Below are 255,970 nucleotides of genomic sequence, written 5' to 3'. Positions count from 1 at the left end.
TTTGTTCAAAATCACTTGTCCAAAACTGCTTCCCCACACTTGGGTGAGAGATGCAGGGGGCCCCCAGTGTCTATGCATGTGGGTGGAACAGCAGCTTGGAATAGGGACATCAAGCAAGCATCATGGCTCAGTACAGATTTGAATGTTCCATTTTGCTGTAATCCATCCACTAAGCTACATTAACTTAATTGCGTGTGTAGGTCCCCAGGCCACCCCTCAAATAACTTCACACAAAACACGTAATTTTAGTTTTGGTTTTTCGACACTATTTTGGCCACAACTTTATTAAAATACAAAATCAGTGAGTGGTTGTTTAGACATTGGTTATGACTATCTGTCCCCCCACCTGGGACAGAACTGACATCCCGAGGTCCGATCGGTAGCCAGTAGAAGAGAAAGTCAAACTGGGGGGTCATTTGAGCTAAGTGTCGGACCCACGCCGCTCACCCCAGCAGCTCCCCGAAAACTTGCCTGCCCGGTCCTATAACAAGGATTCCCATAACAGGGATTGGGCGGCCCTGGTCCCATAACAGGGATTGGACGAAATCGTGGCAAGCCCCAGGATTCCTTGAACGGAATTCCCTTCAGCGCAATAGGAGGGGCCGGCCCAGCCTGACCCCTCCACCACCAGCATATTATAACCAATGCCTAACCGCAACCTTACAAGTTGTGACGAATTGCTGAATAGTAGGCAAAACCAAATGGCACAGCCAATCACCAAATGGCAAATTCCTACTAGGCCCCTGCTCCAAAGCAGACGACCCCATGACAGGCAAAGCAAGGTCAACCGGAAAGAGGGCGGGCGGGCGGGTGATCCGATGCACTCTGCAAAGAGAAAGAGAAACCAGAGTGCACCAATATTTAAAGACTATGGTCCCACCCACCCAATTTGCAACATACAATTTGCCCCAGCAACCCGGTTACCCAATCATGATGCCAGGCAACAACTATTAACCTGCCTGGAAACAAGAGGCCTGGCCTGGTGGCCCACACCGCAACACGTGCTCTCATTTATTGGAGAACACGCATAATAATAATAATAATAATAATAATAATAATAATAATAATAGCAATTTATTATTTATACCCCGCCCATCTGACTGGGTTTCTCCAGCCACTCTGGGTGGCTTCCAACAGAATATTAAAATACAATAACCTATTAAATATTAAAAGCTTCCTTAAACAGGGCTGCCTTCAAATGTCTTCTAAAAGTCTGGAAGTTGTTTTTCTCTTTAACTTATATTTCTTCTCCTTCTCTCTGTCATTGCACCATATTTATATCTCAACTTTCTTTAAAACCCTCGACCCAAGGTGGATTACCAAATAAAGCATTTTGAACTTAGAATCATAGAATTGTAGATTTGGAAGGGACCTCCTACTCGTCTAGTCCAACCAGCTGCATTGTATGAATCTCAAATAGATCATCCATGACAGCTGGCCATCCAAACTCTGCTTAAAACTCTGCCAAACTCTCCTGGAAGGAAAGAGAGTCCAAATTCATTTCCTTTCTATCAATATGCCAGCCATCGCTCAGATATTACCAGTTGGTATCACAGAATGTAGGGACACGGGTGGCACTGTGGGTTAAACCACAGAGCCTAGGACTTGCTGATCAGAAGGTTGGCAGTTCGAATCCCTGCGATGGGGTGAGCTCCCGTTGCTTGGTCCCTGCTCCTGCCAACCTAGCTGTTCGAAAGCACGTCAAGTGCAAGTAGATAAATAGGTACCACTCCAGTGCGAAGGTAAACAGCGTTTCCGTGCGCTGCTCTGGTTCGCCAGAAGCGGCTTAGTCATGCTGGCCACATGACCCGGAAACTGTACGCCGGCTCCCTCGGCCAATAAAGTGAGATGAGCGCTGCAACCCCAGAGTCTGCCACGATGGAACCTAATGGTCAGGGGTCCCTTTGCCTTTTTATCACAGAATGAACACAATGACAAATTATGAACACTTGCTTCACATTTGAAATTCCTGTTCAAAAGCAGTGGTCTTGCATATCGTAACACAGCATGAGTGAGGTCCTTCCTGTGGAATGTTGACCTCCATAGATCTTGACTCACCAAAGCCTGTTCTGTTTGCTCTTAGTTATCTCCTGTCTCTCAGGTACTTGCTAGCTTGTTAATACTCACCAGGCATGGTAACCAAAAAGGATTTGATTCAGTGGAGACAAAACAGAAGGTAAAAAGATCAGTTAAGGCTAATTCTAAAAGGAAAGAAGCTTGGGCCTCTTGCATAATACAGTGATCATCAAATGCTATAGCTGCTAAGATGTCTTATGGTCCTTGCCTTTGCTGAGGATACCATAATGACAGTTATATGATCAGTCAACACAAGCGAACTATACTGGTATAGGACCTATGTCGTTAGATACCTCTGTATTAGTCCTTGGCTCATATTTACTGAACCAAGATGGGTTCCCTTCTCTGGAAACTGTGTCATCAGATCCTTAATTGCTTGGGAAAACAGGATGCCACAACACATTCTATTTTTTCCACCTTTTGATCCTGCAGCTATTTAGCTTCTGGAATGGATCCATAACCTTGGATTGAAAGCCAGTGATCTTGGAGTTTATACATAGTGTAAGCCACTTGAAGCAGTTTTAAGGTCAAAGCAGCTGTGACACTAAACTAAACTTGAAGTGTCATGGTTGGGTAAAGACATGTGGGCCATTGAATGGGAGCCCCTGTGCCAGAAGAGGGTGTTTTAGTGTATTTTGCTATACTGTTCGTTCCATCTTTGTATGTGTGACAAACTTTGGAGATTTGTCCTGTGTTTTGCTAGGGCTTGGATATGAAATATTTGGAGACAAAATCTGAGACCCTCATATATTGAGTTATATTCACTTTAAAGATTTAATTAATGAGCTAAAACTAAGAGGAAAATCCCTCAAGGAAGCAATACCCATAAGAGATTTTTCACTTGAAAATTGTACCCAAGTGTTGCAGTCCATCTCCCACAAGGATTCTCTGTACTCTGTTCCCCCAAATCTGTACACACACAGTCTGAGCATCCGCCTTCCTCCTCTTCAAATGAAATGAAAAGCACACTTTTAAAAATATATATATCCAGACACACAGTATTTCATTCCCACCATCAGTGCCCCCGTTGAAATGACTTCTTCTCTGAGAGTATAATAGCAATTTAAATTCTACCATCAGAGATAATCCAAATGAATTTAAACAACCCACACTCAGAAACTAGGTGATACAGGCAATAATCCCTCAGGAGGGAAGCCTGATTCCACCCCCACTCCCCGATTCTCAATTAAATTTCAAGAATGAACTTGATGTATTGCTAGGAATCGATCAAATTCGAAGTGCAAATGAGTTCCTACAGAGGCGCATAAGGAGGTTCCCCACAGGGGATTCAAATGGCCTCCCTGGAATATCAAGCCTCTGTGACAGTCAGAGAATTTCTGAAAAGACTCACTTTTTTATGATAGAGGATGCTGCTTCAACACATGACAAGAAGAAGAAGAAGCTGGTCCATATCTATGTCAGCTTGCACTGTGTATTCATTTAGCGAAGCATAACAGAAAGGCCCAAATTCCAAATCTGACTGTACAAGCACCTAGGAGTCTGTATTTTGGGGATAAACAATGAAAGAAAGAAAGTAAAAAGCTGGGATGGTTCCCAGCCATTCCTCCTGAACCTACCAACCTCTCCATTCTGTTAGAAGACAGAGTACTGCATGCCACACAACACCACCATGATCCTGAATGAGGCAACTGCCTTATGTAGCAAATTCTGGGAGGCAGCAGTGGCAGGCAGCCGTACCCACTTCTGCCTTTTCTCCTTAGCCAGCCTTGAATAGCAGAGTTATGTGGGTCATGCTCTCCACCCTGAAGTAGCCTATTGGCCTCAGGGGCATTGGAGGAAATCATCATATTGCTGGTGTCAAACAAAGAGTCAACAGTCCAATCATCTTCTACATATGGAATATGGTGGGTGTGGACGCCATCTTGCCCTTTCCATCAGGCAGCAAAATGCCTTGGGCTGGCCATCCATATGGTATGCCCTGAACCTCATAAACTAACTTGCTTTCCTTGAGTGTAGTGGGGAACTCTATCAGTGTTGAAGTAAAGTCAAAAGGACAGTACATTTAACTTCTCCACATGGATTTGGGGTTGGGCGGGGCTGGAAGGAGTATCCAAAGCTGCGTTCTGGTTCCTGTATTGTACTGCGAAGTGCAAATTAGGTAGGTTCCCATTAAAATAAGAACTGAACCAAATGTGTTCCTACCCACAAGTTCAGTCTGCTTTTGACAGCAGGTGACTGGTAAACAAGGTTTTCCTTGCTGCAATGGGATGCAAGAAGGTGACCGAATGGGAGCAAATGGCTGACAGCATGTGATACCTTGACTAAAACATCTGCACTGGCTGCCAATAGATTACTGGATCAGGTTCAAGGTTCTTCTGTTGATATACAAAGTCTTGGAACATGATACCTTAAATCCTTATATCCCAGATGGATTTCTGAACTCATCCATCTCCAAGACGGAGGCAATATATTTCCCTTGCAATTGCATATTGATGAGAGAAGTTTTAATGCTCTACAGATTGCTTCTCCTTATCAGCTTGTTATCTGAGCCCCAGACAACATTGTATGCCTTGACCGATGGAGAGTATTCAGTCCTTGTGATACGGAAATGAGATCTGATTTTCCAGGGACTAAGTAACAACTTGAATAAACATAGTCTTCCACAAGGCAGCCTTTTCTTGATATGGTTACTTATAATGCTTACAAAGGACAATGATTGTTCTTTATCACATTTTGCTCTGATAATGACTGTTGATTTATTTGGGAATCTATCAACAGTTTGGAAATGCTTGAATTTCAGTGGTGTGGTAGATAAGAGCTGCCTAGTTCATCTCTAGGAGCTGGGAAAGCTTTGAAAGTTTCCTTGCAGGACCAAACTAGACATGACATCTGTCACGAAGGTTGTCCTTGCATAGTTGACATTTCTTTAACCAGTAAAGAAAAGTGGGGGTTAGCTAACCTGCATCATGGAGGGCCAAAGTGAAACCTGAATCATAGTTCCATGATTCCAATGAAAATCGCCTCCACACTTGCTGTTTGCAATGGGAGGGTTATTTGCATATCCAAGCAAAATATGCTTCTGAGTAATTAAAACAAATTGGGTTTGATAGCCATAGCTACAACCTGCAGGAGCCAGGAAGATGTTGTCCCCTAAGAAGCAGGGATCCGGGATTCACAAGAATGGAGGAACTTGATAAGACTACAGATAAACAAGCTTCCCAACACAGGACAAAATCTACCTCATTTTTCCTGATTTGCTATGGAGGCAATTTGGAGCTGTGTCTGTTGAAGCTTTTCAAAGCTCTGTTTCTAACACACCTTTGAGATCTACTATGGCCAAGATTGTCAGGGAAGGCATTAAATGCAAAGTAATCATTAAAGCATGTTAATGCAATATTGGGATAGGAATGCACAACTTTAAGTGCCACACAGGCAAAATGTGATAAAAAAAATAAAGTTAATTACAACATTAACCTTGCTGGCTGATCTTCTCCATTTGCATCTCAGGCCTCAGTCTTTGTAAGGCAGTAGCAGGGAATCTGTTGCCCTCCAAACACTGATGGACCACAAGTCCCATCATCCTTGGTCATTGGCCATGCTGGCTGGAACTCATAGGAGGTGCAGTCCAGCAACATCAGGAGGGCCTCAGAGTCTAAAGGGGTGGAAACCATAGCTGTCAACTTTTCCCTTTTCTTGCGAGGAATCCTATTCGTAATAAATTTTAAAAATTTTAAAAAAGGGAAAGGCGGACAGCTATGGTGGAAACAAAGTTCTCCCTTCATATGTGAGAAGCATGGAGAGTGTTACTTCTGTGACATCAGATACAAAGTTTCCAGAAGCAAAAATTACTTGGTATCTGAAGACAAACTGAAAGCAAAGCAACAGTGTGTAGGGCGTGGACCAGTTAAAACACCCAGAATAATATAAATTGGGCATTTATATTTGCAACCTTTACAAGCCTTCAGAGATTGGATTACAATTCCCATCATCCTTTACCTTTGGCCAAGCTGGTTGTGGCTGATAGGAATGGGAGTTCACCAACATCTGGAGGACCATGGCAGGTTTCTCTCTGCTTATATAAATGAACCGTAGAAAAAGAGGGATTGAAACCATGGACTCAAAATTGAGGTTGCCCTCCTCAGTCAATTAACTGTCCAGGCTCTGCATGCACTGAGCACAGCAGCGCTCTGAAAAAGAGGAAAATAAATGTAAAGTGTAGGCTGAATAATTTGCAATTTATTCTGACATATTAATATCCTGAGCTTCCATGAGGAAGTCACTGCACTTGTGACATTTCACACCCACTCTCATGCTTTCAGAGTTCAAAATTTCAAAACAACACGGTGTTGTTGAGAAGGGAAGTTTAATAAATTGTATGTCTGTCAAAGGCATATAGGCTTGTTTGCTTGGAGGACCCTACAGGCATTCAGCTTAATGTGCATCAGCTGTCTCTTCCACCAAACGCATGGACAGTCGATCCAGTTGGACGGCAATACTCCAGGTATGGTCAATGGACAGTGCTCTGCACTTCTCTCTGTGAATTCATACACGCCTGAAGAGGAATTGTGGAAGGGGCTAATGCATTCTTAGAAAAATAATAATAATAATAATAATAATAATAATAATAATAATAATAGCAACAACAACAACAACAACAACAACAATAATAATATATTATTTGTACCCCACCCATCTGGCTGAGTTTCCCCAGGCACTCTGGGCGGCTTCCATAGAAACCAAAAATACACTAAAATATCACACATTAAAAACTTCCCTGAACAGGGCTGCCTTAAGATGTCTTCTGAATGTCAGGTAGTTGTTTACCGTTTTGACATCTGATGGGAGGGCGTTCCACAGGGCGGGCGCCACTACCGAGAAGGCCCTCTGCCTGGTTCCCCGCTTCTCGCAATGAGGAAACCGCCAGAAGGCCCTCGGTGCTGGACCTCAGCGTCCGGGCAGACGCTCCTTCAGGTATACTGGGCCGAGGCTGTTTAGGGCTTTAAAGGTCAATACCAGCACTTTAAATTGTGCTCAGAAATGTACTGGGAGCCAATGTAGGTCTTTCAAGACTGGTGTTATGTGGTCTCAGTGGCCGCCCCCAGTCACCAGTCTAGCTGCCGCATTCTGGATTAGTTGTAGTTTCCGAGTCACCTTCAAAGGTAGCCCCACGTGGAGCGCATTGCAGTAGTCCAAGCAGGAGATAACTAGATACAGTACAGTACAGTATATGGATACAGTACAGAAAAATGACTGGCCCAAATTATCATTTGTAAGATAAAAAGGAATCATCTCTCCTGGAGGCTTCCCAGCTGTTCCTTTTGTAACAGGATTCTTGACCTTTGGTCCCATTCATCAAATTGTCAGCTGATAGATGTAATGAAACAAACAGTTGGAGTAAAAGAGATGTTTTATTAAGGGCACTATATGTGGTGATGGTTTTTTGGGGGGCGGGGATTATTAAGTAATGAGTTCTTGAGTATATCTGATATGATAAAAGTGTGGCATAACTAGCGTCATAGAACCAACATGCTTCCCTTACCTTGATTGGGTTGCCATATTTCAAAGAGTAAAAACCAGGTCCCCCCAAAAGTTGTTGAGCTTTTTTTTAGGAAACCTTCAGATCAGTGTGTAAAGAAAGAGGTTTCACCTAGTTGTTCAAGCTCACCCACATGACTCTCACCAGCCATTATTAAGTTCCTATACCAATAATCTAGGAACTTTTGCCACTTTGGAACTAAACTAAGTTTTATTGCCTGTGCAACTTTTATGACTGATGTATGGAAAAGCACATGAATCCGACATTTGGAATGTTTGTAAGTAAACCATTTTTTAACTTACCAAACGTGTGGTCTTTTTCCTATGCTGGCAGAAGGAAACTTTGGAAAGGAAAAAAAATTGGAACACATTTGGAGGGGCACATTCTAAAGGGTTTACAACATATATTTTCACGCACTCCTATGCTGCAGGTTTGGTGATTTAAAATCTCTGTCTGAGTTCTTTCTCCAAATAGTATTAGTCCTTAATTGGATCTTTGCATCCAGGAATTCTCCTTTCTTTCACACACTCTCTATGTATATTGCACCAACAAAAATCCTGTCAGCTTGGCATATGACAGGTACACATGGCAAGCAATGCAATGCATGCAACCCTAGTGGAGTCAAATCTGGTTCCTGAAGCAATTTTATCAGGCCCTAACAAATATGCTGACCTTGCTGACAAAAATCCGTATAGTTAAAGCTATGGTTTTCCCAGTAGTGATGTATGGAAGTGAGAGCTGGACCATAAAAAAGGCTGATCACCAAAGAATTGATGCTTTTGAATTATGGTGCTGGAGGAGACTCTTGAGAGTCCCATGGACTGCAAGAAGATCAAACCTATCCATTCTTAAGGAAATCAGCCCTGAGTGCTCACTGGAAGAACAGATCCTGAAGCTGAGGTTCCAATACTTTGGCCACCTAATGAGAAGAGAAGACTCCCTGGAAAAGACCCTGATGCTGGGAAAGATTGAGGGCACAAGGAGAAGGGGACGACAGAGGATGAGATAGTTGGATAGTGTTCTTGAAGCTACCAGCATGAGTTTGACCAAGCTGTGGGAGTGGAAGACAGAATTGCCTGGCATTCCCTGGTCCATGGGGTCATGAAGAATTGGACACGACTAAACGACTAAACGACAACAACAAAACAAATATGTGTGTGTGTGTTGAAAGATCTGTCCATTCTTTCACTTGTAAGTAAAACGGAGAGAAATAGATGACAAATTTGAAAGAAGAAAAACACAACAATTGAATTGTTCCAGAATTCTTAAAGTTCAAAGATTTCAGAAACAATTTAATTGCTGTAGTTTTAACAACAACAACAACAACAACAACAACAACAACAACAATTTATTTATACCCTGCCCTTCTGGCTGGGTTTCCCCAGCCACTCTGGGTGGCTCCCAACAGAAGAAAAAGTAGAAGAAACATCAACCATTAAAAACTTCCCTAAACAGATTGAATGTTGCTTCCTTACGTATGGCAGGCAATAAGAATCTTTCAAAATTCCAAGTTTAAAGGTAAATGCTAAAAATTGGCTTCGGGGTGGTCACTGGCACAATTCTAACCCTAGATCCAATTGGATGAGCAAGTTAGGATGTGGTGGATCTGTGGTTCAGCTGGATGGTTTCTAACTCAACTGTTTGGCACTATCATAAGTCCCTAACTCCAGCTCAGCTGGAGATAACACCAATGTAGCTCCCCCCATCCTGGCTCAACTGGGGCTGAGCCAAGACTGGAGGAATTTACTCTGGCATAAGCCCAGAAAAAAAGCGTTCCAGGATAGTGGTGGGACTCAGACTAAGAAGTAGGAGCCTGTGCTAGATCCTACCTCTGTTCAGCTCAGTCACTTCATTTGGCAACCTGGAGGAATTTAGTGCAAGCAAAGGAGGGTGGTCTAACTCAAACACTGTTTTAAAGGCTTGTTTTCCCTCTGCCAGGCTTAGGCCAGCTCAGTTGGCAGGAGTCCTGCTCCTGAACAGAGTTTGGGTCTGGTGTTTTTTGCACCAGCTTAAGTTAAACCAGTGTAACTTAAGCTTCCCATATTTACAATGGCTCCCTAAGAGAGCAAAATAAAATCTTGAAAAACAGGAAGAAAATTTACTAGTCCTAAGCTGCAAACACTTCAGACTGAACATTTTAAGAGAATATTTTTGGAAAACAATAACATTTTATGGGGGTTTTTTCCCTTCAAAATTAGCACAATAAAACACTGGCTATTTTAGTTCTTGAAAAAGGATCAAGCCTGTTCACAATGTGGCATGTGCAGCCACTGCTCAAGGCATCCAATATTTATTGCCGCAATTATCAGCCAAATCATTGCTCTTTTGCTCTTCCCCCCCCCCCCCCGAAGAAAGTCTAGGCTTTTATGAGATTTAAATGACTATAGATGGCCTAAAAGGTTATGTACAACACAATGCTGGCCTTTTTTGATGGAAAAAGAGGAACTGCATTTCAGAGGCAAGATGAGTAACTGTTATTGTGCAAAGCTTTACAAACTATTACCAAACAGCCTTCAAAAGAAGAAGAAGATTGCAATAGCGCCATTCAGACTGCTACAAGTTTATCCTTCAGAAAGAATTTCCATGGCCTGGTTGGGGTCCACTTCTGGAAAGAAATGTGAGAGTTGCAGGCATTTTAAGTAAGTTCATTGATTGGTAGCCTTTGCTGAGCAGTAACTGAAAAAGAAAGGAATTTGGTAACTAAGGAGTAGCAGAAGTCCAATGTGGGTGCATCTACCATGCACCTAAGGGCCAAACAATTTGGGAAAGCTGTGGCTAAATGATCGAGCATCAGCTTGGCCTGGAGAATGTATCAGGTTCATCATCTCCAGGTAAGGGCTGGGGAACTGCTGCCAGGCAGTGTAAACAATACTGAGCTGGATGGACCAAAGATGTGACTGAGTATAAGGCAGCATCCTATGGCTACCACAAGAAATTATCAATCCATGCTCGGCTTCATGATTCCACCTCCATCTTCTCAATATAAGTCTTCTAAGCAGAAATCACACCACCCCTGATTACTGGGCTAAACAATCTCCCATAGATGTCAATTTGCAGCTGGGTAGATACAGGGGTGATGCCAGTGCTAGAGGAAGCCTCCCAGGCACCTGGGGCGGTGTGCCCAGGGGTGGGGCGAACTGCCCATAAGGGTGGACTACACCGCGCGGAGCCCATAGGGGTTGGCCCTGGCACGTGGCACCCATAGGGATGGGCAGAGGCGGAGCTAGTGGTTTTGGCAGGTATTCCGGGGAGCAGCTTCGATGAACATCCTGGGGGAGGTGGCACCCATGGCGATGTCACCTCCCCCCCCCCCTCAGGGATGGCACCCGAGGCAAATCGCACCCACCTTGCTCCGCCTCTGGGCAGTGCATCCCATTTTGCTGCTTGAGGCAGAACAGGAAGTGCTGTTTTGCTGTGCCACTTCCACCACTGCTGCCATCATCTACCTGCTCCACTGCTCCGCTGCCCCTGCACACCCTGCCCCATCTGTCACTAGCAGAGAAGCAGCATCACCATCAATAGTGTGGGATATTTACAATGCAGTCAAACCAGCAACTCCAGGTTTCCTAGATAGGCACCTGATAGGAGCTGAAGCTCACAGAGTTTTCCTGTAGGTTTGCTGGAGAGAACTATGTGAGAGACACTCCCACTGTGCCCAAACAGGGGGAGCACATATATTCTCCTACCTGCCTGGGCACATCCTCTTTCTTCTCTTCATCTCACCACCAAGCCAGAGATGTGAAGAACATCTGCTGTGTCTCAGCTCCAATGGCCAGACGCCATTTTAAACTAGTATGTCCTTGTAACTGAATTACCGCCAACCGGAATGGGTTACTTCTGGGTTTCAGTGGTTGCACATGCACAAAAGGGCTCAATCGCACTTTGCGCATGCGCAGACACACTGAATTGCAAGCTGCATGTGCACAGACACACTGCTGTGGGTTGCGGACGCTGCCGGTTTCAGACATGCATCCCACACGGATCACATTTGCAACCCGAGCGTCCACTGAATAAGATAAAAACCAAATAAAATAAAACCTACATACAGCAACAGTATTTTGTGTAGGCTCCTATGATGTACCGGTAAGTCATGGGCCCCACCTGCTAGCCTGCTCCCTAAAATATCACCGGTTTGCTCATTTCTATATATAGGGTGCCTACATTCTGCATGGACTGGTTGCATGCCATATATTTCAGTATTAATATACTTCTTCTTAATTGTATTTCAGTTCAACAATTACTTTGATAAAATACATATTTTGGCTTTAAGATATATATTAGGTCCATAAATTACCATTTAGAATATATTCAACACTAAAAATAGTGACAATTTCCTGTTGACAAAGGACAGCTGGACATATAAAAGGGCCCCATTACCTTCAGTAGCATAGGGCCTCATCAAACCTAAATCCGGCCCTGTCTCTTACTCTTCAACAAGTATTCTGAATGAGTAAATGTTAATTTTACCTTTTACTAGACTGTGTGATTATTGTTTTACTGGAGAGAAAAAGGGGAAATGACTGGAGAATCCTGTTTGCCTTAAATTGTCCTGGATTGCTTAAACTAAAAGGCTAAAACTAGTCTCAGCTTCCCTTTTAAGCTACAAAGGGATGGCACTCTGCTGAACTCTCAAACATGAGCAAGGAAAGATTAATATAATCTCTCTGAGCATCTGCTCATATCCCTACAGATTTTGGCAGATCTTGGTGTTGATTTTGGAGCGAGATGGCAGCGGCATTTCTCTGTCGCTGGCAGTGGCAGCAGGGCAGGTGGGGCACCCATGGGCATGTCTCCTGAGGGGCTTGTCCTGACTGAGGCAGAAGCAGCACCTTTCCTAATGATGGGCCGGCTCTGGGTACTTGACTTCCTTCAATAAATGGCCAGATGAGAGGAGGAGAAATGGCAGGTGCCAGGTTTGTGTAAAGCAACTGTAGACACAGTGACACCATCTCCAGATTAATTGACAGGGGCCAGGTACCTGCTGAACTTTTCTATTGTACTCAGCACTGTAGAACTCCCTTCCCTCTGCCATACGTGAACCATCATCCGTCAGTTGCTTCAGATGTCATGTAACGGCATTCTGATTTGCTCAGGCTTTTCCTAACTACTAGATTTTGGTCTTGTTGTTTTTAAATCTCTGCTTGTATGATACTGTTTATTCTTGTTGTACATCACTTAGAGATTTTAAACGGTAAGCAGTGTAGAAATGCTTTCAGACAAACAAATAACCAATCAATAAATGGCACTAATAGCCCAGAGTACTTACAATTTAACAGGCCTTTCCCCCATTCTTTTGAGGTAGGAGTAAAGTAAAGATTAAATCAGGGATGGGAACATGTGGCCCTCCCAATATTTCTGGACTCCCCTCATTCCTGACTATTGGCCATGCTGACAGGGGCTGGTGGGAGTTTGAGTCTGACAATATCTCGAGGGCCTGTGGTTTCTCCCTCCTGTTTTAAGTCCCTGTTGTTAATCATTATGTGTAAGAAATGTTAAAGTAGTGATGTGATTGTTGTTTCAGATTCATTAATGCTGAATAAAAATGGGGGAAAGTGTAGTTTTCTGTCTGTGGCCCAACCTATGATGCAGTAAATTCCTTTGAAATTCTGTTCCGATGTTCTATATCCCAAGGATGCAAATAATCAGAGGGTCTAAAAATGAAGACTTTTCTGGAGTCCCTAAGAAGCACCAAGAGCTCTAACTTCTATGATTTTGAAGCCATGCTCAATTCTGTTAGATTAGTCTCTCTCTCTCTCTCTGAAATGACCTTATAGAACTACATATAAATGCAAGGTCAGATCACCCTGAAGACCCGTTCTTTTTAGAATACATTAGCTTTAATGGAAAGACATTACAAACAAAACCTCTTAAATTTCTTTATAGAAGGTCCTAAAGCTGTTGAAACATACCATAAAAGTTACCACACAAAATACCTTAAATCTGTTTGTTGTCATTTCTCCCCCTCCTTTAACAAAAGTTAAATCTTTGAACAAACTACGAAAGGATGCCAGCCTGAAATAAATATTCAAAGAGTGCAGATTTCACTGGGTAAATATGAATATTTCAAATTGTTAAAAGTTTTCCTCTCTCAGTGGCAATTGCCATGAAATGGTAATGCGACTTTCTTTAGAGCAGTAACTCTGTTGATTTCAGAGAGTCTACCCTGAGCATAACTAATATTGATTATCACCCATATCTCCATGTGTGAGACAGAGAGGAATAACAGAAGGATCCACCAATGTTTTTCTTAAATAACTAGAGGGTCTGTTTACATTTCAGCTGTCCACGGGGATCCTCCCCTCATTTGCCTGTAATATTTGTACTAGCCTTCCCTAAACTGGTAACCTCAAGTCGTTCTGAATCATCAAGGTTGAGGGGAATTGGATTTCAAAACATTTGGTAGGCCATGTTGGAGAATGGCCATAGATCAGTGGCATAACAACTGTCATCTATGCAGATTAATCTTCAGTATTGTCAAGCTCCTAGAAAGATAGGTTGCCATATCTTGAAATCCAAAGAAGAGGATGGGGAGGGAGTCCTGGTGGGGAGGGGGGAAGTCTAATGGAGCCCCCATCCTGTCCCTGGCAAGGCTGGGGAGGTGCAGGCTCCATCACACTTATCCATTGAGGGGTACGCGGCTGCACGCCCCTCAACAGAGAATTTTAAAGGAGCCTTCACCACACCTCTGGCAGACTCCATTAGCCACCCCCAAGGCAGCAGTGACTGGGGCAGGTCAGCAAGCTTGCCTCATCCAAGACCACCCGGATATTTGCTTAGAATTGTAAGAATCCCCCCGGATGGGCATTTAGGCCTCCCCAAAAGAGGACATGTCTGGGATTCCCCGGGTGTATGGCAACCCTACTGGAAATCCACTGCTAATCAGTGTAGGCAATACTGAGTGAGATGAGCCAATGACTGCCTCCTATGAAGGGGGATGGTGTTGTTGTTTAGTCGTTTAGTCGTGTCCGACTCTTCATGACCCCCTGGACCAGAGCACGCCAGGCACTTCTGTCTTCCACTGCCTCCCACAATTTGGTCAAACTCATGCTGGTAGCTTCAAGAACACTGTCCAACCATCTCATCCTCTGTTGTCCCCTTCTCCTTGTGCCCTCCATCTTTCCCAACATCAGGGTCTTTTCCAGGGAGTCTTCTCTTCTCATGAGGTGGCCAAAGTATTGGAGCCTCAGCTTCAGGATCTGTCCTTCTAGTGAGCACTCAGGACTGATTTCCTTCAGAATGGATAGGTTTGATCTTCTTGCAGTCCATGGGACTCTCAAGAGTCTCCTCCAGCACCATAATTCAAAAGCATCAATTCTTCGGCGATCAGCCTTCTTTATGGTCCAGCTCTCACTTCCATACATCACTACTGGGGAAACCATAGCTTTTACTATACGGACCTTTGTTGGCAAGGTGATGTCTCTACTTTTTAAGGGTGAAGGGAGGTATGTAAATATAAACAAATAAGTGGGTTTCCTTAATATGTCAAGTTGCTGCTTTTAAGCGAACTTGTTGGGTGATTTTTCATATGGTGTAGTGGATAAAAGCGGTAGTCTCATAATCTGGCGAACTCTGTTCGCTTCCCCGCTCCTCCACATGCAGCTGCTGGGTGACCTTGGGCTAGTCACACTTCTCTGAAGTCTCTCAGCCTCACTTACCTCACAGAGTGTTTGTTGTGGGGGAGGAAGGGAAAGGGGGTTTTTGTTTTGTTTTGTTTTTTTGTTTCTTTTTCAATTTTTAAAATTAATTTTCCAAATTTATAAGAAACATAAAAAAACCACAAACAAACATTCCTAACTGTAAAAATTCCATTTTTGTTAACATTGATGGGTGACTTCCTCGAATCACCCTGGCTGAGTTTCCATATACATCACTGTAGCGGTTTTCCAAAACTGATTTCCCAAAAATTTACTCAGTCCATTAACATCTTTCTTTCTTTTCATTACAGCTTTTAACCTTACGATTGCATAACATCACATATTTAAATCCTAGGCCTATCTGATACTCGCAAGTAATTCTATTTAGGTTATCTTAAAATATTTGACTAAATAGTCTTTAAATTTCTTCCATTCCTCTTGGTACTCCTCCTCCTTCTGGTCGCAGACCCTTCCGGTCAGGTCGGTTAGCTCTGAAAATCCCATCATCTAAATTCCATCATCTTCATCTGCCATTCCTCCATTGTTGGTACTTCTTGTGATTTCCAGTTTCTGGCCAACAATGGGAAAAGGAGATTGTTAGCCGCTTTGAGACTCCTTAGGGTGGTGATAAAGTGGGATATCAAATCCAAACTCCTCCTCCTCTTCTTCTCCTTCTTCATCATCATCATCATACAAAAGCTCCCCAACCCATTAATAGAATGGATATCTTTCTGATTCTGTTGTGCTCAGAATAACTGGTGATATATTACTTTGCCCATCTATAACTGAAATGTATGTGTATGTCGCACAGAAGTACACTCTGACCCAGTTTGATTCTCTTATCATGCTTCAAACTTTTGTCTAATGTAAGATTCCTAACTTCAGGGTATCCTGCAGCATTAGATGGTTCCAGGTTTGCTGTTCATTTTCTGGTGTGTGTGTGTGTGTGTGTGTGTGTTTCAGCACAGAGGAGAAGGGAACTTGAGCCAGTTCAGATGCAGTAGTGAAACAATGCCTCTAAAAACCACAGGGTTTTTCCTGAGAGTTTGCCACTCTGATGCTTTTGAATTGGGTTTAAGAGCCAGCTGCACACAATGTTATTTTTGCCACAGTACCTGCAGAGCAATTTGAGACTTTCCGTTCCCATTTCCTTCACAACTGAAGGGAACGTTCTAACACAGAAGTGTCGAAATAAAATGTCATCTCACAGTTCCACTAGTATTTCTATGGCAGATTTTACTGTTGGATCAGCTGTGGGGGATCTCAGGCCTAAGGGTCAAATGCGACCCTCTAAGTCTCTCTATCTGGGACTTGGGACTCTCTCCACAGCACCCCATATCCCCTCCCCAACCACACCCCTCTCTGGCCCTGCACCCCACCTTCCTTGGGTGTCTTTGCCTGGCTGCTATTTGTCCTTGAACTCTTACAATGTCCCTTGCTTGCCTGGATGGAAGGCAGAGAGCAATGTACTGAGAAATTAGCCTACCATAAAAGGGGAACATTTACATCAGCTGCTGCACCCACTTTTGCCTCTGGTACGGTCCACAACTTGCATGCAGCCCCCAGAAGGGACTGTGGCCCTTGAGCTGAACATTGTCCCCAGCCCCTACATTGCAGGGGGTTGGACTGGATGAGCCTTAGGGTCCCTTCCAGCTCTACACTTCTATTATTAGAGCATGGGGTTTGTTAGAGCCAGTGTGGTGTAGTGGTTAAGAGCGGTAGACTCGTAATCTGGTGAACCGGGTTCTCGTCTATGCTCCTCCATGTGCAGCTGCTGAATGACCTTGGGCTAGTCACATTTCTCTGAAGTCTCTCAGCCCCACTCACCTCACAGACTGTTTGTTGTGCGGGAGGTAGGGAAGGGAGAATGTTAGCCACTTTGAGACTCCTTCAGATAGTGATAAAGTGGGATATCAAATCCAAACTCTTCTTCTTCTTCTTCTTAGAATCATAGAATCATAGAGTTGGAAAAGACCACAAGGGCCATCGAGTCCAACCCCCTGCCAAGCAGGAAACACCATCAGAGCACTCCTGACATATGGTTGTCAAGCCTCTGCTTAAAGACCTCCAAAGAAGGAGACTCCACCACACTCCTTGGCAGCAAATTCCACTGTCAAACAGCTCTTACTGTCAGGAACTTCTTCCTAATGTTTAGGTGGAATCTTCTTTCTTGTAGTTTGGATCCATTGCTCCGTGTCCGCTTCTCTGGAGCAGCAGAAAACAACCTTTCTCCCTCCTCTATGTGACATCCTTTTATATATTTGAACATGGCTATCATATCACCCCTTAACCTCCTCTTCTCCAGGCTAAACATGCCCAGCTCCCTTAGCCGTTCCTCATAAGGCATCGTTTCCAGGCCTTTGACCATTTTGGTTGCCCTCCTCTGGACACGTTCCAGTTTGTCAGTGTCCTTCTTGAACTGTGGTGCCCAGAACTGGACACAGTACTCCAGGTGAGGTCTGACCAGAGCAGAATACAGTGGCACTATTACTTCCCTTACTTCTTCTTCTTCTTGATGCAAGAGAAAGGGCCAGTCGTAGATAATTGTGGCAGAAATGGGTCTCAAAACATGGGGCTGCTGCAATCTGAGGATGGACTTTCATGCGCAAACGGGGTGGGAAATTCCTGAAGCCAGGGGTGGTTATAGGGTAGCATGACTGGTTTGGCTGCAGGGGGCGCCACCACAAAGCTGCAGAATGGAGAGCGAGAGGTGAGGGGTGCAAAGTTTTAGCATCACACAGGGCACCACTGGAATTTGAGAGCCCAAAGTCTGCCACAGCTGAAGCTCTCACACGACACCACCACCATTCCTGCACCATTCTGACTCTCCACCATACTGGCTTGTATCAAGTTGAAAGACAAGGGTCTGCTACTATAGTGCAGTTTCGCCCTGATAACCATGTCGATGGTTGTTTATCTGCTTGTTTCAACAGACTGCAGTCAGCAATAGGACTTTGCAATAAAGCTATCTGTGCTGAACTTTTGCCATACCACCAAACACACGCAAGCACAGAAAAGGAAGATAGATGGCTGGTGTTGTATTGATTGCTTTGCTGCAATGGTTGGCTTTGGAACTCAAAGGCCCCCATTAGCATTGTCCCTCCCAAGAATTTCTGAGTATTCAATAAGTGAACTGAAAAAGAACCCACCCATTAGCTTGTAACACTTAGATAAACTGAATGCTGCTATTTTCATATCAGAGTGAGGAAACATGATAAGGTATGAACAAAATGCTGCTGTTGCTCAACATGCAAAATAAACTAGGATCTACTCGTTGAAGTTAAACACTCTGCTTTCCCACAAATCTGATTGCCACAGAACCCCTTTTTCTAGCGCACAACCACCCATTTCAACATTGGCCTTTTCAACTCTGGCTCCGGCCTGGTGGAACGCTCTGCCTCATGAGACCAGGACCCTGCAGGATCTGATTTCTTTCCGCAGGGCCTGTAAGACAGAGTTGTTCCGCCTGGCCTTTGGCTTGGAGCCAATTTGATTCCCTCCCTCCCTTTCTCTCTCTCTCTCTCTCTCTCTCTCTCTCTCTCTCTCTCTTGTTTTCTTTTCCTTCTCCTCCTGTGACGAGGCTACATTTTAATATTTTAATGTTCCATTATTTTAATGTTGTATTTTATTTTTGTTTTTAAGTTGTAATCATTCTTATTGTTTTTATTATTGTTTGTAAGCTGCTCTGAGCCCGGCCTTGGCTGGGGAGGGCGGGGTATAAATAAAAAATTATTATTATTATTATTATTATTATTATTATTATTATTAAGTAATTCCCTTCATGTTAGCAGCACAACCACCAAGGGAGACAATCCTACTCAACCCTTTCAGAGATTTGCAGTAGCTTTGTTTTTAAAGAAACTTTATGGGGTTAGGATAACCTGATAGCTTAGTTGGTTAGAGCATGGTGCTGAAAATGCCAAGCTTGCAGGTTCGTTCCCCAAATGGAACAGCTGCATATTCCTTCACTGCAGGGGGTTGGGACCAGATGTTCCAGATTTCTTCCAGCTCTGCTATGATTCAATTATCATGGCTTAAGAATGGAGCATTTAGTCGTAACTGTTTCAGAGTTATTCCTGATTAATCTGGAACCAGTCCTGTTCCATACCCAGGTTATGTAAAGTTAAAGGGACCCCTCACCATTAGGTCCAGTCATGGCCAACTCTGGGGTTGCGGTGCTCATCTCACTTTATTGGCTGAGGGAGCCGGAGTACAGCTTCCGGGTCATGTGGTCAGCATGACTAAGTGGCTTCTGGTGAACCAGAGCAGCACATGGAAACGGCGTTTACCTTCCCGCCAGAGCGGTACCTATTTATCTACTTGCACTTTGACGTGCTTTCGAACTACTAGGTTGGCAGGAGCAGGGACCGAGCAATGGGAGCTCACCCCGTCGTGGGGATTCGAACTGCTGACCTTCTGATCGGCAAGTCCTAGGCTCTGTGGTTTAACCCACAGCGCCACCCGCGTCCCACCCAGGTTATGTAGGATAGTACATATCTACAGGAAAGTACCTATCAAAAGGTGAAGACAGCTATGTGACTATACTGTAATTCTGCAGAAGCAGAGAATGTGCTTTTGGGAGTTTCAGGTTTTATTTCTGAAACGGGAAAGTCCTTAGCTCTTATGGCAGATTTTGTGTGACAATGCCATGCAGTCACATGGCAGTTTGTTCCATTTCCCCAACATTTCTCTAACTGTTGATTTCTGCATTATATTTGAGCTTTCATGTGATATGAGTGCCACTTCCAGAAACCAAATGGAAGTTTAGCTCCCACTTCCCTGTTATTTAATTCCAGGGGGGGGGGGGGAATTGCCACCTTGACCCAGAAAAAACATGGGAATAAAGTGGTGAAATTTGGGGTGGTATACCAGCATATAGTTCTTTCCTGGCGTTTTCATGGGGGAACAGAAGCACCCATGCAATGAAAGAGTGGCTGAATAGCTATGTGGTCCAGTAACGTTGTGCCACACCATGCCCACTGGTATGAATGGAATTTAACACAACATGCTGGTATATTGGTCAGAAAGCCACAGTTCCTTAACATGACAGGTACTGCAGTGTGAAAGCAACATTGGAAAATGGGGCAGAAGCAACAGCATTATAATCAGAAAAACGAACGCAGTACAGTCACACCTTGGATCCTGAACGCCTTGGTACTCGGACGTTTTGGCTCCCAACACCGCAACCCCAGAAGTGAGCGTTTCAGTTTGCAAACATTCTTTGGAACCCGAACGCCCAACAGGGCTTCTGCGGCTTCCAGTTGGCTGCAGGAGTTCCCTGCAGCCAATCAGAAGCCGTGCTTTTGTTTCCAAATGTTTTGGAAGTCAAAATGACTTCTGGAATGGATTCCTTTCGACTTCCAAGGTACGACTGCATGTACCCAATGTTGGAGCAATGCTTGCTGAAATCTCAGAAGTGAACATGGTGTGAGAATAAGATTTTGCTGTGGCTGAGATAGTAATTATGCATGACTCCTTGCTAGTGGAGCCAAAGTGCCTATTCAAAACAGTAAAACTGCAGAATCAATTATGCAAAATAATAAGCAATGGGGTCATGGCCAATGGCCAAATAAAACCAAATGTGAATCCTGAAACAAGAGAGGAATTTGCTTGAATTCATATGATTTAAACCAGTTTTAGAGTTCAGCTTTTATATCAGAAGTCAAGATTCCAGGACAGAATTTGGATTGCCCTGTTGCAAAATGTCAGTTTCACCTCTCCCCTTCATTTAGTTCTCAGAGCCTTGCTGCAGTTCTCACCATATAAATAAGGTAAAGGTAAAGGTACCCCTGCCCGTACGGGCCAGTCTTGACAGACTCTGGGGTTGTGCGCCCATCTCACTTAAGAGGCCAGGGGCCAGCGCTGTCCGGAGACACTTCCGGGTCACATGGCCAGCATGACATCACTGCTCTGGCGAGCCAGAGCCGCACCCGGAAACGCCGTTTACCTTCCCGCTGGTAAGCGGTCCCTATTTATCTACTTGCACCCGGAGGTGCTTTCGAACTGCTAGGTTGGCAGGCGCTGGGACCGAGCAGCGGGAGCGCACCCCGCCACAGGGATTCGAACCGCCGACCTTTCGATCGGCAAGTCCTAGGCACTGAGGCTTTAACCCACAGCGCCACCTGCGTCCCCTCCACCATATAAATACAAATTACCAATACGAATAATTGCTTTGAACTAATGAACTGCTGGCAGCATTGTAAGACAGTATTGCTGCAAATTATTACTTAAGAAGGCATTCAAATTCCATCTTAGTTCTGCTTACAAGCAGTATCTGTTTAATGATAAAAGAAAATCAATACGATTGCTAGAATTTAATTAAAGCACTGCAACATCAGTTTGAGAAAAGGCAGCTTATGCTATGGGAAATGATGTCACATTTTGCTGTAAGAATCTGTTCACTATCAGAAGCTCTGGCACTGTGGGTTAAGTGTATTTAAGCCACAAAGACCTCATTTATGTATTTTACTTCTTAAGGGTACAATCCTCTGAATATACACCACCATTTTTTGTACAAACTTCCATTCCATGCCCCATCCCCACTTCAACCAAATTCCAGAACAACACTAAATCCCAGGTACTATGGGAATGTAAAATGGTGGCCTTCTTGTGGATTTATAGTTTTAGATTGATTGATTTAACTTTATTCATTTATAAACAGCTTGGTGTTTTAAAAATCTCAAAGTGGTGTACGATTAAAAAAATGTAGTTTAAATAAATATATGACACCAAAACAACATGATAGAAGTATAAAGGCATATAAAAACAAAACAGTATAAAAACAAATAAAACAGTGTAATAAACAAAATCTGCCCTCATTCCGTTATGGGGGACACAAGAGCCCTTATAGAGTCATTTGTAGGTTCTCCATTGGTAGGAGAAAATAACAGAGGCCAACCAGAAAATATTGAGAATCAAAGCAGCTAGTAATCCTGATCTTTATTAAACTGTTGCAACAGGGTGCTCCCCTCACACGCAGGAGGATGGAGGAGGACCCAGAACAAAGGTGTGCCTGCCCTTATGTAGACATTTTAAATTCCCTGCCCTGGAGCTCCAGACCACCCCTCCATACATCATACATACATCACAGAAGGGTGTAACCCAAGACCACCCCCCACAAACATCATACCTACATCACAGAAAAGGTGGTCTACAACAGAAATTTGAATGTTGTTGTTTTTCCTGTTTGCCAGGTTATCTGATAATGCCTTATCTGATTGCCTTTCCTGGCAGTCTGGCCATTTCTTTGAGATGGTGATTACCCAATTCCTGAAACAATGGGAAGGTTCCCTCACCCGCTCCCTCCTTGCACAGAAAACATTTGGTCAGTTCAGGAGTCAAAATGGTTTCAGGACGGTCTTCCTGTGCTGCTCCAGACATGTGGTCCATGTACGTGCTTGGTTGGTACACTTATGAACATTTATTATATATATAAGACCTTAAATTAATTATTTCAAAGTATAAAGGCATATAAAAACAAAACAGTATAAAAACAAATAAAACAGAAATTCACAAGTTTCTGTGGAAACAGGGTCCACTCCAATTTATGGGTCAGGGAAAACCAAGGCAAATAGATAAAGTTTTCACAAGATGTCTGAAGCAACTGGTGGTTACTGTTTCAGATACAGAAGAGGGAATGGTATTCCACAGTACAGGGGGATAGAAGAAAACCCCCATTTTGTGGTCTTCTGCCTATGCTGCTGATTGAACTTTCTTTATTGATGTAGACTGCTGTCTTGTAACCCAGATTTGTTGGTTGATGAGTGCTGCTCCCGCAGACATCATTTTTATTGTGCATTCATGACAACTGGTCACAGAGGCACACAAGTTGCACTTCTGCAAGTAAAAGTATTACGGAGCACATGTGTCACATAAAAGGCCTAAGAAAAACGTGTATAGGAAAGAAAAAAAGAAAGGGAAATTAAAGTTTTTGCAGTTAAAGTGCTATAGCACTGAAAGAAGTTGAGGTTCCTTTTATGTCCTTATAGAGAGAAGGGAGATCTTCTTGCAAAACAATGCAGCTGTTTATAGAACAGAAACATTCAGATAAGAAAGGAGGCCTATTCCTTTTCTTCTCCTTTGTCAGCAACATTAGCAGTAGATTATCCAAAGCTACCTAAAGGTTGCAAGCAGCTCCACGCTGTGTTTCCCTCATCAAATGCAGAAGTAACAAGATAGCAAAGTGCCAAGAGGAAAGGAAAATAATTTTCAGAAGGAGAGGCATCAGATTAAAACTTAAAATGCACTGGAAACCACCAAGGGTTCCTGTCCGTGTGCAGAAGTTTCTGTAGTTAATTAGTTTCCAAGAGCGGGTGAGTAAAACTCCACCGTGTTAGCAAGACGGGTTTGTGCTTTGGGTTTTTGTTTTAGTTTTTTTTGGTCTGGTGTCTTGGCTATAGAAAGGAAGGTAGCTTTTCCAGGATATTTTATGGTATTTTTAAATGTGTCCTTTACTTATGCTTCAGTATAGTCCTGATTTCAGGATGCATTTCAGCCTTTGGTGACCCCATTTGGAGTTCTGGGCACCGGAGTTTAAAAAGGATATTGACAAGGTGGAATGTGTGCAGAAGAGAGAGACCAAGGAGATCAAAGGTCTTGGAAACCAAGCCTTATGAGGAACGGTTGAAGGAGCTGGGTAAATTTAGCCTGGAGAAAAGAAGACTGAGAAGTGGTAGAATAGCCATCTTCACATATCTGAAGGCTTGTCACATGGAAAAATGGAGCAAGCTTGTTTTTAATTACCGGTATTTTATTGTTATTCAAATTTCCCTGGAGACTCCCCAAAGCACATTATGAAAACCTGTACTCCTGTAACATCCACCACAATTTACAACAGTACAGTGATACCTCGGGTTACAGTCACTTCAAGTTACAGACGCTTCAAGTTACAGACGCTTCAGGTTACAGACTCCGCTAACCCAGAAATAGTACCTCGGGTTAAGAACTCTGCTTCAGGATGAGAACAGAAATCATGCTCCGGCAGTGCAGGAGGCCCCATTAGCTAAAGTGGTACCTCATGTTAAGAACAGTTTCAGGTTAAGAATTAAGTTCTTAACCCGAGGTACCGCTGTATACATCTGTAAAACTAGTTTCTATTAAGTGAGCCACAAGTACAGTGGTACCTTGGGTTAAGAACTTAGTTCGTTCTGGAGGTCCGTTCTTAACCTGAAACTGTTCTTAACCTGAGGTACCACTTTAGCTAATGGGGCTTCCCACTGCCGCCGTGCCGCCACCGTGTGATTTCTGTTCTCATCCTGAAGCAAAGTTCTTAACCCGACGTACTATTTCTGGGTTAGCAGAGTCTGTAACCTGAAGCGTCTGTAACCTGAGGTACCACTGTATAAACTTTTGGAATTGGTCTTTGGTTTTTCTGGAGAATTGGTAAACAAAATAAGGCCCCTCAATTCTTTGTGCTTTGTTCCTCTTCCCAACTTGTTTTCTGCTGTTCCAAAGAGTAGGACCAAACTAATGGATTCAAATTACAGGAAAGAAGATTCCGTCTAAACACCAAGAAGAACTTTCTGATGGTAAGAGCTGTTTGACAGTGGAACGGACTCCCTCAGAAGGTAGTGGAGGTTTTTAAACAATGGTTAGATGGTCATCTGTCAATAAGCCTTTAGCTGTGATTCCTGCTTTGCAAAGGGTTGGACTACATGAGTCTTGGGCTCCCTTCAAACTCTACAATTCTATGGTTTTACGATTCTGTTTAATGTCTAGTCTCACTCCATCAGTTCCCCTTGTTTGTCCTGGTAAATGCAGAATGTTAAATGCTTCCCAGCTGTGCCGTTTCATGCATGTGGCGACTGAATAAGAAACATTTACTACACATTGTATAATTCATTTCTCTTCCATTACCATGGTAACCTGCTGTGTGGCTATATCTTATGTAATTTCCACCCTAATATATATATAAAAATAGAATAGGTTGATGAAAAGCAGACTTTTCAAGAAGCAAAAATAAAATAGAATAGAATGTCAGGCAATGGCGCACATTAATGTTACGCACAAAATTGGTTTCCCTCAAGTCCAAAACATTTAATCGTAGCGAGGAAATACCTTTTTGCTATCTGATGAAACTGCCTCTCCTTTTTAGCATGGGCAGCTGTTTCTCGCAATAACTAAGTTTTCTCAGTTGTGGAGAAATTGAGCACCTGCTCTCATTTTCAGTCTCCTGGGAAGGAGTTATTCCCACTGGGCTCCCAGTGGGGATAACTCCTTCTAAAATGACATGGTTGATTCTGAAAACTCTACATGTTTTCGGGTGGCTTTTAGTTGTCCCCATTTTCACTGGAGAAATGTTGGAGGGTATGGAGTTATCCGACCCCCGAGCCATGTGAAGGCAATCCTTTATAGGGAAGTCTTTTATGTTTATTGTTTTATTATGTTTTTATAGATGTTGGAAGGTGCCCAGAGTGGCTAGGGCAACCCAGTAAGATGTGCAGGGTATAAATAGTAAAATTATCATTAGGGAATGGTACCTCGCGTTTTTTCCATCAGAGAAAAGTTGGAGGGTATGTGCAATGTGTACAATACCAACTCAAGATTGAGGGGCCCCAGCCCTTAAAACAAATATTGAGGAGGGCAAGGTGCCTTATTGTCACGCCTGTTAGCAACGCTTCCTGAACCCTCAAAGAAAAGCTTTTCACCCAGCCAGAAGAGCAATCTGTAGAGCCTGAACTCACCCAGTGCCTGTCAGGGACTGGCAGAACACTGACAAATGTGGTCTGGGGGAAGAGGGGCTGGAGTCTGAGTCAGGAAAGGGAACTGTACCAGCCAGAAGGCAGGGGAAGCTTCAACGCTAGATGGTGGAGCATAGGATAAGTCGGAGGAAGAGGCAGGTCAGGCAAATGAAGGGCCAGGTGCTTCCCCAGTGTTATACGAATTTTAAGGTCTCAGATATAGAATAAATATTCATAAATGCACACGTATCTAAATATATGAACCATGTGTCTGTGGCTATGAAGTGCCTTTGACAATGCCCTAGTCTGCCCCCATCCTGGTAAGCAGTAATGGTACCAGTATTGGAAAGGTAGCAATGTAGCACTACTGCACCTGCCACTTGGCCTCATGAAATTAACCATATCTGGGGGGAAATAGATATTTTTCAATTCCCATGAAGGGTATATTGCAGATCATGCCACATGAGGTGTCAGGAATGAGCCAGCTCCAAGCAAAGGTTTGCAGTCAACTGCAGAAAGCTGCCAGGAACAGAGAGGCTTAGATGTTAGTCAGGCAGGGGAGAGTCGGCAGCTGCAGACTTTGGCTTGTCCTGACCTTGGTGGGCAGGCTGATAAGGCAGTAGCTGAGAGCAGGCTGGAATACAGCCAAAGCTTACCAGGAGCACAAATAGGCACAAATAGATTCAGAGATAGCTTTTCAAAATAGGAGGAGGTTGGAGCTGATCCACTATGTCCGAAGAGTCGGCAAATGGGAGGGCTGCTAGATGGGAAGCAAAACAAAAGACATAAAGGTCATAAGTTCAATATCTTCTGGAGATGCTGGAAAAAATCTTCAGAAGGGTCATCTTGAGTAATGATGCTGGAGGCTTTGCCAGAGCCGTCTGGAGTGATCTGGTTTGTGGGGTTTTTTTGCAATAAATCCTCCTTTTTAATTACCTATGCTTACTGTGTTATCAAGCTGGGAACTTGGACTCCTGACATGAGGGCAACAGGAAAGGGGGGAAAATGATCAGGTGCAAAAGTTGACATGTGGTCACTTTTCCACATCAAAAATGTTTGCAGCTTGAGCCAAAGAGACACCTGCCCCTTCCTGATCTTACAGCTTGCAATTCTTGGTTATGAAGATGTTTACATGCCTTAGTAAACTGCTTCTGCATGAACATAGAAAGACAATATGATTATCTGCATCCCCAACAGAATAGAAAGGGTCAAGCATGGAAAAAAGAAGGTCAGCAGCAACGACAAGCAGCAAATGAATGTTGTATTATTTTTAATCAGCAGCTTATGTTTGGCACACCTGAATTTACACCATCAATTCTCTATAGACTCTCATTTAACAGGTCGTTGTGATCAGAAACCTGAAAGCATAGCATAGTTTGCCTCTTCTGTGTACATTTGGAATGCAGCCAAGAAAAATTTCATTTTTTGGGGGGGGGAGAATTATTAAAAAACATTGCCTTGCAGATCAAATTTGCCAATAGCAATAAATAATGAAAAATAATATTTACAGGCAATGCAGTCTTTTTGATTTCTTCGCTTTCTAGTTTTGCCAAGAATGGAAGCTTAGGGCAAAGTCTGAGGTCTGGATTTGCCTACAGTGGATGTTTAGGGCAGAGTCTGACCTTGGTGAAATTCTGCAGTTTCATCAGTGCCTGGACTAAAAACCACCTGAGAATCCCATGGACTATGCATCAAATTCCATGATGGAAGAAAGGTGGGATTATGAAGGTTCTGAACAAATAAGCTTAAAATGGGAAGTTTGAGCCTGGCCCTGCTCCAACCTCTCAGTGTTTTTAGCCAATGAATGAAGTCATAGCAGCTACTGACAACAAGGAAAGCAGATCTAGCCAATTAGACAAATAAATGGTTAGCATGATATACCCATTGTCTAGACTCTAGATTAGAAACTTATTGGCTCTATTTTTAAGCCTTTTGGTCCTTCCTGGTGAAGAAATGATTGCTACCCTGTGGTAAACCATTCTGGTATAGATGATTTAGTGGATTTAGTAACTGAATGGGCAATAGTGCACCAACTTCAAACAAAAGGTAGTAGCAAAGACGTGAGTTCATGATCTTTTTAACTCGAAACTTTACTGCTATGCATAATAAAAATTAGAATAGCTTATGGAATGTTGACATCATGATCTCTGGTGTCAAAGGATGATGTGGTGTTTTAAGGAGCAACCCTAAAAAATGCTGTAGTGTTGCTGTATCTTTAAGGGTTTCTGAGGCCTGTGAGGGTGAGATGTGTGGCCATTTACTGTTTGTTCTTCTTAAGATGCACCCCTTGCTTTCCAAATAAAGTTAGTTGAGACTTTATGGTGGACATGCTGTGAAGCCTATGCTTAGCAAATTCCAAATGAGCTCAGCCTTGAGCTTTCAATTGGTTCCTTTCATGTTTTCAAAGGGTTTAACCTTCTCACGTGGGACTTTATAACTTTTAGTTCACATAACTGCTTTTCTACAAAAATGAAACAATTAAAACAAGGTTAACAGGGATGCCAGAATTAACGAACTTGTCTAATCGCATGCCTTTCCTCATCAGGATGCCTTTCTGAATAAATGGTATACATGCTACACGTTTAATGAATATAATTAATTGTGTTAGACTACTGTAGAGTTAAACACTATTAATTAACCAGGCCTCTGCAGCTGTAGTTAATGAATCCATGCAAATTTTCTGATTGCTGAGTGTTCTTCAGTCTCATTCATTAAAAGCATTTTTTCTATCAATTTAATCCCATTATGGTAAATTGAAGGGGAAATTGAATTGTGGGGTGTCCACCCTGACCAACACAGTTTCACTAACAGGTATTTCTATGGCGTGTCTTAATCTTCCTGTGGGGAAAAATGAGAAAGATCTGAGATTTTTGTTTCTCTTTAACTCCCCACCCCCACCTAAAAGATGCAGACACAGTGATATCAAATGTCAGTCATGCATAGAGGAGGCCAATTGAAACTAATAGACTTAAGCCCATTATTTCAATGAGTCTGCTCTGAGAATGACTAACACTAGATATCTCCTGTTCAATTCAGAGGCCTTAAAATGGTCGATATTTGCTGAATTTCATTTTTCATTTATTATAGATGTAACCCACCATAGAACTCTATGAAGAACCTCATGGTGAATGCATGCCTTAAACTTCTATGTAGTATCTGAATTCAGCTACGATATGTAGATCACAGGTGCAACTAGAGACTTGCACGAAACCAATTTCACAACCCCATCCTCGTTGCTTGCTTTATCACCTGGATTTCTGTCCTCTCTTCAGAAACCAGCACCAGGCTTTTTCGTTTCACCTCCACCACCTCCCATCATGATCCTGGGGTGCTTGATACAGTCACTGTCAGTTTGAAGTTCTTTCACTCCAAAGATTGAAACGTAGTTAGCCTTGTGTAGGGATGGATGAATTGCCAGTTTTGGTTTCTCTTAGTTCCGCATATTTCAAGTCTTCGGTTTGCCCCATTTCTACATAGGTTTGCATTTTTTTAAAAAAAAAAAGCTGGCAAAAAAAGATTTTGCACCATTTTGTGAGCACTCATTAAACTCATTTTGTATGTTATCTTGCCTAATATATACATTTCACAAGCAACTTGTCCTTTTGTGCTGTGCAGCTGTAAACAAGGAAGAGGCAGCTTTTCTATTTCATCCTTGGCTCCCTTCTCACTCTATGTTTAACCAGATATTACCTTTCCTCCTCAATTGATTCAGGACTTGCTCGAGGTGAGGTGGCATGTTCCCTAGATTAGACCAGGTTTGGGTCAATTTGGGCACCCAGATCTACTCTCTCTCAGTGTTTTCATTCAGACATTATATGTAAATCTGGGTGTGACCTTTTCTCCTGGATTCATCTCAGAGAAAAACTATGAAAGTGAAGGAAAAATATTGGCTATTTCAACATCTTTTTCATCTCATTATATATAATTTCCCAGAAGTTCTTTACTTTTTTTACATTCCCACCACATGTGATAAAATGTTCCTTCTTTTTCTTTACATTTCCAACATTTATTATTTGTCTTATTTGTTGTTGTTTAGTCGTTTAGTCGTGTCCGACTCTTCGTGACCCCATGGACCAGAGAACGCCAGGCACCTCTGTCCTCCACTGCCTCCCGCAGTTTGGTCAAACTCATGCTGGTAACCTCGAAAACACTATCCAACCATCTCGTCCTCTGCCGTCCCCTTCTCCTTGTGCCCTCCATCTTTCCCAACATCAGGGTCTTCTCCAGGGAGTCTTCTCTTCTCATGAGGTGGCCAAAGTACTGGAGCCTCAGCTTCACAATCTGTCCTTCCAGTGAGCACTCAGGGTTGATTTCCTTCAGTATGGAGAGGTTTGATCTTCTTGCAGTCCATGGGGCTCTCAAGAGTCTCCTCCAGCACCATAATTCAAAAGCATCAATTCTTCGGCGATCAGCCTTCTTTATGGTCCAGCTCTCACTTCCATACATCACTACTGGGAAAACCATAGCTTTAACTATACGAACCTTTGTTGGCAAGGTGATGTCTCTACTTCTCAAGATGCTGTCTAGGCCTGTCATTGCCCTTCTCCCAAGAAGCAGGCGTCTTTTAATTTCGTGGCTGCTGTCACCATCTGCAGTGATCATTGAGCCCAAGAAAGTAAAATCTCTCACTACCTCCATTTCTTCCCCTTCTATTTGCCAGGAGGTGATGGGACCAGTGGCCATGATCTTCGTTTTTTTGATGTTGAGCTTCAGACCATATTTTGCGCTCTCTTCTTTCACCCTCATTAAAAGGTTCTTTAATTCCTCCTCACTTTCTGCCATCAAGGTTGTGTCATCTGCATATCTGAGGTTGTTGATATTTCTTCCGGCAATCTTAATTCCGGCTAGGGATTCATCCAGCCCAGCCTTTCGCATGATGAATTCTGCATATAAGTTAAATAAGCAGGGAGACAAAATACAGCCTTGTCGTACTCCTTTCCCAATTTTGAACCAATCAGTTGTTCCATATCCAGTTCTAACTGTAGCTTCTTGTCCCACATAGAGATTTCTCAGGAGACAGATGAGGTGATCTGGCACTCCCATTTCTTTAAGAACTTGCCATAGTTTGCCGTGGTCGACACAGTCAAAGGCTTTTGCATAGTCAATGAAGCAGAAGTAGATGTCTTTCTGGAACTCTCTAGCTTTCTCCATAATCCAGCGCATGTTTGCAATTTGGTCTCTGGTTCCTCTGCCTCTTCTAAATCCAGCTTGCACTTCTGGGAGTTCTCGGTCCACATACTGCTTGAGCCTTCCTTGTAGAATTTTAAGCATAACCTTGCTAGCGTGTGAAATGAGTGCAATTGTGCGGTAGTTGGAGCATTCTTTGGCACTGCCCTTCTTTGGGATTGGGATGTAGACTGATCTTCTCCAATCTTCTGGCCACTGCTGAGTTTTCCAAACTTGCTGGCATATTGAGTGTAGCACCTTAACAGCATCATCTTTTAAAATTTTAAATAGTTCAGCTGGAATACCATCACTTCCACTGGCCTTGTTATTTGCAGTGCTTTCTAAGGCCCATTTGACTTCACTTTCCAGGATGTCTGGCTCAAGGTCAGCAACCACACTACCTGGGGTATACGAGACATCCATTTCTTATTTGTCTTATACATTTGTCTTATACATTTTAGCTAATTTCACTGGTGTAATATACCATCTATACATCATTTTCATCATATTCTCTTTCAAAGCATTACAGACTGTAAATTTTATCCTTTCATTCCACAACCTTTCCCATTCTTCGAGCTGTATATAATGTCCAAAGTCTGCATTAATTCTTAAGTAAAATTGGGTGGGTATATTCATCCCTAACTGGAAGCAAAATGATGAATCACTTGAGCGAGGTTACAATTTAAGCCAAATAATACATACTGTATTTATGTAAGTACCCCTGCTGAACTTCCAGTCATGTGATCAAGTCCTAAACCTTCTGGCAGCAACCTTCTATGTAACCTTGTGGGGTGGGATCATTTAACAAAAGCATTTATACAAATAAGCTGTGCTTGTTCAAGGATACAACTTTAGTGTTTTTGAACACAAAATGCTGCCTCATTCCTGACCTTTTGCTCTGATCACTGAGGAACAATTTTTTTTTTTCATTTTCTGTTGCATGAGATTTTTCAACTGTTCTTATATGTTCTTTCAACGCTGATTTCAAATCTGAAATCAATTTTTGTGTACATGCTATGATATAGCCATCTTTCCATTTCTGACTTTTGCCGATATGTCATATTTACACTGGGAATAAATGGACACTGACACGTTGATATACCCAAACCACATGTTAATTATTGTTTTGCAAACTGAAATTTTCTTTATTTTTAGAGTTTTGTAACCTAAATATTTGTATTTTTCAGATCAGACCATGGCTTCTTCAAGTAGACAAAAATTTGTAAACAATCTGATTTTTAGAAGACATCTGAAGGCAGCCCTGTTTAGGGAAGTTTATAATGTTTGATGTTTTATCGTGTTTTTAATATTCTGTTGGGAACCGCCCAGAGTGGCTGGGGAAACGTAGCCAGATGGGTGGGGTATAAATAAACTATTATTAGTAGTAGAATTAGTATCATTAAGATATATACAATCCAGAAAGAAAAGCTTGTATCAGTGCAAATATAAAATTAACACATCTCTAACCACCCACCCTTTTTATAGTTCTTTAAAAATATGCAGTTCTGGTCAATGGTGCTTATTTGTAAAGGGAAACCAAGAAGAATGTAGACTGAAATGTAAAGTAAGTTTGATCTCTTAGCTTGTGATCTGCAAGGAAAAAACCCACACCAACTGCTCATCTTGGCTGAAATCCCTAGGGAGACAGAATGCTTAGTGAAGTTAGGAACGATGCCTGCCTTTGACAAACAGGGAGTGTTGAAGTGTTAAGGCTCCACAGCCAACTGCTCAATCTTGTGTGAAGAACAACATGGTACCATTAATGTTTTACTGTAACTAGCAATAAAACACATTAAATCTAATCTCTACCATTCAGATCGATAAACTGGCAATGAGGATTACATTTGTCATTTGGGTAGAAGACGCTTTGCATCTGATTGTGCCGGCTGAAGTACAGCAAAATATATTTGCTTCAAATGAAAGAAGAACTATAAAAGATTATAGAATCGTTGAATCATAGAATTGTAGAATTGGAAGGAACCTCAAGGGTCATCTAGTCCAACCTCCTGCATTGCAGGAATCTCAGCTAAAGCATCCAAGACAGATGGACACCCAATCTCTGATTAAACACCTTCAAAGATGTCCGTTCCACTGTTGAACAGCTCTTACTGTCAGAAAGTTCTTCCTGATGTTGAGTCGAAATCTCCTTTTTTTATAACTTGGATCCATTGGCTTCCTCTGACTTTCTCTTAACTGGAATCCTTTGGAACAGATGAAAACAAGCTTGTTCCATCTTCCATGTTTATACATTTCTGTTGGGGAAAAATGAGTAGCAATGCAGGAATATGGAGCTGCCCCATACGGGGATCAAACCTCCAACCTTGGAGTTATCAGTGCCATGCTCTAACCAACTGAGCTGCAGTTCACCAAAGTAAAAAATAAAAAATAGCAAGTATCCTCTCTTCACACCACAAACATACCTTTACAAACTTCTACTTTACACACAGACACAATTTATTCCCCAAGCTCTGTGTTTAAGGCATGGGGGTCATGCAGCCAAAAATACTAATGAGTTGTCTTTAATCCAGATTTTAGTTTGGAAAAATCCTCTATTTTTCATTCCCCCCTACCGTCATTTCTTTCTTTTCCATATCCATATTTCTTTTAATCTGCCTCTGAGGCAGCCCCCACCCCACCCACCCAGCTTCCCTTTGAAAGCATGCACCCTGTCTTCACTTCAAATGAAAATAAATACCTTCTCCAGTCTCCACTCCAGACTCTCAGCACTCTAGTATCCCTCAGTCATTTCACCTTCTAAGACATGCTTGAGAAGAACAAAATCCAGGTGGCAGAGGTAGCTCCTGTTGCTCCTCCTCACAAGCTCTGTTTGCTTCTGCAGTCCTGAAGCTTACACCAGATGCACTCATAACCCCCTCATCCTCTTGAGCTCAGCCTGGTTCTTTTTCTTCCTCTGTGCACCATCCCACCACTGAGCCGTGGAGATGGAGGTTCATTGGAAGAGATAAGTTGGGAGGGGAGGAATGCAGACCCCTCTCCCCTAAAGAACCTAGGCAATAATTTGTTGAAGAAAGTCCTGAAGCTTACACCAGATGCACTTATAATTCTCTCATCCTCTTGAGCCAACCTAGTTCTTCTCCTTCCTCGGTGCTCCATTCCATCACTGAGCCATGGAGATGGAGGTTCATTGGGAGAAATAAGGTGGGAAGGGAGGAATACAGATCCCTCTCTGCCAGAGAACCTAGGCAATAATTTGTTGTTGAGGAAAGGTGCTATAGACCTCCTGGAAAATCAAGCCCTCCACCTGCCACCTGGAGATCTGCCGATTGTAATCAAATTAGAGGTTTTTTGGTTGTTGTTGTTTTAATCATTTTAAGTGTGAAATATCAACAGAGTGTAGCAAGTGGACAAAATTAAATAGATGTGCTGCACAACCCTACACAGTTACTCACAAGTAAGTCAGTGTGCTTACTCCCCAGTAAATGTTTTAAGGAGTGCAGCCGAAAAATGAAGTTTCAGTATACTTCCCCCTCCCCCCTCCCCAGCTGTTCTATACTGAGGTATTTTGAGGATAACCAGACAAATACAGGTCATTCTGACAAACCATTTGGATTCCAGCGATCTGAATCTCATTGGCAACATTTGGTCATTCAACGGTAGTAATAAAGGTAAAGCAATGAACTACATTAGTGTTTGAGTTAGAAAAAGATGATTTCGAAAAAGAAAGCTGCATATTGCAACAGAACCCAGGGTGATGGTGGAATGATGTTACCTGTACGTTTCAACATATATTTCCGTTGAAGAAATTTAAAATTAACAGACACAGATGCTGGTATAAAGTGCACAATATTATTCATACTTTACATCTATTAATTGTATATGTGTATCCTCTCTCACACTCCTGAGGGACTACGTTATGATGTGGAAAGGCTTGAGGTTTCATTTTTCTGAAGACCAAGCAGCTCATGATACAAGGGAGAGAGAAAATTGTGGGATGAACTTTCTATAACTAACCAGCTTCCAGACATAGCTTTCGAGGGGCTCCAACAAACTCATCAGTACTTCATATGGTCTCAATAAATATATCCTCAAAAATCTAAAATTCACAAGGAATTGATCATCCTGCTCGCTCTGTTTCTGGGCTTCTTGTGAGCGTCGGGTTGCTCAGTGTGAGAAAAGGATGATGAACCAGGTTATATTATTTGCTCCTGTTTTAATTGGTTTGGCCCCTCCTGCACTGAACAAATTTCCTTTAAATGCCCACATTTCATTGGATGTCAGGACTGGACAACCACCCTCCCATTTATTCCGAACAAAAGAGAGGTGCAAAAAAAACAAAAAACAAAGCACAGTACTAGCTGCCTTTTCATTGCTGATTCTGAGGACATATCCATTCCATTTTGTTATCCTGATTCTCTATAGTTTCTTTCAGATGTAGCAGCAATATATATATATATATATATATTCATTATATTTAATTTATATCCCATAGAGTCCTCTAAAGGAGCCTGAGGCAACCTTTTCCTATTATTCCATGTACCACAGCAGCCATTTTGTGTGATTCAGCGCCCCAGTGGCAGCCATTTTGTGACTGGGATCACCAACACTTCCTTAGAATTCAAAATGGATCACCTGGTCCCAAAAGGACCTGTGCAAACCAACACTCAACCTGTTGACATATTGCTAAAGCTCATAAGTTGCTCTGGTTGGATTGTTTATCCACGTATAATTTCATTGGTGCACTTTTAATCCTAACTATTCTTCTAACTCCCAGACCTTTATTACTTCTGTTCCTCTAGTTTTGTTTTCACTGTTTCCATCCTTGTTGAGCCTTCCTTATATGTTTCTAGGGTGTGTGTGTGTGTGTGTGTATTCCCCTGTTACTATAATTACTCTCTCTCTCTCTCTCTCTCTCTCTCTCTCTCTCTCTCTCTCACACACACACACACACACACACACACACAGAATCTCAATTGTGGGTTAAATATGGTAATCCCACCCATGGTATATTAGAGTTTAGAACAGCCCTTACTAACCTGGTGCCCTCCAAAGGTTTTGAACTACATATCCCATCAGCCTTGGAGAGCATGACCAACAATCAGGGATGATGGGAATTTTAGTCCAAAACCTCTGAAGGAACCACAGTAAAGAAGACAGGTGCGGAATAACTATTGGAATTCAAAGCCAGTTGGAGAGATGACATTTTGAATGACTGGACCTTATAGTAGTGTAGCACCAGTATACCTACAATATGCTGTTGCACATGGCATGTTAGGGGCTCTGGATATTTTGTATATCTATTGGAAAATTGGCCAAGCAGTACTTAAAAATCAATGTTCATTATAACCTGAAGGTGTTAAAAAGCTAATGCTGTCTGTGAATATTCACTTACCTATGAATTTCCAAGGTTTCTTGTCATGAAATATATTCATATAAAATTAGGGCTTCTGTTGCTTAGTACTTCATCTGTTCCTGTTGCTTAATTCTCATTTGTAATCACTTTCCTTGGCTGGAAACATCATAACCATCTCCTAGGAAGCAGCTGTGATGACAGAAACATGGAATTATGATTTCAAATAAGGACAGTCAAGATAATTCCCTAAAAATAAATGGTATTCAATATAATTCTCTCTCTCTCTCTCTCTCTCTCTCTCTCTCTCTCTCACACACACACACACACACACACACACACACACACACACACTGGATACATCTTCTCCCTCCCCCCATGGTGTTCCTGGGAAACAAAGAATCTAAGAGTCTCCATATTTTTGTGTGTGGTGTGGGAGAGGGTTCACATTATTATGGACACATATTATATTGATTCCTCAGTGACACATTGGGCAAAAAGATTTGTGCATTGCAGGGGGTTGGACTAGATGACCCTCGTGGTCCCTTCCAACTCAACAACTCTACAATTCTATAATTCTATGACTGCCATCAATGCTGAATATTCACATGGGAGGGTTGGGGTTAGAATTCTCTCACAAAGATACATGTAAAAATGGAAATTCTCAGTTAGTATCACATAGAACTACAAAGAAGCTATGAAGGTGGTGGTTCAGTATGGATGAACATGAGGTCCATTCCTTCCTTTAGCAATATTACAATATATTGATTTGGAAAGCTTCTGCCAGTCAGAAATACTGAGGTAGATGATCTGACTCGATGCAAGGCAAGCATAGGCAAACTCAGCCCTCCAGATGTTTTGAGACTACAACTCCCATCACCCCTGACCACTGGTCCTGTTAGCTAGGGATGATGGGAGTTTTAGTCCCAAAACATCTGGAGGGCTGAGTTTGTCTATGCCTGGTGTAAGGCATCTTCCAAGGTTCCCAGATCCTTTGTTGAAGCCAAAATTATACATCTTTTTGTAATGTTGGCAAATATTTCCCAGGGAACGTTACTGAAATTATCCAACAGCACAGCGGGAGCTCAAAAAGGACACGTCTCAGGCATGTTGCACTCAGGACTTGCTTTTTGGCTTCCCCCCTTGGCATCTGATATGTCCATACGAGAACAGGCTCCTAGACTAGATGAGACTTTAGCCTGATCCATCAAGGCTTTCTTTGTGTTCTTATGCTCTCTGTTTGAGTAATGGGCATCTTGGATCCAAGCCAGTGGCCTCTCTTTCTCCCTCTTTTACTTCTCACTTCTAAATATCTTCAGTGCCTACAGCCAAATGGCTTTTTGTTTCACTTACATTTCTAGTTATCCTCTTCCTGCATTTCCCTAAAGTGTATCTGTGAACTCGTTTGCAAGGCATTATAGAAGGAAAGGCATGTCGTGGCTGTCTATAATCCAGTGGGTAGTGGTTTGGGAGTAAGTCCCATGAAATCTAATCAGATTTACTTCTGAGTAAACATTAATAGAACTGAGCTCCATGACTATTTTTATACGACACAATTAAAAACCACATTTGAGCTTCAGGTTATACATATTATATCTACAAATGCTATTTCCCTCTGTTCCCTTTACAATCAGCCAACTTTCTCCCAAAGGACATGTAGAGACAACAACTTTTTTCTTTTCTTTTCTTTTCTTTTCTTTTCTTTTCTTTCCTTTCCTTTCCTTTCCTTTCCTTTCCTTTCCTTCCTTCCTTCCTTCCTTCCTTCCTTCCTTCCTTCCTTCCTTCCTTCCTTTCTTTCTTTGAATTTTCCAAACATTTGATGCTCTCTAACCCTCTGCACATTAACCCCATTGGGTCCTGGGAACGGGGTGCTGTTGAAGGTGTCACCTTCAAAACTCCAAAGTCCTTTCCATCAGCAGAGCCTCCTGTCTTCTCCCTGGACCTGTTATGGCACCTAAACCATTGGCAAATGGCAGTAGTGGCATGTGTGCCCTCCATAAACTGGTGTCACTGCTGATTTCATGGATGAGTCTGATGTGGAGCAGGACAGCAATAAGGTCAGGGTCACAGAGGTGCACTGGTGGCACCATCAGCATCAACCCAGCTCTTCCATCAATGCACCCACAGAGCCCTGGCCTTAGAGACATCCTTTCCCAGCCCCATCAAGTAAGCAGCAGGTGGAGAGGCTCTGCTGCGCCATCACTTCACTTGCATTACTATAGGTAGGTGAAGCACACTCTTTCCTAAGAGGGATGTGGCAAAATACAGTTATCAGACCCTCCAATTGACCCTATTCTCCAGGGATAGTCCCAGATTTGCAGAAGCCATCCCAGTTTCTGATTTGATCCCGGAATGTCCAGCTTTTCCTTAAGGTAAAGGGTAAAGGGACCCCTGACTATTAGGTCCAGTCGTGACCAACTCTGGGGTTGTGGTGCTCATCTCCCTTTATTGGACAAGGGAGCCGGTGTACAGCTTCCGGGTCATGTGGCCAGCATGACTAAGCTACTTCTGGAGAACCAGAGCAGTGCACGGAAATGCCGTTTACCTTCCCCCCAGAATGGTACCTATTTATCTACTTGCACTTTGATGTGCTTCCGAACTGCTAGGTTGGCATGAGCTGGGACCAAGCAATGGGAGCTCACCCCGTTGCAGGGATTCGAACCGCCGACCTTCTGATCAACAAGTCCTAGGCTCTGTGGTTTAACCCACAGCGCCACCTGCGTCCCATCTTTTCCTAAGGATATCCCTATTTTCATTGGATAAATGTTGGAGGATGTGCCTGCCCTCAGTAAGGAGTCATCAATCTCCCAGTAATGGCAGCACAGAAATGGATTTACTTGCTATTAGTGGGTCAGGGTGCATTTTGATAATAATTATAAATGATAACAAGAGCTATTTGTGTACAAGTGAACCTTTTCTTTTTGTATCCAGTAATAAAACAATTCCGGACATGATACAGCATCCTTATCAGTACACAGGTGATCACAGAGTGCTCATTCAGTGATCAAAGCATGATCAAAAGCAATGTTCATGCTGGTGGGCATCGTGAAGTATTTTTGATGGTGTGTTCCAAGTCCAAAATATTTCTGTTGTCCGGACATCAGAGCAGTGACGGGTACATTTAGAGCACTTTGATATCAGCAAATGAGTACGTACTGCTCTACTAGAAGTTACAGAGAGTGAACTGGGCATGTTCCTTCTAGAAATCATGCATTTAGCATAAAGTTCGATTGATGCTACCCCTTCCTCATCAATGTGTGACTCTTGATGGCTTGAAGAACATTGATCTCTAGGCACTCGAAATATTTGGAGGTGTGGTATGAAAAAGGTACAGGTTTCAGGAGTTTGGGAGAAGTAAAATTCTTAAGGTGCAACAATTTAGGGGACAGGTGAGAAAAGCACCTCTGGTACAGACCAATTTAATTTGTCAGATTAAGGATCATACTTAGGTGATAACTGGACACAGAGAGGAGATACTCAGGCTGGATCCTAAACCCATTTAGTTTAGTCTTGCGACCTCAACAAGGTTTGTTTCCCCTCTGCCAGACTTAGGCAGAGAAACAGCAGCCTCACTGCTAGTATAACACCAGCTTACATTAGCTAAAATTAAACTGGCATGCTTTATGTTTTTTTTTAAAAAAATATTTTTGTTATTGCTCAATTTCCACATAACAAAATCACCAACATAATTACCCCCTTATTTCCTCCCCCCTCTCTCTCGCCCCCACACCCAAGACTTCCCTCAGCCCCTCTTCCTGATTTTGCTGCACATATTTTCTCTCCATATTATAAAATTGTATATATCCTTACATATCTGTCCATCATGTTATCAACAATAAATTTGTGTATGTTTATTCAAAACCTGCCAAGGAGTCCAGTTCATTTTGTTGTATTTTTAAATAATTTGTGAAAAGTTCCCATTCCTCCTTGAAGTCACAGTTGTCCTTGTCTCGCAATTTGTATGTCAATTTAGCCAGTTCTGCATAGTTCATCAATTTCTCTTGCCACTGTTCTTTTGTCGGGGTTTCCTCATTCTTCCATCCTTGTGCTATCAAGACTCTTGCTGCTGTTGTAGCATACATAAATAGGTTCCTTATTTTCCTTGGCAGGTCTTGTCCTACAATCCCTAGCAAAAATGCTTCTGGTAAACTGGCATGCTTTATGACAGTGTCCTCTGCATAAGATTCTTTCCTAAGTTAGGACTAGTGCAGTGTGAAAGCACTGTTCTTAGAAACCTGGATGCTGCATATGTTCTCCCCTGCCACACACACAGCAACCCTTTATACAAGGGCACTATTTCCCATGCAGAATGTTAGTTTCCACTTATACGTTGCCATCTTCAGGTGATGGCAAATCAGCTATTGGTTAACAAAGGGTGTTGCTAAGACATTGTATTCTCATCACATAATTCTTGACCTTTATTTATTATGTACCTGTGGGGTTTATTTGGGGGGGGGGAGGTTTGCAAATCACACAGTCAGACATGGTCTTTAATAAATAGCAATGAAGCACAGATGCTAACCAGATCTCCTAACAACTCCAGTCAGCCAGAATAATCACTGCTGTCCCAAGCCTTGATAGTGCCTGGTGGCAACTAATTCCTGCCGAACAGCAAGCCAATATTCAAGGAGAAGAGTGACCTTGTTATTTAGTTCTTTGCTAAATACCAGAGCATCCAGAACACCACCACTGGCTATTTCTGAGAGGGAGGGAAAGGTGGATTTAGGAAGTGATCGATGCTTCACAGGAGTGAATGAAGAAGTCCTCATTGGACCCAGAAGCACTAAACTACCACCTAGTGACTAATATTCCCTTTTCCCAGCAAGCAGCTTGAAAGGGTGGTGGCAGTCCAGCTTCAGCCATGCTTACAGGTGTCTGAATACGTTGATCATTTCAGTTTGGCTTTAGGCCTGGTCATGGCATTGAAACTGCCTTGGTCACCCTGGTTGGTGACATCTGGTAGGAGAAAGAAGGTGGGGATTTTTTAACAGACATTCGATGACCATTCTTTTCCTGAATGGCAAGGGTGGGACAAGAAGATCCTTGGATTTCCTTCCAACGTTACAGTTCTTTGATTTTATCAGTGTTATCCTGCTAGTTCTTCTTGACCTTTCAGCAGCTTTCAATACCATTGACCATGGTCAATGGACTGGCTCAATGGAATTGGGGGTTAATGGCACTGCTCCTACTTCCAGGGCTGTTTCCAGAAAGTAGTTATGGGAGGCCACTGTTTGACACCATGGGATTTTTCCTGTGGTGTCCTGGAGAATTTTATCTTTCCCCCCTGTGTTATTTAACATCTATATAAAGCCACTAGGAGTTGTCATTAGGAGTAGAACATTATCAATATGTGAATGGCTCTTCCTCTCCTTTCCAGCTGAATCAAAGCATAGCTGTCAACCTTTCCCCCTTTTTAAGGGAAATTCCCTTATTCCAAATAGGATTCCTCGCAAGAAAAGGGAAAAGTTGACAGCTATGAATCAGAGAGGTGACTGAGGTGCTAGAAAGGTGTTCAGAGGACCTGGTAGGCTGGATGCAGGCCAACAAACTGAAGCGGAATCATGAAAAGACAGAGATGTTATGTGATCCAAGTCCCTGAATCCAGGTGGTGGGAAGACAGCCTGTTCTGGTGTACCTTGGGTATGAACCCAACGCATGCATTCACCAAAGATCCACATGTCAGGCCTAAATGTCACACCCATTTCATTTCCCACAAGGTATAATGTACTGGTAGATCCCTAGAGGGTGCCCTTAGTCCAATAATGCCTTGTGTGCCTGATGTTTCTCTCTCCAACTTCCTCACTTACCTGGACTCAATGCTAAAGAGCTACCAAACCAAACCCTTCCCAATGCCAATCTAATTCTTCCCACTAGTATGAAGTGGGTGAAAAAGGAGGGAGCTTAAGGTCAATCAAGAGATCACCCTTGTAACACGCAGCTAATCAGAGTCCCCACAGCATATAGGGAAGTAGGGTGCCAACTGGCTGTTGGGCCCTCACATGGTCCTCCCTTTCACTTGCCCTTTGGGAGTCAATCTGCTGAGTCCTCCTTAAGGAATGGGGGGGGGCATACATGACCGTGCTGTAAGCAGAGATGATATTATGAATATTAAGGGATCTAAAAGAGAGAGACCAAACTTCATCTCAAGCAACTCCCAGTTCAAGTACAGAAGTATCTAACTCCCATAGGATGAGCTGGTGGATAATCTGCCTCCACCATCCTCATTAACTCCAACAGCACTTTTGCCATCCACCAACTTCTACTGGTGAAGCAGAGATTATCACTGTGGTTTCACCACATCTGGCATAACTCCACCCATGTGACTGTATCCATAAGACCATTCAGCTCAGAGGACTTTAGAGTTCTGAGCTGGTACCCTGCATGGGGCCTTGCTGACAACACACAGTGATGAAGGAGCTAGGACAAAATTATGCTCAAAAGCTGAACATCCACAACCCATGCATAGTACTTAGATGCTGAGAGACATCTGTGTCTGTGTTAAAGGAGATAACACATTAACCTCCTGCATTCAGATGTGGATCAGCAACACAAGAGGACAGGCTCAGTATCGACACTGCGTTGCCAGGGATGCAAGAGGCAGCAGCAATACAGGGATGTACATTATTAGTGTTGAAATTTAATTAGAGACAGGTAATAAGCATAATCATGCACCTGGAGTTCTAGTGATTAAGACAATGATATTGCTGCGGATCATGGAGATGCTCATTAAGATGAAATTGATGAAAGCATATTTGTAGGTACAGATTCTGTGTGTACACTGGGGGCAAGGGCCAGGCACAAGCATTTTGGGGAATCGTGCTATCCCTTCATGTTCATCCCCCTCCCCTTGAATGAAAGTTACCTGCATGGGAATCTGAGCTAATTCAAATCATCTTATTTCTAAAAGCAAATTCATCTTAAACTGCAGGTGCTTGGAGTGTTTGAAGTTCCATGGTTAAAAGAGATGCATTGAAAGAACATTTGAGGAGCTGAGTCTTGAGATCATGCTGCATCACCAATATGCATGCCAGCCAACCCCACCAGCTGCATGTTTTGGGGTCATGCGAAGGGGCCTTATACACATTAGCAAAAGGTAGAGGCTATGCAGCACAACCCCATGGCCTTCTCACTTGTTTATTAAACCTACAAGGGGTTTCAAGATAACCCACCAGCCATAATTTCAAAATCCAAATGCCAGGAACCATAGGCACCAACTCTCCATGGGGCCATGGGTGCTTGGGCACCCACAAAGTCAATGAGAAAAGCTGGCAGGCGGCAGTGTTGCTGCTTGAGAGAGACAAGCAGATCAGTTCTGCCCTCTGCAGCCAGCCAGGAAGGCACCCTTTCCAGTGGGTGGGAGGCTCAGAGAAGAGGAGGAAAAGGAGCCGCCGCCACAACACAGATTAGCAACGTCACACACACATGCCTGCATGTCCACATTATGGCGGTGGGCACCCACAATCCTGAGGGTGAGGTGGCACCCCTGCCAGGAACATCAAAAGAGAGAGAAAAGGTGAGGAGGGAGGAGAGCAGTTGTGCTGGCCTGCTTAACTTCCCCAAGGCTAGCCCAACTGCGCAAGCAATCTAAGTGTATTATGTTTATGGGTGCATCATGAAACAGGGTGCCACCTGGTTATACAAAGGATCCTGCCATACACCACTCAGATGGCCCAAGAATGCATTGCACCCCCTTGAGGAAGCGAAATATCTTGTGTCAGCCCTGCAATAACTTCTTTTGCCAGCTTAAGCCCTGTTCAGGCATTCAGATGGCGGATTCAAGTATCACAGGTAAGGGGAGGGCAATGAACAGCCTATATTCAGCCAGTTTGACACATGGAGAGTTCTGTAAATAGGATCAGGAGCCCATTCTGTGACTGGGATCCCCATAACATGCACAACTGTACAAAACATGGGTCAGCTCAGATGTTCAAGGAACCGATGTCACGGAAGAACCTGCTTCTTTCCCAGTATGTGTGTGCACAGAATGTGTGAGCTCAATGCCTGAAGGGGGTTTAGTTTAATGAACATCCGTCTGATTTTGTTTTTACCTATGCCTGTAAATTGGCTTCCCTTTACTACTTCCTGCAAGATATATAAATCCGATCTTTAAACATCGTGTTCACTCAGTGTCTCCAGTTTAGTCAATAAATACCAAATACCCCCTGACACTAATCTCCTGGAACATCTTTTGTGGCTGCCTCTTTCTTGTTTTCTGAGGTCTCGAATTCACTACCGTTCTCTGTGATCCTCATGGTTTGAAATTTCCCTCTCAGGGCAAAGACAGAGTATCTGTCTGAACTCACTGGCTGAAAGCATTTTCCTTTCTCGTCTCCCTTCCCATTTTCACTTGCCATGGACTGTGTGCCAATCCGCCAATTGTCCTGTGGCCATCAGGCGCCAAAGTGGTTATGAGAAGAGCAAGCAAAAGCATTCGACGCACAATAAAAGGGATTCTCTGCATTATTTATTTCTGTGCTCCAGGCCAAACATTTAATGTTTCTGCCTGCTCAGGGTAGCCATCAACTGTTGAACTGTGCATATGGGCCCATCTACCTTAAAAGGTTGGCTGTTAAAACAGACAGCTTAAATGGATCTGGCAGGAGAGGGAAAGGAACAGTATGAAAAGGTATGGGAAATCCAACCTACTCCATATGCTTGTTTGGGTTTTTTCCCCTCTCCTTAAAAAGGCATTGATGTATTTTAAACCAAGAACAGATATCTGATTTAAACCAAGTCAGACCATTAGTATATCTAGCTCAGTTTTGTCTACAGCAAGCAGGGAAGCAGGTGGCCCTCCAGATGCTGTTAAACTACAGCTCCCATAATCCCTGGCTATGCTGGCTAGAACTGATGGGAGTTGGAGTTTGAAAACATCTGGACGGCCACACGTACCCCATCTATGGTCTATCCCAGGCTTCCTCAACCTCAGCCCTCCAAATGTTTTTGGCCTACAATTCCCATGATCCCTAGCTAGCAGACCAGTGGTCAGGGATGGTGGGAATTGTAGTCTCAAAACATCTGGAGGGTCGAGGTTGAGGACGCCTGGTCTATCGTGACTGACAGTTGTGTCAGAAAGGAGTTTTTCTCTCTCTCAGCCTGACTTGGAGATGTCAGGGAACAAACCTTGGTCCTGTACCCAACCACCTAGCTACAGCCTTTCCTCTCACATGTGGAATAGAATTGTAGAGTTGGAAGTAATCCCAAGTCAACAAGTCCAATTCCCTACAATGCAGGAATCTCAAGTTAAGCATCCATGAAAGGTGGCCAAACAACCTCTGTTTAAAAACCTCCAAGGAAGGAGAGTCCACAACCTCTCCATTTTAATGTCAAACAGTTCTTACTGTTAGTAAGTTCCTCCTGATGTTTAGTTGGAATCTTCTTTCTTGTAACTTGGAGCCATTGGCTCAGATCCTACCCTTCAAAGCAGGAGAAAACAAGCCTTGAGAATGATTAGTTTCTCTGTGGAAGTACACATACAGTGGTACCCTGCAAGACGAACGCCTCGGAAGACGAAAAACTCGCTAGACGAAGGAGTTTTTCGTTTTCTTAGCCGCTTCGCAAGATGCATTTCCCTATGGACCTCTTTTGAAGCAAGGGGCAGCAGGGAGAAGATCGCTTCTCCCCCTTGCCAGCCCCGCAATCTCCGGGGACAGAGGGGAAGGCGCACGTGCCTTTCCCTCTGTCCCCGGACCCCTTTTGAACCAAGGGGCGGCAATGGGGAGAAGTGATCTTCTCCCCTCCGCCCCTTGCTTCAAAAGAGGGGACAGAGGGGAAGGCGCGCGCGGACCCCTTTTGAACCAAGGGGCGGCAACGGGGAGAAGCGATTCTCCCCGCTGCCCCTTCCCTTGCTTTAAAACAGGTCCGGGGACAGAGGGGAAGGCGCGCACGCCTTCCCCTCTGTCCCTGGAGATTGCGGGGCAGGCAACGGGGAGAAGCAATCTTCTCCCTGCCGCCCCTTGCTTTAAACAGGTCCGGGGACAGAGGGGAAGGCGTGCGGCGCTTCCCCTCTGTCCCCAGACGGTCTCCATAGGAACGCTTTGATTGATTTTCAATGCATTCCTATGGGAAACCGTGCTTCGCAAGACGAAAAACTTTGTCTTGTGAGGCAGCACTGTAAATGCATGTGCACATCTACCTTTTCCTACTCTTCCTCCTTCCTACGGAGCAGTTGATAAAGGCACAATCACTGCTGGGTTTGAGGTTGCAGCATATCCACACTTGAAGCATGTGCGTAGGCAAGATCCGCCTGCCTGAACCTGAAAGCCGATTCCCAGAAGCAAACTATGACTCATATGAAGCCCAGCCTGGATGTCAATCATATTATATCTACTAGACGTGGTATTGTATAATCACGTGGCTAAGCACTCTGTGGCTATGTGATCCTGTTATCTAGCGATTATTTTATGAATGCAAAGACAATTCAGAAATGATTGTACCAAGCAAAATATAACCGCTAGTAACTTTAGAAGCTTGTTATCAAAATGAGTCAGCAGCATTGATACTCATGCTTTTCTGTTGTAGAATGTTTGTTGGCGCAGCAAGGATATCCTCCACCCCGTCTACATTGCACTATTGAGGCAATGCCACAAAATAAATAAATATCACAACTGAGTAAATTGTTTAGATTTTTCTGGTACTACGATGCACTCTACTGGAGAAGAGAAACTGCCCAATTAACTGAACTTTTTAAACAAACAAACAGCTGTAACGTCTTTTCGAAATATTTTTTCATGTTTTGAAAAAAGATTAGAATGCTTCAGCTAAGGATAAACCTGAAATTCGCTTTGAATGTTTCTTTAGGCATAACATGCAATGGCCACTCTAGGACCTAGAATCATATAATTTCAGAGTCCATTTAATCCATTTAGAGATGGGGGAGGAATTTGGGTTTCTTAGGTTTTTGAAGCAATTTGGAAAGTGCCCAAATTGCACTTTCCAAGCAGTACGTGAACTGAAATGTAGCAATCCTTTGAAATCTGCATTGTACTGAATTTCGCAATGCAGTTATCCAGTCAAGTAATAGGTACAAATAAGCAAATGTGCATAAAGGTGTATATGTTAGTAGAAACAACATGCACAAGTGCATTACATTGGGGGAAAGTGCTTTTCAAAAATGTGTGCATTAAAGAAAAGTGCATAGGAAAATGTATTGTTGCATGCCACCCCAAACTTCGAGCAGTGCGTAATTCCAGGCACTTACCCAGGGCTCGTCTTGCCTTTGGAATGAGGTACAGCAGAGGCTGTGGTATCTTTATGATATATGATTTTTTTACATGTATATACAACTTGAGCATAAAGGGCGCATGTGGCACTGTGGTCTAAACCTCATTGGAAGGTCAATGGTTCGAATCCCCGTGACAGGGTGAGCTCCCGTTGCTCGGTCCCTGCTCCTGCCAACCTAGCAGTTTGAAAGCATGTCAAAGTGCAAGTAGATAAATAGGTACCGCTCCAGCGGGAAGGTAAACGGTGTTTCCGTGCGCTGCTCTGGTTCACCAGAAGTGGCTTAGTCATGCTGGCCACATGACCCGGAAGCTGTACGCTGGCTCCCCCGGCTAATAAAGCAAGATGAACACTTGCTGGATCCAGGGGTTAGAAGGATCTTGGCATACAGTCCAAAGTGATTTTTCAACTTTGCCAGTCCCTGCCCATTCCCCATGGTTACTCTTCTAGAATCAAAGCAACCATTGTGGGGAGACACTTTACCCAAGCAATTCACCCACAGCAAGTCATTTAGTTCATTGCTAAGTTCTACCAACACAAGTGTGGTAAATGGGTTGATTGTGATGAAGTCTGTGGTGCATAATCATCTCCAGTAGTATTGCTAATCCCCAAGTTAGTGTTTACAATGAATGAACTTGTCAGATATAGGCTGACAAATACATGTGCATTGACACATGAGCAGATCTTGTAGCAGCTCAGATGTGCTCAATGCTGTTGGGAACTCTGAAATCTGTAGGATGCTTCTTTCTTTCTTTCTTTCTTTCTTTCTTTCTTTCTTTCTTTCTTTCTTTCTTTCTTGTTTCATTATTTCTGGCTAGGTCCATACATCCAGGAGGTATTAAGAATTGCAGTTCCTGGAGTTCCTAAGCATTAGTAGAGTGTGTTTAGAGCCATCTACTGCTGCAGACAAGCACATAACTTTCCCCCATTGCAATGCCAGTTGTTGGAAATCACATCTGGGAAAAGGTTGCTGTGCACAGGTTCAGCTGGCAGGTTTCCCATGGGCATCTGGTTGGTCAATGTGACAACCAGGATAGCGGACTACATGGGCCACTGGCTTGATCCAGCAGGGCTCTTCTTATTGCAAGGGTATGTAAAACTTTAGGAAAGATTAGGGAAGTTTGATTGTGGTGCTGAACCTTGTCAACCAAGCCCAATATGGAAGAAATTTGAATTCTTAGAGGAGTTTAGGGTATCCAAGGTAGATTCCTTTTTCAATCAAAACACACCCACTTCCTAAATCTGCTATTATCATTAATTGCCACCCTTTTCTTTTAATGTCTTCCAAATCTTGCATCTCCACATCCCTTTCCCAGCACAGACACCATCCGCCATGCAAGAGCTCTCAGCTCTTTAACTGTCAGCTGAGTCTCAGGTGGCTCCAGATAGCTCAGGTGTGTACCAAATATGTGGTCACAGAACAAGCTGGCGATGACAGCTGTAAAAGCTATCAATGGAGGTCATGCAAAGATGTGGTCAGAAATGAAACCGGGTTTGGAAGCAAGATACGAAACCAGAGCCAAATCAGCCATCGCAGATCAGACAATCTGACTGAGTGACTTCCAGAGGAATGGAGCCAATTTGAGAACAAAGATTTTGTGCTTAGCTAGCCAAGATGGGGCCAAGGTACAGCTGGAACAAGGTGGGGCTGGGATGAAACAAGCTGACGGCAAGCAGGACTGGAAGAAAACCAACGCTGAAGCAAACACAAGGGGAAGCCAGAAAAACTATGATCCTTGGAGCTGCTGACTGCCTAAATAGGTGCCGCTTTCCACAGAATGACATCTGTTCATTTCAGTGCTATGTATAATATACCTTGGTCAGTGGGAATACATGCTTGAAAGTTTTCAGGCTTCCCATGAACAGCACAAGTCTGCATGCCTGCCCCAAGGTTGGTTCAAGGTGCTGCACCAGAAAGGGAAATTGACAATCTCTTCATGTGTGAGAAATTGGCAAAGCCAGGCTGTGAAATATCATCAATAGGTATGGGGATGTGCATGGATTTTATCAGTGCAGTAAAATTGTGCATGTGTTTAATTGCCATTTGGGGTTATTCCCCCCCCCCTCAATTAGAATTTGTTTCTTTATTTATAGACATTTATAGCCTGCCCTTGACCCAGAGTGGTCTGAAAGTAAACTGGTGCATGCCCACCCACAACTCCATTATAATGAATGGATGAACGAATAAACCTACTGGAAGGCACTCTTTCTGTGTCTGTCATCTCACATCAGCTTTGAACCTAAGAGTATATCTCGATGAAATTTGCCCATTCCTTACACATGAAGAGGTTGTCAATTTCCTCATGGAGGAAGCCTGGCTGATTTCAGCTGGTAGGGAATGCCACAGAACCAGGCACCCAATGCTGAATGCCTCACTCCTCATGGATACTTGATGTGTCTCTTGTGTCAGGTCTAGTTTGGCCCTTAGGCTTCAGGTTTATTTAGGCAAACTGAATTCTTTGTGGATTGCAGTGGACAAACACAAAGCTGATATCAAACTGCAAAGGGAGAGGATGGCTGAATGAGCAGAAAAGGGCTGTAGGCTTCCGAAGACTCTTCCGTGGTCTTTTCCATGAACAGCTGATTTCTTTGCTTGCCTATCTCCACTTCCCATCAGACATAAATGTGATATTTAGCAGACGTGCTCAAGAAAATATAGGTCATTTTTCTACAAATGTCAGACTTCTACTCAAAGAATGTGCTGAAAGTAAATACCATATGCCATACCAAGGAAAAACTATTGCAGTGGTTTTAAAAATAATAATAATAAAGAGAGCTACTAGGAAAATGTTACATTATCTCAAATATATGATATTTAGGATTATATATGTATACACGTGCATTCAGAACAGGTAGGTATAGCAGACTGAAGATGTATGAAAAAGAAAAAAGAAAAATTTAATATGTGTGGGGTTTGTTTGTTTTTAAATCAAGTATATTAACTTAACACAAATGTTAAAGCAGAGCCAACACTTAACATAAGCTCTTCACAACCCAAGAGCACGAAGGCAACAACAGAACAGGGATGGAAGAGAAGTGGGATTTTGTTCCCATTGCAGTGAGAAACCACCTAATTCATATTTCTCAAACCAATACATGACCTGAAGCACAATTGTCCTTTGAAATCTTCACTTCTCAAAATGGCATAGAAAAAAAGTGTTTATAAAGGGAAATTTGCACTAAAAAGGTGACAAACTACTACAGAAATGTGGAGAACTGAATTTAAGATTGGGAAAAAAGAGAAACAGAAAAATTAACATTGAAACATTTGTCCATCCCAACTTCTGTAGCCATTAATGCTACATCACATCTCGTAGCCTTTCATAGTCCATTCTTCCAATGTACAGAAATCCTATGGGGTGGGGGTGGAGAGTCTGTGGGAGAAGAATCACAACTGTCTAAGCCCTGCAAGGCTTGCACTGGCCAGGACAGATAGTATTTGTGTGTGAGGGACAGAGTCCATCCACCCTCTTCTATCTTGCTTTCTGGAAATGTTCCTTCTGTATGTCTCAATGAAAGGGGGAACAACTAAGCTAGATCCACAGCTGGGGCAATTTTCCTTCCTTCTTAGGTATTTGTCAGCAAAACATGACAACTTTCTACTCTGCAGATCCAAGGTCTCCCACAGTCTGTCCCTCTCTCACACAAAACACACATCTTTTCATCTCCCATCACTTTCTCTGCTCACAGACTTCTCTCTGTGTAGGTGGAGAGGAAGGTTGATCACATCCAATGGTCCTTCAATCCTCCTCCCCGATTGCTCCCTTATTTGTCTATTTTGCTTAGCTTGTCTGTTTCATGTCTAATAGTGTGTGTGAGAGAGTGATGGTGTGTGATAGATAGATGATAGATGATAGGTAGATGATAGATAGATAGATAGATAGATAGATAGATAGATAGATAGATGATAGATAGATAGATAGATGATAGATAGATAGATAGATGATAGATAGATAGATATAGATAGATAGATAGATAGATAGATAGATAGATAGATGATAGATAGATGATAGATAGATAGATAGATAGATAGATAGATAGATAGATAGATGATAGATAGATGATAGATAGATAGATAGATGGGTAGATAGATAGATAGATGATAGATGATAGATAGATAGATGATAGATAGATAGATAATAGAGATAGATGATAGATAGATAGATGATAGAGATAGATGATAGATGATAGATAGATAGATAGATGATAGATAGATGATAGATAGATAGATGATATAGATAGATAGATGATAGATAGATAGATAGATAGATAGATAGATGATAGATAGATGATAGATAGATAGATAGATAGATAGATAGATAGATAGATAGATAGATGATAGATAGATAGATATAGATGATAGATAGATAGATGATAGATAAATGATAGATGATAGATAGATAGATGATGATAGATAGATAGATAGATAGATGATAGATAGATAGATAGATAGATAGATAGATAGATAGATAGATAGATGATAGATAGATAGATAGATAGATGTTAGATATAGATAGATAGATAGATAGATAGATAGATAGATGATAGATAGATAGATAGATAGATAGATAGATGATAGATAGATAGATAGATAGATAGATAGATAGATATAGATAGAGCTATAGATAGATAGATGATAGATAGATAGACAGATGATAGAGTTCAGTATAATCCCCTCCTTTATATCAGGGTGGGCAGATAAATTAGGCCAAAATGTCACCCCACCCAGCTTTCCTGGCTCAGACAGCCACCCACTCCACTCTTCTGGCATCAAACTCCTACTTACGCTCAATAAGTGCCTAGCCAGGGGACATGCTATCAGGTTTCACAGTCATCAAGCAACTGTGTCAGGCTCATTCTCAATCCACTTCTCCTAACCTCACACCTTCTACTGTGGCTGCCAATATCTGGAGGGCTACAGGTGTCATGGTAACACCACCAGTCCACAAAGCCCCACTGGTGGGTTGTGCCTTTATTTATGCTTTCTGAAACAATACACACAATTTGCACTCCTCCAAATTTCGCAATGCAGTTTTCCAGCAACAGCAAAATGAATGTTAAAAAAGTCCAGGTTAGAGGAAGGTGTACCTTAAAATGCATGCATGAGGGAAAATAAAACACAAACCTGCATTATATCAGGGGGGATTGTTGGCAAATAATGTGTCCATTAGGCAAAACTGCTTATAATAATGTGTGTGTTGGAAGAAATGCACACTGGAATGCTGACGAGTTTCCATGAATATTTTAAAATGATGATGATGATCCAGAAAATTGGAAACTGAATTTGAGATGGGGGGGAGGGTGAGAAAATGAGATGGACCAAAATGGACAGATTCATCCAACCTTAGACCATCCAAACCACAACCAACAAAATGAGCAGTTAATCCAAATAGTCTAATACTTTTCACCATGTAGGCATTCTGTTTAACACACTTCCTGAAGTGCGTGCCAAAGGCTTTGAAGGAAGACTTCAATGAAAGAGGCTCTCTGTGCAGCTTTAAAAGTTGCTGGGCTTAGCTCTCACATGACTCATGCATCTGCAAGGTGAGTCCAAAGCAAACCTTGGAAAAAAAATATTAATTGTATAGCTCCAAAGAGCGTGACAAGGAGACAACATCAAAATATTTTGGCATTGTTACCCAAACCAGCAACAGCAATGGCACAAATGGGTTGGATTAAGACTCTGTTTCAGTGGGTTTTCAAGTATGTTCAGGAGCAGAACTTTTAAGACTGAAGCATTAGATCTTAAATGCATTCTGTGAAAGGAGATTGTGTTCTCTGAAGAACAGAAGGAGCAGCAATTAACACAACCTAGAAAACTGAAGGGTGAATGAGTGCTATTCCAGGTATGAAACTTTATTATTATTATTATTATTATTATTATTATTATTATTAGGCTTTGTCAGGCTTTTGTTGTGTTCTTAAAAGGCATCAAACTTAGGAGAGATTTTAGTGGAATATAACCACATGCTGCCTCTCAAAGTGTTCTCTAAGTTTCAAATGTCACATTTTGGGTTTATACAGTGGTACCTCGGGTTACAGACGCTTCAGGTTACAGATGCTTCAGGTTACAGACTTCGCTAACCCAGAAATAGTACCTCAGGTTAAGAACTTTGCTTCAGGATGAGAGGCCCCATTAGCTAAAGTGGTACCTCAGGTTAAGAACAGTTTCAGGTTAAGAACAGACCTCTGGAACGAATTAAGTTCTTAACCAGAGGTACCACTGTATACCAATTCTACCCCACTCCAGGTCAGATATTATTATAGGACATGAATGGGAGACTTATTCCAGCGGCAGAGCCACATTCCCTCATAGACTGCAGGTAAAAATTGGTTGGAGCAATAGATATGATTCTTACTTTTGCTGGATACATTTCAGCAGAGCAAAATCAGAGGTTTCGGCGCATCACATCACACCACTCTTTTCTCCGTCCTTGCAAACAAGAGGCTTTATCAAGCTTCAAGGGCACATTCCAGATAACCAAAAGCGATCCAGTACGAAGCTGGGCAAATGAGGAGTGTGGCCCAGGGAGAGTTTCAAGGACCAGGAAGAGAGTGGGGCATACTCATCATCCAAATCTGAGATTACTTACCCAGATATTGGATCTACTTTAGTAGAAGTGCTGTTCACTCATTACTGTGTTTCTGTTTTCCAAATGTACGTCAGCTCTGAGTTATTGCTGTGAACTCTGTAAATAGCAACTTGAGAATGAACATGCAATTACGGCATTCTAGTCTCACAAAGTGACATGATCTGTGTCAATTTGTATTGTTCCTGGCTGTGTCACAGCACCCTAAATCTGCCTCTTTCTCCCTTGCATTGTTGCCAGTGTGCAAGCAGAACAAAATCAAGAGAAGTGAGGTGGGGGTGGGTATGATTTGCACTCTTGTTGCCAACAGGTTTGATGATAATCAACAGATGGTTTCTGAATGAACAACCCAACTGGAATAATGTCAACAGCACCTCAATTGACTTTGCCCTTCACTGTATCGGATTATTCTCAAGATAAACTACAAGCTAAGCCTATTATCTACACAGGCCTATTCCAAGTCAAATAATGCATGGTGGGGGGAGAGAATGAAGGATAGTGGCTGACAATGGAGCTTTGTGGAAATGGCTTATGACAGGGATGGGGAATGTTTGATCCTCCAGGCGTCATTGGACTTCAACTCTCATTGGTGCCAGGCAGGATGGTTAATTATCAAGGGTAGTGAGTTATGGCCCAAACACATCTGCAGAGCACCAGGTCCCTCATGTCTGGCTTATAAGATCAGCAAACTGACTTATAAGAGCAGCAAACCTCTGGGCACTAGAAGTATTTACAAAAGAACTTAAGAACTGAAGGTGAAAGAGGAAGCGGATGCAGTAACAGTTTCACATCACAGTCCTTTTTCTTTCAACCTATGCATGAGTCAGATTTGACGCCGTGCATGCATCTATTCTTTTTAATTAATGCTCCATTATTGTGTAGCCACGCAGTTCTGGGCTTTGCAAGAATGTCACAAGACTCATTCATAGGTTGCAATGAACAGGTACACACACGTGTTTGTGTGAAAGAAAGCACACTTGTTGATTTATGCTTATTTATTTGAAAACATAGATGTGCAGTGTGACCTCTACTTAGTTAGCAGCGCTACTGTTTTCTTGGTTCTCTCTGCTATTTGCTTTAGAATTGATCTTCCAGTCTGGCTTGCCATCAACTTGCTTTGTCTGAAATTGTCTCAGCCTCACCTTGTTCTAGCAATGCCTTTCTCCTGTTTGGACCTGTTGAGTATAACTTCCTTGTACCTAAACTGGCTTTCTTCTCTTGAACTGGCTAGTGATCCTTGTCTGATACTTAATTGCTGATTTGGCTCTGGTTTCATTTGCTGCTTCCAATCTTTTTTGCTGAAGCTCTATCAAATGACACTTTGGTCACCATCACTGCCAGTCTGTCTCTGACCAAATCTTTGACCCCTGCTGTAAGTGAGTCTCAATGGACATATTCACCATGAGATTAGACTTACACATGAATGACATTTTGCAATGGAAAGGCAGACTCTAGAATAAATTTCAAAAGAAAGGATGAATAGTTTGAAAATTATCAAGAAAAAATACCATAACATGATAAGCATTCAAGCACATGCAACCCACCCCCCTCCAGATGGTATCACTGTAAGGATATAGACACATAGATTCTGGGCTTTATGGGGACAGGAGCAAGCTGAGATTAATGTTGTCTGGATATTCACAATACAGTGGTACCATGGTTCTCAAACGCCTTCGTTCCCAAAAGCCGAAAACCCGGAAGCAAGTGTTCCAGTTTTCGAACATTTTTTGGAAGCCAAAGATCCAATGTGGTTGGCTATTGTTTCAGGGGCACCTGCACCAATCAGAAGTTGCGCCTTGGTTTTCAAACATTTCAGAAGGCAAACAGACTTCTGGAACGGATTAAGTTTGGCATTTTTGTTTTGCTATTTATTTTACGTTTTTGTTTTTGAGGCTTTTTCGGTTAATATGTTTTTGTGACTGTGTGGAATCCATTTCAGCTACTGATTGATTGATTGCATGACTGCGGAAATGGATAAAAGCCTCCCATCCAAACAATGACTATCATCAGTACAGGAAAGAAAAAAAATTATTTTTTTTATCATCTGCAATACTGTCTTATTTATTTTATAGTACAGTACATTGATTACTGCTTTCATTTTATGGATCAATGGTCTCGTTAGATAGTATAATTCATATTGAATTGCTGTTTGGGGGGTTTGTTTTTAAAAGCCTAGAATGAATTAATCCTTTTTGCATTGCTTTCTATGGGAAAGCGTGCCTTGGTTTTGGAACACTTTGGTTTTGGAATGGACTTCTGGAACAGATTTAAGGTTTGAGAACCAAAGTACCACTGTACCGAAATTCTCTCTCCCTCTCTCTCTTACACACACATGCACACACACACACACACACACAGAGAGAGAGAGAGAGAGAGACATACACACCAAAGCCTTCAATGGACGAGTTACACAATTTTTTCCAATTTCACTCAAGCCATGAGGACTAACTATTTGCTGAAATGAAAGCAGAAGCTCTGTAGATATTGCAGCAATTTCTACATATTGTTTGAGAGGCTATGGAATCGTGATGGTGTAAGATTCAGGACCATCTGCACATAAACCATCGAACAGCTGTTTCTTACAACCTAAAAACAAAACAACAAACAAACCTGGTGCGTAAAACAGAACCTGCTGCAGAAGTCAACAAAATATTTGTCCTTCTGGGCCCAGTGTCAGGATTTATTGTATGTGATTTGGAAAGAGAGGCAATCGGTCAGTCTCACACTAGCTGTATCCAGAAATGATTGGTTTGAGTTTGGAGGAGATACAGAGGGTGGGGAAAACCCTGGCAAAACACAGCATCACTGCGGATCAAGACTGGAGATCTTCCAGAGATTTTTCCCCCCATTAAAAAAACTCATCTGATTCTAACAAGGTCATTTAAACTGGCTTAGAAAATATTTAGCTACTGTGATATTGATGTAAAAGGGCTTAGTGGGATATAATGAGAAATTTGCACTTCTTAAACAACAGCTGAAACAGCTGTAGATTAAGAAAAAAAGGTTGTGGGTTACTCTAACACCCCATCTGCACTTTCCATTTAAAGCAGTACCATACCACTTTAAACACTAATGACTCCCCCCCCCAAAACCCTGGGAACTGTAGCTGGTTTAGGGTGCTGAGAATTGTTAAGAGACCTCTACCCACAGAGAGGTACAATTCCCAGAATTCCCTGGGAAGTGGGAGTCATTATTAAAGCACTCTGGGAATTGTACTCCTCTGTGAGGGGGGTAATAAGGTAAAGGTAAAGGGACCCCTGACCATTAGGTCCAATCGTGGCCGACTCTGGGGTTGCGGCGCTCATCTCGCTCTATAGGCTGAGGGAGCTGGCGTACAGCTTCCAGGTCATGTGGCCAGCATGACTAAGCCACTTCTGGCAAACCAGAGCAGCACACAGAAACGCCGTTTACCTTCCCGCCGGAGCGGTACCTATTTATCTACTTGCACTTTGATGTCCTTTCGAACTGCTAGGTTGGCAGTTCTAATCTGATCCTAAAAACTCTCAGGATCCAAACCATTTTCAACCTTCTTCTGCACTCCCTGGTGAGTACAGAAACAAAAATGAATTGAAGTTGTGCTGATGAGAACATCGGGGGGGGGGGGAGAGAGCTTGAAACATATGAGTTGGGGACAACTTCAGTACACTTTAAGGTAGTTTTACTACGATCATTGAGGAAGGACATTGGCACATGATCCATGTTCTCCAGCATTTCATGGATGAAAGCAGACACACATGCATGAGAATTTGTGTTGACCCAAAGTCACTTGAGCTACACAGTGCTGGGTCAGGTGTGGGGGCCAGTGAGTCAGAGGACCACAATAACCACTTTTGATAGATATTTTGTAAACCAATTGGATATTTTTTGACATTCAAGCGTTGTATAAATTTCATGGAAAATAAATAAATAAATTTGACACGGTGAATGAAGTATGTCATGGAGTAACTACCATATTTTTCCATGTATAAGACTAGGTTTTCCCCTTTAAAAATAATGTCAGAAATTAGGGGGCGCCTTATACATGGATAGTGCTGAGGGTGGACTGGCAATTGGTTGTTGCCATGAGCAAGATTTTGTCATTGGCGATAGGGCTGTTGATTGGTGCATGTGACAAGGGCTGCTGTTGATAGGCCAGTGCTGCAGTGAGCGGGCAGTCAAATGTGCTTGCTGATGGCGAGTTGGTAACCGAATGGCGGTTCATGAAATTTTCGACAACCCCCCCATAAAAATCTCAACAAGTCTGGGCAACCCTCCCTAAAAAAGCTCAATAACCTTGGGCCATCTCCCCCCATCATATAGACGGAAAAATACGTTATTTCATATTACACTTTCTTCTCTAGGCAGTCCTCTGAATCATTCCAATGTACTCCTGATTGTTGGTAATGGGGAGAAAAGCAGTGTAAAGATTTCAAAATACCTTGTAGATCAATGGGTTGTGGGTTTCCTTTGAAGGAGCAGAATAATGAATATTTTTGAGATAGAAAACATTTTTCATGGTATGGCACAAACGTTGATGAGCAGTTCTGTACAACTGAACATTACACACTTCTGCCGTTAGACAAATTCAAGGAGCATAAGGCTATTAATGTCTAGTAACCATGATGGCTATGCTTATGGGTTTCCCATAGTCAACTTGCAGGCCAATGTGAGAACAGGATGTTTGGATAAATGGGCCATTGGTGTGATCTGGCAAGCTCTTTTTATGTTCTTACACAAGTTGATGAAATGAAACATGCCACTAGTGCTATTTGTATATAAACTATGGGGCAAAGCTTTCTAATTGATTCACAAATAACCATCACCCCTGGTACCATGACTGATAAGGCCCACTCTCCAGCTGCTACAAGCCAGAGAGAGATCTCTGAGACGGGAATGTTTTTTTCAGAATAGGATGCATGCTTAGAGGACCCTTAGAAAGGAGCATAGCAATGCGGCCATACCCTTTGAGTCAGCTTTACCATTTATCAAATACTGATGTAGATCTCACTTACCTTTGAAAATGCCTGAAATTTAGACTGGGGAATTATCTAACAAGGGACGCAATGGGGTTTGAGATGTATCACCTTTCTTTTTGATAATGGGGTTTGGTGCAACACAATCTTCCTGATACTCATTTACTAACTTCAAACTCTATTCCAAGCATAGATAACGATAGAAAATTGCTTTGCTTCTGTGTTTAAATGGAAACTAAGAGAAAATACTCTGCTTAAGATAAAAGAATGGGGGAAATAACTGAACTATTAAAAATATGGGTTCCATTCTGGTTTAGACTTATTAGTATTTTTAAAGTCTCTAAGGCAATCATTGTTTCAGCAACTCCAAATTGTTTTATGGAGTAGCTCAGATACATCTTATATAGAAGGATTAGCTTTCAGAACACTGTCCAACCATCTTGTCCTCCATCATCCCCTTCTCCTTGTGCCCTCCATCTTTCCCAACATCAGGGTCTTTTCCAGGGAGTCTTCTCTTCTCATGAGTCTTCTCTTCCTCTTCTTCGGCGATCAGCCTTCTTTGTGGTCCAGTTCTCACTTCCATACATGTATCAACATGGAGAGATACAATTTTTGTCCCCCCCACACTTGGTGGGTGGCCAGCCAAGCCAGCCCTTAGGTACAGTACACCCCTGACTTGGAGCCAAACAACAAGGGCTCTCTATCATTGGTTTTTTCTCTTTCCTCACTCATTTGTTAACTTTGTTGGGTAACTGGGTATCACGCATTCCCTCTCAATCTATTTTACCACAAAGGGGTGTCAGGTTTAACACTGGGTAGTTGACAGAGACCATATATGCCTCATGAATTCAACAAATGCATTATTTTTACCTTGCCTTTAGAATACCCTTCCAAAGAAAGCCTGGAAATGACACTGTACTCTTACAAATATGAAAGTTAAGGCATTTTAATTTTCCCATGATTCTTAAATCTTCTGCATCATTTCATTTCTAACAAAAATTATGTTTGTTTCAATATTCTACCGATATTGGAATATGTTATATGTGCAGCAATGTGGAATCTGTGTTTGGATGAGGATGCAGTTCAGAAAATGTAAAAATAAATAAATGCATATATTGTCAAAATAATCCAGATACGGACCGGTACATTTTTGAAGCTTCATTTGACCAGGTGTCTTTTGCACTCTGGAATCTGAAAAAGTCTGTGGAATAGTTCAAGGTCATAATCTAAACAAGTCAGGCATTTCTGACGGAGGGTGGAGAGGAATATCAGACATACTCCATTCATCATTTGACATATAAGTGTCAAGGAATTTCAAATTAGCCTACAGTTCGGTTAGATTAGCTTCTGACTTTGTGTTTATCTGAAAGAAGCAGCTTGCACATGCAGAAAATGGAGAAATATCAGTCCCAGAAGCCTTTCACCTGCTCCTGCCTGTGCCTCCTTCTTCAATATCTACATGATACATTTTTTCAGCCACCTTCAGATTCATGCTTATTGACCCACATTTATTTTATTAAGATGTAGATTACATCCAATGAAATTGTGGTCCAAAGTTCACGTGATCTGCACCACCTGGGCCAGGAAGCAGATTAGATCTGGTGTCCAGTTTGGAATCTGCATGATGAGATAGTCTGAAGACTGCCTTTGAATGATGCCTTCCCAGGGATCTTAGGAAATATAAACTGCATACAGTGGTACCTTGGGTTACATACGCTTCAGGTTACATACGCTTCAGGTTACAGACTCCGCTAACCCAGAAATTGTGCTTCAGGTTAAGAACTTTGCTTCAGCATGAGAACAGTTTCAGGTTAAGTACAGATCTCCAGAACGAATTAAGTACTTAACCCGAGGTACCACTGTATATATTATGTAAATTAATATGCTATTGGATTTATTTGTGTGCTTGTTTATTACATTTAAATCTTGCCTTTTGTCCAAGGTACTCAAGGCAGCACACAGTTATCTCCAGGACCTTTTATTTATTTGTTTTAAATATTCTATGTCACTTGCCATTTGAACATCTTAAAGCAGTTCATGATATTAAAACTTGGGCTATGTACCATCTTCTGACAAGGCTGAAGCCATACTGGGGAGATTTAAGCAGTTCTGGACTTCAACTGAGTTCTCCAGACAGCCTGAGATCAGCTAACCCAGGTTGGGTTAGGACCCCTGGAGCAACCTGGGGCTATCAGGAGGTAGACCTTGAGCAAGAAGGGTGACACTTTGTTATGGTCTCCTTCTGCACAGGTTCTCCTTACCAATCTGGGTCACATGTTTAACCAGAGCTTTAAACCCTGTTTAAACAGGCAATTGCAAGCAGTGTGCATAGGGGAGAGGAGAGGAATGGAAGCTTCTCCTTCTCTCTCCTCCATCGTGACTGATCAAGAACAAAAGAAGAACCCACTTCTTCATGCAGGTTCAGTCTGGGTTTCGAACCCTCATTAAGCAAGGTGGTCACAAGATGAGTCGAATAAATACTCCACACAATCATGATTTATTACTTTTTTTTAGTACCCTTTGGAATGTTATCATAATACGGTAGCCTGAAAGGAAATCTCTGCTATTTTGGCTTAAAAAAACACACCATACACACAAGGAGAAAGCATGAACTGTTAACCATTAATGCCATTGAATCAATTTCCTTTTTGATAACAAGTTATAAAGCTATATGTGGTTATATTCTGCTTTACATTAGTCCTTCTCGATTGGTTTCACATCCATAAAATAATCAGTAGATAACGGAATTGCACAGCCACAGAGCGGACTGTCCATGTGAAACACATTGTAGTGTGCATGTGATCAACATACCACGTTGGAGGTCTTTAAGCAGAGGTTGGATGGCCGCCTATCAGGGATGCTTTAGTAGAGATTCCTCCATTGCAGGGGGTTGGACCAGATGGCCCTCAGGGTCCCTTCCAACTCTATGATATACAGGCATGTGGCATACTGCTCAGGGGTCGGAGGACTCTATTCCTTGCAATATTTCTCTGATGAAATAGGGATGTCCCAAAGAAAAGCAGGACATTCTGGGATCACATCAGAAACCAGGACGGCTTCTGTGAATCCGGGTCTGCCCCTGGAAAATAGGGGCACTTGGAAGATCTGTAATACTGTACTTGATCCATACTTGTGAGAAATCGACCCATTGGTGTGGCAGCACCTACATTTTGAAACTCCCTGCCTAGGGACACCAGGCAAGCATCTTCACTGTACAGTGGTACCTCGGGTTAAGAACTTAATTCATTCCAGAGGTCCGTTCTTAACCTGAAAGTGTTCTTAACCTGAGGTACCACTTTAGCTAATGGGGTCTCCCACTGCCGCCACGCCACCGCCATGCGATTTCTGTTCTCATCCTGAAGCAAAGTTCTTAACCCGAGGCACTATTTCTGGGTTAGTGGAGTCTGTAACCTGAAGCGTTGTAACCCGAGATATCACTGTACTCTTTCTTGGCACCTGCTTAAAACCTTTTTATTCAGGCAACCCTACATGGAAATGTAAAAATTCTCTGTGTGTGTTTTTCTCTCTTTTTTTTAGCCAGTGGCTTTTGGAATGTTTTGCACTGCTCCTCGGCGAAAATTTTTAATGTTTTGCCTTAAATTTGTGTAAACCGCTTGGAGGTTTTCTTACCATCAAATGGTATATACATTTGTTAAATAAATCAATTTAGATAAAAAACCAAAGAAACCAAAGCCATTGACTTTTAGATGATGGATAAGAAGTGCCCTTTCTGTGACCTTGCATTTCAAGCATCTTCTGTGGAGTTCGTTATCTGAACTGTCTGCTGCCATCCGACCACCCGAGTTTAGGAATGTGCTGGAAGTGTAAGGGGTGGGGGGAGGCAAAGGTCTGACTTTTAAACACTGACTTGACAGAAATAAACCCTGATTAAAAAACAAGGTGAAAAGGGCTGAGGCCAAAAGAATAAATAAAAATCATGGGACTGAATCTTTCTATCTATTTAATATTTTCATACTTAATATATTCTACTACTGAAGGCCAATGTTGAATATTGAGGGGGGGGGGAGGTAAGCTCTGCATTGCATGATCACTCACAAGACACGGCACACACACACACACACACACACACACACACACACACACCATTTGATTGGCAATGCCCATCAACTTTGGGGGGCTCCCGGTCCCCTCAAATATTTTATTGGAGAGGGGCGAAGAGACCTCGGCACCTAGGACTGTAGCTTGTTCTAACTAATTTTAATACTGTATTTTTGAATTGCTGCAACCCACACTCGGACCTCCTGGTGAAAGGCAAGTAAGAAATCTGTTACTAATTACTACTACTACAACAAAAAAAAAAGGTAACGATTAATTTACAAATGAGAATAGCTCACCAAGAAGGCTGTTTGCCAAGCAATAGACTTACAAGCTTCGGGAAAGCAGAAAAGGAAGCAACAAAAAATGGTTGAGCAAAGGCCTTTCAGCACTTACCATTTATGGTGGTAGAGTGGCTGTTTGATCTGCCATTTTTAGAAGTGAATTTGTACCTTTGGTCCATGTTAATTTATTAGAGTGTGAGTGAGTGCAGGGTTTTCCTTTCTACACTAATGCCAAGCTGTGCCCGTCTTGAGAAGCTGAAAAGTCTTGAGAAGTTTTGTGGCTTTAGTTGTGCTGCTTATTTACCCTCCTGCTCCCGCAGCCAGCAAATGGTGTTATGGGCATGCACATAGAGATAACCCTTTCACCACTTCTTAATCTTTATTAGCTTATTTAATGCTTAGTATTCCAGAGTACTATTCTTGTCGGTGCATAAGAGATTAGAAGAGCAGCTACGTGTCTGTATGAGCTTTGGAGAACCTGGTTATTATCACGACACATCGTCTAGAGCATGGGTAGGCAAACTAAGGCCCGGGGGCCGGATGCGGCCCAATCGCCTTCTCAATCCGGCCCATGGATGGTCCAGGAATCAATGTGTTTTTACATTAGTAGAATATTTCCTTTTATTTAAAATGTGTCTCTGGGTTATTTGTGGGGCCTGCCTGGTGTTTTTACATGAGTAGAATGTGCTTTTATTTAAAATACATCTCTGGGTTATTTGTGGGGCATAGAAATTCGTTGATTTCCCCCAAAATCACACTGAGCCAGTGTGGTGTAGTGGTTAAGAGCAGTAGACTCGTAATCTGGTGAACCGGGTTCGCGCCTCCGCTTCTCCACATGCAGCTGCTGGGTGACCTTGGGCCAGTCATACTTCTCTGAAGTCTCTCAGCCCCACTCACCTCACAGAGTGTTTGTTGTGGGGGAGGAAGGGAAAGGAGAATGTTAGCCGCTTTGAAACTCCTTTGGGTAGTGATAAAGCGGGATATCAAATCCAAACTCTTCTTCTTCCAAAAAAACATAGTCTGGCCCCCCACAAGGTTGTGGCTGCAGCAGCAACAGAGGGACCCCAGCACTGTCCTTACAGTGCTAGAGTGGCGCCGGTGGCAAACTGCTATACAGCGCATGTGTGGTGGCCCTACGTACAGCGCATGCACCACACATGCACCCTATGTTGTGAGGCCCTCCCCGGGTGTCACAACGCCTTCCTTCGCCTGGGGCTGCCCTATAGCTGCCTCACAAAGACCAGCTTAATCAAGGCTATTATGCTGTATGCACAATTGTGCCCCTCCATCTGAAGTGTGGAGGGAGAAAAAAGGAGGAGGATCAATGAGGGCCCACAGAGATGATCAAGGAACTTGAAGCCACAATGCCCACCGAAGCAGGCAGTGAACTGCATACTACAGGGAACATAGGAGATGACGCTATAAATGCTGCTCCAGATTAGTGTTCAGAGAATATTTGGCATTTACTGACTGAATTGCAGGCACTGAATGAACAAGGCATTACAGATTGGATCTAAGTAAAAGTAAGCCAATAATCAGGGATATATATATATATACACACACACACACACACACACACACACACATATATTTTAAAAATCACAAAATGAAGCTGGTGAAAGAGCATTTATCCAGGGGACATTTTGCTGCCTCGACTAGGTGCAATACATAATCTGAGACCCACTGCATGATGCTTGTCAGTGCCATGGAGAATGCTGGAGCACCCCTTGCAAACAATAAAGTATTTTGTGGTGCACTTAGAAACATTATTCCCTGTCCAAATTGCTTAGTTAAAACTGCTTGTACACATATCTAACTCTGTGTAATTTCCATTTTTCCACACCTTTGTTTTGCAGCCATTGTACACAAATCTCTAAAGACACGCACACACATAACCAGCACGCACAATGCTTTGTGCATTCATTTGCCCTGGTGGAAATAAAATAAAATTGGTTGGCTTCTTGGGTTTCTCAGCTTAGACAAATAAGCATAGTTCTGAGCCAGGATCTAACCTCACTGTTTTTCCTCAGCAACATGTGTGAGCCACTAAGCCCAGTGAAGACTACAAGCCACATACCACCAAGTGTTTGAGAACTGAAATTGCTAACCCTTGATATTTTATTATTATTCCTGCTAACTAAGCAGGGACTAGCAGTGAATCCTGTTGGCAGGAGTGCCAACTCTATGGGGATGAGGTCTCTACAGCACCCCCATGTCCACTGGGATGGGGCTCAGCCCCCGCCCCATCTTGAGGGGGCAGAGGAGGCCTGGCATGATGTCGCCCCGGGTCACACACTTGGGAGACATCACATGGACCAGTATGGCCTGGCGTGTGATTGTCACATTGGGAGGAGGCCTGGTCAGCCTCTCCAGATGCAATAGTCCTCACACATTCGACGCACAATACATGTGACATCACACACACAAGTGTGATGTCATCCCCCAATGTTGGGCGCAACCCGGCGCCTGTGCCTGTTGGTATGGAGGTCATAAAAAGAGACTAAGGAATCTTTGTGAAATCTAAGTCTTTGGAGCAAACACTCTTAGAAATGTCTGACAGAAAGTAGATTACAGAAGCATGCCTAACCTTTCAAGCAAGAAGGTGAGCAGCGTCTGACAGGTGTCATATCATGTGAAAATAAACAAGAGTCGTGCTGCTGTTTTGCAAAGCAACCGGACTCCACAATTAGAGGCAAGCACTTTCAGAGTGAAATTGTGAATTATATATGGGCAGATGCAAAATAATGAGAAACATGAATCCCAAGGCTTTCTTACTATATTCACAGAAGCTATGATAATGCAGGATTTATTTATAACCCTGTTTTCCTGTGCAAATATGAGAGAAAAGAAAAGACGGGTGAAACTAGAACGATAAACCAGAAAGAGACGGAGTTGGGAACCTCCAGCCCGGAAACTGAATACAGCTCTCTAAACTTCTCAGGACCTCTCCCTATGCCACAACCTTCCCAAGCCACATACCTGAGTGTTTGGCTGGAATGTATCCTTAATTTTATGTTTCATCCATAGATCTCAGGGTGGTTCACAGCATAAAAATGCATGATAAAAACCTAAATTACATAATAAGAACAAGAACAAAACAAACCCATAATCCCCTCCCCCAAACCTCCCACAAAAGCATTTATTATTATTATTATTATTATTATTGTTGTTGTTGTTGTTGTTGTTGTTGTTGTTATTATTACACCCCACTCATTTGACTGTGCTGCCTGAGCCACTCTAAGCAGCTTTCAACATAAATAAAAACGTAATAAAAAAATTAAACATTAAAAAAACTTCCCTATGCAGGAATGTCTTCTAAAGGTTGTATAGTTATTTATTTCCTGGGCTCAAGGGTCACATAACTCCATACCCTCCAACATTTCTCTGATAAAAATAGGGGTGTCCTAAGGAAAAGCAGGACATCCCCCTATCAATGCAAGCTCTTGAATCAAGACTCTTGATGAGGAAGAGGCTTGACTTCAGCAAGGTGCAATTTGCTTCTGTGATGATGGAAAGTGTAGAAGCAAGCAATTTTACTGATAATGGGTCAAGGTACGTCTTGATAAAACTTATTATTCGTGGTTGATTCAAGTCATTAAAAATCAAGGTGCGTTCTATTGACAGAGCCCTCCTCTTTAACCTTCATCTTAGGCTCTGTGTTGTTGTTTTAATCTCTCTAGAGTGTGACAGAATATTGGCGCAAAATTTTACCTATTAGCTGAAGGGTGGAAAATGTACTTTCACATATGTGTATTGTCATGTGTGTTGTCATTGATGCTTTTGAATTATGGTGCTGGAGGAGACTCTTGAGAGTCCCATGGACTGCAAAAAGATCAAACGCATCCATTCTTAAGGAAATCAGCCCTGAGTGCTCACTGGAAGGACAGATCCTGAAGCTGAGGCTTCAATACTTTGGCCACCTCATGAGAAGAGAAGACTCCCTGGAAAAGACCCTGATGTTGGGAAAGATGGAGGGCACAAGGAGAAGGGGACGACAGGAGCGAGATGGTTGGACCGTGTTCTTGAAGCTACCAGCATGAGTTTGACCAAACTGCGGGAGGCAGTGGAAGACAGGAGTGCCTGGTGTGCTCTGGTCCATGGGGGTCGCGAAGAATCGGACACGACTAAATGACTAAACAACAACAAGGAATGGACTTTATATTTGGAACTGGGGTGTGTGGGGTAGCAACAACTCACTTCTCATCAAGAAAAAGGAGCAAGATGGGAATCGGTGGAAAAAACCCCTGTGTGGATTACCTGTTTGGCATTTTCAGAAAATCCTATCCTTTGGTTTAACAGTCACTGACAATCCCCAAAGTATGAGTGTGTGTGGAGGAAGGAGTTGTTATGGAAAGAGAAAAGTGAAGTGAAAGAAATTGTAACAGTGTTTCTTGACATTGTTAAAGTGCTTGGGTAAAAAAGAGTAAACGGGTTGTCTGCATTGAGTGATGTGTTTAAGACCACAAAAGCACTTAGAGAAAAATCAGATGAATTGCTGCAGCAGAAATTTCATTCAATGGGTGGGAAAAGGTGAATTTCTTTTTCTTCAGGTAAGAGTATGCTTTAAAGCACAGGGGTTTTTTTTTCCTATTTTTGATGTTGCATTTTTTTTAAAAAAAAGATTTTACAGAGTCATTTTGATCAACAATGTGGATTACCATTAAACTTATGGTTAGTCTGGGCAAAGTTTCAAAATGTTTGTTTTAAGGGGAAAAGAAAGAAAGAAAGAAAGAAAGAAAGAAAGAAAGAAAGAAAGAAAGAAAGAAAGAAAGAACGTAAGTTACCAGCCATGCATTTCTTTGCCCCATGTACTTGAACTTGGTTGGAAGTTTTTGAAGTCCCCAGTAAGCTCTTAAATTTATTGGGATAGAGAAACCATCACTGTTCTCCACAAAAACCAGCTGTCAAGTTGATGCATACCAAAATATATTTGAGCTGTTTGTTTTCCATATCCAAAGGTCCCAGTGTTGTCTTCTGCCGGTGACTGATTATATAACAGAGACTATAGGGAGACTCTTTGGCATAGATCATGTTTTCAATGAGCTGGACTTTGCAGATGATATGGCTGAAATGACTGAACTCTCAATAGGTTACAGCCACATTTAAACAAACAAATGAAAACTCCTTGGAACTACCACTAAATGTTCTGCAATATTTCTTGGTTCAACTCCAACATATCATCCCTAAACCATCTTCTTATTTTCTTGTTGTCTATCTCAAGTGACATTGGTCTACCTGCATCTAAAATGCTTCTACCATGCCAGCTGTTTTTTGTTTGTTTCCCCTGTAGAATATGTGCGTCAAGTAAGGGATTTAGAGGGGAGCACCTTAGCTTGGACCTGGGGCAGGCAACACCCCTTGCCACTACATTTTCTGAGAGTAGGGTTATTAAATACTGTGTTCCTCCACCAGCAGGTAGGGTGGACCTTGACATCTCTTACTCATGGTTGTATTCAATCAAGTTCTACCTATTATAAACCCTTTGGATAAAATTCAACATAGAATTGTTCCATTGATGGAACACTCTCCCCTCTGCTTCCCACTGTATGCTGTTTTGGGGTCCTTCTGACACTTCCCTCACCAGATTTGGGAAAGGCACAGTGGCAGGGGCTCTCTTGCGCTAGCAGGGGTTCTCCTGGCTTCTGCTAGTGGAATGGGTTTGTGAATCTGTCCCACAGAAATTAATGAACCTAAGTTAGTCATGTCCATTAGTTTCAATGTGTGAGTCTACAGTCCTATGATTCTATGAATACCAACCATTGTTGACATGTTCAAGCTACCACATTTGCTTCTTGTAGCTTTGTCTACAGCAGGTAAGGGTGATCCAGTTGATCGGTTTGATCCATGAATAGTTCAACCAGTAATGTTGTTTTTCTATGTGACATGGGTAGCTGGAAAGAGAGAAACCAAAATATCCAAGTGATGGACTAGAAGATAAATTGTATAAACTTCTGCCTCTTGCATTTTATTGCATTTCAGAAAACATTCAGCCTGACCCTTCCTTCCTTCCTTCCTTCCTTCCTTCCTTCCTTCCTTCCTTCCTTCCTCCCTTCCTTCCTTCCTTCCTTCTTCCTTTCCTGCCTGCCGGCTTTCCCTCTGCTTTCTCTCTCAGCCCCATGATTACCATACCTGACATTTAATCAGCCACAAAACCAGAAAAGCACCACTGACAGGCAAAAAAAATAAAGTTGCTTCCAAGTGCTTGAAACCAGATTTATTTCAGGGCCTACAGATTTTGGAATTCTCACCAACCACATGGGACACATGAATCATTACAATGTAGGGATGAGGAAGAAATTCTGCTTCCCATTTTAATGTGAACCTACTTATTCCTAAACTTCTGCAAACAAAATAAGAACTGGTCCACAACTATTTTTTAAAACTCACACATCTTTGAATTTGTTTGCTGCAGTTCTCCAGCCCCCAAACTATGTGTGCAAAATATTAGGGGAAAGACTGTGTAAAATGCATAGGTCTGCATAGCACCTAGTTAGGGAAAACTAATTAGGGGAAATTGTTGCATTTTAGGATTGGATGCAAAATATATATTCAGAAAGGTGCACTAAAACACTGGCAAATTTTCATTCAAGTAATTTCCCAAAGGTCTTTCCAAACGTCTTATTGGCAAGGGAATTCAGCAAAAGGATACAGCACCTAAAAGGGCTATAATTCTTTTAGATACTTCCCTAGTTTTACTGGCTCAATGTTTCCAAAAGCAATGTTGCAGCTGAAGACCAACCTATACCAGGAGATTTAATGGGGAAAACATGTTTATTAAATCCATGGAGCCAGATCTTGCAGAGAGCTGTAAAGGTTTAAACCAAAGCTACTGCAGATTTGTGGCTTGTACAGTAGTACCTCGGGTTAAGTATACTTAATTCGTTCTGGAGATCCGTTCTTAACCTGAAACTGTTCTTAACCTGAAGCACCATTTTAGCTAATGGGGCCTCCTACTGCCACCGCGCTGCCGGAGCACGATTTCTGTTCTCATCCTGAAGCAAAGTTCTTAACCTGAAGCACTATTTCTGGGTTAGCGGAGTCTGTAACCTGAAGTGTATGTAACCCGAGGTACCACTGTACTGGGTAACAACTGGTACAGTTCTCCCTAGGTGTAAGATATCCAGTAAGAATAGCCCAAATAAAGGATACTCCAGCTACTGTTAAGCCACTTTATTCAACTTAGGCAGTTTATGAATCATAGGCCTCCCCCTGTGCATGATGAAACTGTTTTGGTATCTTTCAATCTTTTATGCTATTATTCCTTACTTCCTCCTTGGAGACTCATTATTCTTCTCACCTTCAAACACAAAGGAGCAATAATTGATTGTATTTCTTTCAGGTTTCTGAACTAGCATGTGAGGTAAACAAAAAACAAAAACCCCAGCTTATATTATTTGATTTTTGTGCTTTGTTTTAACAAAGGCACACCAAACCACAAACCAATATTTTCAGTAGAAGGGGATTTGCAGGGCAGAGGGTTGAAAGCAGAGGAGCAGAGCTTTCGTTGGCCTCATCTTTTCCAGGAAGTGGAGCTCCAGACATGGCCTAAAGCTCTCGCGAATTGAACACAGGAATATCCTGGTTGGTCTTTTGAAAGATTCTCCTTTGACAGAAACAACTCTTTTACATCAATGAAGAAGGACAGGAAAGGATAGGAAAGCAAAAGGCGAAGACAATGACACAACACGGCAATCCGGACCATGGCTTAGACCATGAAGATATGCATACTCTCAACAGAAATGGACGGGACAGGCTGGGGGCAAGGCTTATCTGACTTCCCAATCTGACTTTACAACTACTAACCTGGAGGAAACGGGTATGGGTGGAGAGGCGGGCACACTGGAAATTCACTGACAGTATGTCCATCTGGAAATGATGCCCTATGAGGAACGGCTAAGGGAGCTGGGCATGTTTAGCCTGGAGAAGAGGAGGTTAAGGGGTGATATGATAGCCATGTTCAAATATATAAAAGGATGTCACATAGAGGAGGGAGAAAGGTTGTTTTCTGCTGCTCCAGAGAAGTGGACACAGAGCAATGGATCCAAACTACAAGAAAGAAGATTCCACCTAAACATTAGGAAGAACTTCCTGACAGTAAGAGCTGTTTGACAGTGGAATTTGCTGCCAAGGAGTGTGGTGGAGTCTCCTTCTTTGGAGGTCTTTAAGCAGAGGCTTGACAACCATATGTCAGGAGTGCTCTGATGGTGTTTCCTGCTTGGCAGGGGGTTGGACTCGATGGCCCTTGTGGTCTCTTCCAACTCTATGATTCTATTCTATGCAACAATTCATTTGCACCACACTGCATTCCCACTGTTGAGAATTCAGTTGTTGAGAAGTCGGGTGAACATTGCTGTCTCACCCTGACATTGCTGTACTCCTGACTAGCAAGCCCAGTTGTGAGATGACTGACAGAAGAAGCCTCGGTCTCAGCCATGGCTGCTCCAGTCACATGAGCTCATGCTTGCTCAATGCGCAACTATACTTACATGGGCTTCACAAGAATATTTGAAATGCTAACTTTTAGTGCAGACACTTTCTTGCAGTTGAGAGTTCACATTTTCATATTTCAAGTTTTCATATCGAGAGGTCGTAGAGAGAGATGCATTTTTATGCCCAGGCACAATACCAAAATGTTCGGAATATGGTATACACTACCAAGGTTGTATAATTTGTCTCCCTGAAATGCCTGACATCATTATGCACTCAGGAAAAAAAGAAAAATTGGAAGCAAACTTCAGTGTTTAGTACTCATTTTTGTGAAAATGTACATTTCACGTGGTATTTTTATCCTTCTTTCCCAGCATGATAGCTTCTGTATTAGCACTAAATGAACTCTTAATAATATCACATTTTCTTCGTAGTGATCTCCATAATGCTGGTTTCCACAACCATTAGCTAGGGCTTTGCGGAAATCTGTTCTAGTAGGTGCTTAATTAAAGATGTTTGCTGCCATAAAGGCAAGAGTCTTTTCTCTCCCATTAGTAAGGGATTGATTTGCTTTCCGCCCCATCTGTATCCTCATCTTACTGCGAGCTTAGACTGTTTAGGGCTTTCAAGATCTAAACCTGTACTTTCCTTTGCACTTAGAAACAAATGCAAAGCACAAATGCAAACACAAATGCAATCCATTCTTGTTATCTAGATTAGCCAATGAAAAACTTCAGAATGTTTTTCAAAAGCTGTGCCCCGGCCCATATAATACCACAGGGCTATGCTTATGTTCACCTTTAGGCAGTGCTTTTTTCTGGGAGGAGGGGCACACAGGGGGATGCATAACCCTAAACTTATATCTGTACAGATATCTGTACATGTATGCCCCCGTGAGTTCCTTTGACGAAAGGCAGGATATAAATGTGATAAACCAACAAGCAAACAAGTCAGTATTTAATATGGTTTAAACAAATTTCAGTTGCAGAGATGGGGTGGGTTCAGAAAACACACATCTTACAATTCAAAGGTCAGCATAAAGAGGTTTTTTGTCAGTTTGATTCAACAGTAGGGGACTTGGTTGCCCACAGAGAACCCCACTGTATCTGCAGTGAAGGAAATGTGGCAGCTCATATAGGACCCCCAAATGGGGCATTATGGGGGCACAGCAGGGCCAATCATGGATCTCCTGGGCCCTAGGCTGTTCCCTTTTCCAGAGTAGGAGCCATTCCTGAATCAGGCCCAGTCTTCTTACACCTGTTGCCCTCCTGCTTCCCCCTGGTTGGCAGAAGCTGGCAGTGCTACAGAAATGACAGAGGAGCCCTGCTCTCCTAACCTTTCTTGGAATTGCTCTGTTCATCTATATGTGGAGGCAAGCATGTGGAATGGCTTGATTCTCTCTTCTTTGGGGAAGAGAAGAGGTTTGCTTCTTGGTACTGGTCTCAAATCTTCTTTTTCCATTGCTGTTTATGAAAAACACCCCACTCTTGACTTTATACCTCTTAAATTTTGTTTTATAATTGCTAGATGCACTATTTGCCTGTTCAGACCCAGAACCAACCCCCCCCCCCAAAAAAAAAATTCACACATGACTCAAATTTTGGTTTGGTTTTTGGTAGAATTTAGGCCACAACTTTATTAATTACAGAAAGTGATTGGTTGCATAGGCTCTGGTTCGATTAGCTCACTGCCATGCAGGTAGCGCTGACCCAGGGTTCCAGCAGAGGTCAGCCAAGGGTGAACACCGGGATAAGCAGAAAGCCAGGAACGGGCTAACTCTGCCACCCAAATGTCCCCCTGGACTCAGGCACGGGCACAACCCCTTCTCAGGGGTTGACCAAACCATCGAGTCCCTGGATTCCTTTAACGGAATACCCTTCACATAGGGATGGCAAGAGCGTTCTCCCATCCCTTTCACCTGAACCGGAGCCTATCCGCAACCTTACAAGTTGTGACGATTTGCTATGCGGCAGGCGAAACCCAAATGGCAACAGCCAATCAGCCAAGTGGGGAAATTCCTGCCGTGCCTCTGTCCCAATGACAGACAACACACGACGGCATAGCAAGGTCAAGCACAAGCCCTAAAAGTAGGGAGAGGTGGGCAGGTGTTCCAAATGCACGCACCAAAAGAGGAAGCTCTGGGTCACGTGCATGGGCATAAATAGGTCCCTCAAACCGTTTGGACTGTGTCTCATTGGACAGATTGCACCCATCTTCAAGGGACCTACCAATCAGGTGTTGTTGCTGTCCAAACGTACCCACCCACAACACAGGGTGTCAGTTGTCCAGGTCTCACTGCAATAGGTACCCTCTTTAAGGGAGGACCTGATTTAAAACAAGAAAAGCCTCAGAAAGAAAGAGCAATACATAGACAAGAATTCATTAATAAGGAGCTTTGGCTTGACTTTGTTTTCTTGCTGAGACTCAGCAGGAAGTTCTGGAGCCGGCGTGGGAGCTGTCTTCAGCAAAGATGAAGAAAGCCAGTGAAAGGAAAGAAAGCAGACAAACTTAGTGGAAAACGAAAGAGCAAGAAATTCCTTAGAAAGCTTCTCTGCCTGAATGTGTGGAAAGTCCATAGATCACGTGGCAGAGCACGTGTCTTGCATATAGTAGCAGGTCCTAGGTTCAGTCCGGGACATGTCCAGACAGAAGGTCTCTGATCTGAAAGCCAGAAAGCTGCCGCAAGGGCCAATGATCTGACGCTGTGTGAGACAGCTTCCTTTGTTCCGTCTTCAAGGGTGGAATCTAATGTTGCAGAAGCACCAGGATTTCATTTTCCTCTTTGTCTTATGCAAACCTCCCAAATCTTCTTTGGATGATCCTCCAGTCATTTGGAAGCAGGTTTTGAGGGTGTGTGGGAGGTTGAAGCAAAAATGTTCCCTTTTAACCAGGCCTTTGGATGATTGAAAACCGATGCCCTTTTAAAATGTGTTGGGGGTGGGAAGATTATTGGCTTTGGCTTTGTTAAGTATTTTGTGATTTTATATTGTGATTTTATGTTGTGAACCATCCTGAGCTGCAAGGGTGGCATATAAATAATAATAATAATAATAATAATAATAATAATAATAATAATAAATATAGTGCTTTTTTCTTTAAAAATGTTTAGCCGTACTCTCATTTTGACACAAGCAAATCACCATTTTATAGTTCAAATCAGAGAAAATAAACACAGTAAATGGACAAAAGTACAAAGATTCACAAAATGTTTAGGGGTATGTGTACCATGTGTTGCCCCAGAAAAAAGCACGGATAATAATAATAATAATAATAATAATAATAATAATAATAATAATAAATGCTTAGAGTTCCATTGCACCAGCAGAAGCCTGTTCTGCTCATGCAAAGGACAGTGTTGGGTATAACCAAGGTCTGTTGCCCAGAAGCATTTTAACTAATAATACTTTAGAGTCACAGAATCCTAGAATTGTAGAATTGGAAAGGGGTCCTTAGGGTCATCTAGTCCAACCGCTTGCAATGCAGGAATCTCAGCTAAAGAATACATGACAGATGACCACCCAGCCTCTGCTTAAAAACTGCAAAGGAAGGAGAGTCCACCACCTCCCAAGGGAAATAAATGATTTTATTTCTTTAACAAATCAGAATAGACAATATTTATTTATTTATAAAATATGCATGGGGAGGATTCCCCCAGATAGCTGTTTCGGTGGAAGTCCTGCACAAGGGCCTCCATCTGCACAGTGGGGCATGCCCCATCTCCTACCCCCATGCACCCCAAGCACCCTGCAACTGGCTCAGGGATGGGGACAGTGGGTCAGGAGAAACCACCAGAACAGCACGCAGAAGGAGAGGAGAAGGGAGGGGATTGTTCCATCTGGCAAGCTGAAATGATTGTGCAGACAGAATGCTCATCACAGCAGGGGGTTGAATTCCACCCACTGCTCATAAACCCAAGTGAGAATAAATAAACTTAACATTTTTAGTACTGTACTGCCGTATTACTAAACTACTTAATTAGTAGTGTTAATGCATCTGAATGAAAGCATACTGTTTATGACTGATCATCAATCTATTGGTCTTCAGCACATTTAAGAGTGCTTTGCAGCCTTTTCTGCGAGGAAATGTCTCACTTGTATCATCAAAGTTTAGTTTTGATTCAACGGCCAAAGTTTCCAAATCTGTGAGGTGCTCTTGGTACATGTGTGATGTGGATGGCGCTGTGGTCTAAACCACTGAGACTTTTGGGCTTGCCAATCAGAAGGTCAGAGGTTCAAATCTGCCTGATGGGGTGAGCTCCCATGGCTCTGTCCCAGCTTCTGCCAACCTAGCAGATTGGAAGCACACCAGTGCAAGTAGACAAATAGGTACTGCTGCAGCAGAAGGATAAATCGTGTTTCTGTGCGCTTTGGTCTCCGTCACGGTGTCCCGTTGCATCAGAAGCAGTTTAGTCATGCTGGCCAAATTACCTGCAAAGCTGTCTGTGGACAAACACCGGCTCCCTCGGCCTGAAAGCAAGATGAGTGTCACATCCCATAGTTGCTTTTGACTGGACTTAACTGTCCAGGGGTCCTTTACTCTTTTTTTTTTACCTAAAGCAGTTTTTGACACAAGCCAGAGGAGTGCTGATGGCCTCTCAGCTTCAGCAACGGTCGCCACAAGAGTGCAAAAGATACACAGCACTACACAAACATTTGAAAATAAGTGAAATTGTAGGTTCATGGCTCTTTAAGAAGTTCAGTGTTTCCAAAGTAATGTCTCCACAGTGAGCCACATGAATTGCTTTCAAATATTGTGCTTCTTCACTCAAGTCCGTAGCAGCATCAGAATGGAACTCTTCAATTAATGTTTGTTCAGTCTGGATTTCAGTAATCTTTGTGTATTTTCCACACAAACCCAGGTCTCTCATCTAAAAACTTCAGAGCTTCAAAAGGATTTTTAGGGCTGGAAATCAGTTTTTGAAACATATCCCAGGCTGAATAAACTGGCCAGGTCCCCAGTAGCCTGGGTCATCCAGATGTTCAGGGCTGGGGCTTTTGTCCCTTTGCATCCCCTTCTTCTCAGGCCTGAAGACAACAAGTCAAATAGTGGTCAGTACGTGAAGAGACTCATTAAGGCCATTTTAGTACCCTTCTTCTTCTTCTTCTTCTTCTTCTTCTTCTTCTTCTTCTTCTTCTTCTTCTTCTTCTAATGGATGTTGTGGCTTCTTTAAAATCCCCAGAACTGCATGCAATGCCATGTACAAGGCTGCTAGTATACAGGGCATCGTGCCAAGATCTAATTGATAAAATAACAGTAAAATGATAAGCTAAACGGAAGCAGCAACTAACTTTAAAAATGCTGCGTTGTTCACCAAAGGCAGGGACAACTCCACAGCAAAAGCCCAAAAGCCTAGTCACCATCCACCTGATTAGACAGGACATGTGCCTCAGACAGTAGATTATAGAGTGGCTATTTAACACATCACCAATACAGTGGTACCTCAGGTTAAGAACTTGATTCGTTCTGGAGGTCCTTGATTCGTTCTGGAGACCTTCCCCTGCCCCACAAGCCTTGCCTCTCCACACTCCAAGGCAAAGACAGCCTCCGCTGCACATTACCAAATGTAGCAATCCACTGATAAATGTATCTATGTACAGTGGTACCTCAGGTTAAATACTTAATTCGTTCTTGAGGTCCGTTCTTAATCTGAAACTGTTCTTAACCTGAAGCACCACTTTAGCTAATGGGGCCTCCCGCTGCCTCTGCACCGCCGGAGCACAATTTCTGTTCTCATCCTGAAGCAAAGTTCTTAACCCGAGGTAATATTTCTGGGTTAGCGGAGTCTGTAACCTGAAGCGTATGTAACCCGAGGTACCACTGTACAGAGGAAGTGTATCACCAAAGAAACCCAAACAAACAAAGCAACAGACAAGAAAGGATACAGATTTACATAATTGTTTTGCATGTGTTAATTTATATCTATGCATGTGAAGTTAAAAATGATTACAATATAAACAGATATATAACATAACTCACTGTAGTGGAGAATATTGTGACGGGGACCTCCATGCTGGCTTACTCTGGTCATTCAGTACTAACTGTTGTTGGCTCTTTCAAGGTCCCAGCTCTCTCTCCTTACTACTCCTTACCTTTAGGTCAGATTTTGACAGGCTTACCCTTTAAATGGGGACACAGGTGGTGCTGTGGTCTAAACCACTGAGCCTCTTGGGCTTGCTGATCAGAAGGTCAGCGGTTTGAATCCCTGGAATGGGGTGAGCTCCCATTGCTCTGTCCCAACTCCTGCCAACCTAGCAGTTCAAACGCATGCCAGTGCAAGTAGATAAATACCAGCGGGAAGGTAAATGGCATTTCCGTGTGCTGCTCTGGTTTCGCCAGAAGCGGCTTAGTCATGCTGGCCACATGACCCGGAAAAAACTGTCTGCGGACAAGCACCGGCTCCCTTGGCCAGTAAAGCGAGATGAGTGCCGCAACCCCAGAGTCGTTTGCGACTGGACTTAACTGTCAGGGGTCCTTTACCTTTTTACACTTTAAATGGAAAACTCTTTTATATAAAGAATTGACTGCAAAGTAGGTCACATGGCCCCCTACAGTGTGCCAGTTCATGTGAGAGCAAAGGAACCTGTTCAGTTAGTATCTGTAACTGTGCGTTTAGCAGTGGCTTGATGTGCATGTTTTAGCCGTGATAATGCTTATCTGCAGGTCATGCAGTTCCACAAGCTGATTTCTGCATATTAAGCTGCTGTAAAAGACAGGATCAGCCCAGTGGGTTTTCTTCTTCTTTGAAAACTTTTAATGTGCGCCAATACAGATGAAGCTACACACATAGTTTAGCACTTACTAGATGGGAGAGGTAAAACAACATGCACATAATGTAAAATTTAAAACATGTCGGGCAGGGGAAGAGTGAAGGCATTGAAATCTTAGTGGGATATTTTTATTTATTTATTTATTTCAGGCCCCTTAGCTGCTTGCTAAGCCTGTGTACAAATCTGCCTCTGTGTGTGCATTCTAATGTGGAGAAACAACCCTTCAAATGAAAGGAATTCCAAAAAGTTGTTTAGGAGCAACATTTGAATTCTTCTCCCTTCTTTCTGATGATCATATTCTGGTTTTCTCGCCACTTTTCTTTAAAAAAGCATGAATTAGCAGAAAGACAAACAGAGCACAGGTGTTGATGGTAGAGCATCTGCTTTGCATGCAGAAGTTTCCAGGCTCAATACCTGCCATCTGCAGGTAAAGGTAAAGGGACCCCAGTTGTGACCGACTCTGGGGTTGCAGCGCTCATCTCGCTTTATTGGCCGAAGGAGCCGGCGTACAGCTGGTCATGTGGCCAGCATGACTAAGCTGCTTCTGGCAAACCAGAATAGCGCATGGAAACACCGTTTACCTTCCCTATTTATCTACTTGCACTTTGACGTGCTTTCGAACTGCTAGGTTGGCAGGAGCTGGGACTGAGCAATGGGAGCTCACCCCGTCGCGGGGATTCGAACTGCCAACCTTCTGATCAGCAAGTCATTTTCCCAGTCCTACCATCTGCAGGTAGGACTGGGAAAATGACCCTGTCCCAAACCATGGAGACCTGTTGGCACTCACAGACCCTCAAGTGTCCCTATTTTGCGGGGACAGTCACAGATTGACAGAAGCCATCCTGGTTTTTTATTTGATCCCAAGTTGTCCTGCTTTTCCTTAGGATGTCCCTAAGAAATGTTGGAGGGTGTGGAGTTATGCAACCTCCGAGCCAAAAAGATAAGTAACTATACAAACCTTAGAAGGCATCTGAAGGCAGCCTGGTATAGGGAAGTTTTTATGTTTCATTTTTTATTATGTTTTTATATGTGTTGGAAGCTGCCCAGTCAAATGGGCACGGTAGAATAATGATAATAATAATATATAATAGGACATTCCTATTTTCATCGTAGAAATGTTGTAGAGTATGCAGTGTAGAGAATGCTGAACTAGATGGGCCAGCGGTCTGACTTGGTTACAGGCAACTTCCTATGTCCCGAGTGTATCAATATTCCCTGAAAGGAATCAGTCTTTCACATCACAGCAAGGTGGGCAAACTGCAGCCCTCCAGGACTCTAACACCCTTCAGCCCCAACTAGTACTGCTAACAACTAAGGATGATGGCAGCTGTGGTCCACCAACATCTGGAGGGCTAGTCAGTATACCTGAAGGAGCGTCTCCACCCACAGCCCAGACACTGAGGTCCAGCGCCGAGGGCCTCCTGGCGGTTCTCTCACTGTGAGAAGTGAGCTTATAGGGAACCAGGCAGAGGGCCTTCTCTGCAGTGGCACCCGCCCTGTGGAACACCCTCCCACCAAAGAAATAAGCAACTATCTAACTTTTAGAAGACATCTGAAGGCAGCCCTGTTTAGGGAAGTTTTAATGTTTGGTTCTATTTTTAATATGTTGCTGGAAGCCACCCAGAGTGGCTGGGGAAACCCAGCCAGATGGGTGGGGTATAAATAAATTATTATTATTATTATTATTATTATTGTTGTTGTTGTTGTTGTTGTTGTTGTTGTTGTTGTTGTTGTTATTATTACCCACCCTTGCTGTAGAGATCTTTGTTTTTCTCCCTGCACCTCGAACCACAGTAGAAGATTATTTGTTCCCCTGAAACGGCTTTCATCGTTCACAGTATTCCTCTGCCTGGTTCAGCGTAGAAGTCTTTGCCTTTTAAACTTTCCACTTTTTTCTGTAGTTAGCAGGTTTTTAACCAGGTGTCAGGAGAAATTTGGAGTTGGTTACTGTTCTCAGCACCGTGCCTTTTGCTTTCCTTCCCCAGCAGCCTCTCTCTGTGAGTGGCTTCCTGTTTGTCTTAAGAGTTCACCTGCCTTTTCTCCTCTCAGTTCTCTGCTTCCCAGCAGTGGCTCTTTTATCTTCCTCCTTCACCCACACATACTTCTATTTTGGGTTTGGTTTTTTTAAAGGGGAAAAAAGGGGGGGGGGGCTTCCCAGCCTAGAGAAGAATCGAAATGATAAGGAACAGTCAGAGAGGGTGTTTCTGATCTCATGTTTTTAAGTTCTCTAGTGACACTTTTTTTTCTCCGTTCTCTCGCCCTAAAGCGAGAGGGCACCTAATTACATCTTGATGTCTGCCAATATTATAGCAGAGGAATCCAATAATAATAATAAAAAAAGGAAGAAACAACATTCCTCTCAAACCAAGCCATGCATCTAGAGTACGTTGTACTGACACTGGATTGGATCTCTTTGTAAACCACTTTGAGGTTTGTTTGTTTGTTTGTTTTGCAATCAAGCGGTGTATAAATTGTGTGCAATAAAATAAATAATAATAAATTGGTTGGTGGGAAGAGGGGAAAGGCCTTGTTGCAGATCTTTTGTTCTTTAATGTCAGGGCAACTGGATAGCTCAGTCCGTAGAGTATGAGACTCGTAATCTCAGGGCTGTGGGTTTGAGCCCCCCATTGGGCAAAAAGATTAGTGTGGTGCAAGGGGTTGGACTAGATGACCCTTGTAGTCCCTTCCAGCTCTAAAATCCTATGATTCTAAGCTTTACACACTTGGGGCTTTGGCGCCACCCACTGCAGCTCTGGCTCCGCCCACCATTGGATCCACCCCATTGATAACTTTCCTTATGTGTCTATGGTTCTCCATTCTGCAATGTTTATGGCAGATCAATTCATCGGCCCAGACCAAGATTTCAGAGTGCTTTGGGCTAAATACAGACTAGTTTGCCTTGGGACATGCTACTAGCCTGGCAGGGGGCAGGGAGAATTCTGAAAAGAAGAATTTGATAGCTATATGGAAGGAAGGAGCTGTAAAATAACAACTTTGCATCTGCTAACTGTAGTCTGAATTCAGAGTCTTCCTTTTAACCCTCCCAGGTCTCTGAAGACCACACACATCTGCTTTGAACAATGATGTATGTAACTGAAATGGGCACCTGTCCTCTTAGAAGAAATATGTAGAACATTTGGAGGTTTCTGGTAGAACAAATTGCTATCAGGATGAGATGAAGTAGAAGGGGTGAACCCATTCCGTTTCACACACATTCCACTATCATTTTGTTGGGTGGCGTGTAATATATTTTAAAGTACATTGCTCAGCATGGTTTGGTGGTAAGAATGTTGAATTGTGACCAAGGACACCCAGATTAAAATCCCTGCTCAGTTATGAAGCTCACTGGGTCACTCTAACCAAATTCAGAGCATTGTAGTGATTATATATATATATATATATATATATATATATATATATATGGTGTATTCTCCCATGAACTCCTTGGATGAAAAACAGGATTTAAGCACAATAAATTCTGAAAGCAAAAATGCATTTTCACATTGTACATCCACACAATCTCTGTTCCAAATTCATTTTCATATGTAGCACAGTCCTCATTTGAATGCAGAGAGGCTCTACTGTTACTGATTTGCAGAGAACTGGAAGGTCAGGTCATACTTTAATTTAGATTTTACGTTGATTTTTTTTAAAAATAAAGATTCATAAGGCTTATCATATGCACCATGTTAACTTAGAAATGTTTTGTATTAAATTGGGCAGATTAGAAAGAGAATTTCATGAGAGCTTCATAAAGTTGCCCTTTTTCCCCAAACAGAAAACATGTTATAAGGCTTCGTAGCCCATCCAAGGGGTTGTTAATTCAGGTCTCATCCATTCATGCAAACAGTGGCATGGCAGCCTTTTGGAATACAGCCACTGTACATTTGAAGATGCTTTATTATCACTCTAACAGCATGTTATCCCAATGTGTGGGGGGAGAAGTGGGCAGTGGGGGGTGAAGCTGCTCGGGCACCTGGGGCAGCGCGAGCCACCCATAGGGGCGGGTCGCACCACGGGGCCTCCAAGGAGTCTGCCTGCCTTCTCCCACTCAGCTGCCCTAGAGCTGAGGGGAGGCAACAGGTGGAATGATTGGGGCAGCGTGGAGCCTGGGGGCTCTCAAGCCATTGCATCACTTCCAGGAGAGACGTGTGGCTCGGGCACGCTGCAGACCCCACAGTGAGTGCCACCTGGAATTTTGTCATCCCCCCTCAGTGGTGACACCTGAGGCGGCCCGCCCCTACCACACCCCTTTCCTCAGCCCCTGTAAGCGGCAGCATGCCAGCTTGACTTAAGGAAGCTCACAGGAATTATTCCATGTCCCTTTCTCCTCCCAACAGCCCTCTGCAGCCTTCGCCCACCTTGTTCAGGTGGATTCACCCAGCAATCTGATGGTACTTTTTTCTGGAGAGGGGGTGTCCTTTCCAGAGAGGAGAAGAAGTCAGGAAATTTTCATCCCAGGCACCTCTTGAAGCTAATTTATCTTCAGATCCAAGCCATGGTATACTGCATGGACTACTGCTTGGACTACTGCAACGCGCTCTATGAGGGGCTACCTTTGAAGGTGACTCGGAAACTACCATTAATCCAGAATGCGGCAGCTAGACTGGTGACTGAGAGCGGCCGCCGAGACATAACACCAGTCTTGAAAGACCTACACTGGCTCCCAGTACGTTTCCGAGCACGATTCAAAGTGTTGGTGCTGACCTTGAAAGCCCTAAATGGCCTTGGTCCAGGATATCTGAAGGAGCGTTTCCACCCCCATTATCCTACCTGGGCACTGAGGTCCAGCGCCGAGGGCCTTCTGGTGGTTACCTCACTGTGAGAAGCCAAGTTACAGGGAACCAGGCAGAAGGCCTTCTTGGGAGTGACGCCCGCCCTGTGGAATGCCCTCCCACCAGATGTCAAAGAGAACAACAACTACCAGACTTTTAGAAGACAACTGAAGGCAGCCCTGTTCAGGGAAGCTTTTAATGTTTGATGTATTACTGTATTTTAATATTTCGTTGGAAGCCGCCCAGAATGGCTGGGGAGGCCCGGCCAGATGGGCAGGGTATAAATAAATTAGTAGTAGTAGTAGTAGTAGTAGTAGTAGTAGTAGTAGTAGTAATAGTCCCTGCATGCACAAAAAAAAGCAGAATTCCTGATTGCATGCAGGGAGAGAGCTCTCCATGTTTACGGCTGAAATTGTGTGGTCACTGTTTAGAGCATATGGCAGCCTGCCACTCAAATGATCCTGCTCCCACCCTGCGAGAGTTCAGATAACCAGCAAACAGTGCCTAGGTGGCAAGCTGCTTGTGTCTTATCCTGTTTGTTAGTGATTTTGACATGAATGCAAAGTGTCACAGGCAGATACTTGCTGCAGCGTGTCAAGTTGTGGTGGAACTGTGTAAAATCCTTCATAAAAAGACTTTTAACTGGATACATCAGTGAATGGTTGGCTCTCATGCAGCCCCACACTGTTTCTTGCACATCGGAGCTTAAACCTTTGTAGTTTCAGAAAAGAATAAAGAAGAGGAAAAAACAAGAAAGATCCAAAGGACTTATGGAGAATCGGAAGCAGAAAGTCCTAAAAGATTTCAGCAACTAGACATATATGCTATGGTAATAGAAGACAGGCTAGATGAAAGGAGCAAACCAAAGGAGGTCAATATTCAACCCAAATCTGCAAATGTCCTCAAATGATTTGTGTTTCTTATCTCAACTGCTCATTGGCTATGAAGCCTGCCATTTCATAGTGCCAAGCTGCAGTACTAACCTTTCCACCAAAGTGGATTTAGCCTCCTAGCAACCAGAGTCGTTCTGTGGAAGGAGGAAGGCTGATTAGAAAATTATTATTATATTTCCAGGCTATAGGGACATGGCCAAGAATAAGGTTTAAGGCACAGGCTTCCAGCCTAGTGCCCAAGGCTAAATTCTCCCTTTGGTCCATTTCATGCACCTTCTTTAATGTCATGTTTTTAGGATGTCCACTAGTAATAGCCAAGGGACTAAAATTGCCTGTGTGGGAGAAAAGAATTTTACTGCAGGCCAGTCAACTTTTCAACTTTAAGGTTGCAATCCTATACACACTATATCCTATAAACCTCAGTGAGACTAACTTCTGAATAGACACAACTAGGAATATGTTATGAGGCTGCAATTTTATGCACATTGCTTGCCTGCAGGTAAGCCCTATTTACTACAATGGAGCTTCCTAAGTAAGTAAGCTTGCATAGAACTAGGGATGGATGGATCTATTAATTGTAGTGCCTCTCAGTTTCGCATTTTTAAAACCTTGAATTCAGTTTGCATCTCTTTTCACATTTTTCTTGGGGGGGGGGGGGGAAGGCACCAAAAGCCACATTCATTTTAATGCAGATTTCTCCTAATAGGTGCATTTTGTGTGTGCCGTTTTATCCCATATACGTATTTTTGCAAGCAATTTATCCAGATGTAATGTAGTTCTATGCATTAGTTGCACTAATATTTTCACGTTTGTGAACACTTTTCAGTTTGTCAACTGCATCACAGAATTTGGGGAAGTGTGAATTCCAAAGGATAGGTGAATTTCATTTCTCTTATTAGTTCAGGATATGAAAATTAGGTAGATTTGCATCAAAATGTGAAGTAAGCAAACTTCTTGCCCATCCTTGCCTAGGACTGCACTATTAAACTGCAGCCCAAAACACATGTACTGCTAAATCACATTGAATTTTATGGGACTTATTTGGAATAAATGCACATAGGTTTGTGCTGGTCAATAATTATTAACTTCACTGAGTATGCACCTATAGCAAATCCCAAGGTTTTTGGGTTAGGAATAATTCTGGGATCAAAAATTCAGAGGTTCTTCAACTTCAAAGGCATCAGCTCAATTAATCACTGTATGTTTCATGACTGGATTTTGTATGTCTTCATGTATTTCTTCCTACCTGAAGAAAGCTCTTTCAGGTGATCCATGAATGCAGGTGTGGGTACTTTCCCCATCCTTGACCTAGAGGTATTAATTTTGCAAATTTCCATAGTTCTTCTGCACATACAGTTGTATGTATATAGGATTTCTCTGCTTGATGAAGAACCTTGCTTTTTTTCTGGTGTTCTCAGTCACAACTTCTGTTAGGCTCCAAAAGCAGTTTCTTTTGTTAATATTTATCCATGGCACTGTTCCACATCAAGTTTCTAGCAGCTATTTTAAAATACTGTTGTTGCATTCCAGATGGGAGCAGGGACAGAAATATAACCGGGCTGACCAAACTTGTCTCGGTTGCTGGCAGAGAAGTTGCTTTTGATCCTGCAGTTCTGAGGAGTGGCACATTAAGATTCTAACATCTGTAAGTGATATAATTGTCTTTTATTTTTTTATTTTTTTAAATTTTTTTATTAAGAGTTTTGTTAATACAATAGAGAAAAGACAGAATAAACAGATAATAGACAGAAAAAAGAACAAACATAAAATTTAACATCTTATAATACTCATCTTTTCTTCATCTTTTGGACTTCCTCACATCTCCCGCTCTTGCATTCCAATTTACAAAACTTTAGCCAGCAACTTATCACCTTGTTTCAAATCTTATTATACACATTTCCAATATTTTGTCCCTAACTTTGAATACTTTTATCTAGGTCTTAGGTTCCTAATTTTAACACAATGTTTATTCAAAATTTCTCTTTTTCTCATATATTTCACTCATTCTCATAATTTTTATCAACTAACTCAATGGGCCCTGTTATTTTCAATTCTCTCATCCTTCTTAGCACTCATATAGTTTACAATGTTTTTGTAGATAGTCCTTAAATTTCTTCCAGTCCTCTTCCACGGCTTCCTCTCCCATATAAGATATAATTGTCTTTTAAAGATATATAAGATATAATTGTGTTTTAAAAAACCCCAGAATTAAGCAATATGAACAGGTGAACTGCTAAGCGACACAGACTTATTTCTATGCAAACATCTTTTGTGACAAGAAACCTTGAAAACGTCTGGTAAGAATTAAGCAAATATTCCCAATGAAGAATGTTCTAAACAAATCCAGAGGATGCAAGAAGCTATTCTTAGGTAAAACCTGGTATTTCCCCCCACAAAATGTTTTAAGTATCCCAGGCAGCTGTCTACCAGCTCCATCTGGTACACAGGCTGAGACCCTACCTGCCCGCAGACTGTCTCTCCAGAGTGGTGCATGCTCTAGTTATCTCCCGCTTGGACTACTGCAATGTACTCTACGTGGGTCTACCTTTGAAGGTCAATATTTAAGATATTGACATCACAGGAATGGATATTTGCAATAAAATAAAAGAAATATGCAGCTGGATATTGTCCTGAAATATATCACTCCTCAGAATCACAAATAAACTCTTTCTATAAATTTATTTGGCTGTTGTTCCTTATTTATTCTTTTCTAATATGTTAATTTAGATATAGTTACTATGTTCTGTATTTTACTAAACCATCTGATAACAGGGGAGAGGTTCTAGCAGCATGAAGGAGATTAATGGCCATTTTCAATTCAACGTTGAGACTTGAGTCCTTGAGATAAAACCCAGTAAGAAAACCTTCAGATCTAGTGGCAATAAGTAACCAGTCTTATCCCCATTTTAAACTTTGAACTGCAATCCAGAAAGTCTGATTTATGGAGACTTTTACAAAATCTATGTAGAAAAAGAAATCTGTTTGACACTTGCTTTGTGCCAACATATAAATCTTTCTCAGTTTGTATAGTATAATATCAGGAAGGTTTCTAATACACATTCTGGAACTGAAGCATGTTTGATGCAGTTTTATGATCCCTGATTCATTTGCAGCCTACCCTTGCTACTGATATGCACATGTGTTCTGACACAACAGCACTCTTAAACAGCCACCATGTGATCTTACGCCTGATTGCACCCAAATACATTTTGTGCGTTATTTTTCATATAACACTGCACAATCTAAAGTGTACAATCACATCAGCTCTGCTTTTCTGTATTGCTCTTAATCGAAATGAACGTGCTAGTATTAATACCGTACAGGCCCGAATATAAGCCACACCTTTAAAATTCAAGGGGGAGAAAGAATAAAAAACAATACCCAAATATAAGCGGCTCCCTTAAAATACCGCAGGCACTCACACCCGTAAATGCATTCGGCTTCTGAAACATTTGACAACCGAGGCTCAATGGGGTGGTCAGCAAGCCCCATTGAGAAGAAAAGGAAAACGTGGGCTAAGGGAAAAGGGAGACAGTGTGTCTCTCCCTGTGTATATATGGCCTGGCAAAGGCAAACAGGAGGAAGGGTGGTCCTTCTTGCCCTCCAATCTTTTGTGGGTGGGTGGGGGAGTGGCTGGGATCCAGGCTCATTCCACCTCGCGAAGGAGACGTGTATCAGCAGCAGGGAGGGGCAGGACGTGGGTGTGGAGGAAGGGGGTGCGGTGGGTGCAGACCTCCCCGGGTGTCAGCACTGAGGGGGGTGACAAAATGTTGGGCGGCACTCACCGTGGGGCCTGCAGCATGCCTGAGCCATGTGTCTCTCCTGGGCGCCCGCAGGTTCCATGCTGCCCCAAATGTTCTGCCCGCTGCCTCCCCCCCCCCAGCTGAGTGGGAGGAGGTAGGCAGAATCCTTGGAGCCCCTGTGGAGCGTCCTGCCCTGGCTTGCCCTGCCCCACGGACAGCTGGCCCCACCCCTGGACACAGGGCATGTGTGCCGCCCCAGGCACCCGATCGGCTTGCTTCGCTGCTGGAAGAAAGGGCACGCCTCAGCGAAGCACCATGGAAAGAGATGGGGCAAAGGGCAGGGGCAGAGCTGTGATTCTGCTTCCAAAAACTGGGAGCCTCCCTCTTGAATTCCTGGCCCAGCTTTCAGGCTCCTGCTCCACCCATAAGGAAGATGGAGGGAGGAAGGGATCCGGGTTTGTGGGAACTCGCGTCCAAAAAGAACCTGCAGGGGGCATGAAAGGAGAATTGAGAAGAGATCCCATCTCCCCCCGCCCTGTCATTAAAACTGAAATGGTTGGTATGTAAAAGCCAATTTTTGTAAGGTTGCGAATACAGTGGTATCTCGGGTTACATACACTTCAGGTTACATACACTTCAGGTTACAGACTCTGCTAAACCAGAAATAGTGCTTCAGGTTAAGAACTTTGCTTCAGGATGAGAACAGAAATCGTGCTCCGGCAGCACGGCAGCAGCAGGAGGCCCCATTAGCTAAAGTGGTGCTTCAGGTTAAGAACAGTTTCAGGATAAGTACAGACCTCCGGAATGAATTAAGTACTTAACCTGAGATACCACTGTATAAGCCACGTTTTAACTTTTTCTAAAAGTGCAGCTTATATCCGGGCCAGTACGGTAGTTTCATTTCTGATGGCTTGGACAGAGCTCGGAATTTAAGGGTCAAACATTTTCTGTTGAGGCACACATAGTGTGTATGTTTTTAAAAGTTCTCTCTCGAAAGAATATGCAACCCAGAGTCTGCCTCCAACTTCCTTAGGGAGGAGAAGGTGGGGGTGTCACTTTCAATTTCTCTCACTTCCTCATAATTCTAGCCTTCAGCTTGGCCAGTTTCTGCCTCGGCTTGCATTTGAGAAGAGTAGCCTTGCAAAAAATGTTGTCACGTTTATGTCCCCATTTCTTCTAATATACTCTTTCTTCTATGCAATTCTTTACCCAAATGTGTGTATTTTGTACACTCCCCCCCCCCAAGGGGTGTGTGTTGGAGAACTGCATTGCAAATTTCAGAAAAGTTTTGATTTCAAAGGATTTTAGTTTTAGTTCATATTTTGAACTGAAGTCAAAATTTAGGAGGCTAAAAGGTGAGATGAGCACATTTCTCTCCCATCTAGAGGAGGAGGCGGGGGCGGAGGAGGAACCCATTTTAACCCATTCACACCCTGCAGCCTTCCGGCTGAAAATCACAACTGCTTTCTGTGGACAGACATATATGAATAATGTTGTGATTTCTTCTACAGCCACAAATGCATCTGGAGTAAGTGATTATTATTTTTTTGTGGGGGAGGACAGAGACTACAGATTTTAAAAGCCCACTCTCACCCCCTGCCCTACTTCATGGATGCTCTAAAGCAGACCGCAGCCCCACTACTATACTGTGTCATTTTAAAAGAAATGTTCCAGCAGCATTATATTTGACATCACATAGAGTTTGCAATGCTTTTATGGTTAGCTGATATTCTGCAAACAGTGCACGCAGGTTTTTTGTTGTTGTTGAAAAATGGATGGATAGCTAAAGGAAAGTGGTTTATTTACTCTTCACAGGGGGAAAAAGATTCAGAGCATTCTCCTCTGCTACTTTCTACATTTTCTTCCTCTTATGGTTCACAGTTGTGTTGTATGAATACTCCCAATTACTGCTTAGGAATACTCTCCTAGCGATCAAAACTGCATCCTTTTGTGTTGCGACCGAACTTTAGGCATCTCTTTTTAACCTCCACAAAGCTTCAACTGATTTATGCTGACATTAAGCAGGAGAAATGGAGAAAGACTGATAAGCAAAAGTCCAATTAAAATAATAAACTGGGAGTCATACGGTGGCTCAGGGTGAAGGTGGCAAATGCAGAAACGATACCTAACCGCATGTGTGATTATACCTGCCAAATGTCGCATGACTGATATGCAAGGGGGGGGGGGTGGAATTATTAATTAACTAATCATTCCCTTGCCTGCAAAGAGAACCCACAATCTGCCTGTGGCTTTGTGTATAATCTACTGATAGCCTAGTTAAAATATAATACAAGGAACTGATAGGGAATCAGTATATAGTTAAGAGTCTGCAAGGCAAGGCATCATTTCTGACACAGGACTATTTGGCAGCAATACATGGAGGAAGCCGCAGAAGTATAGAGGTAGGTTTGCTTGGGTTTTTTTAAATATATAACAAACAAACAAAAAGTTTCAGTAGCTTCCTGTGTGGCAAATATGTGGTAACTCTAATGTAGCAAAATCAGAACCTGTTACCTGAGTTGCTGTCTATGCTCCCACAATTGGAAACATTCCAGACAATCAATTGCAGAATCCTAGAGACTGAATTCCAAACCCTTTGCAGCGCAGCCAATAAAACCTATCCTCACTTGGACAGGACACTCCATATTTACACCAGCTTTATGATCCCCACCTATGCAGAGCCCTTTTCCTTGCAAGATTTAATGTCTTACTGCCTGCAGCTTTGCAAGATAGATTTTTGAAAATCCCATACTCTGAAAGATTCTGCCTTTGTGGCACAAAACAGGTTGAATCCACCACACACGTTTTATTTTATGGCCCATTTTATGCAAAAATATGTGATAATTATTTCGGCCCCTTATTGAAGGAGGGGATTTATTGCGCTGACTCTTATAGAGTGTCTTATCTGTTGAATAATTGTAGTAATGACGTTGTGGAGAATGTGACGAGATAATATCAGGCTTGCCATATGACAGGAAAATTCCTGACATTTCCTGGTTTCCGGGTGTAAAAGTGGCATCGAAGCAGCAAAATGTCAAGGAAAACCTCAGGGGTCAGCAAACTTTTTCAATAGAGGGCCGGTCCACTGTCTCTCAGACCTTGTGGGGGGCTGGACTATATTTTGAAAAGAAAAGAAAATGAATGAATTCCTATATCCTGCAAATAACCCAGAGATGCATTTTAAATAAAAGCACACATTCTACTCATGTAAAAATACGCTGATTCCTGGACAATCCGCGGGCCGGATTTAGAAGGCGATTGGGCTGGATCTGGCCCCCGGGCCTTAGTTTGCCTACCCATGACCTGGATGTATGGCAGCACAATGGAAAAAAGCAGTGGAAACAGCTCCAAAAGCTTAAAATTAGTCTTTTCAGGGAGGTTTCACCCCAAAACCTCAACAATTCTGCCTTCTTTTATAGCCCTTGATAATATGCCCCTGAAACTTGCAGTGCAGAGGGCAGCTTAGGATGTGATACAGGGGGTTGTAGATTGAGGAGAAACTGGCATAAATTGTGCCCCCTTTCATTGTACATAAATGTGACGGTCTTTTTGTCACTATGAAAGTCTATAACGAAATGTAAAGTATACTGTAATTTTGCCTGAATTCTGTTCTTATTTGCAATTTTATTTTTCTTTGCGGTACTGTACATTGTTACTGTCATTTAACAATCATTTCAAGCCAATCTGTTAAAACGCAAGCACTATGTCATTTCTTGTTTCTTGTGGCTGATAGCCTTCCAAATGCATTAATGTAGAAAATCAGAGATAAGGGGGTAAGAACGAACTGAAATAATGCAGCTGGTAGTTCAGTTTTAACTTATACATTTTTAAATTTATTTACTTCATTGCAGAGATATTTGAACACTCTCAATTATTTTAGAAATCAATTTCACTCATTCATTCATCCTCATTATGGATGTTTTGTTGATGATGTTAAAAAAGCTAGGGGGTTGTTGTATTTTAGGGAAAATGTGTTCATCCCGTTGACAAACCTAAATCCAGCCACTGATTTACTGAATGCTAGACACTGGTTTAAATGCATTTTTATTGCTAGATACAGTTAAACATTAATAGTTCCATGTTGTTTTTCACACAAGATTGAGCAGTTGGCTGTGGAGCCCTAACACTTCAGCAGTGCCTGTTTGTCAAAGATGGGCATCATTCCTAACTTTACTAAGCATTCTGTCTCCCTAGGGATTTCAGCCAAGATGAGCAGCTGGTAAATCCTCCCCCCCCCCCTTTGCAAATCACGCTAAGAGATCAAACTTAAATTGTATTTCTGTCCATGCTCATGTTGGCTTCCCTTTCCAAATAAACATAGTCAACCAGGGTTGTGTATTTTTCAAGAACTTTATGGCATCAAAACAGGGAAAAGATTCTTGGAAGTGTTTCTATTTTCACTGGTGCAATGTTTTCTATCCAGGAGGAACATACCTTGGCCCATGAGATAAGACCTCCCCCTCCTCAAAAAGACCCCCCACGAAAATTCACAAAATTCATCTCAATCGTTAAGGAGATGGTTCTTTTAATAGCACAGTGCAGAAGAGTGTAAGCTATATAATTCAGTGCTTTTGAAAACGGCATAGTTATATTTTAACTACAGGGATCAAAGGATACTTTCCCCCTCCCAAGCAAATGCTTTTAAGACATTTACGCCTTCCTCGAATGTTCCTTCTTAATGTTGTGTTTTTCTTAATGTTTTTGTTTCTCTCATTCTCCCTTGCTAGATGGGAAGGAAAGAATTTACTGGATTGGAAGTCTCCCTGATCACCCTCTTCCTTTTGGCAGCGATTATTGCCAGTGTTTTGATTGGGCTTTTAGCAACAGGCCATACTGGATTCAAAGGTAATGGTTCAGAAATCCATGAATTTCAGCAATTAGTGAGTCATATGGCAATCTAGCACACTGGTTGTCATAGTTTTTCTGAAACAAAAATAAATAAAACTATCCCCGCCCCCCAGTTATTATAGTCTTGCTGTTAGCAATGGGTTTTGTTTGCTTGTTGATTTTAGTCCCACTAAGAAGTGAAGAATTTGGTTCATCATGTCTAACAATTAAGCAATAGATCAGTTGATAAGATACCGCAGCAGTCTTGCAAATATGGTGTATCTTTCCTGGGGAGATGTTCAAGAACTATTAGGTAACAGTTCTTTTCCATCTCACGTGGAACAGGTTCCAACCTTTCAAAACCCAAGTTTATTTTTATGAAAAGGTATGAAAATATGTCGTCTTCAAAATGTTTGTGGGAAGCAGGTTGCCTCATGGTTAGCAGCAGCAAGGAACTAATTAGTGAATATATACAGCTAACTTTAATGGATGACATGAATGTTAAGCCAATTAATCAGTTTACATGGAGGCTATTATCATGCTTAGTTCCAGCACCTCTTTTTCTAGAAAAATAGTACCGGTCCACACCCAACAGGCAATGACTCTCTAAGATTTAAGACTGCAATCTTTTGAATTCAACCTGGAGATTAAACCTGAGAGTTTTTGCACTCAAAGCACTGAGCTGTGAGATATGATAGATGCTTCTCTCATGTTTGTGGAAATTATGTGCTGGAAACCTTGCATCCATAAACCTAGGACATTTCACATATGGAATTTCCTTTCTCTTTCTTGTTTGTTCACCTGATAAACAAACTGATGCTTTTCAGTTTAGGCTGGGATCTACTCAAACCAGTAGGGGCTTATTTTAATAAACTATATATTTTGTAATGTAGTTATAATATGGTACAATCAATTATTCTTTAGTTAGCATCCATTCCAGGGATTTTGATGGGAGAGATTTGGCATGTGCTTAACTCTTCCGCTGAAGTCGGTGAGGCTTTAAAAGTGCTTAACTGCAGCAGGATCCTGCCTTGTCTTTTTAGTTTTTCATTTATCTTCATCTTTAAACCACATTATTCAATCTGAGCAGATGCACAGGTTGGCAGGAGGGCGAAAGCAAAACAAGCAACAATTCATTTTCAAAATATATATAGTCACTCTAAGCAAATTGGATTGAATACAAGTAATTTGTCTGAACTGAGAAGTAAATCAGACTTCTAGTCTCATAGCAAAAGAGAGAGGGAAGGAAGAAGGGTGGGGGAGAACAAATTAGTTGTTATGAAATAAGCCTTTTTTGTGAAAAATATTCCTTAGATGAGAGCATGGTAGCTTAAACCAAACAATCTGAGAGAAAAAGTTCAGAAGTATTTCATGCTCTGTGATGTTTTCACATTTTCAGCTGTTAGCTTAAAAGGCAGAAAATGAAAGATTTCTGTTGTTTTTTCTGAACAGAAAGAGGCGTCCATTGACATGCTATTGTGGGGTCATTGTGTGTTGTCATTTTAATATTTGTTGTAATGTAAAATATCTGTTGTACACCACCCTGAACACAGGAGCCAACTCCTAGGAGCCATTGGGGCTTAAGCCCCCACAATGAAATATTTGAGGGGGCCAGGCTCCCAGAATGTTGATGGACATTCCCATTCAAATAGTGGGTGTGCACTGCTTCATGTGACTGATTATGCAGGGCGGGGCTTCCTTGCGTCCCCACAATATTTTGTTCAAGTTGGCACCCCTGACCCTGAACTCAGTTTAGAGGGAGGGTGGTATAAAAATGCAGTAAAAAATATGTAAAGTGTTTCTACTCTATAGCTGAATGAGCTCCCACAGAAGATTTCAAAGCTCAGCAATAAATACCTGTCCTCAGGTTTACAGTAGAAGATGACACAGAAGGAAAAGGGAATGGCAGGGAGGAGGAAAAATAAACTCGACCATTAGTTCTTAGATTCAGAGTTGTTGGTTTGAATAAAAACAAGGGCCGAGCCTATCCCAGGCTCAGCCTATTGGTGCAGAAGTACAGTAATTAGTTTTTTGTGACAGACCTCTGATATAAAAAGATAAAGGAAAGCTGGGGCTCTCGGCACCCATCATTAGTGTCTTTTTAAAATACATTCTTATATTTTGTTATATTTGCTCTGGCCTCTGACTAATGCGATAAATTGATTGATCTCTTGCAGAATTTTCTCCAACTTGCCCAGTTGTGCAACCGTCGGAGAGAATAGATTGCATCCCAGATACCTTGGCAACAAAGGTACAAATAATAATAATAATAACTGATTTCCTACCCTAATTTTATTATTATAATTATCAGCTGTCTGTGGACGAGAACATATTAGGATACAAAGTTAGCAAGGATGGAAGGATTGAGGAATTGGAAATGGCTATTCCTCCCCATGGAATTATCATTTCAGAGAGGAAGGAGATGCCTAGCCGCACTCTGCCATGCATAAGAATAACAGAATCATAGAACTGTAAAACTGGAAGGGACACCAAGGGTCATCTAGCCCAACCCCTTGTCTGGATCATGTTCTGTTACTCCCATGGAGGAAATTATGGGAGAAAGCATGGCTGCTCCTATGCCACTGCTTATTTTGGATGCTGCTGCTAATTACATCAGGGCAACTTTCCCCCTACCAAAGATCTGCAAGTGGTTTATATCACACTGTCTGTACTTTTCTGTGTATAACATGGTCCTGTGTATAAGATGCACCCTCTTTTTTGGGACTCCAAATTGAGTAAACAGGGGGAGATTGCCGAGAGTTGTTGACCTGCGGGGAGGATTGCTGAAAATCGATCACCCGCAGGACCGCCACAGCCAATTGCACACACATCAGCGAAGCAACCAATCGTCTGCACGCTTGCCAAAAGAAGCACCAATCGCCCGCCCAATTCCAGAAACAGCAAATAGCCGGCAGACCTTGACGTGCCCACCAATCACCCGCAAATAATGCCCCTTGCAATCTCCTGCTCACGGCAGCCACAAATTGCCCATCCCAGCATAATTTTTGGATAAAGTAACCTCATCTTATAGGGACGCGGGTGGTGCTGTGGGTTAAACCACAGAGCCTAGGACTTGCCGATCAGAAGGTTGGCGTTTTGAATCCCCGCGACGGGGTGAGCTCCCGTTGCTCAGTCCCTGCTCCTGCCCACCTAGCAGTTCAAAAGCACATCAAAGTGCAAATAGATAAATAGGTACTGCTCCGGTGGGAAGGTAAACGGCATTTCTGTGCGCTGCTCTGGTTCGCCAGAAGTGGCTTAGTCATGCTGGCCACGTGACCCGAAAGCTGTACGCCGGTTCCCTCGGCCAATAAAGCGAGATGAGCGCCGCAACCCCAGAGGCGTCCGCGACTGGACCTAATGGTCAGGGGCCCCTTTATCTTTAAACCTCATCTTATACACGGAAATATACAGTAATTGTTGTGAAAATAAAAACGCAGCAGATGAAATCCAGAGACTTGGCCTTGACAGCCTTCTGTGGTTCAGGAGCTCTGTCAGCAGCTCCTGGACTTGAAAAATCTGCATTGACCTCTGTTCAGTTGTGGAAACTAGAAAGCAATTAGCTCTCTACTATCATTTATTTATGCTGGCGAACGTTCCTGAGAGGTCTGATATTGAAGGTCTGATAAGAGTTCTTCTCAGTGGCAAAAGTCCTCTCTCCAGTAGTATTTGCTTTCATGAACAATTTATGTGGTTATAGGTGAAATTAACGGTTGGTAAGCTTTAACCTTTTTACTGTCTTATCTTTTTTTACCTTGGTCAATCATTATCGTAGTGTGGTGTCTCTAGGTATTTCTAATACTCATGAGGAACTGGTTATTTTCTGTTCCCTCCCCCTTCACTTTTGATATGGGCTGATTGATTTCCAAAGATATGTTAATCAAGAAGTCCCTGAGGTGTCCCTGAGACATATGTCCATCTGTGCAAATGTCCCCATTAGGTACAGAGGAGAGATTCCATTATAAATGGAATTTGATGCCTCTGATCAAGCTTTGCCCATGATAGATTGACTCTTGCATTGAACATTTGCTTATATCTGAGTCACTTAGGCAAAAACCCATGTATAACATAAATAATATGTATGAAAAAGTCAAGCCCCATGTGCTACTATATTTCTGTAGCATAATTGTAAAACTATTAATACTTAAGGCTTGATTCCAGCATAATACTATCTAAACACATTCTGTCAGCATGAGAATTCACATTTGTGCAACATAACTTTCCCTCCTTTCCTTTCCCCTACATATATTCTGGGTTGCCCCTCGTCCCTCTGGGACATATCTGGGAAGGGTGCTGGGAATAGGAAGGAGAAGAGGGACTGTTCCATTCTGCAAGCATAAATCCTTGCACTATTTGTTGTTGTTGTTTAGTCATGTCCGACTCTTCGTCACCCCATGGACCAGAGCACGCCAGGCACTCCTGTCTTTCACTGTCTTCCGCAGTTTGTTCAAACTCATGTTAGTAGCTTCGAGAACACTGTCCAACCATCTTGTCTTCCGTCGTCCCCTTCTCCTTGTGCCCTCCATCTTTCCCAACACCAGGGTCTTTTCCAGGGAGTCTTCTCTTCTCGTGAGGTGGCCAAAGTATTGGAGCCTCAGCTTCAGGATCTGTCCTTCCATTATAGAACCATTTAATGAGATATTGCCTAAAGTATTTTTTTTATACAATTATATGCATTGAGCAATATCCAGTTGTTTCATTTCATCAGCTCAATGATTTATGCTTGCACACTTGATTTTTCCCTATCTTGTCCCCCACCCCCCACCCTGTGCAAAACCTATATTTGTTCTGGGGTTCACCTCAACCTTTCAGAGCAGATTTGGGAAATGTGCAGTATGTGTGGGAGGAGATGAGAGGGAAAGGAAAGCCACTGAGCAGGCAGAACAACTGCCCTTTCTTTTATGCATCTGTTTATTTGGGGGCTACTTTAGAAGGTTGGCAGTTCGAATCCCTGTGGCGCGGTGAGCTCATGTTGCTAGGCCCCTGCTCCTGCCAACCTAGCAGTTCGAAAGCACGTCAAAGTGCAAATAGATAAATAGGTACCGCTCTGGCGGGAAGGTAAACAGCATTTCCGTGTGCTGCTCTGGTTCGCCAGCAGCAGCTTAGTCATGCTGGCCACATGTCCTGGAAGCTGTATGCCGGCTCCCTCGGCCAATAAAGCAAGATGAGCGCTACAACCCCAGAGTCGGCCATGACTGGACCTAATGGTCAGGCGTCCCTTTACCTTTACTTACTTTAGAAAACACAGAGTGTATCTGTGTATATTATTTTGCATATAATAATTGTATAATATAATATTTGAGGCTTTTTAAAAGCAGAACCTGGAAGGGAGTACAGCCCACCTTTATATCAAGATCAAGAAGAGAAGGGTGAGAAATCTGTGCAGATAAACTGGACATTGAGATTTTCAGAAGATTCAATCTTTGTTCCCATGCACTGAAGCTTTAGAACAGGGTTGTGATCATGTGCAGCTCTGCCTTCTCTGCTTCCTCCTCAGTTAACAGGAGGCTGCAGCAGGATGGAGGATACTTCCTTCCACTCATGCTGGCAACTGGATACAACCCATTGTGATTAGACTGTAGGTCACATTCAGGGGACCCTTGTGGATAAAGCTTAGTATGGCTTAGAGAAGTGTGAATGTGCAATCCACTGTATATATTTACAAGTGAGGAAAAATACAGCAACAGATAACATTGCAGCAGAACAGGCTACCAGGGCCCAGTGGGTACTGTGATAGAGGGATGTGACAGACCTTGACATTTCAATGCCCTGCAGGGACTCTGCAAGCAGAAGGCAGATATGCTGGTGCATAGATTTAGAAGTGAATTTTTCTAGCACATAATTTCTTCAAGGTAGAAGGAATAGAAGAAAGAAGTCCCCTTTGCTGGCAAAACATACCCTTCCTTCTCCTCTCCCCTTTCAGGGATAGATATTGGTTTTTCAAATTTCAGTGACACTCTGTCCGAGGCCAAAATCTGTGCCTACCGCCTCTCACCTTCCGTTCTGCTCAATTCACTATGTCATTGTTGTGATGCCCTTTAGCGCCCCCTAGGCTCAGCACCACAGAGCCTAGGGCTTGCCGATCAGAAGGTCAGTGGTTCGAATCTCCACAACGGGGTGAGCTCCCGTTGCTCGGTCCCTGCTCCTGCCAACCTAGCAGTTCGAAAGCATGTCAAAGTGCAAGTAGATAAATAGGTACCACTCCAGCGGGAAGGTAAACGGCGTTTCTGTGCGCTGCTCTGGTTCACCAGAAGTGGCTTAGTCATGCTGGCCACATGACCTGGAAGGTGTACACTGGCTCCCTCGGCCAATAAAGCAAGATGAGCGCCGCAACCCCAGAGTCAGTCACGACTGGACCTAATGGTCAGGGGTCCCTTTACCCTTTACCTTTAGGCTCAGCACCCAGTGTGATGGAACCGGTTGCACTGCCCTAAATTTGCTTCTGCCCCTTTGCTTGATGAGAAACGGGGAAATGAAGATGTGTTTCAGAAGCAAGGGCAATGGAGAGGACTTCTCCAGCACGTCCCCTGCCTTTGCTCACAAGCACACCTTTCTCTCTGCCTTTCCCAACAAGGAAAAAGGAATGGAGGAATAAAGGTGCATTTTGCAAACAAAGGCTGAGACCTTGCCAAACCTCCTTTTAGACCTCACCACTGTCAAGGGGTGCACTCCCACATAGAGCGCACTGCAGTAATCCAGCCTTAGAGTTGCACTGTCTTTAGTACTGTGGTCAAGCTCTCCCCGTTCAGGAATAGCCTTAGCTGTCCTACGAGGCTTACAGGTAGAAGGTGCTTCTGGTCACTGAAGGTAGAATGAGAATGTGCATTCATGCTCATCTGAACTTGTATAATCATCCACATTTGGTCATGCCCAACTTCATGTGATTCCTTCTAGATTGAGTTGAATGTTTTGCAATGAGGTTGTGTTGGGCAGTGAAACTACCACTGTGGTATGTCAAGATCGGAGGCTACTGCTTATCTTTATTTTACTGTTCAGAGTGGGGGCAAAGACAGAGCTCCACTCACTCTGTGTGTGTGTGTGTGTGTGTGTGTGCATGTGAATTTGCCATGTAGCCAGAACTTATTGGATACAGAGCACTCTAATGTCATTGTGTTAATTATGTGAACCTTGACCGGCTTGAATAAACCCTTTCAATTTACGCTATTCCTTAAGAAACAACAGACTGGGGGAAACAGGTGAGCAGGTGCAAAAACGTAGGGATCTCACAGAAACTTTCTCACGTACAGACCATCAATTTTTGCATTAAAAAAAAAATATCATGGATCAAACCCATGAAATGCTGGTGCCTGATAATTGAAATGGGGAATTGAAATACAGAAGCTGTGCAATTTAAGTTGGTTGTTGGAAGACCAGGTGGGGGTTGGATTAAGAGCTTCAGTATTGTGCACAAACATTTTTGGTTCCAAATATTTCTCTTGTAAATGGGCAATTTCCTTGTGATAAGGAACTAGCCTTTCTGTGAAGGCAAATGTGTGTTGGTGATTAAGAGCTTCTATATAAATTCATTAGTTTACAGTGTACTGTAAGATGAATCACAGAGATTATGGGATAACATCCAAAGGTTGCTTCGCAGTTGATTCTTGATTGATATGGCAATTGTCTGAATGTTTTAAAGTCCTATTTTACGAATTGGTGTGGGAAGAGAGGTCGTCACTGAATGAATGTGATAGAAATGAAGGAGTGAGCACTTCATCCCGGAGAATGCAACCATTGTATTTGTTGTTGTTGGCACTGAAATGTCTGCAGAATGGGAAAGATGTGTTTGAACATGTATAATTCTCCCCCTTGGCTATATAAAAGGTGAATGTCGGAAAGTTTAGAGACCAACTAAGTCAGTTCTTGGTATGAGCTTCTTCAGATATCTGAAGAAGTGTGCATGCACACGAAAGCTCATACCAAGAACTGACTTAGTTGGTCTTTAAGGTGCTACTGGAAGGAATTTTTTTTGTTTTGACTATGGCAGACCAACACGGCTACTTATCTGTAACTGGAAAGTTTAGAATTGGCTCTTGCAACTGGAAGATGAGCAGAGGTATTTGCATAACTATTCAGTCTGCATAATAGGGCTTAAATTTGAACTTTTCTGAAGTGTTCAGTGATTTCACTTCCACTTAATGATCAGTGGACCTGCCCAAGTCTGCTTCAGAATTAATCCAGAGCAATGAAATGAGTTTCCTGACTATCTCCAGAATGCTACAGCTCTTGTGCTCCTGAATGATATGATAAGAGGACACCGTGGGATCCACGGCTTCTGTCTCTGCAAGCTTAATGGGGCATTGCTGCCACTCGGTGTGGTTTGGATCTGGTGCAACTTCACACTGGCTTAACTTGTACCAGATTGCTTTACACTAGCTTCCTATGCATAGGATTGCTCCCTGAGTCACAGAATGGAAGCTTTCTTTTCATTCATGGATAATGCCAAAATTGCAGAAGACGACAATTTAATCTGCTGGTATCAGCATTTACAGAGCAATGACATAAATGAGTCCTGTGGGCTCATGCCATTGTCCAGAAAATGGATTTAGAGGGTATTGCTGCTTCTGAAATAACGCCACTTTTCTCTCTTTATAATGTAGGACATATGCACGCTCCGCGGCTGCTGCTGGAGCCCTCAGAATGAAACAAGCATACCCTGGTGCTACTTTTCCAACAGCCATGGATACCAAGTAGAAGGAGGCCAGAAAGACACAGAAACAGGTAGGCGGAAGTAGGTTGTACTCCAGGAATAATAAGCACACTCTTTCATTAAATAGTATGGAGGCCAGCACCACTAGGCTGCTCCGCTGTTTGATATGCATAATACAGACTGAGGTTGAAAGTCTTTCCAAAGAATTTGTTCTCCATCACATGGTTGTTAACAAAAATACTAAATAAAAAAGGATACTAAAACTGAAGTTAAGCACTTAAATATGCTACAGCCATGACTTCATTTCCCACCCCCCACCTTGCCCATGGCCGCTTGCAGAAGACAGTGGGATTGACCCAAATTGTCTATCAGCAAATCCATTTGCTACTTCCATGTTTCTCTTTTGCCTATGGGTAGGTATCCTGGTGATGCATTTGGCCCAAGAGCTGTTAGTTGTTGACTCCTGTGCTACATAGGTTTAGGCAATATTGGAAGCAATGCTCCTTTGTTTATCACTTCTTTTTCTTGATAAGGATTTGAAACTACACTGACAAGAATACCTGCACCATCCTTGTTCGGAAATGATATTGAAAGGCTTGTCCTGACTGCAGAATATCAGACCGCAAACCGCTTCCGGTTCAAGGTTAGATTGTTTATTAAAGCAATAGTCCAACTGACGGGTCACACTCAGAATTGGGTTGCATGTTGATCAAAGGCATTTTACACTGCAGCTCCACCATACACATATGTGGTAAAAGGACATGGGTGGCGCTGTGGTCTAAACCACTGAGCCTCTTGGGCTTGCTGATCAGAAGGTTGGCGGTTCAAATCCCCACGATGGGGTGAGCTCCTGTTGCTTGGTCCCTGCTCCTGCCAACCTAGCAGCTTGAAAGCATGCCAGTGCAAGTAGATAAATAGGTACCGCTGCAGCGGGAAGGTAAACGGTGTTTCCGTGTGCACTGGCACTCGTCACAGTCCTCCGTGTGCCAATAACGATTTAGTCATTTTGGCCACATGACCCAGAAAGCTGTCTGTGGACAAACACCAGCTCCCTTGGCCTGAAAAGCAAGATGAATGCTGCACCCCATTGTTGCCTTTCACTGGACCTAACCGTCCGGAGTCCCTTACCTTTACCTTATGTGGTTAAAAAAAGAGAAAAAATAAATGACAACATTGGTTCCATGTAGCATGCTTTGTAAATGAATCTTTTTGAGGGTTTAGTGAATCCCTCAAAGTAGATTGTGATTTTATTACTAAAGGAAGCACACATTATAGAATATTATGTCTTAAACAGACCCAAAGTAACCTTCCAAAGCTCTTTAAAATGTAAGACATATTGAAGATCATTTTACATGAATATATGCTGCAACAGGACCTGTCAGATTTATATCAGAATACTGTGGGCCTGCTGGTTCACATTGTCACTGTCAAATTTCCCGATAATTTCCAAATATTCACTTGAAAAGCTGTCATTGAAAATCACATATTCTCAGGTTGCCGAATCTGGCATGTGGTATTTGAAAACGAATATCAATATAAACACAATTATTTGGAAATTGGGTTAGATCTTAGCAAGGTTGCAGAGTGCTGAGATTTCCTGGTGGCGACAAAAGCAGCGATTAGCTGAGCATCTCCAGCAGTGAGTAGCTAATCCTTAGACTGCCCAGGTATCTTAAATGGAGGAGAGTTCAAGATAGGAGAAGGCTCATAGCTCAGTGGTACAACATTTGTTTTGTATCCAGAAGGTCCCAGCTTCATCTCTACTTAGGATGAGACAGTTCCTCTTCTGAAACCCTGGAGATCTGCACCAATGGAGCTACATTTCCCAGAGTTCCCTGGGCATAGGGATTGCTTGTTCAACCACTCTGAGAACTGCAGTTCTGAGAGGGGAATAGTGGTCTCCTAAAAACTCTCAGCACCCTTAACAAACTACATTTCCCAGGAATTTTTTTAAGGGAAGCTATACTGCAGGTGGGGCCAAGATTAGAAGTTAGGCCACACATAGGCGTTCAACAAAATTTCCTGGGTCTGGTGGACCTGCCAAAGGGAAGAAAAATATATATATGCATAAAATATACATTGCTTTGGTAAATACAGCCATACCTCGGGATGAATACGCTTCAGGTTAAGCATTTTCAGGTTGTGCTCTGCAGCCACCCAGAAGTAACTGAGCACGTTACTTCCGGGTTTCGCTGCTCGCACATGCGTAGACATTCAAAATGACGTCACGTGCATGCGCAGAAGCGGCGGAACGCGTCCCGTGCACACGCAGACATGCATTCGTGTATTATGTTCGCTTCAGGTTGCGAACGGGGCTCCAGAACAGATCCCATTCGCATCCAGAGGTACCACTGTATAAGGCACAAGCGGGGAAACCTTTTTTCAATCAATACTGCAGAAATAAATCAGGGATCACACACATGTATTAAAATGTCTGGCAGACAGAATGTTAACTAGTGAAACTTCCCCATACTGAAATATGAGTGTGTTCAATTCTCACAAAGAAGTTGGTTAGATTGGTGTTTGTTTGGTTTCATGCCTCTTGTTCTTCAAGGGCTTGTGAAGACTGATACTTTCTAAAAACAAAACGAGTCAAAGCACTCTGCTTGTTCCCGTTCCAGTGGAGCAGTACTCCTCCCCCCAAATATTGACAGGTCTGGTCATGTATCTTCCCCAAATTTAAGCGGGTTGGATCTAATGACCCTTAAAATCTGCAATTCTGTGATTCTATGAGCTGATTGAGAGTCATCATTGTAAAGGTTTGAGGTAGTAGAAGTGGAGCATGAAAGTCTCCTACTTCTTTCAATTTTATCGCAGACAGATTGAAACACACCTTTTTAAAAAAAAAATTGGTTAGTGAAAACGTGTTGGTCAGAAAAACAATTATTTCCATTCAGTTTATGCTAATGGGATGAAATTGATAAAAATGTGTTTTTAATGAATGAGTCTGAAGAACACGCAGTGTATCAGGAAATTTGCATGGACTCATTAACTACAGCTGCAGAGAGTTGGCTAATGAATACAGTGTTTAACTGTACAGCAGTCTTAACACAATTAATTATGTTCATTAAACATGTAGCATGCATACCACTGATTTGGAATGCATTGTGATGAGGGAAAGATGGTATTCAATAAGTAGAAGTGAATTTTGGGTTCCCCATGAACTTTGTTTTAATTGTTTGATTTTTTTAAATAGATTACAGATCCTGATAATAAGAGATATGAAGTCCCCCATCCAAATATTTCACCCTTTCAAGGACCTAAAGCAACAAATACGAACTACAGAGTTGAAATAACTGAGAATCCTTTTAGCATCCGTGTGATCAGGATGAGCACTAACAACGTCCTGTAAGTCACCTTTTTATTTTTAGTATAAGTAACATTGCAATCAACTGTTCATTAATTGTCCCAGCACTTTCATGCCTGCCCCCCACTACCCCATAAAATTAGTACCATAACATAAAAGAATGCAATAAGGCAGCAGTTCTCAATATTTCTAGCTAAGTGAAACCTTTTCCACATTGATAAAACTCTTGTGTGAACCCTGCAGATTAATTAAGTTGGGGAAGTTAGCTTGTTGAAAAGGATTCTGGGAAATGTTCGAGAGTGAGCAATTATTCTGGGACCCACATCAAAGTGCTTAATCAGACCTGTCAGACCTTGCCATTGCTCTGCATGCACTGAGACTTCACCCTGTGACAAATTTAGCAGTCCACCATGGTTGTACATTTATTGGGTGACAGTCAGAATTAGTGGGCGAGCTATCATTCAGGGAAGCTTATTTATTATTCCCACTAAATATATATGATTATTTATAAGCTATCAAATATTAAATCATTTTAAGAGTAGCTCAGTCATTTGAAACCAGCAGTTTAACAGAAGGCAGTAAAATATTAACACATTTTTAAAATGACAGAACCTATGCACATGCATTGGAGATCGAAATAATTCAAATAATGGAATGGAATAATTTGTTTCCCTCACAATTGATGTTCTAATCAGAGTTTGGGTGCCTGGAACCTCTGTAACAGCTGGACAAAAGCTGTGCATTTATAACAGAAAAACATAATATAAGAAAATATAATTATATAAGAAAATTATAGTCTGGAAACACTCAGTTGTGGGGATAGGTAACAGGGAAAGAGAAAATATATATTCCATTCTTGATAAACTCTCATGTAGCAGCAAAAATTAAAAATAGGGCTGAAGCACGACTGTGCCCTTTTGAGGTCACAATTACCGTGACAAACAAAAGACAATTAATTAATTACCTTTCCTAGCTTTGGAGCTGGCTTCAGCACAACCTATTACAGTGAAAACAATCCTAGACTATAGAGCTGTGGAATTTGAAGTTCTGAAGCATCCTATGTATTTGGGAGGCAGGTGCAACACACCTGCTTTGTATAGCTAACAAAAGCCAGAAGCAGATTACACAGTCCAATTGAGAATTCATGAGAACAATAGCTTATAGCTATTTTTTTTTTTTTTTACAAGAGGAATTTAAATAGCAGTAGTTCCGTGTTTGAGAGATTTCTTCTGGTTAGTACCTCTTGTGAGATTTTAGCCTCTTTAACACCATCTATTTAAAGTGCAGGTTTTTTTGTTTGTTTGATATGCAGAGATTTGGACATGGTTTGAAACAGGAATTGCTGCTTGTGGGTGTATACACTTACATGCATTCCTTTTTAGACCGAGAAAGCTAGATCTATATCACATTTCACATTGTCTTTTCTCCATATGTGCATATCCGACACTATTCTCTTTTGTCCTTACTACAAATGGACTGAAGATACTTTGTTTAATCATGTGAACCCATTTCAAAGTTTATAAATTTGGGGATGTTACAAATCAGTGAAATGTCAGAGGGCATGTAAAAATGACCTCCACATCAGACAAAGAAAGAACAAGTTTGCTCTTTTTGTTATTGTATATTTTTTATTTGGGACCATTTTCATATGAGGAACACACTGCAAACTCAGCATGCAATTCTCACAGATACAGTTCTCACAGATGGCACAAACAAGTGAGTGAGACACATTCAATTTGGTGCTGAGGAGGAAGAGGAGAAGAAGAGGACGGGAAACCTCATTCCCATCTGGATGTTATCCAGATGAGAAGCCACTCCCTTCCTTATCTTCACTATTATAAGTTCAATATATTCCAAGATAGATGTCAATTCATACAGGAACATGTCGTAGCCTGGTCCGAAAGACACTAGGAACTTCTTATCATTCCTTGTAGAAATGTGAAGGAAGCCCTTCAAGGGCATTGCACAACCAGCCTGGTCGTGTATGATGTTTGCATGACCTTGACCAATGCTGACTGCAGCCAGTCAGTCAGTCCTTGGATTCAGGATGCAACTGTGGTTCTTCATCAGGCATGGGCAGGCAAGGATACAGAAGGGAAACAAATGGAACCACAGGCAGGTAGAAGGTCAGCTACCAGATCAGGCAGAAAAGGGACAGAGAAACAGTCAGAAGTGGAATAAAAGAAATGAACAGGGCAGGGGGAGACAAGCAGAAAATCAATATCTGAGGTAGCAATAGAAGGTTGGAGGGACTAGAAGTAGATTCAAGGTCAAATGATGATGATGATGTTGATGATGATGGTGATAATTATTATTATTATTATTATTATTATTATTATTATTATTATTATTATTATTTATATCCCGCCCATCTGCCTGGGCTTCCCCAGTCATTCTGGGTGGCTTCCAACAAAATATTAAAATACAGCAATGCCTCAAACATTAAAAGCTTCCCTAAACAGGGCTGCTTTCAGATGTCTTCTAAAAGTCTGGTAGTTGTTCTCTTTGACATCTGGTGGGAGGGCGTTTCACAGGGCGGGTGCCACTACTGAGAAGGCCCTCTGCCTGGTTCCCTATACTTGGCTTCTTGCATTGAGGGAACCGCCAGAAGGCCCTTGGTGCTGGACCTCAGTGTCCAGGTAGAAAGATGGGGTGGAGGCGCTCCTTCAGATATACTGGACCAAGGCCATTTAGGGCTTTCAAGGTCAGCAGCAGCACCAACAAATGATAGCAGGGATCATGCTCTGAGGCAGCAGTTCAACAGAGAAAGTAGGGAAGCTTTTCAAGCTGGAACTGCATCCTGGAAGTCACTCTTTTCTTTAAGGTTCAGGATGTGTGACTTCCAGAAGACCCAGAGTGCTGATGGTACAGGAGTTAAGGTATTGCTAGAGATCAGCTGCTAGAGTCCCGAGTTAAAGAATTTTCCTAGCATCTTGTACATTCTTTAATTTTTGTTTCAGAGGGGAAGAGATGTCGGGTCCCTTAATAGGATATACATAGGCCTACTTTTGAAAATATTTAAGCACTTCATTTATTTGGTAGATTTCTTACCCACACTTTACCATGAGGTCCCAAGCTCCACTTATGTTCTTATTGCTCTTCAAACAGGTTTGACACCAGTATAGGACCGCTTGTGTATTCTGACCAGTTCCTGCAGCTCTCCATCAAACTGCCAAGCTGGAATGTTTATGGTATCGGAGAACAGATCCACAGGCAGTACCGGCATGATTTTAACTGGAAAACGTGGCCCATTTTCACTCGGGATGCTGCACCTATTGGAGTAAGGGACAAATAAAACGTTTTATTACGAGGTGAAAGACGAATCAGACATGCAAATGGAGCAAATGTGTTTGAAATGTGAAAACATTTCTTCCTATAATCGGATGGAAGTTACAGTTGTTAAAGGGCACTATTAACAACACCTCCAAATCTCTTGCTTATTTTGAGGTGAAGTCTAAGCTTTCAATATTACCCATGAAAGGAATTGCATCTGAAATATTTTGACTAGAATCCTTACTCATGATTTTAATAGGATTGAATGCCTCATATGGCATTCTGAGCCACATGTTTATGTATTATGAAGAAACTGCCAGTTTCTGCTCAAACATGTGTTTATCACTGAAACTGCCTCTCAAAGAAACTGCCTAAGAGCATAAATTATCCAGACCTGACATTACTACCAATTGTTCAAAGAAAATTCTTGACTTCTGGAATGCTGAGGTTTATGCCCATTGCAAGAGGAAAGACCACAACACAATTTTAGTTGTCTGATCAGAATTAGCAATGATTTATCAACTATAGCATGTTCTCACAGAACAAAACAAATAAGTGATCTGCCAAGACCCACAACAATTTCCAAGTAATCCATTGGGCGAGGAGGAGTTTAGAAACCACTAGTGTAAGAAAAATAGGAGCTTGCCAAAATTATCTTCCATTCAAAAAGCCCCTTCACCAAGGTCAAAGAGTCTTCTGTGAAATGGAGTATGGTGTTAGATACAACCCCAATGTACTTCTTCAGGTGGACCAAATTCAAGATGATGAGGGCTCAAAAGAACCATTTACTGATTTCCTCACGTCAGAAATGAGCATAAGAATCAGAACTTAATTTATAATTGACAGCTTTCAACTGACCCCACAGTCATGCCTTTAACAGCAGGAATTGAGCCTTAGAACTTTCCCAATATGTGCTCTTAAAAAGCTGGTTCTAAATAAACAGGGGCATTAAAAAGGGACACCACCTGAATGGAAATTTACTGGTCAACTTAACCATGACCTTTAATACAGCTGAATTAAGCCAACTTGATAAAAATGAGCTCATTTAATTCGTTTGGGCCCTGGACTAAATTTCAATACATCTGTGTCAACAAGATGGCCCTTCGCTCAAAACAGTAAACAAAGATTTTATGCTGGATTACCAAGATAGATGATACTGATCAGTATTAGGGATGTGAATCCTCGGGAACAAAATTTAGTTCAGTCATCTCATTTTGATTCTTTGATGGGCAGATTTTATAAAGCCTTTTAAACTGCATTTCCAAAGAGGTTTTGAAGATTCATGACATGCATATGGGCTCTGCACATTTTAAATTGTTATTTCCCCCTCCCAAAGGAGATGCACAACCTGTATGGTGCGCAGACTTTCTTCTTATGCCTGGAAGATGGCAGTGGACATTCCTTTGGTGTATTCTTTATGAACAGCAATGCCATGGGTAAGGATTATGAATGTGATTATGCTTCTCATCGTGCTTTCAATCAGGGAGCTTCCCGTTCTCCTGCATTATTTTACATATGGAAAGATGCCTCTGATGCCTTAGAAATTATCATTCTTAAATGACACCCTAGGCTATCATTAGTAAAGCAATTGCAGCAATTGCAGGATTTTTGTCACCTGGAAAATATCAGATATAAAAATAGCCATTGGATTAAAATCAAATCTGTGATTTATTAAATCAATAAATAATTGTATTTGCTACAAATACAGAATACGTTCGAGAAAAGCAAAGTGGATAATAATAATAATAATAATAATAATAATAATAATAATAAATTGTTTATACCCCACCCATCTGGCTGGGTTTCCCCAGCCACTCTGGGTGGCTTCCAGCAGAATATTAAAATGCAACGATTCATCAGATATTAAAAGCTTCCCTAAACAGGGCTGCCTTCAGATGTCTTCTAAAAGTCCAATAGTTGTTTATTTCTTTGACATCTGATTATATAAATTTTCCAAGAAGGTCCCCCACGTATTTTGTGGGCAGATAAGGAAACCAGAAAAGTTTCAGAATGTTCAAGTTTTACAAACTGGCCTGCCCAAATTCTTCACACTTGGGTGGTATAATGGTGTGTGGGGAAGGCAAAATTATCTTTCTCCGAAAGCTCTCTTCTGAGAAATTTCAGATTACTTTGTGCCCAATGATATTATGTTGCTAGCTCATGGTGGTGGATGAAGGGAAGCACTGGCTTAAGAGAGGAAGACTAGGAGGAGTAGGAGCCAAGCTCCAACAATATTGAAAATAGATTCACCTTTGTGTCCAAAATTCCTGCATGGCGAAGCTGGGGAGTTCATTTCACAGAATATACTTCAGGGGAAGAGAAGACTGAACTTCTTCAAAAGTGTTCGAAAAACTCAAAATATAAAGTATTATTATTTTAAACTGCCCTCATGAATTTCCCAGCAGCCTTTCGGGGAAACCTGTTTTGTCTTTACCATATTGAAACAGCACAAGCATATATGAACTCTCTCCATTTATTTACATTATTCTTCCGCAACATTGTGTCATTCATATACTGTATTATTGGACTACATTATTGGCTGGGGCTGAAGGGAGTTGGAGTTCAACGACATTTGTAGGCCAGCAGGTTTGCATAGTGAAAATGTAATGCAGTTGTGGATTATAGTCTTGGATCACTTTCTGTTAATCATGAACTCTAAATACAAAGAACTGCAGGGCACAGATTGATAGTGAAGTGATTCCCATGCATGATGCGACCCAACAATTCAGAAATAAGACATTACTCACAGGTGTTCTATCATCTCCCTCACGTTGCAAATTGATCCCGCCAGTATGGCAAAGGAGAATGCTTTTGTTTTAGCTCACCTTAATATGCTTTTTCTTCCCCTGGCAGATTTTGCTCTCCAACCTGTTCCAGCTGTTACATACAGAACAATTGGTGGGATTCTAGATTTCTATGTCTTCTTGGGAAATACTCCAGAGCAAGTTGTTCAAGAATATCTCTCGGTATGTTTCTGTGGCATGCAAGATTTTACCGTTAGCAATGGTAAACTGCTTGTATATCTGTGAAAAGCAGTTTCCAGGGGCAGTGTTACTTTTAGTCAAGCAATGTGTTAATGATTATTTTTATGCATATTCCCTTTCTTTGAGCCAAAACTGAACACGCCCATGTGCGATAAATGCATTTAATTATGCCCTTGAAAACAAAAGAAACAACGAACCAAAGACTCCAGGATGCAGTAAATGATTTTCAAATTAACTACTCCTGTGCTCTTTGGATTTTATACTACGCTCCCTTTCTCTTCCCATGATTTCTTCTCCTTTTATCTTGTTTATGTGTTCAAATCTAATGTCCTCCTTAGTGTAACAGTAGTTCAAACTAAGGGAGTCTGCTCCTGGCTGACACTGCTAATAGTCCCATTCCAACCCCAACTCCTCTTCCGCCCACTGTAGTCCAAACAATGGTATAAGAATCAATGGTAGACAGATTATCTGAAGACAACAGCCTGTTTGGAAGGGAAAAGCCCCCATTACCAAATTTGGGCAGACTGGGGGTTTTTTTTGCCCATCTTCCACTAAACTGTTGCTTTCATTTAGAAATACAGTGATGCAAAAACTACCTTTTATCTTCTTTTCATGTCTTAAACTTGCAGCTAATAGGACTTCCACGAATGCCTGCCTACTGGAATCTTGGGTTCCAGATCTGTCGCTGGGGTTACACTGACATTGCTGACCTGAGAGCCGCGATTGAAAGGAATCGGGAAGCTGGCATACCATATGTAAGCATAATAGGTCTGATCAGTTGGGAAATTTGCCCTTTATTCATACGCGTGCTATTATTATAATGTGATCTTGGCTTGGGAAAGCAGATCCCGTGCCACTAGCAGAATATATGAATGGAGTTGAATAACTATGTAAATATTAATAGACTTATTATATCCGATGGGTATAACTCACAGCGACTGACAAATGCCCCGACAGGAGTGGCATAAATTTGGAGTAACTTGAAATTTGTTCTCTGAATGTTGATGCTGTGAACTTGGAGATATCTTTAGCTAGAATTACAACAAGCTCATGCTGGAGAATGCTTTTAGCCTGAGAGCCATATCTCCCCATGGAAAACCTTTTTCCGGGGACTGAATGCCACAAGTAGGTAGAGGAAGTGGGCAGAGCAATGGATTTGAGTTTACGCCTGATTTTCCATGTCAATTGTTTCCAGGGGGGGAAAGATCCATTTGCAACCCCGCCAGCTCAAAAAATCATGGGAATTTCGGGTGTTAATTTCATGTGACAAAATTTGAGGTGGTATCCCGGCATGCAGTTCTTTCCAAATGCTTATAATTTAGTGTGATATGGCATATCAATCCAGAAGCCACCGTTCTGTAACGCAACAGGTATTGCAGTGCAAAAGGAACATAAGGAATTGGGGCAGAAGTGCTAGCATTACTAAGCAGAAAAACTAAAGCCCAAATCTGAATGCAGCCTAGAGTCTGAAACGTCTTCAATAAAGTTTTCTAAGTTGAGCAAGCAAATCAAAAGAATGTGGAGATGGCAAAATCAATGATGTCATTTTTGAAAGAGTTATCCCTACTGGGAGCCTGGTAGGAAGTATGTCTTCCTGGAGGCTGAAGAACTAAAACGAGAACAGGTGCTAATTTCCCTTACACCTGAGAATCTTTAGTTATTGCAAAGAACAGCTGCCCTTGCTGACAAGTCTGTTGAATTAGTTTGTGAAAATGTATTTTCTTGCTATGATTAAAGATTTTGGATTTCGGGAGAACCAGGTTTCTATGTAACGCTAATGGACAGGGATGCCTGTGATGATTCTTTCTTTTTCGACTTCTTGAAATCCACTTTTCATCAACCCGCTTTACTTTTTATGTATATTAGGGAGTAAATCACATAAAATACAGCCACACCGTAAGTTGCCATAGTAATGGAAGTTGCGGGGTGGGGGTGAATTATATAACGCACAGTAAATGCTTCTTATTTGGGTTTTACATGCATGAACTGCACAGTTGGAAACCATTTAAGTTTCTGAATTTGCCTTTCTAAGCTTGGGAATGGGAAGCAGCCTGAGTAAAATTATACACCAAATATGAACAAGCCACTTTATAGAAAAATGATCTTATTACATGTGGACTCATGGTAGGATTGTAAGATTCTGTCACTGGTTGCTTAAAAATTGGGAGCGGGTCTCAAGCCTCCATTTTTTCCTAGTGCAAATTCCTCTGCCTTACTCTTTTCAGCATCGATCATAATATTGTGTTACATCCACAGTGACAGTCTTGCTAAACAGAGCCATTTTTAACTCGAGTTTGAAACCAGGTTGAGAAGGGAGTTTTGTAAATCTTGATTAAAGATCATACCAGGGCAGAAGGAACATCGCACCAGTTTTCTAAATGTATTTATGTCCTACCTTTCTTCAAAATGCTCAGGGCTTATCACCCATATTACCTTTTCAGAAACCCCATAAAGTGGGGATATACACACACACACACCCCGACCCCTCTCGCTCTCCAGGCTTCAGCGAAAGCCTGTATTTGCCCCATAGGACGCACACACATTTCCCCTTCATTTTTGGAGGGCAAAAAGTGCGTCCTATAGGGCGAAAAATGCAGTATACATATATATATAATAAAGTGTCCAGTAGCACCTTAGAGACCAACTAAGTTTGTTCTTGGTATAAGCTTTCATGTGCATGCACACTTCTTCAGATACAATGGAACAAAAGTCACCAGACCCTTATATATAGTGGGAGGGTGGGGTGGGGTTTTTCTCAGTAGGGTAGTAGGAGATGGGTGATTGACTCAATGGTTATGGTAAACCTGTTGACCCCTGTTAACGACTGCAATTAGTCTTACAGGAAAAAGCAAGGGATAGTATGCAGATGAGAGTTAGTGACTAGTGCACTGAGCTGCATTGCTGATTGGGGATTGGAATCCTAGTTTACCCGGTCCTAATGCAACATGCTAATCACTGTGCTATTCAGAAGATGACATAAAAAAGAAGCACATTACTTGTGTGGGGAAGGGAGCTCACTTACGAGTTCTTACCCATAAAACATTATTTCTGGACTAAGATGAATATAGTGGTACCTTGGTTTAAGAACAGCTTAGTTTATGAACAACTTGGATTAAGAACGCTGCAAACCCGGAAGTAGGTGTTTTAGTTCATGAACTTTGCCTTGGAATAAGAACATGTTTCACTTCCTGTTGAGTGTGTTCCATTTGTAAATTGAGTCCCCCGCTGCTATTGGAAAGCACTCCTTGGTTTAAGAATGCTTTGGTTGAAGAACAGACTTACGGAACAGATTAAGTTCGTAAACCAAGCTACGACTGTAGGTACAACTGGAAGAGCAAGCTTTGTGCTGTGCTGGCTGGATGGGTGTGTTTAATTCTGGCCTCCTGCTGGCCAGTGCACTTACCTGCTGGCCATATCTCAACTGGCAGGTTCAGCGTAAATCCCCAAAACGGGGTTTCGGTGGATGGGGTGTGTGAGAGGCTGTATCCCAAGCAGGTCTCTTTGCTGTTGCTAGGCAGCATTACCCTGTGCTTCAGACCTAATTATCCTTTCCCGCAGTCTTCTGTCATGGCCGTTGTGTCTACTTCTCCATGTTGCATATGTGAGGGGGCAGGCTTGTGGAATTGTGCCCTGGTGTCCTTCTCTACGTCTTGCGAGAGCAAATCCTATAGTTTAACTATAAGCTCTGTTTACAGATAGGTAGCCGTGTTGGTCTGCCATAGTCAAAACAATTTTTTTTTTCCTTCCAGTAGCACCTTAAAGACCAACTAAGTTAGTTCTTGGTATGAGCTTTCGTGTGCATGCACACGAAAGCTCATACCAAGAACTAACTTAGTTGGTTTTTAAGGTGCTACTGGAAGGAAAAATTTTTTTGTTTTGACTATAAGCTCTGTGAAGAAGTTATTTCTCTTGCCTGCCCTGGATCTTCTGAAATCTAGCTTCATTGAATGATGAGTTCTAGTGTTGGGAGAGAAGGAGAGAAACTGTTCTCTATCCATTTTTCCTACACAGTGCATAATTTCCTGCATTTTATACATGGTATCTTACCTTGGTATGCATATACAAACTTGGTAAGTTGTCCTGTGAAACGTTGGGGAACCTTTTGGCCCTATATGCTCAGATTTCTGATAAGGAACAGAAGAGTGGTAACATTTTTGTCACTGTTAGGCAGTACAACATCCTTTCCAATATAATACATTGTGTCCATTGTAAAGGGCGAATACGAGACTGGAACAATTTCAAAGTTTCAATATGCCTTTGTACTTACAGCGATTTCCATTTTCTTTTAGGATGTTCAGTACACTGATATTGATTACATGGAAGACAAAAAAGACTTCACTTATGATAAAATAAAGTTTGCAGGCCTCCCTGAGCTGGTTCAAGAACTTCATAACAATGGACAGAAATATGTCATAATACTGGTAATTTTCAGCGCGTTTTACTATTTCATGGATTTTGTTTTCTTTTGGGTTAAATATTATTGGAAACTATTGATTCTGGACAGTTTGTGAGAAGATAATATTTTCTGTTCCTAATTTTTCAGGATCCTGCCATTTCTATTAATGGTCTCCGTAATAATACTCCATATATGGCCTATGAAAATGGTAATCAGATGAAAGTGTGGGTCAATGAATCAGATGGAGTGACTCCCCTTGTTGGAGAGGTAAGTAGCTGCTTTTACAAACTTGTAGTTTAATCCCCTTGGAGGTTCCTTCTTGTTGCTATTATTATTTAAATTCATATACCGCCTTTCATCCAGAGATCACAGGGCGGTTTATAGTATTGAAACAAAAAGATGCTAATAATAATAATAATCCCATACAGTTGACCATATTGAAATGAATGAGGTTTTAGGAGCTCAAGTAAATGTCTGAGAAGTTTCTATTCTTTCTTTGCAGACCTATGGCTTTGCTCACTAAAATAGTATCTAGACTGTCAGTTTAATCTATAACGTGTCCTTTCCCTGACTACTCTTAATATCTTTTCCCCAAAGGGTTTATTTTTCAGATAGTCACACTACATATGTATGCAAATCCCTTTCATTCTATAATGTTACCAACATTTCCAGTACCTGCATTCTTTATTATATTTTAGCCTTCATGGGGAATATTGTTCTTTGCAGATTAAAGCGAGATACAAATTTACTATATATTTTGGAAAGTTGTTTGTTTCCTGTGCATTCGGACACTCTTCTGATACTGTAACCAAATTTTGCATACTGGTTCCAGATATCAAGGAACAGGTTTTCTTCTATGTGTGGATACAATTAGATACTATGTTGAATCAAGATGGCGGAGGGAACCTTTCAAAACAACACTGATACTTTTTGTTTTGTTTCTTAGAATTCATAGAGTACAAGGATGCTGCTAGTATCATTATAAATAAGCAAATAAGAGGAGTCTATATTTGGTCACATACACACAATAGCTTTAAAGCACATATAAAGAACATGGCTTCTCCCAAAGAATCATGGGGCCAGTAGTTTACCCCACACAAAGCTACAATTCCCAGAAACCTTAGCAAATCATAGTTCCCAAGATTCTTTGGGAGAAAGTGAAGTGCTTTAAGTAATCCTTAAATGTATGGGACACATGTGACCTTTGAGTGAAGGTCCTTTTGGAGCTGTTTTTTAGGAAATGGGGGAAATGAATAAAAATTGGTGAAAGAACACACACCTCTAACTCCTTTCCCTACACACTAATGATTTTGAGGTCATTCTGGTTTTGTTTTTTAAGCAGAAGGGGTGTGTCCCTTGCAACATCCTGTACCATGGGTTGATAAGCAATGGTTCTCACATCTAAGCATCAGAAAAAATGCCTTTTGTTCAGTTACTCCTCATCTGAAAGATGAAAGACTTCATTTGTTTTGCTCTTAAGATTTTACACCCGTCTATGTTGGTTCCAGTTTATGGGCCGCTACAGAAGACCTATTTTTTGAGGGTTCATCCTGATTTGCTTGCACAAAGCTTATCCAGTGTTAGGTTATCTCTAGTTTGTATAGAGCATTTGTTCTCATTTGTTTGTGGGACAGTTATACGACCATACACATTCATCCTGGTTTCCTTGTGAGGTGTTTGTCTTCCCATTAGCCATTCATTCATCCACACCTTTAAGGCTTTGCAAAGTTCAATAATTCTCATTCTTTTTTAAAAATTGGATCTGTTATGCTAGGGTGACAGAGCCCTTCCTTCCACTTCAGTTGCTCAAACCTTAAGTTCTGGCATGTGTGTAGAGCCTTCTTGTGAAGGCTGATAAGCTGGAGACACCATGTGTCAGGGGTTCAGAAGGAGAGACACAGGAGGGGGAGCAAATGGAGAGTGAGGAGGAGGAGTACGAGGGGGGCGCAGGCAGTGACAGTGGCCAGAGTTATTCCACAAGCCTCTCTAGCGAATCGGAGGACTCACAGAAGGGAGCGCCGGTGGCCAGAGCAAGGGAGATTCCAAGGGAGAAACCTCAAGAGGGAGGGGCCAGCGGGGAGTCCCTGAACAGCAGCTGGAGATCAGGGCCAGCGTCTTCACCAGAGCGCAGTGGGGAGGGGGAGTCCCAGGAGTCGGGACCAGTGTCCTCACCACCAGAGGGAGGAGAGGAGTCAGGTTTGGCAACACCCACATCAGGAAGTGGGGAAACGGTCAGAAGGAAAGTCACCGGCTGGGCGCGCGCGCCAAGTTCAAATGTACAGGAGCGCGGCACAGCGGGGAGCCCGGGAAGGGAGCCAGGTCCTAAAGCCCGCCGGAGGGAGGGGCAAGACTCAGGAGGCTCCGCGTCAGAGGAGTCCAGGAAGGAGGGAACCCCAGAGGGCAGAAGGACCCAACGCAGGAAAGAGCAGCGCAAGAGGTGGAGCCGGGCTAGAATCTTAAACTGGTGTGGGTGGAGCAGTGAGTCAGAGGGGACTTAGCCGGTCTAGCGTTAAGACGTGGGCCTGCGCGCCCAGAGCTTGGAAATGGAAACTAAACTTCAATAAAGACTTTTGTATATAATATCCACTGGGCGTTGGTCCTCTGTGAGCTGGGACCTAGCGGCAGTCCTGACAGTAAGTCCCCTCACCATTTTCACCAATTTTGCAACCTCGTGGAGTGCGGGAAAGCAGCGAGGGGTGAAGATTGGTGCTTCGCGAGCTCATGAAAAACAGGGAAATGACTACCGAAGAGAGGATAGCGAGTTTGCAAAACGCAGTGACGCAGTTGACTGCAGAAATTGCGGCTTCCAGAAAGAAAGAACAGGAAGCAGCTGCTGCCTGCCAGGATCTGCGAACCAGGTTAGAAGTGCTAAGTACACAGAGGCTACCCGCCACCAGACCAGAAGGGATTGGGCTGGGAAACAGAGGAGGGAGCCTGGTATCTCACTTCAATGGGGACCTGCAGGAGTATCCTAACTTCAGAGCAGATGTGATTTATGCATTGCAGCTGCTTGACAAAGACTTTAAAAATGAGGAAGAGAGAGTGGGATTTATTATTTCGCATTTACGGGGGGAGGCAAAATCGTGGCTGCGCAATCTATGGAGAGACAAGGATCCAGCCCTCCAAAATGCGACTGCCTTCATTAAAGTGATGGATGCGTGTTTTTTATCTGAGATTGATGTGGATATCGCTAGGAGGGAGATTCACGGACTAAGACAAGGTAAAGCCACTGTGAGGCAATATCATTCACGTTTTTTCGGATTGGTGAATGTACTAGCCTGGGAGAAAGAATCGCCTGCCGTCAGAGACCTGTTCTGGGAGGGGTTGAGCGGAGCTGTGAAAGACGAGATCGCAAGGGGGGGAAGACCCCAAACCACCAAGGAAGTGGTGGAACGGGCACTCTCCATTGGGGTTCGGTTGGAAGGACGCCCTTGGGGCAGGGAGGAAGGGCATTTGGGACGCACGCCAGCGAGAGGACTGCCTCCCTTCCCCAAGGAGGCGGCGCGCGCTCGATCCATGCCTCCGCTGGGAGGGGGAGAGGAGCCGATGGAGATAGGTGGTGCTAAGGCTCACTCCACAGTCGGAGCCCTAACTCCGGGAGCAGTCAAGATGAAGCCTCCTAGAGGAACCAGGAAGTGCTACATCTGCGACAGTGCTCAGCATATGGCAAAAGAGTGTCCCCAGCGGTTTCACAAGCATACTGCAGCCGCAGCGACAGTAACAGACGCAATTCAGCAGAGGGAGTCGCAGCAGGAAAACTCCACTGTCTGGCTGGAGATGGCGTCTCTGGGGACCAGCCAGACAAGTCAGTGAAGCAATCCCCAGGGATCTTACAGCCCACCGACCCCCTCCCACCCAAACCAGTAGTGCAGCTCACCGCATCCCTTCAGCTCCCCAATGGGCTACTTGTGGAAATTCCCATCACCATCGACTCGGGGAGCAATGCAGATTTTATAGACATGCAGTTCCTCCAGCAACATGGCATAGCCCTTCTGCCAGCGGCGGTACCTCTGAAAGTCGTCACAGTGGACGGCAGGGAGCTACTGGGAGGGCAAGTGCTACAGCAGACGCCGCCAATGGTGATGCGCATTGGAAACCACCGTGAGGTCATCAGCTTCAACGTCACCCGCCTGTCAGACACGCCCATAGTGTTGGGAATGAGTTGGCTGGATAGGCACAGCCCGGCATTAGCTTGGTACCAGCGGCAACTGACCTTCGGCTCCTCTTACTGCGCAGAACACTGCATCCTGGCGGACTTGGAAGATGAGGGGCACGAGGATGGACCACAGCTGAACTTGGGCATGTTGCAAGCGGTGCCTAACAAATACAAGGAGTTTTTGGACGTCTTCTGCGAGAAAGAGGCGGATAAGCTGCCACCCCACAGACCCTACGACTGCAAGATCGACCTCCTGCCCGGGGCGACGCTCCCGACGGGGAAACTGTACTCCATGTCTGAGGATGAATTGCAAGAGCTCAGGGAGTTCATAGATCACAACCTGAAGCGGGGATTCATCCGGGAGTCCAAGGCGGCAGGAGGCAGTCCAGTGTTCTTTGTAAAGAAGCGGGACACGCCCCAAAAGAGGCTGGTCGTTGATTTCCGCTTCTTGAACCTCAAGACCAAGCCCTCAGCCTTCCCTATGCCCAAGATCGATGACCTGCTGGCGACGGTGAGGAAGGGTCGCATCTTTACCAAGTTGGATCTGCGCGGAGCGTACAATCTCATTCGCGTACGGGAAGGCGACGAGTGGAAAACAACCATGTTTACGCCGCTGGGCACTTATGAATACAGAGTTATGCCTTTTGGATTAAAAAATGGTTCCCACTGCTTTCAAGCCTTCATGCATCATGTCTTGGCGGGTCTCCTCTACAAGAAGTGCGTCTGCTTCCTGGATGACATCCTAATCTTCTCGGAATCGCCGGAGGCTCACGAGAGAGATGTTAGGGAAGTTCTGCAGAGGCTGCGGGAGCACAGGCTGTACGCCAAGCTGGAGAAGTGCCAGTTCGACAAGACGGAGGTGGATTTCTTGGGCTACAAACTGTCCGACAAGGGACTGGCTATGGACGGTGCCAAGGTACGTGCAGTACTGGATTGGAAGAGCCCACGCAATAGGAAGGAAGTACAGAGGTTTGTCGGTTTTGCCAACTTTTATCGCAAGTTCATCAAGGGTTTCGCCATGCAGACAGCGGCCATCACCGACACCCTCAGTTCCAAGAAGAAGAGGTTCATCTGGATGGAGCAGGCAGAGCAGTCCTTTCAGAAGCTCAAGCAGCTCTTCGCTTCCGAAGAGAACCTACTGCACGTAAATCCCAGCAGACCCATGAGAGTGGAGACGGACGCCTCAGACAGGGCCGTGGGAGCCGTTCTGTTGCAGCAAGACCACCAGGGGGACTGGAAGCCGTGCGCTTTCTACTCCAGAAAACTCAGCAAAGCGGAGCAGAACTACACCATTTGGGACAGGGAGTTGCTGGCCATACATGCAGCCTTCAAGGCGTGGCGGCACTTCCTCGTCGGAGCCAAGCACACGGTGCAGGTCCGCACAGACCATAAGAACTTGGAGTACTGGCGCACGGCGAGGTTCCTGAACCAGCGACACATCCGCTGGGCGGAGTTCTTTGCAGATTTCGACTTCAGAATTGAGTACATCCCAGGAAACAGCAACGTCTTGGCGGACGCGCTGTCCAGAAAACCGCAGTATCTGGAGGCAGAGGCACCGGCGGCGGCCAAGCACATTTTCACACCACAGGCGTGGGCATGCGCGTCAGCCACGGTGGACCTGGACGCGGTGCGCCGCGCGCTGCAAACGGACTCGTTCGCCCGAGCCAAGATGGAGGAGGTGTGCAGTGGCAAGGCGAGGGGCGACGAATTCCAAGTGCGCGACGGCCTGCTCCTACGCAAGGGAGTCCTCTACGTACCAGGAGACAGCCTCCGCGCGAAGGTCCTGCAACAGCTGCACGACGCGCCCAGCGCGGGGCACTTCGGCAAGGAGAAGACGGTGGACTTAGTAGCCAGAGACTTTTGGTGGCCTAAGATGCGGGGGGATGTCGCGGACTATGTCAATAGGTGCGACACCTGCCAAAGGGCTAAGCCTGTGCACCAGCCGCCGGCGGGCCTGTTGGAACCGCTACAGACACCGTTCGTACCGTGGGAGAGGGTGGCCCTGGACTTTGTCACAGATCTACCCAGCTCAAGGGGCAAGACGGCAGTGCTCGTGGTAGTGGACCTGTTCACCAAGATGGCCCACTTCATTCCGTGCGCGAAGGTGGCCACGGCCGAGCAGACCGCTAAGATGTTCATAGACCACGTGTTCAAGGTGCACGGCCTACCACGGTCTATTTTGTCCGACCGGGGGCGCCAGTTCATCTCCAACTTCTGGCAAAAGCTGATGGGATTCCTGAACGTCAAGGTCAGCCTGGCGTCGGCGAGACACCCGCAAACTAACGGGCAGGCGGAAAGGGTCAACGCCATCATGCAGCAGTACCTGAGATGCTACACGAACCAGCAGCCATCGACCTGGGTGGACTATCTACCGTTGGCCGAGTTTGCCTACAACAACACGAAGCACGGGTCCACAGGGGTGACCCCATTTTTCGCCAACTACGGGAGGCATCCCAGAACCTTCCCGGGTCTGGACACAGTGCGGGAGGGGGAGCCACAGGGAGCAGAGGAAGTGGCAGCGGAGTTGCAGGAGATCCACGAGCAGCTCAGGAGGCAGTTAGAGTTGGCAAAACAGGCTTACAAAGTGCAGGCAGATCGACACAGGAGGGTTGGGGAGGACATCCAGGTGGGAGACTGGGTCTGGTTGGCAGCACAAGCAGTTCCAGCCAGATCGTTAGCCAAGAAGAAACTAGGGCACAAGCAGCTAGGGCCTTACCAAGTAGAGGCGCAGATCAACCCAGTGGCCTTCCGGTTGACACTCCCGGAGGGTTCCAGAATGCACCCGGTCTTTCATAGATCAGTGCTCACGCCCTACAGAGAGCCCCACAGGTTTCAAGCACCGGGGAAGGCGCCGGACCCGCTCAGAGAAGCGCCCAAAAAAGGGGGGTCGCCGAAAGGGGAGCCACTTAATGAAGCCACTGAGATTTTAGACTTAAGGTGGGGGGAGGACGGGATTGAATATCTTCTCGCCACAGAGGACACCCCGGCCAGCGCCAACAGGTGGGTGCCGGATTACGCAGTGGAAGAGCAGTTGCTCAAGGAAGAATTCCACACACTTTTCCCGCACAAGCCTATGCCGGCGGGCTTTTTCGAGGATTGTTTGTTCACACCCACACTCTCGGCCAGCACTTTCCGGGGTTTCTCGTCAGCTGAGGACTCGGCTCCGGGAGGCAGCTCTCCGGAGGGATCACTTTCAGGTTTTGGCACGGGGGGATCTTATTGGTGGGAGGACCAACCCGAAGTGGGCTGGTGCAGAGACATGCCGAAGGGGCCCTGGGAGGTGGACCCCCATCAAGCAACAGGGGGAGGAGGGCTCTTGGGTGATTTGGGGTCGAGCGCAGATTTCGAGCACACCGCGCAGGAGATGGAAGCGGAGGAGGTCGTCGTCGACGAGCCCATGGGGGACTTCCCGGACTTATCTCGATGGTTGCAAGCCTCAGGGGACGAGCTGTATCCTGGACTCACCCCTACAACAATGGAGCACCCGGAACCCGCACCGGAAGAGGGGGAGGGGGGAAGGGGGGGCTTCGAGGGGGGGATGGATGTCAGGGGTTCAGAAGGAGAGACACAGGAGGGGGAGCAAATGGAGAGTGAGGAGGAGGAGTACGAGGGGGGCGCAGGCAGTGACAGTGGCCAGAGTTATTCCACAAGCCTCTCTAGCGAATCGGAGGACTCACAGAAGGGAGCGCCGGTGGCCAGAGCAAGGGAGATTCCAAGGGAGAAACCTCAAGAGGGAGGGGCCAGCGGGGAGTCCCTGAACAGCAGCTGGAGATCAGGGCCAGCGTCTCCACCAGAGCGCAGTGGGGAGGGGGAGTCCCAGGAGTCGGGACCAGTGTCCTCACCACCAGAGGGAGGAGAGGAGTCAGGTTTGGCAACACCCACATCAGGAAGCGGGGAAACGGTCAGAAGGAAAGTCACCGGCTGGGCGCGCGCGCCAAGTTCAAATGTACAGGAGCGCGGCACAGCGGGGAGCCCGGGAAGGGAGCCAGGTCCTAAAGCCCGCCGGAGGGAGGGGCAAGACTCAGGAGGCTCCGCGTCAGAGGAGTCCAGGAAGGAGGGAACCCCAGAGGGCAGAAGGACCCAACGCAGGAAAGAGCAGCGCAAGAGGTGGAGCCGGGCTAGAATCTTAAACTGGTGTGGGTGGAGCAGTGAGTCAGAGGGGACTTAGCCGGTCTAGCGTTAAGACGTGGGCCTGCGCGCCCAGAGCTTGGAAATGGAAACTAAACTTCAATAAAGACTTTTGTATATAATATCCACTGGGCGTTGGTCCTCTGTGAGCTGGGACCTAGCGGCAGTCCTGACACCATGTATTTTAAATTGCAGAAATCTTCCTTATGAATTTGTCCAAAGCTCCAAATCCATTTCAAATATAGCTGTTCACTGTTGTATGCCATTTCTTATCTGCAGGTGTGGCCAGGATTAACAGTTTTCCCTGATTATTCCAATCCTGCTGCTGATGAATGGTGGACTAAGGAGTGCAGTGATTTTCACAATCAGGTCCCCTATGATGGACTGTGGATTGTAAGTACTGTACTATGCGTATAATTTGAACACTAATGTTTTGAGAAGGAATCCCATCTACCACTCAGTAAGACAGCCTCTCAAAATTCTTCACTGTATATCGGGGCACCAACTTGCCCCTCCCCCATCATTGAGGGGCCCCGGCATCTTAAGTTTTATTTTCTTTCCAGAAGAAATTCTTTGTTGGCAGGTCTGCTGTCATTTTATCCCAACCATAGCTTTATTTAAAGGCAAGGTGGAGAAAATGGCAGCTGTCACAAAAAAAGAAGAATATGTTCAGTAAAATTGCCCTCTTGCTTTTGGAGAGAGCTGTTTTTTTAAAATAAAATAAAAGATTACTGAATAGTTTTTAAGATTTCTTTGTCTCTCCAGATGTTTTTGGACCATAACTCCCCTCTTCCCTAACCATTCGTCATGCTGGCTGGGGGTGTCTGGATTTGCAGTCCTGCCACAGCTGCATGGCCAACCAATCCTCACTCCTGCTTAAAAAAATCAGATAAATAAAGATGTTGATTTAACAGATGCCATATACTCATGCATTTCTGCAAATATATCCTTCTAGGACATGAATGAAATATCCAATTTTGTCAAAGGATCAAAAAATGGCTGCCCAGTGAACAGCTTGAATTACCCTCCTTTTACTCCAAGTAAGTTCTTGCATGTAAATCCTAATGCAAAAGCCAATTGCTTATTTGGGTAATCAATGTTTGAGGAAGAAAACAAACAAATGGGGACTAGAGACTTAAATATATCACTGAAATAAAATAAAAGATATGCAAGAAAGTAAAATAAAACAGAAAAAGTAAATGAATCAAATAAATAAGTCCAGATCAGACAGGTGATTGTTCTTGGTAGGCTTGCCATATGTCAGGAAAATTCCTGACATGTCCTGGTTTTGGGGTGTAAAAATGGTGTTGGGGGAATTGTGTCAAATCAGCAAAGTGTCAGGGAAAACCCGGATGCATGGCAATGCGATGGAATAAGCATTGAAAACAGTTCAAAAAGCTAAAAATCACTCCTTTTTTTATCCCCAAAAAGCCTCAACACGTTTGGGGACTTCCTTAAAAAACTGGTGGGTGTCAGGAATTAAACATTTTGAAATATGACAACCCTAGCTCTTGGGCTTGGAATCACCCATGCTAGCCAGCCAGCCAGTAGGAGATGCACTATTCCAGATCTCACTTGAAGTGTAGGGGCCTGTGCTGATGGACTGTTAGGTAAAGGTAAAGGGACCCCTGACCATTAGGTCTAGTCGTGGCCGACTCTGGGATTGCGGCGCTCATCTCACTTTACTGGCCGAGGGAATCGGTGTACAGCTTCCGGGTCATGTGGCCAGCATGACTAAGCCGCTTCTGGCGAACCACAGCAGCGCACAGAAACACCGTTTACCTTCCTGCTTGAGTGGTACCTATTTATCTACTTGCACTTTGACGGGCTTTTGAACTCCTAGGTGGGCAGGAACAGGGACTGAGCGATATATTTTTTTTAAAAAAGGAACAGGGACTGAGCAACGGGCGCTCACCCCATCACGGGGATTCGAACCGACGACCTTCTGACCGGCAAGTCCTAGGCTCCTTGGTTTAACCCACAGCGCCACCCGCATCCTGATGGACTGTTATCATGTTGCTAATACAGTATCAGTATTGATCTAACAGATCAGGTGTTTCAGGAATAAAAAATAAGAAGCAGAACTGGCAGCAAAATGATGTTGTATGGAGTGCTCCAGTTCAGGAAGCTAGCCATGGCCGCTTCTAAAATCACCCATTCCATTCACTCCACTGTTCCCTGCCCCTCCCAACAGAGTGAGCATTCTCTCTCTCTCTCTCTTCAATAGGTTTATTTGGGTTTTCAATTTTACAATCATAGAGAAAACAAAAAGACAATATCAAAAATCCCCTTTGACTTCCTCTCCTTTCTGTGGGTCCTTGTGTTAACTTTTTCTCTTGCATCTTCTCTGTTAATCCAGTTCTATTAAATCTTCCCCACCTCCCAAAAACTTATACGGCAGCTAATTCTATTGAAAAGCAGTGGCTTTGGAAATGCTTTCAAATCTTTAGATGGTTTATAACAGGCATAGACAAACTCGGCCCTCCAGATGTTTTGGGACTACAACTCCCATCATCCCTAGCTAACAGGATCACTGGTCAGGGATGATGGGAGTTGTAGTTCCCAAAACATCTGGAGGGCCGAGTTTGCCAAAGCCTGGTTTATCTAATGATCTTGCATGTGGAACAAGAAGGAATAAACTGTGCCTTGGCATGCTAGCATTCGTTCTGCTATGATACATGTATTTTAATCTAAGTGCTAGAAGCTAATAGGTGGGTTATTGTGTGGTTTGTTGATTGCTAGGAGATCTAAGGAGGGGCAAAACTAATGGTGGGTTTTAGGCTCCAAAGTAAACCCTTTCCATAAAACAATAAAAGAGTCGGTATACATTATTGAATCTAGTGTGGCATATCCAAAGTGCATACGCTTGTGACTTTTCTGAATGCAGCGAGTTCCATAAATATGACTAAGTCTTATTTCCTGAAATATTTGAGACAGAGATTTACCTCAATGTAACTTGCTCTGCTTTTCTTCTACAGAGATTCTTGATCAAGTCATGTACTCAAAGACACTTTGCATGGATGCAGTGCAGGTTGCAGGCAAACACTATGATGTCCACAGCCTATATGGATATTTCATGACTATAGCTACTGATAAGTAAGGAACGTACTGTTTTCTTCTTTAGCTCGCTTGAGATGGTTTGCAAAAAGGGGTTTTTTTTATTTTGCAAGGACAAGGGTACCTCGGGTTACAGACGCTTCAGGTTACAGACTCCGCTAACCCAGAAATAGTACCTTAGGTTAAGAACTTTGCTTCAGGATGAGAACAGAAATCGTTCAGCGGTGGCATGGTGTCAATGGGAGGCTCCATTAGCTAAAGTGGTACCTCAGGTTAAGAACAATTTCAGGTTAAGAACGGACCTCTGGAACGAATTAAGTTCTTAACCCGAAGTGCCACTGTAATGGGCTTTGATTGAGAAGAATGCAGAATTATTGATGAAATGTTGAGTAAGTCGGAAAAAAGTATCCTATTCTACATTGCAAAGTAGAGTCACAGCTCAGATCTTGCGGTGCGGTGGGGGGCTTTTATGAAATGTTCTGATTTATATTGGTAATCAAAGCTCAGTTAGATCAGCATCCCCAATCTGCTATACACAGGCTTTCTCTTCCACCCTGCAAAGTCTGGAGCACTCAAACCAGTCCCAGGGTGGCACAGCCATAGCTTGCTGCCACATTGTTAGATCATAGCTGGAAGCTTTGGTACAGGATAGAGGAAAAAGAGAGGAGTGGGATAACTTGCTGAGCCCCTTGGCATATGAAGGAAGGCTTACACAAATAAATCCCTTATGCTTTACTTCCCTGAAGGGATGCTACACAGCACCCCTCTTGATTCCAGTGGCCTGTACATATGGCTGATGTGATCTTCAGAGTACTCTAAGGGGTTGCCCAAACACAATGGGTAGCAGAAGACTATGTCTTCTAGCTGTTGCTCTTGGCAGTATGCATATCCACGCCAAGTCAGGGGCAACCTTGCATTTAAAGGGAATGCTACAGATTAGATGTTTGAATAAATGAAGTCAAAATCTAGGGTTTCCCAAGCTTGGGTCTCCAGCTGTTTTTGGACTATAATTCCTATCAACCCTGACCATATTTGCTTTTCCACATTCCTCAGAATGCCACAGATAATATCCTTTAAAAAATAAAGAAGAAAAAAATACATCTAGCTATACCATACTCAATATATGCATAAACACCACTTTGTTTTACATTGATTCCTGCATGCAATAAACGGTGTGCACTTTAGTCTGAGCACCTCTTTAGATCGTATCCTTCTGTCTCATAATGGTTTTTGCAGCACATAATTTTCTTCATCAGCATTATGTCCCATATTTTCCTTTTCCACTGGTCCATTGTTGGTAAACAGCCTATGCCCCTATATTTTTGCCTCACAAGGAACTCGTAAGATGAAACTCCACACAGGGTTAGCCTGTTGTAGCTGACTCAAGGCTCACGGCCTGTTCTCTGTCCCAGTGGAGAAACATGCAGACTGAACTGCCATAAGAAGCCAGTGTTGGCACCCTCCACAATCAGCTGCACTGGTCTTATGCACCATATCTCCAGCCCCATCCTTGTAACTGATAAAAAATCTCATGGATAAGCGATGGGGGGCAAAATAACATTCTCTGATTGTACAGTTCTGTCTTAGAACTCATTGGGATGGCAATATTTCTGAAGGCATCAGTGAAGTAGCATATGATCTGAGAGACATGACCCAGAATGCAGTACTTTCAAGTTAGCAGAAGTCCACCTTCTGCTCTAATGTTACAAATTTGTTTTGTTTTCAGTGCTCTCCAGAAAGTTTTCCCTGGGCAGAGAAGCTTCCTTCTTTCACGATCGACTTTTGCTGGGTCTGGAAAACTCACAGGACATTGGCTGGGAGATAATTTTGCTACCTGGAATGATATTAAATGGTCCATACAAGGAATTTTGGAATTTGGTCTCTTTGGATACCCTTATGTAAGATACTTTAACCCTTCTTCTTCTTCTTCTTCTTCTTCTTCTTCTTCTTCTTCTTCTTCTTCTTCTTCTTCTTCTTCTTCCTCTTCTTCTTCTTCTTCTCTTCCCCCCCCCCCACTCTTCTTAGCATTCTTTACTATTTTCCATGCAATTAACATATTCATTGCAGCTTCCAGGTGTGATTCAGGGACGATATCTTTCAAATAATTCAGAAGCAATATTATAGGATGGCTTGGTAGAATATATCTTCATTTCTGAAATGTAATTTTGGATAAATTTGTATTACCAATCAGCTCAAAAATATATGCAAACAATTCAATAAATCATAATAGTCTTAAGACTGAACACCTTACAAGTGTTTTGACTTTGGTCCTTAGGTAAGGTAAGCCCACCCCCAATAGTTCTCATCTGCTGAGCCTTCCTTCTGCAGGTTTATAAATGTATTAAATAAATGGAATGAAATAGTGAACTAAATCAAAACTGAGGATTTCAAGATCCCTGCTTACCTTAGTACAAAGTTAGGAATATATACCTAGGCATGTAGATCTAATTCTAAAGCCATTCCATGTTTCAGCGCTTTTCTTATGTGTACATAACTTTCAGATTGGAGCAGATATCTGTGGGTTCGCTTATGATGTTGACGAAGAACTCTGCCGGCGGTGGTATCAACTTGGAGCATTTTACCCATTTTCTCGGAGTCACAATGAAGAAATACGCAATGTAGGTCTCCTTTAAAAAAACAAACAAGCAAGCAAGCAAACAGATCCAGTTTTTAGTGGCTTAAATTCTCCTTCTTTGTGTCAATAACAATTGTAACATTCCCTTACAGCATAAAGACCCTGCGTTTTGGGGGAAGAACTCTCTTTTGATGAACACAACCAAACACTACCTGAACATACGCTACACTTTGCTACCGTATCTCTATACCCTCTTTTACAGAGCACATTCCCGGGGAGATACAGTTTCAAGACCTGTTCAGCATGAGTAAGTCCATTGTTTTCCCTCTGAAGAAAAAATGGTTTGTGAAGGGGAGTGACCTTCGATGTTCCTTCTTTTTATGATCCAGAATAAAATAAGATGCATTTCCATTATTCTGTTTTAAATCCAGGGGGTGATATTCAGCTAAAGTAGACCTATTGAAACTAATGGACCTAACTTAGTCAAGTTTCTTTATTTTCATTCGATAGACTCCCAGAATTCCTAGAATTATTTTTAATGTTAAAGATTATTCACAATGTTAAATTCTTTAGAAGTATCGGTACACAGAGAAAACTGTTGTTGTTGTTGTTGTTAATTTAATTAATTTCTATACTGCCCTATACCTGAAGGTCTCAGGGCAGTTCATATAAAATATCATTTACATAAAATCAAAACAAAAACAGCAACCCAATAATACCCCTGCAAAAGAGCCAGCATTTAAAAAAGGGTTTAGGGTGTCGATCAAGTCAGGCAAAGGCCTGGTTTAAAAGGAACGGTTTCGCCTGGCGCCTAAAGGTGTATAGTAAAGGTGCCAGGCAAACTTCCCTGGGGAGAGCATTCTACAGATGGGGAGCCACTGCAGAGAAGCCCCTGCTCGTGTGTTGCCACCCTCCTGACCTCTCGAGGAGGAGGCACACGAAGAAGGTAGTTATTGTAAACCACATTGATTATTTTTTAAATAAATAAATAAATAAATTGGGGGTTACAATTTTTTTTATAAATGAATCTAAGCAATATGAAGTCAAGCTGGACAGCAGAAGGAGCACTAACAAGCCTCTCTTCTATGCTGAAATAAAATAACGTGGAGAGGTTGATTGCAATGTTGCATGTTTTCAGTTTAAAATACTTTGGGTTGCACACTATGGTCTCCTATTCCTGAAGTTCCATTAATGCAAAGAGTGACCTGAGTGACCCATTAGTATATGGTTTGGTATCTTTTATTTTTAATCATAAGTTGCAGTGGGACATACAATGGAAAATGGTTCATATATTTCTTCTATAAATAAATAAATTGGTGACTGGCCAGGAAACCCATGCATTTCCTCCTGAGCTTTGTGGGTGAAAAGTAGGCATATTTTTTGGACAAGGGGGAAGGAATTAAAGGTATGCATTTTACATGTATATTGCAAGTGGGACTGCCAAATTCTGAGATGCCTTCATCTGATAAAACTGTACTCCATTACAAGGGTGTCATATTAAATTATGAGAAGTACAGAAGCGTGTTTCTTGTCATCAGTGGAATTCAAAAAATATGTCAATATATTCTAAACTTCCGAGTTTGAAGTTTTGCCATTTTTTGCCACAGATTTCAGAATTAAGTTGTTAATTGTAAAAGTGCCTGAAATTCCCTAAGAGGTGTACAGATTCACAGGTTCACAATCTGATGCATACAATGCTAAAGGAAAAAGGAACGGGGAAGGGAGAAGGAAAGAAGGAAGGATGGAAGGAAGGAAGGACATTCAGATGCCACTAAACCGTGAAGTGTAACACAATAAGTTTTCTGTCAACAAATATAATATTAACATTGTCTTCTTCACTTAGATTCTATGCAGATCCAGCCACCTGGGCTATTGACAGGCAGTTCCTGTGGGGGCCTGGTCTTCTTATTACTCCAGTCCTGGATGCGGTATGTCTAATTTTAATAACCTGCAAGCTAGCCACATTTAAAATTTACTTTTTAAAAGAAAGTTAAAAGAAAGAAAAAGAAAGTGAACCCCCGCCATGCTTAAGATACTAGGCAAGGGCAGGCAGCCTCAGGCAGACACCAGCACACAGCAGCAAGAATATATGTATGAGGGGAATAATACAGGTACAGAAGTCTTTTTTGAGGGACGGATAGTCAGCAATGAAAAGAAGAGTAACATGGACTGGAGTTACAGAACAAACCTTGTCATATGGGGTAGATTGCAGTGAGTGAGGGGAAAATTAAAATATTATTTGAAATAAATAATGTTCACTGTGATTATCAGAACCATAACTGTCATAATAATAGTAATAATGCTGAATAATAAGAAAATTTTTAAGGCTGGCTGATATGCCCACAATATTTGGCTGGCTGACCTGTTAATAACAACAGATAAAATGAAATTGTGTAACCTCACTTAGGCTACGTCACACAAGCTGGCTGCTTCTTGTTTGTAGTTAGCAATTGGATATAATGATAATAATATTAATAAGAATTACCAATAAGAAGAAAATTTAATTATTCACCACACAATTAGGCTGTTGTATTGCTTGCTATCTGGTGCCTGTTTAGCAGTTGGAGGTACAGTATTAATAATCAGAAAACAGCTATACTGTAATAATGTACTGGACTGTGTACAATATACTCAGAAGACATACAAATGCATAACAAAATACGAATAAAGACAGAAATAGAAAGCCGAACACAGCTATAAATAAACCTTACATAAAACAGAGCCAAATGGGAGTGGGTGGGAATGCTAAAACAAAGGTAACAAACATTTTATTAAAAACGATAAAGATTGGACTGGGATGGCTTGGGAAAGGATAGAAAACAAACACAAGCTCAACAAATGCCACCTAACACTTTATAAGAGAAGTGATTTTTAAGAAGAGTTCTGCATTTTAAGGATTTGTCCACCTTCTCCCCAAGTGCAGTGACTGGAGAGTGTTGAGTGTGGTAAGATCATTCAAACTGTCCTCCCCACTCTTCCCTCCCTAATGTGTTCCTTATATGGTGCCATAACTTAATAATTGCAACAGTTTGGACACAGTCTGGTTTTCTGAGGCACTGTTTTGTGCTACAGATTTGCTCAAATCAGACCACTCTGTGGTGACTTGTAATTCCTTCAGCCCAGTTGGGACTGGGCACAAATGGGCCTGAATCAGCCTAATTCTGTTTTCATTTTGGCCAAATCTTGAGTATAGCACTACCATGTAATCCTATATGCACTTATCTGGGCATAGGGATTAGGGAGAATGGGGCAACAGCTCCGAGGCATTTTTGCTGAGGCTTCTACAGGAGACTTTTCTGATGAACTTCAATTCCCTTATGGCGAATATTAAAAAAAATTATATTCTGTAATTTTATTATTATGGAATTACTGTTACCTATGGATTTTGTGTCATCCCGTCAGCTTGACTTCACTTGACAAGTGAAATTCTTGCTTATTTAAATTTCAGGGTACAGATATAGTGACTGCATACATGCCTGATGCTGCCTGGTATGATTATGAGACAGTAAGTATATAACTTTTTGTTTTCTTTTAGAAAAAAAGGGAAATGTTCTGCATAGGTTTCCATGTGTGCTGGTTCAGACTAAACCCTGATGGTGTCAGCCAACACTCCTGTTCTGCTAGGTCAGCTCCCCTTTAGGGAGAGTCTGCTTTGCGGGCAGGAACCGACCCTGGAGTGGGTGGAGGTAAGCCACCCACATCAGCTGGGTTTCCGGTTGCAGCTCCTTCAGCCCAACCAATTGGGCTTGCTTAGGGGCATGGCTCCACCCACTTAAATGTTGGCGCAGCTGGAGATGCTGCCCCTTCTGCTTCCAGTCATCTGATCTCCCAGCCCACCCACCTTCTTTTTCATGGTTCAACTATGACCTTGCTATGACTTAGACTCATAGAATCATAGAATCATAGAATCATAGAGTTGGAAGAGACCACAAGGGCCATCGAGTCCAACCCCCTGCCAAGCAGGAAACACCATCAGAGCACTCCTGACATATGGTTGTCAAGCCTCTGCTTAAAGACCTCTAAAGAAGGAGACTCCACCACACTCCTTGGCAGCAAATTCCACTGTCGAACAGCTCTTACTGTCAGGAGGTTCTTCCTAATGTTTAGGTGGAATCTTCTTTCTTGTAGTTTGGATCCATTGCTCCATGTCCGCTTCTCTGGAGCAGCAGAAAACAACCTTTCTCCCTCCTCTATGTGACATCCTTTTATATATTTGAACATGGCTATCATATCACCCCTTAACCTCCTCTTCTCCAGGCTATGTCGGTTGCCTGGTTGTTGGGGCCGGGTAGGAATTTTTCCACTTGGCAGAATTGGCTCTAGCCCAGGCTTCCTCAACCCCAGCCCTCCAGGTGTTTTTAGCCTACAACTCCCATGATCCCTAGCTAGCAGAACCAGTGGTCAGGGATGATAGGAATTGTAGTCTCAAAACATCTGGAAAGCCGAGGTTGAGGAAGCCTGATCTAGACACTTGGTTTTTGCCTACCTTGTAGCAATCATCACAACTTTGTGAGGCTAGGCATTGGGAAAGCCTTTTATGGGAGGGGGGGTTGTTGCCGCCGCCTGCCCCTCCATGGTAAGGGTTCCAGGGGTGTGGTCCCTGTCCGAAGCCTGGGCGTGGACTGGGGCTATGGCACATCCCCAATGGTGACCCGGGGGGTGCTCATTTGATGTACATCAAAGGGCTCCCCCCCTCCGGTTGTTAACCCTTCAAAGAGACTTCCTGCAGGCATACAGGGGTCAGGTTATAGTCTTGCTTCACCCAATTGCCTAAGCCAGTACCACTCACATCTGTAACCCAGTATATTTTATTTCCGGGGAAGCTGGGGGGGTCCAGCTCCTTGCCACGCAAGTCAACTGATTTGCACAAGTGGACTTAAACGTCTCTTCTTTGCAGCTCCTTGTGAGCCCTCAAAATCAGCTTTAGAAGGATACATAAGATTTGGGGGGTGCACTGGGGAAAAGAGGAAACGAAATTCCCTTGGTGCTGTTTTGGTGCTCTAGTGCCTTGGCTTCTAAAAGTTGTTGTATAATTGGATGACCAGCATTTGTAACGAGTAGGGAAATATGGTGTTAAGAAGTTGTTTTCAGCATTCAGCTTTCATAATCTTTTAGTAAATAAATTATTTTTATTGTACACTTTCTTGAGATTGTACAAGGAGATTGCAAGTTTTGATATAAGACTTTGGATAGAAGTTATGGATATTTTACGTATCTAACTTATGAATATTGTAAATATCTACTGTGTCCTCCATTTTTCTTAAATATTAGGGCGTAGTATTTCCTTTGAGGAAGCAAACGGTTCAGCTGAGTCTCCCGGCAGACAAAATAGGACTTCACCTCAGAGGAGGCTACATCTTCCCTACTCAACAACCAGCTAACACAACTGTTTACAGGTACTGATGGCTAGGTTGTGAGCCATTAATTTAATCTTCCATGACTTCTATGATTGTAAACCATGGAGTGGAGTTTTTCTGAAAGCTATTGTTTTATCTTATTGAGGAACAAGTACAGTAGAATTCATTGGAGTCTATTTCTCCTTCTGTGGATGTGAAATGACCCACAGTAGCCGGCCGACTAAGGTCTCATTCTAGGAGGAATGCCTTACTTATTTACTCAGAAATAACCACCCATGATTTCTATAGGAGATAGGGTGGTAAATTTTGGTGAAATGGACATTTTTCATTTGTCTCTTTTAATGGCGTATGTGGAAAGACATACATGTTTTTGCAAAATGATTGGACAAGAAGTGTCCCTTGCTCCACCTAAGTTTACTTAGCCCATATGTTCTCAGCTGCTCTGTGAGTGGAACAAATGAATGGTTCTACAATGCTACAATGATTGGAGGCACTTATTTGGTTTAGCATCTAGATTAAGTTTTCTTCTTACCCAGGACGTTATCAATGGCTGTGACGATGAATGACATGTTTGTATTCACATGCATTACAGTGTAGACAGTAGATCAGTGATGATGTCCACATTCTAATAATGACAACTTGTCAAGCTGTAATCCTTGAGCTCTTGTGAACCCTGTAAAACATAGCCATGTGTTGTTTTTTAATAGCCGTTCAAAACCTATGGGACTTATAATTGCCTTGGATGATGCTGGGAAAGCAATTGGAGAATTATTCTGGGATGATGGCGTAACCAGAGGTAAGCCCACTAATGTAAGAATAATGGAAGTGATAATTGTATAAAAGCCAGATGTGTGCAGATGGCCTCTTCAAATTCTCCATCTTATCTGTGGGCAGAGAAACTTAGAAGTTCTGGGAACAGTATTTTAAAACATGCTTTGTATTTCAAAGAAATGGGATGGAGTTCAATGTTGCATTATGATTCAATGTTCCCTTTGTGGAAGCATTGCAGTTTGCCAGATGGAGTGATCCCTCCTGTCCTCCCCTTGTGTACTGCTGTGTGGGTCCCCCTGGTCTCCCAGTTTTGGGGGGTACGCAGGGGGAATACGGGGAGAGAAAGCCACATTGCAGAAGCAGAAGTCGTTGTGCAACGACTGATGGGGCTCATTAGGTGAATCCTGCCCATGGCCAATATTTATAGCATAGGAAAAGTTGGCTTCTACATTCTCCCTTCTCAACAGCCTCTTTCTTCTCCAGACAGAGGAACAAAAGAACCTACCTTACACAGAGTCAGAGTGTCTTGCCTAGTGCTGTCCCCACTGACTGACAGCAGCTTTCCAGGATTTCAGACAAGGGGACATCCTTATCCCTACTTGCCAGGGAATTGAACCTGGAATCTTTCATATGTGCAAAGCAGATGCTCTCTCACTCAGTTTACAACCCTTGTTTTTTATAACTTGAAAACATGCTCCCTTTTATAGTTACATGTGAAATTGTTGGCAATCCTCCCTCCAAGTGGATTAAGATTTGGTTTGATCACCTGGGAGCTAGATTTGCCTAGAGTGTTTCCTGTAGTTGTCCCAGTCTTATTTAAAATTTGTGGAAAATACCTTAAAAGTGCATTAACTCAATATCCATATTAGAGTTCTTGTATCTGATCAGAAGCTCTAGATCAGGACTGTACTTTTTTCTATGCTGGGGCAATTTCTTCAGCTGCACTTGAACACACACACACACACAACCACACACACTTGCTAACAGATGTTAGTGTAGGAAAAGAACCCTTGTAACACTGATTCTCTGGGACTGAAATGTAGTGCGACTCCAAACGTTGTGTATGCGCTTGACAGGCATACCGTTTATTAAGCTTTCTTTCTCCATAATGCCATGTTGTTTTGCAATTTTGAACTTTGAAAGTATGAGAGTGGGAGTGAAATGTCACAAGTGCAGTGAATCCCATGCGTAAAGCTCAGGATATTAGAATGTCAGAGTAAATTGTAAATTATTCAACACACACTTCCCCCTTATTTTCCTCCTCGGAGCAGTGACTGCGTCTGTGCTGAGGTGGAGTTGCAAATTGGACAGATGTATTATTATTTTTTTAAAAGGCCTTGGCCTCATCTTGTGTCTTTTAACAGCACCTTGATCCAAGCAAATCTGAAAGTTTGGTGTACAGCAAACTGATGTTAAAAACCACAGCTGCGGGTTAAAAGCTGACAACTTTAGTGAGCCTTAACACATGATTCACAAAGATAATTTGCAGATCTGTACCAGTGCTCATTATGCTTCTCTTCTTGATGTATAGTGGCAGCAGCTGTACTGCCTTCATGGCATGGTCACTGCCTTTTGTTCCACTCCTGGTCTGATTTTGGAGGGAAGAGAACTTCTTGGGAGGGCAAGGCAGCCAGAACCATCACTGATAATTGGCAAGGTGGCGGGGGGTGGGGTGGGTGGGAGGGTAACTTCCTCAAGAAATTAGCAATTTGAATCACTTTGCATTTAAAGAAAAAAATCTAACAGATTCACACCTTTGAAGCAACATGCAAACCAAAACACTTTTTATTTAATTATTACATGATTTGCATGTCAGATGTCTTCCAGCAGGAACGGCAAATTTTGAGAAGTTGATATTTGATTTTTTTCCCCCTCGTACAAAAACGCACACACCTACAAACAGTTCTGCAGAGTAATTTACCTCATGTGGTGGTCAATATGAATTAATACATCTTTGTTTTGTGACACATTGGTTAAAAATTGTACATTCTTTCCCCTATGTTTTAGATACAGTGAAAAATGGACACTATCTCTTATATCAATTTAATGTCACCAATGTAAGTATAATTTCATTAGCATTAGAGATGTGATGACATTGCCCCCAAAATTGTCCTGAATGGAGTTTGGATCTGGTGTGCTTTCCACTATCTTAACTTAAGTTGGCCTAATTGAATTTGGCTTCCAGTGGTTGGCTGGAATATAAGGACCTAAGTTGTTCTGGGCTTTGTATATCAGCACAGAAATCTTGAACTTGACCCAGTTATCTATTTTACTACAGTCCTAGACTGTAGCAATTTATCAGTACATAAATTTGGTTGAATTTAGAATGTAGAATGTAGAATGTAGAATGTAGAATATAGAATGGAGAAGAACTGATTGGAAGACACAGCACTCTGAAGTATTAGACTGCTTCGGACTCATGACAAGCCAGGATGTACATTTCCACCTTCGCACCATGCTTGAAAATAGACAGAAAATTTATTATAATATTATTACTATTGAATTATTAATTGCCTTCTAAGCCACTGTTTCAAGGCTCAAACTTTTTTGATAATCACTGTGAAACGTGTCATCATCATTATAATTCTTTTAATGCTTCAGCTGGGAAACACTATTGTAGAGAAAATCCTAGAGAAATCAGTTTTGTTCTCTTTTCCTAACATGAAATCAGTGCGACTTACACAAGAGTACTAAACATACGTTCTCCGTTCGTAAGGCAGTAATCCTATAAACACTTATCTGACCATATGTCCCATTCAACTCAATAGGGTTTAACTCTGAAGCGTGCAGTCTAAATTGCATTGATTTTCTTCTATAAGCTCTAGTGAACCAGTTATTTTATAACAGCTAGATTTCAACTGCAGTTTCCCCCAAAATTTGTCAAACATATATTTAAAATCAGCAAAATGAAAATGATGACTTGGTGTTCATTTCTATGTTGCAGGACTTACTTTGGCCTTAAGATTACTCACAGAAAGCCACAGATATGCATAACTATAGTCGTTCTTTGTTGCAAGATTTCTGTAACAATATTGTCTGCATACCTTTTGTTTTTTCAGAATGTCTTATATATGACAGTGGCACAGAATGGCTATACAGATTCAAATACTTTCATATTTGATGAACTTAGAATCCTTGGATTGCCCTATAACGCCACAGGAGTGACGGTTACTTCGAATGGTGTGGTTCAGAATAAGAATCTCCAAGTCACTTACAGCGCTGCAGATAAGGTAAATGTCTTTGAATAAACACATGGAAGTGAATCTCTTATGCTATGTGTTATACAGTGGTGCCTTGCAAGACGAAAAACCCGCTAGACGAAAGGGTTTTCCATTTTGGAGGCGCTTCGCAAAACGAATTTCCCTATGGGCTTGCTTGGCCTGCCTTCAAAAGCCATCCGGGACAGCGGAGAAACGCGCTGCGTTCTCTCCCGGGAAGGCAGGCAGGGGGGAGCAAAGACTTTTGCCCCCCGCCGGCCTTCAGAAGTGGTGGTGGGGGATGAGTGATACCATCGACCATGACATCCTTCTGGACCGTCTTGAGGGGCTGGGAGCTGGGGGCACTGTCATACAGTGGTTCCGCTCCTTCCTCCTGGGCCGTGTTCAGAAAGTGGTGGTGGGGGATGAGTGTTCAGACCCCTGGGCTCTCACTTGTGGGGTGCCTCAGGGTTCTGTCCTCTCCCCCATGCTTTTCAACATCTACATGCAGCCGCTGGGAGGGATCATCAGGAGGTTTGGGCTGGGTGTTCATCAGTATGCAGATGATACCCAGCTCTACCTCTCTTTTAAATCAGAACCAGTGAAGGCGGTGAAGGTCCTGTCTGAGTGTCTGGAAGCGGTTGGAGGATGGATGGCGGCTAACATTGAGGTTGAATCCTGACAAGACAGAAGTACTGTTTTTGGGGGACAGGAGGCGGGCAGGTGTGGAGGATTCCCTGGTCCTGAATGGGGTAACTGTGCCCCTGAAGGACCAGGTGTGCAGCCTGGGAGTCATTTTGGACTCACAGCTGTCCATGGAGGCACAGGTCAAATCTGTATCCAGGGCAGCTGTTTACCAGCTCCATCTGGTACGTAGGCTGAGACCCTATCTGCCTGCAGACTGTCTCGCCAGAGTGGTACATGCTCTGGTTATCTCCCGCTTGGACTACTGCAATGCGCTCTACGTGGGGCTACCTTTGAAGGTGACCCGGAAACTACAACTAATCCAGAATGCGGCAGCTAGACTGGTGACTGGGAGCGGCCGCCGAGACCATATAACACCGGTCTTGAAAGACCTACATTGGCTCCCAGTACGTTTCCGAGCACAATTCAAAGTGTTGGTGCTGACCTTTAAAGCCCTAAACGGCCTCGGTCCAGTATATCTGAAGGAGCGTCTCCTCCCCCATCGTTCTGCCCGGACACTGAGGTCCAGCTCCGAGGGCCTTCTGGCGGTTCCCTCACTGCGAGAGGCCAAGTTACAAGGAACCAGGCATAGGGCCTTCTCGGTAGTGGCGCCCGCCCTGTGGAATGCCCTCCCATCAGATGTCAAAGCGATAAACAACTACCTGACATTCAGAAGACATCTGAAGGCAGCCCTGTTCAGGGAAGTTTTTAATATGTGACATTTTAGTGTATTTTTCATCTCTGTTGGAAGCCGCCCAGAGTGGCTGGGGAAACCCAGCCAGATGGGCGGGGTACAAATAATAAATTATTATTATTATTATTACAACTCCCACCATCCCTAGCTAACAGGGATGGTGGGAATTGTAGTCCCAAAACATCTGGAGGGCCGAGTTTGTCTATATCTGATCCACATCATTGTCTGCTGCTAAGCAGTAGGGAACAGAAGAAGAAGAGGAGGAGGAGGAGGAGGAGGAGGAGTTTGGACTTGGTATCCCGCATTTCACTCCCCTTAAGGAGTCTCAAAGCGGCTAACAATCTCCTTTCCCTTCCTCCTCCACAACAAACACTCTGTGAGGTGAGTGAGGCTGAGAGACTTCAAAGAAGTGTGACTAGCCCAAGGTCACCCAGCAGCTGCATGTAGAGGAGCAGGGAATCGAACCCGGTTCACCAGATTACGAGTCTACTGCTCTTAACCACTACACCACACTGGCTCTAATTCTTATACAATTCTAGAGCATTAACTTTTATAAGCACCCCATAAGCAGCCATGCCCCACCATACTAGCTGTTCCTGGGTCACATGGTCTTTCCACAAATGCCTGCTGGATAGGAGTCCTTCAAAGAGTTCTGCACCTCTGTGGATGCAGTTCGGTCACTGCATCCACTGGTGGGAGTTGTAGTCCCAAAACATCTGGAGGTCCAAGCTTGCCTATGCCTGATATGAATGCACTGATGCTAAGAATCAGTAAAAAAATTGTGAAAACTTTTAACCAACTTTTTATTGATGCTTTCATTTTTTAATAACTTTGGGATAATTTTTAATAATTTTGGGATATTTCATGGGAAGCAATTCATAAATGAAATAAATAAATAAATAAATAAAGTTTTTATGCATGTGGCATTTACAACTTGGATTTTACTCTTCATTTTTGTAGGTTGCCACCATAACAAACCTTCAGCTTAAACTGGGAGAAGATCACAGAGTCTCCTGGGAACAGGTCTTCAGTGACAGTAACAGATTTGATTGTCATTTTGAGCCAGATGCAACAAAAGAAAAATGTGAGGCTCTTGGCTGTACCTGGAGTGTAAGTAACACACATACAGTATAAACCCATATATGCTTTGATGATTAGGGGTGTGTTGGCCATGAGCACAGCACACTGGTCTCAATCCTTTCCCTTTTACTCACAGTCATGGATGTGAGAGAAGATGCCGCTTCAGACGTCAAGTATGCCTGTCCCTCTTGTTCTTTCTCAATATCTTGCTGCATTTTTCTTGAAACTTATTTGGTCCTGTTTTTAAAAAGATAAGCATTTCAGTGCAGTGGTGCAGGCTTGGTAAATAAATGTAGAAAGTGGGTTTGGCAACAAAATGTTTCAGTGTATCCACGATTTTAAAAGGAGCACTTCTGTTCAGGGTTCCAAGAAGTCATTCCTTCCAAGCAGGGCATTCTTCTCTTTGTCCATTCTGCTCTATTTCTTCCCCTAACCCCAAAAACGTTGTTCAACATTCCATGGTTAGCAGGTACGCTCAGTTCCCATCAGGTTATTGTTGTTGTTTGGTAGCTTCTTGCCTCTTCAGTTTAGTTTCCCTCTTGTATCCAGATTGCCCAGTTTGGGCTACAGCCCCAGTAGCACTCACCACCTTGTTGCTATTAGAAGTGCTGCTACTGATGTTTCCTGCCCTTGCCAATATTCTCTTTTTTAATAATTTTTTTAATTAATTTTAACATATAAATTATAAAATGTACCACAAAACTTATCACTTATACAATCTTTTTGGACTTCCATCAGCACCTCTGATGATCCACTGTTTTAACCACTTCTTATGCATTTCTTAACTTTATATTGCCTTTACATCTCTTAACAAATCACCTTCCCCCTTGTCCATTTTTTCATTAGTTCTAATAATACTCCTCACAAAATTTCTTGCAACCCTACAAACATCATCTGCTCTTCACAAATACTTTTCAAATAGTCTGTAAATTTACTCCAGTCTTCTGTGAATTTCTGGTCTCGCCGGTTTCGAATCCTTCCTGTTAGTTTATCTAATTCTGCATAGTCACCCTTGCAAATATTCTCAGGCCCTGTTCACACAGCACTGTAACTACTGCAGCCAAGCTATCTTTGGCTGAGATCCAGCTAAAGTTTTGCTTTCTGGATTCCTCTTTGCTTAAGTGCGTGCTTAACTCTCCCTACTGAGAGGGATCCAATGGATTTCTTTCTGTTCACACCTCTGCTGCAGGCGACGTAGAATCTGCCATATAATTTCTCTACTGGGGCATAGTGGCTATGGGTTGAAACTCAGGGAGGCAAATTGTAAGACTCCTCCAGTGGGAGCCATAGAATCTGCAGACCTGGTCAAAATAGACTTGGTGAGCCATTTAACACCAACAAAGGGTTCTTAACAAATGAAACTAGGATTTGTTGCTGGAATTCATGGGGAGTATGGCTTCCAGTACTTCCTGGTTCAACAAATTGTGTCTGGAGCTAATGAAAATATCATCTTCCATTCACCTCATTGGAAAGTCTGCTCTTGAGCCTCTAAGCCTTATATACAAGAAGGTCTTTTCTCTCAACAGCCAGCTGTTGAACCTGTCCCATTCTGCTACTACCCATCCAATGATGGTTATACTGTTGAAGAAATTCAGTACACACCTTCCGGTTTAACGGTCAACCTTGGCAGAGGCAATGGACCTGTTAGACGCCCAAGAGTTTCTGTCACACCCATTGACACACTTCGCTTGGAGGTGAAATACCATGAGAACGACATGCTTCAATTTAAGGTAAATTCGAGGCAAATACCGCAGCTAGTTATCTTGAAACAGTCCGCCTGTGACTTTTGCATCAATCGCGAAAGCTTTTTGATTCATACTACCAGTTATAGCCTGGCAAAGCAGTTGTAACCTTGCTGGTTCCAAAATATGAAAGAGGAAATATATTCCCAAATGTTGCTGATGGCGCTACCCATCGAGGATTTTGAATCGTGTGCAGCTGTTCATCTGGCCCTAACAACATTTCTCCTTTGCCCCGAAAAAGCAAAAGGAAGATTCTGTTGTTTTTAAAGAGATTTACTATTATTAATGGGGCAGGGTGGGGGACGGACAGGAAGATTCCAGCCTTGTGATCTATGTTCTGTAACATCTTTGTTCTAAGAAAGCAATACCCATTCCTCCTTGCAGATTTATGATTACAGTAACAAAAGGTATGAAGTCCCAGTGCCACTGAACGTCCCCAGCACACCTGCAAGCACCTATGAGAAACGCCTCTATGATGTGGCAGTTCAGAACAATCCATTTGGTATTCAAATTAGGCGCCGAAGCACTGGAACAGTCATGTAAGTGGATGGTTGTACAACTGGGCAATGAATAGAACAAGTGTGAAAACATACCAAGTTGTTCCCCAAGTTACTACAAAGTTCACGGGGTGGGGGGCAGAGATGTGGTTGTTTTGCTTCTTTTCTCAAATGGCACTTACACAGATGGTCTTAAGAAACTTCTTTACTACTTATTATTATTATTATTTGCTTCTTAGCTAGCTCTGAGTATTTGACTCTCATCTATCCAGTCGTCCACCAATTTATCTTACATGCTTATTTTTCACTGACTGACCTTTGAAAGGGTATGAACAAGCCACTTTATACAACTTAATTATCATGGCAACTAGCATAAACTATGAATATCATTCTTAAAATTGTATTTAGAAGGAGAGAGAATCAGGTGGATTGTTGCGTGCGTCATTGATCCTCCTGTGTCAATTATCAAGGAAGTAAACAATATGCTATGCATATTTGTTAGGCTGTGACTTCATGCTTGCCACACCATTTTAAAGTCTAACTTTAGGCCCATGTCACCCTGGCTGCTGAAGGCAGAATATGGAGGAAAGTTGGGAAATTTAAAATGGTGATTGGTCATGGGGTTTGGTGGAGAATAGAAATGAGGGTTTAGATAAAGTTGGAAAAGTCTGCAAGGATCACATAATAGATTTCAGTGTAACTATGCTAGTTTTTAAAGAACGGGTAAACTGAGAAAATATTACTGTTTCATGGTTAAAACCCCTAGAAGTGTTCTGTTCTCCTGTAAGCCTTTGGGTAAATACTTTGTGAACTGCAGTATTCACTCTGTTTCTTTTAGGATCAGCAGGAAACAGACTAAGCTTAGTTTAGCTTTTCCTCTCCATACCTGTCATCTCAAATGATCAGATAGCACAGAGAGACAAGCACACCATTAAGCAGACGGGAGCATCGCAGATATGTTATAGATCATCATAACCCTTTTCAGCACCATTGGTGCTTAAAATATTTCCCTCACAGGTTCTAAATGATTTCTGATTGTTCCTCCCACCTCTGCCACAACAGCTCATCATTTTAAATTTGAAAAGAAGGAATGCTGATGTATATCCTTCCCCAGCCCCATCTCAACCCACTGTTTTGAGAATTGCTAAAATTAGAAGTACTGATGGGACTCAAATATTTTGTCACAGTCAGTTTTTAGGCAGGTCTACCTAGGTAATGAGCTTTCCTAAAGCTTTGTTCTGTTGGGGACACTCTTTACGATTGTAGGTAGGAGAGTGTGACATCACAGACCTAAAGGCTATTGATATATCTGCAGTCTCCATGATTTTAATACTAGGCCTAGGAACACTACATCTTCCTGGGTTCTTGACATTCAGTATGTCCTGCTCTGCAGTGTGGCAAGATTAAACTAGAATATAAGACAAGGTGAGGTGCAGGACTGGATACAATATGCTCTGGGAGGGGGAGAGCTATTTTTGCTAGCCATGGTAGCCATTTTGTGGTGGCACCCACAGCAAATTTAGCAAGATATGAGAACCAGCACCTCTTCTTCTTATTTTTTTACCAGAAATAGCATGGTTGAGGCTAATTATGTTCTGAGAACCTAGGTCCCTGGGGAATGTGCCTAAGCATAGCATCTAAAAGAGGTTTGTTCTAAAGGAACATGGCTAAAATGCGGTCCTCCAGAGGTCGATGTCATATTACCACTGACCATGCTTAGAGGGGCTGATGGGAAGTGGAGTTCAACAGCATCTAGAGGGCAACATGTTGGCTAGACCTGTCAAGGTTCAAATTTCACACATTGCTCACCATGAATCATTGGAAAATGACACATCATCAGAATACTCCAGGACTTCACTGAAGTTCTTCTCAGACCACGACTATCCAAAACAGAAGAGGTGTGAAGTTCAACACCCACCCCTACCACACATGTCAGCTACTATACAATATCTGATATAGTTTCATTATGAGAAACAGAAGTGTGGTGACAAGGGGATAGGAGGAAAGTTGAAGGCAAACTCCGCATCATCCTGAAGGCACAGTGGAACCCTCAGAGAAAGTTGTATCAACTCAAATCTAGAACCTAATATTAATTAGCAGCATTTCTTGAGGGAAAAATAAATGCATAACAGGATAGACTTATTCCTCTTTACCATTGATAGTGTGTCATAGAGGCCTTGTGGAATGAACTGATCAACCATAGCTAATAAATGCCCATTATGATATAATCTCAAAGGTTTTTCCATCACTGTAACATTGAGTGTCACAATATCCGATGATCAGCAATGACATTCCCCCCCCCCCGCTTCACCCTGCAAATGTTCTGAAACCTTGCCAACCTCATATATGAAATATAATCCAGTCTGCTTTCTTCTTCTTTCTAATGAAAACTGCTGAATATTTTGATTGCAGTTGGGATTCTCAAGTACCTGGCTTCATCTTCAGCGACATGTTCATTCAGATTTCAACTCGCCTCCCTTCGCAGTACGTGTATGGGTTTGGTGAAACAGAGCATGCTCACTTCCGACATGAGATGGACTGGCATACTTGGGGGATGTTTGCAAGGGACCAGTCTCCCGGGGTGAGTTCATTCTTTTACCATCTTCATTACAACGTTCAGCTAAAAAGATCGGGATGTGTTGAATCTGGACTAAATTAGTTGCACTTGCGTCCCATTGAAATAATTAGGCTGCAGTCCACCAGCCCCTTATACCAGGCTGGGATGCAAGGCAGTCGATGGAGTGGAAGCATTCTTCCACTTGCTTTTGCCAGCTCAGCTGCCAAACATGCACAGAGTCTCCAACCAGGGCACTCTGAAGAGGAAGGTGGGGTTGAGGTGATGCCCTGGGATTGGCTAGATCCCAAGCCACTCTTGAACCTAGTGTCGCCTGACATCGGTCCAGTTTGGGCCCAATTACTGTGCTGGTGTACTCCCAGAGAAAGGCAACATTTTCTATAAAAATAATACCAAAGGGAAATTATTATGATTGTTGTTGTTGTTGTTATTATTATTATTATCATTATCATTATTATTTCTATATGCACTGCTAATGGTGAGTCTCACCCCTCACAATTTCTGCTCCCAGTCTGGAGAGGCACATGGCTCTGGCAGTAATACACAAGAAATCTAGAATCAACAGAAGTTTACATCAGTCCCAGGTGCTTAGAATGCACCGTGAGCCCCCACAGAACCTTGGATGTGTGCATTCTTGAGCTGTGTGAATGTTAGAGAGCACTACAGCTCAATCGTAGTATATATTGCACACACAGATGTACACCCACACTTTATTCCCTCTCCCCTGGCCCCTAAAAATTAGACGTTTTAAGAAACTTTCATTTTTTATGTATTTTTATGATAGTTTTCTGCTTGAATGATCTCAGCTCATGGCAATCTGAAGGCAGAATATGAGAAAAAATTGGGAAATTAATATTTACCTTGTTGTGATCTTGAAATGTGTAACCCTTGCTGACATGTGCAGAAGCATGCTGGGGAGAAAATCAATTGGCCAAGGTGTTTGCTCACAGCACGTTATTTTCCCTCCACGATTACAGTACAAGCTTAATACTTATGGAGTTCATCCCTTTTACATGGGCCTAGAAAATGATGGAAATGCTCACGGAGTTCTCTTGCTGAACAGCAATGGAATGGGTAAGTCGCCCTTCATTTTTCTGAAAACGTTGCATTTCTGAATCACAGTTTGTCTCAGGTTGACAGATGTATGGCCTGTGAGCCATGCCAGTCCCCAACCTGACTTTTACAGTCCCTTTCCCCCATGCTGGAATGAGATCTTGAGTTGGTGCCTCTTATTTGGCAAGCGCCCTGCCGGTTTACATATTGGCAGCAGGGGTGGTGGGGACAGTGGCAGAGCCAATCCGAAACACCTTCCACTGTGCCCGCGCTGCACTGAACTCCTTGATATTGGTTATAGAGAACTCAACCTTTCAGTTTCAGAAAGCAAGGGCACCAACAGCGCAAAGGTTGGTGCAACATCCATATTTCAAGTTAAGTCAGTCTCCTGTGACTTGGTCAGGAAACAGTATTAGCGAACACAAAGGTTATTTGTGGAAGTCACAGGCTAATTCTTAACTGGCAGGTGCCCCTACCTTAAGAAATGAGAGATTGGCTCATTCCCTGAGAATTCTAGGGAGTTCTCATTTATTGATGGGAATGCTCTTGGGGCCCAAGTTATTCTTAGCCAGCCTGCTGGAGCTGGTGGGGAAGAGGGTTATTTTGGTAATTACTGGTCATTTTGATAGTTTCATTTCCTGTTTATGAATTTCCAGAGGTAAAGCTGCAACCAACTCCTGCTTTGACTTACCGTACTATTGGAGGGATCTTGGACTTCTATGTAGTTTTGGGACCAACTCCAGAACAAGTGGTTCAGGAATACACTGCAGTAAGTGGTTCAGTAATACATCTGAAACTATCTTACAAAGCCTATACTAAAAATACTATCATTTTGCTTTCTTTTTTTTTTTGCCAGAGTAAGGTAACGCAAATATCATGTATTTAATTTTCTTATTTCTAGCTCATTGGACGTCCAGTCATGCCACCATACTGGAGTCTGGGATTCCAATTGTGCCGCTATGGATATGGAAATGACACAGAAATCTCCGATCTTTATGATGCAATGAGAGCAGCTAAGATCCCCTATGTAAGTTGTATGTAGACATGACCATTCATTCCTTCTGTTTTAATCCTGCCCTTTTGCTCAAGGCAATAGGTTCCTTCCCCTACATGTTGTCGCCTCAGCAACCATATGAATTAGGTTAAGCTGAGAGATAATGGCTAGGTTAAAGTTATCCAGCAAACTGCATGATAAGCAGGTATGTAAATTGGGACTCATAGTGATAATTTTCTCTTCATGGTGAGTGTCAGTGGTGATAGTCCATAGAATATTTATTTGAACAATCATAGGAATTGGGAAAATGTACATTTAGGTTGTGACTCTTAAGAAAGAGTCAGCATTTCTATATATGAAAAAATTAAGGTGCCTTAGAATAGTTAGCAATGAAGCTGACAAAATGGAGGACTACCCTGGATTCACTCCTGAGTCAAGGCAAGACCTGGTGTGAGATTAAGTGTCAAAGAACTACTTGAGAACAATGGCCACAATGCTACCCAATTCTACAAGGTGTGACCGGAAAGTTCAGTGAATGGTCACAGAAATCTGACAGTGAGAAATATTCGAACATACAGGCCTTCAAAGCAGGCCCCCCTCTGATATAATGCACCATTGACAACGTTTGCGTGTGTAGGTCCCCAGGCCACCCCTCAAATAACTTCACACATAACACGTAATTTTAGTTTTGGTTTTTGGGCACTATTTTGGCCACAACTTTATTAAAATACAAAATCAGTGAGTGGTTGTTTAGACATTGGTTATGACTATCTGTCCCCCAGCCTGGGACAGAACTGACATCCCGAGGTCCGATCGGTAGCCAGTAGAAGAGAAAGTCAAACTGGGGGTCATTTGAGCTAAGCGTCGGACCCACGCCGCTCACCCCAGCAGCTCCCCGAAAGCTTGCCTGCCCAGTCCTATAACAAGGATTCCCATAACAGGGATTGGGCGGCCCTGGTCCCATAACAGGGATTGGACGAAATCATGGCAAGCCCCAGGATTCCTTGAACGGAATTCCCTTCAGCGCAATAGGAGGGGCCGGCCCAGCCTGACCCCTCCACCACCAGCATATTATAACCAATGCCTAACCGCAACCTTACAAGTTGTGACGAATTGCTGAGTAGTAGGCAAAACCAAATGGCACAGCCAATCATCAAATGGCAAAATTCCTACTAGGCCCCTGCTCCAAGGCAGACGACCCCATGACAGGCAAAGCAAGGTCAACTGGAAAGAGGGCGGGCGGGCGGGTGATCCGATGCACTCTGCAAAGAGAAAGAGAAACCAGAGTGCACCAATATTTAAAGACTATGGTCCCTCCCACCCAATTTGCAACATACAATTTGCCCCAGCAACCCGGTTACCCAATCATGATGCCAGGCAACAATTATTAACCTGCCTGGCAACAAGAGGCCTGGCCTGGTGGCCCACACCGCAACACGTGCTCTCATTTATTGGAGAACACGCTTTGTAGAACTGTTGGAAACTTCTGGAGAACTCCTCTTTTCATACTGCTTTCAGTTCCCTTGTCATAGCAGCTTGGACATGTGAAATGTTGGAAAATCTGTGCCCTTTCAGTGTAGATTTCAGTTTTAGAAAAAGAAAAAAATCTGGTGGACCCAGATCAAGAGAAAACAGAAGGTGGGACAGCTCAGTAACCTCAGTAATGATTTCACACGGAATATGTAACTCTTCCACCATCATTCGGGTGGACAAATGCAGATCCCACATGAACAACTCACGAACTCTGTCGACATTTGCTACCATTCTGCTCATCGACAATCTGCCAGACCGAAGGTCATCTTCGATGGTTTGCCGCCCTTCATGGAAACACTTAAACCTCTCATATCTTGTTTTTTGAGTTAGGGCTTCATCTCTGTACACAATTGTGAGCATTTCGTAGGTTTCTGATGCCGATTGTATGTTTGGATATTTCTCGCTGCCCGATTTCTGTGACCATTCACCAAACTTTCCGGTCACACCTTGTATATATTTAAGTGAAAAGTTTCCCAGAGGGAACAAGATGGTCGTGACTGATTTCAAAACAGGAAAGATCTCAAAAATGAGCAGAGTAGTTAAAAGGAGTAAGTTAAAAGTAGTTAAAAGTTAAAAGGAGTAAGTTAAAAGGAGTAGTTAAAAGTAGTTAAAAGGGAATTGAAAAAGAGATAAAAATACACTTGAACATGTCACCTAGCAAACTATTAAAACTGAAGAGAGTTTGTAGTATTGGTGTAGTATTGGAGCTGCTGTTTAAACAACAAAAAGGAAAAAAGAGAGGTGAAAATTTCACTGGATGTTGCAGAGCCACTTTGCTTTGTCCTATGTGACACTTTGGCTCCTCACCTTTGTCTGTAAATTAGTCATTTAAAACTGTAGATTAAGATCGTTTGATCCTATTCTCCATAGGATGTACAATATGCAGATATTGATTACATGGAACGGCAGCTGGACTTCACTATCGGTCCAGAATTTTCAAAGCTTCCGGCTCTGGTTGACAAAATGAAACGGGATGGAATGCGATTTATCATCATTTTGGTCAGTACATATATTCTGCTCCTGTTTGATCTAATGACTTTAATGTTGGCCTAAGTGGGCTCCTCCACTGTGCCACCCTGAACTCTGACCTGTTTTTTTGCTGCGCCTGTTTTGCATTTTCCCTGGTGGAATGGCTGCACTGATAGAGCCTTCCATTCGAGTGGCTCTTGCGCACCAAGATATCCTAAAAGCTGAGATATTTTGAGAACAGGATTGCTCCTTTAATAACTATTATGCCTTTAGTTCTTAAGCCAAAGTTCTTCATTTCAGGATCCAGCCATTTCTGGGAATGAAACCAAGCCTTATCCGCCATTCACAAGAGGGGTTCAGGACGATGTCTTCATTAAATGGCCCAATAGCAGCGATATTGTGTGGGGGAAGGTAATATTTTTTGCATACTATCATTAGCATTAATTCCATGTACAAGTGCCTTAAAATGCCTTAAATGTTTCCTTTTTTGGGTTAAATTGGGCCTCTGGTCATCTTAGTAAAGGTGGTTTATCTTCCCTATGGTTGCCAGGTTGTGGCAACCATAGTCTACCAGCTGAGAAACTCCTTAGTTTATGTAAAAAAAAATTCTTCTTGAAAAGACTTTTGAAGTCATCTGATTTCAGATAATAATTGCTGCTAGCAGTATAATTATGGTCTGGTATTAGCAAATTCCAATGAACAAGGGTGCATGCTCAAAACAGCCATATGTTGGCATTTTAAGAAAGGAGTAATGAAAGTGAGGAGTGTTGAATCCTTTTAGTTATCTCTCCACTATCTCAGTTTGGGAGCAGGATCACGTAACCCTTGATTTTGTTTTAAAAAGAAGGTTACTCGATTGTTATCACTTGATGGATTTCCACTCCACCTTTCTGAGTGAATTGCAGTGGTTCATTTGTAAAGAAAGGTTCCCCAAACCTTGTCATTTCATTATTTCATTATGCTAACCATTTTCAAATAACTTTGCCGTCATAGGTATGGCCTGATTACCCTGGTGTAGTTGTGAATACATCAATACCCTGGGACGAGCAAACAGAGGTAAGTTTACACTTCTGTCTCTCCTTTAAAAAGCCCCAGTAATTGTGAAAACAATGCAGTAGTGCTAATAATAATAATATAATTAATTAATTAATTAAATTTGTATATCACCCTTCATCCATGGATCTCAGGTCCGTTCACAACATAAAAATACAATGTAAAAATACAAAAAACCCACGAACCAGTAACCCTCTTCCCCACATAATAATGAACTAATGACAGCAAGGCTAGCGGGGGAAGAATTTGGTAAGCCCAAGGTAGTTTCGATCCCCCTTCCCCTAAAAAAGCAGTCCATTTGTGCCATAATGCAAAGTCTATTTGGCACCATGGAGAGTGATGCAAGCAATTGTTAGTCATGTTTGAGAAATGAATTCATAAATGATTTTGGGCAAGCGCAATTCCTATGCAAAAGTCCCAACAATGCAATCCTGTACTTGTCTACTCAGAAGTCAATCCCATTGAGTTTAATAGGAATTGCTCCCAGTTAAGTGTGTATAGCAGACATGTCCGACCAGTCATCTGTGTTCTACAGGTAGATACTGGGGATGCTTCAGGTTGATCACTGGCTTAAGAAAATTGCTCGCCTGTGTGCTCCTGATCGATCGATCGATCTGCGTTCCACCCCTGGCGATATGTCTCATATATGTTGCCATCGCCTCTGTGAAAGCTTATATTCCCTGTGTTGTACTCCCTCAAAGCTCAAAGCTCAACAACTCTGGGAAATGCTCCCCCCAAAAAATCTCGAAAACTTTTGGCAATGACAATGGGTAGATCATTGCCAGTTTTATTATTCTGGGAGTAGATTGTAGTCTCCTCAGAGTTGGATGTGCCTGGTGTATAGGATTTCAGCCTGAATGGCTCTTTAGACTTTGTCCATAGTGACCATGGAGATGTGTGTGGGCATATTATGTAAAGCAGGGATAGGCAGAAGATAGAGCACAGATGTTGGTCCACCTTCTGCCTGCTACCCACTTGCTAGTTTTGAAAAGATCTTCTGTTCTTAAGGAAGTATGCAGACCCATGATATAATAATAATAATAATAATAATAATAATAATAATAATAATAATAATAATTATAATTATAATTATAATTATAATTATAATTATAATTATAATTATTATTATTATTATTATTATTATTATTATTATTATTATTATTATTATTTATACCCCACCCATCTAGCTACTCTGGGTGGCTTCCAACAAAGATTAAAAATATATTAAAACGTCAGTCATTAAAAACTTCCCTAATGCGGACTAGTTTTGCCTAAACTGTTAAGAGAATCTGAAAATGCATTCATAGACCATGAGGAGTCAGATCTCTCAAGACTTGGCAGCCCATCTCCGCTTTTGAAAGTTCTGTGATTCACGTGGTGTCAGTCTTTTCCAGCGATGGATCGTGCACACTTCTTGCCTATTGGTTACAAATAAGCAATTGTATCTAAGTAATATGTTCTTTTCTTCACATTCTCTATTATTCCAGTTATACAGAGCTTACGTTGCATTCCCAGACTTCTTCCGCAACTCTACAGTGCAGTGGTGGAAAAGAGAAATTCAGGAGTTCCACACCAACCCTACCAATCCAGCAAATAGCATTAAATTTGATGGCCTATGGATTGTAAGTCCTGCACCTATTTTAGCATTGTCTATGTTGTTTTCTACAGCTATGGATGTGGAAAACAGATACTGGAAAAAAGCAACTCATATTTTCAGCGGATTAATGTCATTTTAGTTTTCTTACACTAACAGTTATATTTTTATGCAGAGAAAACTATCCAAATTATCTTGAAATGTGCTAGTAATAGGATACGTCTACATTAATGGGTAGATTATGTTTATGATGATTTAATTTATTAACCACCCTTCACCCTAAGGTTCCAGGGTGGGTTGCAAACCTTTAAACACAACATTACAATACAATATTTAAAGCAATTTACAATTATAGAAATAAGTTGGATCCTAAAAATATACACTTCAAGTGTCAAAGGTCATGGCAAAGAGGTGAGTCCTTGTTACTAAAGGGTTGTCTGGACCAGTGTTTTTCAACCTTTTTTGGGCAAAGGCACACTTGTTTCATGAAAAAAATCACGAGGCACACCACCATTAGAAAATGTTAAAAAAATTAACTCTGTGCCTATATTGACTATATATAAAGTAATTCTCTTGAATAGGAATCAAATAAACACAAAGAATGTATTTTATAATTACTTTATTATGAGATAGTAAGTAAACAGAAATATGAAAAATTATAAAGCACTTTATTTTTAAATCTTTCGAATTTTTCAATTTTTCCCATGGCACACCAGGCAACATCTCGCGGTGCACTAGTGTGCCGCGGAACAGTGGTTGAAAAACACTGGTCTGGACCATATCAAATATGTGTGTCTACCCATAAATCATTGCTATCCTATTTCTGCATTCGTCTGCTTTCATCTGCTTTGTTATCTTGACCCTGTGAATGTTGTCCATCATTTCAGTGCAAGATGCAAATAAATGTATATTAGCATTTACCAGAGCCCAGATGCCCAAGGTTTTTGTTATGGGGAAATATATTGACACTGAATTTGCTCCTCAACACAGTATAAGAAATGTTTGGGAGGTGGATAAAGGAAGCCTGTATTTATTTGGATGAAGGATGGGATACAATCCACCCCCCCTAAAATATTATTTTTTTCTGGAGTTCTAATAACAGGCACGTACAGGAAAAAAAGAAAGAATAAATAGATTTAAAAGAGAAAAGAATAGTCACAATTGTTGATAAAGGAATATAGGATGCAGCTATGAAATTTACTGAGTCAATAATAAAACATTCAAAGAGGAAAAGGATGTGTGGTCTATAATTATAGAGGGTACCATTTTCTAAATCAAAACTATAGCATTTTAAACAACAGAAAAAGTAACCTTGAACTGTCCGAAATCCAGACACTCACATAGACCTGTGATACCTGATGATCCCAAGCAAAGTACAGTAGAAATATCTTTTTAATAAATCATTTTATAGCTTCCACATATACATCCCCTACACATACACAGCATATACTTGGGCTCATTTCTTCATTTCATCTTGGCACACCTTCAGTATTCTTGGACACCTTGAATGGAGAGACATGATGCCTCCTCATATATTTTCATAGTATAATCAAAGGCTATCAGAAACACAAAGGATGGTCCATATTGCTTATGTGTTTTGTTTTGTTTTCAATGTAAGGATATGAATGAACCAGCAAATTTTGTCAATGGTGCAGTTGGTGGCTGTGGAAACTCCGAACTAAATTTTCCTGTATATATACCAAGTAAGTGTAATTACTGTGCCTACTTTTAGATCACTTGTAATGTTGTTATATACTAGGTGTGTGCTGAGTTTGGGACAAATCATCCTCCTCATGATTTTTAATTTGTATACCGTCTTTCTATCTTAAAATACTCAAGGCGGTTTACAAGCTGAAGAAACAAAAAATATACATCCTATAACAATCTAATGCACTACAAAAATATAATAATTAAACAAAACTTTAAAATAAGCAACCTACATCAAAAAAGTAACATTCAACAATTATTAGAGTAGTATAAAATAATAATATCAACAAAACGAAGTTAAACAGAAATCCACTCAGCAGTTACAATAAATAATTTCTAAACTATAATCAATAAAACGGCAAGCCACAGTACATAAAATAATACAATACAAACTGAAAAGCCGAGACTGGAGGGTGGAGCAAGGCAGGTGGAAGAAGGCCTTGCCTGATGGGAGTCTCTCCCCTCAATGTTCTTCTTCCAGGCACAGCTTCCTTAAGAGGAGTAGTCATGTAATCATGAAGGGGCCACAGCCATACCTTCACCACCCCCACATACATACATACATAGACATATACGCACAACACAAATTCAGAAGAGTCAAATTAATATTTTGTCTACGCCATTCAAAAACCATACCTCTGGAGCCTACTCCAAACCAGAAATTTTAATTTTGATATTCCAACATGACTTTATAAATTGATTTTTAAGCATGAAAGCAGAAGATGGGTAAGATTTTGTTTAACCTCTTTTAATGTTTTGTTCTTCATTAGACTTATTAGGAAGAGAGGTGGGGCTGAGTAGTAAAACCTTGTGCATGCAGAGTCAACAATTTCTGGCGGATGGAACCCCTGTTCGACACTATGATGTCCACAATCTATATGGCTGGTCACAAACGAAGCCTACATATGAGTAAGTTACATGTTGTTGTTTTTCCTTTTTGGGTATATTGTTTCCCTGGGGCTTGTCTTACCTTTTAAACAATTCAGTTCTCCATTTACTAGAAACAATTTGTACAAATACAGTTGTACCTTGGATCCCGAATGCCCTGGAACTCGGACATTTTGGCTCCCGAACGCCGCAAACCCGGAAGTGATTGTTCTGGTTTGCGAATGTTTTTTTGGAACCCAAACGTCTGATGGGGCTTCGGTGGGTTCTGATTGGCTGCAGGAGCTTCCTGTAGCCAATCAAGAAGCTGTGATTTGGTTTTCAACCATTTTGGAAGTTGAACGAACTTCTGGAACGGGTTCTGTTTGACTTCCAAGGTACGACTCTCCCTCACGACTAGCAAGTAAGTGCTTATGACAGTGTTTTCCAAACTTGGGTCTCTAATTATTTTGGGACTACAGTTCTCATTATCCTTGACCACTGGTCCTGCTAGCTAGGGATGATGGGAGTTGTAGTCCTAAAACAGCTGGAGACCCAAGTTTGGGAAACACAGGCTTATGGTTTACTGCTAGAACACTAAGTAAGTCCCACCGAGCTGAATGGGAGTTACTTCTGAGTAGATATGCATTGGATTACATGATTAGCATTCCTTCAGTGGCCAGAGAACTCTGTAATATCAATAATCTCTTGATGGAACATAGGAAGCTGCCTTTTATTGAGTCAGAGCAATTGTCTATCTGGCCCAGTTCATCTAAACTGACAGGCAGCCATTTCCCAAAGTTTCAGGCAGGGTGTAGTTAACCAATCTAGGGAACACTATGCCATTCATTGGTATTATGCTGCATAGTATTCTGTGGTAGATTCTGAAGGCTGGTAGCCTTGAAAGTTTCTGTTAAAAAGGTTACAATAAGTTTATGAAGAAGGGTCCGATATTGGCCATATTGGTATTCTGTGTACTTCAACTGACATGTTGAAAATCCAGGGAAGTGACAGTGGGGTTGAGGTGGGGAAAACATTTTTACATGCTAGGGCTGCAATTTGTCACTCCCCTCCCACTTTCCATCACCAGTGATGTGGATGGCGTCCAAGATCTCCAATTCATGTTAGCAGACACCATGGCAGTGCATGCACAATGTATCTGTAGAAGCTGAATGCCATGGGAACAGCCTGAATAGCCTTTTAAGCATCAAGTTTCATTGTCTTGTTTCTAAGACTGCAAGTACATTGGGGCACGATATTAAGAGACCTGATTCCTCACTTAGCTGGGAGCAAATTATTTGTACGCATATTCTAATAACCAGATTATGTTGTGCAAACTTAATTGTTGACCTGGTTTGTGAAACCAAATGGCCAGCTTAGTGGTTTTAATATGGATGTTTAATTACATCCCGCCAAACACTCTTGTTTCCGTGCATTCAAATGCAACACAGGGAACATATAAATGGGATTCCTCTTATGAGAGGTATTCAAAGGCCATCTTGAGACAGTCCTATGTGATGCAGATGCAGAAAGTTCCGGCAACTGTAATAAAGACTGCTCTGCCATTCACTGATGTCACAAAGCAGTTTTCAGCATTTTTGATAGGCCATTAAGACTAGCATAAGAAATTAAAGTTGAAAATAACCCCTTGCTCCAAGCCTCATATGTGATGGACTACTTTAATTAAAAAGCTTGTATTTGTTTGGCTAGGATTCCACGTAGGCTACACTGAATGATTATTTTAAATTAAGTGTTCTGTATACCCATTCTTAAATTAATAACCTTAACAATTCACTTTTTAAAAAGTAAATGTTAAAGAGGGGCAAGAGGGTGCATATTATGTAAAGAAAATGGGCAAGACTTGCTCTTCAACAATTTATTTCTTCAGCTCCGAGGCAACTTTATTACATGCTAATTCCTTATTGAGTTATATTCTCTTTTAGATAATCTCCGATCTAATGGTAATATTTCTAGGTTGTTTCCTTTCCAATTCAATGAGCAAGCAAAGAACAACATCCCATCCCCTTAAACACTCCGTGGACTGTAATGACCTCGGAGGCCTTGATAAGTTTGACATTACTGTGGAGAAAGTGGGGTGGGGGGGGGAGTAGAGGTCAGGAGGCCACCTTTAAAAAAAACAAAACAAAACCCTGAGTACACTTTATACGTGGCAGGATCTTGGCATTTTGCTGTCACTCATGACACTTGCAAAACTGCTGAATGGACATGGGTGAGTGGATTCACATTCTCTAGTATCAGGTAGACTAAAGTATGTTTTGAAAATTATCAGCAGGCAATAATTCAGCACTCTGGATGATGGTATCTTTAAAATTGTAAATAATGCATTAAAAATTGCTTTCTTCTGTAGAGAAGACACTGCTAAGCCAAGTATTGCTTTGAAACTATTTACCGGTTTCATTCAAAATATACAAACTTATGAAGGGATAGCTATCCACTAAATGAGGGACGTGGGTGGTGCTGTGGGTTAAACCACAGAGCCTAGGGCTTGCCGATCAGAAGGTTGGCGGTTCAAATCCCCGCAACGGGGTGAGCTCCCATTGTTTGAAAGCACGTCAAAGTGCAAGTAGATAAATAGGTACCGCTCTGGCGGGAAGGTAAACGGTGTTTCCGTGCGCTGCTCTGGTTTGCCAGAAACGGCTTAGTCATGCTGACCGCATGACCTGGAAGCTGTATGCCAGCTCCCTCGGCCAATAAAGCGAGATGAGCACCGCAACTCCAGAGTTGGTCACGACTGGACCGAATGGTCAGGGGTCCCTGTACCTTTTATTATCCACTAAATGTGGCTAAGCCAAGACAGCCTGGTTTATTATTGGTTTCATTTTCGTTATTATCAACTTGCCGTTCCCTTTTTTCTATTAATGCTAGCCTAAAATTTTCTATTAATGCTAGCCTAAATGGTCCATTGGTGTGATCCAATATGGCTGTTCTTATGCTCACACTTCTCTGAATGTGACTGCACTTTGTTTGCAACTTCAACGTATCACGATGCATATTATGATTGAAAATTCACAGTTCAGTGTTTTTCTGTCAGAACATATGGATCTAAATATGTATTTTTTAAGAGAGAAAAACATATCCAACCAGAAATAAGATATTAAATAAAGAATTAAAAGTCCATATTTTGCGTAGGGATGTGTGACTTTGTCTATATCCAGTCCTTGTCGCTTTTGCATGTGAGAACTCTGCCCCATCGCCACAATCAACAGCACTTTTTAAACAAACAAACAAACAAAGCAAAAAAAAGAATCCAGATTTAAATATAGCTTTAAGAAATCTACCACAGCACTTTTTCTCTTAAAATAATATACTCTAAATGTGCTTGCATTTCATATTAAATTTGGTCATGTCTTTTGAACCAAGAACTGCATTGAAACATTTGGTAAGTGCAAAGGCCAGTAGAAAATATTAACTTTAAATGTGAAGATTTAAGTCTGGCAAAGGCAGAACAAGTATTTTAAATAGTGTTTTAGTTAAACCACCCTTTTTTTGCTGGTTTAATTTATGCTGAGTTGCCAGGTCATATGATCGAGCTGAGTGGGATACAGCCTAAGTACCACCCCCTCTGTTCTTGCCACCCCATGCTTCCGCTATGCCCCCTTTTCACGTTTTACAGCAATTTAAGATCAACTTGGCTTGAGTCAACTGCATAGACCCTGGCTGAGCCGGAATATGCTGGTATATCTCCAGATGAATCAAGGATGTGGGAGTTAAGCTGTCACATCCTGACACAGCTGGCAATCTACTCATCCTGGCAGATTTTCCTATTGGATTGCTTCCTTACAATTGCACTGTTTTGGAGTAAATGTTCCAACCTAGCCTCCATGTAGTAGAATCTGAATAAATGCTTAAAAAAAAATGTACATACCTGTTAATTCTATATATATTGGTTCTAAATATTCACTGGATTTTATTTCTTTTATTTCTTTTTTTAATTTATAAATATTTTATTATTAAAATAATTCAACATTAATACATACATATTACGAATATACAAACAGACATTTCATACAATCCTTAAAAATATTCATACATACCCACACTCAGTCCCACAGATACTTCCATTTCCCACCACCATCCCTCACCCCACCCTTGTGTTAGCCTTCCAATCTACTCAATTGCAATTTCTTTCCACTTCTATTTTCTACCTCTTTTTCTGTTACACATTGTTATCCATCTTATTTAGTATTTCAGTACAGTGGTACCTTGGGTTATATACGTTTCAGGTTATAGACGCTTCAGATTACAGACTCCGCTAACCCAGAAATAGTACCACCCACGTCCCTCATTTAGTGGATAGCTATCCCTTAATTAGTTTGTACAGTGGTGCCTCGGGTTACATACACTTCAGGTTACATACGCTTCAGGTTATAGACTCCACTAACCCAGAAATAGTGCTTCAGGTTAAGAACTTTGCTTCAGGATGAGAACAGAAATTGTGCTCCGGCAGCGGGGCGGAAGCAGGAGGCCCCATTAGCTAAAGTGGTGCTTCAGGTTAAGAGCAGTTTCAGGTTAAGAACAGAACTCCGGAACGAATTAAGTACTTAACCAGAGGTACCACTGTATTTATAACAGAACTCGTTTATTCTAATAGAAGTTCTAATTTTTCAATATGATATTGCAAGTATCCTTTAAACACCTTCCAGCCCTAAATATTCACTGGATTTTATTTCTGACTCATTTGGTTTCTATTTTAATTTCCAATCCTAGTGCTTTACAAAGTGCCACCGGAGAACGTGGCATTATCATTCCTCGTTCAACATATCCGTCGAGTGGCAAATGGGCAGGCCATTGGCTTGGTGATAACTTCTCGCGGTGGGATCAGCTTTTGAAATCTATAATTGGTGAGTCAAATTATACATTGTTGATACATTTTATGATGAGTAGTGTGTTTTCTGGAAGTTGTACTTGTTTTTAATGAGCAAGATTTTCTTAATAGTGATATTACAAAGTTGTTGCCTGATGAGAATTGGTATACCATTTTGCAACAAGAGTGCATAAATAAAAAATGATGGCCATAGAAAAGGTATCTGTCCCTCCCTCCCCACAAGCAGGCAGAGTGACAGAGTGTTCAGAAAGAAAAGACATATAACAACATTAATGTTGTACTTAGGCATTGTTGTTCCTGCACAATAAGTATTTTTACTGACAACAATGGAAGATCCTAATAAGGTGATGACTGTATTCAGCAGTATTTACAAAGTATGTGGAAATCTTAAGTGGGTCCTCAAGGCTTTTTAGAGAGCTGGTACTAATGTGACCGATTTCATGTCCTTGGGCGAGAGTTCCAAAGGCTAGTGGTCACCACTGAAAAGGCCTTGTCTACTGACAGAATCTTCTGAAAATCTTGATGCAAAACTTGCCTCCACTCATTTGTGTCTAACTTCCATCTCACTTATTATTCTCAGTGACAAGGAAGCTCTCCCCCCCCTCCTAAAAATGCAAACAAGTTTTGCACGTGTTATGCACACACACATTCCAGGCTTCCAGCACATTAAAAAATGCACATAACTGTATCAAAATGCACATGCAGCAATCTCAGGGATGCAATTATGTGGCAGAAATGTAATGCAGCATGGAGGTCCAATGCATGCCGAGCTTGTTTGGGTCAGAACTGCCAAATTCCATGTATAAATGCAACTGGATTATATCTTCATCCCTAGCCCTGTGCTTTGTGCCTGTCACTTTAAGTGATCTCAATGAGAGGCAAACGAGAAGGACTCCTAGAGTCAAACTAAAGCCCTTTTGACATGCTCTGTCCCATGCTTCCATTTTGGCCTACCACTTAACTAACATTCAGCGTAACGGCTTGTATGTATGTGACTGAATAAGACCCAAACAAAATGTTAGATACGTGTCTTTTACATTGAAGGGAGATGCATTTGATAAACTTAGACTATTTCTCTTACAGGTATGATGGAGTTCAGCCTTTTCGGAATATCCTACGTAAGTCTGAGTCATAACCCAACAATTTAACCTATTATCCTCTATTTGAAATAATATGTGGCATTAATACTCAGTTATTTTAAATATTCAGACTGGAGCAGATATCTGTGGTTTCAATGAACATACAAACTACCAAATGTGTGCCCGTTGGATGCAGCTGGGAGCCTTTTATCCATTTGCCAGGAATCACAACGGCATAGGATATATGGTAAGCTTTGCTATGCATTGCTTAATTACTTGTTTTAGTTACATTGTGAAAATCTGCTACTTTCCCATTGCGCCCTCATCTAAAACTGCTATGGTCAAATCCTATGCTACGGCCTCGGTCCAGTATACCTGAAGGAGCGTCTCCACCCCCATCATTCTGCCCGGATGCTGAGGTCCAGCGCCGAGGGCCTTCTGGCGGTTCCCTGATTGCGAGAAGCAAAGCTACAGGGAACCAGGCAGAGGGCCTTCTCGGTAGTGGCGCCCGCCCTGTGGAACGCCCTTCCAGCAGATGTCAAAGCGATAAACAACTACCTGACATTCAGAAGACATCTTAAGGCAGCCCTGTTCAGGGAAGTTTTTAACGTGTGATATTTTACTGTATTTTTGGTTTTTATGGAAGCCGCCCAGAGTGGCTGGGGAGGCCCAGCCAGATGGGCGGGGTATAAATAATAAATTATTATTATTATTATCCTTACCTCATTACTGCAGTCTCCTCCTCCTGAGCATTCCCTTGCCGCATCATCTCCAATTTTTATTATTTTTATTATATTTAAATTAATATACTACTTAATGCCAAGATGGCGTCTAAGCAGTTTGCAAAACACCAATTAGGCAACATTTTTAAAACACAGATAATTAATAATAGAACGTGCAATAATTAAAATGTACACTAAAACAACCCTACTAATACATTAAAATATAATCTACCGTGATTTAAAACAAAACAATCTAATTGAAACAAGACAGCAATGAAAGCGGGAGTCTCCAGTTCAGAGAAGAAGGGAATGCCATTGTAAACAGGTGTGCCTTCAAAAGCCCGCAGAGTATCAATATAGATGGGGCATCTCATATGTCAATAAGGAGTTCATTCCACAATACCTGGTCACCACCTCTGAGCAGATCTTTGCTGCCAAAGCATTCCCTGTCCAGTCCACATGATGTCTCTTCTCAGATAATGACACTAGATTGCTATCCCCACTAGATCAGAATGGTTATTGAAACTGGTAGAATATGCTGAGCTAGATAATCTCAGGAGTTCATTTCAAATTGGGAATTTCTTAAGAGATATTGAAAGAATAATTATTGCAATTTAAACTCAGTTGCAGCCTTTGAGCGATCTCTGTAAATAATCCATGTTAAAAGAAAAAAAATATGAGTATTAATTCTTTATTATTAATAAGTTAATAAGTTCATGCAATAGGTTTATTAACATGAAAAGAATATGGAAAGGATGGAAAGTCAAAGTTTATGTTGAGAAAATTATTGTTAGAAGATTTGTATTCTTTTTAGTTTTTTTATGAATTTGGTTTATAGATAACAGTGAAGAACAGTGAAGATACGGTTTTGTTGTACAGATGTAATTATGGACAATAAAGCATGGAAAATGTTAAAAAAGAAAGATTGCTATCCCCTTTTGCATACCACACGGACGGCCCATCCCGTTTCTCCACCTGAGGTGAAATGGGAATTGACACATCCTGGCCCACCTCAGGGCACCCCATGTCTCCGTCCACACCCTACTTCTGTTGTTGCTGTGCCCAATTTCTCACTGAATGTGGCAGGAGCTGTAGCGCTGCTCAAAGAGTGTTGCCCCTTGCTCAATTTCTCTGCCCAGGGGCAGGGAAGGCGAGTGGCAACACTACAGAATGCAACGCCTCCCTCTCAGCAGTGGTGGGGCAGGTGGAGCACTGCCTCAAGCACTTGCGCCGCCTGAGGCACTCCACACAAAGGTTACTGTGCTTTGGCATCTTAGCAACCACTGTGTTAAAGGTAAAGGTAAAGGACCCCTGACAGTTAAGTCCAGTAGCAAACGACTCTGGGGTTGTGGCGCTCATCTCGCTTTACTGGTTGAGGGAGCCGGCGGTTGTCCGCAGACACTTTTTTCGGGTCATGTGGCCAGCATAACTAAGCTGCCTCTGGTGAAACCAGAGCAGTGCTTGGAAATGCCATTTACCTTCCCGCCGGAGAGGCACCTCTTTATCTACTTGCACTTTGACGTACTTTCGAACTGCAAGGTTGGCAGGAGCAGGGACCAAGCAACGAGAGCTCACCCTGTCGCAGGAATTCGAACCACCGACCTTCCAATCGGCAAGCCCTAGGCTCAGTGTTTTAGACCACAGCGCCACCCGTGTCCCTTCTTTGAAAGGAAACGCAATACCTGAAAGCACAGAAAAACAGATCTCGCTTAGAAAATGGGTATTGTAGAAAATGGGTTAAAAAGTGGGGATAAGTTAAATAGAAAAAAACAGGACTATTCTGGAGTAGCAAGATCTATTTTTATTGCACATTTCTAAAGAATTGCCACTTCCTTTATTTAAAAAGGCAATGCTTTATCTTGCAGCAGCACACCTTTCAATAGGTCTTTTAAAAAGCCTTTAAAAATGTAGATTCAGGGTTATCATGTTGCCTCCAGTCTAACCCAATTTGCCAAGGTATTGTTCCTTTCCTTTAATAAAGATTGAAAGGGCCGCTTGACATCACTCATTAGCACTCCTTTCCCCCCTTTAAAAGTCCTGAGTGGTGCCCTGCAGGAAAGAAGGCGAATTTAGCAGAATGTGTCACATGTTCTGTAGACCGGACTGGGAATTTTTCTTCCCTCCTCTCTCACACACTTGAAATTTGTGAAATGTTTTCAAAGGTGAATGGTGCTACTGTGAAGCGGGGGCACAACTCATTCCTCCTTATCTCCTTTTCCATTCTACAGAAGATCACTTTGGACCAAGTTCTATCATTTGTTGTTTAAAATAATGTTGGCCCCAAGAATTCTGCCCATATATTTTGATCTCTTTGGGATGGGGGGCAAAATTGGTGAATAGTAGGAATTTGGGGGGGGGGATTCAAGATGAAGTAGCAGAGAGATTCCTCACCCCACTCCAGAAATCTTTGTTGCTGCCTCAGTCTATGGCAGAGGGACTCTCAGCAGTGTAGCTGCTACATTTTCTAATTTGGGACAGAAATTCCCAAGGCATTTAAGAGGTGTGTTTAGGTTCTCTCCCATCCACAACTGTGTTGTAGGGAATGAATCACCCTGTGAATTACTGTGCAGAGTATCTGGCCCAGCTTTAACATGGCTGATATAAATGTTGAAGCTGGGGCAAATAAAAAGTAGAACTGGTCCAAAGGAGCAGACCATGAGGGTTTTGTAAGACATCATATGAAGAAGGAGAGCAGGTTTTCCCTGATGTTTCAGAAGGGTCTGGTTCACTTATTTATTAACGTACTTAATTCCATTTCTGTATCACCTCCTGAGGCAATCACACAGGTCTCCCGGACGTATTGACCCTGTGCCACCACTGTGATTGCTTTCTTCGCTGCCACCAACCCGTTTCTCCTCATGGGTCCACACGGAGACCAGACAGTTGTAAACATTAACAAATAATCAAGTTTATTTTATAGGCATGAACAAGCCCATGGTATCAGTTAATTTTTCTTGGCTGTTTCTTAATCTTAGTTCCTTAACTGTCCTACTCGTTCCTAACAACTTTAAACTGATTATTCCAACAATCTATCTGGCTCTACCTAACAATTCCTTTCACTCCCTCACCACACAACTCGACCAACCCACAGACTTAACCTCCTCCTTCTTCAACTCCCAACTCTCAACTGACTTCCACACAACTCCCCCCTCTAACCCTAACTCCACCTATCAGTTTCCACTGGCCAATCACATCACACTCATTTTAACCCTTTCCTTATGACCCACCTAGGAGGCAAACGCCACACCTCCTATCAAAACTCACATCGTGATTTGACAAGAAAAGCACATTTGCATTGTTATTCTGATTTTCATATTAATTTATTTTAATGATATTACGTTTATACCCACCTTTTCCCCACAGAGCTCAAGGTGGAATATTGGGTTCTCCCCAGTGCTATTTCTCTAGAAAAATAGGTGCTGGAGCTCACCATGAACTTCTTCTCCATTGTTCTTCCCATTATATCCCTGGTTCTTTCCATTATATCCTGACACCAACCCTGTGAAGTAGTTTAGACTGAATTGTGGTGACTGGCCCGAAGTCACTGAGTGAACTTCATGGCTATGTTGGAATTTGAACCGTTGTCTCTCGTTGTCCAACATACTAACCACTGTACCACACTGGTTCTCATACATGGTGAAAGCTTTCACTTCATGACTTGCCTATGCGAATGATCCATCACAGATCTAACACTGTTGAAATAATGCTTACATGAAGTACAGTGTTTTTCAATGAGGCCAAGCCACTGATTCAGCTACAAATAATCAATTGAAGTATAATCAAATTATAGTCATACATTGAGTAAATCAGTCCTCTGGTGGCAATTGTTGGATACCATAGTTGTGGGGGTCAAATAAAGCTGAGAGCATGCCCAGCTTATGTTGACCTAAAATAGAGATAAAAGAACTCAGATAGCTGAAAGACAACAGTTATATGACTTAAAATCTCTCCCTAATATATGCACAATATATGTGGTTCTAGGTGTGCCATGTATAAATACTGGAGAGACCTTCAGTAGGTCTAATGACTAGGCTGCTTTGTGTTTTTAGAGGCAAGATCCTGTATCCTTTGATCAGGCTTTCGAAGACCTATCCAGGAATGTGCTCAATACCAGATACACTTTGCTCCCCTATCTCTACACACTGTTGTATGAGGCTCATGATCATGGAAGCACAGTTGTGCGCCCTTTACTCCACGAGTAAGTATTAAATGTTCTACCAAGTTCATTTAAAATGTAAGCTTGTTGGACAAAACAGTCCTGGTCACCAATGCTAAAAGGTTTGCTCTTATTTAAAAGATTAAAATATATGTGCAGACTTGTAGCGTGAGTTATAGAATCATAGAATCATAGAGTTGGAAGAGACCACAAGGGCCATCGAGTCCAACCCCCTGCCAAGCAGGAAACACCATCGTAGCATGGCCTACGACACTGACTGGTATTTCAGTTCTCTGTGTATATTAAAGACTTAGGGGGATGAGTTCAACATAGTTCTGTGGGAATCGCTTGCCTGATAGAATGATCTCTCCTCTCCGCCCACTGTTGTGCACCATTTTGGGGTTCTCCCAACATCCCCACAGCCAGTTTGTGGGTAGGGATTGTTATGAAGATAGCGTGTCTGGGGAAGAGTATCGTAGCTTCCCACAGCTCCTTGGAGAAGGTGCAGAATAAAAATTTAAATATGTAAATGAATTCACTAAGGATAGGATCTCATAACTGCTTTTGAAGACTTCCTCACTCATGTAGATAATTCCTTGATGAGGTGCCTGTAAAGTCAAGAACTGAGCAAGCAGCACAAAAATGTCCAGGGATCTTGGGACCATGACTTATATATGTTTTAAATCTTGTATATTTTGGCAAACACCTGAAAATAGCTTAAGTGTGCTCTGTATTTGTGTGAGTACATCAGTTTAGCAGCATGTTTATGCTAAAAGCAACTGATAAATATAATAAGTAAATACATTATGTGTGCTCTGAGCCCAATTTGTTGCCAGAAAGCACCTATGTCGAGATTTTAGGGACTTTTTACTGGAAAAACTATCTCCTTTTTTTGTCACACCCCCCCCCCCATCTGCACCCATTATTGATTAGACGTATAAATTAAACTGCTACCATATCCTTCAATATTTGGATCACTCTGCTAAGATATTCCAGATCCAAATCTATATCCATTTTTAATATATTGTGAGACTGTTTTTTTTCCAGTAGCATTATCACACTTAATAATTTATTGTGTTGCTTTCAGATTTACAGATGATAGAACAACATGGGACATAGACAGACAGTTTCTCTGGGGACCGGCATTGCTCATCAGCCCTGTGCTGGATGAAGTAAGTAGATATGTGTCAGGGAACTGCCATCAGTGCCAGAGGGAGAGAGCAAAATCCAGAGGGATTCCAGAGAGCATCCTGGGATTGGGAGAGGCAGCCCATCTTCTGGGGAAGAGAATCAGCGTAACACCAGTGGAGAAGGGGGGCAGATGGGGGAAGCGGAGAGGCGGTCCCATGACTCCTTGCCGGGGACCAGCGGGGAGAGTAGAGATCCTCCACTGCCTACACCCTCCTTGCGCAGAAGGCTTTCACACAGAGAGAGTAGGAGGAGACTAGGTGTCAAAGAGCTTCTTTGCTGGAAGAAGTTTAAGAAACGCCCACTGACGGATTCTGCCAGCGATTGAGACAGCCACGGGTGAGTGGCTGTCCGGACAGAAAAGGTTCACTCAGGCAATACACCCAGGTGTTTGCACCGGCTTACGCACAAGCAACCCCTAGAACCATTACAATATGTAAAGGCAAAGTTTAAGAATAAGAATAATAAAGATTTTTTTCTACAACACTAATGTACGTATTTGATTTACAGAATCAAACAACAGTGAATGCTTACTTTCCTGATGCCCGCTGGTATGATTATTACACAGTAAGTGAAATTCCTTTGAACCATCTTCCAAATGTTAAAACAGATTAAATTAAGGGGAAAATGTAATATGTCGTGTTAAGGGCTTTCCAAAATTCCAGGGAATCACAACTGCTGCTGAGGGTCATGCCTTTAATGCACGTGTTAAAAGGTAAAGGTAAAGGTACCCCTGCCCGTTCGGGCCAGTCTTGACAGACTCTAGGGTTGTGCGCTCATCTCACTCTAGAGGCCGGGAGCCAGTGCTGTCCGCAGACACTTCGGGGTCACATGGCCAGCGTGACAAGCTGCATCTGGCGAGCCAGCGCAGTACACGGAATGCCATTTACCTTCCCGCTAGTAAGCGGTCCCTATTTATCTACTTGCACCCGGGGGTGCTTTCGAACTGCTAGGTTGGCAGGCACTGGGACCGAGCGACAGGAGCGCACCCCGCCGCGGGGATTCGAACCGCCAACCTTTCGATCGGCAAGTCCTAGGTGCTGAGGCTTTTACCCACAGCGCCACCTGCGTCCCTAATGCACGTGTTACATAGCCAATATTCATGTTGTATGGTAGCCTATCCTGGGTTTGAAGATGCTCCTTCAGGTATACTGGGCCGAGGCCATTTAGGGCTTTAAAGGTCAGCACCAACACTTTTGAGTTGTGCTTTGAAATGTCCTGGGAGCCAGTGTAGGTCTTTCAGGATCGAGAAGCAAGATCCACTGGTAGCTTTGCCTGGTAAAGCACTTTTGCCTTGTGCAATATCCCCTCCCCACCTGTTCAGCTCTCTGTATCATAGCCCATTCTGTTCCAGTGGGTCCCCCAGCCCTAAGGAACAGGCCTGGCACCAGCAGAGAGATAGGTCATGGGCCAAGGGACCCTCACCAGCCTGCTCAATTGTGCAGCCATTCACCACCCTCCCCACTAGGCTCCCTAAATGTGTCACCACAGCAGCCAACAATGCTGCTACTGAATGGGAGCCAAGCTCCCAAAATGGCTGGCTGCCATTTTAAATTACCCGAAATGTAATGTTGGCCCACAGATTTGTAAAATGTATTGATTTAATAGATTGGGGACATAGTCAAGGACACTGACCTGTGCTGCCACCTCCAAAGAAGTGAGTCTTGGGGAGGAGACATTTTACTTCTTGTACTTGTAATTAACGATTGGCTAGATGTTTGTGTGTGTGCACAGATTTTAGCATTTGAAAACAAGACTGAAAGTTCCTCCTTTTCATGAACAGAGCAAGGACATTAGAGTCCGAGGAAATTATTCTGTCTTACAAGCTGAGCTTGAACACATCAACCTTCATCTCAGAGGTGGCTACATTATCCCATGGCAACTACCTGATCTGAATACCAATGCCAGGTACAGTCAGATATGTGGAATTTTATTTGTTTATTTATTTACAAATTATTTATATAGGTAGATCAAATAAAAAAATACATAGATACTCAATTATCTGAAGTATCAGGAGCTACAACTGATTGCCTGTTTCTGTCCACAGCGCTTATCAAGGCTGTGTTGTGTGGAGGCTAATAACTTGGCAAATGGTCAAGTTGGTGTCAGATAACCACAACTTTTATTGGTTACTGCACACCTTTGGTGTGGCATAGGGTGGGGGCTCCAGTGATCAGCAGCCAGTACTCCATCCCACCCAGATGTTGGGGTAACATTAAAGGGAGAGCCTTGAGTCCCTTCTATAGCCTGAAGTGCTACTGGCAGACCACTCATGCAAGTGTAGTGGCCATGCTGGTCCCCAGAGGTGAGACTAAGGCCTTGAAGTGACAGCCTAAGACCTCTAAGGGGATATCTTAAGAGGGAAGGGAAGGGCTAACCTCCTGGTGTCAGGAACATGCCCCCCCCCTGAATGGAGGGGGAGAGTTAGACTCAAAAATTGAACTCAATGAATGAGGGACCGACTCTGCAGATGAGAGCTGGCTGACAGAGTCGAGAGAGGGCAGTTTGTACCCCCCTCCCAGGGAAGACTCTGTTAGCTCTCTAGAAGAGGGAGAATTGGAAGGCAGTCAGAGCATTGCTAGGCAATCACCAGATAAGCAGAGGTATAAGAATGTGTCAAGTGAAAGTGAGGAGGAGGGAGGCCAGCCTCTCAGTCCCCGCTCTAGGTGCTTGGAAAGATCAGAGGGCAACAGAAGGGCAAGAGGGAAAAGGCAGGAGTTTGGCATCCTTCCTGCCATGGGAGGGGTGAAGTTTCAGACTCACCAACTGTTGTCAATGCGAGCAGGTGAAAAGCCATGCTCTGGATGTGTATGGATTTTTTTTTGTAATAAATGTACATAAAGCTACCGGAGAGTCATTACTTCTTATCAGGGCTTGCTTGCCTGCCAGAGATCATTACACCTGACTATGGATCCCAATGACTCCGACCCCTACTGTGAAAGGTTGCAACAAGTATTAGTGTACTAATACTAATAACCACCCCCAACCCCCAAATGTTGCTATGAGGATGACAAAGACCTCAACAGTGCCAAGTTATCTGTTAGCTAAACTCCATCCATAGCAACCAGCACCCTCACTTACAACAGGGAGTGTGAAGACAGGGATGATGCTTCGAGTGTCATGAGGCCTGATCTCAGTTTAAGTCTCAGGGACATACCACAGGTAGCAAGTTCTCTTTTAGGTCAGCTCTCCAGCCTCAGGCACTGAAGTCCACTGGTGCTGCTGGGTTCCCAAGGGTGGTACTTTCTCTGAGAATGGTCTAGGTGAGCAGCAGAGCACCCACCACTGCTACATGCCCTTTCAAATCAGGCTTCTTCCCTACTCCCTGCGCCCATACAGGGCACAAATTGGGACACAGTATAGGCAGGAATGTAGTGATGTATGGAAGTGAGAGCTGGACCATAAGAAGGCTGATCGCTGAAGAATTGATGCTTTTGAATTATGGTGCTGGAGGAGTCACTTGAGAGTCTCATGGACTGCAAGAAGATCAAACCTATCCATTCTGAAGGGAAACAGCCCTGAGTGCTCACTGGAATGGCAGATCCTGAAGCTGAGGCTCCAATACTTTGGCCACCTCATGAGAAGAGAACACTCCCTGGAAAAGACCCTGATGTTGGGAAAGATGGAGGGCACAAGGAGAAGGGGACGACAGAGGACAAGATGGTTGGACAGTGTTATAGAAGTTACCAACATGAGTTTGACCAAACTGTGGGAGGCAGTGGAAGACAGGAGTGCCTAGTGTGCTCTGGTCCATGGGGTCATGAAGAGTTGGACATGACTAAATGGCTAAACAACAACAAATAGGCAGGAATCCATGGCATATCGTATGTCTCGGTATGAGCGAATGACAGAGGACAATGGTTTCCCAGTTTAATTCATAAGAGTGATGAAAACGAAATTATTTATCATTTAAAAGTTTTCTTTTGTTTTTAGTCGAAAGCAACCAATGGGTCTTACCATTGCTCTGGATGATAATGGTGCTGCTCAAGGGCTTCTTTATTGGGACGATGGAACAACTATTGGTAAGTTTGGAAAGCTGCCATCTACAGAGTCTGACAATTAGAACAGCACCATTGGCAAAGAATGGCAAGGGCTTCCTGGGGTTTCAGGCAGGAGTCCTTCCTAGCCCTACCTGCCAGGGACTGAAACCAAGGCATCTTCACACAGAGCATGTGCTCTGTCACTGAGCTACAGCCTTCCACTTCTTTGCAAGGCTGTTGCACAGTTTATTAAGAATATGTGAAATTCAAATTAGATGCTAAATAAGTTCTGGACCACCTGATAAGAAGGTGCAACATGCCTTCTTCTGTGTCGGCATCGTCCTCTTGAAATAGGAAACGCTGGAATGGGAACAATATTGTTTTAGCAGATTTTGAAGAACACCGCCACATGAACATAGAAAAGTCGCTAATAAGTATTTTAATAGCAGACATACTGAATACAAATAACCATCTTTTTTAAAGATGATTAACAACATAAACCTACGGCCCTTTCTAAAATTACCCAGTACTATGGGTTCAGCTATACTTCAGATCCTCCTTGCATCACTGATGTGTTATCAGTAAGTAGTTGGAGACAATATAAGAGGAGCCCGTATCCTGATCTCACTCCAACAGCTGCATCCTTCCAATACAGGGGTAACACAAACATGGAAAAGAAACTTGTGTTGCACTTCTCCACATGGCCTGGAGTTCTGATGTTGCCCCAGTGGTGTTCATAGGAACTGCACTACAGTGTCTTCCAGCCCCTTGGATAACATCCAAATTAGATTGGTGCATATACCTAAGTATATAATGTAAATATGTCTTCGGTGGTTTTGAACGAAAGTTCACTTCCATTAATTTCATATATTTACCCCACTTAAGATTGCTTATATTTGCCTGGCTCATGCCTGGTACAGGTCTGAAGAAGGAAACCCCCATACTATAATGTCCCTAATCAATGTGCCCATAAAGTAGAACCTGTCTACAGAAATAAAAATCCATGATATTGCTAGGAGAGCTGTAGGATGGGGTACTTATTGTTGCTGTTAAGCTTTTTGTAACGTTAAACTGGTGCTTCTAAAGCTTGCTATAATTGCTTCTTGCATTCCCATGCACCAATGGAAACTGCTTCTTTGTCCTCTTAGCAGTCTTCCCCTTTAATCATTCTGTCGCTGCTTTCTTATTACAGATGCATATGAGAATGGCCTTTACCTCTTACACACATTTAATGTCAGTCAGGTATGTATAATCTCTAATCTTATATCCTTGCTCCTAGATGATGCCGAGTTTTGGTGTAGAATTAAGTCTTTCTGAGACTAGTGATCTCTGCACCTATTTAGAAATTGATTGACTGACAGGCACCTGCCCTTAGATGTGCCTTCTATTTAATTAAAATAGCAAACCCTTGATGTGATAAATCGGTACATTTGCACCTGCATATAATTATCCTGCACGTAGCAACAGGTTTCAGAACATTTGCAGTAGATGTACAAAAACAAACAATATAAAAGAAATAAACACACACACACACACTTGGTCAAGAAACCTTAGTGTGCAATTAGTTTCTATTTTAGTTGGGTTGTCCCACAGTAATTAGTGGAGTCAATGGAACCCTTTCCATTAAGTGATGTTCTAATTAAATTGTTCAAAATAGATGTTAAATAGCCGTATCTGGCAGTTTTAGAAGTCAAAATCTGGCTAACAATCCAAGTGCTTTGAGCATTTATACATGCAAATAGATTTGTAGAATTTGGTATCATAAATGCTTTGCTAATACATTTGTGCAATTTCCTCCATCTTGATGCTATTTCTCAAGCAAAAGTTTATATGATGAAATCAGACTGGAGCAAGAGAGAGGCTGTGACAAGCAATTGTGAAATCATAAATAACAGCATGAAATGAAAAAAAACAAACCCATACCCTTTCTTTCAGAATGCTTTGGACATCAGCCTCGCCCACGAGGGATATTTTGACCCAAACAACTTAAAATTCAGCGAAATTAAAATTTTAGGAGTGTCAAGCAAACCTGTTAATGTTATGGTGTTTCAAAATGGTGTGCCAATCTCATCCAGTCATAATGAGACCTATGATTCTTCAACTCAGGTAAGGAAAAAATGTTGACACTATGAACCACTTTCATTACTTAAAAGAATTTCTCCAAATCTTTACATTAGGTGTGCTTTCATTTTGGTACTATCCTCATGCTTACATAGACACCAGAATACTTACTTTAGTAAAAAGTTCTTCCCGTGCACCATTAAATCCCACACACACACACACACACACACACACACACATATATATATATATATTATAAGATATTTATTCAAAATTTTCTTAATACAATGTAAAAAACAAACAAAACGACATATAACTTTACAATAATCATACTTTCTTCACTTCATTGGACTTCCTCACGTCTCTCGTTCCTGCGTTCCAAGTTTATCAAACTTTGTCCAGCAATTTATTACCTTGCTTCAATTCTTATTTTATAACTTTCAGATATTATGTCCCAAATGTTAAATAATTTTACCCCAATCTTAAAAACTTAATTTTACCATATTATTTAACCAAAGATTAGCTTTTCATATGTTTTCACTTATCTTCATATTCCTTTCAACTAATTTAATGGTGCCATATTATTTATAATCTTGCATCTTTCTCAACACTCATACAGTTTACAATATTTTTGTAAATAGTCCTTGCATATATATTTTTTCTTATTGAAAGGGAAGGGGGAATAAAAATGGTGGTTGTATTCAGTTCCACATTGCTTGGGTCTTGGAGGCAGGTAACAGGGTGCAGGGTGCGCAAAGCATTCTTTGCTTTGTGATTACTTGCTGGGAAAATAAGGTGTCCAGTCAGGTATGAGCCCTTGTGAAGCTGCAAATCAAACCATTCAAGCTCTGTGCCCTGCAGTAAGCTTCATTTAGTGGTTACAGTATGTCTCGGGTCCCAATTAGCTCTCAAGAGTGGCATCTCTTTCAAACTGCATCATCCAGCATCCTCAATATTCTGCCTCTGTCAGTAGCTAAGAATTCAGGTCTTTGCTACCACATTTAATCTAACACACCTGTCTTCCACATCCTAGACAGTTTTCTCCTTTGCCTGTTGATGATCTCCATTCCTAGACTTCTAACCCAGTTCCCACTATTTGACCTATTGAAATTGCCTAAGCTTGTCTTGACATGGAACCTCCGAGTACCACTTGGCTGTTGTCCCTGGAGAAATTTCTCCATGCTATCTTGACTTATTATAGATGAACTGAGACAGTGGCTTCTTCCCAATGTTCCATTTCCTTTTGCTACCGCCTGCTGTCATATACATTTATAGCTATGTTTGTATGCTGCAAAGAGCCAGCTCTACTTCATATAAACTAATTAAATAAAACTACATTTCATTTTTTTAAAATGAGGCTACTGTACACAGAACTGTGAAATGATTTTTGTCATTTGTTGCTGTTTTTTTATTATTATTATTTCCAAAGCTCTTGCACATTCAAGGTCTTCAGCTTGCACTGGGGCAAAAGTATACCTTGAAATGGGGGCAGCCTACTGAAGATACAGAAAAATTCAATTGTTATCCATATCCAGAACCAACACAAAGCACTTGTGAAGAACGTGGCTGTTTCTGGCAGGTAAGCATCTGAGAATTGGTGAAACAGGTGAAATGGAACCATTTGATGTGCCAAAAAAATTACCCATTTTCTGAATCTCATCTGATACCATTTCATTTTGTGATGATGAATTTTAATTTTGATCTGAAACTATGGGAATGTAAGACTTTCTTTCTTTCTTTCTTTCTTTCTTTCTTTCTTTCTTTCTTTCTTTCTTTCTTTCTGATTTGCAGTTCTACACCAATATTGGCTTTTTATGGGCAGGTTTAGCTGAGTTTTTTTGTTTTGTTTTAAAAGTTGCTTTGACCATATTTTACTTGTGACAGATACCCTTAAATTGTTCTTTAAGCTCTTTGTATGCCTTAGCCCTCATTAGTCCTCCCATTGCCCATTGTCAGTCCTATTTACTGTTTATTGCTGAAGCCTCTCTCATAGTGTTGACTTACTTAATATGGTCTTTTATTTCAGGTTGTCTCTACTCCTGGTGTGCCTCACTGCTTTTATCCCAAGAATTATGGCTACACCGCCAGTAACATTCAACACAGTGCTGAGGGCGTGACAGCTGACCTGCAGAGGAACACAATCTATCCTAATCCTTATGGGTCTCAATCACCAGCTGTGGACCAGCTTCGCTTGGTAGTGACCTACCATTACAACAACATGCTGCAGTTTAAGGTAAACTGTAATCTCATGGAGTTCATCCCCCTTAAGATGCTGCAGCTAACAAAGCTTACCCAAGGATGGCACTCTTAATAAACCCTTTTGGTGCATCCTTTCAGTTCCATGACATGATAATCCCATCATTGCAGCTGTTGCTGGAGAAAAGTATGTTCAATATGCAGACATCAAAGGCTTATCAACACTTACGTTTTGCTCTGTTTTTCCCCAGGCATAGGTTCATGTTTAAGAGCTCTATGTCTGAGTGTTGTTGTTGGGTTTAGGTTTGTTTGTTTTTTGCCCCAGAGCTTTCACCACAAAAACCCGTTCTTTAGTGCTTAATCGGAGCAAACAGCAATTCAGGTTTTCTGCAGATTGCCATTTGCTCCAATTGAGCTTTAATGAGCATGTTTTTTTGTGGAAAAGTTCCAGAGCAAAAATTAAAATTAAAATGGGCCCTCGGATATGGAGCATTTAAGAGCAGACTATACCTGGAAAAAGCAGAGGAAAAGTAAGTGTGGATAAGCCCTGGGATATATCTCAAGTGCATTCTACCAGAGTAGATCCACTGAAATTAATAGATGATTTAGTCATGCTCATTACTTTCAGTGGGTCTCCTTGGAGTGGAACTAACATTGCAGACAGCCCATTAGAATGTGCATGATAAGAAGCTTTGAAAAGTCAGTGCCAACAAGCAGAGCACTTCTACAATGGGGCAATAATAGGGCCCCTTTTCTCTCTGGCTGTCCTTTGCCAGATTGGTCAATACCATTTTTATAATTCCATGAAGCTTTTGCCTGCTGAAGTCATTTTTTACTGTGATTTCTACCATGGATGTTCTTGAATATATTTTCAAAAGTACCTTTTACTAGTGTGCAATGTATTAAACTGTGATTTCAATTTGGAGTGAACTGTGCATGGGCATTGGAAAAGCGGGATAGAGATTCTCATGTAAATAAAATGGGTAATAAACAGTAGTTGAACTGTCCTTTTGCATTGATTCTTATAGACAAGCAGGTCCTTGTGATGTTTGGTTTTGTTACATATCTTATGCACGCTGAAGAATGCTCCCTTCTCCATAGATCTATGATCCCAACCACAAAAGATACGAAGTTCCAGTCCCGCTCTTCACACCAAGCAGCTCTCAAAGTACAGAAGCTAGCCGGTTGTATCAAGTGGACATTGTGAACAATCCATTTGGCCTTCAGATCCGACGCAAAAGCACAGGAACGATTATGTAAGTGGAATCTTTGATTTTATTGATAGATTCATTTCAGCAAGGATCAGCAGGAAAACACCCTGAACCAAGGTCTTAATTTGCTTATGATGCTATGGTATCATTCACACAAATTCACACAAGGAAGGGGTGTGTGTGTGTGTGTGTGTGTGTGTCTGTGTGTGTGTGTGTTGTTATTTCCACTAAACATTTATCAAGCATCCTGGAGTCTGCCTGGCCAACCACAATCACAAAAATGAAAAGCCACACAAACAAAAACACAAAAATAGCAAAAACCAGAGCACCAAATATCACCTCAGAACACTGCAATCAGAAACGGAAGGCTTTAATTATGACGGCAGGGAAGACTCAAATGAGCAGGGCAAGGGCAGAAGCGAGAGGGGAAAAGGCTTAATTACTATGCAGGGGACTCAAATTTGCTGTGCCACACTAAAAACAGAAGCTCAGGAGTGCAGTGTTCGGGTTCCGAGTTGTTCAGCAACTAAGCTGTTCGAAAACCGAGGTACCACTGTAATTGCCTGACCAGTGGTCTGCAAGCAGCAAACAAACTAAACACCCCTTTTGTTAATGTGTGTGTGTGTGTATATATGTGTGTGTGTGTATATATATATATATATATATTTGCTTTCGTAGATTTTCACGGGTACAGGAATGCAGGTTTTGGTGTCCTCGGGTGTCTTCCCGTGTAAAAGTTGGGGTGTCTAGGCGACGTTTATATATATGGGTTTCTAAGGGGTTGCTTGTGCGTAAGCAGGTACCTATCTCCCTGGCTGGCTGCAAACACCTAGCTGGGCTGCCAAAGTGAACCTCATCCGTCCGGACCGCCACTCACCTGTGGCTGACTCAGTCGCTGGCAGAATCTGTGAGTGGGCGTTTCTTAAACTTCTTCCAGCAAAGAAGCTCTTTGACGCCTAGTCTCTGCCTACCCTCTCTGCGCGAAAGCCTTCGGCGCAGGGAGGGCGTGGGCAATGGAGGACCCCTACTCTCCCCGCTGGTCCCAGGCAAGGAGTCATGGGACCGGCTCGCCACTTCCCCCACCTGCCTCCCTTCTCCACTGGTGCTACGCTGATTCTCTTCCCCAGAAGATGGGCTGCTTCTCTCGATCCCTGGACACTCTCTGGAATCTCTCTGGCTTTTGCGCTCTCCCTCCAGTACTGATGGCAGTTCCCTGACAATATATATATATATATATATATATGCTTTCGTAGATTTTCACGGGTACAGGAATGCAGGTTTTGGTGTCCTCGGGTGTCTTCCCGTGTAAAAGTTGGGGTGTCTAGGCGACGTTTCGACGAGGTCTCACTCGTCATCTTCAGGCTGGTGCTTTCGGCTTCTTGTTACTGGAACAGAGCGGGATCTCAATGTTTGAGTTCCTATAAATACTGTAGAGGGGGTGTGGTGTCTAGCCTCCAATGTTCTGGGCAGAGAGGAAGTTCCCAGGCTAGTGTGCCTTTTCTTCTTTTGTTCATTAATTACTTGAGAGATACCTTGAGTGATTTCTTGAGTGATATCCTGAGTACCACTTAGGTGGGTCATTAGGTGTGGATTAGTTGCTAAAGTCTTTGTGTCTTGACCTCTTGAACTTTGTGAAGAGTTTTCCTGAGAAGATGGCTGTATTGCACTTAGTTGTGCTTTGGCTTGGCTTCGTGTATAGGGGCGAGCTGTGGTTTTGTGGCTTGTGTCAGCCAGATCTGTGTAGGGATTGCAGGGGGGTGCAGCATCCGGAGGTGCCACCATGGATTGGCTACTGGATGGTGTCAGTAATTCATCTGTGGAGAGGGTCTGGGTTTGGGTCTGGTGTGGTTGATTGGTGTTGGCGTTCTGTGTGCCTCTGGATCTGGTGTCAGTTTTTGTGGGGAGGGCTAATTTCCAGATGTCTGGCACATCCCGCTTGCCAGACATCTGGAAATTAGCCCTCCCCACAAAAACTGACACCAGATCCAGAGGCACACAGAACGCCAACACCAATCAACCACACCAGACCCAAACCCAGACCCTCTCCACAGATGAATTACTGACACCATCCAGTAGCCAATCCATGGTGGCACCTCCGGATGCTGCACCCCCCTGCAATCCCTACACAGATCTGGCTGACACAAGCCACAAAACCACAGCTCGCCCCTATACACGAAGCCAAGCCAAAGCACAACTAAGTGCAATACAGCCATCTTCTCAGGAAAACTCTTCACAAAGTTCAAGAGGTCAAGACACAAAGACTTTAGCAACTAATCCACACCTAATGACCCACCTAAGTGGTACTCAGGATATCACTCAAGAAACCACTCAAGGTATCTCTCAAGTAATTAAGGAACAAAAGAAGAAAAGGCACACTAGCCTGGGAACTTCCTCTCTGCCCAGAACATTGGAGGCTAGACACCACACCCCCTCTACAGTATTTATAGGAACTCAAACATTGAGATCCCGCTCTGTTCCAGTAACAAGAAGCCGAAAGCACCAGCCTGAAGATGACGAGTGAGACCTCGTCGAAACGTCGCCTAGACACCCCAACTTTTACACGGGAAGACACCCGAGGACACCAAAACCTGCATATATATATATATATATATATATATATATATATATGGGACGCAGGTGGCGCTGTGGGTTAAAGCCTCAGCGCCTAGGACTTGCCGATCGAAAGGTCGGCGGTTCGAATCCCTGCAGCGGGGTGTGCTCCTGCTGCTCGGTCCCAGCGCCTGCCAACCTAGCAGTTCGAAAGCACCTCCGGGTGCAAGTAGATAAATAGGGACCGCTTACCAGCGGGAAGGTAAACGGCGTTTCCGTGTGCGGCTCTGGCTCGCCAGAGCAGCGATGTCACGCTGGCCACGTGACCCGGAAGTGTCTCCGGACAGCGCTGGCCCCTGGCCTCTTGAGTGAGATGGGCGCACAACCCCAGAGTCTGTCAAGACTGGCCCGTACGGGCAGGGGTACCTTTATATATATATATATATATATATATATATATATATATATATGCAGGTTTTGGTGTCCTCGGGTGTCTTCCCGTGTAAAAGTTGGGGTGTCTAGGCGACGTTTCGACGAGGTCTCACTCGTCATCTTCAGGCTGGTGCTTTCGGCTTCTTGTTACTGGAACAGAGCGGGATCTCAATGTTTGAGTTCCTATAAATACTGTAGAGGGGGTGTGGTGTCTAGCCTCCAATGTTCTGGGCAGAGAGGAAGTTCCCAGGCTAGTGTGCCTTTTCTTCTTTTGTTCCTTAATTACAAAAGAAACAAAAGAAGAAAAGGCACACTAGCCTGGGAACTTCCTCTCTGCCCAGAACATTGGAGGCTAGACACCACACCCCCTCTACAGTATTTATAGGAACTCAAACATTGAGATCCCGCTCTGTTCCAGTAACAAGAAGCCGAAAGCACCAGCCTGAAGATGACGAGTGAGACCTCGTCGAAACGTCGCCTAGACACCCCAACTTTTACACGGGAAGACACCCGAGGACACCAAAACCTGCATTCCTGTACCCGTGAAAATCTACGAAAGCATATATATATATATATATATATATATATATATACACACTCACACACTCACACACACACACACAACACCCTGCACCATACCCATGAGAATTTTCTTGAACTTTTCTCTCCCGGTTGATAATTTTTAATGTGTGTGATTTTTCCTCATTAATTGAAGGAGAATGCTTATTCATTTGTTTTTAAAAGGATAAATGCTTAACCTAGCACTAGAGAGCTGCCAGTTCTAAATATGTCTCTCATGGATGGCATTCCATCATGACATCTATAATAACTGAGATCATTGTGAGGATTTGATGTGAGGTTGCTAAAGAGGGTTTGTTCTGTCTGCCTCCAAATATATTCTGCTTGTACTTTTTAGAAATTAATAAAAAAAACTACAAAAATGCAGTGAGTATTTTTTCCCCCAAATGAAGGCAAATCTTGGTAAGCATTGCCCCCGGAATGTCTCACCCACTCACTGAAGTGTGGAACATGTAAAGTATGTTCAAATATTTGCTGAGTTTTTTTTTAAAAAAAATCACTGCAGGCAAGTGCACATTTACTTTGCTAAATCAAATAGAGCATTGATTTAATCTAACATGTATGTTCACATCAAGAGGGCATTGTATTATCAATGTAGTGACGCAGAGAGAGATGTAGCGGGGAAAATTAAAGTTCTGAACAAAATTTGTAAATATCAAATAGAAACATGGTGAAACCCTTTCCACTTTGGAAGCAAGGACAAGTGTGTCATAACTCCAAAAATCTGGGGTGTGGAGATTTTTGGAATAACCTGTAGGTTTAGCACAAACATTTTTGTTCTGGTGACAACTGGCCATTCAATTACTACATATTCCTTTCCAGAAGAAAAATGTTCTCAGTTTGAATCTCACTGATTCTATAATAAAATTAGCAATGACTCAGATCATTTATTTGCACTTAAACACCAAGATGTGCCTATACCATACTAAGAGAAAGGTTGAGAATTACAGAGCAATAACCGGTAATATGTGGTACCCACATCCCAGAAACTGAGACCTCTGGGTATAGGGTGGTATATAACTTCAATAAATAAAATAAACTATATTCTTTCATTTTTCACCACCACCCCTGATTGTGGAAGGAGATGAGTGGGGATGAGCTCAGTGACCCCTCACCTTACTCATTCACATGTTAATCCACCACTATTCTTGCATTTCCCCTCTGTGTTTTGAGGGCTAGCTATCTAGAGCATGAAACCCACTCTACTTTAGTAGGCTTCCTGCATAATTAAGCACCTTTAAAGAGAAGGTGTCTATGATCTGTGTGAGAGCCTATTGGAACAGAGCAGATACCCCACTGCAGGCATTCTGCCTCCAACGTGTGGGGGGCTGCAGGAATGAGGACATGTGGGTTGGCAAACAGTCAACAATTATGTTCCTACTCTCCTTTGGGGGTGGGAGAAAATATAAGGTTAGAGTAAGTTGGGTTTCTGTGTCGTCCGACCAAAAGGTACACACAAACATGTGTGTGTGTGTGTGTGTGTGTGTGTGTGTGTGTGTGAGAGAGAGAGAGAGAGAGAGAGAGAGAGAGAGAGAGAGAATGTATGTAGATAGGACTACCTCAGAAATGCACATTTGGAAAATTGTTGTTGTTTAGTTGTTTAGTCATTTAGTCGTGTCCGACTCTTCGTGACCCCATGGACCAGAGCACACCAGGCACTCCTGTCTTCATTTGGAAAATAACAATGTAAAGTTGCCACCTAACTATAGCTGAAGCCAATACCCTGGCTCTTATCTTGAATATGTGGCCACACGTGTTTTTCAGAAGCATTGGTTATTTCTTGGCTATCTCCCATGAGAAATGACCACTTTTCTGCTTTGCATGAGTTGTACCATATGATATAGACCAGGCACGATCAATTCCCAAGAGACTGCAATCTACTCACAGTATAAAAGAACCAGCAGTGATCTACCCATTGTCACTGGAGGATTAACCAGAGTTGTTGAGCTTTTTTTATTTTTTAGAAAATTTCTCATGGGGTCGAAAGATCAACCAAGGACAGCCCTTGATCGACCAATAGATCACGATCAACCTGTTGGGCATGCCTGATATAGACTAACCATCCTTCTTTTGCAGCTGGAATTCTCAGGTGCCAGGCTTCACCTTTAGTGACATGTTCATTCAGATTGCGACTCGCCTACCATCACAATATGTGTACGGATTTGGAGAAACTGAACACACTCAATTTCGGAGGGATATGAACTGGCAGACCTGGGGAATGTTCACAAAAGATCAACCACCCGGTGTAAGCAGAGTTCTTGTCCACTCTTCTGCTTCTTTCTCAGTTTGTGTCACTGTCTCAGTTTTCCTACTTTGGACTTGCTTCCTTTCCTAAACAGCAAAAATAACTGAATTTTTTAGAGAGCGATGAACATCTTTTAAAAGGAAAACAATGAGTGCTGTAAATGTATAATATGGTAATTTGGTCTATAAAAATGGTTGGGGGAAGGGGTAATGTTAGGAGTTTCCTATCAGAATTCTGTTATTAGTCAATATGGGTTTCTTTGGGCCAGAGTCTTGGACTTGAGATAGACCTGTTGACAGCCTTTAATGCTCTGTTCATATATTTCCATGGAAGTTGGGGTGGCCTAAGACTAGGAGGTAGTCAGAAAAAAGTACAATGGGATGTGTGTATTAAGGTTGTTATGAATGGAGAACAGCACAGTGCCACTAAAGAGTGACAGAACTGAGTTAGCAGTGTTTTTGAAAAACAGGCTTCCTCTCCTTCAAGACCTGATGTGGTAGCAATGAACTTTTTTTTTAAGTTCCAACAAAAACATCACAAGCCTCTAGCGACTTCCTCCTACAAAGGGAAATCAAACCTGGCTAAGTACTGATATATCAAATATACCTCTGCTCAAAGAACTGGGGTGGTGGAGCAGTAAGAATTGTTCAGGACTGAGTTTGAGATGGCACACACCTCGGGCTTCATCCAGATATGTGTATATCTGCAGAAGAGATATGTGGACTTAGATGCAGAAGAAATGAAATCCTTCTGCCTTTATTTTTTTACAGTACAAGCTGAACTCCTATGGCTTTCACCCCTTCTACATGGGACTTGAAAATGATGGAAGTGCTCATGGCGTTCTTTTGCTGAACAGCAATGCTATGGGTAAAAGAACAACATTTTTTAAAATAAAAAAAATCTGTACAGAATTTCATTTTTTGTTCATACATTTATGGCAATTGATTATTAATTTCCTATTCCTTCTGGATTTTTCAGATGTCACCTTCCAACCAACACCTGCCCTGACATATCGCACAATTGGAGGAATATTGGACTTTTACATGGTTTTAGGGCCGAAGCCAGAAGAAGTAGTTCAGGAGTACACTGCAGTAAGACATCTACGGCTATAACATCACAGTGTATCAATGGAGATTAATTCCTTTTTTACCAGTTTCTCTATATGTCCATCCAATATGGATGGATATTTGCATCATGAAGGCCACCTGTACAGACCAGATGCATCAGTTCTTATTTGTTTTGGGGGACTGCTTGTGTGCTACCACATTTCAATGTTTCATTTTGTATTAAATCTATTATTTGCTCTTCAATTGTAGCTAATTGGACGGCCTGTCATGCCACCCTATTGGGCCTTGGGATTCCAGCTTTGCCGCTATGGGTACAAAAACACGTCTGAGGTTGCCGAAGTGTATGATGCTATGAGGGCAGCTAGAATACCCTACGTAAGTGTCTTGCAGCTGTGATCCGGTGCGCTTCAGATTCCAATTGATAATTATTTTGTTGGAAGAAGATTTCAAAATGATTCAGAAAATCAGGACTATATAAATCCCAACTGAGTTCTGTATAAAGCATTATATGCAGACAAAACCAAGGAAAGAAGAAAGATGGAGGAAAGAGGCACAGACCTAATTTGTATGGTTAAGGTCAGCAAAGAAACAGCTTTGCCCTTCTCTATCCCAGTGATATCTCAAAGTGAAAACTGTTTTAAAAATATTTTAAAAAGCGATAAAACATTCCCAGAAAATTTAAGAAGGTTTACATTTTTAGGTGTATGTGTCTTAGCCATGGCTCAGTTTGCAAAGTGGCCCTTCAACTTTCCTAAAGTCATTAAGACATGCTTGAAATTGAACCTGATGGCTTTGCTTTTGCATTATAGTTTTGAATTTTAATAGTTAATAAAACAACAACCAAAAGTGGGGGCTAAATTGTTTGGTCCAATCCCTAGAATATATGATAATCTTATCAAAAATATGATCTATGATACTGATGTATCTATGACACATCTGTTTGCCCCTTTCACCCTATGCGTGCTGTAGATGCACGCTGAAGAATCTTGGGTATTTATTTAATTAAATTAATTTATATACTGCCCTATACCTAAAGGTCTCAGAGCGGTTCACAGAATCAAGTATGCTTCTGGATATATGGATCTGAACTTGGACATTCTTAACTGTATTGAGGCATATTTGATATTGAAAGTCCATGCTTTCTGTGTTTTGCATCTTGAACATGTTGAGATTATTTTAAATTAGGTAATCATCTCCAGGTTTTCAGTTTATTTTTCACACATGTCTTTGCTGTTTTATTTTAACACAGGATGTCCAATATACAGACATTGATTACATGGAACGGAAGCTAGACTTCACACTTGGCAAAAACTTCTCTGACCTTCCGGCTTTTGTTGATCGAATAAAATCGGAGGGTTCAAGGTACATCATCATCCTGGTGAGTAATTGTAAATCATTCTTGAGATACCATTGTGGAATGCTGGTAGCATGCATTATTGGTCCAGTACCTCAATGTACACCCAAGCTATGTACCTGTTCCTTTAGGGGAAGTGCAACCCCACTAGAACAGGCAGTCTGCTCAATTACTCAACCCTGGGAACTGTCTCTTCACAGCACTTCTGTCTCAACATGATTCAGTTTCAGTTTATTGGTTCTCGTGAAGCCCATCATTGCCTCAAAGACACCAATCCAACTTCTGCACAATTTCTCCTGATCAGTAGCAGCCCATGGGGTTTGGTAGAGTTGAATGCCCCCCATTTGTGGTTGTGGGGGGCTGTGGGGCCAGGAGGATTGAGCCTACATGGTACACAGCTGCAGCCAATCCAGTGCTCTGCCAGTGTGTCTATCTAGTCCTAACCAGCTTTTGTTTGCTTTATCTAATAAAATCAGAATGTTCAAGGCTCGTTGCCATCCTGCCTAGTTCTTCAAGCTTTCTTGAGCTATCATTATGCACTTTGGATAATATGCAGTTTTCATTGTGCTCTGTTGGATAGTTTGCGTTACCAGTCCTGGCAATATAATAACCATGGTTCTGGGTCAGACCAAGGGTCCATTTGCACCAGTATCTCATTTCCAACCATGGACGGCCAGATAGCTTCAGGAGTCATCAAGGCAACAGCTTTCACCTACTCATTGTTCCCCAGGATCTGATAAACAGAGAGGCGATGCCCCTCAAAACTTATCAGAGTGAAATATTTGTTGTTGTTGTTGTTGTTTAGTCGTTTAGTCGTGTCCGACTCTTCGTGACCCCATGGACCAGAGAACGCCAGGCACCTCTGTCCTCCACTGCCTCCCGCAGTTTGGTCAAACTCATGCTGGTAACCTCGAAAAAACTATCCAACCATCTCGTCCTCTGCCGTCCCCTTCTCCTTTTGCCCTCCATCTTTCCCAACATCAGGGTCTTCTCCAGGGAGTCTTCTCTTCTCATGAGGTGGCCAAAGTACTGGAACCTGAGCTTCACAATCTGTCCTTCCAGTGAGCACTCAGGGTTGATTTCCTTCAGTATGGAGAGGTTTGATCTTCTTGCAGTCCATGGGACTCTCAAGAGTCTCCTCCAGCACAATAATTCAAAAGCATCAATTCTTCGGCGATCAGCCTTCTTTATGGTCCAGCTCTCACTTCCATACATCACTACTGGGAAAACCATAGCTTTAACTATACAAACCTTTGTTGGCAAGGTGATGTCTCTACTTCTCAAGATGCTGGTGAAATATATAAGCTATGCAAAAGCTGAATAAGGAACTCCTTCTATATAATCCCTTGAAATAACTGGATGAGGACTTGCTCTGGGTTTCCCTTCCATCAGAGGTCATGCTGCTATCCACAGATAATTTTGTTTTTGTGATTCTCTACCACAAAGAGTTCCATTAGCATCACTCACTGCATTCTTTCAGAAACTCAGACTGAAAACCTGCATCCTCCAAGAAGGTTGGGAGGTGTGGAAGAAGTCATGTCATGTACAGACCAGAATGAATGAATGAGTGGAAAGCATTAGCACTGCTCATTTATTGTAACAGTAAAAGTATTTTCGATTTTCCTTTAGGATCCAGCCATATCAGGCAATGAAACTGAACCATATAACACCTTCACAAGTGGTGTTCAGGAGGATGTTTTTATCAAATGGATCAACAGTTCAGACATTGCATGGGCGAAGGTATTGTTGCAAAATGTCATTGTCTTACTTGCCACAACTCAAATTCAATTTGATGAAAAGCATAGTTTGCCTCTATGTACCCTCCTACCCAGCCTAAATGGAGTCACTTTTCATTAAATAAAAGCCTAGATTGTTTCCAAATGCATACAAGAATTCACTGCATCTAACTGTACATTTCTTCCTTTCCCACAAGGTGTGGCCAGATTATCCCAATGTAACAGTCGATGAGAATGCAAGTTTGGAAGTTCAACTGGAGGTACTTTTAAAAAACAACAACCTAAAACCCCAAACCCAGTTTCCTCAATTATCTCTCAGTGGTTACGGAAAGCTCAGTCCCGATCATTTCTTTTTCAAAACCTCCTGTGGCCCATAACAATAATGGCATATGCCCACAACAGTGTTCTTTGATTGAATTTATTCTTTAGAGTTTAACATATATAGTTTGTCAAAGCAGAGAAGTGCAATGCACTAACTGGAGTTGCTTAATTTGCCAGGCTTCCTCCCAGTCATCTTAGGTGAGGTGTTTGTTGTGGTGTGTGTGTGTGTGTGTGTGTGTGTGTGTGTGTGTGTGAGAGAGAGAGAGAGAGAGAGAGAGAGAGAGAGAGGTGGGTGGGTGGGGGGTGGGGGTCCAATGTGAATTTCACTGCCTAGAGTTGCCTGTTTGGCACCAGTTTTCAAAGCAGTTTTCTCCCAGCTTTCTAATGTAATATTTAAACACGCTGTCAATTGCTTTATTTATATATTTGTATTCTACTTTGTTTTGCAAAGCCCCTTGGAATCTTTGTGAAAGGGGTGGTATGGAAATATTTTAATTTTCTTCCTTGCTCTGTGTTTTTGTCAGCTGTACCGGGCTTATGTCGCTTTCCCAGATTTCTTCCGCAGTTCCACATCGCAGTGGTGGCAAAGAGAGCTAGTGGACTATCATGCCAATGTACTCAAATACGATGGGCTATGGACTGTAAGTATCGCATACTGGGAGTTTTCCCTGCTGCCTCTCAGTCCAAGGTCTCGATATCCCCATTCAGAAATGGTTGAGTCTGTTGCTCCATTCAGTCCTGCTACTCCCAGATGGGGTTAGCATTGCTCCTAAGTAGCACAGCCTCCCCATAAATTGAAAGCATTCTTATAAGCCTTTAACACTTGTGGAGAACCCTGGGATCTGTAGTTTGTTAAGGGTGCCAGAAGATGTAGGACTTTTCCCCTAGCATGCATAAAGCTTGGAAAGTGATTGCCACATCCATCAGAAATATACCCTCCTTCCAACCCAGGAGGGTGTAGCTCTTCCCCTCTCCTTTTCAATTGACCTGGCACATCCCCAGAGTAGTATGAGTAGCCATTGGGAAGGGGAAAAAATCACAAGGTTTCTCAGCACACTACTACACAGCAAGGGAGAAGGAAAGAGTCAGGCTTGTTTCTTAATGTCCACCAACGTGCAACTAATATTCTTCCCACTGGATGGAAAAGTGAACCTAACTGGGGGCGTATGGTTTAGAGAATGCAAACTGGGAGGGAGCTGTTTGAGGTGAGTGTTTGTGAATTTCTGAGCTGAAGGTTGGAGATACTCACCAGCATTTACAAAATGTGCTGTTTTTTATATTTTGAAATTTCAAACTATATTTTAGGACATGAATGAACCATCCAACTTCATTGATGGAGCTGTTGGTGGCTGCAGGGATCAAGACTTAAACAAACCTCCCTATATGCCAGGTAAGAGTAGTTCCTAAAACACACAGGTTCCCTTGGATCAGTGAGACTTAAATTAGGAATAATAACATTGTCCCATGGTTTTCCATTCATTCATTTAATACTCACTTTAGAGGATTTGAGATTGCATCTCGCTAACTTAGACTTGTGTTATTCAAGCACCAAAAAATGCTCAGCTGCTTCACACCTAGTTTCACTTACCGTATTTGTTGATTTGTCCCCTCTGTGTACTTCCCTTCTAACAACACCAGAAACTTTACATTTGTTCTAATATTTCATTTCAAAAATAAATTCCTCCTTGTAAGGTTATCTATTCTGAACCTTTATAATAAGTCCCATTAAACATCTAAATAAATTTTATATAATAATTCTTCCACACAACTGCAGACTCCCTTACTGATTGCCTTAACGTACAGATAAGATCCTCTAGGTTCTCATAGTTTGTGGAGTCTACATGTCTCTCGTCTGCCAATAGAAGAGAGCCTCTCTCTTATATAAGAGTCCATTTAAACCGGAAAACCAATATGGATGCAAGAGTCAAGCTGAATTAATGGTCCTGTCTGTTGCAAATGACTATCCAGCCCTGGACATAAGAGGGAAGGGGATAATATATGCGGAAATGCTGCCCTAGACATTTTTGCTGCTGCAGCCTGAACTATATATATCCTTCGTTCTAAGAGAAAATTAACATGTTCCATTCCCTTTGAAAATGGCCCACCTCATTGTGTGGTCTTACCTTGTCTCCTCATTAGCCTTGGTTTTAAGAGAACGAGGACTGGATCTTGTGACGCTGTGCATGGATACTCAACAGCACCTCTCTGACGGAACACCTGTGAGGCACTATGATGTACATAACCTGTACGGATGGTCTCAAGCAGAACCAACTTACTAGTAAGCTGTTTTCCCTTTTTCATATTCTGGAAATCCTGCTTTCTTTACGCAAGATGGTGTTGTGACAGTAAAGGTGTGCCACACCTCACGTTCTGCAATTTTTTGCTAGCATTTTTTCACCGACATTATCCCTTGCACTCTTGCGGTGGCAGAATGGTAGTCCATGTGAAATTGATGTTGTGCATTGATGCCATAACTCACCCTTTAGATTGCTATAGGTTGTTGTGGGGTGGAGCAGGAGAAGTTGCAGCAGCCGCTTTGAAATCCAAACCGAGTGGAATCTTTAAGTGGCATATTAATTCAGCATGCAACGCTATATTCACATGTGCTTTTTTTATCTCCCTATTAGTGGTATGCGCAATGCCACAAAGGAACGTGGGATCATTATTACCCGTTCAACTTATCCCTCCAGTGGACGATGGGTAGGACATTGGCTTGGCGATAACTATGCCAGATGGGATCAGCTTACAAAATCTGTGATTGGTAAGGGGAATCTTCAACGTTATCCAATGTTTGCCACAAAAGTGTCTGCTCTGCTTTTTTTTTTTTTTTTTTAGTAAGGGGATGGAATCTTAATTGAAGTGGTGGCTCCCAGCATTTGCCACCTGTATCATGTTACCGGCAATGTCCTCACCTGTGTCTGGACTCAACCATAATGGGGTGTGTTTTGGTGTCCCACCAGTGTGTCCAGTGCAAGCTGTCTACACTGCCACCCCTTTCCTCCAAGTTCCTGAGCCAATGGGGATGATTTAAACTATTCACTATTTCCATGATTCCATCTGGCCCCACAAACAGTTGTACTTGCAGCAGAAACCAGAGACATTATATTAGCATTCAAAAAGGATCCTGAGAGCATTGGTCACTTCTTTTAAAGTGACAGATTGCTCAAGAAAATCCTATTGTGCTTCCTTTTGACAGGTATCATGGAGTTCAGCCTCTTTGGAATCTCTTATGTAAGTTCTGCTCCTGGATCAAAATCTTTGAAACACTTTTGAATAATCTAGTGTGGCAGAGATCATTCTAACCTCATTCCCCTTTCCATGCTTGCAGACTGGTGCTGACATCTGTGGCTTTTTCAATGACACAACCTATGAAATGTGTGCCCGATGGATGGAACTTGGAGCCTTCTACACCTTCTCAAGAAATCATAATGTGATGGGAACTAGGGTGCGTCTACCTGTTTTGGCAGTGTGTTGCATGCAGTAGTAAAGCAACTGTAATACTGTTGGTAATCTAAAAATGTATGGTTAGTTGCTGGTTTAGACACTCACTCCTCTTCCGATTTCCTACTCCGATTTTCATTCCTCCCTGATGAAAATAGAGCAGTGAGCTGTTCTGGATGCTGTGTAGCCATGAATTCTCAGTCCTGAATTTTCTCAACCCTGCAATGATGAGTGGACATGTGAAGGGAAGAAAGAGGCTATGTTGCTCAACTTTGCAATAAAAACCAGACTGATTCCCTGCCTCCTTGCTACTCACTCTCTAACATTACATATTGGCTGTGGTTCTGTGTGTATCCCTAACCGATTCAAAAAAAATTGCAGCTATCTGGTGCCACTCCACAAAATGGGGCAGCCACACTAAAAGCTCTGCTCTGAGTTATGCCCAAAGTGGGAGGGTTGTAGGCCATTGCAAAATGTGAAAAGGTTTGGTGTGACGGTGTTGTAGACCTGCATTTCCTTGGCTCTGCCCCTGCTCCCAGCACTGATATAACAAGCATCTGTACATGTCTGATATGCCACAGGTGGCACAACAAACCTGTCCCCACTCATTGCCAGTAGTCAGGGGAGCACACACATGTGTCTAGAAACACAGATTTCCCTAGTGGTTTACACAAACACAACCTATGGGTAGTTTGGAGGGAATAATGACCCTGGGTCAGTGATGGGTGCATCACTTTGAAGGCTTACTCAGAACAGGTTTCAGAAAGTGGAGTTGTTTCAAAGGCTGAAAGATAGAAGTATCATCTAGATTAATTAATTCCCAAAGGATGTTCCATTTAATATTTCATTTACCTTGTATTTTGTTCCAAAGGCAGTTGATAGAAGGATTTCTTTACTAGAGGTTTCACCCAGGTAGAGATTAGCATCCAAAATAGCTTTCAACTTTCCTGCCCCATGCCCAGGCTGCAGCAAGACTCAGACTAAATCTACAAAATGCAGCCAGTTTCTTATGCTATTCTGTTTGACTCAACATATGTTGCCTGCCCTGTATTCTCTTATATGTAATGATGTGAGTTTTCTATGGAAATTTGAAAGCCTTTTGATTGATGCTTACTGGGATTTTCTTCCGGGGGAGGGGGGGAGAACAGGGCATGATATTCTGCAGCCTGAATGAATTTCTTATCTCTTTTACAGAGGCAAGATCCTGTCTCCTTTGATGAAAGATTTGTAAATATATCAAGGGATGTGCTCAGCATACGCTACAGATTGCTACCCTATCTCTACACATTGATGCATAATGCCCATGTCAACGGCGACACTGTTGCCCGTCCTTTGCTGCATGAGTAAGTGTTAAGTAACAACACGCTGTGGGGGATACTGTTGTGAAAATTTGTCATGGGCTCAACAAACCAATACATCTTCCCCACCAAGTCAGAAAATGTCTCAGGTTATGTTTTAGCATAATTATTGCTTTGGACCCATTGCTACAAGCCTTTAAAGTTTAAACCATGGGTAGGCAAACTAAGGCCCAGGGGTCGGATCAAGCCCAATCACTGTCTAAATCCGGCCTGTGGATCAGTGTGTTTTTACATGAGTAGAATGTGTCCTTTTATTTAAAATGCATCTCTGGGTTATTTGTGAGGCATATGAATTTGTTCATTTTTTCTCTCTCTCCAAAATATAGTCTGGCCCCCCACAAAGTCTGAGGGACAGTGAACCAGCTCCCCACTGAAAAAGTTTGCTGACCCCTGCTTTAAACCTACACATTGCCCTCTTCCATATCCCCAAACATCCCCAGAAGCATCAGTTAGGGATGAGGGAGAAATTACGATTCAATTCACATTTAACAGTGATCACACCTAATCTGCACTTTATGAGACTCTTCCAGTATTGGCAGGTTCCTCCAAAATCTGTGGAGGCAAAAGGGATATAAAGCTACTAACTTGCTGCCCCCACCAACCTACGGCCAGCCCAAACTGTTTCAAGATCACCAGCAAATACTCATTCAACCACCAAGAGTTCTCTGTTTTGTTGGCAGAAACAAAAAGAAGTTCATTCAGGTGCTTTAAAAAGTCTTTCAATGCTGGAACTAAACAGCTTGATGATAACATCTGGCAACGCAGCAAGGCTTCTTCCTATCTTTGGGAGAAAAGTGAGCTACGGTTTTTAACATTCACCTAATAGATGAATGCAAATTACTACTTTTTTAAAAAGTGAAATTAAGAAACTCACTTTCTCTCCCACATCCCTGAGCAGACCTCCCCCCCGCCCCGTCCCTAGAATTAGGCTGCTGGAGTTTTTAGAAGTCATGTACAATAACTTGTGTCATCCATCTAGTGAGCTTGCCAAGCTTCAGTGAAATGAATAGGTTTGGGAACTAAACCTGACTGAGGACTGGTACCAAGACTTGATTCTTTATTTTTGAAAATCAGCTGAAATAACTACTCTGCATCCCAGTTGGATGTCTCGTTACAGCGAGACGTCCATTTTTTTTTAAAAAAGTAACAAAATTGGGCAATGTTTTAGAACTGGAATTGATTTATTATGTACTGAGACTGCAAGTCTGATAAGATGAAATAACCATGGTTTACCATGTTTCTTCAGATTTGTGGGTGACAAAACAACATGGGACATCTACAAACAATTTTTATGGGGCCCAGCATTTCTCATCAGCCCAGTACTTGACCAAGTAAGCCATTAAATAATACTGTCGCTTATAAACGGAACATGTGTGCATGCTATTTTCTGCTTTGTCTTCATTTTACACTCATCTCTTTAAATTCTAGGGTGCTGTGACAGTACATGCTTATATACCAGATGCCCGGTGGTATGATTATCACACGGTAAGCAGCTTAATAAATCTTGTCAAGAGTAACCTCAAATCAGGTGATACTTGCAAGTTAGATGCAAGTTTAAAATGTCCTATGCAATCAGGTTTGCTCCTTCCAGGCACTGGGCCAGATATCAACTAACCTGTTCCACTAGCAGAAGTTCGCTCAAGTATTTGCAATTGCTCAAGAGGGATTTCCCCCTCTCTTCCCCCCAAGGCAGCCCCTGCACCTCCTCCAAGTCTGCTCTGGGGTAGGGTGGGTGCTTGGGAGAACTGCCAGAAGGGAGAGGCAAGATTGTTCTGTCGGCAGATAAAAATGGTTGTGTTGATGGAACAATCTCCTTAGCGCTTTGTTGAACCCAACTAACAGGCTAATTTCTACAGATCATTTCAAGGGTACATAGGTGCAGTGCTTTTAAAAAAAATATGTTTAGGGGTACTCTCATTTTGACTCGAGAAAATCACCATTTTATAGTTCAAATCGGGGGAAATAGCTACAGTAAATGGACAAAAGTACAAAGAACATTACCTCATGTTACACAGCTGACAGCCCACAGTCACTTCCATATTGACACGAGGTTGTGTGCACTAACATCTTCGGACTCATATTGAAATACTGTCCCTCAGTGAAGCCAAACTTTCATCAGTAAAACACCACACATCCACCTTTCACACTGCTTCACACATTAAACGTTCGCTTCCGTCTGAGACTCAGGAAACACCAGAAAAGGAAATGAGGCCGCCATCGGGGGTAGCAAGGGAACTGATGATTCACCATGCTAGAGAAGAAACTCTCTCTCTCTCTCTCTCTCTATATATATATATATATATATGCTTTTTTTAAAATAGTTTTTTTCAAAATAGATTCACAAAATGTTTGGGGGTATGCATCCCCCTGCATCCCCCCCCCAAAAAAAGCACTGCATAGGTGACACAGTCAAAGTTCAATATCTTGAGGAATATAATTGCACATTCCTCTTCCGAACCATATCTTTAATGCTCAACTAGTGCCCATCCTTTACAAAGTGGGGAATAGAGAGTTTGGTTTTGAATGGAAGCACAGTGAAGGACAGGAAGACATAAGAAGAGCCTGCTAGATTTGGTGTTTCATCTAATCCAGCATCGTGTTCTCACAGTGGCCAACCAGATGCCTATAGGGAATATTTTCCAGCTTAAACAGAGGACAGAATTTCCCTGTTTGTAAAATTCACGGAGAAGGAGAAATTCTGACAGGTTCGACAGCAGCGTTTCAAAGTTCTGCTTTTATGGTTGTAGGGGAAATATATTGGAGTGCGAAGACAATTCCAGGACTTGGATGCACCTTTGGAGCATATAAATCTTCATATCCGGGGTGGCTACATCATCCCCTGGCAAGAGCCTGATATTACTACCAATGCCAGGTGAGTACAATTTCTCATGGAATGAACTTGAATTTTATGCAGACTTGATTCCGCTTTAGCAGTAGCTGAATGGTTGATCTCACGTGATCAGCCATTCAGCTACTGGCCAAGCAAGCCTACCTGTCAGAAATGGACCTTCAGTGTGTGCCTGCAGATCTTTCTCGCTTTCACAGTAAATGGGAAGTTCCTTAAGTTAGGTGGGGAGTTTCATGGACACACAGGAGCCAAAGAGTTTTTTTGGACAGTCTTCAGAATTCTCATAGAATTACTGAGTTGGGAAAGGACCTTGGAAGTCAATCAGTCCAACCTCCTACTCCATGCAGGATGCCTAGGAACAACACAGGAACATAGGAAGCTGCCTTATATCAAGTCAGACCATTGGTCCATCCAGTCCAGTGCTGTCTACACTGTCTGGTAGTGGCTGTCCCTGGCTTCAGGCAGACGTTTCCTACCTGGAGTGACTGGGGATTGAACCAGGGTCCTTTTGAATGCAAGGCAGATGTTCTACCATTGAGCTGTGGCCCTTGGCCTTTGCAGCTACAAATCAAATCAAATCAAATCAAATCAATAGGCATTTCCTGAGGAATGTTTTTTACTTCTTGTACTTTTTCTAGCCGGAAGAACCCTCTGGGGCTCACTGTTGCTTTGGATGATAATGGCAATTCCCGAGGAGAACTTTACTGGGATGATGGAATTACAATTGGTAAGTGCCTTGCCAGACAGAAAAGGCTCCAGATTTGGTGACTACAGTGGTACCTCATGTTGCGAACTGCCCCCCTTATGAATTCTTCGGGTTACGCGCTCTGCTAACCCGGAAGTAGATGCCCCTTGTTGGAAACTTTGCCCCGGGATACAAGGAGAAATCATGCTCCAGCGGCACGGCAGCAGCGGGAGGCACCATTAGTGAAAGCGCACCTCATATTACGAGCGGTTTCTGGTTACGAACGGACCTCCGGAACAGATTAAGTTCACAACCAGAGGTGCCACTGTAATTTATTATGTATGAACTTGGTACCCCATCCTTCTTCATTAGATTATGGGGTGCTGCTATCTCATCTTATTCTCACAGGACAAAAATTTAGTGAAAGAAAGTGACTAGCCCAAATTATCCAATGAAATTTGTGTCAAATTGGGTTATGAACCCGTTCCAATATGCTACTGCCCACTCTGTCTCTTGTTCACCCATCAACCTGCTTTGCCCATCAATGTGCAAACTCTCAAACTTAGTTTACTATTCTGAGAAACTATAGTAATATATATTTATACATATATTTATTTTGCAGATGCATATGAAACTGCCAACTACTACTTTTCAACATTTCAAGTAACACAGGTAGGCATATTAACCTATCCCTCCAAATAATTTAAGAAAAGATGCATATTCCTTGTAACAACAAATACATTTTTGCACTCAAGTTTTTCATTCCTCCTGCATACCTTTCCTTATAAAACAATTTCTATATAATTCAAACATCCACATAAAACAGATCTCCAGAATGCATCTCTTCATTGTAGAATGTTGGCCTGGATTCAGAGATTCCCAGGCTGACAATATACAACCAGAGGAGATTTAACAGAGACTCATGTCACACATTTTATTTGAGCATGCCAAAAACAGCTCTTTGGAACTCAGTCATTGCTCAGAGATGATGTGAAAAATTTGTCTGTAGTGCTTGATAGGTTTCATGCATAAATGTCATCACCCGACGTGCAGCCTTTGCAAGTTGAAGATAAATGTGTGAACTTCAGGCTACTTGCACAGGTGCAGGTGGTTGAGTTAGAAGTTGGAGAGTGCTGATGGAATCTGTCTAGAGCATTTAGGGTCCATTTATTAAAAATACAGCCTCTTTGTCTCAATTTTTCAGAATACATTGAATGTCACTGTGGTCCACAACAATCTACCTGATGCCCTTGTCTTAAGAATGGGTTATCTGCACGTCTGGGGAGTCACATCCTCAGTTACAAGTGTTACTGTTACTTATGATGGGCAAACAGAACCAGCTACCCTAGAATATGATTCAGCAAACCATGTAAGTAAAAAAATATTGAAATTATTAGTGAAAACATATTTTTTTACTATTCATATTGCTTACATTTCCAGTCCTCTAAAATCAACACAGTATTCCTTTCTACTTTATATTCTAAGATTTTCTTTTCACTCCGTAAAGATTTCAAATCTAGATCCAAGCTAGAAGAGATGCTAATATCTGACACAAACAGCACCACTGTGTCTAAGAAATGTCTGTATCTTTTGGTGCGCAGTGGGCACATGCTTCTTGAAGGTGAAAGCATGCACTGGTATATTGGCAATCTATACAGAAGGGGCGGGGAGTATTTTTCCCCAGGTTGAGGGCCCCATTCCTTGATTTGGGAATGATGAGGAGTGTGGCCTGGCGTGGTGACGTAGTCTTTGAAAACTCCTGAGGCGAGATTTGGTGGTAGGCATGTGGCCTCCAAACTTGAGGTCCCCTCCTGCTACTATGCAGAATATTAGTGTGCTTAATCCAATTTGGCAACTTTCATGAAGCTGCTTATACAGGGTCTATGAATAACCGCCAGTGTAGTGTAGTGGTTAAGAGCAGTAGACTTGTAATCTGGGGAACCGGGTTCGCTTCCCTGCTCCTCCGCATGCTGGGTGACCTTGGGCCAGTCACACTTCTTTGAAGTCTCTCAGCCCCACTCACCTCACAGAGTGTTTGTTGTGGGGGAGGAAGGGAAAGAAGAATGTTAGCCGCTTTGAGACTCCTTAAAGGGAGTGAAAGGCGGGATATCAAATCCAAACTCTTCTTCTTCTCCTGGTTTTGGCACTGTAGCATAAAACATGATAGATGGGGGTGGGGTGGAGATCCTTGAGGAAAAAGCTGGAATACAATATGGAACACAAAGGAGATGGCAGAAAATGCATCATTTCCACATCTCTGACAATTGCGTAAATATTTGCAAAATAGTCCAAAACCACCGGCAAGCACATCTTATGCATCTACAACATGCAGAGAAGAATGTACAGATTCTTCTATGTCATTAGATTCTAGAGACCCTTGGTTTGGTACCACAGCGAAACCAGGGGGTGCATAGGAAAGTTACCCTCTGAAGCTGTGGACTGAGAACCATCCTTTCCTTCCTCAATCATCATTGTGGCAACTTTGCTTTCTCCCCTCCCATCCTGCCCGGTAAACATAAAGGATAGAAATCAGTGTCACACACTTCCAGTTGTTCCATCTGCATGAGCATTTCAGCTTGTCAGATGGGACAAGCCTTGCTACCTCCCTCTGCAGTTGGGACCCTCTCAAAGCCAGTGTTGAGGGAGAAGAGGGGGGTATGCAGAAGTCCTTGTGCAGAGCTTCCGCTGGTTAGGTGAATCTTCTTCATCTCCTGCTGCCACATTAGTTCTGCCTTCCACCGAGACCCCAGTGTAAAAGTGGTCGGCATCATTCCAAGCAATAGGCCTAATTTCCGGTTCTCCTGCAAGTAAATTCATCAAAATCCTGCATTTATATCCTCCTGCTTTCCTTCCATTTTGCATTCTTGTTTGCTTTCCTTTCATGTCCTGCATTTCCCAATATTATCACTCAGCTAATTGCTGCTCAGTGCAACAGAACTTCCTGGGAAGCGTGCATTAGTCATCTCTGTAAGCCTGCTCCTTCTTCTTGCAGCTCTCATTTTCTGCCTCTAATAAAATGCATCTCACATTGGGCTAATCTCTCCCTGCTCTTCCTTTTCTCATTTTCACTGCCAGCCTCCTTCCTTCTTCTGCTGACCTTCTGCTGCTATCAGTCTGGAGAAAATGCTTTCAAGTTTCTGCTTCCTCCATCTCTTTCCCACCAGCTTTAGAAGGCTAAAATATTTTCATGCCACATGTCCATGCAGTAATTTAAAAGGTATCTTATCTTTCCCGGCCCTCTTCTTTTTTCTATAACAAGAGATGTTTCTAAATGAAATTGAGATTATCCACCATACTATAGTGATAGCTAAATCTCCCTCTTTTCACACCTCACATTTGGAATTGGAAGCAAGTGCTTAGTGTGGGGAGAGATCCTAAGTTCTGACTTTGAGAACTTTTTTTCTGGCACTCAAAAGTCTGTTTCCAAGAGGTTTAATTAAAGCTAAACATTTATTTGGGTTACAATGTCCCGTTTTCAACTTGAATAGAACCATTTCTTCTCTTTTGTTTAACCTTTGATCATCTGCCTACCTTTGAACTTTTGGATGACTACCCATTCCTTGTTATCTTTGTCCCATTTCTCCCTTCACACTTGCATAACTTTACCTTATAGAATAGAATTCTTCCCAAATCAGTCAGGATGTCCCCCCCCCCCCAGCTTTTCTTTGCATCATCTTTTCTAACTTAGAGCAGTGTTCTGCTGTACAGACCTATTAGTTTTCAGTGATAATTATCAGGTGAATTGTGGGACACACACACACACACACACACACACACACACACACATATTTTGAGCCCAAGCTATGTTTCTCACAATTCAGCTATGATTCATCATCATCATTTTTAAAAGCTTCCCCTATGTGGCTTATCACTGATGGGGGAATGAAAGATGGGAAACACAACAGTCTTTTTTTTACAATGAAAGCAGCCAAGTTCCCTTCCTCTCATTCAGAAAAAATTGCCAGCATTGTAGTTCTAATTACTTAAACATGTTTTTGTATGAGGTTTTGACTAATATGCACATTTTTTGGAACAGAGTTTTGACGAATAGAATGAATCTTTGCATACTGTTTTCACTAATTTTGTGCACATTTTATGCTAGTAGATGCATTTATGTACACACTACTTTTGCTGGAGACATGCATTGCAAACTTTGGAGAGGTGCACATTTTGAAGACAGCTGTGTTTTCACTTGCATATTGAGAAGTGAAAATTAGGTGGTTTTCTCATTCAAATACAAACAATATCAAAATTCTCCCCATCTTTAGAACATCTAGTGCAAAGTAGAAAGAATGTGCTTTCCGACAAGCCTGAGATCTGGTGTGTTGCATTTTATAATAATACCTGCATGTATTTGCAGTGAGTCTCATTTTGCAAATGTGTTTCGAAATCCTTCTGAGAGACTGGCATTGCTTTCACAAATCAGGCATCTGTGGTTGTAAGAATTTCTCAAAATAGCACTGAATTAACCCACCCCCTCTTTTAATCTCTCCTATTCAGATACTAAAAGTGGATCTCACCAGCAAAGATTACCTCATTCATAAATTATCCCAGGTCAGATGGGCGACAAGCACTTAACTGTCTGCAGAAAACATGCTCCATGAGAACCTCGCCGTGGCTCTAATGAATGTGTATTGTAATATATTAAAAAAAACTGTGTTTTGTTATGTTAGCAGTAAACAAATGAAGGAATGGGTGGGACTGAATTGTAGTTAAAATATAAGAAGGCATTTTCATTTTTTAAGTCAAACCATTTTTGTTGTATCTGACAACTCTAGAATACTGCTTTCGGCCTTTAAAATGAGAAGGGATGTTTATTTCACTGAAATGCAGGGGTAGGGGATAAATTTGTAAAAGAGGCAGTTGAATGTATTTAATATATATATCAATTATAGCAGTACAATCTGTATGTCAGGAATCACATTTTTGGTCTGTTTTGCAAAGGAGTTAAAATGCCAGTATGTTGCCTAACATGATGAACTATGCAATTGTAGTTTATTAAGATGTTTATAAATATCTCTGCAAGAGTGTGTGATAAAATGCAACAGAGCATTATTATTATTTTGTAAATTATACTAATGTGACAATAAAACTCCACCGACAATGTACATAGTTGCACGTGTAGATTTTGTGTGTGTGTTTGTGTGTGTGTGTGTGTGCATGCGCACATGTGTATAGACTTTAGTAGTGTCACTAAGACTTGGATTTTCTGGCTGATAATACTCACCTCACTTTCAAGCTTCATATACTTCTGAAGCTCAGTTTCTAATCAGAGTTATGGATTATTCGACCTTCCTCCCAGTCCCTAGATCTCCTCTCACCTATCCAGCAACTTCTAACCACATGCTCCCACCTCACTTATGGTACTGGTACGATGGTGTGATGACAAGTGGGGGCAGAATAGGATACAGGTCTTCTCCCAACCCACCCACCTACACCTGTGTTGCAATAGCGGCAAGACATAGCAGGGAAGTATTTCTTTGTTCAGTACCAGGTCCTCAGAAGTTCTTGGGAAATGTAGTTTCACTACACAGCCCCATCAACATTGTACAATGTGGATGGAGATCTCTTTTGGCTGACCTGCATACATGGTTCATGATCCAGCGCATGGTTCTCGATGAGGAACGCTGCTTACGTGCTTGGATCTGCCAGGGGTTCTTTAGATGTAATTCTTGCATTGCATCTAGATGACCATTTGGTTCCTTCCTAGTCTGCAGTTCCATTTTTCTACGAACTTCTTAGAGCATCTGCTGCGCACCTAACACTGAATCACTACTAATGAAATGGGTCTTGTGCTCACTTTAAAATAATAGAATGTTTATAGATTTGTTTGAATTGATTTCCTGTGGGCTCAGGGTAGATTTCATCAATTCTTTTTTAAAAAATGCAAAAACTTACATCGCTAAAGGGATCAAAATCTTGGTAACTGAAGACCGAAGGGAATCAAGGACACTCCCACTCTCCAAAAATGAAAAGGAGAAAATAAGTGGTTTGATATTTACTTCTGATTCTAGAGCTCAAAGCACACTTCAGACTTCATTTTGTGATTTAAAGCTCCATGCATGACCCCCCACTTTTGCCCTGGTGCTTCCCCCATGAAAACACGCTTGTTACTACTTAATTGGAGCAAATGGCAGTATGAAGAAAACCTGAATTGCCATTTGTTCCAATTCAGCATTAAAGAGCAGGTTTTCCCAGGGAAAGCACTGGGGGTCAAAAGGGAAAAGACATGACAATGTAAAGTGTGGACCTGTTTCTAAAGGCACCAATGGATGTGTGGGTGGTCCCTCAAGACACCTGCAGCCAATGACCTCTATGACCGCATGGGGAATCTGAACCTTGGTCTCCCCAATTTGCATACACACCATGCATTTAAAGCACCCACCCACCCAGGAAGCCTAATTTACCCCTTGCAGAGCTACATTTCCTGCACCCTTAACAAACTACAGCTGCCATTAATATTTTGGAGGGGTGCACTATAGCACTATAAATCTATGGTGTGCAATTAGCCTTAGTAGAACACTCTGATTCCTGCATAGCAAAGCATAAAATGTATTTGATCAACAGTGGTGGGGTTCTCCCAACTCCCCCCCCCCCCAGTTTTTAAATGCACACCCTGGTTGCACCACAAGGCAAATTCTTGCTTTATCTCTAAAGGGAAGTTTTCCTTCTGCACATATGTTTTCCCTCTGCACATAACTGTTGCATTATGGGGAAGCATTGCTTCTTTTCTCTTGCATTCTGGGAACTCTTGCTCATGATCTTTTCTCTGTTTCTGCACACACTGTACGAACCTGTTCCAAACACCAAGACATTCCCTCATCGCTCCGTTCACTTTAAGTTCATGGTGACTTGTACTCCATGCATAGCTGACCACATCAATAGCTATATTAATCTTTGTTGTTGTTGTTTAGTCGTTTAGTCGTGTCCGACTCTTCGTGACCCCATGGACCAGAGAACGCCAGGCACCTCTGTCCTCCACTGCCTCCCGCAGTTTGGTCAAACTCATGCTGGTAACCTCGAAAACACTATCCAACCATCTCGTCCTCTGCCGTCCCCTTCTCCTTGTGCCCTCCATCTTTCCCAACATCAGGGTCTTCTCCAGGGAGTCTTCTCTTCTCATGAGGTGGCCAAAGTACTGGAGCCTCAGCTTCACAATCTGTCCTTCCAGTGAGTACTCAGGGCTGATTTCCTTCAGTATGGAGAGGTTTGATCTTCTTGCAGTCCATGGGACTCTCAAGAGTCTCCTCCAGCACCATAATTCAAAAGCATCAATTCTTCGGCGATCAGCCTTCTTTATGGTCCAGCTCTCACTTCCATACATCACTACTGGGAAAACCATAGCTTTAACTACACGAACCTTTGTTGGCAAGGTGATGTCTCTACTTCTCAAGATGCTGTCTAGGCCTGTCATTGCCCTTCTCCCAAGAAGCAGGCGTCTTTTAATTTCATGGCTGCTGTCACCATCTGCAGTGATCATTGAGCCCAAGAAAGTAAAATCTCTCACTACCTCCATTTCTTCCCCTTCTATTTGCCAGGAGGTGATGGGACCAGTGGCCATGATCTTCGTTTTTTTGATGTTGAGCTTCAGACCATATTTTGCGCTCTCCTCTTTCACCCTCATTAAAAGGTTCTTTAATTCCTCCTCACTTTCTGCCATCAAGGTTGTGTCATCTGCATATCTGAGGTTGTTGATATTTCTTCCGGCAATCTTAATTCCGGCTAGGGATTCATCCAGCCCAGCCTTTCGCATGATGAATTCTGCATATAAGTTAAATAAGCAGGGAGACAAAATACAGCCTTGTCGTACTCCTTTCCCAATTTTGAACCAATCAGTTGTTCCATATCCAGTTCTAACTGTAGCTTCTTGTCCCACATAGAGATTTCTCAGGAGACAGATGAGGTGATCTGGCACTCCCATTTCTTTAAGAACTTGCCATAGTTTGCCGTGGTCGACACAGTCAAAGGCTTTTGCATAGTCAATGAAGCAGAAGTAGATGTCTTTCTGGAACTCTCTAGCTTTCTCCATAATCCAGCGCATGTTTGCAATTTGGTCTCTGGTTCCTCTGCCTCTTCTAAATCCAGCTTGCACTTCTGGGAGTTCTCGGTCCACATACTGCTTGAGCCTTCCTTGTAGAATTTTAAGCATAACCTTGCTAGCATGTGAAATGAGTGCAATTGTGCGGTAGTTGGAGCATTCTTTGGCACTGCCCTTCTTTGGGATTGGGATGTAGACTGATCTTCTCCAATCTTCTGGCCACTGCTGAGTTTTCCAAACTTGCTGGCATATTGAGTGTAGCACCTTAACAGCATCATCTTTTAAAATTTTAAATAGTTCAGCTGGAATACCATCACTTCCACTGGCCTTGTTATTTGCAGTGCTTTCTAAGGCCCATTTGACTTCACTTTCCAGGATGTCTGGCTCAAGGTCCGCAACCACACTACCTGGGGTATACGAGACATCCATTTCTTTCTGGTATAATTCCTCTGTGTATTCTTGCCACCTCTTCTTGATGTCTTCTGCTTCTGTTAGGTCCTTTCCACTTTTGTCCTTTATTATGGAAATCTTTGTACGAAATGTTCCTTTCATATCTCCAATGTTATTGAACAGATCTCTGGTTCTTCCCATTCTATTGCTTTCCTCTATTTCTTTGCATTGCTCGTTTAAGAAGGTCTTCTTGTCTCTCCTTGCTATTCTTTGGAAATCTGCATTCAATTTCCTGTATCTTTCACCATCTCCCTCGCATTTTGCTTGCCTTCTCTCCCCCGCTATTTGTAAGGCCTCATTGGACAGCCACTTTGCTTTCTTGCATTTCCTTTTCATTAGGATGGTTTTCGTTGCTGCCTCCTGTATAATGTTACGAGCCTCCATCCATAGTTCTTCAGGCATTCTGTCCACCAAATCTAAATCCATAAACCTGTTCCTCACTTCCACTGTGTATTCATAAGGGATTTGACTTAGATTGTATCTTACCGGCCCAGTGGTTTTTCCTACTTTCTTCAGTTTAAGCTTGAATTTTGCTATAAGAAGCTGATGATCTGAGCCACAGTCAGCTCCAGGTCTTGTTTTTGCTGACTGTATAGAGCTTCTCCATCTTTGGCTGCAGAGAATATAATCAATCTGATTCCGATGCTGCCCATCTGGTGATGTCCATGTGTAGAGTCGTCTCTTGTGTTGTTGGAAAAGCGTGTTTGTGATGACCAGCTTGTTCTCTTGACAGAACTCTATTAGCCTTTGCCCTGCTTCGTTTTGATCTCCAAGGCCAAACTTGCCAGTTGTTCCTTTTATCTCTTGACTCCCTACTTTAGCATTCCAATCCCCTATAATGAGAAGAACATCCTTCTTTGGTGTCACTTCTATAAGGTCTTGTAAGTCTTCATAGAATTGGTCAATTTCAGTTTCTTCAGCACAAGTAGTTGGTGCATAAACTTGGATTACTGTGATGTTAAAAGGTCTGCCTTGGATTCGTATCGAGATCATTCTATCATTTTTGAGATTGCATCCCAGTACAGCTTTCGCCACTCTTTTGTTGACTATGAGGGCCACTCCATTTCTTTTACGGGTTTCTTGCCCACAGTAGTAGATATGATGGTCATCCGAACTGAATTCACCCATTCCCGTCCATTTTAGTTCACTGATGCCCAGGATGTCAATATTTATTCTTGCCATCTCATTTTTGACCACCTCCAACTTACCCAGGTTCATGGTTCTTACATTCCAGGTTCCTATGCAATATTTTTCTTTACAGCATTGGACTTTCCTTTCGCTTCCAGGCATATCCGCAACTGAGCGTCCTTTCGGCTTTGGCCCAGCCGCTTCATCAGCTCTGGATCTACTTGTACTTGCCCTCCGCTCTTCCCCAGTAGCATGTTGGACGCCTTCCGACCTGAGGGGCTCATCTTCCAGCGTCATATCTTTTATATGCCTGTTGTCTTTGTCCATGGAGTTTTCTTGGCAGGGATACTGGAGTGGCTTGCCGGTTCCTCCTCCAGGTGGATCACGTTTGGTCAAAACTCTCCACTATGACCTGTTCATCTTGGGTGCCCTGCTCGGCATAGTTCATAGCTTCTCTGAGTTCTTCAAGCCCCTTCGCCACGGCAAGGCAGTGATCCATGAAGGGGATATTAATCTTTAGTTATAATTAATTAGGAGGTTTCATGCCTGTCTAGTCCCAACCTTGTTTCCCAGCCTTTAATCTACCGGTGATTAATGCTCACATGTAATTCCCGCCTTGCATTTGCATTAACCAATAGGCAATGAGTTTCTTTGTGTTTGTATCAACCAATCAGCCACAAGTACACCTGTGGCAATGTTTGTAATATTCAATAAAAGAGAGTTCCCGGGGCTTCCCCGGCAGACGCCTCTCACATGACACCTACTACTCGTCTCCCGTGTTTCATTCCTACATATCTCTGCCTTCCATCAGCCACCATATCTCAAGATAGAGGTGTGCCTCTCTAAAATGTGGCAGGTGGGTGTAGAAAACAGTCATACCCCCCCCCCAATAAAATTCTAAACAGAGAGCAATTAGTTCAGACAGAAAATGCTTTGAGAGAGATACTTCCACAAGATTTCACTTGAGATATAAATATCAAAGAGCAATGGGCAATTATGGAGATATTATGTTATCATTAAAGGCATTTCTCAAAGAGATTATTATTAATGCCCAAACAATTGCACTGTCAGACTTCAGAGTCGAGAAGATTATTTTAAAATACAATATAACTTACAAATTATGGGCAAGTGAGAAAGAAGGTTGGCCAGACAACTGTATTGAAAGAGATTAATAAAGAGATTTCTCCAAGACTGCTAGTAAAATCAAAGGGAAAGATGACTACAGAATTGAGGGAGATTAAAACACTTGCTGTGAATGATTATGGTTAGATAAAAGAAAATGGACATAAAAAACCCCAACTGGCCGCAATCTTAACTTTCTGCCCTCATGTCAATTTGATTATGACTTTTGATTAACCAAGGAGATCTGTCAACTTTTTAAAACCTAAAGGCTCTTGAGGCCTTACATACTTTTATACATGCACCCATTCAGGTATCCTTCGTTTTAAGTTGGGTGTTGGCTCAACTTAACTCCACCAGAAACCCCTGGGGACAGGCAATACTTCAAGTGGCAGATGATATGAGAATTCCCGCCCAGAACCCTATGTGATACTGCAGTGAATCTGGAATGAACCTGTCATATAAAGGTGATGAAAACTCATGGAAAGACTTGGGATTGGTGAAGCCAAACAGCTCACCAGCCATGTATGGTAGTCCACTTGACAAACCACCCGATTTTATCGTGTGACTATTGTACTCAGAAGCAGGAGATTGCCCGAGGGACACAATCCATGGCTGGTGGACTGTATCAGCGGTGGACATTGGGCTCACAAATGGCAGTGCAGCCCTGTGCAACACTAAAATTTGGTTCCCTCTACAGGGTGGTGCCCAGGGTGGCCACATTGGTCACAATACCATAAAACCGTTCCTGACTGCATTCAATGTGGTGAGTCACAACTTGTGAAGGTCTTCTTTTGAAACAGCAAAATGTCCTCAGCTGGCAATTGTTTAGGGTTGCCATATTTCAAAAAGTGAAATTCCAGATACAAAAATTGAGTTAGGTGGGGGTTTGGGGGGGGGGGTTAAGTCCTGAACCTCTTAAGATGTTTCTGAGCTATTTTTAAGTAAATTTGCCAAAACTGGATTTCCCCCACATTTCAGCAAATTCTTCCCAAAACCTGGCTATGTCCAGGAAATCCTGGACGTATGGCAAGCCTACTATTGTTAAAAGCATCAGCATGACTGGAACAAACTGCCATCTGGCTTATCCCAGAAATGGTTGCTTTCCCTTTTGGGGTGGGTGATCGTTGCGGCCTGACATGGCTCCTCGGGACCCGGGGGGAGAGCTATCCCGCCCTCCTTTGTGGCTGACCATTGGCCTCAGCTGCAGCTGGCTGCAAGGGACATCGGGATTGCCTGCCCAAATTGCTAGTTTAAATTGTCCAGTCATGGTCTTCCAAGCTGGCAGGGCTTCAGCAGCAGACCAGGGGGACCAAGGCTTGACTCTGGTCCTCTGCCTCTGCTCAGCCTGGCTGCATCAAACAGAGCGGTGACATGAGGAGGCTCCATCCAGGGGCCTGGCTGGGAGCACAACTCAGTAGAAGAAAAAATACTTTTTATGCAGAAGGCCCCAAAATACAGTCCTAGTGTTGGTGCTGACCTTTAAAGCCCTAAACAGCCTCGGTCCAGTATATCTGAAGGAGCGTCTCCACCCCCATCGTTCTACCCAGACACTGAGGTCCAGCACCAAGGGCCTTCTAGTGGTTCCCTCACTGCAAAAAGCCAAGTTACAGGGAACAAGGCAGAGGGCCTTCTTGGTAGTGGCGCCCTCCCTGTGGAATGCCCTCCCACCAGATGTCAAAGAGAACAACAACTACCAGACTTTTAGAAGACACCTGAAGGCAGCCCTGTTTAGGGAAGCTTTTAATGTTTGATGTATTAAAGTATTTTAATATTTTGTTGGAAGCCGCCCAGAGTGGCTGGGGAAGCCCAGCCAGATGGGCAGGGTATAAATAATAAATTATTATTATTACTAGGCATCTTCTGGTGAGGTGGGTAAAGATCCCTCTCTGAAACCCTGGAGTGCCATTGCTAGTCTTCTGTAAACTGACTTAGATGGACCAGTTGCCTCAGTATAAACAGCTTCCTATGTCCTGACACCAGAGCTATCCCTTGCAAGTACCAGAGCTTTTTCCTGGAATGATACTGTGTAACTGATATCTGCCTTGACTGCTCTGGCATAAAGGCAGTACAATCAAACCTTGGTTTTTGAACGTCTCGGCTGCCAAATGTTTAGGAAACCAAATGCCGAAAACCCAGAAGTGATTCTTGGTATTTGAACATATTGGAAGTCAAACACACTTCTGGAACGGATTGTGTTCGAAAACCAAGGTTCTGCTAAATCTAAATACATGTAATATTCATTTTCCCATACTTGGCTTGCTCCACTTTCCAGAAACAGCTGGAGATCTTCAATTCCTCAGTTAAGACCCAACTTAAATCTGACAACACTTCTGACAAAGCACTACATAAAATGTGCGCTAAGTGTCCATTTAAACCATAGAATCATAGATTTTTGAAGTTGGAAGAGGTCCTGAGGGTCTTATAGCCCTGCAATGCAGGAATATTTCTCCCAGTGTGGGGCTCAAACCCACATCCCTCAGATTAAGAATATCCTTCTCTACCAACTCAGCAATAGATGGGCACAGACCTGCCCTCACCAATATAGTACACTCCAGATGTTCTGGTCCACAATGTCCATCAGCCCTCAGGCAGAAGGAGTGGTGGGAGTTGTGCTCCAAAATATCTAGGAAGCACCAAGTCTGGGGAAGGCTGCTGAGTCTGTATGGTTTGGCGGCAACCTATTTTTCTGCTCTTACATTCCATTGTTAGGTAAAAAAGAAAATGTCCTGGGGTTGCTTCCTTGCTCCAAATCAGCCCTGACAAGTTCTCCTAATTTAAGTACATCTTCTTTGGGAGCTCCACATCCCATCCCTAGTGCTTCCAAGAGAAAATAAAACCCGCATTTCAAAACAGCCCCCCTAAAAACAAAACAAAACAAAAAATCCACACAATTCAAAGGAGGATATTTGATGCTATTTCTTTTCACTTTGAAACACGACAGGGTGAGCATGTTGATAAGCAAATCTACAGCATCCTCCCGTACGGGCGGCTTTTGTCTGAAGCACGTGGCAGCGAAACCTGGCAAGCGCTGTGCTGCAGCTGTAGCTTGCCACAGACAACTCAGCGGGTAATTGTAACACAGTGGACGTTGCTTGCATGGATGAACTCTTATTACAGCCTCGCAGATGGTTCTAGCAGATCACATTGACTTTCACAAGGGTACTGCAGAAACTAAACATGCAGGGAGAACTATCTTTCAAAACTGTAGAACAGGAATCCTGGAGACCTGGATGATCAGGAAACTCAACAGCTTATTTATTTATCTTCCTGTGGACACTGGAGTTCCTATCATCTGTCTGTCTGTCATCTAAATAAATAAATAAAATCTACCTGTGTCTTATCTGCCTATTGCATTTGTGAGTTCCATCCTACATACTTTCTACCTATGGCTACATACCCCTCAACTGTCCTGATTAAATTGGGACATCCCGTTTTAGGGCTCCATGCCCTCATGTGGGTCACATGATTCACCTGGAAGGACAGTCCAGCTTTTGGCTGTGACATGTTGGAGGGAATGAACTGATTGAACTGATTTTATAATGAATTGATTTTATAATGTTGTATTATTTTACTGTTGTTAGCCGCTCTGAGCCCAGCTTCGGCTGGGGAAGGTGGGATATAAATAAATTATGATGATGATGATGTACCTATCTACCTATTACACCAAGGGACCCAGTTCATACCACAGCTGAGATGTTTAACCCAGTCCTAGTTCCATATTAAATTTAATAAAATTTCTACAGTGCTTGATTGCAAAAACAAACAACCCTCAAAGTAATTTACAAAGGATTAAACAGTAAAATCAACTTACAAAGGATTAAACAGTAAAATCTAGGGGGGAAATACAACCCTACTTTAAAGCATACAAAAGTTAAAATACTCAAACAGATTGAAATTAAATCAACTTTCTAAGCATATGTGTCTACTTATCTAAACAGGAATGCTTTTAACAGGCGCCATGGACACGATGGGCATGCTACACCATGAATGGCTCTTATTTGGGTGAGTACTTTGCCGTATCTGCTTTAAAATGCAAATGGGAGTCACTTGTTTGAGCTCAGAAAAGTCAGTATGATTCCTTCTCTATCAGAAAAACTTACAGCTTACCCTAATAATAATAATAATAACAACAACAACAATGATTTATTATTTATACCCCGCCCATCTGGCTGGGTTTCCCCAGCCACTCTGGGAGTGTTCCAACAAAATATTAAAATACAGTAATGCATCAAACACTAAAAGCTTCCCTAAACAGGGCTGCCTTCAGATGTCTTCTAAAAGTCTGGTAGTTGTTGTTCTCTTTGACATGTGGTGGGAGGGCATTCCACAGGGCAGGTGCCACTACCGAGAAGGCCCTCTGCCTGGTTCCCTGTAACTTGGCTTCTCACTGCGAGGGAACCGCCAGAAGGCTCTCGGCACTGGACCTCAGTGTCCAGGCAGAATGATGGGGGTTGAGACGCTCCTTCAGGTATACTGGACCAAGACCGTTTAGGGCTTTAAAGGTCAGCACCAACACTTTGAATTGTGCTCAGAAACATACTTGGAGCCAGTGTAGGTCTTTCAAGACCGGTGTTATGTGGTCTTGGCAGCCGCTCCCAGTCACCTGTCTAGCTGTTGCATTCTGGATTAGTTGTAGTTTCTGGGTCACCTTCAAAGGTAGCCCCATGTAGAGTGCATTGCAGTAGTCCAAGGGGGAGATAACTAGAGCATGCACCACTCTGGTGAGACAGTCCGCGGGCAGATAGGGTCTCAGCCTGCGTACCAGATGGAGCTGGTAAACAGCTGCCCTGGACACAGAACTGACCTGCGTCTCCATGGACAGCTGCAAGTCCAAAATGACTCCCAGGCTGCGCACCTGGTCCTTCAGGGGCACAGTTACCCCATTCAGGACCAGGGAGTCCTACATACCTGCCCGCCTCCTGTCCCCCCAAAACAGTACTTCTGTCTTGTCAGGATTCAACCTCAATCTGTTAGCCGCCATCCATCCTTCAACCGCCTCCAGACACTCACACAGGACCTTCACCTCCTTCACTGGTTCTGATTTGAAAGAGAGGTAGCCCTCTTCAGTGTGTTTTCAATGTGATTATTAATGTAGACCTCCAGAATGTATTTTGTAGTGTTAAGTTTTTAACCTGTCTTCAGTACATTTTATTTTATTGCTACGGCTAGTGGCTGATACAAATAAAGATTCTAGTGGCTGATGCAAATACTGATTCTGATACTCATCAGCTTCAGGTCTGTTAAGAATTCTTCAAAAGATCTGTGTCCTTTTTCAGACCTCTCTCTCAGATGTCTCACTTGTTTTGGTTGAGCATTGGTCTGCAAACTCCTCTTAACTTTATTGCTCATCCTGGTTTAGCTGAATGCTTTTCAGTATATCCATAGCCTCATTTCCATTCATGTTAATCAATCTGGCTGTTTGAGACTCATCTCCCTTTCTTGCATAGCCTTTTGCTTGCATCTGTATCTCAAAGCTCTGTGATAAATCTTTTCCAAGATTCAGTATTTTTACCTGAGACTTTTATGTAGTTCATTGGCTAGTTTTAAGTGCTCCATGTGGCTCGATGTTTGCTTAGAGCAAAGGTAATCTGGTATAAAGGAGAACAGGGAGTAGTTGTTCCATATTTTTTTGGATAGGCGTCTTTGGAAGGGTGCCATATATGGGACACCCTCCTGAGTGGATTGGTCTCCTTGCCAATGTCATAATTTCCCATTCCACTGCACTCCTCCTCCAGTCCAAATCCACACCACTTTTCAGAAATGGGGTACGGCAAGTGGAGTCTTGACAGGGGCAGGTAAACAGTAAGGAAGAAGAGGACCAGGACCAGAACATTGTGGGGATCAACAATACCACCCCTCCTGTAGGGAGTGTGTCTTGTCATCTGCGTGACAATGCTAATCCATGACACCACCACTTAAGACAGGGCACTTGTATCCTTAGTGGGGATGCCCAAGGGTAATTTCAGTGGGTGAAACTTTTCCGATTCATACATGACAACACATTCCTGACCAGTGTTCTCCCTTTTGTGCCGTTGTGAAAGGTGCAGGAGCATCTTGCAATGCACTTCCAAGACTCCAATCACTGGTCCATTTGCACAAACATCATGTATAGATGCCTCTGGAAATGCCTCAAGGGTCTCAGTTTTAAGGGGACGGTGCTTGTGAGACCCCAGGAGCAGGTAATCAGGAGCATTCATAAAATATTTGAGGCTTGGGCTCCTCCAGCCTCCGCTGCCCCAAATAATGTCCCTGCTCTGCTTGCATCTAGCTAACCCTGCCTTTCAGAACCCTGTCCTGCTTCTACTGCAACAACTACAAACCTGCTCCTAAGATGCAAAGAGGGAATGCACGGTTTTCCTTTTCTTATATTCATTTCCCACCATGGCAAAAGAAGTATAACTTTCCTCGCTGCTGTGTCCATATCTCTGCCTCTGTAGCTTTTTCCCAAGCTGAACAACCATGAAGCCAGACAAACTGAGCTGGTATTACCTCTAGCAGCACAATCACGTTTCAGAAAGAAATCACTTCTAAAGAGTCTGAAAGCAATTTGATGAGTGGAGCATTCATCAAAATTATCTGGAGTAATCTCTGGAGAAGCTGGATATACTTCCCCCTTTTCAGTATGATGCAATTTCTCTTCACTACTATCCGACATTTGCTTTGTAGAAATAGTTCTGAGAAGGAATAGTTATTTACAGGACAAGAAATAAACTAAAATAAGAGACTCACGCTTTCTCCAGTATATATACCCGTTAGCCACAGACTAAGAACGCGAGAACTATTTGTTTCCTTTCATTCCTAGCAGAATGATTTATTTTATTTTATTTTTTGCTTTCGAGTCAAAGGTGGTAGTGAAGTGGATCAACAATAACGCCAGAAGACTTTATACTTCAGGACTGTGTCTGGAAGAGAAAATGCACTCTGTCCTCACCTGAACCCCACTGTGCATTGACATCAACTGCAGAGACCCCTGTCCCATCAACAAAAGCAAGGCAGTCCATGACTGGGAAAACCTGCCCAAACGATGCCGCCCAAAGGTTGCATTAAAAGAAAATAACTTTGCATTCTCAGCATCTTACAGTACTTGCCCCAAACATGAGGATGTATACAAAACTAAAATATATTTTGCACCTGCCATTTCAGTGCAATTTCAGGTGCCTCTTTTGGAGTAGAACTCTGTTATCCTTGCCTGCTTTTATTTCCTTATTTATTTTGTTTGTTGTATATCTCATCTATAATCCTGACTCATCAACTTCAGGTTTCAACCATTACTACTGTGTCTTTCTCCTAGCATGTCAAGATAACGAGGTGACAGCCAAAGCTGCAAAAATTTAAGCATGGGCAATTAGAATAAGATCTATTATTTGATTACTGGTGCAAACCTCCAGAATGTATCTTGTATTGTTAAGTTTTTGCCTCTATCTTCAGTACATTGTGGCGCTGTGCTCTCAAACACTGAGCCTTGGGCTCGCCGATCAAAAGGTTGGCGGTTCGAATCCCTGCGACAGGGTGAGCTCCCGTTGTTCGGTCCCAGCTCTTGCCAACCTAGCAGTTCAAAAGCACGCCCAAAAGTGCAAGTAGATTAATAGGTACAACTCTGGAAAGAAGGTAAACGGCATTTCTATGCACTGCTCTGGTGTCGGTGTTCTGTTACACCAGAAGTGGCTTAGTCATGCTGGCCACATGACTCGGAAAAAGTGGCTGCGGACAAACATTGGCTCCCTTGGCCTGTAAAGCAAGATAAGCGCCACAACCCCAGAATCATTCGTGACTGGACTTAACTGTCAGGGGTCTCTTTACCTTTACCTCAGTATATTTTATTGCTATGGCTAGTGGCTGATGCAAATACTGATTCTGATACTCATCAACTTCAGGTCTGTTAAGAATTCTTCAAAAGATTTGCCTTCTTCTTTCAGATCTCTCTCTCAGATCTCTCAGATCTCTCACTCATTTGTTTAGAATTGGTCTGCAAACTCCTCTTAACTTTATTGCTCATCCCGGTTTAGCTGAATGCTATTCAGTATATCCATAGCCTCATTTCCATTTATGTTAAGCAATCTGGCTGTTTGAGGCTCATCTCCCTTTCTTGCATTGCCTTTTGCTTGCATCTATATCTCAAAGCTCTGTGATAAATCGTTTCCAAGACTGAGTACCTTTACCTGAGACTTTTAGTTCATTGGGTAGTGTTAAGTGAGCTGTGTCTTTAAACATTCTTCTTCTCTTCCTCTTTCTTTGCATTCCACCCAAGGAGTGACGCAGGTGGTGCTGTGGTCTAAACCACTGAGCCTCTTGGACTTGCCGATCGGAAGGTCAGCAGTTCAAATCCATGTGACATAGTGATTATAATAATAATAATAATTTTTATTTATACCCCGCCCTCCCCAGCCAAGGCTGGGCTCAGGGTGGCTAACAAGCAATAATAAAAACAAGTTGAATGATTACAACTTAAAAACAACATTAAAATACAACATTAAAATATTAAAATGTAGCCTCATCGCATAGTGAGCTCTTGATGCTCTGCTCCAGCTTCTGCCAACCTAGCAGTTCAAAAACATGTCCATAGAAGTAGATAAATAGGTACCGCTGTGGCGGGAAGATAAACAGCATTTCTGTGCACTCTGCCTTATGGCATGGTGTTCCATTGTTCCAGAAGCGGTTTAGTCATGCTAGTGACATGACCCAGAAAGCTGTCTGTGGACAAACGCTGGCTCCCTCGGCCTGAAAAGCAAGATGAGTGTCACACCCCATAGTTGCCTTTGACTGGACTTCACCATCCAGTGGTCCTTTACCTTTACCTTCTTACTCCATCCAAGTCACCATGTTTTGCTTATGATTGCTGGACCCCTGATTACTAACAAAAAACAAAACAAAACATTCTTTTAAATAAAGATTTAACACTGCTAGACAGTGGGGGTGTAATGGTTATAGTTAGAGTGTTGGACCAGGACCCGGAAAACTAAACTATTACCATGGGATCCAATGGTTCTAAAAAGAAGTGCTTTGAGAAGACATTGTGAATGCAGGTAGCAAGAATTTCCAAATAACTATATACAGTGGTGCCCCGCAAGACGAATGCCTCGCAAGATGAAAAACCCGCTAGATGAAAGGGTTTTCCATTTTTTGATGCGCTTCGCAAGATGAATTTCCCTATGGGCTTGCTTCGCAAGATGAAAACATCTTGCGAGTCTTGCGATTTTTTTCATTCCCCCCCTTTTTCTAAGCCACTAAGCCGCTAATAGCCTTTTGGCCGCTAAGCCGCTAAGCCTTTAATAGCTGCTAATCCGCTAAGCCGCTAATAGGGTTGCTTCGCAAGACGAAAAAACCGCTAGACGAAGAGACTCGCGGAACGGATTATTTTCGTCTTGCAAGGCACCACTGTAAATATATATTTGGAGCAGGGGTGGTGTCAGGCTTCAAGGAATTGGCTTCCTTCCCCCTTGGCAGTAGATAAGCAGAACAAAGTGAATGGAGTCTTCTTACCAGTTAGAATTCTTTAATAATCACACTGAGGGATAACGGAACGTCTCCCTCTAAGAATGGCGGTGCTTTCAATTAAGGCTCCACACACCGGCCATCTCAATCCATGTCACCCCTACATCTGGTAACCTGAGCTTGTAGTCACTGTGATTTCTGTTTGGCAACTTTCTCAGCTCTTCTAGAATGTGGGGAGGGAAGGAAGGGGGATGCTATACAACAACTGTGAATCTGTTAACTCTCTCTTCCAATGTTTCTTCTCCTAGCTGTTCTTCATCCCGTATTTCCCAGCTTTTCCCTTCTGAACTATGCCCCTCTGCAAACTATTGCTCTAAATCTATACTGTCCTCCCGCTCCTGGGGAGATTCAGGGTCAGGGGGAGGAGGCAGCTCTCACCATGTCTCCCCAATGTAGCCCTCCTCAGCACAGTCCCTGGCAGGTGGGAAACCTTCTTCAGTAAAGGATGTGTATCTTGTCTCTGTGCAGTAGGCAGACTACATTCCAGCCATGCAAAAATCTCTCCATCCCGCAAGCAAGCAAGCAAGCAAGCAAGCAAGCAAGCAAGCAATATTCTTAGAGTTCAAGGACATATTCCAGCCAGGGATAATCACTCAAGAAGGGTATAGGACTGTATAGAGCAAGTTCAGCAAAGTGGGTGACTGGGAATGGGGTGCAGCTGGGTCCCAAAGGTTGGGTAGAGAGGCATGGAAGACTTGAGGTTTTCCACCTCTGGTAAAGAGTGTTTACCAGGTCTGTGCCAGCATAACAGAATTTGTATTGTATTGCTTTTAGAAAAATGTTCTCTCTCTCTCTCCACATAAGCACACTCCAAAAAGGACCTTCCATTGTTTACTTAGAACCTTCCACCGAGGAATTACAACGTGCATTTAAATTGAATGTGTTCACCATACATTAATAATTACTGCCATTAAATACCGGGGATGTTGAGCAAAATTAAACACTTGAGACTGATTGCACAGGAGATGGCCCTGATGCAATTTGCAGGAATCCCTCTGCAGAGATAAAAAGAAAATGTGTTATATAATAATGGGAATGTTTTTTTAGAAGCGGATTCCCTTATTCCCTGAACTGACAGGCTCACCCTCCATGGCCGAGTAGGTTTTGCTTTGCTCTGATTTGTATTTGTCCAATTCAGGACAAATAACTATATTGCAATCTCAGGATCTCAGAACCAAAGAATACTCAAGCTTTTACCAGTTTGACTGCAAATAGTGCTTGTGGCCCTCCAACACAATTAAAGCTGGTCCTGTCTAAACAATTGTAATGGGAATTGGGGTTGCTTGTGCGTAAATTCCAAACTGCTCCAAGCTGGTTGTATAGCTGAACCTTTCCCCGGTTTGACAGCCCTAACAGCGCGACTGTCTCAGTCACTGGCAGAATCCGTCAGTGGGCATTTCCTGAACTTCTTCCAACATAAGAATTCCTTAACAGCAAGTCTCTGCCTCGCTTCTCTGCGCGGAAGCCTTCTGTGCAGAGTGGGCGTGCCAAGCGGTGGTCCTGCGCTCTCCCCACTGATCTCACTGGAAGAGTCTCGGAGCCTTCCCTCCGAAGTACTCGCAGCCTCTCCTTTCTTCCTGGTGTCACCTTGGTTTCCTTCCCCAGCGGAAGCTCTCTCTCTCTCCTTGCTAGTTCCCTATCCGGCATCATTGGGGAGCCTTACCTCTCCACTCGGCTCCGATGGCAGTTCCCTGACAACAATGTATACATATTTTCTTGCAAGCTTGATTCAAATGGAGTGACAAACAACGGATAAAATGGAAAAAGCTAGAAGGTACCAGTACAGCAATGACTTTTATTATGTCCAAACCAGATTATTTCTTTTTAGTTTAAAGGAACAAGAGAGCAATGATAACAGGGATGGATATCAGCTACCCCAGAGTCAACTTTCAAATATAACAACATCGCTTCAAAGGTTCCACTTTAAAGCAACACAAGGATAGTGAAGTTTACAGCATCTTTCAAGAATATTTTCCAGCACAAAAGGGAGGAAAAAAGACGAATGCCCTCTGCGGCTGACATTTTGACAAGAGATGGAAGACAAAAGATCTGGCCCTGGAAATAAAGATGCAGAGTGGGGGGAGAGATGACACTTTTCTCTTCTGCTAATGACAACTAGGGGAGAGAACACATCAAGAAAAGACGATTATTATATTACATAGTAGATAACATACTGCCCGCCCCCATGCAGCCTAGGTGTTATTTGCAAAAGAAAAAAGCAACCTACGTATTACTTTTGATTAAGCATTTATTTTGATCTTTGGCACCAGAGTGGCACCTCTTTGAAAGCAAACAACTCTTGAAGATATCAACAGCTTTAAAACACAGATGTGCTGGGTGTATGTTGATGATTGTGTGTTTGTTGGCTGGAAGAAGGGAACGGCTGCACTCTAGGGGATTGGCATCAATCTGGGGCTCTGCAATCGTCTGCATTTTCTTCCGGTCTCTTAGTGCAGACCCCAGGTCATTAAGCCTGAGTTTCCACAGCCACCGCCTGCCATGAACCACTATTGGCAGTATTGGCAGCTGATATATTTTAAAGTTAATATGTTATTCTCTTGATAAGTATGCTGTTTTCAATGTGCATTTTACATTTGGCTTCTTTTACTAATGTTCTATTTTGAAATGTTTAAGATACTTTTTGTGTTAACTTTGATGCATTAAATGGGCATTCTTTACTTGACCTCCTTTGTAATGTTTCATTTTGAAATCTTTAAGATAACATTTCTAGATTCCTGTTAATTACATTGGCTTGTTTTATCCGATGTCTTTTTTTTATTAAATGTTTATTAGCATTTTCAATAATAAAACAAAAACAAAAATAAACAAAAAAATAACAAAACATACAAAAGTAAAAACACATAAAATTTCAATTGCTTATTTTCTTTTACCTTATTTCTCAGACCTCCTCACACCTCCCCTTCTTGTATTCCAATTTAAATTGTTAGCTCAGCAAATCCTTATTACTTATTTCTCAACCTTAACTTAATAATTTATTTTAACATATTATTATTTTATTTTTTCTCTTTAATCCATTTCCTCAATTTATTTTTGCTAACCTTATTTTCATTTAATTTAGTTCATTTTAAAAACCAGTTTTGCCTTATCCAAACTTAAACATCAATACTTATACATCAATGCTCATTCTTAAAACATTTTTCTAAGATCGACCAATATTCCCTTCCACGAATTTCCCAATTTTCATACCAATAACAAAACAGAATAAAAACAGAACAAATTATAATTATATCCCCTTTGGATTCCCAAACTCCACCCCCCCCCCTTTCCCGGTTTCAGTCCCCAACAAGTGTCCATCAGTCTTAATCTACTATCAGCCTGGAGATCTCATATCCGAGGCTCTTAATTCTCTCTCAGTTCCTCTCTGCCGGTCTTTTTGATAGTCCTTAGTATTGAACGCCAAATTTCGGAGAGGCTCCGGCCCAACAGGATCCATGTTTCTTCCAGCCAGACCTCCATACTTAAAAGTGGAGCCTACGGGGTACTCCAAATCTTGTTTCTTACTCCTTTCAAGACCAAATGTCCCCAAAGCTCCGACTTCCACCATAAAATTTGTAATCCTTAGGTCTTCAGATCTCCACATAAGGAGATCTTTCCATTTTTCAATCTCCAATTCAGGCCAGACTTTCCACATCAAATTTTTATCTTCCTTTGTTGCCATCATGTCAGGCCTCAAGCTCTCCTTTAACACCTGCAGAATTACAGCTCCTCCTTCTTTTTCTTCAAAGACAACTTCTATCTCCTTCTCCAAATTCTCAAAGCTCTCAAGTTTCTCTGTTTGCCCAGTTGAATAGGCTTCCTGATTCAAATCCTTATCAAACTCAATGATGTTATTTACTGTTAAGTCCAGAGTTCTAACATTTGTAGCCAAAACATCAAGTTGGCCTTGTATCTTTCCCAAGAGAACAAATGCTCTGTCCAATTCCGCCTGGATTTTCCCTCCTCCAGCCATTCTTGTAATGTCACAGAACCCCCTCTAGAGGGATTTTGGTTCCTTGATATTCCTTTCAGCTCAAATCCAAAAGTCAAGTTAGTTTGTATCAGCTCTTCCTTGTTTTCAAATTGTAACAAATATAACCAGCAGAAACAACAAAAACAAAGTTCTCTTTTTCCGTCTTGACAGCTAATTTGACAGCTGTCAAACTCTTCGATACCTCATCAACAGGCTCTTTCGCGGGGGACTCCCGGGTCCGGGGGGTGACACTTCAGCTCCCAAAATTAGTTCTTTATCCTCCAGTAAGATTTCTTATACTGCCAAACCGTGAAATTAAAATCTTTGACCAAAAAAAAAGAGTTCTCTCGACCCTAGTTAGCAGGTCCTTTGCTTTAAATTATTTACAAAATGGGGAGGCGGACTTCCTGTTTAAGCCTTCCCCGATCGTGCCTAATTCATAAGAATTTTCTTTAAAGATCCAATTTCCGTACTACTCACGGGTTGTTACTTTACAGTCCGATTGCTCACAAGAAGAAGTCAGCGCTCTCCGACAATGGCAGTGTGGCTTCACTCCACAGAAGGAGCAGTCTACTCTCAGCACCGCGCTGCTCACCCTATCCCTGTTCCGGAGCCTTTAAAAAGGCTCCTTCGCAGCTTGGGGGGGCGCGCAAATGGTGCCCGCCGAGTCACCACGCTCACAGGCTTCAGCGCCTGTGATTTTTAAGGGTCCCCGCGTCGCTGCAGCGACAAAACCCGATCCTGCGGAGCCGATTCCCTCCGGAGCTCAGAGGGAATCCGCCATTAGTCGATCGTGCTAACCCGGAAGTCCCCGATGTCTTAATGTAGGTTGTAAACTGCTTTTAGAATATTTTTTCTTTAAAATATAAAATGGTATAGAAACTAAATATAAGAGTAAAGATTATCCATCAATCTGTCTGTCTGACTATGATTTCATACACTGGGATAGAGGCAGACATCACCTCCCACCAATGCAATGGTGCCTTCAATTCAAAGAAGGCTTTTGATCCATTAGAGAGCTCCCACTGGCAGAGTTGGGGGAAGGGGGCTTTTTACTTGTAATTTCCAGTTCCCCCGCTGTAGGGCTCCATGGAACAGTATGGAAATAGTCCCAGGGGCTGCAAGGGTAGAGAGCAAGGGAAAATCACCCCTCTGTCTACCAGTGAGAGAATCCCTTAGGCAGAATTTGACTCACCTGCAAAAGTGAAGTCTAATTCCAACCCATTACATTTATTTCTTATTGAATAGTTTCATAGATTGAGATATGCATTCTGGGGCTTCCTTTCCAATTTAGTTTGTTGGCAAGAGAGAGGGCAAATGCAAAGCAAAGTAAATCTATCTGTCAACTCACTCTGCTGCACCAACAGTTGGATTTGTATGCAATAAACTACCTCTCGCCATGCCCTCCTGCTTAAAGGTCTTGGCTGCCCAACTGCTCTTTTCTGCCTTGGTTAGACCACACTTGGAATACCGTGTCTGATTCTGGGTATCATCGCTTAAGGTTATTGACATGCTGGAACATGTGCAGAGGAGGGCAACCAAAGTAATCAAGGATCTGGAAACCAAGCTTTATGAAGAACATTTGAGGGAGCTGGGCATGTTAAGCCTGGAAAAGAGGGGATTGAGAGGAAATAGGATAGCCATCTTGAAATATCATATGGAATATGGAGCAAGCTTGTTTTTTCCTACTCTGGGAAACCCCAGGAAGAACTTTCTGATGATAAGAGCTGTTCAACAGCGGAATGGACTCCCTCAGATGGCAGTAGACTCTCCTTCATGGGATGTTTTTAAGCAGAGGTTGGATGGCCATCTGTCACGGATGCTTTAGCTGCAATTCCTGCATTCTGTGTGCTGGGCTAGATAACCCTTAGTGTCCCTTCGAACTCTACAATTCTGTGATTCTAGGAAGGGGCCATTTTGTCTCATAGCCTGCCCCACGTGCCTGCCCCAAGTGCTAGTGCAGATTGTGGTGGACAGGGCTGGGGAGAAAACGACAGAGGTTTCTAAACACACATGGGGAGAGATACTGCTCTCTATCCATATATGCATGGAAGAGGCATCATTACAGATCAAAGACACAATCTAATCAGACAAAAGCACTCAAGGATTATGTGGAAAAGGAGATAGTTTGGAGTGTGGCATGATGTGGAGATATCCTGAGAACTAGATAAAGAGGCATGGAGGGGTGCATTTGACCCCCAGCCCTATCTTAAAATATTAATTGTGACACCAGCAGCCTAATTTAGAACTCTGTATTAAATGTTTACAAGGGTTTTTTGTTTAATCAGACTGAAGAAGAAGGGAATAAGCAGCGGTCTGTTGACTACTCAAAACTTTTTGACAACATGAATTTTGTAACCAATGGTTTATATTCTTCACACTGTTTTAAGAAAATAATGAGAATAAAGGTCTGAAACCCAGAAACATCTGTTTCATTTATGGACTGGTGAGCGTCTTCCGTTTGGGTCCACATTTGCATTTAGAATGCCACTGAACCATATGACATATCTTAAAAAGAAAAATCTCCTCTTGTTTCTGCCATGCATGCTTACACAAATTAAAAGTGATGTTTCTTTCCAAGCAAAACACTGCAATATAAATTGCCCTTTGAAAAGGGGAATGTCTTCTATGCCCACTTTGAAAGAAAATATGATTGGCTGAGTCCAGACTAAGTTTGTTGCACTCAGATTCAACTTAGGAAATCAATGGGATAAGAGGGTCATGGCTTAGCTTAAGTCTCATTGATTTCAATAGGAAGGTAATTCAGCTACCTTAGCCTAGATCCAAGTCAGTGTCTAGAATTTTCTTCTTTTTGTAGAAATTCATTTCGGTCATCCGAAATTCATGTTGACTTGCTTTTGTCATCAGCATTCCCCAACAGGAACATGTCTGCAAGTTTTGTTTTGTTTTAAGTCATATGGGTTGCCATAGCCAAAACAATTAAATGACAATTAATACAATGAGAGACACTTTATTTAATACAATTAAAGTGAAGACAGAAGACGCAAGGGTCAGTGGGTACAAAGGAACGGCAATGGGAACACGAGGACATAAAACAATGTTGAAATAATGCAAATAGTTTGAGAGAGAAGCAAATCCACAACCCAATATATTAAATTTCTATTTTACACCCCACCCCTTATTTATTTATTTATTTATTTATTTATTTATTTATTTATTTATTTATCCATTTTGAAAATAAGCATCAAAATCAGCATAATATTCAGGAAAGGCATTGAAATTAAAAACACAACAATGTCCTGGAAGAGTGTTTCAGAAACCTAGTTCATTTTATGCATCTTTTCCTGATGTTACCCAGTAACATATGTATTACTCGGTTTCAGTGCATTATGATCCGAGGGGGAGAGAGACTCCAGCTCTAGTGGCCTTCATGGGGAAGCCGTTTCCAGAGGAAGAACCGTAAGAGGAGTGAGACTTTGTGCTGACTTTGTGCAACGGCTTTTCCCACCTGCCTTGCCTCACCTTCCAGCCCTAGGAGCATGAAGAACCGAGTTGCTGTCATTGACATTATGTGTATTTGCCATTTGATGAACTGAGTGGAAGCTTATGAGTCATGGAGTGGGGAGAGTGTGTGTGTGAATCCAACAGTGCTTAGTTTGTTTTCATTCATGTGCTAGTTCGTTCATGTGGTTAATGTTGCTTTGTGGATTATGAGTGCTGCAGTGCTTTACAAAAGTTACACAGTGGTGCCTTGGTTCTCAAATGCTGAAAACCCGGAAGTAAGTGTTCCAGTTATCAAAAGTTTTTCGGAAGCTGCGCCTTGGTTTTTGAACATTTCAGAAGTCAAATGGACTTCCGGAACGGATTAAGTTTGGTGCTTTTGTTTTTGCTATTTATTTTGCATTTCTGTTTTTGAGGCTTTTGGGGTTAATTTGTTTTTGTGACTGTGTGGAACCCTGTTCAGCTACTGATTGATTGATTGATTGATTGATTGTGTGAATGTGGAAATGGATAAAAGTCCCCCATCCAAATATTGACTATCATCTGTGCAAGAAAGAAAAAATGATAATTTTAATTTTTATCATCTACAATACTGTCTTATTTATTTTATAGTACAGTACATTCATTATTGCTTTCATTTTATGGATCAATGGTCTTGTTAGATAGTAAAATTCACGTTAAATTGCTGCTTTAGGAAGTTTTTAAAAGTCTGTAACAGATTAATCCGGTTTGCATTACTTTGTATGGGAAAGCAAGCCTTGGTTTTGGAACACTTTGGTTTTGGAACGGACTTCCAGAACGGATTACGTTTGAGAACCAAAGTACCACTGTAATATGACTTTTGTCATGGTTGCACTGTTTAGCTTATTCTTTTAGTCACTTTGTTAATAGTTTGTCATAGAAGGTGGTTGTTTTACTGATGATTTGTAATTGTTTTGCTGACGATCTATTCTTTGTGATTATAGAATAATTATTCTATATGATTTATGTTGTAATCGTGATGTACTGTTATTTATTGCTCATGAACTGCTTTGTGATTTGTTTGAGTGAAAAGAGATATAAGAAATGAAAAGAAATGAAAACAAGAGCATGTTTCACCCACAAAGGAAATATGCATGGTACGTACTTCAGCAGTGCCTGCTTCCTCTAGCAACATATATTCCAGCTCAGAAAGAGTGGGTGGGGGAATACATTCTTCCCACCAGGTGACTGATTGTACAATTACTGCCTTCCAATTCAAGTTTAAAAGGATAATTCAAGTTAAAAGATGTGAAATAAGCTAGCAAAAATTAACCAGCAGTTACTGAACAGCAGGATGTGCCATCAGGGCAGGACATTGCCCTTTTCATCATCAGTTTCCTGCAGAACAAGGTTCTGAACTCTTGAGTGAGTTTAACTGGAGACCACTTTATTTCCCTTTTCCTTTTTTAAAGCATGGTAGGCCCCCTTCCGACCTCACACCATGGGAAGCAAACAGTCTCACACTGGAAGTGGTTGTAAATAAAAGCAATGTAGTGGGTAATTCAGATTTTGACATGGAAAAATGTGTGTGTGTGTGTGTTTGGGAAAAGCAGGTGGACCAAGAAACAAAATACTCAATTTGGAAGGTCCTCACTAAGGAGACAAACAACAACAACAACCAGGACCCTCACTAGTTTCCACTTACCTTCTTCTTTCTTCTGCATCTATATTTTAGCTGTTTGTCCATCCATCTGTTCTCTATGCATTTGGACACCCCTTAAGATATCTCCATCAAATTTGGTATGATGGTTCTTGAGATCAAGGAGTAGGTCTCAGTCTATAATAGGGTGCCATTTTGAAGCATGGTGGTGGACTGAAATTTTCAGAACTGCACTGTTTTGGATACCTATTAAGATGTAACTATCATGTCACCGCTGGAGGAATTCTCTTCAGAACACCACCTGATATTCCCCAAAGCAAATGTTACAGCCTGTGTCAGCCAGGGGCGTAGGAAAGGGGGGGGGTTCGCACCAGGTTCCATCATGGAGGGGGTGACAAATTATCAAGGAACAATTACTGCCCTACTAGGGTGGTTCATAAAAAACTTTTTTTTAAAAAAAAACAGTGTCTGCTCCAAAGGTCTTATCTTACTACATTAGGGATTATATAGCTATATATGAAATTTCATGCCTATCAATATCTTGACCCTCCTCCATGAAAATAGCTGTTTACTTGGTTCTTTTCCTATGCCGTGATGGCTGAAATTTCAATTCAGTGGAGCACTTACTGTTCCCAACCCTAACCCAGCGGAAAGCCATCTAATCAGATTTTAATTTGATTTTGATATGTTTTTAGGAGGTAATTTAATTATTGTTGGATTTTATACCAACGTTACATATTTGATGTTAGCCGCCCTGAGCCTGACTGGCAGGGAGGGTGAGATATAAATAAAAGTTTATTATTGTTATTATTACTTATTATTATTCCTTTGTAATAAAATATGAAATAACATAAAACCATTTTTGCAGGCAACCCCCACCCCAAAACAATGTGTGGGGTGTGTGACAATAAATTTTCCACACTGGGTACCACCTGACCTTCCTACGCTTCTGGTGTCAGTGAGACAGTATGTTGAGAAAGCACAGGGCCATCCAGGGCATTGAGGGGTTACCTCAACATCCTCTACAAAACACACACACACACACACACACACACACACACACACACACACAAACATCCTCTACAAAACACAAAGGGTCCCTTCACATAATCAGAGGCTGGGCCCCATGGGATCCAGAGCACTGGAACCTCAAGGTACAGGCCTACCTTTCTTGAATACTAAATGTGCCTCAAGAAAGGTTCAACGTTTTTATCTTGCTCCCATAGACCCATCCTTAGCTTTTCACCAGATAGACAGGGATACTTTGGTATAGATTGCTTAATAGTAGTATTGATCAGATATTACTGGGGGTGGGTTGTTAAAAAAAAAAAAAAACTTTCACAGATAAAGGAAGATGAAGGTCTTCATCAAGCACCAAAAAAGCAACAAGGAAGGCACCTGTCAAATATTTATTGGGATAGAATTCGAAAGCAGCACTAAAGGCCCAATCCCTATGCTGTGTGAAACGGGCATCCTGATAACATGGTAGCTGCAGAAGGTCCTCACCTGCAGAGCACCCAGAAAACGAGGCATCCTTGTCTGCTGGATATACAAGAGAAGTAGCAACTAAATATTAACATGTGCCTGCTAAATGTCTCTTGTCAACCACTCCTGCCAAATGGTTTCAGTAGTTCATGTGAAGGATGGGGCAGATGCATGCTATTTGTATAATGAATGAGATGCTCCAGGTCTTGCATGTACAGTATGTTCTTAAAAGTCAGTTGTTCGTGATTATCAGCTTTTAATCTTTTCAATTTAGTTTCCTTAATTTAATTTACAAAAATGATAGATATAGCAGCTCTTTAATTTCTGCTCCCTTCCACGGATTTCAGGGTCTTCTCTTGGATTTAACAATGAGTGCAGAAGCCAAGAATCTCATTTGACTTGGGCTTCTGGTTTGCTGTAGTTTTCCTACACCATCAGAATTCATCTTGCACAACTCCTCACGAGGAACATCAAGACCAATTGGCTAAGATCAATCTTGGGCAAGATTTGAGGAACATCAGTTGTCCATTCTCTTTCTTCCCCCAATGATCAATCGAAATGGCTCCAGCTGTAACATAATCTATAGAAGCATGTGCAGAGAACCATTGCAGGTGGTGTACATTTTACAGGATCATTCGAAGAAGCCACTACAAAACCTACTCAAGATCCATCACTGAAGGATGGAATATGATAAAGCTGCTGAACTATTGTTGCGGATAGTTTCTATTCCACACTGTCCTCAGTCCTTTGCTTTCAGCATCATTATTGTGCAGAAACAGTGGGGAAATGATATTCACTTGTAGATAAATCCCCAGGAAATAAATTCAAAGTGTGAGGAGGAAAAATATATAAAAAATAAACTGAATGTCACAAACCTGAAATACCTACCATCAAAGCAACGGGCACTTAACTTCTCATTTTAAGGAGATCCTTCTTGATATTATGGAGAGCTCACATCCTCAAAGACTGTATTTTGTCAAAGGGAAAATGAACCCTTATAAGTTAAAGCTAATAAAAAAATGGTGCCCCTACATGACTCAAGAAGCTTTCAGTGACAGAACTGGGACTTAGATGGAGAGATAATGGCACATCCACTGTGAATAGGAGCTTTACAGAAACAAGTTCAAGGAGGTGAACACATTAGAACTTTCTCTTTTTAAAGAACAGCCACACCAGTTGAAATGCATAGCCAGTGATTTTCTTGTATGCATTTTCTTTTCTAAAAGAAAAGCTTTCAAGGAGTATTTTGAAAATATTGACTCACAGAAATATTAGGCTGCATTCTTCAAAGACATATGAGAGTTTCTCAAATCCAGTTGTGCTACTGATGATCTATTTACCATGGAGTATGGCCTTATTTGGTCTATGCACTAATCCACAAACTGCAGAAATCAGTACGTAAGATGCAGGCCAGGCACAATCCTATGCATTAGTTTTCAACTGAAAGTAAGTTCTATTGCAATCAAAGAATCATAGAATTGTAGAGTTGGAAGGGACGCTGAGGGTAATCTAACCCAACCCCCTGCAATGAAGGAATCTCAGCTAAAGCATCCCTGAGTGATGGCCATCCAACCTCTGCTTAAAAACCTCCAAGGGAGTCTACAACCTCCCGAAGACCACCATTCCACTGTCAAACAGCTCTTACTGCCAGAAAGTTCTTCCTGATGTTTAGTTAGAATCTCCTTTCTTGTAACTTGAAGCCATTGGTTAGAGTCTTACCCTCTAGAGCAGGAGAAAACAAGTTGGCTCCATCTTCCATGTAAGATATTTGAAGGTGGTTATCATATCTCCTCTCAGTCCCCTCTTTTCCAGACTAAACTTACCCAGATCCTTCAACCATTCCTCATGAGGTTTGGTTTCCAGACCCTTGATCATCTTGGTTGCCATCCTCTGCACATGTTCCAGCTTGTCAACAGCCTTCTTAAATTGTGATGCCCAGAATTGGACAGAATGTGGTCTGGCCAAGGCAGAATAGAGTGATATCATTACTTCCCTCCATGTGGACCCTATACTTCTGTTGATGCAGCCTAGAATAGCATTAGCATTTTTGACCTTAGATTCATTTCAAATGTATTACTTCCAAGCCAGGGGTCCCTTATCTTATATTTCTGTAGCAGGTTCTTCATGCTTAAGTGCAGAAACTTATATTTGACCCACCTCTCTGCAAACAGTGTTTAGAACTGGAATCTAATAGTGCAATTCAAGTTCAAGACCCACTGGGATGGGATAATTTGGATGCAGTGGATCTTGGGCATTCCCTGCTGTTCCGGGGCTGAGTCCCTCACCCTGGCTAATCTGGCATAAGAGCATCACCTCAGCTCAGCTAGAGGAACCTAAGTCAACATAATTTACACAGCTGTGAGTCCCCAAAAAGGGGCATAATGGTGACTTAGCAGGGGCTGGGAGAGACTTGAACCTATTTCAAATCCCTTTCTGCAGCCTAGCCAAAGTTAGCTGGTAAAAATGTGGAATAAGTGAAATTCCTGAATGGTGTTTGGAACATGTGTCATTTGGCCTTCTGAGTTTTGGATTGTACTGCTAGACTGAAAGCCCAGCAAGGCCTTGGATCCTATAACTTCAACAAACTTCATTGAATTAACTTTTCTTAGGATCCAGTGGGAAAAAGCTAGGCACTCTTCCACCAGACTGATTTTGATGGGGTTTCAAAATCCCAGTCAGAAAATATGAAGGCTGCCTCAGAGGTGGATCAATTTCTTAAAACTAATGGATTACAAAAAATACCCCCGGAAATGAGAACAAACCTGAACTGTAATATTACACAGCAAGAAATTGAAAGTGCCATTCAAAATCTTCAACTTGGCAAGTCCCCAGGCCCGGACGGTCTAACCTCCAAATATTATAAAGTTTTAAAGGTCTATTTGATACAACCTTTGATGGAGGTTTGCAACCAGATAATGGAGGGAAGGAGGGCACCGGAAACGTGGAAAGAAGCTTTCATCACATTGATACCTAAATCAGAGACTGAAAAGACCCAACTTAAGAACTACCGCCCCATTTCACTCCTAAATGTGGATTACAAAATTTTTGCTGAAATCTTGGCAAATAGACTTAAAAAAGTACTAAATGAAGTGATTCACAAGGACCAGGCTGGCTTTCTCCCTGGTAGGCATTTGTTTGATAACACAAGAAACATCATTGACATTTTGGAACTTCTACAAACAAATCTGAACACGAGAGCGGTTTTGATCTTTGTTGATGCAGAGAAGGCCTTTGATAATATTTCTTGGATGTTTATGAAGAAAAATTTGGAAGGGATGGGAGTGGGGCGGGGGTTCGAAAATGGTATAGAAGCAATCTATACAGAACAAAAAGCTAAATTGATAGTAAACAATGTGGTGACAGAGGAGTTTAAAATTGAAAAAGGGACACGCCAGGGGTGCCCTCTATCCCCCCTATTGTTTATTTCAGTTCTGGAGGTGTTGCTAGATATGATTAGAAAGGACCGGTTGGTCCAGGGAATTGAGGTCGGAGTGAAACAATATAAACTGAAAGCATTTGCAGATGACTTGGTATTAACACTTCAGGAACCAGTCTCCAGCACTAAAAGAGTGTTAGAATTAATTTCTGATTTTGGTCGGGTGGCGGGGTTTAAGTTAAATAAGCAAAAAACCAAGGTTTTAGCAAAAAATTTGACAGTTACAGAAACAGATGAGTTCTCCAAAGAAACGGAGCTGAATGTGGTTAAAAAAGTAAAATACCTAGGGGTGTACTTGACCTCCAAAAATTTGAATTTGTTTAAAGATAATTATGAGAAATGCTGGTCAGAAATCAAAAGAGATTTGGAAATATGGTCAAGATTGAAACTCTCCTTGTTAGGCCAAATAGCCGCTGTAAAGATGAATGTATTGCCGAAAATGTTATTTTTGTTTCAGGCCCTACAGATCGTGGACAAGGTGGAATGTTTTGGAAAGTGGCAGAAGGATATTTCTAAGTTTGTTTGGCAGGGCAAAAAGCCCCGAATAAAGTTTAAAATACTAACTGATGCGAAAGAAAGAGGGGGATTTGCCCTGCCAGACTTGAGGCTATATTATGAATCTGCAGCCTTCTGCTGGCTGAAAGATTGGATTTTATTGGAGAACACTGACGTCCTGGATCTGGAAGGGTTTGACAATGCGTTTGGGTGGCATGCATATTTGTGGTATGACAAGGCTAAAGTGCACAAATTGTTTAAAAACCATATTGTCAGAAGAGCAATCTGGAGGGTCTGGATAAAATACAAAGACTTATTGGAGAGTAAAACTCCGAGGTGGCTCTCACCGGTGGAGGCCAAGGCACGTAAGAGACCCAACATGGAGGCCCATTGGCCTAAATATTGGGAAAATAATTGAAAAAACTGGAGACAATTGGAGGTTGCTAAGCTTGGAGAAATTGAAAACTAAGGTACGAGATTGGCTGCACTATGCGCAAATTCAAGAGGTATTTAAAATAGATAAAAAAGTTGGATTCCAGGTGGAAAAATCGAAACTAGAGACTGAATTGTTAGAGCCAAAAAGTAAATTACTTTCGAGAATGTATAACTTGCTGCTCAAGTGGAATATACAGGATGAGACAGTTAAATCCGCTATGATAAAATGGGCTCAGGATGTGGGGCATAACATTATGTTTGCAGACTGGGAAAGGTTATGGAACACCGGTTTGAAATTCACGGCATGCACTGCCTTGAAGGAAAATATTATGAAAATGATATACCGGTGGTACATGACCCCAGTCAAGTTAGCCAAGATATATCATCTGTCTGACAACAAATGTTGGAAATGTGGAGAGGCGGAAGGGACATTCTTTCATCTCTGGTGGACCTGCCCGAAAGTGAAGGCCTTCTGGGAAATGATCCATAATGAACTAAAAAAGGTATTGAGATTTACCTTACCTAAAAAACCAGAGGCCTTCCTTCTGGGCATGGTGGACCAGAGAGTGCTTAAGAAGGACAGAACCTTTTTCATGTATGCTACCACAGCAGCAAGGATCCTGATTGCAAAATACTGGAAGACACAAGATTTACCCACGCTGGAGGAATGGCAATTGCAGTTGATGGACTATATGGAACTGGCTGAAATGACTGGCAGAATCCGAGACGTGGGAGAAGAAACAACTGAGGAGGACTGGGAAAAGTTTAAGGACTATTTGAAAAAACACTATAAGCTGTATGAATGTTAAAAAAAATGCACCTTTCAGGAAATTCTAGCTTCAGCAAATGTAAGTTAATGAAATGAAAATTAAGACACAAGAAATTCAGAGGTAAAATAATGAAATAACTTTATTGTGTTTAATATAAAACATATAAGAATTGAGCGATAGTAAAATTGAAAATAGGGAACATGATAAAATGGAAGCTACAATAAGTTTTGAAATAAGTTAACAAATTGCTGATGCTTTACAAGACAGAGAACGCAGGGTTCGGAGGATGTGGGGAAGTCCTATAGGTTAGATGGAAAAAGAATATGGAAATTTGCTATTTATATTTTTTTATTCTTATAACCACTCTTTATTCTTTTTTCTGTATTTCTGTAGCTTTAAAAAGTAATAAAAAATGTTTTTTTTTTTAAAAAAAGAAAATATGAAGGCTGAAATCTTACCTGTGAGTCAGCCCCGTTAAGCAAAATAGTGTTTCTGAGGAAGCATGCGTAAGGTTGCTCTACAAATGAGGCTGAAATGAGCATGCTGTAAGGGAGAGAATCTCAAACGCAATCTAACAAACCACCTGCTTCCTTGCTCTTCCAAATCAAAAGGATGCCATTAATCACAGCCAGGAAGCAGGAAGTGAACACAAACCTGAAGCACAAATGGTGCATCAAGTGCTCATCAGAGTATGACTGCAGTAAGAGCAGCCAAGCACCTCAACACAATGGCAACCAGCTTTTGTTTCCTGGAGACATAGCAAAGGTTTTCAGCTCAAAATGGCCATCTAACCTAGCTCTTAAGTTAGATTTGTTCCTCTTCTTGAGCACCTCTTAAGAATTCTACTTATGAAGAAAGATGAAAAAGGTCTAGTATTTTAAAATATAAAAAGGAAGTCTTATGTGTGCATCGTGGAGAGTGAGAAATCTTCAGAATATATGGCCTCACCATTGTATTTCACAGAACTGGATTATACCCCAACATTTATTCTTCTCTGAATCAATAGAAAAGCCTACGGTGGTTGAATAGAAAGCTGTAAGGCCAAATGCCAGTGTATGTCTTTCATGGGCATTATAAATCCCTGAAAATATAGGTTGCTATCGGAAATGCTGACATCTTTCCATGCCTACCTTCTCTCCAACTGATTATGAAAGAGTAAATGGATTTGATCGTTTTGCCCAAGGAGACAGGAAGGATTTTAAAGAAAGAGCCTTTTCAGGAGAACAGCCCCAATATATGTAGGCACAGTGTATACTCCTATTAAAAGAAACGCCGCGATCCTCTGTCACCTATGGCAGCTATACAGTGAAGGAACCAAATCTTGCATGTTTATTTTTCTCTCTTTTTGTCCCCACCTGACCTCCACTCCACCATTTTCTGCTGCTTCATAGATCTCCTGTCAACATTGGATTTTGGCAGATTTGTAATTTTTGTAATAAAAGTGTGGAAAAGACAGTCAAAAGGCAGATACAAATAAAATAAAGAAATAAAGAAATGAAAAGTGGGGTGGGTCCACTTCAGAGAGCAGTTTGTTTTATAATAATTTATAATAATAATAATAATAATTTATTATTTATACCCTGCCCATCTGGCTGGGATTCCCCAGTCACTCAGGGTGGCTCCCAACAGGATATTAAAACAGAATAAAATACCAAATATTAAAAACTTCCCTAAACAGGGCTGCCTTCAGATGTCTTCCAAAAGTCAGATAGTTGTTTATTTCCTTGACATCTGGTGGGAGGGTGTTCCACAGAGCAGGCATCACTACTGAGAAGGCCCTCTGTCTGGTTCCCTGAAACCTCACTTCTCATAGTGAAGGAACCGCCAGAAGGCCCTTGGAGCTGGACCCTAGTGTATAATTGGTTTAACTGACACTGAAATAAAAATGTATGTGTATTAATGAAAGTTTTAAAAGGGGAAATGGCTTAAAAGGGGAAATGGCTAAATGAGAATTACTAACATTGGGGTTTTTCCAAAGTGGAACATGACCTTAACTGGTTGTTGTTCTCTGGTAGCTAACATGTAACCTTAGATCATGTGATGGTATTGAGTCACAAATCTCCATTTTGAAGGGAGTTGCTTTTGAGTCTTTGTCTCCCAAACTCCATGGAGTGAGGTGGAAATAAAGCTCTCCTGAACATATATATATATTCCAGGAATCTTCTTGCTTGGCAACACTATTTGGGTGTCTATTGAAGATTTTGCCAGCAAGACTTTGAAGTGAAAATTTGTTTTTGTAATGAATTTGCAATTGTTTTTAGATACGAACATGTTTTATTTTCTTCTTTCATTGTTAGAATATATATATATATGAGAAATTGTGCAATTGCTTTTATTTCCTTTTTATTGTGAAATCACCTTTAGGTATTTTTCCAGCAGTGATTTAAATAAAATAATGCAAAGTATGCGCTCCACCATTCTGCCATGCCCCAACGAAACAGCTGCAATATCAAAATACCAAGCAGTGAGGATATCCTCCTGACATAATTTAATTAACCCAGTTGTAGATATTATAAAAAAGCAACATGAGCAAAGCATTTTGGGGGAAAGCACAATGATATCATATTTGATGGCAAAGTGTGAATAATTTTTGATGGGATTTCTACGGTTGAAACAATAGGCTCCAAATTACGTCGTCTGAGACTGAAAGGCAACAGCACAGCAGATCCTATGGGTGCAAAAATGCGATTACAGAGGGAAATCAGATAATGAGAAAATATAATTATATCTTGAAAGGATTTCCTAAGGAAGAAGAAAATAATGCAAACACATAATTATGATGTTAGCATCTATTTGCCATGAACCAAATGCACGGTGAAGGGAAACAGAGAAAAGAAAAGAAAAACAATTCCATGCCAAAGGGGTCCTTCATACATAATGTGCAGGGGCAATAAAAACATTAAAAAATCAGAAATTAAGCTGAGCAAAAGGAGTATTCAGTAGCAACTGGGGATGATTCACTAGGTGAAATTGCTGATAGCTGTCATCTGGTAATCAAGGCAGTAGGGCCAGTCCTACTATTAGACAGAGTGAGGCATCAGCCTCAGGCAGATTACCATGCGGCGCAGGCAGCAGCAGTGAGGTGTGTGTATTATACAGCCTGCCATCCACTCTCTGAGCTAACCTGTTGCTCTCAGGTATAATATGGTGGATGCTGCTCCATCACCAGAGCTGAACTGCTGCTCTCCTATTTCCCACTCTTCACTCCAAGGTCCCAGGAGGAATCTCAGCAATTTAAAACAGAGCATTCAGAAACAGGGTGGGTCCTAAAAAATACACATCTCAGGAGAGGAACATCTGCAGCATTCCCTGAAAATTGTGCAGTGGTACCTCATGTGGAGCCTAGGACTTGCCAATCTGAGCCACAGAGCCTAGGACTTGCCGATCAGAAGGTCGGCGGTTCGAATCCCCGCAACGGGGTGAGCTCCCATTGCTCGGTACCTGCTCCTGCCAACCTAGCAGTTCAAAAGCACATCAAAGTGCAAGTAGATAAATAGGTACCACTCCGGCAGGAAGGTAAACAGCATTTTCGTGTGCTGCTCTGGTTCGCCAGAAGCGACTTAGTCATGCTGGCCACATGACCCAGAAGCTGTATGCTGGCTCCCTCGGCCAGAAAAGCGAGATGAGCGCCGCAACCCCAGAGTCGGTCACGACTGGACCTGATGGTCAGGGATCCCTTTACCCTTTACCTCTGGTTACTGAGACTTCAGGTTACAGACTCCGCTAACCCAGAAATAGTACCTCGGGTTAAGAACTTTGTTTCAGGATGAGAACAGAAATCGCATGGCGGCACCGGGAGGCCCCATTAGCTAAAGTGGTACCTCAGGTTAAGAACAGTTTCAGGTTAAGAATGGACCTCCAGAATGAATTAAGTTTTTAACCCGAGGTACCATTGTATTGTGAAGTTGCCAGATGAACCTCTGTGGGGAGGGACTTCCACAACCTAGAGGCTGCCACAGAGAATGTCCTCTCCCAGGTCAACTCCTTTTTATTATGCTGCTTTGAATGTATACTTTTTTATTGGACTTTCTTCAGTAATGTTTTATTCTGGCTTGTTTTAGTTAATGTTTTAATGTGCTGTAAACCGCTTTGCAATCCTCCCATCTATATACGTGTGTGTGTGTGTGTGTGTGTGTGTGAAATTAATCATCATGGGTTTTTTCCAGCTGGAACTCACTGGAGCGCAATTCTGATACCTCTCAGGTGGATGCCATTGCCATTCTAAGAGAATGAGGGAGGTGTTCAGTGTGAGTTCCGTTTCCAGAATTTGCATTTATCCAAATATTTCAATTCAATTTTGGGCAGTTTAAACTTACAAAAATGTGAATGTTTAAAACATGACTCTGAGGTAAAACCTACAATTAAATACATGTTTAAAGACGAAATAAAAATTTTAATATGTTTAAATATGTATTTTGAGAGGATTTTTTTTAAAAAAAGAAAAGCAGAGGTGAAAATGGATGTGTAAACTATGCAAAATTAACATGGACAGAAAAGACACAATTTTGCCCATTCCTGGATACAAAATCTCCAAACCACCCCTGATGAGAGAGCTTTTCCTAAGGTGATTTAGTTGTCTGAATGGGTTCTACTGCTTTTCAAATCACAATTAGTCTTTCCAAAAGCAGGTGGAGGAGGAACTAGGGAGCCTGTCTTGAGTTCCTTGAGATCTCCTGATTTCTCTTGGAAATTGTTCAGCAAGGATGCATTTCTTCCATTCTCCTCATGGTTATGGATATTTCAGTTACTAAACTATTTGTTTCTTTGGAGGTCAGAACTAAATAGCACACTTTGTTCTCCAGGAAGACTAGCTGTTTTCTGAAATGTGTGAAAGCCTGAGCCAAATGTTAGGAGTAAATAAGAAAAAATGGGGAAATAAATCTTTTATGATGACTTTTCTCATTCATTTAAATGGGAGCAGGTCCCGGCAGCTGTTACAGGTGACAATAAGCAAGGAAGATTGCTGGTTCCTGCGGAAATGGGTTTAGCAAGGGAGGTAATTTCCTAGGCTGCCTTGTTGAAATGTAATCTTGTAAAATTTTGAAGAAAAATGTAAAACCATGAACCTCAAAAAACAATGGTCAATTGAGCAAAATTATACCAACAACAGAACAAGAGTTGGGCGGTGCAGCCAGTTAAACAACAAATTGCGTGAAAACATTGAAGTGAAAAGAGAAACAGGGGCTATTCATCTCCTAGCGTGTCTGCTATGCTCAGGCAGACACTTTAATAGCGCCAGGTATAGATAAAACTACAAAACAGTTTATATGATGATGGTTGCATTTTACAAGGCTTCACAATCCCATTTTACAAAATGTAAGTGTTCTAGGCCACTGGTCTAATGTACTGAGCATGCTCAATGTCGATCGATCACTTCCCTTCATCACTGAGCAGCAGAACTTTGAAAGTTCTGCTTGTAATTAAACATACAAACAAACATGAATTCTAATTCTCTCATACAGCAGTTTGTTCAGGCCATGACCATGCATGAGAGGGCTAGCGCTATGTCAAAAAATTTCCCCTACCATTCTCTATCAACAAAGAGAGAAGATGATGCAGCTGGATAGCTCAGTTGGTTGTAGCATGGTGCTGATAACACCAAGGTTCCAGGTTCGATTCCCATATGAGACAGCTGCATATTCCTGCATTGCAGGGGGTTGGACGAGATGACATGAAGGGTTCCTTCCAACTGTATGAATCTATGAAAATTATTCTGAAAAATTATCAAAAGTGAGAGAACATTTTGGTGAAATTCAGGGATGTTGGTCAGCTTACCTTACCTTTGGGGTAACCCAAGAGTGTTTGTGAGTGTCCCTTTCTCTCTCTCTCTCTCTCTCTCTCTCTCTCTCTCTCTCTCCTTTATCTGGGGGAGGGGAGGTGTGGCCATCACTTGCCCCTTCAAGCTTAAGGGTATTCCTTTAAAGGAATCTAGGGTGTGTGTGTGAGAATCTTGCCCAAAGCTCGGGGCAGGGCTAGGGCCATGCCACGACCCCTTCAGGAACCCAGGAGGAGCTTGAGTTGGTTTGCATTGATGGGGCTCCCGCCTGGTTGACCCTTAAAGGACTCCCTGCATGATGGGCAGGAGTCAGATATAGTCAGGTCAATTCCAATGCCTAAGCCAATAATGCTCACATTCTGTAACCAATAAAGTTGTGGCCTATATTTGCCCAACAACATTAACCTAATATCTGTGTCCTTGTGTCTTATTCATCAACGAGGGGGTGGTTTCAGGGTCTCAACACACAACTGATGCAACTTCTCCCCTGGGAGAAGTTTTCACATCAGGAATTGTGGGCAGGAGGAGAAATTGCTGAGTGATGCAGAAATGTTTTCTCATGAGGAAAACACATACATCACCCTTGACCACCTTGCAACAATATGGTAAAACCCGAATACTGAACCTTCCAAAATTCTAAAGATGCCCTGAAAACAAGGCAGAAAAATGGAAGGCTCTTTTGCAGAAGAAGAAACCTTTTGAGAAACTGGAAGACAGATTTTGGCACCGTATTAGAGGACTGAACCTTTACTGAACACCAAGCTGACAAGACCGGCTTCACTGCCCTTCAAAAATCCTAACATTATTGCTGCCCACAAAAATGAGGGGTGAGATGGGGGGTCAGAAAAAGTCCCGAATCATGGTTCAGTGTTGGCATGCACATCTACAACTTGATAGGTTGCCCTGATAGGTAGTCCCGATATCGGGTGATTAGTGATGGGCTGCTCTGAGCCCAGAGTCCTTGGCAGCACCCAACCACGTTGACGTCTGATAGCAGGCCCAGCTGCACTGAGAAAGAGCCACACAGAGAGGTCCAACAGCTTTAAATTTCAAAGCAGATCCAATCCCCCAAGCAGCATGGTCAGAGTGCTTCAATGCTTCCCTCATCCTCCAGACAGGTAGAAGCAAAGTTGTTCTCCCCGCACAAGGTAAGCTGGGAACATGAATGTTCTATGTAGGTTATGAAGGTTTTTCCCCTTCCTTCCTTTTCCTTTTTTTCTTTTTTTACGTGGATGCCCCAGATGCAAAAGTAATGGCAATTCAGACAGATTCCAAGCATAAGCTGCAAAGCTTCAAAGAAGCTAAGGATTAATTCAGCAGAGTTTTGATTTCAGCATAGTGACACTCTAAGCCCGAAGTATTTATAGAAAATTTCACTGCCAGAAATCACAGAGGTCAGCTTCACCAAATGTCCAACTGGTACATCTATTCAGCACAAATATCAACAAAAATTAGAAAGAGCAAAACCCAAGGCAGTGAGAGAGAACAATTGTGTTTACACAAATCATTAATTAGATAAAAGGTCTAGGAAACATCTTCAGAGATGAGTCAGATGAAGTAAACTTCAATTAGCAGACAAATCGAATCAGCCACCTTATTATGAGAACTGCAAGCCTTCCACTAGCAAACTACTTGTTACAAGGTCATGGCAGGTCCAAGTGATATCAGCAGAAAGAGCCAAACTAGATCCATATATCTGCAAGTTGCTGCCCTGAATGGAATATTATGGCTGGCACTCTAACAGGCATTTGTTTAGCTGATCAGTCAAACCAGGCTACTCTAAGAATGTGAAGTGCATCAAATGTAAATATTGATCAACTGAAAAGTGCAGACAGAGTTAAACCATTATGGTTTAAGAAAGATTATGTAGACGTTTTGGAAGGAGAAGAGTGAGGTGGCCTGATGGATGGAGAAGGAGATAGAGATTGAAGGGCATAGAGACAGAAGGCCAAAGGAACAAAGTGTTGCTAATTTTTCAACTACCTCTTGAACCAGGTTGAGCAACTTGTGACTCTCCAGAGGTTGTTGGACTGCAATGTCCATCATCTTTGGCCATTGGCCATACTGGCCAGACCTGATGGATGTCTGAATCCAAAAAACAACAACAGGAGGGCCACAGGTTCCCATTCCTGCACCTGAAGGCATGTCATTAGCAGAAGCATAATTAATACACTTTATTATTTGATTCTTTTAAAAATCCGATACTATCAAACTTTTAAAAATGTTGAAGTGGCATTCCATAAAATGCAACATAATGTAAAACATGGTGTGAAGACAGCGGAATGCAAGATCAGCAATAAACCCAACATTGTTGTTGACATCCATCTGTCTAGAGAGATAATGAGTGAGCTGGGTGTGTGTGAAGTCAAATTGCTATGTTAGCAGCACCAAAATGACTTCCCTGGGGCAGTGTGTATGGAGGTGCTGGGTTTCCCAGATGACAAGACACACACACACACACAACAATCGTCGCTGAGGAAAGCAGAGCAATACTTTTGGCACTTGCCTGGCTACAGGAGTTTCCAGGAGGTGGTATATAAAATGCCATCCAACCATCACAGGGACTCCAGATTTGCATAGGGTTTATTCCTTAGCCTTTTCTTCTATTGAAGATAACCCACAAGGCAGCAGAGGTTTAGGACCAGAGTTTTCCTTCTCCTAGATGGCCTACCTTCCCAGGTTCTTCAGTCCCTCACTTCCCTCTACAGCATGTGCAGAAGCCACCTTCTTGAGCATTGGACCCTAGTCTTGTCCACTCAGTCCTCCAGAGCCTGTTTTCCCATGCAGGGGAAGTCCTTAACTCACCAAGGTTTTGAGACCCATCTGCTACCCTCACCTGGTTTAGCCAGCCAGTTGTAGCCATTCCTTGGGTGTGGCTGCTGCCACATGCTGACAGCTTCTAGGAGCCACAGGTGAAAGTTGACCAAAGGTGGGGACCAAAGGTGGACAAACTACCCCAGAAGAAGCACAACATGCCCTCCACCAGAGGTACTCCTCTAACACACCAGCATTAGCTGCTAAGAAACGCCTGGGCAAAAATACATTTTCAGAAGGGGTGTAAAGCATAATAAAGGAAACACTTAAACTTCCAATTTATATAAATCACTTTTACATTAGGCACTAGAGCAAATGTAGCTGGTCTTATCTGGTCTGTTGGCAATCCTGCAAAGGAACCATTGTGAAATGATATGTAGGTTTTCTTTTTGATAGGAAGATTATCAGTAACTATATAGAGAAGAAAAAAATATGTAAGCCCCCTAATTCACTAGTTTATCTTAATTGTTTTCAATAGTTTTTAATGTCTGGCGTTTGCTGTGTTTTTATTATATTGCAAGCCACCCAGAGTAGCTGGTGCAACCCAATCAGATGGAGAATAACAACAACAACAATAATAATAACTGCAGATGATGAACACACAGCCCAATGCTACACATGTCTACTCATAAATATAATCCACTGTTCTCTGCGGGTAAGTGTGTACAGAATTCCATCCTCAGTCTCTTTTTCATCCCAATTACCTCCTGCTATTGCCATGAATTGAAACAATTATTTTTGTGCCTTTCTTCTGAATACATTTTGTGTGTAAATGCTATCTTATTATTGCTATTCCAAAAATCACATATGATCCTCACCAAAGAAGCAACACATGCATATTTAAATGAGGTGGAAGAGCACTATTATTGTGCTGTGTGAGTTGCAAACCGCACTGGCACTACGCTGCCAATATTGAAACACACACAGCTGATAAACAGCGCCCCTAAAGAAGATCTGATTACACAGAAGTGCTATTTTACCATGCAGTATTTGCATAGAAATAGCCCCCTCCCCATTGGCCTGTGTGTTGAAGGACAGGAAAGAGGAAATGTGATCAAAGATATTAAAGAAGAAGAAGAAAAGCACCTGATATAAGACATACTTGAAAGGCAGCTTATACAACAGGCATTAATTAACTTGGAATACTTCTGTTAAGGGTTCAGCACCCCAATCTCACTCCACTTTTCTCCTTCGTATTCAGTTTAGAGTTCGCTGCAATGGTGCAATATCTTGCAGTTAGCTTTATATATCTATTGGGACAGCTTTTATTTGAATTAAAGGAAAGAGTTAGAGTTTATGCCAAGGGTAGCTAATTCCCCCCCCATATATCGTTGTACTCCAACTCCCATCAGGTCCATTGTGCATGGTAAATGGTCAGGGCTCATGGAAGGTGTAGTGCAACAAGTAGAATGCACTACATTGGCTACTCCTGATTTATGCATTTGAAAACCTATGGACAAAAATACTAAATTAATTGTGCTTTGAAGCTCTATTATTTATCCCATGTTGAGCCTATGGATTAGCTTTATTTTCTCATCATCATCAATGTGAGTCACTACTGCCACTGTCCTAATATTTTATTTGTGAACAACCTAAAATTACTTAGTCTGTACAATGTATCCTCCATCCATTTTTATGGGGTTGGGATCCTAGCCTAGGTTTACTTTTCAGTGTGGACATAAGTAGACCTCCCAGGTAGTCCTTCTAGGGCATTGTCACAAATTGTCACAACATCGCCAGATTCCAACCTGTTGCCACTGGAAACAAAAACACCTTCAGGATAAAATGCACCAGAGATGCATTGATTTTTGCCATGGGGTGTGCTTATTTTCCCAGCCAATGTAAGCAGATAGTGGCAGGGGGGAAAACACCTTTGCCTAATATATGTGATTTTGCAAGAATTAAATCACAGTCTTAAAATCAGCTTAAAACAATGTGCAATGGCAGAAGTGAGATGGGTCTTTAAAATGTACACCTCAAGTGTCAAAAGCCAGGACAATGAGGTGTGTCTTTGGCATTCATTAAAACTTGTATAATGAAGACACTAGGTACATCTCTGTGGCAACCTAGCAGTTCAAAAGCACACCAGCGCAAGTAGATAAATAGGTACTGCTGTGGTGGGAAAGTAAACTGCTCTGGTTTTCGTCACGGTGTCCTGTTGCGCCAGAAGCGGTTTAGTCATGTTGAAACATGACCCAGAAAGATGTCCCTCGCCCTGAAAGCGAGATGAGCACCACAGACCCATAGTCACCTTTCACTGGACTTAGCCGTCCAGGGGTCCTTTACCTTTCTTTTTTTTACGTTTTTACACCTCTGTGGGGAGAAAATCCCACAACTCAGCGGCTCTGACAGAGAATGGCCCTCGATCTCATCAGGATGGTGGAACATCCAGTTGAGCCTCTTCTGCCAATCTTTATACTCAAGAGCAGGGCTTTTTTTCAGCCGGAACTTGCTGGAACTCAGTTCCGGCATTTCTCAGGTGGGCGCCATTGCCATTATAAGAGAACAAGGGAGCTGTTCATGGTGAGTTCCAGCACCTCTTTTTCTAGAAAATAAAGCACAGCTCAAGAGTAAATAAAGAGGCAGGCTATTTTACAGGCTTGTTTTCCATCTTCCAGGTTTAGGCAGAACATCAGCAGCCCAGCAGCCCAGCTGCTGAATGGAGGTTGGATCTGAGGTAAATTTACACCAGCTTAACATAAACCATGAGGGTGGCGCTGTGGGTTAAACCACAGAGCCTAGGACTTGCCGATCAGAAGGTCGGCGGTTCAAATCCCCGCGATGGGGTGAGCTCCCATTGCTCGGTCCCTGCTCCTGCCAACCTAGCAGTTCGAAAGCACGTCAAAGTGCAAGTAGATAAATATGTTCCGCTCCGGCAGGAAGGTAAACGGCATTTCCATGTGCTATCTTGGTTCGCCAGAAGTGGCTTAGTCATGCTGGCCACATGACCCGGAAGCTGTATGCCAGCTCCCTCAGCCAATAAAGCGAGATGAGCGCCGCATCCCCCGAGGTGATCACGACTGGACCTAATGGTCAGGGGTCCCTTTACCTTTTTAACATAAACCTGCTTGCTTTATGCCAGCTTCTTCTGCACAGGATTTCTCCCTAAGTGATGGCTGGAAGTTGATTAATCCATTCAAACCATACAATTTTCTCATTCACCTACATTTGATTCTTCTGCATAAGGCATCCGTTTACTCTGATAAGTTATGATCTTGGATGGTATACAATACCCTTATAACAATTTCCACTTTAAATCCCTGCAAAAAAAAAATGGAACAGCCAAGAGTTAATGTCTTTTAGGTATAATTCAGATACCTGTAAAACTATAGTAACTCTGTGTTAGTCTACCACCATTAAATCAGCTTTAACAAAAGAAAATTTGAGCCTCTCTCCCTCTCTCCCCCCTCTCCCCTCCGGCTTTCTGTCCCATATTACCCTGTTCTATATTTCACATTGATTTGGGTTTTTAAATTACATGACTGCATAAAATAGGTAGGCACAAGAAGAAGATGAAGAAGAAAATAATTAGGCTTTATGTAACAATACTGGTCTGCCCAAGTACAGGTAATAAAGGGGTGTGTAGGTGGACAAAGGAGCTATTATATACTCCTTGATAGCTGTTCACTGGATTGTATAGCAGAACCTATTATCACTAAAAGAGAGAAAAAAAGTTGTCCAAAGAACCAGTTAAAAATGTATGCAATTTCAGTACAACAGGCCAAAAATCTAACTGCCATTATAATAGAACTTCACTCGATTATTGGATTATATATATATAAGGGTTGAAATTAATGGCACTAGTGCCTTGAATAGACATGGGGAATTTCTCTGTCGCTCAGTTTGGATTGTTTTGGAAAATGAGTTGAGCCATCTGGCAAAAAAAGAGGAAGAAAAAGCAGAAAGAGCTTTGCTTATATTCCAAAGCCAGTCTGACTTTTTTTACTCTTCCAATTTGTAATAGCATAGCACTGGGCAGTGGGTGGAGGGATAATATCTAAATTGTACCAAGGTGGAGCCATTGAAATGAATGGGCAGGGAACACGTCTTGCAGGACTCACAGCCAATGTCCACTGCTGCCTAAGGAGCTCATCCTGATAAATCTTGCAATTGGATTGACCCCTAAATTGTCAGAAGAAATTGCCAGTTTTGCTGTCTTCTTGTTTGCTGCTCTGGGGTCCTTTGGAAGGGAGGGCGGAGGAGGAGGAGGAGGAGGAGGAGGAGGAGGAGGAGGAGGAGAAGAAGAAGAAGAAGAAGAAGAAGAAGAAGAAGAAGAAGAAGAAGAAGAAGAAGAAGAAGAAAATGAAAATTTATATCCACCCTGAAGAAGCTCAGGGTGGGAAGTGCTCTATCTCTGAGCCGTGGCCCTCATATTTGTGGTCTTGTACTATGTTGATGCACATGCACAGTTGAATCAGTCTTGAGCAACATGTAGTTTTCCTTTGTTCCAACCTCTCAACAGTTATGTATATGAGGGCAGGTAAGAGGAGTCGATGAATATGTGGGTTAAAATAGCCCATGATAAAATACAATGCATTCTTTAATGGAAAGGGTATAGTCCTGAGGTCTTGCTTTGGATTTCAGTAAGAGATGCTCAAAACCCATTGGAGTGCATTAAAAAAACACACCCTAAAAAAACTTTCTGGGGCTATTAAAGAAGCTTCCCTAATTAAAACATTTGTTGTATTTGAATAGCAGAGCTAATCATTTTATGTGCATGGTAACGATCTTGTCTCCTTGGTTTGAGAACCATTTGTGGGGGGGATACAATGAGAGATGGAGTCATTTAATGAGCCTCCAAATGAGTACAATAGACTTTGCTTTTCTTTGACTCATCTATCCACACTGCCGCATTAATCAGAAAATAATGTGACTCTATAAATGAATAATGCTTTAAATGAATTTTTCAAATATTTGTTATTGCACTAGCATTTCTTGATCATCAGACAATTGACTTAGATAAAGCCGAGACATATAATTCTAATTCTTAAAGTCCTTTGATGCTTGTATAGGGAAACACTTGTGAAACAACCAAAATGGCAAAGCTTCCCTCCCCACTTTGAAAACCAGGGCTCATGTAAATGAGATTTCCCTGTTCAGAGTTCCCGAACCAAATAAAGCCTACTCTATAGGGCTTTAGTGCTGAAAAGAGTGCTAACAGGGGTCAAGGGTCCATAAACATTTTAAATCTCATTAGTAAACTTAATGAAAATAGTCAATGGGACTAATGTAGATGTTCAGCATAATGAAGCAGGCCAGCAAAGAAAATGTCAAGCTGTTGGTTTGCCAGTCGACTGAGGCGGGAGAGGGGAGGAAAAGCCCTTTAGATCATCATAAATTAAATGAGGAATTGCTATTCACAGCTCAGTGCTGGTATATCTGAAGTACAGAGCACATGTTAGCTGCTCCACAGATGAGAAAGCTGTGGCCCTCTGGATGTCACTGGACTCCAACTCCCAGCATCCTTCACCATTGGACATATTAGCTGGAACTGATGGGAGTTGGATTCCAACATCTGAAGGACCACAGATTTGCTGCACCTGATAACTCCATTTAAATTTCATTGTGACGGAGGAATCTAGACAACAATATGTTGCTGGTTGCTAATCCTATATTGTGGGTGGAATACCCTCAGTTCTCCATTTTGCCCTTTGCTCTGCTCCCCCATGCACCCCAAGTCTTCTTCAGAGTGTCTCCCAAACCTATAAAACAGGTGTTTGGAGGTCTTCAAGGCGAAGGAAAGGTAGGGTGTCACCCTGGTGGTGAAATACAATTCAGGTAGGTAGCTGTGTTGGTTTGACACAGTCAAAATAAATAAAATAAAATAAAATAAAATAAATAAAATAAAATAAAATGGAGTTTGGATTTGATATCCCGCTTTATCACTACTCTAAGGAGTCTCAAAGCTGCTAAAATTCTCCTTTCCCTTCCTTCCCCACAACAAGCACTCTGTGAAGTGAGTGGGGCTGAGAGACTTCAAAGAAGTGTGACTAGCCCAAGGTCACTCAGCAGCTGCATGTGGAGGAGCGGTTCACCAGTTCACCAGATTATGAAACTACCACTCTGAACCACTACACCACACTGGTTCACAATTCAAATATAGTCCAGGCTGCAGCAACAAAAATGTCTAGCGCAACGTTTCCACTTATATCACATTCCCTCTTATGTCCAGGGCTGGATAGTCATTTGCAACAGACAACACCATTAATTCAGCTTGACTGTTGCATTCACATTGGTTCCCCAGTTTAAACGGACTCTTATATAAGAGATAGGCTCTCTTCTATTGGCAGACAAGAGACATGCAGACTCCACAAACTATGAGAACCTAGAGATTAATGCAGTTTTATTGTTATCACTATTATTTACATTAGTTTTCTATATCGTATTGCATTATGGAAAACACACACACAGAATGCCTGTCACACTGACAGGGAAGGCAGCTGAGGACCACTGGAAAATTATATAGAATACCTGTAGGCTGTCTTGTGTTCCATCAGGGGAAAAGGGAGAATATAATAAAATCATCCTCATCCTCATCATCTTTAAGAAAAGTGATGTTGTACAGGAAGGGGAAATAAACTTTGGTCCATGGAGGCAGCCCACTGCCTGATTAAACATTTTCAATTAAACATAAGGCATAAGTTTAAGGCTCCATCCTCAGTATCTCCATGCTTTCTGTAGTGGAAGCCACAGAGCCATGCACAATATAATTCTTATTTTTACGTCTTCTGTTCTAAAAGGTTAAATTGATAAGTTTGAAAATCTTGACCCATGTAAGCACTTCATCACGGCTAGCATGAAAACCAAACCTTTCAAGAGGTTATTGCATATCTTTAAACATGTCAGAATGCTAATTAGGTCAAAGGAAATAATTTTCTTGTGATCAATATCACATAGCTATATTTACCGAGTGTATTATTAAAGTGTAATGGACCACATTAATTTATTTCCATGGAAGAAATGAAACAGTTTTTTTTTTTTTCAAGCAGGTGCAGCGAGAGTTCAGGCAACCCACATTATAATTACGGTAAACAAATATTAAGGAACACTTTTCAGCACGCTTATCAACCTTCCTTAAGCTTTAATTATGTTTGGGAAATAAAGGAACGGAAATGGCATCTTCGGTCTCAGGGCAATTTGTTTCTTTATATTTGGATTACAACTTAATACATTAGGCAGTGCTGCCCATTTTATTGCATGCCATATTAGTAAACATTAAATAGAAACATAACCCTTTCATCCAGCCCTAAACTGAAAAATGCACAGGCAAGCATCATTCTTACTGAGATGGAGGTTGTATTAATTCAGAAGACAGCTAAGGGTTCACATGACTGAATGGTCTTCCACATAAAATTCCCTAAAGATGGGAAATGAGCATGTCAGAAAATACCTACATTGGTTGGATTCAAAAAAAACCTTTTGACATGTTTTTGACATAGATGGGATGTGGAATATCTAATAAAAAAAAACAACTGCAGCAACAATTCAGAAAGAATTCAATCTTCTTTTCTCCTGCTCCAGTGGTAGGACTCGAACCAATGGATTCAAGTGACAAGAAAGGAGATTCCAATGAAACATCTGGAAGAACTTTCTGACAGTCTCCCTCAGGAGGTTGTGGACTACCCTTTCTTGGAAGTTTTTAAGTAGCGTTTGGATAGTCATGTGTCATGGATGCTTTAGCTGAGACTCTTGCATTGCAGGGAGTTAGTCTAGAGCAGTGTTCCCCAACCTTGGGCCTCCAGCTGTTTTTGGACTACAACTTCCATCATCCCTCGCTAGCAAGACCAGTGGTCAAGGATGATGGGAATTGTAGTCCAAAAACAGCTGGAGGCCCAAGGTTGGGGAACACTGGTCTAGAGGACCCTCAGGTCCCTTCCAACTCTACAATTCTACGATTCTAAATAGGCAATGAAGTGATCCTATGATTCTATGATAAACACATGAGCCCTTCTGAACTGCTTAAATTACTACAATCCAGTTTTTCCACCTTGCTGAGTTCAATTGAGTGCTGGCCATAAAGCTATCTAGGTAATACTGGGAAAGTCACTTGTCTGGATGTGCTAACAATGCTCCCTATGGATGAGAAAACTTGGTTTTGCGGGATTATTTGGATGTTTTACTGGAAGACTTCTAAAACGCAAGGGATATGATAGAAAATATGGCAGAAAATAGAAATAGGCACAGGGTTTGTCTGTTCAGGCAAAGTCTGAGAACACTATCCCTTAACCTAGTCTAGATCAAGGAGCTGTTGTGAGGATAAAATAGGTGAACTATGTATGCCACTCCTTGGAATAGACATGAAATGCACAGATGGTTTTTGAATCCATTTCTAGCCAATGGGTGCCCTCTCATCAACAAGGTTCAACATCTCTGGCCATTGGCCAGGCTGGCTGGGGATAATGAGAGTCCAACAAAATCTGGAAGTCAACTCATTGGTATCCCTGTTCTAGTACAGTATATGTTTCAAGTTTGTATCTACAAAGAGGCAAGACCTAAATTCTTTATACAACTCCTTATGTATTTTGGGCTTTCATCAAATCAACAGGAAATTTAGTTCGTGCTTGTAAACCAAGAGAGGTCAACAGCAGAGAAGGAAGCCTCATTTGCCCTTGCGGCAGAAAGGCTATGGCAGATTTACCTGGGTACTCATACAGTAGACTGTTGGGTGGATAACTGGATGTTTTGCTGTCTGCTATTGTCTCTGAATTTATTTTGGGCTGACCTATGGTCAAGGCAATGAAATGACTGATGAGGATGGAAATCAAAAGAACACCATGAAAAGCAGCCTATTTTATTCAGGCTATCTTCTGTCTCTAAGAAACAAATGTATCCATAGTGGTCCATAAGGACTTTAAAGCTTGCAAACTACTTTTTTAATGTTTGGTTGATCCTAATGAAGATCCCAGCTGTGGCTCTTGGAGTCCCTTTCACCCCTTTACTAAGGAATATACCAGGTTAGCATCCTCCTGGAGTCCTTTTTTCCAAGCTCCTGGCTTCCAAGCTCATGCTGTGTGTGTGGTGCAAGGTAAGTCTTGAGTTCCCTGAATAATACTTGGTAGGAGCATCATCAAGCAGACATCCTCTGTTCACTCACAACAAAGGACTGGTTGCCATAAGGATGGGATTTTGCCCCAACCTCCACTCAACAATCAGGAGGATTAACCGAGAGAAGTGTGGAGAGTGGCAACACAAAAACAGGCCTTTTCAGTGGTAGCCCCTGTCAGTTGAATGCTCACCTGGGGAGGCATGCCTGACACTGTCGTTAGTTTTTTTTAGGTGCCAGGCAAAAACACTATTACTCACCCAGGCCTTTGGATCTCAATTTATCAGAGTGGGGTTGGAGTTGAACCTCTTTTTTTAAAAAAAGTTCATTTTATGTAAGTTGCACTGAGTGTCATTTTTTGGGGAAAATGACTAATAAATATAATAAATATTAGCAATAATAACAGCTGAGGGAGAGAAGTCCCTTTCCCCTTTGATCCCTTCATTCAGCTTAACCAGGTGTGTTCATAGTCAATTTCTAATCCACGGATATCTGGATCTCATTCTGGTAGTAATCATTTTGGTTCCCTTGTGTTGTTTAAAGACATTTCTAATATGGCATCTGAACAGTTTGATTCTAGTGATGAGTAAAGTTCCCTCAGTGTGAGAACTGGGCTTATTTATCTGTCAGTCTCTCCCTCAACCATCCTAGATGTTTTTCTGTAAGCCCAAATAGTCATCCATTTCACCATGTTATTTGTTATTTAGTGGCAGCAACTTCTGGCAGCAAGAGCTTTGGAACATGAAGTTTCCAGGAATATAGCATCCATACAAATAGTTCAGGTTCCCCCTGCTACAAAAAAACAAAAACACATTCCCCATTCTCCCTGGTGTCTAGGACAACGATGCAGGGGTTATCAAAGCAACACAGGGAGGGAGGCTGGAAACTGCTACCATCGTTGTCAGGTCATATAAGAGAGTAGCAGGAGAAAAGGAAGAATGAGGGATTTCCCCTCAGCTTGGACTACAATCCAGACAATCTGTGCAGCATCATTATTTCTAATGAGTATTTGCCTGCACTACTGGCTCAGTGGTTGATCTATATTCTCCACAAATTAGAACATCAGCACTGCAAAGCTAACAGAAAATGCACTCCAGGGTGAGTGGGTGGGTGGGTGAGTGAGCGAGACATTGAGTGAGTGTGCTGTTCAGCTGTGGTTTAATTAATGAAAGAATAGCTAGATGTCTACACTATCCTAAGAGTCAAAGGTATCTCTGTTCCTTTAGCTTTAAAAGCACTGTTAACTTCTGGTAAATAATAATAATAAAAAGATGTTTAGTCCCTGGGCATATTTTTCCTGTGGTGTCACAGTTCCAATTACTACGTGCAACATCTTCCTAGTCTCCAGCTTTATCACTCAAAAATATAACAAGAGAGGGAGATCTATTTTGAAAGTTTCTTTGAACTTCATAAGTCAATGGTTTCTTATATAACTGTAATAAAAACCTCTGGGAAAGAACCTATTATGAGGACTGTGTCAGCAATTTTGGCTTATTACAGATGGCTTGTTCCCCTTTCCACATAACTATTTAATGAATTTAAACTAAAGATTGTATAATTTCATAGCTGATAGCAACCCTGAGCTTTTCTCGCCACGTTTTTTTAAAACTGAAATTACAGACCAATTTAGTAAAGGGATTTAATGAAGAAAATAATTCTTAAATGCTGCTGAGCTGTGTTTGCCTTCAGTCATTTTACTTGGGAGTCAGATTGGATCTTGCAGCAGCTGTTTCCGGAAGCCTAAGCAGCTTTTAAAATTATGTCAGACCTCGAAACACCACAGAAACATGCAGGATGTGGTAACAGAACTCAACTTCTCTCGAACGGGTTAGAATCATTTCAGCTGTGCTCAAAGAAAGTTTCTATTTCTAAATAGTTTGCCACTATGTCTTAGGAATAATTCCAAGACCCACCTATGCACCCTTAAAGATTTATGCTATTTTCCCCCAGGTTTCAATCTTGTCATTGTTCCAACACTTTGTATTTGGACTAAACCAATGATATGATATTGCATTGTGAAGCCAGTTTTAAGTAGGGTTGTGTGATTTTATTAATCTGTGTTTCCCCCCCTTTGCTGTAGGGATGAGCAAGAAATTTTATTTAAAGGTGAATCTATAAAATTGTCACTTTTGAAAACAGTATGATTACAGAAACACAACCACCCCAAAAAAATCACGTATATTTGAATTTTGTTATGCAGTTCTCCAACCAACCCATATTTACAGAAATGCACAAGTTAGGAGAAAGTGTGAATAAAACGAAGATATTAGTGAAAACAACATATAAAAATGCATTATATTTGGGAAACCTATGTACAAAATACGCTTATTGGGGGGGGGAATGCCCTAAAATGCTAACAAATTATGCAACATTCTCAAAATTTTAGCAGAAATATGGAGAACTGACGTTGAAAATTGCTTTAGGGCCCCCCCCCTTTTTAGTGGGAAGTGTGAGATAAATTTAATAAATATACACATACATGCATATCCTAGGCTCCACTGTTTGTTTGTTTGTTTTCTCCATTTATTATTAGTTATTTCATATTCTCCTGGCAACATACAACTGTATACAACTAACCTAAAAAAACTAAATGTGACCATATAAGAATAAAGCCATAAAACCTCAAAATAAGCAGCTAACCTAGCTTGCACAAAACCTAACCAGCCACCAATCCAGTTAACCCAACAACAAAACAGAGCCCCAAACATGCCAATCACAATCAATTTGCAGAGGCTAAAATGAATGAAGTTAAATAATGATAAAATACCATCAAATGTTGTTTAAAATTATATGGTGACCTGGGAGAATAAAAAGACCTGGGAGAATAAAAAGGGTTTCTTTTTTTACCTGGCATTAAAAAGACTCTAAGGTATCATGAAAATAATGAGCTCACTTTCTCTTTCTGTGTGAAAGTGGCTGCTTAGCGCCAATAGGTCCAAAGCAAGCATAAAATATACTTATCTGGCACATATATCCCCATCTTTTGACTAGTGCATTCCTATGCATACTCACTCACTGATCACAATGGGACCACAAAGGACCATAGTTTGGTGGTAGATAATCTGCTTTGCGTGCTGAAGGTCCCAGGTTCAATCCCTGCCATCTTCAGGTAGGTCTGGGAAATATTCCCCTCCCTCAAACCCTGGAGAGCCACTGCCAGTCAGTGTAGACAAAATTGAGTTAGATGTTGAAATATGAGACGTATCCCACCAGTTCCTGAAGACACAGCCATTTAAGTGAGCAGTCCTTTGGAATGAACTTCTGATCTTACTGTCAGGGGTCAGCAAACTTTTTCAGTGGGGGGGCCAGTCCACTGTCCCTCAGACCTTGTGGGGGGCTGGACTATATTTTTTTTGGGGGGGGTGAACAAATTCCTGTGCCCCACAAATAACCCAGAGATGCATTTTAAATAAAAGCACACATTCTACTCATGTGAAAACATACAAAGGTAAAAATATATATCTCTAAGTGACTTCCTTTAAAAAAAATGATGCATCTGGAAAGTTGGCAAGTCTCTTTGTATTGAATGGATGGAGTTATGAAAACTCCTGGCAAAACTTTCTAGATTCTTCCTTCTCAGCATGACCTTTCTGTTATTGTTTTTGTACAAAGGAGCTGCTGAAGACATAATATTTGGATCAAGTCATAGATGTGCCTTAGGCGGGAATACACTGGGTCTTGTATGCCTGAGGCCAATTTGAGCTCTTTGTAAAACCCATTGTTGTTTATTGCAGAGTTCTGTTACCTGTGGGCCAGAAGCCATGAAGTCAACCTCAGCAAAAATGAGGGTGATATCCTGCCTTGACATTATTACGTAGACTGGAGTGACAGTACTTTGACTTCAAATGAGAAACAGCATTTAATGAAAGTGGGACTCTTACAGATGTTTTGACATTTACGTAATAGTACAGTTTCTTTCTAGAGTGTTACAGTACTATCTTAAAGGACTTCTAAGATTCACTTGGTATCATGTGGTGCTTATTAGCCTGATCAGATAACAGGAATGGGTGCCATTAAAAAAAAAAACTTAGAAAAAGCATAATAAAGAATAAGACTCAGGAACTGGGAGAAAGATTCTGTATGATCATATATTATAAACAGAAGTCTTAGCCCACCTTAAACATTGGTTTTATGCTACTAATGACCAATAATGGGTTTTCTGACAATCTCATCACACATTACATGGCAAAATCAAGCTGCCATACTTAGAAAAACTTAGAAAAAGCATAATAAAGAATAAGACTCAGGAACTGGGAGAAAGATTCTGTATGATCATATATTATAAACAGAAGTCTTAGCCCACCTTAAACATTGGTTTTATGCTACTAATGGACCAATAATGGGTTTTCTGACAATCTCATCACACATTACATGGCAAAATCAAGCTGCCATACTTAGAAAAACTTAGAAAAAGCATAATAAAGAATAAGACTCAGGAACTGGGAGAAAGATTCTGTATGATCATATATTATAAACAGAAGTCTTAGCCCACCTTAAACATTGGTTTTATGCTACTAATGGACCAATAATGGGTTTTCTGACAATCTCATCACACATTACATGGCAAAATCAAGCTGCCATAAACAAATATATAGGTTGTCTCCAGTGTAGTGCTACAAGGAATCCCATTAGCACAAGGATTTCTGCTTGCACTATGGAAAGCCCCTCTCTCCTCCCCCAAGTGGCCCTAAATCTCTCCACTGAAGCAGATTTTAAGAGGCCATGGGGAGGACATAAGGGGGGGGGAGGAGAGAGAGTCCCATATTTACAGAAAGTCCCATTTTACATTGCCTGAGGAACATCAAGGCAAATCAGTGAATGGCTAGCCCAAGATCACTTGGTGAATTTGAGATCCAGAATTATCAAGCAGAAATAACTCATGGTGTGTTGTGGAGCACCCGGAGACTGACTACTGCTCACAATTGAACCACTGCAGTTTTTATTTACCCCCACACCTGGAATTAAGAAGCAGAGTTATCCTTGGGAGACACAACATGGTAGAGCATGAGACTCTTAATAGGGTTTTTGAACAAAAGTTGTGCTTTCAGGGGACCGCAAAATAATCCTTGAGAGCCCGCCACCTTTTGGACTCACCTATTCATATATATGATATGTTGTGGCTGTTACAGCATCCTTTTTTTTGGGGGGGGGGAGGGTTTCTTTCTTCTACACAAAGTGATCTCAGCCCATATGGGATAACATAGCGAACACAATGATACCATGACACTATGTAGCAAATCTGATTTGATTTCACTCTGAAAGTGAATAAAGTTTATTCAAAGAAAGTGTAACACTTTTTGGGTCAGTGACAGCAATGAGCCTAGCCAACCAGAAACATTAGGGCCAAGCCTATTTGGGGCAAGGCTTGCTGAACAGGTGAATCCTTTATCCATTTTGCAGTGATCCATGAAAGAACATAGAAGACGAGGCATGCCTTTTGAGGCTGATGAAAACATAATCAAAAATCGTATCTCCCCTTCCTTTGGGTTCAGTCCTAACAGTAACTCTTACAGAATCTAATATTTCAGGAATGACCTTTTTGACAAGGTCACTGTAACTCCCCTCAAATAAAGCCTCCAGTTGCCCATAACCATTTATCAACTGCCTCTGACAGTTTCTCTGTCTCTCTATTCCTCTTCAAACAATCTCCATGATTACCTAGTGCCTTCAAACATTCTGTCTCAATGTAACACATATAAAATGAATTAGTACACAGAAAAAAGGCTTTCAAACAACTACTCCCTATATTTCATCAACTAAATTGAATGGGCACAAGCTATTATGAAGCACAGATGTTATAAGCAGCTCACAGTGTGATGTCAACACATCTAAAACACGTAACTTGAAGGGAGGTGTTCCATCACCCTTTGCGTGCCATTTGAGTCCTAAAATTAGTTAAATTTCTAGATGTAACTTATGTGACCTGATAATTGTCCAAGAATGCAAGCAGTCAGGGCCGTCTTAACCATTGGTGCTAGGGGTGCATGGCACCTGGGCTCTCAGGGGCGCCAGGCTAAGAGTCCAGGGCCGAGTGTTGGAGTCCGGGGAAGAGCCACCGACAGCTGAGCAGAGCAGAGTCTGTCGGAGCACCGCTGGCTCTTCTGATGTGGCCGGCTTTTCCTCGGACTCCAACGTTTGCCCTCAAACTCTCACCAAGCAGCCCGCAGTAGAAGAGCCCACAGCGCTCCAATGGGCTCTGCTCCACTCGGCTGCCAGCTCTTGCCCCAGCTGCACGGTGGCTAACTGTTTTGGCGCTGCGCTCAGAGCACCGTGTAACGTTGTGGGTGCTACACAATGCATCTTGTTGCATGCGCCAAGCTGTGGGTTCCTTTGCTGGCTTTTCCGCTGTCAGAGCACGCTCCCAGCACCACCCGACATGGGGTGCCAGCGCAGAAGGATGGGGAATGCAAGCAGCAGCAGAGGAAACATCTCCGGACGGGATCTGCTGTGCGATGACAGTGCCAACGGCAGTAACGAAACCCGATGACGAATACGAGTGTGACTGTGCAGCCCAACATTTTGTCCCCCCCCCCCCAGCATGGAACCTGCACCCACCTTCGTACACCCCTGTGTGTGGGGTCGCTGGCACCCCCATTGGTT

General features: G+C 42.3%; 1 protein-coding gene across 1 annotated transcript; it reads left to right on the top strand.

The window, feature by feature from the left end:
• The first annotated feature begins 90,400 nt into the window (after nt 1-90,400).
• On the top strand, nt 90,401-200,941 carry SI (sucrase-isomaltase). The gene is made up of 71 exons (XM_083739051.1): nt 90,401-90,469; nt 92,795-92,912; nt 95,072-95,145; nt 101,489-101,609; nt 102,072-102,181; nt 104,735-104,886; nt 107,954-108,125; nt 109,455-109,554; nt 110,972-111,084; nt 111,732-111,857; nt 115,392-115,523; nt 115,646-115,765; nt 124,062-124,175; nt 124,738-124,822; nt 126,761-126,878; nt 128,566-128,737; nt 129,341-129,457; nt 129,567-129,721; nt 131,258-131,342; nt 132,863-132,919; nt 134,686-134,810; nt 135,479-135,567; nt 137,550-137,599; nt 138,602-138,772; nt 141,078-141,227; nt 142,724-142,927; nt 143,324-143,478; nt 145,849-146,017; nt 146,989-147,085; nt 147,721-147,833; nt 147,966-148,091; nt 150,462-150,590; nt 150,861-150,971; nt 151,554-151,616; nt 153,101-153,235; nt 154,826-154,910; nt 155,685-155,823; nt 160,507-160,640; nt 161,708-161,742; nt 161,834-161,950; nt 166,475-166,623; nt 167,669-167,753; nt 168,280-168,336; nt 169,553-169,677; nt 171,703-171,791; nt 172,942-172,991; nt 173,685-173,855; nt 175,240-175,389; nt 175,837-176,043; nt 177,108-177,262; nt 182,855-183,023; nt 183,794-183,890; nt 184,002-184,114; nt 184,340-184,465; nt 185,340-185,468; nt 187,074-187,184; nt 187,378-187,440; nt 188,026-188,142; nt 188,807-188,891; nt 189,641-189,779; nt 190,129-190,262; nt 190,698-190,732; nt 190,830-190,946; nt 192,137-192,285; nt 193,547-193,631; nt 193,729-193,785; nt 195,048-195,172; nt 195,787-195,875; nt 196,456-196,505; nt 197,038-197,202; nt 200,334-200,941. The coding sequence occupies exons 2-71, from the start codon at nt 92,795-92,797 to the stop codon at nt 200,409-200,411; spliced, it is 8,109 nt and encodes a 2,702-aa protein (XP_083595177.1). The 5' UTR covers nt 90,401-90,469; the 3' UTR covers nt 200,412-200,941.
• Nucleotides 200,942-255,970: the final 55,029 nt, after the last annotated feature.

The sequence above is a fragment of the Podarcis gaigeae genome (assembly GCF_964106915.1).
Source record: "Podarcis gaigeae genome assembly, chromosome: 5".
Lineage (NCBI taxonomy): Eukaryota > Metazoa > Chordata > Lepidosauria > Squamata > Lacertidae > Podarcis > Podarcis gaigeae.
Note: the sequence above shows the minus strand (reverse complement) of the source record. Positions and strands in the feature narration are given on the sequence as shown.

What these genes read in the sequence shown, in the direction of transcription:
- SI (XM_083739051.1), top strand. Translation starts at nt 92,795, where the DNA reads ATGGGAAGGAAAGAATTTACTGGATTGGAAGTCTCCCTGATCACCCTC. An exon ending in TTACCCTCCTTTTACTCCAA is followed by an intron (nt 124,823 to 126,760) that starts GTAAGTTCTTGC and finishes TTTCTTCTACAG; the next exon opens with AGATTCTTGATCAAGTCATG. An exon ending in GCTTACAAAATCTGTGATTG is followed by an intron (nt 190,263 to 190,697) that starts GTAAGGGGAATC and finishes TCCTTTTGACAG; the next exon opens with GTATCATGGAGTTCAGCCTC.